The sequence below is a fragment of the Rhinichthys klamathensis genome, unplaced genomic scaffold, assembly GCF_029890125.1.
Source record: "Rhinichthys klamathensis goyatoka isolate OS25496 unplaced genomic scaffold, OSU_Roscu_1.1 h1tg000059l_1, whole genome shotgun sequence".
Classification (NCBI taxonomy): Eukaryota; Metazoa; Chordata; class Actinopteri; order Cypriniformes; family Leuciscidae; genus Rhinichthys; species Rhinichthys klamathensis.
The window spans coordinates 10,251,650-10,460,245 of NW_026606604.1; the positions used below are offsets into that span (position 1 = coordinate 10,251,650).

The 208,596-nt window shown below is 36.9% G+C and overlaps 13 protein-coding genes across 39 annotated transcripts; 6 read left to right on the forward strand and 7 right to left on the reverse strand.

Annotated features, from left to right (window-relative positions):
* Positions 1-14,644: 14,644 nt before the first annotated feature.
* Positions 14,645-33,555, forward strand: klhl14 (kelch-like family member 14). Of its 2 annotated transcripts, none has more exons than XM_056249335.1 (9): positions 14,645-15,248; positions 15,884-16,787; positions 18,505-18,626; positions 25,620-25,709; positions 27,448-27,526; positions 27,716-27,906; positions 28,786-28,944; positions 29,118-29,275; positions 32,371-33,555. In XM_056249335.1, the coding sequence occupies exons 2-9, from the start codon at positions 15,907-15,909 to the stop codon at positions 32,509-32,511; spliced, it is 1,821 nt and encodes a 606-aa protein (XP_056105310.1). In that variant the 5' UTR covers positions 14,645-15,248; positions 15,884-15,906; the 3' UTR covers positions 32,512-33,555. The 2 variants fall into 2 exon arrangements, with proteins under 2 accessions (XP_056105310.1, XP_056105309.1); XM_056249334.1 differs by lacking the exon at positions 14,645-15,248 and adding an exon at positions 15,304-15,681.
* A 1,040-nt stretch (positions 33,556-34,595) lies between these two features.
* abcd4 (ATP-binding cassette, sub-family D (ALD), member 4) lies at positions 34,596-43,391 on the forward strand. Of its 2 annotated transcripts, XM_056249364.1 has the most exons (20): positions 34,596-34,992; positions 35,135-35,253; positions 35,352-35,479; positions 36,837-36,976; positions 37,105-37,221; positions 37,730-37,855; positions 37,998-38,048; positions 38,152-38,246; positions 38,479-38,600; positions 40,425-40,516; positions 40,627-40,719; positions 41,705-41,910; positions 42,000-42,091; positions 42,232-42,268; positions 42,511-42,560; positions 42,645-42,697; positions 42,785-42,861; positions 42,975-43,090; positions 43,201-43,303; positions 43,347-43,391. In XM_056249364.1, exons 1-19 carry the CDS (start codon positions 34,961-34,963, stop codon positions 43,267-43,269), a joined length of 1,815 nt encoding a protein of 604 aa, XP_056105339.1. In that variant the 5' UTR covers positions 34,596-34,960; the 3' UTR covers positions 43,270-43,303; positions 43,347-43,391. The 2 variants fall into 2 exon arrangements, with proteins under 2 accessions (XP_056105339.1, XP_056105338.1); XM_056249363.1 differs by lacking the exon at positions 43,347-43,391 and having other exon boundaries at positions 43,201-43,304.
* A 3,798-nt stretch (positions 43,392-47,189) lies between these two features.
* LOC130084143 (obscurin-like) lies at positions 47,190-101,638 on the forward strand. 20 transcript variants are annotated; one of them, XM_056249336.1, is made up of 81 exons: positions 47,190-48,257; positions 50,069-50,338; positions 50,451-50,711; positions 50,982-51,284; positions 51,768-52,034; positions 52,121-52,227; positions 52,459-52,627; positions 54,156-54,431; positions 54,926-55,201; positions 55,341-55,616; positions 55,763-56,038; positions 56,385-56,660; positions 56,807-57,082; positions 57,428-57,703; positions 58,153-58,428; positions 58,698-58,973; positions 59,078-59,353; positions 59,558-59,824; positions 59,941-60,210; positions 60,293-60,559; positions 60,770-61,036; positions 61,479-61,591; positions 61,726-61,879; positions 61,965-62,126; positions 62,229-62,333; positions 62,471-62,737; positions 63,216-63,485; positions 63,768-64,034; positions 64,206-64,472; positions 64,583-64,849; positions 64,997-65,266; positions 65,374-65,643; positions 65,767-66,033; positions 67,101-67,367; positions 67,494-67,760; positions 68,081-68,347; positions 68,657-68,923; positions 72,300-72,566; positions 72,917-73,183; positions 73,453-73,719; positions 73,951-74,217; positions 74,326-74,592; positions 75,039-75,308; positions 75,813-76,082; positions 76,542-76,820; positions 77,208-77,465; positions 77,710-77,976; positions 78,213-78,485; positions 80,656-80,922; positions 82,056-82,331; positions 82,579-82,851; positions 82,938-83,228; positions 85,962-86,231; positions 86,671-87,939; positions 88,206-88,487; positions 88,775-88,856; positions 89,009-89,142; positions 89,471-89,668; positions 89,866-89,907; positions 90,074-90,172; positions 90,303-90,521; positions 90,732-90,762; positions 90,884-90,927; positions 91,095-91,196; positions 91,848-91,904; positions 93,590-93,729; positions 94,054-94,254; positions 94,460-94,536; positions 94,614-94,784; positions 95,197-95,356; positions 95,486-95,602; positions 95,778-95,942; positions 96,066-96,224; positions 96,918-97,095; positions 97,850-97,963; positions 98,047-98,214; positions 98,336-98,438; positions 98,958-99,087; positions 99,179-99,281; positions 99,667-99,709; positions 100,213-101,638. In XM_056249336.1, the coding sequence occupies exons 1-81, from the start codon at positions 47,195-47,197 to the stop codon at positions 101,294-101,296; spliced, it is 20,019 nt and encodes a 6,672-aa protein (XP_056105311.1). In that variant the 5' UTR covers positions 47,190-47,194; the 3' UTR covers positions 101,297-101,638. The 20 variants fall into 20 exon arrangements, with proteins under 20 accessions (XP_056105311.1, XP_056105312.1, XP_056105319.1 ...); XM_056249337.1 differs by lacking the exon at positions 91,848-91,904; XM_056249344.1 differs by lacking the exon at positions 88,206-88,487.
* An 881-nt stretch (positions 101,639-102,519) lies between these two features.
* LOC130084151 (guanine nucleotide-binding protein G(olf) subunit alpha) lies at positions 102,520-132,576 on the reverse strand. 2 transcript variants are annotated; one of them, XM_056249367.1, is made up of 12 exons: positions 131,844-132,576; positions 125,715-125,787; positions 124,380-124,434; positions 124,171-124,290; positions 120,075-120,172; positions 108,665-108,719; positions 108,456-108,529; positions 108,238-108,296; positions 107,689-107,809; positions 107,454-107,584; positions 107,156-107,223; positions 102,520-104,838 (listed from the first exon to the last, which is right to left on the reverse strand). In XM_056249367.1, exons 1-12 carry the CDS (start codon positions 132,313-132,315, stop codon positions 104,692-104,694), a joined length of 1,473 nt encoding a protein of 490 aa, XP_056105342.1. In that variant the 5' UTR covers positions 132,316-132,576; the 3' UTR covers positions 102,520-104,691. The 2 variants fall into 2 exon arrangements, with proteins under 2 accessions (XP_056105342.1, XP_056105343.1); XM_056249368.1 differs by lacking the exon at positions 131,844-132,576 and adding an exon at positions 125,986-126,618.
* Positions 132,577-133,728: 1,152 nt separating this feature from the next.
* Positions 133,729-134,874, reverse strand: tmem14cb (transmembrane protein 14Cb). The gene is made up of 4 exons (XM_056249373.1): positions 134,683-134,874; positions 134,236-134,337; positions 134,055-134,142; positions 133,729-133,914 (listed from the first exon to the last, which is right to left on the reverse strand). The coding sequence occupies exons 1-4, from the start codon at positions 134,756-134,758 to the stop codon at positions 133,851-133,853; spliced, it is 330 nt and encodes a 109-aa protein (XP_056105348.1). The 5' UTR covers positions 134,759-134,874; the 3' UTR covers positions 133,729-133,850.
* A 234-nt stretch (positions 134,875-135,108) lies between these two features.
* pak1ip1 (PAK1 interacting protein 1) lies at positions 135,109-139,658 on the reverse strand. The gene is made up of 10 exons (XM_056249369.1): positions 139,450-139,658; positions 139,015-139,177; positions 138,799-138,919; positions 138,218-138,292; positions 137,995-138,047; positions 137,681-137,826; positions 136,886-136,983; positions 136,636-136,732; positions 135,871-136,000; positions 135,109-135,254 (listed from the first exon to the last, which is right to left on the reverse strand). The coding sequence occupies exons 1-10, from the start codon at positions 139,525-139,527 to the stop codon at positions 135,139-135,141; spliced, it is 1,077 nt and encodes a 358-aa protein (XP_056105344.1). The 5' UTR covers positions 139,528-139,658; the 3' UTR covers positions 135,109-135,138.
* Positions 139,659-140,165: 507 nt separating this feature from the next.
* Positions 140,166-148,899, reverse strand: esco1 (establishment of sister chromatid cohesion N-acetyltransferase 1). 2 transcript variants are annotated; one of them, XM_056249358.1, is made up of 10 exons: positions 148,810-148,899; positions 146,310-148,059; positions 144,868-144,952; positions 144,608-144,674; positions 144,058-144,148; positions 143,680-143,811; positions 143,311-143,400; positions 143,026-143,169; positions 141,976-142,160; positions 140,166-141,127 (listed from the first exon to the last, which is right to left on the reverse strand). In XM_056249358.1, the coding sequence occupies exons 2-10, from the start codon at positions 148,056-148,058 to the stop codon at positions 140,980-140,982; spliced, it is 2,691 nt and encodes an 896-aa protein (XP_056105333.1). In that variant the 5' UTR covers position 148,059; positions 148,810-148,899; the 3' UTR covers positions 140,166-140,979. The 2 variants fall into 2 exon arrangements, with proteins under 2 accessions (XP_056105333.1, XP_056105332.1); XM_056249357.1 differs by having other exon boundaries at positions 144,868-144,961.
* An 810-nt stretch (positions 148,900-149,709) lies between these two features.
* On the forward strand, positions 149,710-159,948 carry rbbp8 (retinoblastoma binding protein 8). Of its 3 annotated transcripts, none has more exons than XM_056249360.1 (18): positions 149,710-150,152; positions 150,800-150,842; positions 151,041-151,136; positions 151,251-151,363; positions 151,515-151,587; positions 151,679-151,833; positions 155,621-155,716; positions 155,794-155,864; positions 156,066-156,142; positions 156,273-156,558; positions 156,672-156,753; positions 156,858-156,928; positions 157,519-157,624; positions 157,717-157,893; positions 158,007-158,067; positions 158,612-158,699; positions 158,808-158,949; positions 159,699-159,948. In XM_056249360.1, exons 1-18 carry the CDS (start codon positions 150,011-150,013, stop codon positions 159,800-159,802), a joined length of 1,983 nt encoding a protein of 660 aa, XP_056105335.1. In that variant the 5' UTR covers positions 149,710-150,010; the 3' UTR covers positions 159,803-159,948. The 3 variants fall into 3 exon arrangements, with proteins under 3 accessions (XP_056105335.1, XP_056105337.1, XP_056105336.1); XM_056249362.1 differs by having other exon boundaries at positions 157,717-157,883; positions 158,009-158,067; XM_056249361.1 differs by having other exon boundaries at positions 156,075-156,142.
* Positions 159,949-163,703: 3,755 nt separating this feature from the next.
* LOC130084156 (transmembrane protein 241) lies at positions 163,704-167,447 on the reverse strand. The gene is given in 15 exon segments (XM_056249374.1): positions 163,704-163,912; positions 164,009-164,073; positions 164,224-164,317; positions 164,499-164,568; positions 164,665-164,699; positions 164,850-164,892; positions 165,520-165,558; positions 165,691-165,739; positions 165,854-165,905; positions 166,081-166,106; positions 166,422-166,499; positions 166,640-166,668; positions 166,791-166,918; positions 167,002-167,048; positions 167,230-167,447. Coding segments are annotated over 15 exon segments (885 nt in total). The 5' UTR covers positions 167,302-167,447; the 3' UTR covers positions 163,704-163,854.
* A 905-nt stretch (positions 167,448-168,352) lies between these two features.
* riok3 (RIO kinase 3 (yeast)) lies at positions 168,353-178,494 on the forward strand. Its single transcript, XM_056249366.1, has 13 exons — positions 168,353-168,632; positions 169,960-170,075; positions 171,029-171,171; positions 171,747-171,854; positions 172,345-172,454; positions 172,544-172,687; positions 173,241-173,368; positions 173,470-173,652; positions 173,811-173,970; positions 174,975-175,055; positions 176,016-176,105; positions 176,191-176,298; positions 177,846-178,494. The coding sequence occupies exons 1-13, from the start codon at positions 168,597-168,599 to the stop codon at positions 177,960-177,962; spliced, it is 1,524 nt and encodes a 507-aa protein (XP_056105341.1). The 5' UTR covers positions 168,353-168,596; the 3' UTR covers positions 177,963-178,494.
* Positions 178,495-183,861: 5,367 nt separating this feature from the next.
* Positions 183,862-199,344, forward strand: LOC130084190 (myosin light chain kinase, smooth muscle-like). The gene is made up of 13 exons (XM_056249425.1): positions 183,862-183,895; positions 184,102-184,304; positions 184,675-184,831; positions 185,536-185,847; positions 185,987-186,083; positions 186,170-186,373; positions 186,768-186,985; positions 196,988-197,111; positions 197,194-197,346; positions 197,495-197,624; positions 197,750-197,834; positions 197,999-198,139; positions 198,781-199,344. Exons 1-13 carry the CDS (start codon positions 183,862-183,864, stop codon positions 198,984-198,986), a joined length of 2,064 nt encoding a protein of 687 aa, XP_056105400.1. The 3' UTR covers positions 198,987-199,344.
* On the reverse strand, positions 187,518-196,189 carry si:ch211-40k21.5 (uncharacterized protein LOC100332117 homolog). Of its 2 annotated transcripts, none has more exons than XM_056249370.1 (5): positions 195,879-196,189; positions 194,138-194,231; positions 193,750-193,938; positions 190,710-190,862; positions 187,518-187,883 (listed from the first exon to the last, which is right to left on the reverse strand). In XM_056249370.1, the coding sequence occupies exons 1-5, from the start codon at positions 196,079-196,081 to the stop codon at positions 187,596-187,598; spliced, it is 927 nt and encodes a 308-aa protein (XP_056105345.1). In that variant the 5' UTR covers positions 196,082-196,189; the 3' UTR covers positions 187,518-187,595. The 2 variants fall into 2 exon arrangements, with proteins under 2 accessions (XP_056105345.1, XP_056105347.1); XM_056249372.1 differs by lacking the exon at positions 195,879-196,189 and adding an exon at positions 194,445-194,597.
* Positions 199,232-207,642, reverse strand: coasy (CoA synthase). Its single transcript, XM_056249365.1, has 10 exons — positions 207,476-207,642; positions 206,125-206,839; positions 204,501-204,715; positions 203,628-203,759; positions 202,134-202,323; positions 201,380-201,444; positions 201,197-201,281; positions 200,997-201,094; positions 200,047-200,193; positions 199,232-199,967 (listed from the first exon to the last, which is right to left on the reverse strand). The coding sequence occupies exons 2-10, from the start codon at positions 206,801-206,803 to the stop codon at positions 199,896-199,898; spliced, it is 1,683 nt and encodes a 560-aa protein (XP_056105340.1). The 5' UTR covers positions 206,804-206,839; positions 207,476-207,642; the 3' UTR covers positions 199,232-199,895.
* Positions 207,643-208,596: the final 954 nt, after the last annotated feature.

Consider the following 208,596-nt stretch of genomic DNA (forward strand, 5'->3'; position numbering starts at 1 on the left):
CTCTTTTAAGAAATATATAGCAACTTAAGACCCACATACGGTAAAAAATTAGTTGATGATAAGAAATTAAGATGCTACAATGAAAATTTATTTTGAAGTGTGTTTAGCTGTGACAGTTTTGGGTTGATTATGTAGATGTGGAAATGACATATATTCCCTGCAAAGTGTTATAGGATTCATTTGACATGAATGAATGGGCCCAGAAGCATACATACTCCCATGACAGCAATACAACTTTTTTTAAACAGAATACAGATAGAGAACTTAATGGATGACTGAGAGACATACTATTTCTCTTTAAAGTCAGCGAAAGAGATCCTTTGGCACCTTTGAGACTGCCAGAGTGGATGTGCGTCCCGCCCTTCTGCATTTGCAGTGGATAATAATGGGCAGCAACTGGACTCATGCGTCCTGTGATCAGCAGAACTGCACTAACTAGTCCTACTGTTTATACTGTAGACACACATAAAAAAAATAAAAAAAGACGATATTATACAATGAATAGCTTTGGCTGTAAAATTTGATTGGATGAGCGATGAACGAAACCGCATTATGTGAACATACACCAGTGGAATTCTGTATTAATGAACTTTGATACTTTGCTTGTCAGCTCTAAACTACAATTAGGTTAATGAACTATTACTTGATAGAAGATTTATTTATTGTGATGATACTATTCACATAAATGTTATATTGTTAATTTATTAGTAATAATAATAGTGATAATAATGTATTATTTCATTTTAAAATGTAATTATAAATATGATTAAAAACAGCTATTTGAGTTTTTGACATTTAGTCTTGTCATCATCATCATTATTATTATTATATTATAATTTATTAGAAACTTAAAACCAGTTAATAAACAGATAAATATGTTCAATAAATAATGTATTCATAATAATTACTATTATCATTATTTTTAATAATTTACAATAATTAACTTGAAACTTTATTATATAATAATTTATTAGAAACTTGAAAACAGTTATTAAACAGTCATATATGTTTAATAATGTATTAATAATATAATAACTATTATTATAATTATATTAATCCTTACTAATAATAATTATTATATTAATAATAATAATTCATTTGAAACTTAATTATTATATAATCTTTGGGGGAAAAAGCAGTCAGATATGTTCAATAAATAATGTATTAAAAACAGTTCATAATCTGAAACTAAATCACAATAAAAGATTAAACTTGTTTGAAATAAAGTCAGATAAAAATTCCATTCACATTTATTCACATTATTATTTAAATAATAATTATTTATTTGGTAATAATAATCATTTATTTAAAACTTTATTATATAATCATTTATTAGAAACTTCAAAACCATTAATAAACAGTCAGATATGTTCAATAAATAATGTATTAATAATAATAATTAATAATAATAATTTATTTGAAAACATTGTTAAACAGTCAGATAAGGATGCCAATGTTTAATAATTTATTATTATTATTACTACTACTATTACTAAATCATAATAATATATGAAACTTGTTTGAAACTGTCATTATACAGCTTGATAAAATGCCAATGTTCAATAAATAATTACATTATTATTATATATTATTATTATTAATTAATTATTTATTTATTTTTACATATTAATTATAAATATTATTGAAAACAGCCATTTGGGCCACTCAAACAGATTGCAATTCCAATTGTTACCACTAGTGGCACACACTCTGTGGTTCTGTATCACATGGATTTTTGATAATCTAGCCTAGTTCTAAGCTTTAGTACAGTAGGCGTATGACATTCAGGTTTAACATGCAGCAACACATGAGGATATATGTATGCACAAGTCTTGTATTGATGTGCTTCATATCATGCACTTTTTGTTTGTGCACTAAACTTTGTTGGCACCTCGGACACCCGGGTCATCTTTTTGAAGGATGGATTGACTCTTTGCTTTCTCTTCCAGGTCAGGCAGCCATATTTTAAATTAGAACACTTCCCAAACACATTTGTCTGCTCTTCCTGCCTCCAATCAATCCTGTAAAATAAATGACACCAGGCCAGGAAACACCACTGCCATTAATTTCAACAGAAACATGCATCAAACCTTACAGTGGGTTAGCAACCGCCAGACGACTCTATTACGCACACACAGATGCTGTATTGTACACTCGCTTTTCTAAGCCAAAATCAAGACGGATTATATAGGTGTTGTTATTTGACCCATTTGAGGTCACAGTTAAAGGTATAATGTGTAATATTGTTGTTATTTTCAATAATATGAAAGGACTGTAAGTCAGTCATTGGCATTGGGAAAGTTGTGTTTGAATACAATCATCCTTTTTGCAATTTTTGGCGACGCTATGCAGAAATTACACACTTCAACTTTAAGTAAAATCAGATTGAATGCATGATTAAAGCTAGACTTTCAATGTCGAGTGTATAATATTCTGACGGCCAACTCAATAACAGAGATCATAATTACAAGACAGGCTTCATGCTGCAACGCAAGCCGATGACAACCCTTGAAATGTGTACAGATGCTGAGTCTGTGTGTATTTAATTGGAAAATAAGACACCTGAAAATGTGGGGAAAAAAGAAGAGCGATAAACAAATTCGTCATGAAAATAATATATGTTCTCTTTGTCTCCACACTTCCCTGCCTCCCCACACATTCATCTTAACAGGATAATAATTTGTGAAAGTCTCTGACATTTGTGGCTAGCTAGCATGGTAATAAACCCCTGGCTCGGAACGTTTTTTAGTTAATTAGAGTCAATCAATCCAAACTTTTGCTCACTTACCGGTGTGAAACAGCAATATAATGAGCAGAAATCAGCACAGTGATTGGAAATACAAATTACAGCTGTTTAAAGGAAACCACACAGTCTACTACGCGGCCAGCGAAGCAAGAGCCTGCTGGGGACATCTTGAAGGGTTTGGTGCCAATTCGATGGGTGCAGTAGGGGGAAAGATATGAGACGGAGATGAAGAAAAAGAGGGGGAGAGAAGCTCAGCAATGCAGATGCTGAAGGACGGATTCAGTCAAACCGCCCTGACGGCAATTAAACACGAGTTACGTTTGACAAAATCTCTTTATTAATACTCGCACTGCACTGTGGAGAAACCATGCTTGGGTTTGGGCCTAATGTGTCTGCGAATGTAGTGTTATATCTGTGTTTTCTCATTACAGATGTCATTAACGTGTGACGTTCATATGTAATATCGGTGATGAGCAATTTAGCAGAGACAGATTTTGATTGGACGGATGCATAAAGGTATGTTATGAACACTCTTTTCTCATTATCGAATTGCTATTGTTTCAAGTTGTTCAAAAGCCCTAGTAGTTTTTTGTAGGAATGACGACAGAAGCACCATAAAAGAAGTCTGCTGTACTCATGCATCATATTCCAAGTCCGTCCGATAGCTTTCTGTGAGGAATACACTGAAATTCATGTCATTTTATCATGAAAATCTTCCCTTCCGCCAAAGCACTCAAATCTCAATTGTGCCAAATGCTGTCTGCTCTCGACGTGTCTTTTTGAATGAGATTTGAGAGCTTGTATGGATTCAGAAGGATTGGGAAAAAACACAGTTTGTATGGACCAATTTTATGTGCATTTTATGCAATTTCTTGTTTTATATGTAGAAATGTCAGAATACATATATATATACGTATATAATATATATCAGTGATGTGTACAACAAATTGTAGTCCATTACTGAATACAAATCACATGATTAAATTTGTAAGTTATTAACGTAATCTATTGTATTACACATTTTAGGTAATGTAATCTGACTACTTTTTGATTACTTTTGACCTAACTTATAGTATTAGTATAATCTTGTACCATATTGATAAATCATTTCTGTCATCAACAACAAGTGCATTAAACATTACATTACATCAGGGTTGCCCTATCTAGGGTTTGAGAAGGAACTGCTTATAAATTCATGAAAAGCTAATAATTAATTAAATCATAAATAAGTTAAATTATAAGAAATACATCATTTTAAAATAAAAGCAATCAAAATGAAACACTAACTTAAAAAAGATCAAAGATTTTATTTGTTTGTGCTGTGTGACCTCTCAATTTTACATGTAATTATAGTCGCCTGACTAGTGGCCAATCTGTGTGTGTAATTCCACAAAACTTTTGAGAAAGGAACATTTAATTAATAAAAAACAATAATTAGGGAGTCAATGAATTCTGAATAATTTACTGCCATTTTGTGAATATTAAGTGTCTGAAAATTATAAAATTAGTCTGATTATGAGTATTTCAAAAAAGTAATGAATTAATCTAAAGTAATTGATCTAATTACAAGTATTTAAACTTTGGAATCTGATTACATTATCCAGATTATATGTAATCAGTTACTACCAAGCTCTCTCTCTCTCTCTCTCTCTCTCTTTATATATATATATATATATATATATATATATTCTGTGTTTTGCATCATTCACACACATGATTACATCTAAAAATCCTCTAAACTCAGATGTGAATGTCACAAGATCAGCGTTTTGGAAGTGCAGAATACAAGTTACCAGGGTTTACCTTAGAAGTCCACCTTGTACATTATATATATGTATTAATATTTTTCTAAAAATGCATAACAACGTGGCAGAATTCCTAAATCTGACTGTTTTTAGCACTCCATTTCACCTTCATTTCTGAAGTTGTAATAAGTGCTAGCTGAGCTTGGCAGCCTCGGCTTGACGTTGTCTTACAGTTATTATTGTTAGACTATCCAAGGAGCGCAGATAATGCAAAATGCTCTGCATGCCCTGCGTTTGTTTCACTTTTCACTGGAGGGAGTAATTGTGTGGCGCTGACCATATTAGACAGAAAGCACATTTTCAAAAGGGGAACCGCTGGCGTCAGAACAAAAGAGCGGAGAGAAATTAAAGACTGCGAATGTTGGTGTAAGATTAGCAAAAGGAGGGCGATGCACTACTTTAGATGTTATAAGGGTTGTGTTAAAGCTGTGTAAGAATGATGTTTGTGTGTTTGTGTACACTAAAAACAGGTATATACTTGTTATACTATTACATTATTACAAATTAATATAACATATTGATTTAATGTTTTATTTAATAAAAAAAAAAATATATATATATTCCTGTGATCCAAGCTAAATTCTATTATGATGATTTGCTGCTCAAGAAACATTTCTGATTATTATCAGTGTTGATAACAGTTGTTCTGCTTTTGATCAGCTTAATGCATCCTTGTATTAAGTATTAATTTATTTCAGATTTTTTTTTTACTGACCCTGAACTTTTGAACAGTAGTATATATTAAATTATTATAAATATACAAATGATTATTGATTAATAATATAAATAATATATTAAATATACAGAATATGTCTGAGTGTGCATTTATACGTCTATGCTAAATGTAATTGCTAAAACAATTGGTACATTTTTGCAAATATTTTCATGTTGAATGCTGCATTTTACATAAGAATGTTTGGTAACACTTTACAATAAGGTTCATTAGTTAACATTAGTTAATGTATTAACTAAGTTAATGTTAGTTAATAAAATCCAGCTGTTGATTGTTTGTTTATGTTAGTTCACAGTGCATTAACTGATCTTACCAAATACAACTTTAACTTGTATAAGTGTTCATTCTTACGTCATGTTAACTAACTAATGTTAACTAATGAACCTTATTGTAAAGTGCTACCAAACATTCTCATGTAAAATGCAGTAAAGGCTCCGTCAACCTCAAATCACATATTCTTATAATCATCTAGCATCTGATTCTTTTCACACTTCCAATTCCCATGTGGTTTTCTTTGTTCAATTTTTTAATATATATTTTTTAAGGCTGAGAGTGTTTGGGCGCCGCTTTAACGAATAAAATCTCCCAGTTCTCCCCAGAAATAAGCATCAGCTGTGCTCCGCTGGCTTTACCTTCCCCAGGTGATCGCGCCACTGCGTCCACGGCCGCTCCAGCGCACACGGATCCTTCGCCGCTGCCAACCCTGAGGGTGGCTACCCGCTAGTGGCACACACACACATGCCAGTGTTCCTCCAGTATCCCATCATGCCTCTGTCCTAGCTGCCCAGCTGCTCCCTAAGGTACACCCCACTACCCTGATACCTACCTCTCGTTCTCTCTCTCTCTTCTTCTGCTGTTTTCTTTGTCATGAGTGATCGTCTGCAGGTCTCTAAACACCAGGGCCCACCTGGTCCGGGAGTCGCCCATTAGAACCCCATATGTGATGGAGACACAGCGCGCCTAACTTCCACACCTAATCAACACCCCTGTGGGCCGCAGTCTCAGTATGTTCCTCAGATATCATCCAGATACTATCACTGAATATACACCACATATTAGCATATCACAGCAATTGCACAATGATCTGTCATAGAACCTATAAGCAGTGTTATATTAGTATCAATGATATTCTATGTGAATTGGATTTTATTTTTTTATTTTCTGTTTTCATTTTACTTTTGTTAGTTTTTTTGTTGTAATTATTTTAGTACTTCAACTTAAAGTAAACAAAAAAATACAAATATGTATATATTATATTATATATGTATAATAATATTGTATATATATCTTTTTTTCAGTTAATGTTTATCTTATTTCAAGTAATAAAAATTATATAATAATATATAATACATAAATATACACTCACCTAAAGGATTATTAGGAACACCTGTTCAATTTCTCATTAATGCAATTATCTAATCAACCAATCACATGGCAGTTGCTTCAATGCATTTAGGGGTGTGGTCCTGGTCAAGACAATCTCCTGAACTCCAAACTGATGCAAATTCTGACTCTACCATCTGAATGTCTCAACAGAAATCGAGACTCATCAGACCAGGCAACATTTTTCCAGTCTTCAACTGTCCAATTTTGGTGAGCTCTTGCAAATTGTAGCCTCTTTTTCCTATTTGTAGTGGAGATGAGTGGTACCCGGTGGGGTCTTCTGCTGTTGTAGCCCATCCGCCTCAAGGTTGTGCGTGTTGTGGCTTCACAAATGCTTTGCTGCATACCTCGGTTGTAACGAGTGGTTATTTCAGTCAAAGTTGCTCTTCTATCAGCTTGAATCAGTCGGCCCATTCTCCTCTGACCTCTAGCATCAACAAGGCATTTTCGCCCACAGGACTGCCGCATACTGGATGTTTTTCCCTTTTCACACCATTCTTTGTAAACCCTAGAAATGGTTGTGCGTGAAAATCCCAGTAACTGAGCAGATTGTGAAATACTCAGACCGGCCCGTCTGGCACCAACAACCATGCCACGCTCAAAATTGCTTAAATCACCTTTCTTTCCCATTCTGACATTCAGTTTGGAGTTCAGGAGATTGTCTTGACCAGGACCACACCCCTAAATGAATTGAAGCAACTGTCATGTGATTGGTTGATTAGATAATTGCATTAATGAGAAATTGAACAGGTGTTCCTAATAATCCTTTAGGTGAGTGTATATTCAGTTAATGTTTATCTTATTTAAGTAATAAAAAATATTTTTACGATTTTAGTTTGAGCTATTGTTGAAGATAATAATCCTGGCCTAGTAAAATAAATAAAATGATAGTTTATAATATTACTTTTATTAAAGTATTCTATTTATTAAAACTATTATTTTACCTTTATTATATATAATTATAATTTAATATATTATTTTTGTATTCTTTAAATATTATTATTTGGGGGATTTTTTTTATTAAAATATATAAAAATTATTTATATATTAAACCTATTTTTCTTTTTCTTTCTTTCTTCTGTAGTGCTTTTTTGTGGGAAACAGTCCACAGAGAACAACTAAGTTTTGTAATTAGTGTTTAAGGCTAAGGCAAGTATCACTATTCCTATTTTTCATAGAGTTAGTGACCTGACAATCTCCTAACCCTAAATAATAAACTTCACAAATAGCATAAACCGTCCGTCATCCACACTGTGATTCGGACATGAATGATCTCCAATGGTGCAGCTGGTTAAGGAGAGGTGTGCTGTGAGATATTTATGCCTGGTAGATGATACAAACAGGCAAAACAAAATCCATTCAAGCCTAACTAGCTAACAATTTTGTCTAGACTGCTATTTTATATGGTTTAGTATATGAAGTCTGCATACTGGTAAAGTGGGACACTTTCTAATAATTTGACTTTGTTTTTAAAATATGAGCTTAGCTGCTCACATTATAACATTTCAAAAAGCTAAAGATGTCACCATACAGAGGAAAACAATACAAGAACATGGTGTAGATACAGATTTGTTATTGATAGTGGAAGTAATTTGTTAATTGCAGTGATGCAAAACCTCATAAGCACTGCTCCCAGTGCTACGCTAACAAGATTAGCTTTAATTTATTAACATCATGAGTGGTGAGGTGTCATCTAATGCATGTCTTGATCATGTTTGTTACCACTAAAGCCATGGATGGGGTTCCTTTGACCTTGTATTTAGAGGGGCATTTCAACAATGAAGATGTGTAATTCCACACAAGCGTACAATATCATCATCTAGACTAGTAATGATAACGAAATGCAAAAGCCGTAGTAAATAAATTTGCAGTGTTCCATTTATTTAAACAAAATAATTCCTGTTCCAGCCAGTGGCCTAATATGCAAAAGCTTTTCACATACTTTGTGCGAAAATTAGATTTAATAAAAAATAAATAAATAAAAAAGGCACTTTCAGAGGTTGCCATCCCACCACACTTAGTTAACAAAAATATTTTTTACAAACAAGATGATATCACAACACTCCATGATATTAATATGATATGTTCCCTGATCTGTAAAGCAGCTGGTTATCTTGCTTGGCACCGATAAGAAAAAGTGCTGTGGATTTCCAGTTTGTGAGCACATTTGGGCTGAATCTTTCACACGTCACAAATTGCAGATGGGAAGCAGTGATCTCGAACAGCCGATCACCTCAGCGTGACCATCTGACACCTTCCATTTAGGAAAATAATACTTTCTATCTTAGCATACTCTCTCCTCTGCAGCCAGGCAGAGGAAATATGCCTGGAAGAGTTTCAACCTCAAACTTTCCCTTCGCTTGGACCCATTCAGCCTTGTTTCTTTAGATAGATTGTTTTAGATTAGCTTTCTTTTTGTGTTAACAATGTATGTTTGCAGCGAGCGCATGAATTTGCTGAAGGTACATTGAAAATATACCTGTTTTTTATGCATTAAGAGAGAATTTTTTAAGTCATGCCTTGATGTGCTGTTATGATTTTTTGTATTTTAGTCCCCCCCAAGCCCCCCAAAACCAACCAAAATCATGTTCCTGTAGCTCAACTAGTAGTGCAACGCCAAGGTCACTGGTTCAATTCTCAGAAAGCAAAAATGCATATTGTAAATGCAAAGAATGCAAATGAAAAAATGAAATGTTTTTGTTTGTTTTATGTGCACAACAATATTAATGCATCATGATTGGGATTGCACTCGCACTTCAATTTTAGCATCATTAATCTAACATCATTCTCAGTTGTGCTTCTAGGAGCCTTATTTCGATTGATTATAGACAACATTGACGTATGCTGTACTGTATGTGCATTTAGGATAACAGTATTTAACAAAATGTAAAATTAAAGAATTGGCTCTTTCACTTCATGAGTTATAATTGTATTTAATTGACCAGATCCCACAATAAATTGAATTATATTGGAATAACAGGATGAGGAATTTACTAGAAATGTGGTAATCTATCTATCTATCTATCTATCTATCTATCTATCTATCTATCTATCTATCTATCTATCTATCTATCTATCTATCTATCTGTCTGTCTGTCTGTCTGTCTGTCTGTCTATCTATTGTTCTGTCTATCCATCTGTCATTCTATCTATCTATCTGTCTATCTATCTATCTGTCTGTCTGTCTGTCTGTCTGTCTATCTATTGTTCTGTCTATCCATCTGTCATTCTATCTATCTATCTATCTATCTATCTATCTATCTATCTATCTATCTATCTATCTATCTATCTATCTATCTATCTATCTATCTGTCTGTCTGTCTATCCATCCATCCATCCATCCATCTATCTATCTATCTATCTATCTATCTATCTATCTATCTATCTATCTATCTATCTATCTATCTATCTATCTATCTATCTATCTATCTATCTATCTATCTATCTATCTATCTATCTATCTGTCTGTCTGTCTGTCTGTCTATCTATTGTTCTGTCTATCCATCTGTCATTCTATCTATCTATCTGTCTATCTATCTATCTGTCTGTCTGTCTGTCTGTCTGTCTGTCTATCTATTGTTCTGTCTATCCATCTGTCATTCTATCTATCTATCTATCTATCTATCTGTCTGTCTGTCTGTCTATCTATTGTTCTGTCTATCCATCTGTCATTCTATCTATCTATCTGTCTGTCTGTCTGTCTGTGTCTATCTATCTATTGTTCTGTCTATCCATCTATCTGTCTATCTATCTATCCATCTGTCTGTCTGTCTGTTTATCTATCTATCTGTCTGTCTGTCTGTCAAAGTCTATCTCAATACAATTTTGAAAAAAATATATATATATACAGTATATATATATTGGGGTTTTAACCTTAAAAGCAAATGACTGGCAAGTATTTCAACAGTCTCTGCCAAGCAACTATAGACAGTCTATATATACGTTTGTATCCATATCTTGATTGAACATTTTTTCTCCACGCTTTGAACATCACACATACAGTACACACCTTCATCCTGAGTGTGACATAAAATCCAGTTCCACTGACGTCTGGCCTGCGGTCCACTCATGGGTGCAGTGTCTGTAATTTGAGCGATAAATAGGAGTTGGTTTAACAGTTATGGCGAGAGTTGTAAATCTGGTCTGCGTTTCGTGGTCTCGGAGGGTTTAATTAGCCCACAGATTCCACTTCTAACGTGACGAGGCTCGCTCAACACCCCTCCGTAACGTGGCACAGGCGAAGTGCCCCTCCGTCTAAAGTCCACCGGCCCCCGGAGAGCCTTGTAGCAGTACAGAGCTTAAAGATTCAAACACGGCCATCTCAGCCTGTATAACAAGTCAACAGAGAATTAGCTGATGTCATATCAATTGAGCCGCTTGGTCTCTTCAAGTCACAAGCACAGACTCTTCACTGAGGAGGAGTGAGGAAAACTGTCATTGTAATCCCAGGTACTTCAAATAATCCGTTCCAAAATGGTGAAAACCAAAGGGCAGATCTACGTTCAAGCTGTCACTTAACGTTTGTTGTAAATTTTCACTTCATAAACCTTAATTACTTCCCTACTTTCCACCAAACGCTCTTCCAGTATGAGATTGATTGTTTGAGTGCTGCAAGTCTGTATAGTCTTCAGCCATGAACCACAACTTTCAGTACGTAACTCAACCTGCAACATTTGTGAAACCCCAAATCATGCATTTTGTTGAGCTGCTGTGTTATTTTTTATCTATTTTAAGAAATCAGACTTGAGAGTATATCAATAGCCTAAACAAGGAGCATTTTACACGACACCATTTTTTCAACTTAAAACAGAAAACGTATGCGTTTTGGCCGTTCATTAACGCGTTCATTTCAACACAAACTTTTAAAAACGTGTTTCAAAGTGCAAGTTTTTGAAAACGATATCGTTATCGTCTCTGTGTAAACTAAATTAAATTAGATTCACAATTATTTGTATAGTGCTTTTCACAATACATATTGTTTTAAAGCAGCTTTACAGAAATAGTCTTGTAAAAAGCATATATTACAATAAACTACGTGTTCAGTCTATAGTGTTTCTTTACAAAGTGACATCGCCATCTACTGGCCGGGAAGCATAACAGCGTTTTTTATCGTTTTCGCGGATCTGTGTGACTGGGGATCGTTTTGACAGCGTTTTCGCAAAAGTTGTTGTGTAAATCTACCCTAAAATAACACTGTATCACTGCAAATGCAAGTAAAAGTTGATTGATGCACTCTATATAAAGTTTTTATCAACTTTTAAGCAATCTGAGATGAATACCTGCTTAAGGTCCCAATAGTGGCACAAATCTCTCAGTAAGCCACCAGATCACATCTACCTGAGATTTATCTATATTATGTTAAACAGTTAACAATCTGACGATAATGAATTTGTTTGTTTTTTAAAACGTTGATGTTGTGAACAGTTATTTTAATTAATTCTTTCACTTTAAGTAGTGTAAGGAGAGTGATCAGAGAAGGCATGAGGACAGCAGTAAAACTGTCATTAGGAGCACATGAAGTGCTATATCAAGCCATTTATGGTGTCGAAAGCCCACAAAAAAAAGAAACAAAAGTTTAATTCTTCACTTGATCCATATGCTTTATCTCAAACCTTTTCTTTTAATGGCTTTGTAAGCTTGATGCTGTTTTCCAGATGGCAATGTACCATTATAAATCTGTCTTGCATGTCAAGCAACTATGCTATAATATGAAGATTTAGAAGCGTTAATCTTACCTGCTAACAAACAGTACATATGTTTGACTAATTGGGCATATACATTGCAATGCTGCATGACTTGATATATTGTATATGTTCTGTATTTTATTAACATATTCCTTTATCTCATATTATATTCTGAAATTGACTAAAGTCTAATCGCTGATCACAAAGGCACGTGCATTAATTTTATGGCATAGTATCAAATGGTACTGCCAGCATTTGTGTTTCTGATCTTTAGTAGCTACATCAGTGGTACCAATACATAAAAACGCTAAGATTTGGGATATATCTGTTGAGGAATATTATAGTTTGTTCTTCCAGGATATTTAATGAATGAATGCTGCAATAGAATATTAGATCTTTATAAAAGTCACTGTTGTTGTTATTTTTAAAGGGGCTAAGAATTGTCATGTATTTATCACTTTTTTATTCCCAATGTTTGAACAGTTTGTAACGAAATTAAAAAACAAGACCTTCCCCGACTTCCTATGAAAGCCTCGGGTCGGTTTTGCCGGGAAAATCAAAAGAATGTGACGTTTACGCGCGCTCCCGAGAGCCTTTCTTCCGTTCTACATTAAATCTGATACATATGTTCAGCAGGATAATGCTTAAGAGTCATTATGAAGTGTAATGTCCATGCGTCATACAAGGAAATGGATTCATTCAAACTATAGTCTATAGTCTCAGATGTAGCCTAGGCTACTTTAGAATAAAACTATCATAACAGTGTAATTTGAATTAGGCCTACCTCATCTCTTGATGATGCCGGTGAATTGCTGAATGGTGTATTCACATCGCTATGATCAAATGCTTTTGCTTTGCTTTTAACTGCTGTTTTCTCACCGCTGTCATTTTTGTTGTAGGCTATGTTTATTTTGTTATTGAGGAAAGCACACAGCTCTCAGTAGCGTGGACGGCGTCAGGGTGTTCGCAAACGTTACGATGTGCACTGTACGTTACATGTGCACGAGTGCGAGCACGAGCAATAAGTTGCTGGCTGCAGTTCACTTAACGGCCAATGGTGTCGCTAATAACAAGGGTTTCTGAATTATACGTATTATAGCCTCTTAAAGCTGTAAAGATATTTTTTAGAATGCCAGTAAACTAATAATGTGTAGACATTATTCCTTTTCTTTTTCAGAAAAATGCTATTCATGATTTTCCTTATTCTGTTCACAACATATACCACAAGCTGTCACATGATGACAATTGAGCTATATAAAAGAGTGAAGTGAGTTTTTTAGATTATTCTATTAACTAAGATTTTCACTGCACTGAAAGGCACAGTGTGTGAGGAGAACTATCAAAGAACGCATGAGGACGTATGAGTAATGCATCAGCAGTAAAACTTTCATTAGGAGCACAGGAAGTGCTATATCTAGTCATGATGCCGAAACAACAACAAAAAAAATGGAACCAAAAAAGTTTAATCCTTCACTTGATCCATATGCTTTATCTCAAACCTTTTCTTTTAATGGCTTTGTAAGCTTGATGCTGTTTTCCAGATGGCTATGTACCATTATAAATCCGTCTTGCATGTCAAGCAACTATATTATTTTATAATATGAAGATTTAGTTACCTGCTATCTGCTTTTTCTGCAGACTGTTTCAGTAGCTATACGCACACGGTTGCCTGTTGTTTGACCAAGACACTTGGATGAGTATAAAACGATGGTGCCTCTATTTAACCTGGAAAAAACTCTATTCAAAGGTCATTATTTTAGATGCATTGTAATGCACAGTGACCACAAGTGTCAATATTTTTTTCCCCAAAAAATAATGATGCTCTCTATATACCTTACTTAAATATGTTTAGTTTCTTATGAATATGAAATTGAAAGAAGTCAAGGCATTTATTTGAAGGTTTTCCTCTTCCAGACTTGTCAAATAAATTCAGTGTTTAAAAAGCTGTTTAAAACAATGGAGAACTAAAGAGCTATGCATTTATTTGGCTCATTACACTATATGTATACAGTGTGTGTATATATATTTATTTACCAGCATTACATTTTAAGACATACATTGATTTGCATTCCATGTCATGTCCATGATGCTCACACTCAAGACCACGAGACAAGTTTGCCCAAAGTCCCTTGTTCGTTCTTTTGAAGGACTAAGCAAAAGGAGAAAAAGATGGGGTTATTTTGGCGATGGAGATTAAGGCAGAGGGGGGCTTTTTGTCATTTGTGCGAGACAAGCCATTCATCCATCCCCCGTTCAGAGCCCAAAAAAAAGGCTGGTCCCAGAAATTAGCAGTTTCAGCTCAGCAGCAGAGGCGTCGGGCTGTGAAGGAACAGAGAAATTGACTAATTAGCAATGCGCACTAAAACTTGACGGTTCTCTCCATAACGCAGAGAGAAAGAGAGGAAAGACTCGCCTTTTCCCCTCTCCTCTTTTTCCATAGATGTTTGAAATCGCAGTCATTTACGCTCGACAGTTTTTACAATAGCCTTGAGCCATAATTTTGCGAGTCTCTCCAGCATCCATACCCCTGCGCGGTCTCTCTCCACCGGCCATGCGCGTCCGTTTCTCTCCCCGACCGTGGATTTCCTATTACTCTCGTTACGACTCACTGAGCCCCAGGCCCAAGGATAATGATGTGTTGTTTCTTGGTAGCATAATTTGTCACACGTATATTTCTTCTTCTTCTTCTTCTTCTCTTGCAGAAAGCACACAGCTCCTCTCACACTCACACACACTTCTTCTTCTTGTTAATTCAGAGGAAACATAAATGATCAATGAGCTTGAATGAGCGGGGATCAATGGTTAGGATTCTGATCCATCGATTATAGACTTTTCCAACAGGACTGAACAAAGAAAGTGCACAGAAGGAGCCACAGCTTTACTTTTCTTTAAGTCAGGTAAGTTTTTGGATACCTACTACTAGCATTCAGCACGGGTGCGCACTGTGCGTAAATTTTCCATGGGCTGAAAGTTGCCGTTTCTTCTGGTGTTCTGTCTCAGATTGGGTGATAAATACCGCGTGTGTTGTTGAACGGAGCGATTGCATTGTGTTGTTGCCGACCAAAGGGATGCGCAACCGCACATCTATGGTGGTGATGCTGATGTTGCGGGAGACAAACTAATTGCTTTTGTATCGCATATCGGGGGGAATGCGTGCATGCATTTATGTCTTGTAGGGGGGTGTGTGTTTGCGTGGCCGGATAACAGATAGCGGGCAGTTTTGGAGGCTACATTGTGGGCTTTGCTTTTCAACAACCCAGCATAGTTTGTTTCGACAACGACCATTGGATTTGACGTGCTCACGAACGCATGCATGAGACATATAGATGGGTATGCAACTATTCATGTGGTTTTTAATGCATGTGCTTGTTTTAAAGCAGCTGATCCACTAGCATGCATGCATTATATACTGTTGAGATGCACAAATCCAACTTTGCATGCATGCATGAATGAGATATACTTTCAGAATGCATATGCTTTTATAAAACCGTCTGATGCAGTGTAGTGCACCAATGGCATTGTTTACTCGCAGGAGGTGTGCGCAGCCCCGAAGTCATGTCCAGATCGGGTGACCGAACCTCCACGTTTGACCCGACTCACAGCGACACTCTGCTGCACGGTCTCAACCTGCTGTGGAGAAAGCAGCTCTTCTGCGATGTGACTCTCACGGCTCAGGGACAGCAGTTCCACTGCCACAAAGCCGTGCTGGCGTCCTGCTCGCAGTACTTCAGGTCCCTGTTCTCCACACACATGCTGAGCAGAGAAGACGGGCTGGCGGCGAAGGACCAGGGCAGCAGCGGCACCCCGTCCTCCTCCCCCGACGACAAGCTCCTGCCCAGCCCACGCTCCAGCATCAACAACCTGGTGCTCCAGGGCTGCTCCTCCATCGGTCTGCGGCTGGTGCTGGAGTACCTCTACACGGCCAACGTCACCCTCTCCCTGGACACGGTGGAGGAGGTGCTCTCCGTCAGCAAGATCCTCAACATCCCCCAGATCACCAAACTCAGCGTGCAGTTCCTCAACGACCAGATCTCGGTGCAAAACTACAAGCAGATCTGCAAGATCGCAGCTCTGCACGGGCTGGACGAGACCAAGAAGCTCGCCAACAAGTACCTGGTGGAGGACGTGCTTCTCTTGAACTTTGAGGAGATGTGCGCCATGCTGGACGCCCTGCCTCCGCCCGTGGAGTCGGAGCTGGCGCTCTTTCAGATGTCTGTGCTGTGGTTGGAGCATGACAGGGAGACCAGGATGCAGTACGCTCCCGACCTGATGAAGCGCCTGCGTTTCGCCCTCATCCCGGCCCCGGAGCTGGTGGAGAGGGTGCAGTCGGTGGACTTTATGAGGAATGACCAGGTGTGCCAGAAACTGCTCATGGATGCCATGAACTACCACCTGATGCCCTTCAGACAGCACTGCAGACAGACCACAGCCAGCAGGTAGGATCTTCTGCATGCTCTTAACATATACATGTCATGCTTTTTGTGTAGAGACTAGTGTTTTTATTTTATTTAAAAAATCCATGATTTTTAAAAATAAAATAAAACTGCATACAGTAAGAAAATGTATTTTTGGTCATAAAGTCAAGAAAAGTCAAGTTTGTCAGGTTGTGTATGTCAGACACGAGTATGTAAATGTAGAGTACAACACACTGTGCACGTGATCATGCCCTGATACTATTGGAACAGGCTTGTGTGACAGGTGTCTGTAAACAGATCAATCTTTTCTTTAGCAAAGATCTCATACATTCTTATGTGCTGCATAGCTAACTTGTGAATTGAATTAGATTAGAGTTGGAATATCTGATCCATATTGGTTTACAGAGTTTCCACGCTTTGCCTTATCAGTGAGATCCTCATTCTTTTCCTCATAGTGCTGTTTCAGGGTTGATTAATTTCAGCACTGTTGCAAGCTTGCATACTGCAGACATTATTGCAGTCTGCAGATGGGATAATTAGCAGGAATAGGTGACCGTGGAATAAACTGGAATCAGTTGTTGGAGAATATGAGAGAGTGAGAGATTGTTTGCAATGAGATTCTCATTTTAAATGTCTCTTTTTTAACTTTGGAATCAGGAATTAAGACGTTATGAAAGTCAAAGGGGCCTGATATCTATATGAATATGGATTTGATTGTTATTATTTGGCAATCACTCATCTCTTCATTGTGTATCAGCTCTCCTCACCTGCGTTGATATCAATTGCTGAGCGTCATCCATGAACTTGAATGAGATGAAATCAGTGAATGACTATATTGAAGCATCCTGATGATGAAGTGTTGAAGAGTGTGTAGTTTGTCCAAGGCTAGAGTTGTCCATTTACATCCCAGGCTCAACCTTATAGAGCTGACAGGGATTGTAAATATTGAACACCCAGACTTTTAAGCACTTATTCAATCTAAGAGGCTAACTGCAAGGTCTCTAAACTGATAATAATAATGTGCAGCCAAAATTTTTAGTTTTGATTCGACATTAGTTGATTTGTTTAATTAAATTATTGATTGACTGAATGGATGGATGGATGCATATTTAGGATCTAAACAAGCAGCAGTGATTTGGATATGTCGATGACAGACAGTAGTCACATGCAAGACTTTGGCCAATGGGATAAGAGCACATAAGAGAAAGTCAAGACATTTACATGGTTTGAATCACAAGCACAGTTGTCAATATTCCAGGTATAACAGTTTTTGGGGCATTTAGGGATAGCATTTAAAACAAATAACTGTACATAAACATACGCACCTGTGAAAATGTGACCGAATGCAATGTTGCATGATTTATTTGTGCTTATGTTCATGATTTTGCTGTTTTAAATGAGACTTATAATGAAGAGTTATTAGATTGAGTTTTACACTAGTCACTTGAATCAACATCGCAGATTACAAACCGTTATAGAGATGCATTATCGCAATGAGCTTAATTGATCCAAATGATATAATAAAAATCATTTCTGTTTTCTTTTTTTCCGTTCATTTGACGGTGGTGATAGAGTCATTCAGCATTCATATTTCCCCATGTTCTCTGCTTGGCTTGCTGTGTTTGTACACGCTTTTACCTTGCTGTGGCATCTCATTCAATATGTAATTGCTCTGCACTAATAACAGCTAATGACAGATTTGCTAATGAATCGGTTTCCCCGTCCCTCTGCAACACAGGATTCGCTCAAACAAACGGATGCTCCTGTTGGTTGGGGGCCTGCCTCCGGGTCCAGACCGCCTCCCTAGTAATCTGGTTCAGTACTACGACGACGAAAAGAGGACATGGAAGATCCTTACAAGTGAGTGCATGCTCTTGTCTTGCTAGCATAGATCTTTTCTCTTCCACAGGAAGAACCCTGCCTGCGTTGGGTTGTGCTTCATCGCAGAGCAGAATAGAGCGAGAGCTTCCTGAGATGCAGGAGGTAATGATGTATCACTATCACTTTTAATGTAACTTTTTAATCAGAGCATGACTGCCTTCACACCATTGTGGAGCTGGAACGCCTGGATTCACTTGTGTATGTGTTTTTTCTGTCTTTTTGCATAAGCGCGCCGGCAAGATTAATTCTAATCTAATGATCTCGGGAAGATTCATCATCAGAAGATGACACGTATTCTTATTGAACTGCTTTATTAGGGCAAACGTTCTTCTCGTAAGTGCATTTGTCTTCGCGAGCAGCAGGGAAGGAACAGGAGCAGTTTGCATACTGCCAGTAGTTTGTTGTGTGTTTTGGCATGACGAATTAGAACCAGAATTCTTCGGATTTAAAAAAGCAGAGATCAAATGTGTCGGAATCTTGAGTATTGACATCATAATCATAAAAAAATTTATGTCATAATAGAGTCTTGTCTCATTTAAGTCTCAACTTTGTCTCAGATGTTTCTACTAATACCAGAGAAAGACACAAAAGAGCCAGTGGTAGTAGACATGTAGTAGAGCGGTGTAAATAACGGTGGCATAGCTCAGATGATTTCGTTTTAGAAGAAGTTGCACATGATCAGGAGACTAAAGCAAAAGTTTCTATTTGCACTTCTTTTAATTTCATTTCAGTCTAAAAGCAACAATTAAAGGGGATACTCCAACCAAAAATGAAAATTCGGTCTTAATTTATTCATGCCCTTCCAAAACTGTTTGTTTGTCTTGTTCTGTGGAACATAAAACAAGATATTTTAAGAAATGTGTCAGTGTTGTTGTATTGTCTATAAAATGAAGATCTAATATTGTTTGGTTCCCGACGTTCTTAAAAATATCTTCTTTTGCGTTCTGCAGAAGAAACAAATGCATACAGGTGTGAAACATTATGCGGAAGAGTAAACAAAGACAGAATTTCCTTTTTGGGTGGAGTATCCCTTTAAGACACTTAAGTGTTTGAGTTCATATTGAGATCTCTGACTTTTGATTGCAGACATTAGCAAATCTGAGCACAGTTTGTGACATTGTTGTGATCTCTTCTGAAATCTAGAGGAGATTACAAGGCTCTTTTTCTCAGGTGAGAAGCTGGAGACAGGTCTCATTTGCTCTAAATGTAATTTCACTGCTGTTTACGAGAAACAATTGAGGCAATAAAGAGATCTTCTTGGTGATTTTTCTTTCCTATGCATTTGCATATTTTCCTCGAAACAAATTGTTAGTTGATATAATGCATCAGAGTCAAAAGTACTATTGCTTGTGATTACTGCGGCTAGCTGTTAGCCCCAGTGCTAGCCGTTAGTCGGATAGTTAAAACCGCGTATTTTTGTGCAAATAAACTCTCTGAACTTGTTCAGAGTCAGTCAGTTGCTGTCTGCACTTGTGTCAGTTACACTGTTATGTATATGGCAAGCTCCAAGTGGCTTTTGGGATAGCAAATGCTTCGAGTTTGTTCTTTTAAAACATAGCAGCTCATGTGTTTCGAGATAAACTTGGCTAGTCGAAACTCTTTGAAAGTCCAATTTTATAGCTCTTTTTAAACCATATAAATGGATTCTAATCCTAAATTACTTCTATCTAGCTCAATATAAGATGTTCGTTTTTGTAATTTAGCAATGAGCCAAGACACAATGTATTATGATTTAATTAAAAGGATTCTATAGTGTCTGTCTTACCGAGGGAAAACAAGGACATAAACGGACGTGCAGTCATTTTGTTTTATGGCTAAGATTGCGTTCAGTCATCCAATCACTGCGTCGCTGAGGTGTGAGACCTACAAAGACACCTTACGCTCTGAAACCTGCTTGTAAGCGTTTGGCAGCATGCATAACATTCATTAATGAATTACATCTGGATCTATATAACTTACACTCATAAGGTCATAGTGTAATGTCCTTTATTTCTGCCTCAGACGTCGAGTCTTAAATGGCCCATGGCCAGGCGGAGCGACCAAACTGCAAAATCATCCTGTGAACACACCAGCAGCCCCTTGATGTCGTTTGGGGTGTGCAGGTTATTAACATTCAATCATAACTTTGCAATGAGCCGAAACCCAAAAGGGGGGGAACAGGGACTGATTAAAACCTTCATCAGCACTATTTAGGATGGTTCTCATGACTGGCTGCACCTCTCTGCTTCTCTGGCTTTCTGGGGTGTGCTGAGACTGCCACCTTGTGCACTCAGTGTGCTATGGTCAAAATCAGACGATGCAAAACTGTTTCTGTTATTAGTTGATTATTCCATATTGCACATTTCATGGCGTTGTGTTGTTCCTTTAGATTGGTGACAACACCACTTTCACTTTAGACATATTAACATGAAGTAAACAAATGAAGATTTTTATTTTTTTTTACATTAAGAAAAAATAGACTTTTTCATAGCCATTAAGATTTTTTTTTTTGCATGGTGAACTTATTTTCATAAGCACTTTTCCATTTTACTTTTCTTTTTTTCATTTCTATTAATCTCAATGATTCTCTCATTATTTTTGCAGTTTTATATTTAAAGCAGCATAAATTAAAAGCAGTTCAATACACATTATTAATACATACTTACATTACTACAATGAATTCAGAAACTGAATTCTAAATATTCGATATATAGTATATTATAGCCTATATATTATATATATAGAATATATATATATTATAGTTGTTTTTATTTATTTAATGATTGATTTGATTTTTATTTATTTATATTTACATTTCATGACAAGTAAGCACTTTTCTATCTTTTCTCTTTTCTAGTCTCAAAACATTTTATTTTAGAATTGCTTTTAGTTGATTATTCATTTTTAGGGATGCATCGATCCGATACTCAGTATCGGTATCGGCTCCGATACTGCCATTTTTGCCGGATCGGGTATCGGTCAGAGGAGGCCGATCCAAATCCGATATTGTGCGTATTATTCTGTGTTATTGTTAAGCCCCACAAAAGGCACAAAAACATTATCAAGTACCATAAAGTTTTCGTGCACTATCTTATAAGTGTTCTGAAGCCATTATATAGTATAATGTGAGATAAAAATTAATATTTAAGTCATTAAATTCAAGACCTGGTAAACTTTTTCCCTCCGCTGCGGCTGTCAGTCATTCTCCATTCAGCATTTAACAGCGCGTCGCGTTCTGTTACGACAGGCAACACGATGAAACTCTCCAAGATCAAGATGATTCAATGTTACTATTATTATTCTTGATCTGTAGATAAAGGTCTATGGTTTAGCATAAAACAACTTTATATTGCTGGACTTTATTGCTGTAACTAAATCATGTTACTTTCTACCGGGCGTCTGTTAGATCGCAACACTAGCCTAGAGTCAGAGAGCACTATAATTGTTCTTCACGCGCACAGTAACTGAAATTTAAAACTGTTAAAAGAAAAGGCTCAATAAACGATTGCATAGATACTGTGTATAATACACTACGCATCGATATGTCTTTCCTTTGTGCTTTGAACTGTTCAATGCGGATTCGACGCGCTGCGCGCTGTGACTCCGTGTTGCTTCAAGCGCATCATTCTGCGCTCGGGATGCGCATAAGCGCTGTGTGCCGCACTGTATTGGATCCTTTCATAATCATATAATACTACTTTTGCGCAATGAAAGATTATTAATAGCCTTTCTTGTTCTGTCCTATCTATCATATGTTGCTGCCTCATTAAACAGCTGTGCTATACATTTAAAACATGTCTCAATTTTATAGTAGCCTATACAGGCTATATATAATAATTTATCTTTTTGATTTTTGTTATCTTGTTTTTCATGAATGTATTTTACAACAATACAAAGAGCAATGTGTAATGTTTGACCAGATTTAGTGTTACACTTATTGTCTCTTATTTGTTCCCCTAAATTTTCTTCACTAAATGTTCAGATTTTATACAATTATTGTGCACTCATGATTTTTCTAGACTAAATTGCACTGCTGAATTATCCACTAATCTTGTTTATTATAGCATTTTTGTCACAGATTATGATCATATATTTTTTGGATTTGTTGTTTTTCTTTAAAATTAAGTTGTCTGTGTTAAGTAGATTGTGTTTAACACACAAAAGAGTGATTATCAGTTCAACACACAGAGTTATAGAAATTCTACTTGATTTAAAAAAAAAACTGCACTGGTATCGGATTGGTATCGGTATCGGCCGATACTCAGAATTTTGGGATCGGATCGGATCGGTTTTGAAAAAGCGGTATCGTTGCATCCCTCCTGTTTTATTTGTGTATTTAAGTGTGTATTTTTTTTCTGTTTGCCTGTAAAGCGCTTTGAGAAAGCAACTTTTAAAGGCGCTATATAAAATAAATGTATTATTATTATTTACTTTTTCTTTATTTTATTATGATTCTCATTGAATTTGAATTTATATTACTGTAATAGTTTTTTTTTTACTGTTATAATTTTTTTGAATCCGCATGAATTAAAAAGCAGTAAAATAAAAATGATGAATAAATACTTACATACTATGAATTCCCAAACTGAAATAATAGCAGTTATATATATATGGTCCTAAAAATAAAAAATCTTTTTTTTTCTGACAGGCTTTATGAGATTTCCTCAATACACTGTCTTAAACTTTACCTCAGATCTTTCAGTTTTAATCCCAGATTTTTTTTTTTTTTTTTGAAAAACAAAGACCTTTTAAGCTGAATTTCAGGAGGTTTGTTCCTTTAAAAGTCAATATCATATATCTTCACTGTGTGCAGGCTTCTTATCAGTCAGTTTAGCAATATGATGCATCTGCACCTGTGTAGATCAGGCTGTAAGATCAATACCAAAGCCTAGACTGTGACCTCTTGATCATTTGAATCATTGAGTCTGTTGGGACGTGTGTGTGTGTGTGTGTGTCACGTCTGCAGCAGTAAATGTCAGCTGGCCACAAAAGCCTTGCATGGCTCCAGACGCCAGAGAAGCCAAATAATTCTCTCCCTGACAGGTCGATCTCTGTCAATCAGGTTTTGTGTGCAGCGAGACAGTCGGGAGGTTCCCCTCGTGGGACGGAGTCAGTCTGAATCCGTTCTCAATGGAAAGGCCTCTGTGCGTCAGACTCCAGTTAGATTGCGGTAGAAGAGGCCAATCGGGAAAAAAGCGCGATTCAAGGCTGTCTAATTTTACAGCAACTGTGATCCATCAGGCAGCGGAGATGTGACAGTGGAAATGAATGATGGAGGCAGACAGGTGGCTCTTAGCGTACGACTGATTTACGCTGCACGGGCACCGGACGGAGATTTATGGAGTGAACATGATCATGTTCATTATGACTGTCACCCTAAGACCATTTCTCTCTATTTCAACTGGGGGTCACTTTTGCAGGAGCTGGAGAATTACAAAAGATGGAGACAGGAAGGAAAAGTGCAGCATATCAGAAATCTACCACAAACCTGTTAATATGAGGAATTGGCTACTATTTGATTGGTTGTGACAGCATTTTATTCAGAATATTGAGAAAAGTGCAGTTAAATAAGGCTTCATTTGTTTCCCCGTAACCATCAGAAAAAGTTGACTGTCAACCTCAGGAGGTCAAACTAAATATTGAATATGTTTTTTTTTTTTTTTTATGATACTGCAATTTTTGCAACTTTGATCTGCGTGATTCCTCGGAATTAATATTAAATACACATTAAAACAAAATTAGATAAAAATGTATATACACACACACATTAACATTTTCTTGAGGATATATATTTTTTTATCTCAGCTAATAATATTGTAAACTATATAGGGAACCCTATTAATTCAATTCACATTTATTTGTATAGCGCTTTTAACAATACATTTGCACATTGATATTATAATAAAGGTTACAATTAACAACAGAGCCCAAAGTAAAAAAATATATATGCAAACATGTAAATTGCACATAAGGCAGTTTTCACATTAAATTCTAAATCTAATTATAAAATGATGTTTCTACTCCAATTCGCTGTTGAAATATAGTAATTTACATTGTGGCTGTCATAACTAGTTTTCATGACAGATTTATTTAAACATACATTAAATAATTAATACATCACTATCAGGTTAAGTAAAATATAATGAATATATAGGCAAATATAGTGCATATATTTAGCGATATGCTCTTCTCTAGAGTTCTGGACACTGAATGACTTGCCTTAGGTAAATATAATGCTACGTGACATTGTTTACAAGCTGTTTTATTGACGTTTTTCCACAGTTGAAACACTGATTGAGCGATTACATGAGCCATGAGATGTTCATTCATGTTTATTTCGTGCTGTAACTAGTAAAGAGAAAGAGATGATCAGTTCACTCGCGCTCCGATGCCGTTTGAACTCGGGCCCCAAAGAGCATCAAAACAGCATTTATTGTTTGAATTTCCTTATAAAAAGGACAGAATTTGAAAGATGAGACTTTGTATCTTTTGGAAAGTAACAAAACACAAAGCTTATTGTGATTATTGGACTGCATATATAATGTCTAGTGAAGTTTTATTCACGCATAGACTGAAAGATTGATTTTGTCATTTAAGAATCGATATCGATTGGTTGAAATGGAGATATATAAAACTAGTAGTTTCAAATTAAGTTCCACACATTTTAAAACAACAGTGTTTATATATATATATATATATATATATATATATATATATATATATATACTTAATATAGCAGTGAATGGTTAAACTTGTCAAATCCTGAACAAATAGAATTATTTTAGTGGTTTAATGTTTCTTGAGTGTTATTTCTTTGTGGGATTAGTGGGTTTACCGCATTGGTTGTTAACTTTACATTATCCTTTACATATTTAATACATTATGTGTAAACTGTAAATGAATATCATTGGCTTGACCTTTCACTATTCAGATGTATCACTTTCTCACTGCCAATGAAGCACTAGACTCATCTGTTGTGTCTCTGTGTTGCAGTAATGCCGTATAACAGCGCCCATCACTGTGTAGTTGAGGTGGAGAACTTCCTGCTTTTACTGGGTGGAGAAGACCAGTGGAACCCTAATGGTAAAACATGAATTAATGTCTATGAAAAGCTGAGTAAAACAATCATGTGCTGAATCAGTGTTATCACTGACATTTAGGGGTGTAACGATACCTTCATGTCACCATTCGATACATATCACGATACTGAACTCACGATACGATATTATTGCGATACTCCAAGACATATGATAAAAGGTTAACAATGTACTCTTGATTAAAATGCTGCTAACTTTGATATTACATTGTGGGTTTAAATGAATAGGTTTGGACTAGGTGCTTGTTACCCAAGGACAATAGAGACACCAGAATAAAAATATTCATGATTCTGAAGCTGAAAATACAGAATTATTTTAGACGAATATGCTTGCACTCTGTCACTGACTAGATATATTTAAAATAATGTATAGGCCACTTTTTACTGGTAACATAAGACATTTGGCATTATCCTGACCCACAAATATCCCCCCATTGCATTATTATACATTATAATCAACATTATGTATAGTAGTTTAATGTAGTACTGACACTAAAACTTTAAAAAAAAATTCTGACACAGTAATTTTTATTTTGGGGGAACTATCCACGATACATATTGGCCCTCATTTATCAAAAGTGCGTACACCAAATTTCCAGCGTACACCTGGCGTACACCCAAAACCACGGTGACTTTGAGATTTATCAATATGGACGTTGGCGTACGGCACGCTCAAATCCTACGCCAGCTCAGGAGGTGGTGTACGCACGTTTTGAGTTAGTGCGGAAATGCGCAGAAAAACAATCCCTAACACCACAAAACGCACTGACAAACTAAAAGATATGATATATTATGAACAACAACAACAATAGTAATTATAAACTTCAGTGTTTATTTTTGTGCAACATGGACTTAAATTTTTAATTTGTGTGACTTTACCAAAGCATTTGATTTGTAGCCATATGTATTCCTTCAGTTGCGAGCCTGTGCGCTTTACCTGACGTTTCATGGTTAGGCCCGGCAGGTGCGCACGGACTGGGTTCGGTAATGAAAGGCTTTCAATGACCAAAAAATAATTCAGACTGACAAAATAATAAAAATTACATTCTTCTTCTTTTAAATAATAATGACATTCTTCTTCTAAATAACAATAAGCGTCATTAATAATAAAAATCATAAATGGTAATGGTAAATGGTAGGCCTAATAATAAGAACAATATTACAAATTGTCATGCAATTATTAATGTGAATGAATGGTACTCCACATCACATCATCATCATCACTATTGTACACTATTGTAGGTCATTTCGGCTCCACTTCGGAGAAGTTTCTCTTCTGTGCCGTCTTCCGTGTGTACATGGCGTAAAATGAGGGCGTGGGGGAAGCGGAGACTTGAATATATAGGGGCGTGTTATTCTAATGACGATCGTTTTTCAGCCGCGGGATTTATCAAGGGCAGGTATTGCGTACACCTGGATTTCAAAGGTACGCACAGCTTCATAAATCAGGCGGTGAGAGGAGTGTAAGCATAATCTTACGCCAACATATACACCCGTTTCTACGCAAGAATGATAAATGAGGGCCATTGTCACTATCCACGATACGTATTGTTGCATTTTTGTATTGCGATATATTGTGGCACGATGTATTGTTACACTACTGACATTGATTTTATAATTCATAAAATGTGTATTATAGCTATGAAATCAGTGTTTTTATTTTATTTTAAACAATATTTATAATGTAACTGTGAAATAATACTAATATGCGTTTCATCTTCGCAGGCAAACACAGCACCAACTTTGTAAGTCGGTATGATCCAAGATTCAATAGCTGGATACAACTACCGCCCATGCAGGAGAGGTATGATGCCTTCTGAAAATGACTTATTATTCATAAAATAATAAGAGCTCTTCATAACATGGCTATAATTATTTCTTAAGCCTTTGTGATGAATTTTTCACTCTTGGTTGCGACTGGGATATTTGCTGTAAACAGTCTCTACGTTGACTGATTTTAAGAGACGATCTTTTCATCTTGTCTTTGTTTCAGGAGAGCGAGTTTCTTCGCTTGCTGCCTGGATAAGCACTTGTATGTTGTTGGGGGAAGGAACGAGACAGGTTATCTGTCTAGCGTTGAAGCCTATAACCTTGAGACAAACGAATGGAATTACGTTTCGTCTCTTCCACAGCCGCTGGCTGCACACGCAGGCGCCGTGCACAATGGGAAAATATACATCTCAGGTTTGACGATACACCTCATCCAAACAGTGAATGAATCAAAGTTTCTGAGACGTTACTAACAGGTGTCGTTACAGGGATGAGGTCTGGAAGTGACTTGCTGTACTATTAACAGCACAGTTCAATGTTATTTTGAACACTAGAACAGCTACTTTTATTTTAAATGCATTTTAAATTCAACATAAAATGGCATTTGGACAGGACTTAATAATAGTAATTTATCCATTGGGAATTAATTGGATTGTGAAAAGTGTCTCTGGTCACACTTTAGTTAAGGGTCCGATTCTCACTATTAACTATGACTTTTGCCTCAACAAACTCCTAATTACTGCTTATTAATAGTTCGTAAGGTAGTTGTTAAGTGTAGGTATTAGGTACGATTATTAAGGGATGTAGAATATGGTCATGCAGAATAAGGAAATAATGTGTGCTTTATTAGTACTAATAAACAGCCAATATCCAAGTAATAGGCATGCTAATAAGCAACTAGTCAATAGTGAGAATTGGACCCTCAACTAAAGTGTTACAAGGTCTCTCTCTATATGATACATGATTGGGCGAAAAGTACTTAAAAGTACAGTACATTAGCCAAAAAGGAACGTTTTTTCAGAATAGACCAAAAAAAAATCCTTTAGAATAACGTGAATCATCCCTATAGCCTAAACAGTATAGTATTATGTTCATGGGTTTGATTCCCAGGGAATGCATGAACTGAGGTTTATATATCCAATCCAATGTAAGTCTCTTTGGATAAAAAAAAGACCAGGAATGTTCATTCAGAAAGTAAATACGGTCAATTTTGATTCCATGTTGACTTAATTTTTTTAATAAACTTATACTTGTCCTTACGTTGAAACTGGTATTGTGTATGTTATGCTTCAGGTGGGGTTCACAACGGCGAATACGTGTCTTGGCTGTACTGCTACGACCCCGTGATGGACGTGTGGGCTCGGAAACAGGACATGAACACTAAGCGAGCCATACACGCTCTCGCAGGCATGAACGACCGCCTCTACGCTATTGGGGGCAACCACTTAAAGGGTAATTTATATAGCCGTAAACCAACCCTCAGCAGCAGGGGCCGCACTGACTGTGTACACAACAGTGATCAATATAGTTTCATTCAATGATTAGATTCCAAGCTTGCAACACTTAGACGCCTCTGCAAAGTAAGATCTTGGCATATACGCCTGACTGTTTTCTTCTGTGTGTAGGATTCTCTCATCTGGATGTGATGCTGGTTGAATGCTATGATCCTAAAGCAGATCAGTGGAATATCCTGCAAACGCCCATCTTAGAGGGACGCAGCGGGCCTGGATGTGCTGTTCTTGATGACAGTATTTACTTGGTGGGGGGCTACAGTTGGAGCATGGTAAACACATCTCACTTAAATCCTGGATATAGATATAGAAGATATAGATTGTAGGTTGATTCCCCTGAATAAGCTGCTATGGCAAAACTGGTTCAACCTATGGTGTGAGGTTGGGGGTGGGGCTATCTGTTTAACCGACCAATGGCAGAGGGGTTCAGTCAGGAAACCTGTTTGAAAACAACCACTATTTTTGCCATTCTGATATGGATAGTAGTGAAGAAATGACACACTTCACCTAAAATCTTTGATTATTTTTAACACTCAGTACAAAAACGTTTATTATTCAAATTAGAGCTGCACGATTAATCGTTAAAAGATTGCGATCTCCATTCAAACACCCACGCAATCTAATTCCTAAACTATCATGATTCACCTGTGTCTATTAAACCTTTGACAAAATCGTATCGGAACGTTCTACATTCACACTTTCACTGATCCAGAGAGAGCACTTATCATGTTGGTATGAAACAGCTTCACAAACAGTCTTTTCAACCACACAGTATTGTTATTTCTGTATTACAATAATTCAAATTATCACAGAAGTACTGAGATAAAAGTTTATGATTTGGATAGAAACACTGATGTCTACTCTACGGGGCAAATCACCTTTTGTAAGTAACTTGGCGCTTTAAAAAAAACAATTGTATCGATTACATTGTTCACCACTAGGTGGCGACAAGTGATGATGTTTTATTCATTCAAACCGTTTTAAATAATTCAAACAAATTTTAAGCAATTCATTATTTGTCAGAACCTCTAGTAAATTACATTTTATTTTGTTTAGTCGTCTGTTCGGACAGAGTCGTTGGAAAATCGTGATCTCCATTTGAAACCAAAAATATCATGATTCTCAATTTATCCAGAATCATGCACCTATAATTCAAATGTAATACAAGTAGAGTTCTGATAAATATTACACATTGGGTCTCAGTCTGATCAGTAGTCATTTTAAGGGCTGTTTCAAACACAAAATCCCGATGGCTGCATACGAAATCGCATACTTCCCTACTATATATATAGTAGGCGATAAACAGTATGTGACAAAAGAAGTATGTCTGAATTCACAGTCCTAAAAGAGTAGGTAAAAAGTACCCAGATGACCGACTACTTCTGGCAAGATTCTGAAGTGTGCATATGATGGACACTTTACTATCCCATGAGGCCACGGGAGAGGATTTGTGAATGGCAGTGAAGCGACGCTGTAGGTCACATAATAATGACAACATGGCGCATGTAGTACGTTCGGATTACATACATACAGGTCCTTCTAAAAAAATTAGCATATTGTGATAAAGTTCATTATTTTCCATAATGTAATGATAAAAATTAAACGTTCATATATTTTAGATTCATGTTTTAATACTGATGATTTTGGCATACAGCTCATGAAAACCCAAAATTCCTCTCTCAAAAAATTAGCATATTTCATCCGACCAATAAAAGAAGTGTTTTTAATACAAAAAAAAAAGTCAACCTTCAAATAATTATGTTCAGTTATGCACTCAATGGTCAATACTTGGTCGGGAATCCTTTTGCAGAAATGACTGCTTCAATGCGGCGTGGCATGGAGGCAATCAGCCTGTGGCACTGCTGAGGTGTTATGGAGGCCCAGGATGCTTCGATAGCGGCCTTAAGCTCATCCAGAGTGTTGGGTCTTGCGTCTCTCAACTTTCTCTTCACAATATCCCACAGATTCTCTATGGGGTTCAGGTCAGGAGAGTTGGCAGGCCAATTGAGCACAGTAATACCATGGTCAGTAAACCATTTACCAGTGGTTTTGGCACTGTGAGCAGGTGCCAGGTCGTGCTGAAAAATGAAATCTTCATCTCCATAAAGCTTTTCAGCAGATGGAAGCATGAAGTGCTTCAAAATCTCCTGATAGCTAGCTGCATTGACCCTGCCCTTGATAAAACACAGTGCACCAACACCAGCAGCTGACATGGCACCCCAGACCATCACTGACTGTGGGTACTTGACACTGGACTTCAGGCATTTTGGCATTTCCTTCTCCCCAGTCTTCCTCCAGACTCTGGCACCTTGATTTCCGAATGACATGCAAAACTGAGCAACAGTCCAGTGCTGCTTCTCTGTAGCCCAGGTCAGGCGCTTCTGCCGCTGTTTCTGGTTCAAAAGTGGCTTGACCTGGGGAATGCGGCACCTGTAGCCCATGTCCTGCACACGCCTGTGCACAGTGGCTCTGGATGTTTCTACTCCAGACTCAGTCCACTGCTTCCGCAGGTCCCCCAAGGTCTGGAATCGGTCCTTCTCCACAATCTTCCTCAGGGTCCGGTCACCTCTTCTCGTTGTGCAGCGTTTTTTGCCACACTTTTTCCTTCCCACAGACTTCCCACTGAGGTGCCTTGATACAGCACTCTGGGAACAGCCTATTTGTTCAGAACTTTCTTTCTGTCTTACCCTCTTGCTTGAGGGTGTCAATGATGGCCTTCTGGACAGCAGTCAGGTCGGCAGTCTTACCCATGATTGCGGTTTTGAGTAATGAAACAGGCTGGGAGTTTCTAAAAGCCTCAGGAATCTTTTGCAGGTGTTTAGAGTTAATTAGTTGATTCAGATGATTAGGTTAATAGCTCGTTTAGAGACCCTTTTCATGATATGCTAATTTTTTGAGACAGGAATTTGGGGTTTTCATGAGCTGTATGCCAAAATCATCAGTATTAAAACAATAAAAGACCTGAAATATTTCAGTTGGTGTGCAATGAATCTAAAATATATGAAAGTTAAATTTTTATCTTTAACTTTATCACAATATGGTAATTTTTTGAGAAGGACCTGTACTACACACATTCATACTATATAGAACGTTTGTGAAGTAATTACTTGTCCAAAATAAGAACCTACTCAAGAGAGTATGTTATTTCAGACGCAGCCATTCACTCCCTAAAAAGTCCCACAATGCACAGTGAAAACCAAGGAGCATCGTTGCTCACTACGTATGTTCCCTTAACGGTAGTTCTTCTGAAGTATGAAACATAAATCATGACTTTTTTTGTTGTTGTTGTTTAAGACTGTGAAATGCATAAAGAAGCATTTTGAAGTATGAAATCTTGTGAGAATAACTAGTTGAACATCTCTTGCAGGGGGCATACAAGTCATCCACCATTTGTTACAGCCCAGAGAAAGGCTCATGGACAGAAATGGAAGGAGAGGTGGCTGAACCTTTAGCCGGGCCGGCCTGTGCCACAGTCATACTGCCGGCCTGTTTACCATTTAACAAATAACTATATAGAATGGCGAAAAAGAGGAAAAACCTGTCGGGATGGAAAGTCAATCGCTGAATCAATGAATCAAACAAATGAGGTGACTCTCCCTACGGAACGCCCCCAGCTTTTGAACAGGAGGTGATGAGGTGTACAGATTATTATTTTTTTACTGGTCTGACAAGAGCACTTTGTTTCTTTCATACTTAAAAGTTTTAAACTGATATAATCATCAACTTTGCGTATTTGATGCTCACGTGTGTTGACATTCAACTGCTCACATTCAATCCTTTTTTTATGGTAAATGTTTTTGCTTAACTTGGCATACAGTAGCGTACGCATACTTTTTGGAACCAAATCGATATAGCTTCCATACGTACTTTGTGTTTTGTGGAAATCGCTGATTCAGGCGATGCTGAAGAGGGTTGACAAAGGAATACTCTTGTTTTACAAGCAAAACTCATGATTCTGTGTACGCTGTAGAGTAGATATCAGCTATTTAATATATATCACACCACGTCTGCTTGTTATTGATATTGCCGCCATACTTAAGTGGCATATTGTTATTTGTACAGATGAGAGGGGAATAAATGTCAGTTATTAATTATAAAAAAAAAAAACATTTCAGTAAAACACAAGTTATGATTTATTGTTTGAACAATCAGTATGTTATTTATTTAGCCATGTGGTATATATGCATGGCGTAAAGTGGAAAGCTTATTGTGTTATGCTGTGGATACATATTTGTTTATGTTCATATCTGTTTATATCTCACAGTGCCTATTTTAAGCATCAGGCTGCTTTATTTCAGAAAATTGCCCATTATAAAATCAGACATTTTAAATCATATAAATTATTGGCCTGATTGGTTTCTCTGAGACGTGATCTGAAATCTGAATCTGTTGCACTGGTGTTTGATGGCCCTTTAGATGAGAAAAGGGAATGTTTTTCATCGTTGTAAATAATCGCTTGCAGTGGAACATTTTTGTGCTCATAGGATTTATTCTCAAATCCTGTTATGTTCTTTACATTTAGTCTATGAAAATAAAAACTGAATTTCTGGATCAATAATCTGTCTGAGCTACACCTCAACAACACAACGCCTCAATCTACTGTATATCAAACTGTTTCCAGTATTGCAAGAATTCTCTGTTTCATAGCAATGTGCAATAATGTTTCATTTACTGATTAGAAAAACTTTGTTTAAATACAATATCAGACAAGTTTGATAAAATGTTTGAATTTATTTTAAGGCCCAAGTACAGGTAAAACATGAGTGTTTTTCAGCAGACATACAGTAAAGTGGACTGTACTGTGACAAACTGAAGATAAGACCTGAAGATCTGTTTCAATCAGCAGCTCACATTTCAAGGATTGAAACACGTGGGCCATTTATATATATATATATATATATATATATATATATATATATATATATATATATATATATATATATATATATATATATATATATATATCAGAAAGGTACAATGGTTGCCTTTTACAGCCAGCATTCAACTGGAAATGAGGTGAAGATGAGAACGGGCAAATGTGTCACCCTTTCCTGGTTTTTGACCAATGAACAATATCTTAACAAATCCTGTAGATCTTGGTTAATGTATCTACATTTTTCTCTATATTTTAATATTAAAAGTTGTATACATTAATGGAGATTAAGATAAGCTAACAATGAATATAGTCTATTTATAAATTAACATGAACCAGAATTAACAAATGCTATAGAAATATTTAGTTCTGTTAGCGATTTTTTACATTACAGGAATAGTTCACCCAAAAATGTAAAATTCTGTCATCATTTACTCAGCCTCAAGAATATGGGTAACCAAACTTTTTATGGACCCCATTGACTTCCATTCGGGTCCATCAACTGTTTGGTTACCCATATTCTTCAAAATAATTATCTTCTTTTGTGTTCAGCAGAAGAAAGAAATTCATACAGGTTTGAAATAACTTGAGGGTGAGCAATTGATGACAGAATTTTCATTTTTGGGTGAACTATCCATTAAAATGTTCTTCAATGGCTATATTTCTGCAGTCCTGTCGTAACTCTCCTGTACAGGAGGTGGCAGCGGAGCACTCGAGCAGTCTAGACGTAGACGAAGAAATGTTTGTGTACATGTGATATAAAACAACTTTTGAAATTAAGAAACCTCATTCATTTATGTGTCATTAATTCGGCGCAACAACATCATTATCATGGATCGCGTATGATTTTAATCTTTATACAATTATTGTAAAAGTAAACGACCGGGTCACTTTGTTTATAACTAACGTTAGTGCTTGTCAGATTTGACTGAATAATGTTTAAGACGCTGTCATATGCTGTTTTAGACTTTGAACCCAAAACGCATCCAATAAACTCCCTGTAAGAGCTTGAAATAAGCAAAAACAAAAAAAGGGAAGATTTGACATTCAGAAGGTCTCATAATACCTGTACCAAACTTTCACAATGCCAGCCATGAAGAACAGCAGTGTGAAAAGGTAAGACTTGAACTGACATCTCTAAATATCTTCTATCATGAGATATCTACGTCATAGAATACAAGAAATACAGCTGTTTTTGTAATGACATTTTGAGCCCTACATGTAACTAGCTGAGTTGTGTGGATGTGTTTTCCCCAAGACCAAAGCTGGACTGGAGGTTTCTGCAAAGGTTCTGCAGCATTCTGAAGATCCTCTTCCCATCCTGGTCCAACCTGAGTGTGCGGATGTTCATGACGCTTCTTGGAGTCACACTTTCAGGTAATAAACTTTTAACATCTGGACTGGGTTATAATGGATTTTTTTTTTTTTTTTGTCTTCTCTCTGTGCTTTTTCAATGTATTTTTCTTTTCTTTTAGTCCAGCTTGTGATTTATCAAGTGGGTCTTATTCCGAGTCAGTTCTACGAGGTTCTGTCTGAGAAGAGCTATGGGAAGTTCAAAGATCTGGTGGTGTTTGCGGTTCTGCTCATCCTGGTTAATTCAACCGTGAGTTTGGTCTTGTATGTACAGTAGTTTTCTGCAAGTCGCTTCAGGAAACAGCATCTGCTAACTAGTTGTAACCCTTGTATAATGCTAAAAATCTGTGTATTATTTTTATATTAGAGTATGTCAATGCAATGATCATGGTGTCTATTCCCAACAAACTGAACATGGGTGAACTGATAAAACACCTTCAATGCGAAATACTTACATTATACTGAACTGTATACTTACATAAAACGATATACACTATATAGCAAAAAAAAAAAAACTAAAAAAAAAACTTCAATGCAGTGTAAATTTTTTCGGATAAAAACTTCTGCCAAATGTCACAATATTTTTTTCCATATCATACATAAACAATATTTATCACAATATTAATTTACCATTAATGGGGAAGGGAATGCTTTCCACATATTTGTTAGACCTTGAGAATGAATTTAAAATAGTTTGTTCACACTACACAATTAAACTCCACCTTTTAATTTAGGGCCCCATGAAATCCATTTTATTTTCACCTAAATTCTGTGTTTTCTATTTCATCTTTTGGGGGATTATGTGTTTTAGGATTTAATACAAATTTATATAAACTTTAACAATTTAATCAAGCTTTTAAAATGTAATCAAATTAAAATATAACAAATAATTTACACTGCATAACAACTGTATAAATTTAAGACATGAATGAAAAAATATCTTGCTTGCTTTTACTTAGAAATATAAATATTATTATTACTATTACTTTAAGTACATTTTAGTATTTAGGAATATATTGCTATCATAATTTCTTGAAGTTAAACCAAACAATTTTGACGGCTTGTCGGGAAGATCTTTCAGTTTTAGTTACACTTTCAGTGTGTATTTGACGGTAGTTTTTCTCAAATGTAACATTGAAAAGCTTGTGAAGTGACTAACAAAACAGCTCTGGAGATGAAGTTCATGAATGCTGAAAACACCGTGAGCCTCACACGTGTGTGAGTTTGTGTATCAGAAACCACGACATTCATTCACACTGAGACACGCACTGACTGGCTGTTGTCGCGTTTATATCTGCTGTGTGATAGGCTCTTAGATTATCCCGAGCTAATCATAATGTAAAATATGCCGATATCGTTTACCTTTGAGCCCTACCTCAGAGAGTAATTTAGAAACTGACCAAATTGTTTTATTTTGGGTCTATGCAGCTGCCTTCAACATCTCAAATATGGGTTAATTGAGCAGCAACATTATTGATGGGCTAAAGAGGTTGTACTGCACCACTTGTGATATGTATACTGTATATTGTTTTGGATAGAAGTGTCAGCTAAATATCCAATCAAGGATTCATAATAAATCACTAATCGATAATATATCTGTTCCTCAGCTGAAGAGTCTAGACCAGTACATCTCCAGTCTGCTGTATGTCAGCTGGAGAAAGTCTTTAACTGAAGAAATCCATAACACATACTTCAAGCGACGCGTTTACTACACCCTCAACATACTGTGCAAAGACATCGACAACCCGTAATGTATTCACACTACATTTGTTTATGTGGTTACACTTCAGTGCTTAAAGGGATAACTAACCCTTTTAGAAGACTTCATTAAATCTAATGTGTTAATGGTTTATTTTGTGTTTGTGTCATGTCAAGAGACCAGCGCATCAGTCAGGATGTAGAGAGGTTATGTAAGCAGATGAGCACTATGGCGAGTCGACTTCTCATCTCTCCGTTCACTGTGACCTACTACAGCTATCAGTGCTTCAACAGGTCAGAGAGATGCTGCCGCACTTGTGTGTGTTTGTGTTCTGTATAATATATGATCTGATCGTATTTGCCTGTATTAATTATCATCAGTGGCCATTAATGGCATTAAAATATTCTGGACACTTTACTTAAAGCCTTTAGTATAATACATTCATTAAAAAGTATTTTTAATGCATTAATTATGCTTTGTAATAATGAATTGTATGATCTCATGAATAATTGTAACCACAGTTATAATACATTCCAAAACTTATATATTCATTGTTACTCATTTAGAAAGTATAATGCATTAAATCACATGAAATTTCAGATGTATGCATGTAACTTTGGTTACAATTATTTATGTAAAGATATAATGCATTAATATCGTACATATCAATACCTTTATAATGCATTATACATAAAGGCTTTAAGCAAAGTGCTACTAAATACTCTTGTATCTTTTCATCCCTCTAGTTTTGCATTGAAAGATTTGATAGGATAACTTTTTCTTACCTTTTTGGTGCTGTAGTGCGGGCTGGATTGGATTTGTTAGCATCTTCGGCTACTTTGTGGCTGGAACCATCGTCAACAAGATCTTGATAGGACCCATCGTGTCCATGCTGGTTGAGCAAGAAAAGCTGGAGGGAGATTTTAGGTAGACCTATACAAAACAAGAGAAATATAAATGACAGTCATTCAGAGATGCTAAAGCAGACGGCACATATTAATAATTGCCATTGCTATCTGATCGTTTTCTTTGAATGAATGCAGCAGTATTTCAGCTCATCTCTTTCCAGGTTTAAACACATGCAAATAAGAGTGAGCGCAGAATCTGCCGCCTTCTACAGGTTAGTGTGCACTTTTAGTATTTCTGCCTGCATTGATCACTATATTTCTCTCACATACTATCAAGTCACAGAGCAGGAGAGCATTTGTTGTGTTTTTGATCAGGGCAGGGAAGGTGGAACACATGCGGACCGACCAAAGGCTGCAGATGCTCTTATCCACTCAGAGAAGCCTGATGAACAAAGAGCTCTGGCTTTACAGTAAGGCAGCATTTAGAAGATTGAACAGTGTGTATATATATAAAATGTGCAATATTCCTCACTATTGTTACTGAAAATAAGAAAAATCTCATTTCATGCATTTAACTCTGAACCGTTTTCAGCCAAAAAGTGTCATTTTGCAGGCATTAAGCCACCTTATCAACCTATTTTAAAATAATGCTGGCTTTCTGTTCTGTTCTCTACAAATGCTTATTGTTTTGCTTCTTTAAAGTTGGGGTAAACACCTTTGACTATCTGGGCAGTATCCTCAGCTATATAGTCATCGCGATCCCCATCTTTGCTGGACATTATGACGGCCTGACACCTGGAGAACTGAGTGCTCTTGTCAGCAAGGTGAGTTCCTTCAAACTGTATTTAATGTGGCTGAAAATGAAAGGTACAGTAGAGTAGGCAATTTTCGGAGAGGCTAGCAATAGCGAGCTAGCTTTGAAAGCATAAGATCTCACCCTCCCTTCAGAACAAGCCACGCCTCCTTCAAAACACATGACCACATGAAACGCATAACATTACTATAATAATACACATAAACAACTTAAAGAGGTCTGACCTGTACCACCTGACTGCTCTGCATTTCGGCGTTGATAGTGTTGCCATTGAAACGCATTAATTCGAGTCACGAACCGTGTATAATGTCACAGGTTTCCATCTCTTCCAGATTACAGTAGTTATGGTGTGAATGCAGGATAAGCTCGTTGTTTTGGTTCAGGAGGAACTGTAAAAGGTGGCTGCTGTTTCGTTTGCGGTGCTCGGTGACTGACGTCTGTCTAAGGGGCCATTCACACAGAACACGTTTTTGCTTTGAAAAACACGAGACTTGGGCAGTGGAATGGGGAAAAAACGTCTCGAGACGTCGAAAACGTCGTTTTAAAGGGATAGTTCGGCCAAAAATGATATTTAAACCATGCATTACTCACTCTCAAGCCGTTCGAGATGCATATGTCAATCTTGTTTCAGACGAACACATTTTCAGTTATTTTAGAAAATGTCTTAGACCCTTCAGTGGATATAATGTGAAGCAATGGGGTCCACCTCCTTCAAGTCCCAAAATGTGCATATATCCTTCACAAAAGTAATCCATCCGGCTCCAGGGGGATAAACGAAGGCCTTATGAGGGTAATCCGTGCGGTTTTGTCGTAAAAATATACATATTTAAAACTTTATAAATGAAAATATCTGACTTCCGGCAACGATCGACGCGCGTCCACGGGTGATGGAAGTCGGCATACGAGGTAGGACGTAGCGTCGTGACGTAGAACGAACGCGCCCGCGCAGCCAGAGAGCTATGCAGAGAGCAGAGCAAAACATCACCCGTGAACGCGCGTCGATCGTTGCCGGAAGTCAGATATTTTCATTTATAAAGTTTTAAATATGTATATTTTTACGACAAAACCGCACGGATTACCCTCATAAGGCCTTCGTTTATCCCCCTGGAGCCGGATGGATTACTTCTGTGACGGATATATGCACATTTTGGGACTTAAAGGAAGTGGACCCCATTGCTTCACATTATATCCACTGAAGGGTCTAAGACATTTTCTAAAATAACTGAAAATGTGCTCGTCTGAAACAAGATTGACATATGCATCTCGAACGGCTTGAGGGTGAGTAATGCATGGTTTAAATATCATTTTTGGCCGAACTATCCCTTTAAAAGCTGAACTATTAACTTGAGCGCCACATTTTTAGAATGCCGTGTCATGCGCGAGACGCAGCAAAAGACGCGAGCGCAACAGTCCTACATGTCCGTCTAGCGCGTGTTTACATTGAAAAATAATGGAAAAGCAGCGCAGTGGAATCGAAAAAACGCGTTCTGTGTGAACGGCCCCTAACTCCGCATAGCATGAAACAATCTGATGACGTGTGATGTTTGCGTGAGCAAGGTATGAAAATACATACATTGACATGCAGGTCTAAATGCAATGATTGGACGAACATTTTATGGTCCTATGCCTTCAACAGACGATATGTATACATATAAATACATTTAGACCACTTAACTTAGTGATTGCTATCAGAATGTGAAGAGACTTTCAACCAGCATAACAAAAAAGTTTCTGTAACTAATCGCCTACCGTGCCTTTAAGACAAAAACAAGTGCTTTACTCTGAGTGAATCTCAGCTGTCCACAATGTTAACCACGTCACGTGTCTCTTTCAGAATGCTTTCGTCTGTATCTATCTGATAAACTGCTTCACCCAGCTCATAGATCTCTCAACCACCGTGTCTGATGTCGCTGGATACACGCACAGGTGAGATGCTCTAAGATTGCTTAAAACTGCACATTTTATTGTGCATAAATGTTATGACTGCTTATTGGTTTGCTAAAAAATAGTCTGCTTTATCTTTCTGTTGGTTCCAGAATTGGAGAATTGCGGGAAGCGATGGCAGACATTGCCAAGAAACAGTGTGACTATGAGCGGTATGATCCGCTGTCAAAGGATGAATCTGACAGGTAATTGAATGATTGAAATTGAAACGGGTAAATTGGAAGTTGTTTCGTTTTGTTCACATCATTTCAAGACTCAAAACCAAGATCTAACACAGATCTAAAATAGTTCTGGTAGTCCAGAATGAGCAGTGTTATTTTAGTATCAATGATATACTATTACCCTTTGTGGTAACACTTTACTTGAAGGGGTGTGCATAAGACTAACATGACACCTTCATAATCATGACATGACACATGTTATGAATATGAAGGAGGTTTTCATGACAAAGACACTGACAGGTTATGATGTTATGGTTTATGTCAAGATGTCATAACAAAGACATCTTAAACAATGTCATATTTGCATTCAAAATGTCATAATTGAGCGAAAGACACTTAAAGACAGTTGTCATAAACATGCATAAACCCTACTTCATATTCATGACATATGTCATGTCATGGTTATGAAGGTGTCATGTCAGTCTTATGCACACCCCTTCAAGTAAAGTGTTACCCAGTTGGGAATATTTTGATTCTATTTTTAGATTTTCTGTTTTCATTGTAAATTAAACATTTTTATGGTTTTAGTTAACAACAACAATTTTGCACAGTAAATGCTATATCTTTGTGTATAAATGCGTTAATCCATGCTAATTCATTCTAGCAATGTGTTCATTCATGTTAGCAATGTGTTAAAACATGCTAGCAACATGCTAATTCTTGTTTGCAACGTGTTAAAACATGTTAGTAACTTGCTAATTCATGTTAGCATTGAGCTAAACATGTTAGCAACTTGCTTATTCATATTAGCAATGTGTTAAAACATGTTAGCAACATGCTAATTATTGTTAGCAATGTAGTAAAACGTGTAAGCAACGTGTTATTTCATGCTAGCAATGTATTTAAATCTGCTACAAACATGCAAGCAAAAAAAGTTTGTTCCAATGAACATTACTTTCTAGTTATTATTGTCACGATCTTGCTAAAAATTATGATAATTCTTCATCAGTGATCGAGAGCTTCAAAGTGTCCCAGCAGACACGGCGTTTGTTCTGGATCGTCTCTCCTATAAATCACCCAGATCAGAGGAGCTGCTGGTGAAGGATCTGACCCTAGAGATTAGTCAAGGAATGCACCTGCTCGTGGTGGGAAACACGGGAACAGGGAAGACCTCCCTACTGAGGGTCCTCAACGGCCTGTGGGAACCATGCAGTGGTACACGACAGAGATGACAGAAGATAAAATGATCAGATGCAGATGAACAAATGTTCATCGTTGAAACATACTGCTTTCCTGTTTCTCAGGTTCTGTGGAGATGACCACGTGTTTTGGGCCGAGGGGTTTGCTCTTCCTGCCACAGAAAGCATATCTTACTGATGGCACTCTCAGAGAACAGGTGAGACAAGAAAAAACATTTGATGCCACCAATTATGCAGAAATCTACATATAATTTTGTTAGTAAAAACAATTATTGAGTACAATAATGTGCTTATGTCATTTTGATAGTGACACTAATTTGCTGTCTTTCCCTTGTAGGTTATCTATCCATTAAATGATATATATCCTTCCTCAGGTACAGATTAACCTACTAATGATATGCATTATTTAAATTATATAGCTCAAATATATGCATGTAATGTACTTTGTGTATGAAATGTGTTATATAAATAAACTTGCCTTATTATATAAGCCAATGCAAACTTATCAAGATCTAGAAGACGTTTGTGAGCCAATTAAACTACACACTTCTGGTGTTGTAAATGTAGATTATGATCACATTTCACACTTTCAACCGATATAAATTCTTTCTTCTAGGGTCTATAGATGATGAAAGAATATTAAAATACCTGGAACTTGTTGGTTTGGTAAGACTGATCTTCCTCTTTATAACTTTCTGTCTTTTAAAGCTGTTTTGTAAGCAGCATGTTTTTGTGTGTTTTGTATGTCAGTCGAATCTTCTTACCAGAATCGGAGGATTGGATACACAAGTGAACTGGAACTGGTGAGAAATGAGTTTTAATATCTGCATATGAAAAATGTGGGTGTTTTAAGACCATAACAATGGTATTTCCTAATTCTTTTTTTACAGGTATGATGTTTTATCACCAGGAGAAATGCAGAGGCTTTGCTTTGCTAGACTGTTTTACTTGCAGCCCAAATATGCAGGTCAGTTCCTGCATAGTCTCGTCAGATTTCCTGTAGTTTTAATAGCTATAATCAGTCTGATTAGTCCCATTCATGTGACCTGTGTCGTGAGTAAAACATGCAGTTTGATTTAGTACTGGATGAGGCCACGAGCGCTCTGACGGAGGAGGCCGAGGGTCAGCTCTATAAGGCCTGTAAGCAGCTGGGAATGACCCTCATCAGTCTGGGTCACCGAAGCACTCTGGAAAAGGTGACAATATGTGACCTTTTCACATTCACCAACACAACACCACAAACATTACTGTGAACTTTTGTATGGCCTGTGCATAGATTTTTTTTTTATGTGTGCTCTTTAAACAGCATCATGATGTCATGCTGCGACTGTGTGGAGGTGGCCAATGGGAGCTCACCAAACTCAGAGAGGCGTGAAACTTCAGACTTACACTATAATGAGAAGATATTGGTCCGGGTTATGGTTGTGGGTGCATTCATCCTTGAGACCCTAGAGAAATCTATGTTGTAATGTTTACTTGACCGTATACTGTCTTTGTATGCTGTTTTTGACTTTTTTTTTGATACATAACACTGGTTAGATAGACAAAGGTTTTTGTTGTTGATGATGTTGTTATGCAAGTATATGCTGCTTCATTCAACCTTTATTGGTTGTTTCTTGCCAAATGGATTTGCAACAAAAAAAGGGATTGCTGTAATGAAGAACATTTAAGAGTATTTCAAAAATAATTTGAGAAAAGATGCCTATAGAATGTATTTCAAATATATATTTTATAAATATTAAATATTTTATAAACATGACTGATAATAAACTATTAATGGCCACACAAATGTCTTAATGTTGATTTTGGTCATATGTGTTTTTAATGTACTTCTAGTGTTTGCTACAAAAAAAGTGCAATTTCTCTGCCTGACCATTAGAGGGCCAACATTTTCCAGCCACGGAGCTGAATAACAATTCAAACCCATCAGTAATATTGCATGAGTTTATTAATCTCAGAGTTCAAATATTAACTAGCTCTCTTTCCTAATACATACTGCATTAATTAATTTGGGCAGTGAATACTTAAAGAAAAAAGTCTCAAATGCATTATTATGAATTTGAATACTGAGACAGAAGTATTTAGCACATCTATCCGCAAAGGCATGGGAGGTTTGGAGGAAGTACAGGAGATGGTGAAAAAAGGTACCATTCCACATCCCCACTATATCTTGTTGCTAAAACACTATATATTTGGCTGAGAGTTAAAATTAGCAAACTTTCTCACTTTATATGTTTAGAAACAACTTCTGTTATTATGTATTTATAGTATTCTGTATATATATTGCATACTTTACATCCTCTGGCCACAGTGAACTGTTTTTATCTTAAGGGGCTTGCAGCAAGATGGAATCTATCTGTCGCCATGCAGGAGAACACGTAAAGTAGTTATAGAGTTTAAACAGAACTAGTTCTTCCATGAAGAAACATGGCATAACCAGACATTTAGCAAAAGCAAAATGATCCCTACCACCAAAGAGTTCGACTGATCCCACTGCTTGAGTTTCAGGCAGTTTTAAATGTGAGCACAGCCTATCTGCTGCTGTCAATCAACAGGCACACTGGAACAGATAACGGGAAAGACCCACTATCCTTTCAGGAAAATATGAGACAACAGTAGAGGAATAACCAAATCGTCACAAGGGTTTGTGAGAGTGTCCATTATTAGTAAATTGAGCAATGAACTAGTTCAGATTAATCAGAACTTAAATTTTTTTAATGAACTGAGGTGAATTGAATCTTGAAATTTGATTGGCCTTAAAACTGGGCTGCTTGAATTCGCAGTATTGTTCAAATATAAGTTAATAAAGGAAAAGGATATATATATATTAACATAAGGGTAAAGGATAAGGCATATATATATATATATATATATATATATATATATATATATATATTACAATTTAAAATCATGTTTTTTCTATTTTATTATACTTTAAAATGTAATTTATTTCTGTGATGCAAAGCTGAATTTCCATCAGCCATTACTCCAGTCTTCAATGTCACATGATCCTTCAGAAATCATTCTAATATGCTGATTTGATACTCAACTTATTATCAGTGTTGGAAACAGTTGTGCTGCTTCATACTTTTTTTGGAAACTGTGATACTTTTTTCAGGATTCTTTGATGAATAAAAGGTTAAAAAGAACAGCATTTATTCAAAATAGAAATCTTATCTAACAATATAAATCTTTACTATCCCTTTTTATCAATTTAACACATCATAAATAAAAGTATTAATTTCTTACAAAAAAAAAAAAGAAAGAAAAATTACTGACCAAACATTTGAACGGTAGTGTATATTGTTACAAAAGATTACTATTTTTAAATAAATGCTGTTAGTTTTTTTTATATTTCTTTAAATGACTATAATGGCTGTATATATAATATATTCAGTTTGATTGGGACACTTTCCCAGTCATTTCAATGGCAAAAAGGATCCCAATTAACCTGAAATCACCCTATATAGATTTTTTTTTTTTTTCTTACAGGTTAATTGGAACACTTTTTGCCAATAAAATGACTTGGACAAAGTGTCCCAATCAAACTGAATTCACCCCTATATATATATCCTGCTTGTCACTTTTGACCTAGTCAGAATTATCTACTGCAATAGCTAGTAATACATTGAGCCCATCGAATGTAATAATGCGCGCAGTTTGTTACTGAATAAAGTACCTAAAACAATAGCTTTTTAAAACTAGAGAGACTGTCCAAACTGTTCAAACCGGATTGCCATACAGGTTGCGCGTGATTCTGTTCAACAATAACAGTTACTTCACCTCAGTCAGACATTTGCTCCGGTAAGTGACGGATCTATTTTGAACGAGAGGTTGGACAGAAAGAAGAGCGTCACACAGAAAGCAAAGACACTGGGGGATAAAACACACTGTCCTCCTCCTCTACAGTTCACGGAATTTACCTGTTTTCACGCGGATATTTTCGCTTGCCAATATCGGATACTTATGAACATCTGCACCGTATACCATCTAGCTTGAGGAGAAAAAAGGTAAGAGTTTTTTTTTAGTTTTTACGAAATTCTGAAAGGTGAAAACTTTTAATCTGAGGGAAGACTTCACTCCCGTTTTGTTATTATTTCATAGAGAAAAGTCGCAAATTCAACAAGTTTGAATTAATTACGTTTCGTTATTAGTCTATTTTTGGCGCATCACGTCTAAAATTTAAACATTAGCCTACATTGTTTTAATTGTGAAAAAGATTTCAATTTTTTTTTTTTTTTTTTTTTTGTTAAAGAGAGATCCACCCAGACGAAAACGCCTGTCGCTCTTTGAAACTAAATTTATAGTACAGAAGAAATGCCATTGACAAAAACATACATGTCCTATCACACAGCAGGTCGGATCTCTTCTACAAATGGACATACTGCAGACAGAGCCCGACAGCTGAGGTTATTTTTGGGACAGGCAGCTTAGGGTAGTGAGGTGTCAGAGATGGCGAATGTCATGCTTTTCAAAGATCAACATCCTTTTGTTTAATTTTATAATACTGGGATTTCATCTCATCAGTAAAACTGACTTTCTGTGGTCAGATTTCACTAGATTAGCCACTGTTCTGTTGGAGGTAGTAGATGTGAATTGTTGACCTTTTTTTAAAGATGTAGGTCAATATGAGTATTTGAGTTTGATATATGATTCCCCAGGTCCTTTTGCATTTGTTATTCTGTGTAAAGTTCTGTCAAAAGTGGACAATGTAAATTTTCCATGGTTTGTGGTTTTTAATCCTTGTCCATTTGCTTTGAGGTCATCTATATATTACTGTACACCAAAACATTTGTGTTGAACTTGCATGCATGAAAGTGTTCTTATGTAACACTGTGGCATTATTACCGTATATCATGTGGATGCTTGTGTAGTGTCACCTGACAGATGCATAGAAAAAGTTGGATTCTCAAAAAGGCCATACTTGTTTTAAACCCTTTTAACGAGGTTTATACTAGACTCTAGTCATTCAATCTACTATTATCTATACTTATTTGGAAACAGGAGAGCTTTGAGTGAGCATCTCTAAAAGTAGGCATCTCTCATGTCTCAAACTATCTATTTCAGGATCCTTGACATGCTTATTTGTCATTAGCAGATTATACAAACTGACTTACAGTATAATAATTTCAGGAGCAGCTTTCCAGAAACATTCTGGAGTTGGCTAGCAAGATATAATGGTGACAGGGTGCAAATATGTAAAACTTTATAATCTCCAGTTCTTATGTTTCTCCTCTATACATTAACCACAACGTGTACTTTTATTAAAGTGTGTTGTTTCATCTCTACAGAAAGCAGTAATGGATCAGAATCTATTTGGTGGGGCTCCACGCTTCCTAACTCGACCCAAGGCCTTCTCGCTGAGTGTGGGACGAGACGCCTCCCTCAGTTGCACTATTGTGGGAAACCCTGTACCTGTAGTAACCTGGGAGAAAGAAAAACTGCGTCTTTCTGCAGGGGGACGCTTCAAAACAGTCGATGATGGTGACGTTTACCGACTTACCATCTACGATCTAACTCTAGAAGACAGCGGTCAGTACATGTGTCGTGCCAAGAACAATGTCGGAGAGGCATATGCAGCTGTGACCCTGAAGGTGGGATTGCCGGAAACTGTGGTAGATCGTGCTCCAGTGTTTACAGTGAAGCCTGTTTCCACCCGTGTGGGTCTAGGGGGTGATGTTACCTTCTATTGTCGTGTGGCAGCCCATCCAGCACCTAACTTTGACTGGGAAAAGGATGGCCGCTACCTGGGTGAGACCAACCGCATCAAGGTAACCTCGGAAAATGAATCCAGCTCCTTGAGGATCCAGAGCGTCAGGAGCTTGGACAGTGGTACCTACACCTGCCGTGTGCAGAACTCCATGGGCCGCTCTCAGTCCGCTGCCACCCTGGTGGTGGACCTTCAAGATACTCGTCTCCTGAATGTAGACAAGAGCACATCCCTCCTCTCGCAAATGCAGAAGCGGAAAGAAGAGATGCGGAAGGATATCTCTTTCTACCGCACCATGGAAAGTTCCTCAACATCATCTTCCAAGATCACAGAGGAACTTGATCAGGAGCAGAGGGTTTCGGCCTTAACCAGCATGTTGCCCAAAGGTGTGTTTACCCGAACATGCACTGTGACCGAGGGTAAACATGCAAAGCTTAGCTGTTTCGTCACAGGCCATCCCAAACCTCAGATCATCTGGAGGAAGGATGGGGGGAACATCAGCGAGGGCCGCAGACATGTTATGTATGAGGACCAGGCTGAGAATTTCATCCTCAAGGTGCTCTACTGCAAACAGACCGATAATGGGCTATACACCTGCAATGCATCCAACATGGCTGGACAAACCTATAGTGCTGTGCTAGTGATTGTCAAAGGTAAGAATAATGTCTGGAGGTATATATATTTGGTCAATTTATGCATCTTATTTGCTAGTAGATTGAGTATTTACAGTGCATTCTGTTTAAACTTAGATTTTTACAAGATGATGCTAGGCCATAAAAACCTTTTTGTCTATTGTTTGAGGCTTGCAAACTTCCATACGCTGACATAGTCCTTTCTGGGGGAAGCAACTTTTTTCATTAGTGGCTTGAACAACCAGATGCATTCATACTTAGCTGAGGTGGTCTTTTCCTAAAGCTATAGCCAATCAGTAAGTGACAAAAGGCCAAATTTACTAAGATCTTGCTCCAGCGCAAACCCTCTTTTGGCATAAAAAAACTACTGTCAGGATTTACTAAAGGCACGCAGTGAAAAAATTGGCGCTGAAAAGGTGTGGACAGATTTATTTTTGCGGCTGACCTTGTTGCATACACATTTGTAGGAGTTTCCCTTTCAGATTCAAAATTTATGGGAGGAGAGTATTGAAATGAATCTGCTAGGCGCCAGGCTAACTGTGTAAATCCCCCTTAGTTATGTCACAGAATACATCTTGAGTTCAAAATAAAAGTGCAATCATGATGAAAGTTTCCCTTTAGAACTACACAAGTACAGTGGTTTACAAAATCAAGTATGAGTCGGTGAGTATCATTATTTTATAGAGTCTGGCAGATAGCAGCTCTACATCAGCACAATAACTACCGTGTTAAAATACAGTTGGCCCTATTGAACCACCAACCTTTAAACTGAAATTTTATCAACTAATGACAGTCATCTTTGCCTTCCAGCTCATTCTCTGCTTAGCAAAGTGCTTGCAAGTGTTCGAACAGGGTGTAGCATTACAACTATTTTCTGCTGGTGATGATTAGTTCACAGTTGTTGTGATGGCTAGTTGCAAACTCACTTCTGACACCATTATGTGGGTGACTTTCCAAGTGATGTCTTCAGGATTTGAAACATTGATCTGTATCCAAATTCTGTGTTAACTAAGCCTACATTAAGACAATGATTTTCATAGATGCAAACGTTTACACAAAGTTCTAATTTTAGCCAGAAGTGTAGCAATAGTATTTTGCTACCTTGCTCCTTGGTCTTAATCTCGACTCTCATGCCACAGGCACCTTAGAGAAAGGTCACAGAAACGTAGCCGAATGCCAGTCCACCATTGCAGTACAAAAAGCAGTGACGCCTCTATGTAGGGATTGGGAGAGTGAAGTTCATGACATTTAAGGCTGTTTTTGTGTAAACATGTTCAAATTTCAGATGACATAATTAGAAAAACATATTAAACATCATATAAAGTCATAAAAATGTAAATGTATTTATTTAATTTGATGGCCAGCTTTATTTTTAGACGTATTCATTGCTGATGTCACCTGTTTAAGACGTTATTACACCTAGTTCATTTGAGGCACTCTTAAGTGGTCTTTCGCCGAAATAATGTGTATTCATGATGTAAACACCCCAAATAATCTCAGGCCCACCTAAAAAGACCCACAAACAATGTGGTTAATTTATCGGTACATTTGTGATCCACTTTTAAGTTCACATACATTATGAACACCAAAAGCACTGTGGTCCCTTGCAGCATTCTCCCATTCTGGTTCACTTTTAAATGAACGTTGAACTTTTAACGAAGTTTGGTGCATTTTAATAGTACTATATATGGAACCACCCTAACAGTTATCATTGTCTTCCTGGAGACCTAATCAATATGAAACCACATGGAACCAAATTATGACTGCCAGCTAAAAAGAACTTACTGTGTATGTCTTCTGTATATTCACTATATTCAACATGTCCTTGCCAGAGCCAAAAATTCCATTCAAGAGAAAGCTGCAGGATGTTGAGGTGAAGGAAAAGGAAACGGCAACACTGCAGTGTGAGGTACCAGTGTCGAATACAAAGGCTAACTGGTTTATGGAGGAGACCCGTCTGGAGGAATGCACCAAGTACCGCATGGATGTGGAGGGTACCCTGCGCCGCCTCACTATTCACAATGTCACCACCAACGATGATGCCGTCTATATCTGTGAGATGAAGGAAGGCAGTCGCACCGTGGCCGAACTTACAGTGCTGGGTAAAATCTTTGAGAGAAAGCCTATCACCTCCATTCCAATATGGTTTATTTAGTTAGCTTGAATGATGATGGATCACTTTGTCTTCATGTGATGTTTTTTCTGCATTTTCAGGCAATATCACTAAAAAGCTGCCGAGGAGGACAGTGGTGCCGGTTAGCGATACTGTGATCTTCTGTGTGGAGCTGGAGAAACCAGTAGATGATGCATACTGGACCAGAAATGGGGAGAAGCTGAAAGAGGACTCTCGAATTATTATCGCCCACATTAACAGACAGTACACACTGACCATTCGTGAATGTACCGCGGAGGACTCCGGCGAGGTGGCCTTCATCGCCCATGACTGTAAGACCTCCACCCGCTTCTCTGTCACAGGTGAATACATTTGTCAATCAGACCACTACCTTTCCAAAAGATTTTGCAAGAGGTTTTTTGCATTCTTGTGATTCAAAAACCTCATATCTGCCACAGGAATCACGTCAAATTGTATGACACTACAGCTACTACTGTATGTGATGGTATTCGTACTCCAATTCTTTGATGGAGTATGAGTGGAAACTATTCAACACAATTGCTTGTGACATTTACAGTAGAGAGATTCTTTTTCTTTAACCTTATTAACAATAATTTAAACTTTGACCTCAGCACCGAGGAAACACCCTCCAGATCCCCCAGTTGAACCAACGGTGCGGAACAAAACAGATTCATCGATCACACTGTGCTGGTCTCCACCGGACAGTGAGCGGCCTGTGCCCATCACCGGCTACTTCTTGGAGCGCAGGAAGGTTGGAGCCCAAACCTGGGTTAAAGTCACTAGCACGACTGTGTCTAGCACTGAATATACCTTCAGCGAAATCTCAGAGGAGGCAAGCTATCAGTTCCGTATCTCAGCGGTCAATGATTTCGGTCAGAGTGCCTACTTGGAGGTTCCTGGAACATTTTATCTTGGTGAGAAAGGCTTTGTTGTTTGCTGTGGACATTCATAAAATACACTGCCCTGGCGCTGTTTGGATTTAAATAGGCAAATGCTTAAGAGTCTATGATTGGATCATTATTGCAGTGATTATTATGGATCTATCATGTTATATGTTTGGGAACAGTTCTTTTAACCCTAATTGATGGAGTGTGTAGCTTTTCACTTCTTAAACAACCCTGTAGGAAGGCACATCGTGGCCATATTCCAGGATGACAATGTCAAGATTAATCAGGCTCAAATTGTGAAAGAATGGACAATCATTAGCAAACATGAATTGGCACATTTATTTCCATCAATAGGTGCATCCGTTTTTTGGTCAAGATCTTGTATTGACAATGCAATTCAAGCATTCTGTAATTCAAGCATTCTTTTTTTTGGCTGGGCAGTGTATAAAACAATATAAAGTTACATAAATCAGTATATTCCAATAAGTATTTTGGAATTTGTTTGATCAGAGCCCACAGCGTCAGTGAAGACAGGCCTGGTGAGCTGCAGTGCACATGCAGACGAAGAAGCCACCTTCACTGTGGAGCTCTCGAGTGTATGTTCTGGCTCCTGGACCATAAATGACCGAATGATCCGCAGTGGATCTGAGTATCTGATCACACGCTCAAAGACCACACACACGCTGGTCATCAGGGAGGTGTCCATGGAGCTGAACGGGGCACAGGTCAAGTTTGTGGGTGGCGGATCTCAAAGCGTTTGCACGCTTACTGTGAAAGGTAAGAAAGGAACAGTTTCTGAAAACTAAAGTACAATAACTTCAACAATAGTCCTGATTTTTTTTTTTCTTCTTGATGTTCTTTAGCTGCACCTTCACGTTTCACCAGTAAGTCTTCTCAGGTTGAGGTATTTACTTTCAGCATGCACTCCTCTGCTCAGATGCACACAGAAGTGTCCGATTCAAGTGTCCAGGTGACAAAATGCACGTCTTGCAAAATCCAAATAAAATGTTTAAATAGACATTAAGCATTTTACGTTTTTTTTACGAGTTTAAATGGTATTGTCCAACCAGTGGCACAGTTGACTTTGAGATGCATTGCCCTTACAAATATCTACAGTAATAGATGTGTGGACAATGACATGATGGGTAATAAGACATTTTTTCTTTTTGACAATTAACTACATGTACTGTCTGTGCTGCAGGTTGTTTGGATGAAAAATGGGAAGGAGCTGAGGATGGGTAAAAAATATGAAGCCAAAAGTGTGGAGCGCAAACGCATACTGACAGTCCACAACGTGGACCTTGAGGACGTGGGCATTTATGAATGCATGTGTGATGGCGATAAAATGTCTGTCCAACTTACCCTTAAAGGTGAAACATGCAATTTTTCTCTTCACTTACTGATCTTCAGTTACTTTAAACTTTTTATAGCCTCTATTTCCAACTAGCCTCTATTTCTGTTTTAGCCTCTATATATATATTTCAAGCTTAAAATTATATTAATTATACATACAATTATTTACATATATAAAAATGGAACAATTTTAAATTGAAGTGCGTGCTGCTTGCAGTGTACTATTTAGGAATTTCCCAAGAATTAAAGTCATTGCTGAGTAGTCAGTGCTTTGTATATCCCAGCTTAGTACAGAGATTTCTGATTGGATAAATGGTGCAAGCGATCAGTGTTGACAGCTAGGAACAGCTGGGCTCAAGCTTCTCAAAAGGAAGTGTTAGAAGATGTGTTTTAACACTTCTGCTTAGCACTCATACACTCTCAGGTATCAAATATTAAATATGCTTTGGGGTGAGATGAGTATTTATGATGTACTCACAATGCTATTTAAGACACTACTGTATATATAAAACTATTAGAATACAACATTTTGCTAAACAGGATGTACAATTTATATTTGATTTAGCTTGATTTTTGGAAATAATTTAATATGATACTGATATCATACTTAACAAAACAATTTTAATAACTATATTTATTATAACATTTTGGGAACATAATATTTAAGCAATTGGTAGATGCGGGACTGTCATCCATAACTGTCACAGAACCAATGCCATCCATACGGATCGACTGTCTTCCAACCATTGAAATAACCCCTTAACCTGGTTAAAATAGTGGGCTACGTTAAAAATACACATTTAAATAGGTAAACGGGCATATTTATACAAATATTGAAGAATATGTCAAAAACACGTTTAAGCTCATACACTCGTTAAAAACTTTTATGGGAACATTTGCCTCAAGTGAGCCCAAAAAAACATCCAGTATGAGTCATTCAATGTCAAAGCTTATGAAGCAGTTATGATTTAGGCTACATTAAATCATCAGAACATGCAGTTTTAATGCAACTCCCTCACATAAAGGCATAAAAACAACGTTTAAAGTATTTTACAGTAGAATTACCTGCATTACATTATTTAAATATAAATATTAATTTTTTACCATATGGTAACCAATATTTTTTTTTACATCAGCATTTTATATTATTTTTCCATTCAAATGACTAACATAATCAATGCAAACTCATATTTAATATACATATAAATTTGACTGCAGTATCTTATGCACCTTATAATCTGGTGCGCCCTATATATGAAAAATGTTCTAAAATAGGTAATTCATTGAAGGTGCGCCTTATAATTCGGTGCGCCGTATAGTGCGGAAAATACGGTACATAAATCAGGAGAGTTTCAATTGTCACATCTGTTTGTTCGGGGTTTTTTTGTGTCACAAGACATCTGTTATATTCAAATGGACAGTGGATGTGACTGTTTCTTGCCATGTTTGATATGTTTTCTATAATCCAGTTCATATTCATAATCATGTTAAAATTACAGAGAGGTATGGCATTATGGCATCTAATCCTACATTTTACCCTAACAGAAGAACCAACTAAGTTTGTTAACAAGCCGAGGGCTCAGCCCCAGGAGAGTGGCGCTCTGGTGGGTGACGTGGTGTTGAGCTGTGAGGTTGCTTCTCCTGGAACCGCTGTTGTGTGGAAGAAAGAACAGATAGAAATAACGGAGGACAAGAGGACAATTTTTATGTCTCAAGGGACACAAAGGAAGCTGGTCATCAGGGGTGCCAAGCAGAGCGATGAAGGACACTACTCGTGTGAGACGGCAGAGGACAAAATGACATTCCTGGTCAAGATAAAAGGTAAGACTATGCGCTAATTAGTCTTAAACTAAAAATTTAAATGAGCAGGATTAATCAGACATGCCACAATACCTAATTAATGTCATAACTTTATGGTTTTTTGAACAGTGAAGCTAAACGCTAAATGCTCCTACAGCTAATAAATTATTTAATAAGTGAAATTAAAAGTTATACCAGCCTTGTATAAGTTATATTAAAGTTTAGCATGTCATTTATCATACCATTGTCAGATCTTACTGTGGACAGCAATGGTCCTTTGAAGGTACAGCTCTTTCCAAGAAGTATTGTTTGCAGTCTCAAAATCTAACCTTGAATACAAAAAATTCTAGATTATTTTCTGGGAAACAATCCCTTAGAGGTTGTTGAAATTTGCACATAACATTTATTATTAATCCAGTGTGTTTTTGTCCATTTTGGAGATGTTTGAGATCTTTTTGCAGTGCAGAACTACATATTTTTTTATGTTTCACTAAAAGAATGAATGTCCTTTTTAGAAACTCAGGCTGCTTTCTCCAACAAAGACTCTTATCAGAAAGAGGTGAAGGTTTCAACTTCCCAGAGGGCCACACTGAGCTGTGAAGTTTCTGATGCCAAAACTGAGGTGAAATGGTTTAAGGATGGCAAGCAGTTGAGCTCCAGTAAGACTGTCCACATGGAGTCAAAGGGCAAGAGCCGTCAGCTGGTGCTGGAGAACGTGGAGAAGAAGGATGCTGGAGAATATACCTGTGAAGTTGGGAATGAAAAGCTGGTCTTCAAGATTCGGGTGGAAGGTAAGAACTACATGCCAGTGTTTTGTCTTGGGGTTTTTTAAGGTTCCATTCACTCAATTAAACATGACCAAAGCAAAGTTTACATAAAACTAAATGTAGTTTCTGATACTGTATTCCTCAATATTGATTTCTGTCCCAGACATTCAAGCCGCCTTCTCCAACAAGGACTCCTATCAGAAGGAAGTGAAAGTTTCATCATCCCAGAAAGCCACACTGAGCTGTGAAGTTTCTGACCTCAAGACTGAGGTGAAATGGTTCAAGGATGGCAAGCAGTTGAGCTCCAGTAAGACTGTCCACATGGAGTCAAAGGGCAAGAGCCGTCAGCTGGTGCTGGAGAATGTGGAGAAGAAGGATGCTGGAGAATATACCTGTGAAGTTGGAAATGAAAAACTGGTCTTTAATATTCGGGTGGAAGGTAAGAACAACATGCCAGTGTTTTGTCTTGTTTTTGTGTGTTTTTTAAGGTTCCAGTGACTCAATAATACATGACCAAAGCAAAGTTTATATAAAACTGAAAGTAGTTTCTGACACTATATTCCTGAATCTTGATTTCTGTCCCAGACATTCAAGCCGCCTTCTCCAACAAGGACTCCTATCAGAAGGAAGTGAAAGTTTCATCATCCCAGAAAGCCACACTGAGCTGTGAAGTTTCTGACCTCAAGACTGAGGTGAAATGGTTCAAGGATGGCAAGCAGTTGAGCTCCAGTAAGACTGTCCACATGGAGTCAAAGGGCAAGAGCCGTCAGCTGGTGCTGGAGAATGTGGAAAAGAAAGATGCTGGAGAATATACCTGTGAAGTTGGGAATGAGAAACTGCTCTTTAAGATTCAGGTGACAGGTATGGAAACATCCTTGTGTTTGTCTATTCGCTTGCTGTTTTTATTTTCGTTTTTTCTTCTTTATGGAAGATACCAAAATTACAATACAGTAAGTCAACAAAGATTAAGAAAACCAACTTTAAATATAACAAAGGTGTTTGATACAGTATGCCTTGCATCTGGTAAAAAAAAAGCATGCCACAAGATTTCATTAATGTGTCTTTATAGATACAACTATTTATGTACTTTACTTTCTTTAAGAAGTGGTACACTTATAGGCAGAAAAATGTGTTGCCTGTTTCAGTCTGCAATGTAATTTGTTTTATTGTTGAATGATTTTTCTGATATTGTCTAATGCCCATCCAGACATTCAAGCCGCCTTCTCCAACAAGGACTCCTATCAGAAGGAAGTGAAAGTTTCAGCATCCCAGAAAGCCACACTGAGCTGTGAGGTTTCTGACCTCAAGACTGAGGTGAAATGGTTCAAGGATGGCAAGCAATTGAGCTCCAGTAAGACTGTCCACATGGAGTCAAAGGGCAAGAGCCGTCAGCTGGTGCTGGAGAATGTGGAGAAAAAGGATGCTGGAGAATATACCTGTGAAGTTGGAAATGAAAAACTGGTCTTTAAGATTCGGGTGGAAGGTAAGAACAACATGCCAGTGTTTTGTCTTGTTTTTGTGTGTTTTTTAAGGTTCCAGTGACTCAATAATACATGACCAAAGCAAAGTTTATATAAAACTGAAAGTAGTTTCTGATACTATATTCCTGAATCTTGATTTCTGTCCCAGACATTCAAGCCGCCTTCTCCAACAAGGACTCCTATCAGAAGGAAGTGAAAGTTTCATCATCCCAGAAAGCCACACTGAGCTGTGAAGTTTCTGACCTCAAGACTGAGGTGAAATGGTTCAAGGATGGCAAGCAGTTGAGCTCCAGTAAGACTGTCCACGTGGAGTCAAAGGGCAAGAGCCGTCAGCTGGTGCTGGAGAACGTGGAGAAGAAGGATGTTGGAGAATATATCTGTGAAGTTGGAAATGAGAAACTGCTCTTTAAGATTCAGGTGACAGGTATGGAAACATCCTTGTGTTTGTCTATTCGCTTGCTGTTTTTATCTTCGTTTTTTCTTCTTTATGGAAGATACCAAAATTACAATACAGTAAGTCAACAAAGATTAAGAAAACCAACTTTAAATATAACAAAGGGGTTTGATACAGTATGCCTTGCATCTGGTCAAAAAAAGCATGCCACAAGATTTCATTAATGTGTCTTTATAGATACAACTATTTATATACTTTTCTTTCTTTAAGAAGTGGTACACTTATAGGCAGAAAAATATGTTGCCTGTTTCAGTCTGCAATGTAATTTGTTTTCTTGTGGAATGATTTTTCTGATATTGTCTAATGTCCATCCAGACATTCAAGCCGCCTTCTCCAACAAGGACTCCTATCAGAAGGAAGTGAAAGTTTCAGCATCCCAGAAAGCCACACTGAGCTGTGAAGTTTCTGACCTCAAGACTGAGGTGAAATGGTTCAAGGATGGCAAGCAGTTGAGCTCCAGTAAGACTGTCCACATGGAGTCAAAGGGCAAGAGCCGTCAGCTGGTGCTGGAGAATGTGGAGAAGAAGGATGCTGGAGAATATACCTGTGAAGTTGGAAATGAAAAACTTGCTTTTAAAATTCAGGTGACAGGTATGGGAATATTCTTGTGTTTGTCTATTGGCACTCTGTTTCTACTTTAGTTTTTCTTGCAAATGAAAAAGACCAAAATTACAGTAATACAGTGAAGCTTGACAAAAGCTACTTCTACTTGTAGCAATAAAAAATTGGCCTTGGTGAAAGAGACCATTGATATTATTAACATGTGTTTGTAGATTTAGTAATACATGTAGTTTTTCTGTTCAAGAAGTGGTAAAAAAGCAGTGTTTTGCTGAATTCAATGCTACTAAAAATGTTTTAGTCTGCAATGTGATTTGGATTTATTTGCTTAAAATATAGACCACAATTTATGATCCATCCTGGCTTTCTCAACCATCCAGTCCTTATAGTATCTAACTTCTATAACTTTAAGTAATATATTGACTCAAAATAATTCTGTTTTGTTATATTGAATCCATGGTGCACTGTACCTGCCCAACTAGACATTCAAGCTGCCTTCTCCAACAAGAACTCCTATCAGAAGGAAGTCAAAATAGCTGCTTCCCAAAAAGCCACACTGAGCTGTGAAGTTTCTGACCTCAAGACTGAGGTGAAATGGTTTAAGGATGGAAAGCAGTTAAGCTCCAGTAAGACTGTCCACATGGAGTCAAAGGGCAAGAGCCGTCAGCTGGTGCTGGAGAACGTGGAGAAGAAGGATGTTGGAGAATATACCTGTGAAGTTGGGAATGAGAAACTGCACTTTAAGATTCAGGTGACAGGTATGGAAAACATTTTGGACTGTTTATTTTGGCTCTGTCCATTTGGTCATCAGTGGTTGCTCTTGGACACACCAAATAACTTATTTACAATTTGCACTGATAAGTGAAATATGTCAAATCTTAACAGTCTTCTTTGGGTTGTTTAAAAGCTACTATGAAAATATTTCTTGTCTAGTGTCATATTTAATGTCACTTTAGTATTGACTTTCTCTGTAAATTGGCTAACTAAACTCTTTGAATGAAATAAACTCTTTATACCTTCTCATTAGAGCTCAAAACTGGCTTCACCAACAAAGACTCTTATCAGAAGGAAGTTAAGGTTTCAGCATCCCAAAAAGCCACACTGAGCTGTGAAGTTTCTGACCTCAAGACTGAGGTGAAATGGTTCAAAGATGGCAGGCAGTTGAGCTCCAGTAAGACTGTCCACATGGAGTCAAAGGGCAAGAGCCGTCAGCTGGTGCTGGAGAACGTGGAGAAGAAGGATGTTGGAGAATATACCTGTGAAGTTGGAAATGAGAAACTTCTTTTTATGATTCAGATGGAAGGTAAGACTTTCTAGGACATTAGTGGACCTCCATTAATGAACAATCTTCTATCTTACTCCAGAACATGGTTACAATTAAGTGAATATTTCCTATTTTTTATTCAGATGTCACTACCAAATTCCAGAAGACATCTGTGACAAAAGAAACTGTGATGGTCGAGTCAACAGAGAAGGTTGTTTTAAAAACCGAGGTGATGTCAGAGAGTTGTAGTGTTAAGTGGTTCAGGGATGGAGTGGAACTAAAAGATGGATCAAAGTATGAGATGAAACAGGAAGGTCGCTCACGTGTCCTAATTGTTAAGTCCTCTGAATCCAAAGACAATGGCACTTATTACTGCCAGACTCCTGATGACAAGGTGGAGTTCAAGGTTCAGGTCAAAGGTAAAAGCTAATTTGCTATTTCAAAGCAATAAGTGTTACTGCATATTTATTTTGAAAAAATTCCAATGCAATTGTCTCTATACTTATACATATGAAGTTTTCAAAGTAATTAATGTAAGATATAATTGTGCTTATAGAAATACTAAATCTAACTGATTGCAGACAAAATGTGATTTAATTTTTCCCCTCAATTATTCCATGCAGAGGCACCTTTAAAATTTGTGGTGCCATTGCAACCGGTATCTGCAGTACTAGAAAGCACCATGACCCTTTCCTGCACCCTCAACAAAGCCACAGGTAATGTCCTCTGGAAGCATAACGGCAAAGAAATCAAACCGGGCGGCAGATTCAGCATCCGCACTGATAGCACCAACTGCATCTTGATCGTCTCTGCTGTGGCTCAGGAGGATGAAGGGGAGTACAGCTGCGAATGCAAAGATGACAAAACCACCACTAAAGTCACCACTAAAGGTAAGAACCATCAGTGTCATGTCTGAAAGTCATAAGTTCTCATCAAATGAACCAACGTAACTTAAGATTGTTTTAAGTGATAGATGTATTGAAATGTTCAATCTAATTTCTCACAGCCCCACGTCTGGTGAGGTTCACTACCAAGCTGAACAATGTTGTTGCAAATGAAGGCAAAGATGCCATCTTCAAATGCTCTATCACACCGAATGATGTGAGTGTCAGATGGCTGCGTAATGGTGTTCCTATAACAGCTAGTCCCAAATTTAAGTTAGCTTTTGGAGGAAGCAGCTACTCCCTCACTATCATAGCTGTCACTCAGGAGGACGCAGGAGAGATCAGTATCGATGCCGATGGGAAAGTGTGCAAGGCCACACTCCAAGTACAAGGTAAGGATAACTGTTAAGCGTAATGCAACATATCCGCAGGCAAGCACATGTTTCTCAGTACACACATATCTGTATCTTGCAGAGCTTCCTGTCACATTTAAGAAGAAGCTTGTAGATGTGACTGTGCAGGAGCAGGACACAGTTCGGTTGGAAGTGGAGCTGAGTAAACCCTCAACAGATGTGAAGTGGATGAAGAATGGTGTGGTTCTACAGCAAGGAGGAAATCTGGAGATTCATGTGGGGGGTGTCAAGCAGACTTTGGTCCTCAAGAGCGTGATATATGCTGACAGAGGACATTACTCATGTGAAACCCTAGATGACAAGACCCAGGCAAAACTGACAGTAGAAAGTAGGGCTTCCTTTATTGTTATTCTATCACAGAGTTACTCTTTCGATCGTAATATTTTCATTCTTTATGTTTGCTATGATGACTATATACAGTATAACCTAGTAGTTTATAAAAATGGACCATGAAAATCATTAACCGAAATGCACATTCAATTATGCCTTCCTAAAAGCGTCTCATCATTGGATTTCCATTGTTTTTTTTACTTTTCAGTTAAGAAGATTCAGGTAGTAAAAGGCCTGAAAGAGGTGAAAGTACAAGAAAAAGAGACCATCACTATGGAGGTGGAGCTTAGCAAGGCTGATGTAGAAGGATCCTGGAGCAAAGATGGAATGAAACTGAAGGCAGGACCCAATATCATCATTACAGCATTGGGCAACAAGCACAGCCTGACTATGTCCCAGCTGAAGATAAGCGATGGTGGATCTATTACCTTTCAAGCTGAGGATGTCCATACTTCTGGAAAACTAATTGTTACAGGTTAGTTTGTATATTGGGGTCTTTAGGTTTAAGCCCACTTATAATTCTTGGCATGCAAAGGGTGTAAGTCGGTAATTTAGGGTTAATGCATCATCCAATAATTGGGTTGTGCTCTTAAGTGAATTGCAAGATTCAGTAAGATTTTTTCAGTAAGATAGCATTTACATGAGATTATAAAAAGTATATTTTTAAGTTTAGTTCTTGTAGAAGCTGCATATCCAATATTGTAAGTATATTCCACAATACAAACCATATTAATTTCCACATTTTATGTTCTTGTATTGTGTCCTTGAGCATGATTAACATTTTGCAGCCTGTGTAAGAGTCGTTTATTGGGGGTTTAGTAAGGTGTATATGAAACTTATGAAAAGAACCATAACTTAAACACCAGTGTTAAAATCTAGAATGATTGCAACCGTAATAATTTGTGTTGTGTCCACAGAGCCAGCTGCGAAGATCATCAAACCCCTACGGGATATCGTTTCTCCTGAAAAGGAGAAAGTCACATTTGAATGTGAAGTATCAAGAGCAAATGCTGATGTCAAGTGGTTTAAGGTATTAGTAATTCAATTTAGAATTGTTCGAAAAAAATTGTGTAGTCACATCTGAATGGAATATAAAATAATTTGAAAATAGAACTAGTAAAAGAAAATGTTGATGTAGTTGTGTCATCATTATTGCTCTATCAGGATGATGAGGAACTAAAGCCAGGAAAGAAATTTGGCATTCAATCCCAGGCCAACAAGCGCACCCTCCTCATCCACAAGTGTGCGTATGAGGACCAGGGCCAGTATATGTGTAGAACAACAGATGACAATACTTCAGCAAAGCTCACGGTTAATGGTAAAGATGAATGAATTCTGAGTGGGAGATACTCAAACATTTTGTAGTGTCATATGAATAAATGATTTTGTTTGAATTCTTGCAGCCCGAGATATTAAAATAGTAAAGCCACTGCAGGACACAGAGGTGACCGAGAAGGAGAGTGCAACATTTGTTTGTGAGGTCTCTCACGATGAAGTAGAGGCTCAGTGGCACAAAGGGGATGCCAAGCTCAAAGCCGGAGACAACATCAAGATGAGGCAGGAGGGTGAGTTGAGCTGAATGTACTAAGATCAAACAAGCATAAATTCAGTTCAAATAGGGACAGATCAATAACTCTCAAACTCATTTAAAACTCTCTTTCTCTCAGGAAGAACATACGTACTACTTTTCAAATCTGTAAAGGCTGAGGATGCTGGTGAAATCAAGTTCACAGCTGAGAAGGCCTCTTCAACCGCTAAACTAAAGGTTAAAGGTTCGTGGTCATGTGTCTATCGTATCTGCATGCATTTTGCATTCAGTGTTTAGACTAATGAACTACAGCCTGTGCTGTGTAGTGTTTCTACTGTTGTCTAACAAATCACCCCCCAAGTCACCTTATAATCGTTACAGAACTGCCTGTCAGATTTGTGAAGAAACTGAGAGACAAAATCGCCATGTTCAAACACCGCGCATACTTAGAGTGTCAGGTGTCACGGGCCAGTGCTAAAGTCACATGGTACAAGAACAAGTCGGAGCTCAAACCCAGCGAGAAGCACGAGATCACTAGTGAGGACATCTACAGGAAGCTCACCATCATCGACGTGGACTCTGATGATGAGGACACATACATGTGTGACGCCATTGATGATAAGACTTCATGTCAGCTACTAGTAGAGGGTAAAAACCTTTTCAGTTATGATTAAAATAATAATAATAACATTTTAGGATGAAAGCACAACTGAATTCATGAAGCACAACCACACACTATTAAAGAAGAAAACTAAAAAGAAAACTAACTGTATAAGGGTGGACATAATGTAATTGCATGTTTTTACTTATTTTATAACAGTTTGTAGATCAGTTTTAATTGATCTGCAACAGACAAGTATGAGCCTGTTTGTGATTTTAACTTTATTTGAAAAATCTTATTTATCTTATTAATTTGCCCTTCTAAACAGGGACAAATTAATGTTTGCTTACAGGTTAAATTTCTGTTATGTAAATTTAGCTTACATGCATTTTGTTTTATTTCCACGCAGTGTCATAAGTTTGACTTTTCTGAAGTCTAAAGTCTTTTTAAAGAATTTTACTTTATATACTTTTTATGTAGCACATTTTTTGACACAGCACTATACTGTATCATCACAACTTTCAGAGCAGGCTATCAGCATAGTACGGGAGCTGAGTTCTGTGGAGGTAACTGAGCCATTTGCCGCCCACTTTGAAGTTGAAGTCAGCGTGGAGACAGTCAAACCAGTGAAGTGGATGCTGAATGGGGAACAGCTGAAGGAGAGCGCAGATATCGAGATGGAGAAAGAGGGAACCATGCACCACCTCACTTTTAAGAAGACCAAAGCCTCCATGTCAGGCCCAGTACAGTTCACAGCCGGAAAGAGCAAATCAACAGCTGAGCTCAAAGTGAAAGGTTAGGAACTTTGCAAAATAGCCAATCCAAAAGTGATCTAATTTGAATCTAATAATTCCAATTAAATAGTTTTTGATAATGATGCATGATAGAATTGCTACAGAAATGTTAGCTATTGTAGAATTGAAATTGCTGCAAAAATGTTTAGGCTGAGTGCTTTGAGCTTTAAAAAGGTTTATTTTGTTCTGGTTATATGTTTACTACAGATGAAATGTAATGCTGTAGGATATAGTAGTTTTGTGAACTTTTGTTTTCAAAGTCACTGTTCATTTCACCCCATAGAGCGTCCCATTGAAGTCCTTGAACCTGTCAAGGATGTGTCAGCCAAGGAGAAGACTTCCACCACACTGTGCTGCAAGTTCTCTGCCCCACCAAAAGAAGTGCAGTGGTTTAAGGGTCAAACTGCTTTGGAGGCTTCTAGCAAGTACAGCATGAAGCAAAAGGACGCCAATGTGCAGCTGATTATACAAGCTTTGAGTGCAGAGGACTCTGGAGAGTATCGCTGTCAGGTCGGGGTCTGTGAGAGCAAAGCCGTTCTCAAAGTAGAAGGTAAAGTCATAAAGAAGGCATTCGAAGCATGTTGTTTCAAATTGCATTCCCTTTATACATCCAGCCCGCTAGGGTTAGGGTTGCTTGTAAGAGGCTTTGACTACACCAAAAAGGCATTATATAGGTGCTGTTGGTTCCACTCTGATAAAACATTTTTTACACTTGATATAGTGCGTAAAATCCAGATCACCAAACATCTGACAGATGTTGAGGTGGATGAAGATGGTGATGCTGTGTTCACCTGTGAGGTTAACTATGCTGATGAAGAAGTCCAATGGACGCTCAATGACAAGCTGCTGTTCAACAATGAAGTCAATACCATCACCCATGTGGATAAGACCCATACACTCTCTCTCAAGAACCTAGCACCTGAGGATGGTGGGAAGGTGTCATTCAGCGTAAGGGATGTAAAAGAAACAGTATGCTTGAAGGTCAAAGGTGAGGTCACATGACAATGTCTAAATAAAACAGAAAAGCTGAATGTGAAAGAGGAAGACATTTTTTAACAGATTTTGGTTTGATGCACTTTTTTATTTATTGACATTCAGAAAAGAAAGCTGTATTCCTGAAGTTGCTAGATGATGTAGTTGCAGAGGAGAAGGGAACAGTGACCCTTAAGTGTGAAGCCTCAAAGCCCAGAGTGGCCCCTGTGTGGTGCAAAGATGGTACAGTCTTGTCTGCAGGCAAAAAATACGAGCTCCTCCATGATGGTAAGTCCTTGGGACTGACTATCCACGACGTCATGCAAGCTGACGCTGGGGAGTACAGCTGTGATCTTGGCACGGACCTCTCCAAGTCCAAGGTCACTGTTAGAGGTATGTCAACAAACTATGGAAATACTGTTGTGCTATAGTGACACTGTAGTGTCATTTATTGTGTTTTTTACATGTATGTTTTTATGGAAACAGATGAAGATTAAGTTTTTGTTTTTTTCCCAATAATGCCTGTGTTGTTGACCCCAGATATCCACATCGGGATAACCAAGCGTCTTAAGTCGATAGAGGCCAAAGCAGGTGAAAACTGCACATTTGAGTGTATATTGTCCCGGGAAAGCTCAGAGCAGTGCTCCTGGAGCTTAAAAGGCCAACCTGTCACTGATGGAGGCCGTTTCCAGATAAGCAGCAAAGGGCGCAAGTATACCTTAACAATTAAATCAGTCTCAGCTTCTGATTCTGGTGAGGTGGTCTTCACTCTCAAAGATTTGAGCTCAAAGGCAACACTTTCTATTGAGGGTGAGTAAGCGGCGTGTGCAATAAAAACAAGAGCAATGAATTTGAATCAAGTTTTAACACAAATCCGGTTTTGCTTAATCAAGGCGTATCTTATTTTTTGGGGGTAGGTGAAGTTCCTACCATATCTAAAGAGCTTCAGGGTGTTAGTGCCAAAATTGGTGAAGATGCCGTATTCTCCTGTGAGCTTTCTCAATGTGGCCTGGAAGTGAAGTGGTCCAAGGATGGCAAGTCTATCAGAAAGAGCCAAAAATATGAAATCAGTCAGGAGCAGATGCTCATAAAGTTGACTATCCACAACGTCACTGACAAAGACTCTGGAGAATACAGCTGCGAGGTCACCGGTGGTCCAACCTCCAAGGCTAAACTGGAGATCAAAGGTAAAGGATTTTACACCTAATGGTTTTGCATTGACATATTTTTTTAAAAATATACAACAGGGGAAATCCCATACTCCTAAAAAGGAGAAATATATTTACCTTAGTGTTTCATTCCCTCTGTAGAACTGGCCAACAAATTCATTTGTGAGCTAAAGGATGCCACGGCAGAAGAGAATAGTGCTGTATTCTTTGAATGTGAAACCGCCCATCCTGCCTCTAAAGTCACCTGGCTGAAAGGAACAAAGGAGATCAAGGCTGGAGGAAGGTATGAGCTGACGCAGAAGGGAACCGTCCTCATCCTCAACATTAAGGATCTAGAGAAGAGTGACAGCGAGGTATACACCTGTGACATTGGCTCTACAAAGAGTACAGCCAAATTGACAGTGAAAGGTAAGAACCTTGGTGTTTATTGCAATGTATTAGCCTAGCTTGAAAATAATGCCTTGAAGGCTGAGAATCTTATTTTTTTAGATGGACAGATCCCAGATGCTTACAGTTTAGATTGCTTTTATAAATTCATTATTAATTCAATCTGACAGTCAAATTTTCGTTGAATATGAACACGAAAGTCAGAGGTAATGTAGGAAGGCAAGCTTTACCTAAGTAAAGAAAATCTTTGAAAATCTTTCTGGTAAGTACAGCATATGTGTTGTATAGTTTCTTTCTGCCTTTTTGCATTTAACTTTTGGGTTTCTCTGTGGCGATGTTACTACCAGGTATTTTGCTGATGGTCTCATACATTGTTGTCTGCAGAAGATCACCTTAGTTCAGAGTAATGACACTTTTATATTATACTTTCACAATTATGTTTGTACTCTACATGTCATTTAGATTTCTAGCAAGAAAGTTTAATGGAAATATGGTTAAATAGTCTTTTTTATATATGTGCTGGAATTGTTGTTACTTGTGCTTCTTATTACAACAATTGATGTGATAGAATATATTTGTACTTTGTGCCCGGTGTCGGTGTGGCCATTGTGTGCACATGTGGCATGTGCACATATATAATAATGTACCATTAGAATCCTTGTCTTATTTATTTTAAGATTTTATGAAGAACCCATTGAGATTTCCAGTTGATGTCTATCAAGCTTTCTGTAGAATTGTCAAATTTTAGAAATGGCACATCAGCATTTGTGTTTTGTGTTGGTTTGTAAGGTTTAGTCTTTGTATATATATCATATTTTTATTCACGTAGTCCTGGTACAATGGATGTATTGGAATTGATTTTTTGTTGGTATATTTCTGTGATTATAGACAATTTTGACCACCAAGAATGATGTAAAGATATACATTAATAGCCTAATCCCATCCTGATACAAAATAACACCGAACATCGGCTTATCATAACTTCCTTGTCATGCCTTCATCATTTCATCCCAATGATCCGCCATCCTGTCTTTTGGACGTTAAAACTATGAAGAATTTTAATTATATGATGCTTGTTCGTTCTCCAGTGGTGCCTGCCAGGTTCAAGGGGCAGATGAAGAACCAGCAGGTTACCGAAGCCGGGAAAGTTTTACTTTCCTGCGAGCTCTCAAAACCTGGCTGCCAAGTGCAATGGAAGAAGGGAACTGAAAATGTGAAACAAGGGGGAAGATATCAGATAACGCAGAGGGACACCATGTTTGAGCTACAGATTTCAGATGTAGTTACTGAGGACAGTGGAGAATATTCATGTGAATGTGGAAACGAGAAAACAACAGCAAGTGTTGTTGTCAGTGGTATGGATAAAGCTTATTCATTGCAAGCAATACACTGAAATGTCAACGTATATGTTGTCAACTAACTTGATCAATATGTAGGGTAATAATTGTACACCTTTGATTTATCATACAATTACACTTCAGCATTACCGGCTGTCTTCAAACGTGAGTTACAAAGCCAAGAGTGTGAAGAAGGAGACAGTCTTACTCTTCACTGTGAACTCTCAAAATCTGGGGTTCCACTAGTTTGGAAGAAAGGAACGCAGGTACTTCATTCTGGGGAAAAGTACCTTATAAAGCAAGATGCAGCTACTTTTGAGTTGAAGATTGCTGACCTCAAATCTGAAGATGCTGGACAATACACATGTTTGTGTGGGGACAGAAAGACTACGGCAAACATTAAGATCAACGGTATGAAGTTCATTCAGTCTTATATATGTGAATCTCTGCTTTTTACATGTTCACTTTTTACTGAGTAAAAAGACTTTTTACTGAGTAAAAAGACTTTTTATTTTATATTTTTACATTTACTGGTTAGTTACCTGAAGGGAACGTTTATAGAGAGATTTTGTAAGATTTACTACTACAAAAATTTCCCAATCTTGTCTTGTAAGATGTTCTGTCTTATCTCGTCTCCTGTTGTCTTTGGGAGGTTTGTGAATGGTGTGCTTTTAAATTGTGTCCAGAGTGCACTATACTAACAAACTGTTACAACGCCAATTGCTTCTTAGCTCTACCCCTGATCTTCAAACGAGAACTACAAAACCAGGAGTGTCAAGAAATGGACAGTGTTACTCTTCAATGTGAGCTTTCCAAACAAGGAGTGCCTGTGGTTTGGAGGAAAGGAACACAGGTGATCCATTCCGGAGAGAAATACCACATCAAGCAAGTTGGGTCTACTTTCGAGCTGAAGATCACTGATGTCAACCCTGAAGATGCTGGAGTCTATAGTTGTAATTGTGGGATTAACAAGACCTCATCTACCATTACCGTCAATGGTAGGAATGATGTACAGAATGTAAACACCATCATGACACCCGTTTTATATTTTATGCATTTCTTATTTGAATAGTGATTGTTTATGGAATTACTTTAACACAGTCTTCCACTGTGCCGTGAAGTTATTTTTGATCAGGAGTTTTTCTTATACTAATGGTAAAATTTTGTTTTGCTCAATTGGTAGGGCTCACAACTGGAATACATATTATTTTGTTAAGATTGGAAAGACTTCTCTTCTGTCCAGTTCTTTAATATATTCTTGAGTTGTTTGTGTAATATGGTTCCAACATTTCTTCATGGTTCCTTAGCATTACCAGTGGTCTTCACACATGAGCTTCAGAACCTAGAGTGTGATGAAGGAGGCAGTGCTACTCTGTCTTGCGAGCTTTCCAAACCTGGCATCTCTGTGCAGTGGAAAAAAGGAAGCCATGTTATCCAGTCTGGAGGAAAGTACATCATCAGGCAGATTGCCTCAAAGGTGGAGCTGAAGATCACTGATCTCAAATGTGAAGATGAAGGAGACTACACCTGTGTGTGTGGTGATAAGACAACCACAGCTAATATGAAGATCAAGGGTATGAATCTTTCTTAATCTTTCTGGTAGTTATTAACCATTCTTTCCTAACTGCACTATTCTGACAAAAAAAAGTGTTACACATTTGAATATTATTGTTTGTTTGGTGTTGGTGAATATTAATGTTGCATTTGTTATGTTAGGTTTTCACTGATATCCTACAGTATATTTGAAATGCCCAAAAAATTTAGTTGTTCATCGTGTAGAGCAAAATTACGCTCTTGCAGATGACATGCCAAAGCAGAAAACCATAACTGCAGATGTTGTTAATGGGGAACAGAATAATTTTGTAAATTATTAAATATAACTTTTAGATTATTTGTTGTATCCTGCTGTGGCTCCACCTGCTGTGCAGTTATGCCATAGTCTGACAGACATCTGTTTTGGTATTGCCTCAAACTTGTCTTCTTTGCGGTCTGCCTAGTTTGTGTTCTCTTCAGTTTAGTGCAGTTCATTTGTGAAACAGAGATATAGATTTAAGGCTTCAGCTCTTGTCTGACTTCAGTCACAATTCTGTCTTTGCTTTGTTTTCTTGGTCAGCAGCTTGAATCCTTCTTGCTTGGACATGCTAAACTGTCTGGAATCAGTCAGTTTTGGGGGGCTTTCATTTAGTTGTTTTCATTCATAAGTTGTAATCCAAGACGTCTGCTTGTTCTGCATTTGCCATTATTGTCTGACATGGGCTTTGCTATTTGTGCTGTAAGATCTTTATGGTTTTAGCCAAAGTCTCCAATTTACATGAAAGTGTAAAAGTTCTAAAGTTCCTCAGTTCTACCGCTGCCCCTGAAACAAACCTCCATAAACAGAAGAGAGAGAAACAGGCAGAGCTCAGTGGTATGAAACTGTTGCGCATTTCTTGTCTGTCGTGCAGCACCTTTATGTGCAATTGAAAATGTGAATCCCACTCAAAATGTTCAGTAATGCATTCTTGTGATTGGAGCGGCATGTGGCCACGCATTCGCTTTTGCATTATAACCGCATTTTTATTTGAATCTTTTGTTGTGGTGTGTCTTAAATTTTGATGATAATCATTACTTTTCTACATTTAAACTTCTTGCCTGTGCATTATTGCTCCTTTTGGATATTGTTAGCGACGGGGAGTTTTTTCTTTTTACAATTTCCAGAACTATTGCTCCTACATTTTGCTACAGAACAATCTTAAGCGAAGTAGCTGCTTCTGTTTTATGTTTTAAATAAGTCACTATTTAGATAACTAAGGAAACATGAAGCACATGTTGCTAACATGATATTGTTGGCTTTTCTCTCATATATACTTTTTTTACTTGAAAATTAGTAGCCAAATGTTTTTTTTTTTTCTCTTGCAGCTTTATCTGCACCACTGCTTGTTTCAGTGTCATACTTGGTGAATATTTAGATGATTTACTCTATTTAGAGTGTTATCTGTTTCCCACATTGTATTTGCTGATGTCAGAGGTGAAGAGGGTGAGAGTGGATGACGGTTGTAAGGAAGAGATTACTAGCTTGCATTACATGATATTTATCTTTGTTAGTGTCCTTGGTTTAGTGAAAGTAGCTGGTTTGGGAAGAGCAGCACTGATGCTTTACATTACCAAATGTGATGGTCACTTCCACAACATTGAATATCATGGATATACAACATAAATAGTGTCCTCTTGCTTTGATTTTTCAGAATTAATTGCATAACATTATTTCATTATTTCAAGTCTAGACTGTTGGTGGCATTGTAACTTAAATGTGATTGGAGGTGTTGGTCATTTTTTTGTGAACTGGTTTTTAATTGCATCCTCCAACTGCAGCCTGTGGGATTTTTCTGTCAGTATCATTTCACTCTGCTATTTGTCTGAGTATTATTCTTTACCTTTGCATTTTTCATAATTTTTAATTTAAAATCTTTTTTTTGGTCTGTTTTGTGTCTCTATATTTAACACAGAGACGTTTTGTGTCTCTATATTTAACACAGAGCCGTTTTTAGCAGTTCGAAATAATAAAAAAAGTTATCCTGTTTATGGATGTAAACTGATGCAGACATTAACATTCTTGACTACTTTAACACATCGGGCCCTATCCTGCACCCGGCGCAAATGACTTTGTACAGTGACGCATGTATCATTCCTATTTTGCACCCGCGCAAAGCGGACTTTTCCCTCCACAGACACACGTCGGTTAACTAAGAAATACACTTGCGCTCCGTGGGGCGGTTCAGCGCAAAGAGGAGGCGTGTTCCGGCGCAAACTTTCCCTCATGCTATTTTGCTGTTCTATAAAACAATTGCGCCACTGACCAGAAAAAAACCTAGTCTAAAGTCAGTGGCGTGTTGCGCGTTGTGCATTATGCTATTTTAAGGGCGCATGCTTGGCCATAATCAATGTAGCGTGTGCACAACGCGCATACACTTTGATTCTCTCTTCTAAGCAGCAGTTTTCATTTTTGCAAAACATACATTATTATGATAGATAGATAGATAGATAGATAGATAGATAGATAGATAGATAGATAGATAGATAGATAGATAGATAGATAGATAGATAGATAGATAGATAGATAGATAGATAGATAGATAGATAGATAGATAGATAGATAGATAGATAGATAGATAGACAATTTATTATAAAAGCATACATGTAGCTTACACATTTACCCAAATTATCATACGCCTGTTTAACAGAAGTTAATTTGCGTGGGTTTCTCCATCCCCAATGTCACTTCTCTGTGTTTTACGGCCCTGACGAGAACGTTGCTCTCCTCGGCTGTGAACCACTCCTGCGCCTGGCAAATCCGCCGTTATAATAGGAATCCGCTTTAGAACAAGCGCACCTGCTCTTAAAGGGAATGGGAGATGACGCTCTGATTGGTTTATTTCACGTTACGCCCAAACCACACCTATGAATAATGAAGCTACTTCAGACCAACCCCTTTTAGATTTGCGCCAGGCACAAGAGGCATTTATCCCGCCAGGAAAATAGCAACAGCGCCGGGATCCGCCCACAAAGTTACTTGCGCTTTGCGCTTTGACACTTGCGTTTCAGATCGTTAAAATAGGGCCCATCATGTCACCAGTCTTGATGTGGATGTTTTATTTATTATTTTTGAAAGATCACATCTAGATTGCTTTAAATGACCATGTGTACCTGTGCAGTGTTTCCCTTTAGATAGTCTTAAATTTTTTTAATTATCACTTTTTTTTAAACCGTTTTTGTGTTGACAAAGAAGACTAGATGGCATTCTTATTCAACTTATATACATTACTGATTTGATGGTGTGTTCTTCAACTTTCCTGAATTAGGTGTAATATTTATAAAGCATTTGCCTGTACAGATTTTGTTTTATTATAGAATAGTGTAAAAATGACTTCAGCTGTAAATTCAGAAATACTCAAGAAGTGCTTACCTCAACAGCTCGCCCAGTTCAGTTTACGCAAGAACTCTTAAACCAAGCGTGTGATGAAGATGACAGTGTTACTCTGCACTGTGAACTCTCAAAAACTGGAGTTCCTGTGATTTGGAGGAAAGGAACACATGTGATCCATTCTGGAGGGAAGTACCTCATCAAACAAGTTGGGGCTACTGTTGAGTTGAAGATCATTGATGTTAAACCTGAAGATGCTGGAGACTATGCTTGTGATTGCGGAGACAGCATCACCACCGCTAACATCAAAGTCAATGGTAGGACTGAGCTTTTATTTGAACCCTCTTCAACGATGAATAAGCTTCCTATTTTCTGATCTACATAGCTGTCCTTCAATAATGTCTTCATTTATGGTAGAGTAGGGTAAAGTACTGTGTATTGGCTTGTCAGGTGCAATAAGTTGTTTGTCTAGTTTATAGTTTTCCCATTTTCATAATGGTGGCTGTTTTCATCAAAAAATCTTACAAGGTGGTAAAAATATAAGTTCAGCAATTGCAGAAGAAAGTTTTGCATCTATCAGTGACAGGATTTTTTTTTTTAATGAAAAGTGTAAATTAATCTCACAAGATCATGTTCATAGTTCAACTACTTTGCCTGACTTCTTCAGCACTACCAGTGGTCTTCAAAGATGAGCTACAGAATCAAGAGATTCAAGAGAAGGACAGTGTTATTTTGCACTGTAAACTCTCAAAACCTGGAGTTCCTGTGATTTGGAGGAAAGGAACTCAGGTGATCCACTCTGGAGGAAAGTATCTCATCAAACAAGTTGGTTCTACTGTTGAACTGAAGATCACTGATGTCAAACCTGAAGATTCTGGAGACTATGTTTGTGATTGCGGAGACGGCATGACAACTGCCAACATCAAGGTTAATGGTATGAAAAGACCAACTGCTTCAAGAATATTTACAACATTTTAATGCATCTTTGAAATGCATGCTCACATTCATTCTTTGGATATGAAGTGTGAACGATTCCACCATTTATCAAGTTAAGGTCAAAAAAGAAATGGATTTAATTTTAAGTATTGTTTGGAACGCTGCATTTTTGTTGTCAATATCTTCTCTGGAAAATATTTATATTTACATCATCTGTATGTCTGGAACTAAATATCTGGCATCTCATACCAATCTTTGAATTGTCAGCTCTTCCAGCCATCTTCACAAAAGAGATGCAGAACCAGACAGCCATTGAAGGAGAGAGCATCATCTTCCAATGTGAGCTCTCCAAACCTGCAGTTCCTGTGGTTTGGAGGAAAGGAACTCAGGTGATCCACTCTGGGGGAAAGTATCTCATCAAACAAGTTGGCTCTACTGTTGAGCTGAAGATCACTGATGTCAAACCTGAAGATACTGGCGACTATGCTTGTGATTGTGGAGACAGCATTACAACTGCCAATGTCAAGGTTAACGGTAGGAGAAGACCAACTGCTCCATGAATTTTTCCATCATTCTAATCCATCTTTGAAATGCATTATCACTCTCACCCTGTGTTCATGAAGTGTGAATGATTCCACAGTTTGTTATGAAGATAAAGCTAAGGAAAGAAACTTAATTGTAACCTGTACTTTAAGGCCTTTGTGTTGTCTTGGTCTTACTTGTCTGGAAAATAATTGCATCATATGCCACTCTTTGAATTGTCAGCACTTCCAGCCATCTTCACACAAGCACTGAAGAACCAGACAGCTGTTGAGGGAGAGAGCATCCGCTTCCAGTGTGAACTCTCCAAAGCAGACATTCCAGTTGAGTGGCGAAGGGGTGAAATTGGTCTATGCCCCTGTGCTAAATATGAATTTAAGCAAGATGGTCACCATGCACAACTTGTCATAAATTACCTTGAACCTGAAGACTCTGGTGACTATATTTGTGATACCGGAGATCGCCAAAGCACTGCATATTTGGAAGTCAAGGGTAGGCTTGGATTGAACCCTTGGTCTAATAAAAGTAATCATATTCCTGTTTCAATTGAAGCCATTTCTTCTGATGACTTTGAAACACTTGTTTACTCGCTTTTTGCAGCACTGCCAGTTCTTATCAAGTCATCACTGAAAGATTTGGATACTGAGGCTGGGGAAAATGCAGTGTTTCGATGCGAACTTGCGAAACCTGGAGCCAAAGTCATCTGGAGGAAAGACAAGAGTGTAATAGAAGCAAGCAACAAATGTCAGCTGAAGCAAGATGGAGCTGTTGCTGAGCTTATTATTTACAAGCTACAGGGAGGAGACTCTGGAGAATACTCGTGTGAGACAGAACATGATCGGACATCTGCCAAACTCACCGTGAAGGGTAGGAATCACCTGATAAAAGTCCTCATCTCTCCTAACTTGACCTCATCATTCTATTTTGATGATCACACATCTACTCCATACCATCCTCAATACTACACCATCCATCCTCTCTTATGATATGCTTCACTTCACTTCTTCCCAGATCACTTTAAGCACCTACTCTGTGCACGTGATTTTGCACTTTAAATTGAACCTTTCTCCAATGCACTCCCACTTACGAGTTTTTTGCGATTAACATAACGTTATACACTTTTCCCTTTGCAATTTAACCTTTTTTATTTAAAGGATAGCTATCTTGTTTTGGTTGTTACATCGATACAGAGGTAGTTTATTCATCTATCTTTTGGCCTATTGACTACTCCTGATATTTTTACATTTAGAATAAATTTGTCTTGAAGTTGCTTGTTGCTTTCTTTGCAAAATGAAACCTGAATTTGCTTTCAGAACCTGAAATCACAATCTTAACTGGCTTGAAGAGCTGCATTGTCAATGAAGGCGAGGACGTTCATTTCGAATGCCTTGTCTCTCATGATAATGCACTCATTGTTCAGTGGACACTGCAAGACGTCCCACTACAGAACAATGAGATAAATGAAATCCGAATGAAAGGCAAAAGGCACACACTCACACTAAGAAGTGTCACCCAGAAAGACTCTGGCACGGTGTCCTTCCATGTGGGTGCCCACACTTCTTTTGCTTGTCTAACAGTCAGAGGTAAAACTGAAGAACTTTTTGGATGTATTTATTTTTACTCCTTGAATGATCACAGTGGGTTTCAAACACATGCACTGTTGTGCACGTGTTTAGTGTGTCTGATCATCCTATATCCATATATATATTCAATACATTCCACATGTAATATATCTTGCATTTGTCTTTGTTTGATGCATGCTTTAATGCATCATATTGCAAAAATAAAGTGACCAGCTACTTTTTATGCATGTATGTTTTGTCTTCAATTGTCAAATATGTCTTATCTTGACCATTGCTTGTTAGTATGTTGAGTTTTGGATATTACATTTAGAAGGTTGACTATTTAATCGTTAATGATTAATTTGATCTATAACAGAAATGCTGCAAAAAGCATTCCAAAGTTAGGCTTACTTTTGTACCTGGCTGAGAAATTGCAAAGGAAATTTGTTAACACCTCATAATCTTCAGGTTTAGGGTGTTGCACATGTCTTAGAATGTGTTCTATGTATCACTGTTTCCCGCCAGAAATCCCCGTGCTGTCATTTTCGAAGGAGTTGACAAGCCAGGAAGTCACAGAGGGAGGCAGTGCCTCATTATGCTGTGAAACTTCAATCCCTGGTGCCAATGTGACCTGGAAGAAGGGCACTCAGTTCCTATCTGATGGAAAGAAATATTCCATAAAGAGGGATGGCACAATCCAAACCTTGGAGATCCTTAAGCTATCAGTGGAAGATGGTGGCGAGTACATATGCGAAGCAGGAGACAAACGAAGCAAAGCCACATTAACTGTCAAAGGTAACTAATGAGGATAGCATGATGCTATGTTTATGATAATAAACTACACTTTGGAGGATTAATACATCCTCTTACATTCTCATTCACTTCTAGTAAATAAAAAAGTACTAAAAGATAAATAAGTAAAAGATATACCCCCGGTTTCAGAGACAAGGCTTAAGCCAAGTACTAGACCACAATGCATATCTGAGCTGTTTTAACTGAAAGCAACTTCCACTGGCATATCTAAAAAATGTCAGTGCCATTGTTTTTTCTCAAGATGCACAATAGTAATGTTTTTTTCTGAGGCACGTTTATAAAAGCTACTTCAATGTTCTAAATGATCTAAAGCCTAATCCAGGCTTAATCTAAGCCCTATCTGTGAAACCAGGCCATAAGTACAAGTCAGTGGTGGAAAAATTACCTCATTCGACTTTTTGGAAGATCCTCAATAGTCCCTTTCATCACGTTCCTTCCCAGAATGTGTTAAAATCACACGAGAATTAAAGGATGTGACTGTGATAACAGGCGAGGATGCTAACTTCAAGTGTGAGGTGTCCCAAACAGGGGTTACGAATGTTGAGTGGTGGCTCGGCTCCAACCACCTTCAAAACAATGACTTAAATCAAATCAGCACCCAAGGAAGGGAACACAGCCTAGTGCTGAAAATGGTCACACCCGATGATTCAGGTGATGTAGCCTTTGTGGTTGGCCCTGAGAAGAGTGTTGCCTACTTGATGGTGCAGGAGAAACCCAAAGGTAAAAGACCCTTATGGCTAACAGTGTTCATTGGTGGTAAGCAATCATCTGTCTGTCATTAGGTAGTAGCTGCATTCATTTTGCGCAATCATAACAAAAGGCTTCTAGCTGCTTTTCCATCTGCTTTGGCCATTCTACATCTACACTCCAAAACGGTGTAGTTTTCATCCATTTTTGGTTCATTATTCCCTTTTTATTATTTAGACATCTACGCTGTCTTTTCTCCAATTCCTATCCATAATTGTTAAAGCATGAGTTTCTCACTCAGTAAAGAATTTTTAGTGTATCACTGTATCTGTTCAATGGCTTAAAGTGTCTAAGTTTCAGAGTCTTCAGGTAGACAATATGATGTGACAGCACTTGGGTTTGGGTTTCTCCTGTCCATAGTCGTATTCTTAGAGAAGCCTCTGGACTTGACTGCCAAAGAGGGTCAAACAGTCACACTGTCCTGCATGACTTCCGACCCTGAGGCCTCTGTCACCTGGTACAAAGATCAGGAGATGATAAAGGCAGGGGGCAGGTATCTGCTCTACAAGGATAGAGCCGTCCATCAGCTCCGCATCCTTAGGGTGGAGGAAGGGGATGCAGGGGTGTATACATGCAAAACCAAAGATGCAGAAAGCTGCGCCACCCTTACTGTAAAAGGTAAACGGGTTTGTAGGCCTGTGACTTTATTTGTTTTAATTTATCAACATGCCTGTTGACTATGAAAGTGAACACAAACAGATTCCAAGAAGAATTGTGTTCCAACTTATGTTCTAGTTTCCTTTCTCTTTGTATCTGGCTCTCTTGTGGAACAAAGAAGATTTTGATTCCTTCACAGATATTGGCAGCCTTTTTAAAATCTGACAATTACATTCTTTCAACTTCTTTTCTCATCCATCATCAGGTCAACCTGCATACTTCCAGAAGGAGTTAGAGAACCAGAATGCAATAGAGGGAGATAGTATCACATTGCGCTGTGAACTTTCTAAACTAGTTAAAAGTGTAGAGTGGAGAAAGGGTGGAGTGGTGCTCCAACCCAGTAAGAAATTTGAGATGAAACAGGAAGGATGTGTGCTGGAGCTCCATGTCCATGATCTGGAACCAGAGGACAATGGCTACTACACTTGTGATGCTGGAGACCAGTTGACCACAGCATCAGTCACACTGCAAGGTATCAAATAACACTCTTAAGTCAATTGCATAATGCATTTTAGTTTTAGTAAATTTATAGATGAAACAGACAGAATTATCTCATACATGTTGGAGGTTATTTAAAATCTGTAGCTTTTTGAATATGCCCTTATGTCTTTATAAAGTTTGCATTATGTTTATGAAGTATAGGCTACTCAATGTATGCGTATTTTTAGACACTGGTGATCTAAGGGTTTCTGTGTCTGGTCTCTGCAGAGGTTGAGGTCCTCATAGTGTCGGGTATAAAGAATACAGATGTGTTTGTGGGCGAACAGGCAATTTTCTCCTCCCAGCTCTCTCGCCGTGCCAAAGGCAGAGTTCAGTGGTGGCTAGATGGCACTCGTTTGGAGAACAGTACCTTCAGTGAAATAAGTGTGGGTGAAGACCATGTCCACACTCTCACCCTAAGGAACCTTTCTCCCAATGATTCGGGTACAGTCCTGTTCAAAACAGGTGGCCTGTCATCCTCCGCCAAACTGTTAGTGAAAGGTACCAAACGGGGTGAAGGGGCCTAGTAGCACTTGGCAGAGCGATTTAAAGGCTTAAAATTAAACGAATAGCACTGGACTAATTTTGTGTCCATGAATTTCCTAAATCTAAAAGTCAGTTACTCATTCTTTGAAGCATTTGGGTTGCCTTTTTTTCTTTTTTTTTGGTTTTTACCTTTCTTGATTTTTATAACAGTTATAGTCGGACCATGAATCTTGAATTTTGTCACAATCTGTCCTTTAAGTAGTTGATTACTGTTCTTTGATATATGCTGCAGACTCGTATTACTGAAAATTACTTAATAATAATACTATTCCAAAGTATTTTTACACAGACTACACTGGAGAATCCTTCGGTTCAGTGTCATGCTCAATAATGCAATCCTGATAGAACAAGATTTGTATTTACTTTAATCTCTTTTTGGGTTACCCATGCCTAGAATGTAATATTTTTGTTAGCTGCCAAGACACTTTACTATTAGGCAAAAGTATACAGTAAGATAGGTTGAAAACAAAAATATGTATTTTTAATGGAAATTCATGGATGCATGTAGTTAATGTGCCATTCTAACCTTAAACAGTAGATTTGGCTGCAATATCTTGGCTTTCTAATTACTTACTAAATCGGCATACTAATTAATAAATTAGTACAATTATTTTGGATTTGTATATGGACCAGGGCTCAATGCTAAGGATTATTTCTTCTGTCCCGAACAGGCCAGTGGTTCAGATTTTTACTTGTCCAGACAAAATTTTCACTGGTCCTGCCACAAAAAGTTGTTGTTTTCATTGTTTTAGACCTATGTAACCTTGTATTATTATAAATAAGGTTGCAATTGGTTTGACTTAAAAACATGTGCAAATGTTAAACTGGCCCGCTGGGCATCAGGCAGTCCTTACTGTCGAGGCGTGAAGATAGTTTATTTATTTATTATAAAAGAAAGTATAGTGTGGCTAAGATATTAGGACTGTCGATACATTAACTATCACGTAATTTATATATTTTCCAATTTTAATCACAATTAATCATATTAATTTTTTCTGAGTCCCCAAATGAATAATTATTCAAATTCATAGACATAACATTATTCATCACAAAAGGTGTCTCTAGCAGTCAGTATTTTGTTTGTTTTATTTGTATATAATTAGACATACATACAGTAAGCCTAGCACTATCCCAGCAATCCATTTTAACATCCACAGCAATACATTTTATAATTCAGTTTATTGATCTGTCTGAGATTTTTTTTTAGATATATATATATATATATATATATTATTGTTGGTCTGAATCAGCTACAGTATGAACGCTTGAATATGTATTGCCTACTCTCAGTATGTGTGGTTTGATGAGAAGCATTTCACTGGTGTAGCATATAGGCTGCATTCATTTTTATCACAGTATTTTATATATGTAATTAATTCTACTAAATGAATGTGTAAACTTTAAAAGAAAAATGGTCTTATACTCTCAATATGATGTTTTATTAACAAAGTGCGGGAGGAGCACTTTCAGATAATTAACACGGGTGGAGAGCACTCAGCAATCAATGATAAGAGGTGTATATAGATTCAGCAGTCTCACCTCAATCCATTGAGTTTAGCAGCATCCCTCCACCACCCCTTCTCCACTCTTCTAGTCCTAACCCTTTACATATGGGGGGGAGTACTCTGGGTTCGGGCTGAATTCCGAGCTCGGACCCCTCCCTCCGGACAGCACGCCAAATACGCATTAAACTGTACTCCTCTAATTGTATGTAAGTGTGAACTCGTGAAAAGACCATTGTAGGCTACTCATCAATCTTAACTACGCTTCTGTTTTTGTGCTGCATGTACTTTTTCTAGATTTGGCCTTAGTTTGACTTGACACTGCAACTAGGCATCTGTTGGTTGTAATTGACCATGTCCTTGGTCAGTTTGGAGTAGAGAAGCAAAAGATGATACACTTACCATACTTTGTATCTGACTTAGTAATAACTAAGTAATGCTTAGCAATGCTTCAGCAGCGACTTAGATGATGAAGTTGCAAAGGTTGCTGAGACTTGTATTTCAGTTGCAAAAAAGATTAAATACCACCCAATACCTCAAAGAGGATTGAGGTGAAGAACTCTACTCCAAAGTGCACTGGGGTTTTGAGAAAATTACTTATCCCCACCACCAACCCTCTATAGATCCCAATGTGGAGGTGGTCAGTGCAATGGAGGACCAACACGTAGCAGAGAATCAGCCTGCAGAGTTCATCTGTCAGTATTCCCGGCCAGTCAAGGCCATATGGAAGCGAAACGGCATACCTGTGCAAGCAGATGGTCGCAGGGTAATAGTGGAACAGGACTGGACTGTTGCAAGGTTGTACATTAGCTGTGTGGAGCCCCAGGATGGGGGGATGTACTCCTGTGAGGCAGAAGGAACCTCTGTTGTGGCACATCTCAGGGTGCAAGGTGAGCACACCTGTAGACAAGGAGAATCTGTGTGTCATTCATAACTCAAAAGTTTGGATCATCACAAAGACTCAGTATAAGGGCTTACTAAAAAGGGTTTTACAGGGACACGTCTTTAGCAATTTGATGTTGATGGTTTCACATGACCACGATACCAAAACGTCAGTAGTCAAAACCAGTGAAATATAATTCTCCATGCCAATTTCAAAATCTAATACGACACACACCTTTATAAAAAAAGTTAATTACTAAATAAACAGACTGATCTCATGAAATGGCGTATGTATGACACGGCAATTCGTATTTCCATTTTTGGCGTGCTATCAACACGCATAATCGCTTTTCAGCGTGTTTATGAACGCCGTTGACTTAACGTTACATTACTGTATATATAAATATATGACCTATCCCGACCCCGTCCCTAAACCTACCCGTCACTGGGGTTAATACCATTTATGAGTCTTCCCCTACCATCCTAGGAAAAAAATATCCCCAGATGTAGATCTACATTTTGCTTCGTTTCGCTCGGACATTTAACGGCGTGTACATACACGCAGAATCACTCGGACATTTAACGGCGTAGACATACACGCATACACGCGGATAGCTTAAAATGCGTATAGATAACACGCCACTTGACTTGAAAGTGGCGTGTATGTTTACGCAAAAGTCATGATGCCATGTTGCAGAAAAAACTTTTAAAAAATCCATCTTTCAGGTTTTTTTCTTCCAGAATGTATTATTTTATTTTTGCAATGTCTTTTGTATTTAAGTACGTTTGACATATTTTTATACATTTTTAAGCTAATATTCAAAGGCACCCACAAATAAAACATTTTTTTTTTTACTCAAGTCAAAAATTGCTGTTTTTTGTTTGGCTGGCTATGCAGTAACCATCATGAGCTTTTATTGCAGCTACCATTGCTTTTTATGCTACTCAATACTGAATGCTATATGCTAGTGAAATGTTGGAAGAATTGTTAATCGAGTGTGATTGTGCTGAATTCAGTTATTGTTTTAGGGTCAGAAGTTATTGTTTTAATTCTTCTAAGGTCAATCAGTTATATACTACAGGAACTTGTTTTGGTATGTAGAAAACCAGTGTTTTTTCAGGTATTGTGTTTCTTTTGCAGCTAAACCCATTGACATTCTCCAAGAGCTGAGTAACATGGAAACCATTAGTGGTGGTGAAGCACTTTTTGAATGCGCCTTGTCACGTCCTGAAACCAAAGACTGCCGGTGGTTAGTCGATGGCAAGCCTGTAAAGGAGTCGGCAAATGTAGAGATTGTTTCCTTTGAGAGTGGCCGACGGCATCTTCTGCTCTTAAAAGACTTGCATTCTTGTGAAAACACAAGGGTTACATTCCAAGCTGGTACTTCATCAACTACTGCTCTTCTGTCTGTCAAAGGTATGGCATTTCTCTTTTATTAGCAATACATTATATAAAGGTTTTAGAACATGTTTTATCAAATAAAAGTGACTCTTATAGGCCATGACTGTATTTTGAATAAAAATGCACCTTATTTTCTATTTTAAATCTTATAGCTTTGTTTACTATTGTTTTAGTTTCATGCTCTAGTTTCATCATATATTAAATATGATGCTAAATGCATAAATGTAAATGCATTTGAATGTTATGAATGTGTTCTGTACAGCTTGGCAACTGGAGGTGGTCAAGCCTTTGGAAGATAAGACCGCCATTGCAGGAGAACAAGTTGAGTTCACGTGTGCTTTGAATGAAGCTGTGCCTGAGAGTGAAGTGACTTGGTATGCAAATGGTGTTGAGCTTCAACATAATGACCAATGGGCCATGAGAGCCAGTGGCTCTTCCTACAGCCTCATTTTGAAGAAAGCCCAGGCTCAACCCACACAGGAAATCACATTTGCAGCGAGGGATGCATTATCCATGGCCAAACTCACCACAATTGGTAAGAGTCATTTTGTGCATCATTCATTACAATTTTCTACCATTACTTGCTGACTAACCTTTTTTAATTTTGTCTTCTTCGTGTAGCTGTGCCTGATCCCCCTGAGGATCCAGAGCTGGTGAGTAAAGGCCCAACGTCCGTTACCTTGTCTTGGTTCACCCCTCTCAATGATGGAGGAAGCCCAATCATTGGTTATCGTGTGGAAATGCGTCTAGTGGACAGTGTCCTCTGGCTGCCCTGCCACACAGAACCAGTGTGCAATACTGAATTTCTGGTTGAAAACCTCATACCGGGGGCAGGTTACAGATTCAGAGTCGCAGCCATTAACCGTGCTGGCATTGGAGAGCCTGTCCAGCTGCCTCAAACTGTGACGATTGGTAAGTGGATACTCACTGAATTGACCAATTTATCGGAAGCAACCTTATAGAGTTCATTGTGAGTATATTGTATGTTAATCTAACCCAACTGCCTCTATGAGTCTGTATAGAAGGCTTGCTATTAGCAGTCTGCCCTAGATCAGGGTTCCTCACTCCTGGTCCTGGAGAGCTACTTTCTTACAGAGTTTAGTTCCAACCGTGCTCCAACCAGGCCCGGCGCCACGAGGGGGCAAAAGGGGGCATTGCCCCCTCAGATCTGATTTGTGCCCCCTCAGTTTCATTTTTGTATTCATGGTTACAAATGAAATGTTTTAAACCTTAAATGTTTAACCTTTTGAGCGGTACGGTCCCATATGGGATGTATAATGTTGAGCCAGAGATGGACGAGCTCAGCGCTGTCATATATCAAAACTATGCAGTGTTTTCAACCTCATATTGTTTATTTTAGGTTTCAGACATTGAAATACACATAAGCACTAGTAAAACGATACATTTGGAGTTTGTAAAATACACACGGATGTCTGTGGAAGCAGTAATAAACAATCTATTTAAATATAATTTGCCAACGTGTGTTATTCATATCAGACAAACATAGTGGAAGTGACTATAAAGTTTACTCTATTCGTCTCACAGTTCACCGGCCACTTTCTTACATATATTTCGGGAGAAACTGATGATGACTGACATGACTCTCTGAACTGCGGCGCAAATAAACATGGTGGCGCCCATCTCACGTTATAGATCAAGATCAAGATTATTTATAAGGGTTTTAAACGACCAAACACACTCACTTACACATTTTTGACAATCGGAATATCAGATAGTTGATGACATGGTAAGGAAGTTGGTGAATATTTTGAATAAAAAAGGAAAAAGGAAATAAAAGCGATACACATCTGTCATTCATTATTGTGGCTGCGGTGTGTCACGTGACAAATATGACGCGTTGCCATGGAAACATTAATGGGGAACGTTCTAAAATAAAAACTCACTCTGGGGAGTCAGTTAGAATATTTTAAATTTAAGCGTGAAAGAGTTCATATATGAATATTAAATTATGCTGGCTCATCTTTTTATTACGCGGTTACCTGTGCAGTTGCATATGGGGTGTTTTATGGAGCGCTGCATTTAAAAATCTGTTGTTCCAAAGCGAGGTGTGTATTGATTGTTCATTGATGGTATAAAGTTAAGCCCCCTTAACAATTTCACATGCCCCCTCAGTCATTTCATCCTGCAGCCGGGCCTGGCTCCAACACACCTGGTTATACCTTTAAGTAAATCCAAACACATTGATTAGTTGATTCAAGTGTGTTTAAATATGGTTGGAACTAAACTCTGCAGGAAAGTGACTCTAGGACCAGGAGTGAAGACCTCTGCACTAGATGCTACAGTAGTACACTGTAAAACCTAACAGTCAAATTATTAAATGAAATTATCTAATTTCACTCAAATATTACTGAAAGTTCATTGCACTCAACAGAAACTGAGAAACTCAAAACTGATTAAAGGGGTTCTACTATGCCCTTTTAAGAAGTCTTGATTTAGTTTTTGGGGTAGCTATCATAGCAACTACATAAAATGTATAATTGAAACTGTTAATAGAAAACACAACTACAAATAATAAGACATACTTACAAGTTGTGATCCATAAACAACATATTGTCTTGACAAAATGGGAACGGCTACGTCTTTCAGGATAAGATTATGTGCATAGCCTGCATTGTACTCTGTCTGTCTTCTGTAAAATGTGCAGTGCACAGACAAACGTTGAGGTTATAATGTTCAGGAACATTGTTTAAAATAACTTAAAAGGATGGAAAAAACAGAGACAACACTCTTCATCTTCTCTAGCGCAGCTTAACCATCTTTTTTGCGTATTCTGTAGGCAGAGATTATTTAAATGAGAAACATTTTGACTTCATAAGAACCTGAAAAAACATGTTGTAGCCCAAATGAGCCGTTCGTTTTAGTTCTTGAAACGTGTATTCTGTTAAATAAAATATTTCCCTTTGAAGTGGACTTTGAGCTTTGTAACCTTGCAGATCTTTTTTATGCTAAAACAGCAACATTATACACTAACTGAAGTTAAAAAGTGAAAAAACATAATAGGACCCCTTTAAGCAGAACTCAAACTGAATCAGTTGCAGCAGATTTCTAGTTCCCAGTGTGCTTGGCTTCAGACTCTATTTATTAAAATTAATACAAATGAAATGTTATTTAATGCGTAGCGTTTTTGCACAATATTAATTTAGGGGGAGACCTGTCATTGTTTGATGTTGTTATGATGGTATTTAAAAGGGTTTCTGTTATGTCTGCATTTTGGGAGGGTTTCCATTGTGCTGAAGAGCCTGTGTTTAAGCTGAGGATGGGCCAAAGTATGTAAAGATGTCAAAATCTCTACACTGCTTTGTTTAAAAGAAGTAATTGCACTTGCTGGTGCACTGATATTCTCTTGCTGTACTAGCACATGTTATAGCTAGCTGGTAAATATAAGAGGGTAAAGTTAATGTTTTTAAGTTTCAGCAACATAAAATATTTGAGTGGAGTTTAGGAAATATACTTTTAGTGAATTAAAATGAAATAAGCTCACTCAAATGGTTTTGCAGTGCAGTAGAACACTAAAAACTACTCCAAACAAGTGTATTTTCTATTTGTGTAAATAATAATCTTAGTTCTTGTTGAGTTTTTGCTGCATTTCTTCAACTGTTCTTTGAATGGACCTTTGGTCTTCAGATGCACCAGTGACCATGACCAAAATGTTAACCAGCTCTAAGCTCCAAAAAGGAAAGATGGTTCGTTTGGAGTGTGAACTTTCTGCAGAAAGTAAATCAGTCACATGGCACAAGGACAACAGAGAGATAGAGGTTGGGGCCAAGTACCAAGTGGTAGAAGAGGGCAAGAGCCAAGTTTTGCTCATTAAGGATTTCCAGTCTACAGACCAGGGTGTCTATTGTTGTGTTGGCTCAAATGAGGCAAAGACTTCAGTCAACCTCAACCTCGAAGGTACTTCATTTAGCTTAACCTCGCATCTAACTTGCTCTCACTGTTTTTTTGTTGTTGGTGGTTATATGTGGAAATAATTTCTTGTGTATGTCATTGTCACAACATTTGGAACTTTGCGACTTTAATTATTTTCTTCATTACAAGATTACAGTGTTCAAATAACTTTTTTCCTCTTCCCAAAGTCTCTTTGGGTGGGTTGTTTGTTTTTAATTTTTAATTTAATGTTTTTTTTAGTTCTTCCGTTTTGTTTACTTTTCTTTATTGTTTCCGTTTATAATGCTACTTTATTCTTTATTCACACCTTCAGATTACCTGAGTTTTCTTAACCAATTGCTGTTGCAGAGACACATTGTTGATATATTTAATTAACTTTATGTCCAACATAAAAATTTTACCATATGCATAAGTTGACTGATTTATTATGACTCCTTGATTACAGGAGATGGTACAACACTTTTTCAGGATGCAGGCAGCCAGCCCAAACTGCCTCCTGAAGCTGCTTCTGAGGGAGATCTACATGCTTTGTGGGAGGCAGTGGCCAAGAAGAGGAGAATGAGTCGGGAACCCACATTAGATTCAATTTCAGAATTACCAGAAGAAGATGGTAAAGAAAAGGTACAAAACAAAGAAGAAAAAGTTCTTGAAAAAGAAGTGAAAGAGAAAGAGAGACCCGTTGAGCCAGCTCCCAAAATCAAAGTAGAGCCTAATCTCTATACCAGTTCTGATGAGGAATCTCTCAGTGGGACAACAAGCTTGGTGTCTTACCTCAAAAAAACCAGCAATTCCTCGATGACTGTGGAAAGTCATACTGAGACCATTGCCTCCAACAAACTGTTTGAGCACTTTCAGATGACTGAGCGATCTGTTACAAAGACATCTGTGGAGCCCCTCATGGAAGCTCAGAAAGGGGATGAGTTGCTAGATGCTGCTGTCAAGATTCAGGCAGCCTTCAAAGGTTATAAAGCCAGAAAGGACATGCGACCAGTCTTCAAAGAAGTATTCAAAGAGCAGACGAAGGAGCCCAATGGGACAATTCATCTTGAGTGCATTGTGGAGGGTAAGCCAGATAAAGTTCGCTGGCTAAAGGATGGTGAACCCTTAATAGATGGCAAGCACCACCATATTGATATCTATAATGATGGTACCTGCTCTCTAGTAGTGACAGCTGCCACAACCAAAGACACAGGTGTATATACTTGTGAAGTCACCAATAAGTTTGGCATTTCCACCCATAGTGGTAAAGTCACCATAGGGTCAATGCGGGAATCTTCTGGGCGACGACCCCTCACTCTGGGCTACAGTGCAGATAGTGAAGCTGAGAGCTCCTCGGGGAGTGAGATGGACGAGACTTTACGTCAGGCAAGTAAGCGATTGCGGCGACTTCTTCGTACTCGCCTTCCTCCAGATGTGGAGGAGGAACCTTTTTTGAGTGCGGATGAAGGAGATTTACCGCCACCGGATCTACAGTCTTACCGGGAAGACGATCAGTATATCTACATCCGCTTTGATAACCGTGCAGAAGCTCAAGTGGCTTCCCAGCGCTTCCAGGAAATGTTTACTTATCAAGGAGTGCCCATCGAAACGATCATCATAGCAGCAGCAGGTTCTAAGGTAGAGCTGCGTATCACAAAGATGGGCGTCTCCCAAGATGGCTCCCAAACCCCAACTCAGGACCAACCGATGCCTGCTTTCATGACAGGAACCCCTGGTATGATACCTCTTCCATCTGGTTTTGTTTTTGCTACTGTTGTTTGGTTCTTCATTAAGTTGCATGGTTCAGTGCTGGATTATATTTGTCATTATAGGGCAGCACTTTGGATATTTACAAAAATGTTGTGACTTGCTTGTTTTTTTGGATCTTAAAGTGATGGCATGTAATGTTTTTCGCCTGGTTTAGCATCATATTGCTATGTTCTGTTCTTTTCGGTTTTGTTTGCTCTTCATGGTTATCTTAATCACCTACCAACCTCCCAGCGGCCCCCGTCTTCCTGACGGAGCTTCGTAGCCAGGATGTTCCTGATGGATTTCCAGTCAGTTTTGACTGTGTAATTGTTGGCAAACACCCTCACACTGTGCGATGGTTCAAGGATGGAAAGCTGTTGGAGGAAAACGACCACTACATGATCAATGAAGACCAGGAAGGTCGTCACCAGCTGATCATCACAGCTGTGCTTCCCACAGATATGGGCGTATATCGATGCATGGCTGAAAATGACAGTGGCATCGCCTCCAGCAAGGCTGAGCTGAGAGTGGACAGTGAGTACACTGTTAAAAGAAAGTGTCAAATCAAAACTCACAAATATAGACAAGAAAGCAATGTTATCCCCTATTAAAGCGTTTTAACAAAGATGGCACTTTCTTTTACCGGTGCATCTGTGAAGAGTAAGAATGCAACTGCATGCGTTTTGTAAGAATAATTGTCATTGTTTGTATGTAGATGTCCTCAAAATGCCCCTACATTTTCAACATACTTAAGATGAAGGCTATTATTGCTCTTTATTATTTCTAACAAATCATTGATTCAGTCTTGTGTATCGTTGAAGTGTCTTGCAGCTCAGACTATGACACAGCAGCTGATGCCACAGAGACGTCTTCCTATGTCAGTGCTAAAGGCTATGTGTCTAGGTGAGATTTAATCATTTAGTGATTTTAATGACGCATGTCAGTATTACAAGTACACAGTACATTTTGCACAGATCCAGCCAAAACAAGTCTCTGATTCGCATTTCATGCTAGTTTTACATGGGCTTCTGCTTTTGTGTGGTTTGCTCTCTTAGCTCGGAGCACAGGGACACAGAGGCTTTTGAGTCTGTGGCAGAGGACGAGCAGCTTCCTCAGGTTTTGGATGAGTTGCACGATTTATTCCTCAGTCCTGGAGCACCCATTGCCAAAATGAGTGTTAGGGTCAAAGGTCAGTTGTTTTTTTCATGGATGCAAATTGTTTTGTTTCAGAATCTATTTTATCTGTATTTTGTTTATTTATGCACTGTGTATTCCAAGTGTGTCCTTTTTTACATCTGCACCTGTTGTATCTGCTATTCAACTCCAGCCGTTCTGAGCATAATGACATTAATGTCCTACATCCTTTTTTCTGTCCATCCTATTTTTAATTACCTTGTTTATGTTCTTAATACACATTCACATAGCTTTGCATCTAAGACGACTTTAATTTTCAGCTGTTACATTGCAGAAGTAAAATGGTTTGCAAACACAATTTCATGTTCAACACCATTCTGCAGGATTTCCCACACCAAGAGTTTACTGGTTCAAAGATGGCACCCCACTTCAAGCCTCCAGCAGAATTGTATTGTCAACCGAGCGAGATCAGCACAGTCTTGAGATTTTGGATGTTAAGCGGGAGGACACCGGAGAATACTCAGCATACATTAGCAATATAGCTGGATCTGCCTACTCTTCAGCACGACTGAATGTACTGGGTAAATGTTCCTTTTAAGCTTTAAGCCTTTTTATGTGTCACTTCCATGGGGTCTTTGACAGGAATTGGGAGCATGGTGAAATTATAAATGATAATTAAAGTGATTTTTTCACATAAATTGGGCTTTTATTATAATGTGCTAAATAAATGCTTAAATGTTTTGTTTGTTTGTTTGTTTACATGATTTCCATTTGTTAGCTCCTGGAGAGCGCCCAGCACCTGAACAGGGACGAATGAGAGGTAAACATCTGTAATGTCACATATTCTTGCACACAGCACATGTAATTGTGAATCATTGTTCCATTATGGTATGAACAGATGCAAATGCATTTTGAAATTTGCAGTAATAAGAAAGATTAAGCATGAATATCATTTGCTATGCCACTTGTATTTTTCCCACAAATAGATTCAAAGGTGCCACTTGTGCCACCACGCTTCCTGGAGAGGTTCAGCAACAAGAAGGTGAAACAGGGAGCAAGTATAACGCTGTCAGTCAAAGTGGAAGGTATGGCATGTTACCACAATAAATTAAATTACTTTACATGCAATTTTGAGAAATACAGAAAAGCATTAAGCACAATGTTCAGTTGCACGTTACATTAGGTGAAAACATGCTAAGTCACTGTCTTCCGAAGGTTCCCCAACCCCATCTGTGAACTGGTTAAAGGAAGTGTCAGATAAGGATGTTTTGTGGATCAAGGCAGACACACCAGGTTACAAGGTGGCCAGCTCTGGCCGTCAGCATAGTCTAATCCTTATGGAAGTGGAAAAAAATCATGGTGGCATGTACACTTGCATAGCCACCAACCGTGCTGGACAGTCGGTTAACACAGCCCGGCTGGATGTGGAGACAGGTCAGGAACTCATGGTTTAGTTATTGACCATAGTGATGTCAGGATCACATGACTTATTATTATTATTATTATTATTATTATTTTTAAATAATATTATTTTATATCAAGAATATTTCTGGTATATATTTGACTTTATTGCTTGTTAAATAGGATTTATTAATAAATAACCTGGTCTTTTAATCATCATGCTTATAATTTTCTATCCAACAGCACCAGAGCAAATGAGCAAAGTGGGGCCAGAGTAAGTTTAAATATAAAAGGTTACAGCTATCAATTAAATTATTTTATTCATCTAGGCCTAAACATTGTACAATTTTACATATTTGGATGTTAATGTTTAATTATAATATTTTCTTCTCCAGGGTTCTGGGAATTACTATTAGCCCACCGGAGGAAGCGGCCAAAGGTGAATATTTGATAGATGATGTTCTGTTTAAGTTTTTATTTACATTTTTTTTTAACTACTTTATACTTTTAGTGGGCTGTCAGATTATATCAGAGTGAGTGACTGCCCTCAGGTAGTTGTGATGTAATTTGCTGCAATATAAGTAATTATTTTGAAAACATCTTCAGGAGAGATCAAACGACCTTACATGGGTGAAGTGGGTACAGAGGAATTCTTACAAAAACTCACAACCCAAATCACTGAAATGGTATCTGCCAAGTTCACCCAAGGTAAGAGAAAACAATAATTTTCAGTCAATAATATTGAGCTAATATTTTTGTAACCTGCACTGCCACAGTATTACAATGAATTACAATGTGTATAAATGTGTGTACTATTTGTACTGTTTTTTTTTTTTATTAATTAAAGTATCATTCTTGATGTCATAAGTTACAATAGTGGAAAATAACAATTTATTGTTTTAATGTAGTCTTTCTCTACAGAATGCATCCTAAAAATTCACTCAAAACAGTATGCACTGTTTTTGAATGAGCTTTGCGTGTGCACAAATGCTTTGAATTCATCTCACAGGATGTACTGAGTACTGAAATGGAGTACACCTGTTTTTATATTCACTTTTTAAATCATTAATTATACTCAGGAATTTTTTTGTGAGCATATTTTCCTGGATAGAATACTTCCCTTCTATTATATAATATATTTTTTATATATATATATATTATATATATATACACACTATATATATATATATTCCCAATTCCTATGCAGTTTACTGACAATATATAAAACCTTATCTCTCTGGATCCCCCGACTCCTGTGCAGTTCACTGACTCCATTCTTTTGTCTATCCATCAAACTATCCATCCATCCTCTCATCCCTCTATTCACTCACATTCTCATTGAAGCATTGATTTGTTCAGACAGCTTACAGAACCACCAAGTGCTCCAGTGGATGAAATCTTGGCCCAAAGTAACCAGTATGTATCCGCAGAACCTCCAGTGTATTACACCAGAACTTTGACTTTTTCTCCATGAGGCTATGCTGTTGTTAATCACGTTGCTTGTCTATTTCTTTGGTTCTCAACATTGAAAAAAAAAAAAAAAAGAAAGAAAACCCTACATTTAAGATATTAAAATGTTAAGTACAAAATGCTTTAAGTATGGCCAAGTGGTAATAAAGTCATGGTTCTTTAAAATCAGGGCCATTTTGTCTCAATACAGAATAAACTGGACATTTTGAAATTCAGTGTCTCATTTTTACACTTTCAAGGTGTCTCTGTTTCAGTATACACAGAGAAAATGGATGAACGCTCACTGCCATATTCATTTAGATAAGGGATTGCATGAGCGATACATTAATGTTGTGTGGTGGGCACAATTTTGTTTTTACACAAGCATGACAAAGCATGTTAAATCACAGGAGAAACGTGGTTTACAGCATTAGTTATTATATCCGGAGTCATAGATGATTAAAAAACAACTGATAATGGACCTCACAGGTGAGCTCAGATGATATTCAAAAAACCTTCTTTTTCTGTCACTGTTGTTATTTGCATCTTTTCCTGTTTCTACAAAAATAAAAAAAAGCTACACCACATAAAGCTTGTCTGAATATTCTCGAATATGCTCAAATTGAGCAATGGAAGAATTTGACTGGGTACACTTAGTTAGTAAAATAACACAATTATGTTTTTGTACTGTAGATTTAAATCTAGTGGATCCCAAACTTTTCAAACCACCATCAGTATCTTCTTAACTGACACCCACCAGATACTCGATCACAATGAAACACAATTATAAGAGAAGATACGCTACGTACGAATTTGAATTGTAGGCTAAATATGAACATTTCTGCTTACCTTCTCTTTAGGTCGGCGAAACTGGACAGTTTTCCTCATAAATCGTTCTCAGCGTCCATTTTGAAGATATTATTTCCATGTTAGGCCTAGCACTGTTGATCTCTTCGGGCTGTCTAACTTTTTTGTCTGTTTTTAGCTACAATTTCAGTAGGCTACGTGGGTCAGTAGCTGTTGTTAACCATCAGTTCGCGCTATATTAAAAAACGGCGGCAATATTTCACAGTAGAAGAACTCGTCATCGCGATTTCGCGAGATTAAATGTAAATTAAAACACTGACGTCTGACATCAGCTATCAAATATCCTATGTGAATAATGAAACTAATTATGCTGCCCCCTTATGTGCGCGTGCCACAGTTTGAGTCGTGTTGTGAAGTAAAGATCATTACCACGCAAACACCATTGTTTATGTTATATAGAGAGAAAGAGAGAGAGAGACTATATCAAGTTTGTATTTTGGATACATTTTGGAAACCATTGAAATTCTGAAGTAGGCCCTAAGTAGGCCCCATATGTTAAAGATGTGCATATGTGTGTGTGTGTGTGTGTGTGTGTGTGTGTGTGTGGCCTGGTAAACCCTATGGGGGAAAACATTTATATATATTATATTATATTATATAGATATTATAATCTAGATTAATATTTTTAAATTACATGCTGACTCTGCTGATTTTTAATTGAATTCCATAACCTGAACAAATGTTTTGTTGTTCACATGTGATGCTAAAGCCCATGCTGTCAGAGCTGATACCTAATAACATTATCTCTTTCTTCCTCTAACCTTTTTATCACTGTCTGCTTCAAGCTTCATTACGTGTCCCAGGAGCTGACAGTGATGATGAAACAAAAACACCATCACCATCTCCATATCACGGCCGATCACGTCCTACATCTCTCATCGCAGACTCATCTTCTGAATCGGATGAAGGAGATGCCAGGGGAGAGGTATCACAAACATCACACTCTTGATGTCATCAACAAATTTATTATTATTATTATTATTATTATATGTCAGACCTGTTGCATTCTCTTTAAATAAGATTTTTTAACACATTTATTTACCATTTATTGTAAAAGGGGGAAAAAATATGTTAGAATAATACATTTGTAGTTCATATTATTTAATATGTGAGTTAAGCATCTCGTTGATTCTTTAGTTCACAAAAGGATATTTAAAAGCAGAATCCGGAGCATTCTCATGTTTTTAAAGTGAAGACAACACTACACATTTTCTAAATGTACTGTTATTATCTCAATGCATCTGTGCAGATGTTTGATATCTACGTGGTGACAGCTGATTACAACCCCATGGGTGTCAGTAAAGATACCATCGCTCTGAAAGAGGGCCAGTATGTGGAGGTTCTGGACTCTGCCCACCCACTTAAATGGCTGGTCCGTACCAAGCCTACCAAATCCAACCCGTCTCGCCAGGGATGGGTCTCACCTGCGTATCTTGACAAAAGACTGAAGGTCTGTTTAGAATTTTTTTTTTTTAATATAATTATATATATATATATTGTATGTGCAACCGGTGACACTGGTTAATGTGATAGCATGTGAAACTTAAATTAGTGAGTTTAAAATTTGACACTAGGGTTAAAAATGCACATAATGTAATGACTAGTGCAGTGCATCTTCATAATTTCTTACTAATGATGGATTGGTTGTGTTGTAGCTGTCTGCAGATGTAGCAGACCTCCCAGAGACCACCAGAGAGGAAGTCTCCGAGACAGAGTACAAGAAGAAACTCTGGTAAAATTTAGACACATAAAATGTGCATTTTATTCTGTACTAGGTACTCATTCTACCTCCGTTTCACTTGTATCTAGTCAACTTGTTCAGGAGCTGATCAACACAGAGACTGAGTTTCTGAAGGAGATTGAGTTTTTCACATCACACCATCTGAAGCGCGTGGATGAGGAGAGCACACCACCTGATATCGCCAGCCAGAAGGAAACCATCTTCCGTAATATCAGTGATTTAAAATCCTTCCACAGCAGGTACAAAGTTCAGACAATTGTTAATAGAATTGTTAATAGAATTCTAACATAGAATTGTTAATTCTATGATTAACTCTATCCCCTGGTTTCACAGACAAGGCTTAAGCTAGACCCAGACTAACATGCATGTTTGAGCTGTTTTAACTGAAAGCAACTTGCACTGACATATCTTAAAATGTGTCTCAAGATGCACACCTGTAATGTTTGTTAAAGGCACGTTTATTAAAGCTACTTAAATGTCCTAATTTAACTAAGGTCTAATCCTGGCTTAATCTAAGCCCTGTCTGTGAAACCAGGCATCTAAAATTTAGTGTGTAAAGAACTATTTTCTCCATTTATATTCTAGTCTTGTCATACAGATGTGACAACAGGAAAAAGCTCGATGAAGACTTGACTGTTGTCTGTTTTCCAGCTCTTTGCTGCCCGGTCTGCGTGATTGTGACACTGATGATGACATTGCCATGCATTTCTTAAGAAACTCTGAAGGTTTTGAGAAATATCTACAGTACCTCATTGGACAGTCACAGGCTGAGTCCGCCATCAGTGAGAAAGAAGTGCACCAATATTTCAAGGTAGGTTTACAAAAATACTGACAAGTATAGTGATGGATTTCTAGAAAAAATGTCTTTGTCCGTAAACTAAAATAATTTGGTATTCGGAAGACGCAGAGCATAACATGTTCTACATCTTTCTTTCATTAGAATTATACAGTCTCAGAGTTGGCAAATGTCGACCCCTCAGAGTGTCCAGTGCTCAGTATCAATGCTTATCTTCAGAAACCACCAGAGAGAATTCTAAAGTACAGGGCTTTACTGAAGGTAATAAAAACTTGAATACCACAATACTGCGTTTCTGTGTGAAGAAAAATCTCCAATTTCCACTTGCAAAAGGCTGAATAACTATCTAAAAATGCATTTAAGAATATTTATGTATTCTGTGATGCATAATAATTGAAAGTGAGCATCCCTTTCCAATTCCCCGATTTCATTATAGGAATTGATCCGGAACAAAGCAAAGAACGGTCAGAACTGCTGTTTGTTGGAGCAGGCCTATGCAATGGTGTCATCCCTCTCCCAGCGCTCAGAGAACACACACCATGTGTCTCTCATAGAGAACTACCCCGCCAATCTGGAGGCGTTGGGAGAACCTATTAGACAGGTACGGTGTCTAACACATAAACGTACAGGATAGTTGCATTTTGATAAAGTGCTCTCATATTACCTATTTCACTTTCTTGTAGTTAAATTTAACAACTTGCTTGGATTTTTCTTTGTTCTACAGGGGCCTTTCACTGTTTGGGAAGGAGCTCCTGGAGTTCGATCATCTTCCAGAGGTCACCACCGCCATGTTTTCCTCTTCAAAAACCATGTGGTCATCTGCAAGCAGAAGAGAGACACAAATATGGACACCCAAACATATGTGTTTAAGAATATGATGAAGGTTAGAGCTTATCAAATGCTTTTTAAATGACTGTAATTAAGTGACACACGTCTGGCCAGAAAAGAAGTCGCTGTTTGGATTTAAATAGACAAATGCTTAAGAGTCAATGACTGGATCATTATTGCAGTGAAAGTGAGTCATTGAAAGTCTTTGGGATGTGCTGGAGGAGACTTTACAAAGGTTTGAGACCTTTCAAAGGTTTGGAGGAGCATGAAGAATCATTTCCACACATGAATTGACCAAAAATTAATGCATCTATTAATAGAAATAAATGTTGTGATGTTATTTCCTCCAAACCTTTGAGCCTGATGAATCTTGACATTGTCATCCTGGAATATGGCCATGATGTGTCTTCTTACAGGGTTGTTTAAGAAATGAAAAGCTAAACTCTCCATCAATTAGGGTTAAAAGAACTGTTCCTAAACATATAACATGATAGAAACATAATAATCACTGCAATAATTATCCAATCATAGACTCTTAAGCATTTGGGCAGTGTATTTTACACAACATTTACTAAAAATTCACAAAGCCAAGCACCAATGGCGATACTTCAAAATGGCCCAATATCGACTAAATGTCTTTATGGATTTCGTAATTACTGGTTTTGCCTCATAACGTCACTCAAAAAATAATATTGTATTAAACAAAATGTAATGTATTGTAAAAAATATTTTTATTGTTTTGCTTTAGCTCACAAACATTGACGTGAACGACACTGTGGAGGGAGATGAGAGAGCATTTGAGATCTGGCATGAGCGTGAGGACTCTGTGAGAAAATACACTCTGCAGGCACGGACTGTCATCATCAAGAACTCATGGCTCCGTGACCTCCGTGACCTTCAGCAGCGGTTCAGCATGCCAGCGTGGAGTAAGTCGCCAACGTTAGCATGACCCCTAGTTTCCTCGTTTTTGGTTTCTCCATTGGCCAAAAAAAGTTGTTTTGTTCGTCATGATAATCTTCACAAATGAACAAAACTTTTACATTTTGAAGCTTAAATACAATTGCCAAAATGAAAAAGCTAAAGTTAGGCTACAAACGAACACTATGCCAACACCATTAAGCTTCCAACAACTCTTTTAATTATATTTAATGTAATAAAAATATATTTATATTTAATTCATATTTAAAATCTACAAGTTGGAATGTTTGAGTTAGAATAGTTTGCAAGAGTGCAATTATAAACACAATGAGGCTGTAAGAGCGAACTAGTGAGTAGATGAGTTTACCCGTTCTCCATAATGACGTTCAATGTCCTCGATAACCTCTGCAGTCCCATTTAGCCATATGTTAGCAACTGCCTTTTTCAAGACACATAAAAGCTTTACAAAAAATCACAAGGGGGTATTACTGATTTATTTGGGGTATTAATGATGTAAAAACAAACATGAAATATCTTGAGCTTGTGTTCACCACAGACCGCATTTAACAAAAAAAAACACATTCAAACAATTCAAATAAATGCTAAAATGCTAACCGTTTCCAGGTTATGTCTACAAAAATATGTCATCTCTGCAGCATTTTATTGACATGGCAAAACACACTCCACTTATAAAACATCATCTATTAAGTATAATAATAATAAACCCTAGTTCTAACATTTAGCATTTTACTTTTATTACAGGCCTTCCAGATTTCGACTCAGTGTTGACAGACTTAACAGCAGAGCTTGGACAGACAGTAAAGCTCGCCTGCAAGGTCACTGGTGCCCCAAAACCACATGTCACCTGGTACAAAGGTAAGGAACCAAATCTTGGGTGTTTCCCCTCTTGATGTCTTCTAAGAAGAAAAGTAATTCATCCATCTGACTCTCACAAACAGACGGGCGAGCTGTGGAAGCGGATCCTCATCACATCATCATTGAGGACCCAGACGGCTCTTGCACACTCATATTGGACAACATGACGGCAGACGACTCTGGCCAGTACATGTGCTTCGCCACCAGCTCTGCGGGCAACGCCAGCACACTAGGCAAAATCACAGTGCAGGGTGAGTGACGGACGTGAGCAAATTGAGAGCAACCTGATGTGACTAACTTAGTAAAGCTGGTTTCACAATCTGTGAAAAGATTTCTTTAAATTTGTGTTGATTTTTATTCCATATCTTGCAGTACCTCCACGTTTTGTGAATAAGATCCGGAACGCCACACTCTTTCCAGGAGAAGATGCTCAGTTCACCTGCACCATTCAGAGTGCACCAAGTCCCAAGATAAGGTAGTGACTCCGTTTAAACTAATATTTACACTGACATTCAAAAATGAAATGTCATTAAAGACATTTATAATGTTACAAAAAATTCTAGTTCTTTTGAACTTACTATTTATCAAAGAATTCTGGGGGAAGAATTCTGGGGGAAGAATTTTTGTTTCCACAAAAATATGAAGCAGCACAACTGTTTTCAACATTGATAACAATAATGTTTCTTGAGCAGCAAAACATCATATTAGAAAGATTTCTGAAGGATCATGTGACACTGAAGACTGGAGTAATGATGCTGAAAATTCATCTTTGCACCACAGGAATGTTTTAAATATATTAAAATATATTCAAAAAGAGTTATTTTACCAATGCCAAACTTCTGAACGATAGTATATATATCATACTATGTTTAAATAATGAGTCAAAATAACTCTGCGTGATTCATGTCATAAAATGACTAAACCCAACAATGTCATCCATTTCACTGACAAAATGTGTTGGGTTAGTGTTAAGCTATGGCATTTCCCTGCACAGATGGTTTAAGGATGGTAAACTACTGACAGACCAGGAGAAGTTTCAGACATACACTGAATCACGCAGTGGAGTGTTGGTTCTAGTTATCAAGAACCCTGGAGAAAGAGACCTCGGACACTATGATTGTGAGGTATGGACATCCTTACTTTAGTCCTTTCAGTTCTTACTTTACTCCCAGCATGAGGAATTAAGCCAATGATCATCATATTATTCATTTGCAGCTGTCAAACCGTCTGGGCAGTGCCAGGTGTGCGGCACAGCTGATCACTCCTGCTGTGGCAAGGGCTGGAGAACGTAGAGCAGATCAGGCCATCACTATAGAAGGTACGAGACACCTGTCAACACACATATGCCACCTAATTAAAAAAACATAAAAGTATGACAGCCTTTCCCATCTGTTCTGATTTCACTTACTGAACACTTAAAAGGGATTAAAAAACATGCATGTACACATTCTTATTCAATATTTAATGGTTTTAATAAAGGGGCTACTATGAAAGATAGTTTCATGGTTCCATAAAATATAAATAATCCATTGTAATATAAATGTACCTATATTTAGAAATGTATTTTTCATATTTCAGCATCATCTTTGTACCCTTTTTGACAAGCAGTGAATTAACTGAAATTGAATAGCTAAAATAAATGTGATGTTTGTTTGATTATGTAACTCATTTAATACCTTTTTTTAATGATGTTTTTCAACTAGTAACGGAACAAGAGACGAAAATACCGAAGAAAACCATAATTATGTAAGTCTCAAACATGCACCTAAACACAAACTGCCATTCAAACGTTTCAGGTCTGTATCTGTAAGAATGTTTTTTATTAATACTTTTACTAAACAAACACACATTATATTGAGAAAACAAAATGTTTTTTTCAATTTCAAATAAATGCTGTTCTTTGAATTTCCTATCAATCAAATAATAATAAATGTTTCTTGAACACCAAATCTGCATATTAGAATGATTTCTGAAGGATCATGTGACACTAAAGACTGGAGTAATGATGCTGAAAAAATTCAGCTTTGCATGACATATTTGTTCAAAATATGTTAAAATAGTTTATCTTAATATAATATAATACAATTCTTCAAAATGTATTATACAAGTATTGATAAGTGTAAACTGGCCTTACATATCAGTTTGTAAATTTGATGGCAGATTTAGACTAATGCTATGCATTCTGTTTATGTCTCCTGTGTGCATCTATCATGAATCATACTCACAAATATGATTTTTTCCACTTTAAGCGAGGAGACCATCACCACAGTGGTAAAGAACACTCGTATGAAACGCCACGCGTCCCCAAGACCATCACCCATGGGAGCTTACCGCTCAGAGACGTCCACTCCCGAACCGCCCAGACAGAGACGAACCCTGGCCAGGAAGACTGTCCCGACACTGTACGTTCAAGATCCAGAGGGTGCCACGGCCAGGAACCCAAGATGGGTGGAAGTCGAGGAAACAATCGAGTATAAAGTGAACAAATCACCCAAGTTACCAAGGAGAAGGGGCGTTTCCCCCGGCAAGTTGTCACCACCTGGCAATCCAAACACTAATAACTCCAACAACAAGTTAGTAGAGGAGACAATGGGTGCCGAAATGCTTCTACAAGCATCTTCTGGTACTGATGAAGAGGAAACTGTGCAGAATGTGTCTGAGGTTGACAATCTGACAATATACCCAACCGTTACAGCAGATATTAGTGACCCATGTGTCTTGGTTGACTCTGATGAAGACGAGGAGGGAACCATTGTCCTGGAGCCCGAAGACGACGAACTTGGTGCCCGAGACTGCAAAATACTGACTGATGGCAATCGAGTTCTTACTCTTGAAGACCTCGAGGACTACGTCCCTCAGGAAGGTGAGACTTTCGGCAGCCGTACGGACCGTCATGTCCCTGTTGAGAAGCCAAGTGAGATCTCGGTGTTGCAGAGAGAAATAAACGAGTCTGTCATTGGAAAACCCATTCTGCTGCACGTGGGACGTCCAGTGGCATCCGCAAAGCCTCGCATGGGTTTCTTCGGATCCTTCAAGGAACATATTTCCAGCATGTTTACTCCAGGTTCATCAGTGAGCAGCAGCTCTCGGCCAAGGCGAGAGAAGACCATACCTATTCATGTGACCGAAGACCCTTCATCCAACGGTTCACCGCATCCCGGTAGCTTTGCGAGGTTTGACGTCCAGCCGACGTACTGCTCCGAGGTCCAGAGAGGAAAGGAGGGAGGTCTGCAGAGCTTCAAAACGCAAGTGTCCGCACAAACCTGCAGCTACACACCAACCGGACAAGTCACTCTTCAGATCAGCGAGAAGAAGCCAGTTGAAAAGCAGTAATCGAGAGGAATAGAATCTTCGAAGCTCGTTTCCGGCATGCAAAATCAGGACATAGAGTAGCCCGAGTCTTAAATGGGAACGCTTCTGTAAAATCTTGCAGTCTAATTCAATCGCAAAGCTTCTGGATCATTCCATGTTGAGGCGACACTTTTTGCATAGGATTCACTTGCCAAACTCGATGCCTTTATATCCTACCTAATGAAGACTTTCTAATTACTTGAGTTCCTGTGAGCGTGAAATCAAATGTGCAGCTGCGCTTGGGAACTGCAAGTTTAACATGAATGTGCAAAATATGGACAGTACAGCTGTCTTTTTGTCTAAAGGACATACTAAGAAATACACGTCCGTGTCAAGAAATCCAAATTACATTTCTTTGGACTCCAACAATAAGATTGTGGTTTATCTGAATGTAATGTATGTGCTGTATGGAATTAATGTACCTCAGCATTACATCTATACACTGGCCAAAACAAAAAAAACAAGTTTCTGTTTGGATTTAAATAGGCAAATGCTTAAGAGTCAATGATTGGATCATTATTGCAGTGATTATTATGTTATGTGTTTGGGAACAGTTCTTTTAAGCCTAATTGATGGAGAGTTTAGCTTTTCATTTCTTAAACAACCATGTAGGAAAACAGCCTGATGAATCTTGACATTGTCATCCTGGAATATGGCCATGATGTGTCTTCCTACAGGGTTGTTTAAAAAAATTAAAAGCTACACACTCCAATTATAATGATCCACTCATAGACTCTTAAGCATTTGCCTATTTAAATCCAAACAAAAGTACTTTTTTTTGGCGGGGCAGTGTAGTAAGAAATACTATTTCAAGAAATCCAAATTAAACTTCTTTGGATTCCAACAATACGATTGTGGTTTATCTGAATGTCATGTATGTGCTGTATGGAATTAATGTACCTCAGCATTATATATACACACATATTCAGTATAAAATAGAGTTTTTCAACATCTAAAAATCCAGATCAACTTTTTCGGTCAAGTTGATTGCACTAGTTGTAATTTGGTGTAATACACTGTGGCTTGTTGAATCGGAGGTCTATGTTAATGTATCAAAAACTTTGGATATGTCATCTTGCAATGAAGACTATTCAATGTGGTCAGCATTTTAGTGTTGAAATGTGAATGTATGGGGTTTTGTAGACGGACAAAAGAATAGTGGTGGGAGATTTTTAAGACTTAAGAAACATAACAAACACAAAATCTATTTAATGACTTTAGAAGATTTATTTTAAAAAGTATTTCTTGTGCAACATGACTTTAAGCACATAGTATTTACAGATTTAAAAAGTTTTGAGATTTACTGGAGTAATACTAATATATATATATATATATATATATATATATATATGTGTGTGTGTATATATATATATATTAAACGTGTTTGAACTTAAAATTTTAGCAACCAAAATTTGCATGTGAAACATAATTTGTGTTGTTTTGGTGGATCACATTGTTTGAAAGGTTTTGGTAAAAGCAAAATAAATTAGGAATGCCAAAGGTGTTCAGCTGATAAAAAAAAAAGACTTGAATAAATATAAATAAAAATGTACATCTTGAAGTTCTGATGTTGTTGCTTTAAAAAATAAAGAGTATATTTGGATGTGTATTATAAACTGATATCACATGATATTGATATTAAAGAAATACAAGTAAAAAAAAAAGTTCAGTTTACTATTTACTGTCTATATCGTGTATGGTGAAAATCGTCGGACACGCACAGTTGCTTTCAATATTGCACTCTCATTTATTCATTTCACTCTAGACATGCTTACCTATGTGTGTAAGTACACATCTTCACTGTATACATACTAAAGTATGCATACACCAACACACACATAATTAAACATGTAGAATTGTACATATATATTTATATAGACGTATAAATTTACATGTACGCACATTTATAAAAGAGTGCACACAATGCACTCTTGCACACACACGCGCACACACACTCGTACACAAATGTCATGCATCTGTGGCTCAATGTTTGTCTCCTGTACGTGAACACGCACGCACTCACAGACACAAACGTGTGTGTATATATCAGACATACTTCATATCCAAAAAGGTTCCTTTGAAAACAACACCAGGTTGTGATTTTTGGACACTTCTTTTTCTTCAATTTTTCTGTTTTTAAAGCTGAGAATTCAAATGAAACGGAAAACAAAACAAAAAAAACGGGAAGAAAGGCATGGTGCCGTTTCGTCCGATCATAACCGCAGGTAAGGGGGTCAATTTGCATAATGTATACAGGTTAAGATTTTCTTTCCTATATTTATTTGATTTTTTTTAATAAAGAACTTTTTCTCTTTTTATATAAACAAAGCAGAAAAACAAAAACGAGAAAGAAAAGAAACTAAACTCTACAGAGTAGGTCCCCATCCACAGTCCCTTCTGCCGACAGGGGTGACATCAAGCTGTACAGCGCAGTCAAAAACATATGTATCAGCTTCATTTACAGGTACAGCCATAATCAAGGCACAAAGATCTACAAGTAGATTTTTTTTTACTCTCTTTCAATAAAGTTGTACAAAATAATATAACATTTTATAGTCTGTACAGGAAAGAAAAGAAAAAAAAATTCAACCTTGCACAGTCTGTACAAGATACGAACCTAAAACATTAAGAAATGGGGCGTTTCTTTTCACGGACGTTTTGCCATCATGTTCTCAAGAGCAAACTGAGGCTTCAGCAATGTTCCCGGAGCCCCTCCTCCTCGTTTCACATGCCCCGCCTCCTTCCAATGAAAGGGGGCGTGGTCATTCCCACCATCCCCTGACCTGTCCGCAAGCCTCGAGTGGGACAGAAATTCGTGATGTGATGCTACATTGTGTGTCCATCTTCGTAAAGAAAAACGTCAGTCAAAACCGGATGGAAAAGTGCATTACTTCACTTCGTTTTCCCAGTGTTCGACAACCCCTAGCCCCCCGCCCCGTCCCCGCCTCTGCCCGTGGGCGATCTTCAGTGTTCAGAAACAGAAAGAGCAGCAGAGAGCCCTATAGGTCAGAAGATCAAGGTTCGGGGTGCGAGACTAGGACTCCTGGAGGTCACAAGGTGATGCGATCTTCATAATCCGGCAGGAGCCAGAAAATATACACAACGATATCATTTTTTATTTTATAAAAAAAAAAAAAAAAAAAAAGGAGGTAGCCAGAGGCTTCATGGAATGGCAAAAATAAAGGCAATCCAAATAAAAACGTGGGGGAAAACCCAGTGACCCTCTTCGTCTTCCACCCCACCGATCGACCGCCCGCCCCGAATCATGAGTTAAAATAAAACGAGTAAAAACCGAAGTGTGGTGTGCCAAACGTCAGTAGTATTCTTTGTCTGCGGAGTTTGGAGACACGGTGGTAGAGAGCACAGGGTCCCGCCGATCACAAGAGCTCGTACTGCCGCAGGTGCATTCTCTGGATGATGTCTCGGCAGTCGTTGAAGACCCGGCGGATGTTCTCCGTGTCCACTGCACATGTAAAATGGGGATAACAGTAGTGACGGCCGTCTCCGCTTTCTGTGCTGATCCTCTGTGAGAAGAGAGAGGTGGACAGTTACCATTAGGCGTTTCATATGATTACAAGAATTGCTTTGATGATTACCGGTAATCCCGGTAATCCCCCAAAAAATGTGTTTGTAATTCGAATTCATTTATTTATGTTCATCAATTTGAATGGACAACACTCAGTATAAATGTCTACAACAGAACCCAGTCGTTAATGTGATTAATGAATCACTTTTAATAGAAAAAAACTCGAAAAAGTTTAAGAAACCCTGTGTTAAACTGATTCAATCAGCCGAACCCCTTTGACGTACTTGAATTAGCCCGCGATTTATAGTCAATATTTCAATAATTTAACATTTGCTGATGTGTGTATATATATATATATATATAGGGCTTGACATTAACTTTTTTGCTCACCACCCACTGTGGCTAGTGGTTTTCCAAAGTTATTAGCCACACAACATTTTCACTGGCCACAATTTTCACACCGATACCATGGGGGAAAACTTCCATATTTTCTTTCTCAACTGTTCACTGTTTAAGTTCACTTAAAACACAACTGACTGTTTATGTGAACACTCGCCAAGACATTTTGACATTATGGCTGCTGGTAGCCACCATATCACCCTGTAGCCCAAGACTGGTGCCCACTGAAGCTAAGCAGGGCTGAGCCTGGTCTGGATGGGAGACCTTCTGAGAAAACCTGGTTGTTGCTGGAAGAGGTGTTAGTGAGGCCAGCAGGGGGCGCTCACCCTGTGGTCTGTGTGGTTCCTAACGCCCCAGTATAGTAATGGGGACACTATACTGTCAAGGAGCACCGTCCTTCGGATGAGACGTTAAACCGAGGCCCTGACTCTCTGTGGTCACAAAAAAATCCCAGGATGTCTTTCGAAAGAGTAGGGGTGTAACCCCGGCATCCTGGCCAAATTTGCCCAGTGGCCTCTGTCCATCATGGCCTCCTAATCATCCCCATATATACCAATTGGCTTCATCCCTCTGTCTCCTCTCCACCAGTAAGCTGGTGTGTGGTGGGCGTTCTGGCGCACTATGGCTGCCGTCGCATCATCCAGGTGGTGCTGCACATTGGTGGTGGTTGAGGTGATCCCCCCTTCCATGTAAAGCGCTTTGGGTGCCAAGAAAAGCGCTATATAAATGTAATGAATTATTATTATTATTATAATTAATTATTATTATTATTTTAACATTATTTTGTGTATATTTGACCGTTTAAGTGCAGTAAGCAGCGAAAAATAAATAATTTAGTGCCGAGAGGCGGCTTTATGTTCACGCTACGCACTTTGGGTGTGAGCACAAGATCTGAGGGAATGAGTAAAATTATGCGCAATACGCGCAAATCCCTCGCTGAAATTCAAGCCCTGTAACACCAACAATATTCACCTGGAGCAAATAAAACGAGTGAGCGAGAGGAAGCAGGTCTGTGTCTACTTGTTGACATATATATGAGAATTTTATCAGATGATTCATTGAATTTATTAAATGTATATACATTTTAGTATAAAAAAAATATATATATATATATATATTAGGGCTGTCAAATGATTAATCACATCCAAAATAAGTTTTTTTTTTACATAATATATGTGGGTGCATTGTGTATAATTATTTTATATATATATAAATACACACACATGCTTGTATATATTTAAGAAATATTTTCATGTATATACTGTATATAGATTTATATATAATTTATATTATATATAAATATAAATATTTTATATATAAATTATATTTTTTTCTTAAATATACATGCATGTGTGTGTATTTATATATATACAAAATAATTATACACAGTGCACCCACATATATTATGTAAAAAAACTTTTATTTTGGATGTGATTAATCATTTGACAGCCCTAATATATATATATATATATATATATTTAAAAATCATCTTTATAGCATGTTTTATTTTTATTGTTTTCATTTATGTTTTTTAACATGTTTTTTATTTGATACTTTTACCATTTAATTAATTATTCGCTTTTTTATCAAACCCTGAAATGCATGAACTACACAACTGAGTGAACCCAAAGAATGAGAGTGGATGATGATTAATGCTGAAAATGAAGTAAACAGCATGTTTTATTCTTCGGATGTCCACAAGATGGCACCGACTATCAGTTTACCGGATTAAGTGGCTTGTGTAGAAAAGAGTAAACAGTGGTCAAAAATGTTGGTAAAATAGATTGGTGGATTTCTATAAACCGCCCATCAACAGGGCTTTTCTCCATCATTTCATAATAATCAGATGCTTTGCTAGGAAAAAGCACAACAAAGTGAATCAGTCTAAACTGCAATAGACAAATAAAAATACTAACCAGAAACTCGTCACGAATGAAAAACTTGGCTCTTGTCACTTTGGGATCTTCACCTGGTTCAGGAGTTACTAAAATAGAAGAGTCAACAGATTAACACACAGGGAAATCGACACTGACCTGCACATCAATCAGTCGATTCAGTTCAACTCTCGAACTCACACACATATAGTGCACAAGTCATTTGGACTACGTTTATGATACACCTTTGACCCAAAAATGTACATTATTTGTCAACTACCCACTTATATGAAAACTTCTGGGTCTTTAGTGATGTGTGTGTCTGGGTGAAAAGTCTAACCTTTATCTGGTATGGTGTAACAAGTATATTCAGGGAAATAATCTTCAATTTTAGATTTCCCAGCTAATACTTTCTCTGCCAGCATGTCCTGTTTGTTAAGGAACAATATGACAGAAATTGTTCGTAACCATCTGCAGAAAGAAGGGGAAAAAATACAGAGCCGAGGGGTCAGTTAAGCTTGCACTTGCACTTAAAAACGAGCAATAAAGAAGGAATGAGAAAATAAAGGTTTCACCTGTTGTTCCAGATACTGCGAAAAAGAGCAAGTGCTTCCCGTAGCCTGTTTGTGTTGTTGTCTTCCCTTATGACCATGTTGTAGCTGCTGCTCGCTACCACAAAGATGATCGCTGTGACGTCTGCAGAGAAACAGCCAATCAGCACCACACGCGAGTCTTCCAACTCAATATATCATTAGAGTACTTCAAATATCAAAGTATGTTAATGTGAAATTGTTAAAGATCACACAGTAAAGTGCCTCTATTATGCTTTTTCCGATATTACCTTTCATGTGGTGTGTGATATGACTTTTTGTGAATGTAAAAGGTCTTCAAAGTTACAAAGATCAAAGTGCAGATAAATGGAGATATTGCCTCTGAAAAGAAATAATCGCATTCTGAACTCCCTGAAACGAGTCGTCTCGTGTTTTTTTTTTACCTTGGATGCGTGTAAACCTGTTGTAGGAGACTTTAAAACAGCATAATATGGGCACTTGTTTAACATGTATGTGCAACTGGTGGTAAGACGCATAAATTCACACACTCAGATTCACACACACTTAATGTACCATTAAAACACTGAATCCATTTTCTTCTTTCGTCTCTCTGACCTCCTACATCAAACATACTGGAAGGAGAAGAACAGAGACATGAGGTTTATAGGAAGTGAAATGTGTCCCTCTAGTGGACATACGAAGACATGGCAACACTTATCAAAAATTACGGTAATTTCCACTATACAATCTTTAATATGTTTTTATGGAGCTTTTTAAGCAAGTGAACTCACTGAAAGTTGACTTTGTCTACTTGAAATCGCGTCTCAAAGATCCCTGATGTTAACACTCTGCAGCGAAGCAAGTCCTGAAAGAGGAAAGGTTGAGAGAAAGTGTTAGGCTAGGACAATTATTGGAAAATAAAGAGCGAGCCATTTACAAAGCGTCTCAGGCCGTCTCTCATCTACAACGGTGTGTGTTTTTGAAAAAGCTCAAACAGTACCTGGTCTGTTGGTGTATAGTCGCTTTGTCTTACTGCATCAATCCGGTCAAGAAAGCTGTAAAGACACAAATGAAGAAAAAGTTAAATAAATCGACTTTACACAAGTAATAAATATATTTTCATGACCAAACTACAGCATTCATATTTTGGGCAATGACATCCTTCTCATTATCGAGCAGTTTGTGTGCGTTTTATTCAATGGATTTCCCACAAGATTTTTCCATCCATCCATTCAAAGGTTTGAGGTCAGTAAGATTTTCTTATGTTTTTTAAACAAAATGCACTGAGGCTGCATTTGTTTGATAAAAAATAACAGCAATATTATTACAATTTAAAATAACTGTTTTCTATTTGAATATATTTTCAAATGTAATTTATTCCTGTGATCAAAGCTGAATTTTCAGCATCATTACTCCAGTCTTCAGTGTCACATGATCCTTCACAAATCATTCTAATATGCTGATTTTCTGCTCAAGAAACATTTCTGTTTATTATCAATGTTGAAACAGTTGTGCTGCTCCATATTTTTGGGAAACCGTGATACATTTATACACACACACACATATATATATATATATATTAGGGGTGGGGGGAAAAATCGATTCTTAGATGCATCGCGATGCGGACGTGGACGATTCTGAATCGATTCGCAAATGTCAAAAATCGATTTTCAAAATAAATAAATATATATATATATAATAACGTAATATATTGACGGAACTCTGAAGCGCGGAAGTGCAGTGCAGTGCCCGGACCGTCTGTGTTGTGCACATAACAGAGACGCGATGACTGAGCGCGATATCCAAACACCCTCCTCGTTAAAAGCTGACGTGTGGAAATATTTTGGCTTCTGTGAAGTTGAAGGGGGGAAAGGAGCTGGACAAGAGCCACACTATTTGTAAGCTTTGTGGAATAAAACTTAAATATTTCGGAAAACACGACAAATATGAGAAGCCATATGACACGTTTCATATGGCCACCAAAGCACATTTTTGTCCCGCCAAAGCCTTTTTTGATCGGTGAGTGATGTAGAAAAAAAATGACTGCTGCGCTTGACAGCCGCGAGCAGAGAGAGAGAGAGAGAGAGAGAGAGAGAGAGAGAGAGAGAGAGAGAGCCCTGGCCGCGCGCGCGCACTCTCACGTCTTCAAACAACACGAGCGCTGTCTTGGTCTCTCTCTCCCTCGCGCATATCAAAATCAATTGACACGATAGTAAAAGGTCGGACGGAAGACCGCAGTTTCACGTCGAGCATTTGGAGATTTTTAGAGATTAGAGACTCTAGGCCTACACTCAAAGAACCACATATCACTAAATTATAAAGGCCTGTCTAGTTAGTGTGTTGCGTTTTGTCACTGTGTTCTACAGTAGGCTACAGTAGCCTATATAAGCTGAAGCTACAGTAAGCTGTTCAAAAATGTTCATTTTGTCTTCTTAATGATTAAATCGGACAATTTTCTTCTAGAAAGACAAGGTGTTCAGGTGGAGAAAAAACTTTTTATTTACCTTGACATGTTTCGACTGCAACCTGCAGTCTTCCTCCACCTGAACAACACCTTGTCTTTCTAGAAGAAAATTGTCCAATTTCTACAGTATGTTGGTTCTGATCTACTTCCTAAAGGAAATAAGCCTTTCATTTATTTGTTATTGTTTAGTTCAACTTAATGAGTCACAACACAATGTGATGTATTCATGTTCTACAGAACATAAGCTACATACACGACACAGAAAGTGCTTTGAGTTGTTGTTACTCAATAAAATACTTTTTTTAATACTGCAATCACTTTGTAGTGTATTTTCATTTACTGTTGTGAAATGGAAAATCAATAATCGCTAATCGAGAATCGTTAATAATCGAAAATCGACTGTAATCGAATCGGGACTTCAATAATCGTAATCGAATCGAATCGGGAAATCAGACAGATTAACCACCCCTAATATATATACACACACCATATCAGTAACAAATGATAATATAGTCACAAATTAATATCAAAAGACACTGCTCAAGTACCAGTGTCACTGACACTAGAAAAGAATATGAAATCTACACAATAGTCTTCAAAAACACTTTGATTGTGTCTCAAATGAGACTTGGTTACTTTCATCATTTCAAACCGTATTAAAAGTGGCAAAAACTATCAAAGAAGAAGCAACGCTCTCATTCTCACAATGCCATTTGAAGATCTAGTCTAGATATACCAGGTCCTGTGAATGTTTCTGATACAGCAACAGGTATATATATATATATATATATATATACACACACACACACACTGGCTGTGAATGAGAACTGAACCCCTGAAAGCATCCCTACAGCAAGTACGCAGCTGAAGAATGTTAGATAACAAGCCCATATCTTTCTCTTACTTCCCTGCAGAAAGGCAGAATATTAGCCCAACACTCTGTGACCATCATGTGATATTAGTGCTATCAGCACTAACAGAGACAAATATAGACTCATCCCACAAGCTTGTGACAACAAGACAATCTGTAACGACATTGCCAAAAAAAAAGAAGAAAAAAAAAAGATAAAAAGATAAAGAGAAATAGGTTTGTGTGGAGATCCCGACTCTTGCTTTTATATGATGTTGGAGCATTTCTTTCAGATGTGAAAATGCATATAAAGTATAAAATACTACTGATTATGTCAATACTTTGATCCATCCTTGCTATTAACGAGTTAAATTGAAACAAAAGTGAAAGGTAAAGACTGTTTTAAAGTTACTAAAGAATTCTAATCAATGCCATTTCAAAACTTTCCATTCATCAAAGAATCCTGAAAAGGGTTTTCCACACAAATATTAAGCAGCACAACTGTTTTTAACATTGATAATGTAATTGTGGCAATTACGATGGCTCAAGAAACAAGATTCCAACTTGTAAAAAGCATTCACGTCCTTGTAGAACTCAGAATTACAACTTGTAAACTGGGAATTTTCAGAGAGCTCCGACTTGAACCACCTGACCGTTGAACATTACGTGTTGTTATGGTTAATTACGGTAATTACGACATGGTAAATAATCGAGACAACAGATGAACGAAGCATAAGACTGATTTCTGAAGGATCATGTGACACCGAAGAAAATTCAGCTTTGATCACAGGAATAAATTATATTTTGAAGTATTTTACAATAGAAAACATTTATTATTTACATTATATTATTTTAAACTGCAATAATATTTGACAATATTACTATTAGTTTTTACTGTATTTTTGATCAAATAAATGGTATTCATAAGAGACTTTGCAACCAGACCCCAAACGTGCAATTACACTTCAGTATTTAAAATCATATTCTGGGTTAAATACATGCTACTGACCACAGAAATATAATATTAATATAATATATTAGATATTTGCCACTAAACATCCAATGCCAATTATTGACATCTAATGAAAGTCTTTCAAATATACCTGATCATATTATCTTTAATATTGTCAATTAAATCTGCGAAGACAAATAAAAAAATAATAATAATAATAATCAGGAGCACATTTCTTTGCATTTTGTTTTGCGAATTTTCCGAACAGATAACGACAGATCGGAACAAGAACATTTCCTCTGAACATTGTAACTTTTGACAATTGATATCAACCTCAACAATTAGTCAGCAAAACATTACAAATTCCACCACTCATTATAATAAACATACACTGAATTGCTTGTGTTGATACAGAAGAATCATCTGTTGCTGTCATCTTTGGCGTGGTGGGGACAAAATCGGCCATACAAAAATGTAAATAACACCTATGCATCCCAAAATGCACTTCACCACCATCAAAAATGGCCTTGCATTTCCAGTGTTGGCCTCCAGAGGGCACATGTCGGATCTGTGTTTGAGTTGTGAAGTCCTCCTCTCCAACTGAAGTCCAGCGAGCAACCAAAAAAAAAAAAACCGTGGCCATACATCTAATGACTATAAAGAATCCCTCTTTCTACGCATGAGGCGGGCCGAGGTGTGTGTGTGTGTGTGTGTGTGTGTGTGTGTAAGAGAAAAGCAGAGCTAATCGCGGGACAGACTGTCTATCAGCCATACAGGATCAACTCAGTATTGAAGAGATTTGCACGACGAGTCCACAGACCATCTTGCGTGGGATCCGTCTCGACACAACGGTCATAGAAGAACCATCCAAACATATTAGATTTAAATATACTGAAATTCCCAGACTGACTCTACGATCAAAAAATAAAAATGGCATGTCAACAAAAACGATCATTTTTGCATAGCATCACAAAGAACTAATCAAATTACTTTAAACTTCATCTTAATTGGATTTGAAGCTAAAACCAAATATATTTCATTTGATTATGGTATTAAAAATCATAAAACAAATATATTATTATATAAACAAACAAAAACAAATAATTATCTAGGTACTTGATATGACTAATTTTTTCTATAACATTAAATATAAAATTCAAAACTGTATAATTCTATAAAAACAATGGTAACATTTTGCACTTCATTAACATTTACTAACAATGAGAAATATACTTGTTACAATGTTTATTAATCTTTAAAATTAGTTAATAAAAATACAACTATTCATTGTTAGTTCATGTTAGCTCAAGTCCATTAAATAAAAAAAAAAATACAACTTGATTTTCTTAAAGAACTAGCAAATGTTGAAATTAATATGAACTAAGATTAATAAATGCTTTAGAAGTATTTTTCATTGTTAGTTCATGTTAACTAATAAACTAATATATATATCATAACGTGTATATATGACATGACAATCAGATTTCAGAGATAAAAACGATGCATTGTAAAATAGTTATTTTGAACGCGTGTTTATTTTAATTTTTAATTTAATCTCCTTCGTCGCTCTTATGCTGAAAATAACACGCCTCACACGGTTAATCTGATTCATCATTGTGGTTCTTGCTAGTCTTGAGAATGTTCTGTACCAAAGATAAGATAAGACTAGATGAGATAATAAAGCCCAGATTGTTCTCGATGGGCGCGTTGTACGCGGTTTAGGAACATGAGGTTGATTCTAGATCACAGGGGAAACCAGAAATTGTACCGGGAGTCATTCCAAAACCTGTAAATCCAGTTCACACTGAACAATATGGGAATGTTTGAACACGTTTCACATGTCCTATTGAGTACAACGGCTCTACAGCTGTGAGTATCGGTGCAAGGTTTCTCATTAGATCAGAGTGTTTTACTGCCCGCCCTTTTTTCCAGCACTACTGGTTCCATTTCCATTCAATTTTTTCCCATAGGTATTTTTTAAAAGTCGTCTTTCCAAGCCATGAACCAAGCCAATTAGCTACGAGCTGAATCACAAAACGAAAACTTTGATTTGAAGCAAAATAAGTTTTTGAAAAACAAAAACACAAAAGGTACAAGTCTGTGTACTTAGTGAGGGAAAGAACTACAATCCCATGAAGCACTGCGAACAGCATAATCAAATTGAAAACAATGGATAAATCTAAAACTACTCATTTACAAATGTTGACATATCTAAACAATAAATGTATGCGTGTATATATGCATATTTTGCAATAAACTTAAAATATAAGTATTTTGAGAGCGTATAGAGATCGACTCGATTATGTATTTGCAGTTCATGGGAGTGGGCGGAGCCTAAGAACTGTTGCTTTTTTGATTAGTGGATTTCCCTGTACATCATGGATAATGTCGTTTTTTAAACAGGAAATCTGCTGTTGATCCCGATTATTTAAAAAATAAGCTGAAATAATGCAGGCTAATGGCTTCACCGGAAGCAAACACCATTGATTAACAGCTCACAGTGGGTCTGTTTTTGAAGGTTTAGAAGTTCTCGTTCAAAATCAGTTTCCCTATGGAAAAAAATAATGGATTTTTTTTACTTCCGGAACCGACTGTTGCACTATTGAATTAGACTAAAAAAGCTATTTTTTGAGCTTGCATTTCTCCTGTAATATACAGAACCTCTTTCCTAACTGTTGAAATGATGCCCTTTTTTTTTTACAGCAAGCACAACAGTAAAAGAGAGTAGACTAGGATCAGATCAGACAAACTTTTGAATTTTAACCGAGGATAAACAAACTTCTGGCTTTTATTGGGTTTGGACTTGTAATTACTATAAATATTTGTTTATGCATGAACTGAAAAAATGTCAAGCTTAAATGCAATGCATCTGCCAAATGCACAAAAGTAAATAAATCAAAATATAATTTAAGAATGCAACTAAGCCTGTCATGATCATGAATTTTGTGCTGATGATTAATTGTCATACAAACAATTATACTCTTTATAATGTTAAATAATTTAGTCTTTCATTTAGTTCGAACTCATTGAAGATTATCGACAAATGATGCGATTCGTTACTGATTTGTTTGTTTAAAAAACATTTTCACAAAATAAAAATGTTGCTAAAATAATACTCATATTTGTGGAACCACATTTGTATATTTTTACAAATATAAAAATATGCTGCTATAATTAAATTTTACATCTGTGGGACCAGAGGGAAAAAAAAATAATTACAGAATAAAAAAAATCCTTGAGCTCAAAGTAACCTACATGTATTAAAGTAACATACTTGACAAGATATCTGTCTATTGTAAATCATATTAAAAAAACTATATTCAAAGTCAGCATGAAAAGGAAGTTGCGATAGTCTTTTCTTCCCTATTGTCACATTGATTAAAGGTTACGAGAGCACACGAGTAAAAAAAAAAAAAAAAAAAAAAAAAAAAAAAAAAAAAGTGCACAGATAAATCATTTATAATAAATGCCATCAATTCAAAATGGACAAATCTTTTTTTATGGAATATTGGAGCAAGTAACATTAATATAACTGCATGATGGTTTAATAATCATTACTGGTTTTCGTAGCTTTGAGCAGTTGTGTGGGGTCGTTCTATTTTTAGGTAAACGCTGGCAAAATCTCGAAACAGAAATCCGAAATGCTAAAAAAGGAATTCATAATCTGTTGCTATTTTTATCAACTGCACATGTGCGTGTTTGTTTGTGTATATCTATGTAAGAAAAGGCAGAAAAAAAGAAGAGAAAGAGAGACCGCCGCTGTACATCAGTGAATGTTTATTCCATTTAAGCACTTATGAGGGTCTGATATGTATAACCGCACACACACACACACACACACACACACACACACTAACACAAGGGCCCTTTCTGCGCCTCACCTTCTCTTTCTGACCTTCCTTTGTTTACGCGCATTGCCGGGATACTCCCTTTGATTCGGCGGCGCGCACACACACACACACACACACACACACACACACACACGTGACACCCTCCACCAGTGAGTGCTCTGCAGTGCTGTGCTATAAATAGCTCCTGCTTGCCCCGGCTGCGCTGTTCCTTTACATAAGCTCTGGTGGAGGGAGGAGGGGGACAGACAGCCCAAACACAATCTCCATACAGAACACACACACAACTGGGATCTCTCTCGCTCGGACTGCCGCTTTCACCGTTTCTGTACAAGTGTCCTCTATCACAACAGCACGCTCTCACTCGCGTACAAACGTGTATTTGTGTGCGTCTCGGCGGTTTGACATTGACATGTAATCCGTTTTCTTTCAGCCTTAAAATAGACACGCAATAGATAAATAGAAACGAACACAGACAGATGTCACAAAATCACGAGGGATCGTTCAATGAGCTCACAGGCCAAAGGGCAGTTAAGATGCATTGTGATAAAACAGCTTGATTAGAACACACTGAATAGAGTTTGCTCAGTTCTGCTATAGATTTACAGTATTGAGGTACAGTAGCCTAAATAATGGCAAAACATTTTACAACAAATGCCACTTTCTGGTTTAGCTATACATATTCTAACGATTGAGAAAAATTGTAATACTCTCCGATAGCAATGTGAGTATGTTGTGTTGTGAATGCCTTAATTTATAAAAACTCAACCAGGAAATATATAAATAAAAATATATCATCTACATGTTTGGTAACCCAACCAGGAAACATAAATAAATAAATGCAAAACATACAATAATCACTTTTTTAAATTTGTAGAGCTTTAGTCTGAACAGTGCATGGCATTTTACAAGCTTTAAAATGTCGTAGTAAAAAAAAAAAGAGTTTTTTAAATAAATATTATAATTTAATACTACATATAAACGTTCTTAAACATCATTCTTCAGTTTATTTAGTAAAGAAAATAGTGCATTTTACTGTATTTTTCTATGGCTTTTTAGATTAAATGATGGTTTCTCTTAAATGATGGATTTTTTATATATATATATATATATAGTGATGTGTTGTCAAATATAATGTCGAAAGTCTAAAGAGAGATATAATACTTTATTACTGGTATAATACTGAGAGATATAATTATTGGATTAAAGGCGTTTGCCAAAGCCAGCATAAATATTATAATTGTTCTCGCTCAGGGTTGGTGTTTTAACTTTAGTGCGTAACTCGTCCTGCAACATTTGTGTTGTATGAATGTTTGTTGAGGAAATGTGTGCTATTACTTTTCAAGGTAATTTAATGAACACCTGGGTGGACAAAAACAGGCGTAAAAATCTCACAGACTTAAATCCGTTCACACTGTCGACGATAACTATAACGATATATAGTTCTAAAAATTATTCTAAATATAAATTAATAGTAGAGTCCACACCTCAACTATAACGATAATGGCACAGAGAAACAATATCGTTGGAATCACTTTCAGAACGAGTATTTCCAGCTGATGAAGAACAATAAAAACATTGACAGCCAATCAGAATCCACCCTGCATTAAAGAACTTGAGCAGATGTCAAAACTGCAGAGCGTCCTGACTTCAGATAATAAACAGAATGATATCCTTCGCTGGTGTGGATGCTAGTATAGTTAAAATAAGAAATATTACTACTGTAATACTTTACAGTAAAAAAAATATTTTATAATAATTTACATTTTACATTACATCTATAAAATTACAATACCAATATAAATTTCTCTTAAATGCTTTATTTTCAAATGTTTAACCATCAAACTTTTATTTGAACTGAAAACCAAGCTTAACTTTAGTGGATGACAGGCATGGGAAGATTGTTGCCGCATGTCGTGTTCACAAATGAATGTTATATAATTATAGTTATAATGCATATAATTATTTATATTAATCGTGATTTCCGTTTTATTTCGATAAATTGCGCATCTCTAGAATCATGAGGGCGACTTCTGCAGGGACAAAGTACGACAAAGTGGAAGCAATTCGCCTTTGGCTAAGCCACACCCTAGAATGTAGATTGACCAATCACAGCGCAGCCAAGAACGAGCTCCCACAGTGGTCCGACACTTTTCACAGCGCTCCATTGACTTTAACACAGGCGTCTCATATTTTTTGTCTCGGCCGGCTATTACCGTCGTAGTTTTATCAAAAATAGGGTTAAATGTTGTGCCTGGGGCATTTGTAACACAGATACGCGTTTCCCAGAGAGGTTGGAGGGGGGTGTGCGTTTTTTTCCCTTCCCAAACCGAAGTCAAATCCTGACAAGTGTCGTCTAGCACACGCTGCTAATAAATACAACGTTATACTCGCGTTGTCCGTTTGCTTTGTAATAATGATTATAGAAGTGAATAGAGACCTACCCAGCTTAGCATGAACAGTGTTGCTCCTTGATATTGTTAGTCCCAGCCTCCGTCTCCATTAGTAGGATATGCGGTGGTTCGTTTTTTGACTGTGACCGGTATGCTTTTGCCTCTATTTGGATGCCTTGTTGTTCCTTGCGTTTCACCTGTATGTCATGAATATAGCCTTCGAACGTATATTGCAGCCCCTTTTGCCTACTTCTATCGGACACTTTATTTGCTGCTTTATAAAAGTTTGATAAAATTTCAGCAGGAAGAGCTGTCACAGCATAAGCCATGTTGATACCAGAGCCCAGATGAAGTTTTGTTTGTCGGACGTAGCAACAGTAACTAAGGGGGGCGGGGCTTAGCCAAAGGCGAATTCGATTTATCTGAAAAACTTTCTCAACGACTGCACACCCCTGGATCGCAGCAAACATATCTGAGCAGACATTGATTCGAAGTTGTATAACAGAGGAATTCTCAGTATTGTAAAAGTCTTCCACAAAGAACAAGCCTGTATTGAGAGCAGCTGGGTGTCTGTATGATTCTCCGAGTATCTCCGGGCCTTTTCTGACTGAGAGACAACAGTCGCCATTATGCGTCAGGCCCTGCACTAGCTGGTGATGGTATCTGCGTCCTACAGAGCGGCTGACCAACTCCCATGACCTGACCACCCTCCTCACACTTTCATACCTGACACACGGCCACTGTTATACAGGACAAACGTCAGCACTGGCCTAAAAAAGCCAACAGTGGACGTAAAAACACATTCACCCACCTAGAATGTCTCCATTTCAAAAGGCAAAGAAACTTTAATACATATACGACATGTTTGTAGTTGGCTGCCTGGCCATGTTAAGGAAGCCGTTGAATAAATAGGTTGGTTTCAGGTTCTTCTGAACCTGATCAGGCACGTTCCTTACAGGGATGTGCAAAACTACATATTTTCAAAACAGACTAATTCATTGTTAGGCTGAACTGGTTTACAGATGCAACTTTTCCAAGAATGTTTTTCCAGTGCACACTGTCAAACAGCTAAAGCTCAGCACTGTCAGTGACTTACACAACAACAATAGTTTGCCTTACTAATCAACTAGTCAGTTAGATAACTTATCCAAATTAGTGTCACAATAAATACCTACACTTCTGTTACAAAAGATTTAGATTTCAAGTAAATCCTGTTCTTTTGAACGTATTTCTTAAGGATTCTTCGTTTTAAAAAAGTATCACGGTTTCCACAGAAAGATCATCAGCACAACTGTTTTCAACATTGATAATTATAATAAGAAATGTTTCTTAAACAGCAAATCAGAATGATTTCTGAAGGATCATGTGACACTGAAGACTGGAGTAATGATGCTGAAAATTCAGCTTTGATCACAGGAATAAATTATATTTTAAAATATATTCAAATAATACTTTCTTAACAATACCATTTTTACTGTATTTATAATCAAATAAATGAGAAAAGAGACTAAAAAACAAAAATCATGACCGACCCCAAACTTTTGAACAGGCCCATACCGAGTCTTGAAATGTATACTGAATACATTCCCTTTAGATTCACATTAACACACTATAACCGCAGCATAAATACAATTCTGATTAAGAGATTCTGTTTAAAACATCAGTAAAACCAAATGACTGACTGCAACGACCACTATGACCATAAATGATAGCTGTGATTATTTGTTTGTGCCGTTTAGTGGTTCCTTTTATTTGTGCTAATATCATAAATATCAAATCTTGCATCAGACATTTTGTAGCTGCATCTTAAGCAATATGCAATCAACTTCATCAAGTTCACAAAAAGCCACCATCATCATAGGATTCAATTAAAGTGAACTATTATGATAAAACTTATACTTACTAATGCGCACAATCAATTAGTTGATATTCATTGGACCGTTCATAACACGCCTTAACGCCTTCATCATCCCAGAGCTTCTTCGCGTGGTCGAAAAACTCCTGTGGAAAAAAATAAATCAATGTTTATATGTTTGCATGCTAAAAACTAAATGATTGAATTTAGCAACCGTTTTTAGAACCATGTCTGCCTCACTTCATTTGAGAGCTATTTCTTGAACTGATACCACGACATACTTCCAGCTACATTCATAAAATGTGTTTTGGTTAAAAGCCTTTTGGCTGTTCTGGAAATAGACTGACTGATCACACCGGCCCACCACTGTGGATTCAAGCGCTGCTTCGAGCACATCTCATCTTGCAAGCATTCAAACGCTAGTTTCTGTTCTTAGTTTGTTTGCAACTTTACATAAAGCGCTTAAAAATCATATTGAAGTACATTATTACTTTTTTAACATTCATGTACTTTTCAGAGCTTATGACCAAATATTAGTAGAAAATAGGTCTGCACAATATTGAAGAAAAACGCAATAGTTAAATAACGCGATATTCGATATTCAATACGATAATGCTAAAATTCACCTGAAAATTATATAACCAACGTAAATGTTTCACATTCTTTTTTGCGAGAAGAAAGCATAGCATCCCTACAACTTCTGAAAGTGAACACAGCAGTGTTTTACTGTAGCATTACATAAAAAGTAAGTGTGATTTTAACCAGGGGGTTTAGGTAAGCCTACATTAGGGTTAATAACAGAAATTGAATAATCAAATGTAAAAATAAAACACTGCTTAGTCTTCACTGTATGAATCAAATATACACGGATTCGTATTAAAGCTGCAAAAGTTATTCAGTCACAAGCAGTGAGTGATTTTCTTTTTGTGCTTAATTTTATTTATTTTTTATTGCAAGTTAACAAAAACATTGTAGTTTATACAAGATAAAAGATCATTGAATTATATACACATACAAAAGAAGGAGAGACGTACATGGAGCACACACAAAGTAAAAAAAAAAAAAACAGCTAAATATAAAATATATCGGATCTAGTGATGTATGCAGGTACATTGGTAAGTTTAAGCAATGGGATATTTTAGAGATTTAGATAGAAGCAATATTGAGATATTCATAGTAATTGTAATAGAATTGTAGTAGATGTAGAGGCAGTATTCATACTAATAATAATAATTATAACAAAGATAAAAATAGTGGCGATAATGGCGGTAGTACTTGGCAACAAACAGCATTCATGAAAATAAAAGTAGGAGTGGTAGTAGTGGTAGCACTGTATTTTTTAATAATAATAATAATTATAATAATACTTCTAGATCAGTAAATAAAATTATTGTGAATATACACTATTATCTGGGCCTGGGAGCCATTCTACCATTGCCGGTGAGCACAACCAACAGACCTTTTTGTGCTTAATGTTAAATAATCAAACAACAAACGACACAGGCGGAAGCAGGTTTATTAGGCTGCTGTCACTTTAAGAGATGCACGGATCCAATATGGTGTTATACACACACTTTCTTTCTTTCTCGGCCGTTTACTTTACGTGAATACTCACCAAGATGGGCATTTTTACATAATTTTGTGTGTATTTGGCCATATAAGCTGTGGAAGAGAACTGAATTCAGGATCACATGGGGTCCGAGAGGCGGCTTTCTGTGCGCATGAATACTTCACTTGTTATTGCACATAATAACATTAAGCATGTCACATGTATGTAACAATCCTGTGTCCAGTCTACTCTCTGCGTCGACCTAAAACTTGGACTTTTTGTAATATCTTGGAGTATTAAGCCATTGTGATATGTTCATTTGTTAGATTTCGATACCGTAATTTCAATAAATCGTGCAGCCCTAGTAGAAAAATGTAAATATATTTTTCATGAACCACTGAATATCTACTGAAGGAAGTAACAGCAGAGGAACACTTGTGTGTTAATGTTTGAAATCTCATTGTTAAAAGGTACTTTATAACAAGGACTCATTTGTACGGAGCCTCTAAAGGGATATGGTGATTTAAAAAAAAATTGAGATGGGAGGAGAATATATATTCCAATGCTTTTTGCGTTTTCTCACAAAACTTTTGCGTTCCCCAAAAACGCAAAAGCACTGACCTATTATTTTTCCTCCCATCTTTAGGGGCTCAATACATTTGTTAATATTAGTTAATGCATTAACTAACATGTCATGAACTAACAATGAGCAATATATTTTTACAGCATTCATTAATCTTTAATGTTAATGATTAAAAATGTTCATGTTCGTTCACAGTGCATAAACTAATATTAACAAATACAACTTGTGGGCTAAATATATTTTAGTAAATGTTGAGATTAACATTAGTTAAGATTAATAAATGCTGTAGAAGCATTGTTCCTTGTTCGTTCATACTATCTAATGTAGTTAACTAACTAAAGTTCACAAATGAAACCTTATTGTAAAGTGTTACTGAAATCTCTATCTGGATTCAGTACTTCCTCCAGTGTGATCTTGCAAATTTTATGCAAATTTAAGATAAACAAATAATACATGTTAGCAGTCAATATTGTATCTATCACCTGTTGAACCCAAGAGTAAACAGAAAACTACTCTCTAAATAGGAACTGAACTTTCTGGAAGTTCCAGTATTTACAATCCAACTGTCAAAACATTTCTAAAATGTATGAATTCACAGGTGAGTATAGATGTCTGCCATGAGTTAATTAAAGAGAAATCCAGGACTTAATTTGAGCTGAGAAAAGATCTGGGGTCTAAAACGGTCTAATTACAGATCTCCATTTCAGCAGAGTCCACACGGTCTAAAAATGACAATCTGAAAAAGAAGAGCCAACATTTGTGCAATCTAAAAAGTCACAGGCTGAAGACATCTGCCATACCACAGTCCAACTTTTCTGCAAAGGCGTTAAATGTGCTAGAATATCACAGCAAAATCATAATGAAAATAACTGACCCCATTGCACACGGTCTAATGCTAACAAACGAAACTCAAGCACAGCAGAAACACATGCTAAGCTAAAGCTAGCAGACTGCATCAGTATGATAGAGAGAGAACTTGATAGTTAGTGTCAGTTTCAGTCTGATTCAGAAAGATCAGATGGAATTCTTCATATTTCACTGGAAGAAAACGACATCGACGACAACTTTTCCATGACTTCTGTGTCTTCCAATGACTGGTAAAAATATCGGTTTGAGTAAACCTATGCCAGACAGCGACTTCAAGGAACATAAAATGTCTACATTACAAAAATCACTCACTGGCAATTTCAAAAAGACTATATTTGTCCTGAGTTTTTTGATGACTAAAAGCAATTGATGCAAATGCATTTAATGTGAAAACCTACATTGTGTTTCTCTGTCCCGTGGATTAGTCAAGGCCTCCTAGATTAGTCAATTTCGAAATTAAATCCTACATATGAACTCAAAATATTCCTCACAAACCTGTAATTTAACATAAAAAGCTTGTGGTTTAATTTGACTTGATGTGCTCATAAACCACAGATCCAACAACAATGCATGACAAACCAAAAACTGAACGTAAACTATCGTAGCAACATGCTAATCATGTTATAGTATGCATCTTTTTTTTTTTTAAAACATTATTTTGACTACCATTTAATATAACTACAATATTTTGAGTAGTGTTGAAAATGTGTGTAAATATACACAAAAGCTAAATGTAAAAAATGCTAACCGAGCATGTCTGTAAATGCATTAAAAAATTATTTAGGCTAGAAATGCTAGAACTTTTTCCCACACTGCTGACAAAATTATTGGGCCTTGTTTTTATTCTTATTCTTAAAATTTATAATATTTACCACCCATTTAAATCACAAACCATAAAGTAACGTTCCCATAAAGTAACGTTCCTTAGAAACATATCCAAACTCTTAGCTAGAGGCAGGCACTTTACCTCAGGTACGTGATTTAAAAAAGACCAAGCAAAAATTCATAATTTTAATAAAGCTGCAATCATGCAAAAGAGTCATACAAAACCTCTCGGTAAGCGGTTCAAAAACCTCAACACATTTACACAAATTCAAATGTCACTGAAAGCATCTTAGGTCAATGATGAAAATGAGACTCCTTACCTGTGTGTAATCAAAGTCAGAGAGTGGCGCTATGCTTTTGATATAGTCGATCCTAAACTGGTCCTCTGGATTAGCGAGTGGGACGGGTGGTATTAAAGTGCTCATTGCTGACACTATGGTCTAGAAATAAAAATGAAAGAGTTATGAGACTGAGATTAGATATAGAAAACTTCGAGAAACTAAATCAGGACTGTGAACGGCTCACTTACCACGATGGCGTCCTTTACATTCTTGCGAATGTCTTGGATTTTCTGTTTCTTTTCCCTATAAGTGAAAACATTTAAATTTAGTAAAAAGGCAGAAAAATATGAAAAATAAACTGCAAGGCTGAATTATACATATGCAACACCTCGTTCTAAGAATCGTTCACCCCAAAAATAACAATTCTGTCACCATTTAATCACCATCATGTCATTCCAAACCTGTATGGTGTTATTTTTTTTAAATAATGACAACAACAACAAAAAACAGTCTATATGACTTGTGCACTATATTTCAAGCCTTCTGAAGACATGTGATAGCTTAGTGTGAGAATCAGCCTGAAACTTATTGATGCCAAACATCATCGCTTCTGGCAAAACGTAACCAAACATGACGTATCATGAAATGGAGAATGAAATATGACAGCTGAAGTGAATGGAAAGATTTTCAGTGACCAACAATTTGAATTTCAGACTGTTCCTCAAATGCAGCTATCATATGACTTCAGAAGACTTGAAATGTCATATCTGAAGTACTTTTAAGTTGCTTTCTTAGAAACATAAATATAGTTTGGAGTTGGACACACACACAAAAAAAACACAGCATACCGGACTGGAATAACATTAGGATATTCATTTTGGCTAAACTTCTCATTTAAATTGACTTATTATTTCCCCCCATATATATATGGTAACACTTTAGTTTAGGGTCTAATTCTCACTAGTAACTAGTTGCATAATAGCATGCATATTACTAGGCTATTGGCTGTTTATTAGTACTACTTATAAAGCACACATTATTTCCTTATTCTGCAGACCATATTCTACATCCCTAATCCTAACTAATACTGTACCAAAACGTAACAACTACCTTACAAACTATTAATAAGCAGTAATTAGGAGTTTATTGAGGCAAAAAGTCATAGTTAATAGTGAGAATTGGACCCTAATCTAAAGTTTGACCATATATATATTATATTTTTCAAATTCAAGCATAACTTGCCCAACAAAGTTATGTAATGTAGACATGCTATTACAATTATTTTTAGGATGCAAAAAGTGTTTAAGAAACTTGAACACCCATAGGCCTGAATCTGATGAGCATTTGGTAATTGATTTTAGTCACTTCTCAGCCATGCATTACCTACATCCAGATTCTGTATGACCATTTAACAGTGATGTTGCAGTGAAGCACTAGCCGATAGCACGTAGTGCTACATCACTATCAGCTTCAGCATGTACGAGTGTTTCCTTCGCCATGCCGAGGCTGAACACAGGGCCCAACCTTCATATACCGCCCTTACATGCACATATATGACATTAGTACAGTAAACATGTACTCACTCCGCATTAAACCCGTTGACATGAAGAATTTTCATCTGCTTCACGATAGTGCTTTTGCCCGATTCACCAGCCCCTACGAAAGCAAAAAAAAAAAAAAAAAACAGCCGTGAGAATACATGCAAAGTCTCTCAGATACTTCAGATATCACGGTGTGTGTTCTTCATATGTACAATCCGACATGCCAGATTGAGCTGTCAAACACGGTGCATTTAAAAACACAGCCTCGGATGGGTCTCGTATGTCAGATATAACGCCTCAAGTCTTCTCTTACCCAACAACAACAGTCGATGTGTGGCTTTATAAGCCTGTCTCTCTTTTTGCAACTGTTTCTCTATTTTCTTGTTGGCCTCTCGCTGTGTTTTCTCGTCGATGCGCTGGTCTTCGGTTTTACTGCTCCCCAAACACCCCATCTTACTCCCTCGAAGCCAATATGTGCGCTGTCCTTATGAATGATCAATCCAATTCCGATTCCAAAGAGAAAATGATCCACAATAGACAGAAAAGAAAAAAGAAAAAAGGTCGCCGGGAAGGTTTTTGTTTCTCCTCCGTTACAACGTCTCAAGCAGTCCGGGCGTCATTCAAGCGACGGGATTGATAAAATTGATCACATATCGATCGGTAAGGTGGGATATGAACTTGCATCTGGATCCGGGGGTCTCTGTGAGCCCCTGCCAGGCGCTCTTCCCTTCTCTTCGGTTCTCTCGCCCTCTCTGTGTTTTTTCTATGTGATATTCTCTGCCTGTATCTCTGCTGTAGTCTGTAACTCAGCACTGCCTCTGTCGGTCACAGCTGGTAATGACCGGAACCAGGAAAACTGTTACAAAGTATCACTGACTGACTGACGAAACACTGTAACGAACGAGATCGTAAATCGAACGTTTTAATGTAACAACGAGAGTGAAGAATGTTACAATGTAAAGTGTAGCGGATGTGATGTAGCAGATGAATGGATGGGACTCAAAGTCTGTCGTTTTATGCTGGGGGGGAAAACATATTAACTAGTCTAAGCAGGTTTTGGTTATCTTAAATGGTTTAAGATGGTCTGCTACATCATTGTAGCAGACGAATGGCTGGGTCCTAATGTCTGTCGAGTTTTATACTGAAAAATAACTAAATATTAAACCAGTCTAAGCTGGTTTTGTTGGTCTTAAATGGTCTGCTACCTCTAAAACCACACGCAGACAAGTTCATATATATATGGGTTTTTTGTTTTTTTTTAAATCAAGGAGTATAACTTGCCCAACAGTTATGTCATTTAGACATGCTACTGCCAGTTAAATACAGAAATGTAAGATAATAAAAACACTGATTAAAATAAAAAGGAGGAAGGTTGTGTAACTGACCATTTTTTTTAGTTTAACTCCAATGGCATCGCCAGATCTGGAAGGGAGTGAATTTACCACCACCAACTACATGGGTTCCACCACGATATAAATGTATATAAAGCAAACAAAACGATTTCCATGACAGTGACTTTAACCAGAGCGTCGGATTTACCTAGAGATTAATTATTTGGCCTGGCTGGTCGTATCAGCATCAAACAGAAATATTTGATTAAATACCATATCACCAAATTACTTTAGAAATTGCAGTTCTCCTTTATACTCAACACATATGACTTTCACTTCTCATATCAATTCTAAAAAAAGCTTTTAAATTCATGTGAACTGAAGAGTGTTTTGTTAAACCATTAAGCAACTGTGGAAAACCAAATATGACCACTAGCTCCATTCTTGTGAATGTGATCGAACGTGGATTGAAATTATGATGAATAAAAATGTAAAAGCATCTTTTCCAGCACATCAACTTTTACACTGAGATATGAAAGGTCAAAAATAAGAAAATGTCTTGTAGGGGCTTAAATGGGTATAACTATTGAGAAAACAGAAGCTAACAAAGTCCATACGGTGGTTTAGGGATGTTAAAGATTTAGACATTTTAATTTAACACATAAAATATATAATATAACAACAACATGCATAAAATTACTGAGAACTTATGCCAAAAAAAAACCCCACACTTTAGGTCCAACTATTTGCCAGCCACAAGAAGGAAGACAACAAAATAAGCTGAAAATATTGCCGCAACATCATGTGAAGTTTTGATTATTCAGAAACCACTCTAGTTCTATTCATCATTTAATATCTCATTATTTATGTGTGATAGTGGAGCTCAGCTTTGAAGGATGTCTGAATCTTTGTTTTCAAACAATAAAACAAAACAATTCATACCAAATACAATTAAGTTATGTAAGCCCTACTATAACAGCTGATAAAGGCGATATGGATTGGTATATTTGAATTGTGTTTAATATATATTTCATTCAAACTCATTACCAAGAAGTGTCATTGTTTAAAAAAAAATTACATTATCAATAAGTCAAGGCAACATATGGTTTTCCATTACTGTTACTCTAATTCCAACTTTAAATTCAATTAGGCAAAATTGATTTAATTTTTAACGTAAGGCAGCGCCAGCAACTGAACTTAGTTTTAAGTTAAATTAGGGGGATTTTTTTTACAGTGCATTCAAAAACAATACCACATATTGATATTTATAGACATGTATCAATTTGTTTCGCTGCACTAGATTAAATAGAAGACTGTTTTTGGCAAAATTGTTGGAGCTTGTATTTACTCAAGGACAAAAGCCACATGTATGTTTCTGACCTAAAGCTCAAACCTTTCTAAACAACAGAGCATATTGCATAATCCTTTCATTACAATTAACCAGCGATATGCAGTTAGGGCCACGCTAGAGCCAAAGTACACGTTCAGTAAATGATAAAACCTATTTACAGGGTGACAAAGTTCAGTTTACATACACTTCACATTGCAATGCAACAGAAAGGAACAATACCAATTTGTGTGGAAGCATGACAATCTCTTGTTTTTGCCCTAAAAGATTCCCTATGGTACAACCATAATCAAAGTATTCAACGCTAATACGAGCACTACACCCCTTTTTGCTTGTTTACGGGTGAGCCATCCATTATTAGACTAAACATGGTCATTAAATAGGCTATTTCTGCACAGTCATTAAATAGAAGCTATAGTCATGTTATTTCATAGGCAAAAATACCTGTTACCTCTATTAAAAGGAAATGATATTCACTTTAGGGCTGTTTTATCTACTTCTTGATTTAAGTAGTTACAGTACAACTTGTACAAAGACATTCCCAAGGATGTGTCATTCTTCTGAACTAAAAATAACTATCATAAAGCTTAAAGATAACAATAAAGTTAATTTATAAGCCACATCTTGGATGACTTCTCTGTCTCTTTTTATTATCAACTTCTAAAAACTGACAACACCTCTATCTGCAGCCAAACTTGTTTAATTGGCCTTTACCAAATTTCAATCTCACAACACTGAATGCGCAAGGACTTGAGATGCCACTCTGTATTTGTATTTGTGTTTGACCAACTATGAGTTCAGAGTTCAAATGAGCCATGTGTCAGTAAAACCTGAAAAATGTGCCCTCTCCCTGACAAGAACCCTTTAGAGATCTATATAAAACCTTTTCTTCTGAATCCAGCAATGATTTGAGATCTATTTATCCTTATAAACAGATCCCAAATCATTGCTGGATTCAGAAGAAAAGGTTTTATATAGATCTCTAAAGGGTTCTGTCAGGCACTTCAAGAACCTTTTAGGGGTTCCCATCATTTTATGGATTTAATATTAATTAAGCTTTTATTTTGATTAAATGTGTTAAATTAAACAGCTCATAAACTTACTTAATCACTAGGAAAAGGCCTGGTTTCACAGACAGGGCTTATATTAAGTCAGGATTAGGCCTTAGTTCAATTAGGACATTTAAGTAGTTTTTATAAACATGCCTTAGAAAAAAACATTTGGGTGTGCATCTTGAGACAAAACAATGGCAGGGACATATTTTAAGATATTTCAGGGCAAGTTGCTTTCAGTTAAAACAGCTCAAACTTGCATTTTAGTCTGGGACTAGCTTAAGCCTTGTCTGTGAAACCTGGGTAAAATCGATATAACTATGAAACATGAAAGTGTTATGCAGTCATTCAAGGCATTTCTCTTTATATAGCACCTTTTTGGCAAAAAGTGTTCTTTAAAATTGAGTGAAGAACCCTATAGGGTTCTATATAGAACCCCACTGATCCTTTTGTTCGTGAAGGTCAGATTAACAAGGCTTCTGTCTTTCTTTATGTCAAGTGCCATTTGATAGCAGCATAAAAGAGTATGGAAAGACTGGAAATTCCCAGTGTGGGTTATGAAGTTAGCCAGTCCATTGTTATCAGTAGCAAAGGACAATAAATGAATGAAATCAAAATTGTCAGAAAGTCTAATGCCTTTAGTCTTAATGACTCACGCCTTTAGAAACACGTATGCAGACATCACTTTGCAACATACCAATCTTTATAGCCCAGTACTCAAGACATATGTGGAAAGAGAGCATTTAAAACAGCGGTATAGTCATATTAGATACAGTATGATTCTGTAGTGTGTGTTTAAAGACCCCTGTGGTGAAAATCAAGTTTTGAAATGTTGTTTATGTCTATGTGGTGTTTTTAATATGCTTTAAGACAAACCATGTGCAAATTCATAAGTCGACAGCATTGCTGAGTATTTTCTCCTTAAAACTGCAGACGGTCTCAAAAACACGGTTTGATATCGCTGGTGTTTCTGACGTCACGAACTACCTTGTAACCAATAAGATCAACGTGTGATTGTCAACGAGTGGATCTCTGAGCTGGCGTGAGTGAGTGGAGGCGGGGCTAATTTGCATATTCATATAGAACCACGTATACTAAATGAGGCAAGGGTGTAGTAGAGTTACATTCAAGCTATTTTAAGGCATGAAGAATTTTTTTTCCAAGTAAAAAACGTTTACAATATGTAATTTTGGTGATCAAAGATTTTAAGGGATTTTAAGGGATACAAGTATTGACAACAGGGGGACATTCAAATCCAAGGTGCATGTGTGTAGTTTTGCAGGTTGTGTTAGTTGCTTCCAAGAATTAAACAGAAAGATCCTGTGTGTGAGTTGTCAGTGTCCCAGAGGTCAAAGTAATAGATTCTTGAACTGTGACTTATAATCTTATCAAAGCATCATGCACTTGCTGACAAACTATATGAGCTCAGTTTTATTTTCTGATATCTTACTCACTTAAAATGACCACAAGATCCATATATTGTCTATGGAATATTGATTTTTTTTTATTTCTCTAGTGTTATGGCTAATAAAAAGGACTTCTTGGTAAGAAAACACTGTAATTAAGAGATACACCAAATATAATATAATGTATGACAAAATCATTTTTCTTGAAGCCTGAATGTATAGAAGTATAGAAGTATTCTTAATGCCCTGTAATATACATAGCAATGCATTCTATCTTTTAATAAATAATTGGGTAACACTTTATTTTACGGTGTCCTTGTTACATATGTTAAATTTACATAGTAATAATAACAGTAAATTATGCATAATTACATGCAACCAAACCCTAACCCTATAGTACATGTTGTTAATTAATATTACTCAGAACTTAAAATATATAATTACACTGTAACAATGCCACCTTAAAATAAAGTGTAAACAATAATTGTAACCCCAGTTACACGTTATCATTATGATCCTTTTAACGCAATGCAATGGATTAAAATAAATGGCAAATCCACCTCCAAATAATATGGATATTTCATTATTAACATTTTTTTTTTGTAGGTTCGACTTATATATTTTGCACATTAAGTTTTCCACTTAATTTGCAAATCCCACTGTTTAGAAGCAGTGTCATACTTGAATAATATTGGTATTATATTAATATTACTATGAAAATATCCATTATGCATAGTCTATTGTTATAGTTTAATGGTGTCGAAAGCAGATACAAAACAAGCATATATAGGTGTGTATATATACTAGACATAAACCTTAAAAAATCGGTATCGGTCATTAAAATAAGTATTAATTGATCTCGAAATGTATTATGATGCATTATACAAGTATCGAGAATATATTATATTAATTCAGGTATCAAGTATAGTGCAAGCATACATTTTAAGCAATGCTTTATGACGTCAATGCCTACACATTTTCAATAATAGTAATAAAGAAAGCCAACATACAGTAGGCATGGCAGCATCACCCACCTAAGAGCAGCAGCCGATGCGTCTGTTTATATTCCCGTTTGAGTTCCTTCAAGGCCCTGTCAATGTTCTTGCTGACTTTCTTGGCCTCCTTCTCGGCCTCCTTCTCCTCCACCACCAGTTTGTCCCAGTTCTTGTGTTTCTGGGCGCTGCTGGGAGTCTGGAGCAGCTGCAGCCTTTTCTTTCCTCCTCCTCCACCTCCACCGTTCTGGATGAGCGCTCGGTCCCCGTCGCCACGGCGGAGCTCCCCGGCCGGGATCTTACCGGCGTCCCCGGTGCGTAAAGGGGAGGTGGAGGATGTCTTCCCGCTATTCCCCCCAGAGTCCTCGTCGCGATGCCTGGAGCCCCGGACGCACGACGGCATCATCATCATCCCAGGATCCGGAGACTGGTGATCTGACTCCGAGTTGGCGTTGGAAATGGATCCACTGAGGTCCCCAAACAAGCGTGGACGCAGACTGTAACACAGCCCCATGATCTGGCCAGGCGCTCACTGCTGATATTTGATCATAAATACACAACAAACGCTGTATTTCCCAGTGATTTAGCGCATCATCACATGAGCTGGTAGTACATGGTGCGTTTTCCAGCCATGCGTAATCCCAAAATGATGCTCTTGTATTTAAAAAATGCCATTTTGTGATTTCTTACAGTCCAACCTACGCGCAATAGTCGGTTGATCACCTGACATCTGCCTGTGCTGACAGTGCAGGTCCACCTTACCGTAATGAAACCAAAAGCCCAGCCGCACAAAACCGGTGGACACATGTGGGGTCATCTAGGTGCGCGTTTGTCCGTGCGCTTGGGGATTGTGCTTATAAATCCCCGTTGAGGGATCTGGATGGATCGTAGTCTAGACTGTTTGAGCATCGAGGTTGCTTTATACCCCTGAGGCTCACTAATGAGACATTTAATGAGCACACCTGATGTATTCGGAGAATGGAACATTATAATAAGCAATACGTTTAATTGTCCCAGGCATAATAAAAGATTAAACACAAAAAGCATCAGAAACCTCCTTTACATACATTTACAGCAGCAGAGATGTGTGGAAAAATTAATAACACTTTATTTTACAGTGTCCTTGTAACGTATGCTACACATGTATTGTATAATTGTATAACAATGATCAATACATTTGTTAGGATGTATTAATCTTTGTTAACATTAGTTAATAAAAAAACAACTTAGTTCATGTTAGCTCAGGTCCATTAAATAATATTAACAGATACAACTTTTGATTTTAATGATGTATTAGTAAATGTTGAAATTAACATTAGCTAAGATTAATACATATTTTATTGTTAGTTCATGTTAATCAATGTAGTTAACTATTGAAAAATTGGAACCTAATTGTAAAGTGTTGCCAAAAATGTAATTAAATAAAAAGAACGTATTTTACATTGCACATTTTAATTATTCTATTGTATTTTTTTAATGAAGATTTAGTCATATGGATGATGTGACACTCTTGTGATTTTGTACAGTGAAAAAAAAGGGTTATAATAAAACTGGCCAAATATATTACAACTTTATATACTTTAAAAATAACAGCTATTTGTGTGGTCTAAAAATATTGGTTTTATTAAAAGATGTTTGGGCCCTCTATAGGTCAAAGTAAATACATCTCAGACTGTGACTAACAGGGTGTTGTCTGAATAATGTCTTTGGTTGGAAGACTTTTAAATAAGAAAGTTATAAATCTAGAGCTGGTATTAATAAATATTTTCGAGGAATTTCCAGCTAGCAAATATGTTTTCACAAGATTTAGCAGGAGAATGTGAAAATTATCAGTAATGTGTCGTGCACATAACTCAACAAATATTTGAAATGCAATACATTTTATTTGCTTTGATTTGTTCATCTACAGTTATGAAAGCAGCCTAAATTGAATTTTATTATAAAATGGTTATTTTATTGTCATTTTCATATATCTAGTATAAAATGTATAATGAAAGTATTTCAGTACATCTATGTCCTCAAGATCTGCATGTAGTCGTCTGTAAAGTGTCATCTTTTCTTTTTTTGAGAATTCTGCAGCACTTTAACACCAATCCTCAGGAACATCAATAAACTGCAAGAAAGAACAAAACATAATTCAACAGCCAAAATAATACATTTGTCCAAGTAAATGTCACACATACTTTTATCTATGCTCAAAAGCTCACAATTTTTGGATAAATAAAAATTCAAATATAAACAAAATATTCCTGCCTTGCTCCTGCCATGAGTCCAGCTGGCATAATCTTCCATGAACTCAAAAATCTCGCTCCCATTAGAGCAGTCAGTGATCCAGAGGTGCCTGCAAATATAAAAAAACAAACCTGATTTGCCATATTTGATCCTTAATTTCGTAGAATACAGGCTATGAATAAAAATAAAGACAGTGACTTACCCATTGAAACCCAGATATCTTTGTCATTTTTTGACATCTGATAAGCACCAAAAAATGCTGCAATGCCAAACATCAGCCCAGTAACCAGAGAGATAAAACTACCTACAACAGGAACATGACCATATGAGGAAGTTCCGGTAAAGTTCAGGTAAATGTTTGACTAAAATATGAGCATAAACTATAATACATGTTTTCTGATTTACTCAAATATATCAGTGAGATAATTCAAGTAAAGTTTCAAGGTGAGTTGTAGAGGTAATTAAATTAATAAAAATATTTAAATAAAAAAATTTAGTTAAACGCTTGGCTACATCTACACGGTTAGAATGTCCTAATATTTTAATTCATATTGGAATGTTTTTTTTAAGTGTTTCACATATCCTAGCTACCCCAAAACTAAACCAGAGAACTGAACACTGTCGTTTGTCCCACGCATGAGATGCTTACCGGCTTTAACACAACCAACGATCCCTCCTATCGTTATTAGAGCAGCATAACCATAACCAAGCCAATCCACAGACATATCTGCACGTTTGTTTGACTCTCAAATAAAACAGAAAGACGTGATGATTGCTGCTAGGGGGAAAAAGCTAAATCTTCTCCACTTTTCAACTTCCTGAAACATTACATACTAGCCATTTTCAAAATAAAAGTCCAAGAGTGCAGGTGAGAACCTTTACATTTATCAGTTTTATAGATAGATAAATAATAATAATAAATATATATATATTTTCCTTTCGGTTCACTGGCATTCAAAGTGTTTCTTCCTTTACTACAACTGCAGTGTTATTGACATCAACAATTGCACTTTAAGTCACTCTGATATATGACATGGCCCATGGGTAACAGGAAATGTAAATAACAGAACACCAATAATTTCAATAAAAGTGTTTATTGCACTTTTTATCTTTTCTTCTTTTTTCCTTGCTTTGTGGAGCTGCTCTCCTCCACTAGAATCACCTCCTCTCCTGCTAGCCTCACCCTTTTCCCTTTGGCTGGCACAAGCGGCTCCGCAACAGCTGTATTGAGAAAAGAAAGTTAAGAAATTGAGAAAGTTCACCCAAAAATTGAAGTTCTGTCATTACTGACTCGTCATGTTGTTTTAAACCCATAAGACTTTCGTTCATCTTCGAAACACTGATGAAGATATTTTAATGAAGATAACTCTCCACTGAATGTATATTCACCCAAAACTCTGAAGGCTCAAAATATTCATAAGAGATCATAAAACGAATCCATTTGAATCAAGCAGTTTAATCTAAGTCTTCTGATGAGACTCGATCGCTTTATATGATAAACAGATTTAATTTATGCTTTTATTCACATATAAACATTGATCAGCAAACATGTATAAAGGACTCAAATATGGTCAATGGAAACTCAACCGTAATTGTTCGACACGGAAGAACAAACCTCATTGGTTCTTACTGAAGCTCAAACGTGCTGCGTAACACGAGAATGAACCTCATTGGTTCTTACACGTCAAGCGAACATGCTTGAGCTTCCGTTTACCAAATTTGAGTGCCCGAATTCTCGTGACCAACTTGAACGCATTGCAAAGTCTGTGCCTTTAACTCTCTCCCACAAATTCCTATTGAAATGAAATTTGTATAACAACAGCAAATGTGACCGCACTTTTAGAAGTTGCAGGCTGGGCCGACTGCTCCACAGTTGTTTCTTTCGCTTCACCAGGTATCCAAACGGAAAGACAGGTGAGTCTGGCAGTGGTGTTCACCTGGCCAAGCAAGGAAGCAGTCTCAAGTTTCTGTATAGGAAAGAGGGAGTATAAAATACTAATTCAAGTAAATTGAGCGCTTTGCAAATCAATGGATCAATCAAAGGATTGTACAATAATGATAATTCTAGTGAATGTATTAAGAAATTAAATGATCAGGCTTTCAATTTAAAATATTTAGGAACATATTTGGATACAAGGTTGAGTTTTGGTGAGAAAGTAGACTATTTTTAAGAAGAACTCAAAGTTTGTGTTTCAATCAGTTTTGGAAATGTATATAAAAGATATGCTGAAAGTATTTTAGTGTTTAATATTACAGCCTGTTATGGACTAAGTTCTTAAAAATGTTTCAAACACTCTTTTATACCAGTGACAGACAACTTTGAATGGAAATATGTAAGGGTAAGGATCTTTTGTGAGAATGATTACTTTTATTGGGTGGTTGTTTTTAATTTGTTGTATTATTGTCTGTCTTACTTTACATCACTTTTTTATGAGAAGCAAAAAAAATAAACCACATTGGTGGATAATAAGGTTATATCAATCAATCAATCAATCAATCAGATAAATCAATAAAATCAAAATAAAACCTCCAGGCCAAATGTTTTTATGCTTAAAATGGTTCAACTCAATGCGTTTCCACTCTTACAGGTCAAGCAAAATACCTCAAGATTGAGTTTCCACAACTTAATGAATCCATCGTTTGACGCCGTAACAAGGACACAAAAATCATTCTTCATGAAGCTCTCAATGGCTTTTACTCTGGGGAAAAAACAAACATTACATTTATAAAATGCCGATGCTCACTGCATTCTGGGAATTTCAATGCACTATAACAATACTGATGATAAAACAGCCCAAGAAATTGGGTTAATTCTGTGAGATTGGGATGCACCCATAATGAAGTGGTCATACCTGTTCTCATGTGCTTTGAACTCAAACACACACTTCTGTGAGGTCACGTCATATATACACACACTCTCATCATCTCCTCCCACAGCCAAGAGTGTGTTCTTGAAGAGACAGAGAACAGAGACTGGAATAAGACTTTAATACAGTATAATCAATTGAGCAGGTTACATATGACAAACCAGGGCAGCAAAACTTCAGGAGAATAAAAACTAAGTTAAAGTGCCTGCCCCTATTATGCTTTTTCGGATAATACCTTTCATGAGGTGTGTGATATGACTGTTTGTGAATGTAAAAGGACTGCAAAGTTTCAAAGCTCAAAGTGCAGATAAATTAAGCTATTGCCTCTCAAAAGAAAGAATCAATTCTGAACTGCCTGAAACGAGTCGTCAGTAATTCCACTCTCACTTCCTGCACGAGACCGAAGCGCCCGCGCCCTCAGATCACTTCGACGTGGATGTGTTTACAAGAGGTAAAAACGATATAAATACTGTTCGTTTTCTCACACAAACCGCTCGTTTCGTGTCTTAGGCCATCAATGTGTACTTACATTTACGAGTCATTAAATCATGTTTAATTTGGACTTCTCTGTGCATGCTCTTTGAGGTGGTGACCATAGACCTGCATTATATGACTGACAGACAAGAACGGTTTGACCTAAAAATATCAAAATTGAAACTTCTGCGGAAACAAAGACACCTACATCTTGGATGCCCTTGAGGTAAGCTAAAACATATCAAAAATTAATTTCAAAGTAAACTATCCCTTTAATTCCCTTGCAACACTGGTAAGACTGCTCACCTTCAGAAACTTCAGACATGAAATCCTTTTTGGGAATGCAATGGTTCCAATAATTGTGGCAGACTTCACATTGTAAATGTCCACTCTGTTATTCATAACCACTGCATATTGATCTCCGTCTGGTGACCACAAGACGATCTCTGCAGCTACAAAACATCATTACACACATTAAATTAAATTGTTTTTATTATCATTAAAGTTTTTGATTTGGCTGAAAAGTTTAAGTTTCTAAACACATTACAATAATTTTTATAAAAACAAATAATTAAAAAATTATACAAATACAGAATCAAAAACATTATATTAGAACTTACTCTGTTTGATATTCTTGATGAAAGCTGAACGTCCTTCTATGAGATTCCAGGTTCTGCAATTAAATTTTGTCATAACAATTACTTTTTTAGCTGACTAACGTAAACAAATCAAGCCCAACGATATCTATTAGCAATCAAAACACAAATATGAATTAAAACATACACAGCTTAATCTCAAATATTTTTGATATTCATGTTGGAATAAAAACATCTGTGTACATGCCTCAGAGTCTTGTCTGTTCCAACAGAGAGCGCAAGTTTTCCAGAAGGATGTACGGACAGTGAAGTAACATGACCCCTAAGAAATAAAACCCAGGTTACGTCATTTATACATGAATAAAAGTTTGGGGTCGGCGAGATTTAAAATATTTTTGAAAGAAGTCTGTTCTGCTCATTAAGGCTGCATTTATTTGATCATAAACAGTAAAAACAGCAATATTGTGAAATATTATTACAATTTAAAATAAGTGTTTTCTATTGTAATAGATTTTAAAATGTAATTTATTCCTGTGATGAACTTTTAGCATCATTACTCCAGTCTTCAGTGTCACATGATCACTCAGAAATCATTCTAATATGCTGATTTGTTGCTCAATTTTGATTATTATCAATATTGAAAAGTTCAAAAGTACAGGATTTATTTGAAACTGAAATCCATTGTAACATTAATGTCGTTACTGTCACTTTTGATCCATTTAATGGAACCTTGCTGAATAAAAGTATTTTTATTATAAAAAATAAATAAAAAAAACCTTACCCCAAACTTTTGAATGGTAGCATATTTTGTGTGTTCACGTTACTTACTTGTGAGCTCTGATAGATTTTAAACATTCCCATTTTTGGGTGCTCCACACACAGATAAGACCGTCTTGTCCTCCACTGAGCAAATGGGACGTCCCGTAGAACTCCAGACACGAGATGGTACCTGTCGAGAAGGTGAGATTACAATTTGTATGCATCACATGAAACATTGATGCCAGACTGTCTTGTCCAATTAGAAACCAAAATAGATGTCCTTACCATCATGGTGCAACAAAGCCCCATGTTCAGTTTTCTTGCTCATGTCATACAGCTGAATGGTTTCATCTTTGCTTCCTGTGGCGATGAATCGATCACTGGATGAAACTGCAGTCAGTGATGCTGTGTGTGCATGATGGCTAAAGTTGGGCTCAATTGTCCACTCCTAAAACAGACATGCAGAACGTAACTAATATCATATCTGAATTCTGAAATGAAGTCAGAACTATTATTATAATTGGAGTGAGCTATTATAACCATAATAGGCCTGTTATTAAAATTATTGCAGTTGAAATATGGACCAATATAAAAATGATTGCACTCAAGAAAAAACAAACGCAGACGGAAATAAACCCCGGCAAAATTGCATCTTTACTATCAAGACTAATGAAGATTATAGCAATTAAAGAAATAAAAGTTATGAAAAATGATAATTACCTCGTCACCAGTGCACACTCGATATCCAAATGCTATCTGTTCATAACAGCCAGCGACTAACTCGACACGATCCCCCATGACTATAAAACACGTGTTCACAGTTACAGACAGCCTTTAAGAGACAGATGGCACACTGTCCCTCATATGTAACTACTTATATTACTACACCTGTTGTACCTAGAGTTTATAATAATAAAGCTTAAAACACTAAAGCCCGTTGAAAGTAGAATACGTTTTCTCATGTACACAACAACGTGTAGACTCCTTTAACTCCCACCGGAAGTGCAATACTTCATAATAAGAGTCCCTATCACATTACAAAGCTAGGAAAAATAAATAAAAACTTGACACAAAATGTTGTACCTGGTTCTTCAGCACAGTTGAGGCTTCATGCATTATGTTAATGATAAAAACAACATATAGGTAATTCCACTTTTCAAATAAAAATAAATAAATAGAAATTCAGCCCATTTTAATGGGATCTCTTTTGCAGTTGACTTTTTATTTGTTTCTTACTATAAAGTTAAAAGTAACTTGTATGACTAACTAATGTAAACTGTTCTTCTTCACTGTTTGTAAAAAATGAGCAAATATCCCAATTTATAAATTAGGTCAATCCTTTATATATGAGATGTCCTGATAATTTTATGAGGCTTCTAAAATGTATAAATGTAGATAGCAAAATTATGATGTTAAAAGAAATCCATCTGTAGTCATTTCCAGGGGTAAATTAATATAATTCAATCAAAATACATATACATACATAAAATCATTCTAAAAATATTAAAATGAGATGGAATACTATGATCGGGCAAACATTCTGAATTATTACACTTGTGTTTTAGAAACAAATGAATCAAATTCATTCTGCACAGTGTTTGTGCAAAACCAGCGACTTCTATGCAATCATCTGCCATCTATCGATGTCAATGCCATGCATGTAAACCTCTTTAAAATGCACATGGAACACATTGTATCAGGAAAATATGCTCTCTTTAAAAATAGCTGACATGATGTAAGGGTTCAAGGGAGATTTCGATGACAAATTCATGATGTTTTTCAACCTGAGATTCAAAAATCGTCGCCTCATGACCGAGGCATTGCTTACAGTAGAAAAGTTCACACGTCTTCCTTACTGTTCTAGGAAGAAGTACTTAAACTGATTTTGCAATTGTGCACTGGACTACATGGCTTCACTAAACGGTGAGTCCTAAGATAGGCTGCAACCTAAACCTGAGAGAACGGTTTAGATGTCTTTCATTAAACAATTCATCAGGTATAAGCTACTGTGCAGACTTATTAAAATACGTCACCTGGCCGTGAGGGTTAGATATCAGTGTCTAACATTACACCCTACACCTCCTGTGAGGAGACTAGGCCAATTTTTGCCAATATAAACCAAGACTCTCAACAAAAGTCTGTTTCTGTCTCTCACCATAGTGTTCCCTCATTTTTGCACTGTTTGGTATAGTGAAATAAAGTCTTTTAAGTCCAGTTAAAACTGAGCTCTGTTGCTTTGTCCTCATCCTGTCAGGTTGAGCGATTGCTGCTTACAAAGTTGTAGACCAAAAACTGAGTGGTTCCACAGTAATGTGTTGCGAAGAGTTTGCCGTCAGGCGTGGGATCGGAAAAGGCGATTTCATCTTTACTTAGATGAGACCCATAGATGAAATTATTCCTGGAGAAAAAGAAGATGAATGAACATTTATTTGGGTCTGAACTGTAAGAATGCATTATTTTGTTTCCTTTAATATCCCAGAAAACACTTTAACACAACTTGAAATCTGTAGAAAGCACACTACCATTCAAAGGTTTTAGGTCAGTAAGATTTTTGAAAAAAGTCTCTTATGCTAAAAAAGGCTGCATTTATTTGATCAAAAAGACCTAATGTTGTGAAATATTATTACAATTTGAAATAACTGTTTTCCAATTTATATACGTTTTAAAATGCAATTTTCAGCATCATTACTCCAGTCTTCGGTGTCACATGATCCTTCAGAAATCACTCTAATAAGCTGATTTGATGAAAACAATCAATGTTGAAAACAGTTGTGCAGCTTAATATTTTCTCTCTTCCTCTTTTTTTTTTAGGATTTTACAGATGTATAGAAGATTGAAAGAACATTTAAAAAAAACCTTTAAATCTTTTGTGACATTATAAATGTCTTTACTGACGCCTTTGATCAATTTAATGTATTCTTGTTGAATAAAATAATTAAAAAAAATATTACTTTTGAATATTGTGTAATGTAAGGTATTTTAATGTAGGTATCTAAATGCATAACAATGGATTCATAGTGCATTGTAATACATATTGTACTGCTTTATATTTTTTCATAAAACATTCAAATTTGTTTACAGATTTTGGACAGTAAAATTAATTAATACAGATAAAATAAGTTGTGAATAAGAAATGAGTAACTTTTGATGCATTTTACATTTTAAAAGTGTAACTACCCACATTTATGTGCAACAACATTTTAACAGTGGTTACAATTACTCATATGCACCCATCCAACGATTTACCTGAGGCACTCGATCATCCGTGAGGCGATGCCTCTCCGTCTCATCATGCTGAACACCCAAATGCGACTGATGCCACAGAGTGCCGGCTCAGGTACGGTAGAGCAGCACCAGGCTCTCTGACGCTCGTACATGACCTTCTCTCCTTCTGAACCTTCCGGAACGGTCTCCTCTATAACCCTGTATCCCTGCACACAGCAGCCAAAACAAACCCATCAGATGTAGAATAGACTATAATAATAATAATACGTTTCATTTATATAGCACCTTTCCAGGGCTCAAGGACGCTTTACAATGAACAAGCAACAATAATGGCAATGGACAATGATAACAAACAAAACAACAGTAGGTAGATGAGAGTAAAAGTACAGTAAAGGAGAGTTATGTAGACAGGGCAGCATACAGCAGAATACAATCAGACACAATGACTAAGATGAAGAAGACTAAGATAAACATTACACAAAGAAGCAGCACTTACAAAGACTTCAATTCGTTTTAATAGGCCCACATGGATACACACGCTTTTCACATTTTCTGAGTTAATTGAAGCCAGAGGAATTCTGATTTAAATATTGTAAAAATCAAATTAAGTAAAAAAATTTTTTAAATGAGCTTAGAGTACTGTATTATTGGTTTCTACAAATATTGGTTTCTTCAAACAAGATTTAATGCAAGAGGTGGTGAATATGTAGAACTTTAAATTATGAGGGAATAGATTAATTCTATAATTAGATGATATATAATGCAAAAAACATATGCAGGTCAATTTATTCAAATATTGACTAATTTATACATAGCGATTTCTATATCTTGTAAATGAGAATGTTAAATGACATTTCATATAAACTAGTTAGCTAGAACTAATTATGTTTTGAGTATTGCATATTATAAAGGAATAATGTTTCTTAATGTTATTAATAAAAGTTAAACCATTATTAACAAAGAATTTGGGGATTTTGTATAATTAGTTGTTTTTTTTTAACCCACAGTAAAAACACAGATGCAGATATACACCTATAAACATGCTATTAAACACCTGTATGTTCAGCTGACCTCTTGGATGTGCTCTGCAATAAGACAGCCTGCGACTTTCTTATCATTTGAAATGAAGAGAAAGGTTTTGGTCTGTGATGGGACCTGGGTCTCCACTTGCTGGAAGCCCAAGTCATTGTCCACCATTTCTCTGATCTCTTCAACCTTAAATCAAACAAGACAAATCTCATAAACAGACATAATATGTATCAGGGGAACAATTAGAAATCTTCTAAACATGCAGTACGGCTACAGCAGACAGTTTGAGAGCTAGTTAATGGAAATATATGAGGAAGAAACAAGTACCTTTTTCAATGCGTACTTCGGATCCTCAGGGAGAACAAGAATAATCTTGCCATCAGGATACTCTCCCAGGATTCTCTCTTTCTTCCAGCCCTGGACCACATATTACAGTAATGATTTTGAGACATGGGTATGTAGTTATTTTGAGACTGTATAATTCCCACCATAAAATAAAAGCTACATTGGAAATATGTTACATAGGAAAGAATTGTTTATTTCGTTATATATGGTCTTATTTTAAACATTGGATCTTATAAGATTATTAAAGCAATAAGTCACTCAAGACTTTGATTACTGCTTTAATGAATCTGACTGAAACAGCATCTATATGTCAATAACTCTGAATCACGTAATAACAAATATGTGTCTCACCACGTATTTGACAGCACTGATGAACTGGTTGTGGAAGAGGAGGTGTTGGGATTCGTCCTCTGGGCTCGAAGGGGAGTACAGCATCCCACACACATTACACGTCACCGCACCAAAAGCCTTCTGACCAGCATCCTGCAAAGCACAAAAACAGCCTTCACAAAATGCTAATGAGCACCAATGCTCCGATGTATACTATAATGATGGGCATGATGTATTCTTCTCTTGGTTTAATTGTTAATTTCAAAACAATTTCAAGGTTGTAAAATCGCAATTGTATATTTAACACACAATCCATAAGTTAAAGAGAGTTAAAGAAGTTAAATGAAACTAAGATTAATTAATAACCAAACAAAGTTCATTAGGATATAACTGAATTACATTGCTGGACTGTGTTGCTGTATTTGCAGGTTTGGGACTGTCTCTGATTTCTTTCTTCTGTTCTGCTTCAGGTTCATCACCAGAATTTGCCCTAAAATGACACCAAAAAGTTAAGACATGCTTTAAGTTTGTTTTCTAAAATTATTAATAGACTTTGAATAGACATTACTGCAATGATGACACGGATTCCTTTGAGATTATCATTCCAACAACACATTATAAGCTGTGTAATTTCTGCTCAACTAGCATCACCAAATGGAATTGCAAAAATAATGACTTTCTCCTAAACACTTCTTATTTGTTGAACAAAAAGACAGCCCCACTTCAAACTCATGGCATTGGTTGTGTCAATGTTGCTCACAATAAACAGAGCAATACTCTGATACATAGCGTTTACATTTTTCAGGGAAATAAAAGCACAGCTTACTTGTAGTTGCCTATTAAACTAAGATAGGAAAAAGCATTTTCACGGAGCAGAAGACAGATATTCTGCCTTTTTTACAGACCTGAAAGCAAGTTTTAGTTTTCAAATCTTTCAACAATGAATTACCTGTTGCTGTTTTCTGATTGCGTGTCTTGGACAGGTTCTTGCTGGGGAGAGGGTTTCGGCTTACTATCTGTGGACCACAAGATAGTTCATAAAAAATTCTGTATTATCAAACATGCTGTCAAAGAGAATTAGTTTAGCAAACTTGATACATTATTTGGGTATGATAAGCTCCACAAACACCTATCATGAAACTAGCATTGCGTGTCCAAGATGGACAGAAGTCATGAACTCAAAATCAAACAAATCAACACAATGTCTACCTGCAGGAGTGGGCGTACATGGCTTCTTCTCCACTGGTGGTTTGGGCTGCACTGGAGCTGATGAAGAGGACTGCTCTGGTTTGACCTGTGAGAACTGTATTGTTTATTTAGATTGATAGCATGAAGACATTTCTTCAAATGTAATGTAAAAAAAAAAAAAAATTCAGCATCATTACTCCAGTCTTCAGTCACATGATCCTTCAGAAATCATTCTAATATGCTGATTTGCTGCTCAAGAAACATTTTTTATTATTATACATATTTGTGGAAACTGTGATGCATTTTATTCAGGATACTTTAATGAACAAAGTTCAAAAGAACAGCATTTAATTGAAATATAAATCTTTTATAACATTATAAATGTCTTTGCTTTGGATCAAATTAATGCAGTGGTTCCCAAACTGCAGTGGTGCGACCCCTAGGGGGGCCCAGAGATATAAAAAGGGGGGCATGTCAAGGCTAAAGGATAGTGTACAGTCAGCAGATTGTTATATTAAAAATAAACCTCTCCAGGGTGATACAAGACCCTGCTACAAAATAATCCCGCTTATTATGCCGCTACTTGGCACACAAGTAAATATTTATACATAAAATATTAGTTTGACATTTTATTACCTCAATATGACTCGCAGTACCCACTTAAGCAGTGTTATCAGTTGTAGCGGTTGTTGTCTGGGAGTAACAGACCGCTAGATGGCACGATTGAAGAATCAGAGTTGAGCCATGTAAAAATATAAATGAAAGCCGCATGGTTCTGGCTCTAAGCATGGACAGATTCGTGAAAGGTTTGCCAGTGCCAAGTAAACAAAGCAGACGATGAATCTACTTTAAACTACCAAAACAATGGGTTTACACCAGACGCGAACCGCACGACGTGACAAAAACAAATAGAACCCATTATAATCAGTGATGGTGTTTATACTGGATGTGGATTGGACGACATGTCTAATTTTCGACAATAAACTGATGCCCCGTTTTATTTTCTGATGCACTGCAAGCGCTCACTCAACTTCTGACACATACGACAAATGGATTTCTTGCGTTCGCTTTGTTACGTCCAGTATAGACAGCCTCAAGACAAGAAAATATAATGAGGCATATTTCACTCTCGGATTCACCAGTACAACGGTGGGTAAGGAAGAGAGACCACAGCGTGCCTCAAATTATGAACTTCTGACAGTATGAAGCCAAACAAGCTAAGACGCCACATCATGAACACAAAGAGAAACCCATTGAAGTTGAAAAGTTGTAGTACTGTATTAATTACAATGTTTCAAATAAATCCTATAGGATTTTGCAAGCAAGCTCATGTCAGAGAGTGTCTTTATGTGGGTGCATGTAGGTAGGGGACTTGAAAATATATTTCTCTACAGAGGAAAAATGTTTGGGAACCACTGAATTAATAAATCCTTGCTAAAGTATGAATTTCAAGAGTTTTTTACCTCATTTTTGGCAGCTGGTTTGGTCGTCTCATCTTCAAGACCGTCAAGTTCAAAGTCATCTGGTGAATACTTGCGTCTGGGAGTGTAGGGTTTGTACTCCATCACTGGATTGGGTTTCGGGCTGGTGATTCCATTAGGCATGGGCGGTGCCTGAGCTGGAAGTGCTCGTCTGGGTTCAATCGAGCCCACTTTTGGCACGCTTTCTGGCACAGGAACCTGTGCAGGGGTGGTGGCCGGGCTGGGCGAGATCGATGGAGCGTCGTCCTTTATGGGAGAAGCAGCCTGACTCGCTTGATCCGACTTCAGCTTCTTAACACGGGTCCAGGTCAACTTATCCCGCTGAAGCTCCACCTGCCTGAGCCTCTGATAACGGGACAGCTTCTTCTTCTCCTGGGTCTTAAGCGGAAGACACACCTGGCTGAGGAAAAAACGTTTCTTGGGCGTGCTATCCTCGGGCATGGGATCAGCGGACTCCTCGTTGGGGGTTTCGGCGGGAACGGTGTTGTCAGAAGCCATTTCCTCCGTTTCGCTTACCTCCATAGATTCACTCTCCTCTTTTTGTTCCTCAATATCTTTCTCATCTGAAGCTCCCGGAGCATCGGAGGCGATATCATCTGCGATTTCCTCACAGAGAGCCAGGAGGTTAAGCTGTCGCGGTGGGGGTTTCTTGGCGGCAGCCGCCCTTTCCTCGGCCAAAGCTGCAAGGCGTGCCTTCGTCCGAGCCTGAGGGTTCATTGCTTGCTTTTTCTGAACCCCTTGCGAGGAGTCCGTCACACTTTCCTGGGGCAAAGAGGGCGAAGAGGTGACGTTACACCTCACAGCTTCGCTCGTTTGCTTTTTCGCCGTTTCTTCCTCAGAGCTTTGAGATGACTGCTGACTGATGTCATCCAAATCCTCATAGGTTTCGATCTCTACAACGCAATGTTCAATCTCAATGTCATCATCCAGAAATGCTTCTGAATCTGGGAGAAACACTTTCGCCATGTCGGCACTTTGTACATTGTCCTGCAGGGAACACGTGTTCACCACCTCTAACTCATCCATGTCAGAAATGTCTTTACCAGCGTACGAGTGTTTAGTGATGCTGGTTTCTTGGATGACTTTGAAAAGAGCCTCTAGAGGTGGGGGGGATTTGCTCATCACATCCACTTTTGCATCCACACTGACTGTAATTTGCTCAATAGAGTCTTTTGGCAGCTCTTTATGCTCTTCTACTTTGCTTGCTCGCGGGTCGTGAATCGATTCCAGATCAATTATATTGGCCACGTGGATTTTGTCAGGTTTGGGTAGCGTGATCTCCTCATTTTGGAAGTCAAGCAATCGCCCATAATTGTGCTCTATTTGCACAGGGAACAAGGCTGCTACTGTTTTGATCGTTTCGGAGATGGAGGGCTTTTCTTTCTTTACTCTTGGAACATATTTCTTGTCTCCTTTTTTCAGGAGAGACATATTCTGAGAGGGTTTATCTCCGGAGACTTTCGGCTTCACCCCATCTTTCCGTCGTCTTCCTCTCGCTCCCTTCTTTTGTGGTGTTTTCAAGCGAGAGGACCGCCGAACAGGTTTTCCGTTTTCTTCCCTCGATTGTGTCTGATGGTTCGACTGAATTTCCAACCCTTTATTTTTTTTGGGTCTTCCTCTCAAAGACTTCTTGGGCATCTGAGATTTATCTGACTCCACGAGACTCTGATCCATCTTTGTCTTCTTTACATCAGGTTCAGAAGAAGACATCTTTCTTTTCTGCCCAGGCATCCTAAGGAGAAACAACAAAGCAAGTTATATGCAACTATAAAACAAATAATTCCTACAATGATGTATGCATGAAGTTGTTTACTATTGTTTGTCAATATAAAAAATAATGCAGAAGGACATAAAAACCAGACATAAAAAAAATAATGACAAATGAACAATTAAACTCGTCAAAATACGATTAATATAGTACTAATAATAACAGTAGACGATCAGCTGTCATCCAACAGAAATGATTTCACAAGTGACAGCGGAGACAAGAGCTGACAATTCACTGATTAAACTCACAATAAAACCTCTTACAATCAGCATCAACAATAAAACTATAATCTCTATCCACAATGTATTAAAGTTACGCGAAATTAATCATATAATCTTAATTTAAACAAATCGACATGTCAACAGCTCAGACTGAGTCTATGTTTCTCCAAAGATGATAAGTATGAACTGAATATGAGTCATTTATTCCCATTCCTAGTGTATAACAACATGCTATTATGATCTGAAGAGTGTATAAATGATTTAAATAAATGAATCACATTTTTGGAGTTAAATAGAGATTCAAGTGTCTCATCAGTCTGACGTAGAGAAGAAAGTTAGCAGAGCTGGCTAATCCGTTAGCTGCCTCCTTATAAAGCCAACGACATTCACTACTGTCGATTATATATTAAAAACAAGTACATAAGACTTAAATATAACTATTATGATAAGTAGAAAAAGAAACAGCAGTAATAAAGTAGAGTACAGAACTTACCTATCTTTCCCTGTTACTAAACAACAGCTGTTTTCCGCTGTGTGGAGCAAAGTTTAGCCTCACTTCCGGTGCTGAGTCTTCTTCGGCGGATCTGCTGCGTTTGCGTGTGATTGAGCGACACCTACAGGACTAGAGTAGAACAACTACTATTTTTTATGTTTTTGAAGGAAGTCTCTTATGCTCATGAAAAAATACAGGAAAAAACAATAATATTGTGGAATATTCTTACAGTTTGAAACAACGCTTTTATATTTTAATATACTTTAAAATATAATTGAATCCTGTGATCAAAGCTGAATTTTCTTCAGAATGATTTCTGAAGGATCACGTGACACTGAAGACTGGAGTAATGATGCTGAAAATTCAGCTTTGATCACAGGAATTAATTATATTTTAATGTATATTCAAATAGAAAACCATTATTTTAAATTGTAATAATATTTCAAAATAGAAAAATTTTTTTCTGTATTTTTGATCAAATAAATGCAGCCTTGATGAGCAGAAAAGACTTCTTTAAAAAAACATAAAAAATAATAATAATAATGTTTCCTAACCTTTGACCGGTACTGTGTCTGTCCAGTGTATTTGTCTTTTGTTTGTTTATTTATATGTATTATATGATTATCATGACAGTATATAGGCCATTGCTTCTGCTGATAGATAGATAGATAGATAGATAGATAGATAGATAGATAGATAGATAGATAGATAGATAGATAGATAGATAGATAGATAGATAGATAGATAGATAGATAGATAGATAGATAGATAGATAGATAGATAGATAGATAGATAGATAGATAGATAGATAGATAGATAGTGCACTCTTAATGCAGTTTTCAGAGTGGCCACTAGCTGGTATTAAAGCCCTTCTGACGAGCCGCTGCTGAACTCCCAGAATCCACCGCGAAGGCGCGGAATCCGAATATTTACATAATGGAACAGAAATTTCACGAGCTCTGCGATGCGCTATTCTATTTTTAATATACGTGCCTTGTTCTGTTCTTATAGGCAAATACATGTAGCGCATGATGTCGTTCTGGAAACAACCTAAAGGAATATATTAGTCTCTCAGCTGTTTGAAATGTGAGCGAGATATAGCGAGGTCCAACTTTATGTTTTTGTCTCAATACTTGAGTTGTCACTTGTGTATGTTGGTGAAACTGATCCGACTGAAGGGGTCTGATAGATAGATAGATAGATGGACTGTTTGAGGATGAGTACTTCAGATCTCAGTGGACAGACTGGACACAGTCCTGCTTCCAGCACTCCTGCAGAATCCAGAGAGAAACTCCAGGATCTGCTGCTTTCCGTGAAGGAGCTCCATGACGCTGCACTGCACGGTAACGTTACAGGACAAGCCTTTCTCTGTCTGTACCATTTAAAATCTACTATTTCTTGCACATACAGGGGGAAGAAATCATGCTTTGGGGAATCATAATTATTACTTAAAATACGTCATAATTCTGAATTAAATAGTCGTAACTGACACAGAAAGTCATAATTTCAAGATTTTACCTCATAATTACGATTTCTTATTAACTATGTATGTCATTGTGACTTAATATGTCATAATTTGGACGTTACATCATAATTTCAATTAGTCATAATTTTGATTTATCGCATAAATTTGATTTAGTAGATTTAGTCATAGTTATGATTTATGATTTTGACTTTTTCTGTCATGACTCTTTTTTAAAAAAAACTTTTATGTCATAAATAAGATTTACCAAAGCATGACTTTTTTTTCTTTCTTACAGTATGTGGTTGAAATGGGCTTCCATTAAAAAACTTCAGGAAACATTTCAGGAACTTCCGAAATTCAAATTCTACTCTATTAATGCATTTGATTCGAAAAATGACTGTAAATACTAGTTCATAATGTACATTGAAGGCCCTATGAATTGAAATCAGTTTATTTAATATAATGTTTTATTAAAAGTTTAACAATATGAGATGCTTTTGCACTGATAACTTTTCTCATTTTCAGAATTACAGGCAAAAATAACCAAACTGAAAAAAGAGCGCTGTCTGTAAGTCTAAGGCTTATACTGTATAAGAACATATCATTGCTCAAAGCTGCATGAAGATTTTTTTAAATCACTTTGATTTAATGACTACTAGATCATTAACATTTTGAAGGACTTTTAGAGACTTTCTTCTGGTGTAATAATTCTGTAATAAATGTCAAATAATGATCTCTAACTGTAATAATACGGCTTCCCACTCAGAGATGCTCAGAGACTGAGTGAATTTCACAGCAAGAACCAGCAGTTACGAGAGCAACAGAAGATCCTGCAGGAGAAGATCACACAGTTAGAGGACAGGTGCTCTGAAAAGCACATTTTTACCTCTTTAGCAACATATTTATGAGGTTTATGTTTTTTTTTTTTATCTTATCTGAAAGTTTAAGTTGCCGTTTTCTTTGTGTCTGGGTTTAGGGTGTGTTCTGGACCATGTGATCGTTGTGCTGTGATTGAGAAGCAGATTATAAAAACAAACACTGAGTTTATTGATGCTAATCAGAAAAATCTGTCTGTCATATCTGAGCTAGGTAAGGATTTTTGTTTTCCGTTGTATTATTATTATTATTATTATTATGCATCATCATATTGTGACTAAATATATATATATATATCTATTATGTATCAGTCGATTAGTATCAACCCAAAAATCTGCTATAATGTGTGTATTGCTGAGTTTAGAGGCAGAGAGGAAGACTCTGAAAGATGAAAACAGGAGACTGAGTCTTGAGCTAGAGCGACTTAGAAAGTCTGGGTGAGTCTCAGAGTCAAATGAAACATGACATGAATACTGATAAAGTGCATCACATGAGCGTCTGATGTCTTCTTTATGTGTGTGTGTTTAGTTCTCCGCAGAATGTGTTTTCTGAGGCCGAGGAGGGGATGATCCCAGATTCTCCTCGTCGTCCGCTGTCTTTACCTGTCGCCAGCAAGATGAAACGACGGAAAGAACAGAACCACGTCCGCTACGCCGAGACACCATTATCACTCTCACACCCCGGTTAGAGATTTAAAATGAGGGAAAAAGGCTCATTTTTTGATTCAGGATGTGTTGTGTTGGGTGATCACCTCTGACCTTAACTCCCATAATTGCTTTTTTAAAGACAAAAAGTTTTGAGAGTATAAAGAAACAATGAGATTTGTTTTACGCACAGACACATGTATATATATGTTTAAATATAGTATATAAGTAAATAGATATAAATTAACTTTTCTTTAAATATACAGGTGTATATGTACTGTATGTGTGTGTATGTTTATTTAATATATGTTAATTGAGCTATTTAACAGCTATTTTAATAATTCTATAGATAGTTATTGTTTTTTAAGTATAGTATGTAAATAAATAGCTATATATTTTAATATATATATATATATATGTGTGTGTGTGTGTGTGTGTGTGTGTATTCAATATATATAAATAGCTATATATAAATGTTTAGTTAATTAACAGCTGTTTTAATAACAAATATACATATACACTCACCGGCCACTTTATTAGGTACCCCATGCTAGTAACGGGTTGGACCCCCTTTTGCCTTCAGAACTGCCTCAATTCTTCGTGGCATAGATTCAACAAGGTGCTGGAAGCATTCCTCAGGGAGTTTGGTCCATATTGACATGATGGCATCACACAGTTGCCGCAGATTTGTCGGCTGCACATCCATGATGCGAATCTCCCGTTCCACCACATCCCAAAGATGCTCTATTGGGTTGAGATCTGGTGACTGTGGAGGCCATTTTAGTACAGTGAACTCATTGTCATGTTCAAGAAACCAATTTGAAATGATTAGAGCTTTGTGACATGGTGGAAGTAGCCATCAGAGGATGGGTACATGGTGGCCATAAAGGGATGGACATGGTCAGAAACAATGCTCAGGTAGGCCGTGGCATTTAAACGATGCCCAATTGGCACTAAGGGGCCTAAAGTGTGCCAGGAAAACATCCCCCACACCATTACACCACCACCACCAGCCTGCACAGTGGTAACAAGGCATGATGGTTCCATGTTCTCATTCTGTTTACGCCAAATTCTGACTCTAACATCTGAATGTCTCAACAGAAATCGAGACTCATCAGACCAGGCAACATTTTTCCAGTCTTCAACTGTTCAATTTTGGTGAGCTCTTGCAAATTGTAGCCTCTTTTTCCTATTTGTAGTGGAGATGAGTGGTACCCGGTGGAGTCTTCTGCTGTTGTAGCCCATCCGCCTCAAGGTTGTGCGTGTTGTGGCTTCACAAATGCTTTGCTGCATACCTCGGTTGTAACGAGTGGTTATTTCAGTCACTGTTGCCCTTCTATCAGCTCGAACCAGTCTGGCCATTCTCCTCTGACCTCTGGCATCAACAAGGCATTTCCGCCCACAGAACTGCCGCTCACTGGATGTTTTTTCTTTTTCGGACCATTCTCTGTAAACCCTAGAGATGGTTGTGCGTGAAAATCCCAGTAGATTAGCAGTTTCTGAAATACTCAGACCAGCCCTTCTGGCACCAACAGTCATGCCACGTTCAAAGTCACTCAAATCAACTTTCTTCCCCATACTGATGCTCGGTTTGAACTGCAGGAGATTGTCTTGACCATGTCTCCATGCCTAAATGCACTGAGTTGCCGCCATGTGATTGGCTGCTTAGAAATTAAGTGTTAACGAGCAGTTGGACAGGTGTACCTAATAAAGTGGCCGGTGAGTGTATATTGTGTTTTATATACACTCACCGGCCACTTTATTAGGTACCCCATGCTAGTAACGGGTTGGACCCCCTTTTGCCTTCAGAACTGCCTCAATTCTTCGTGGCATAGATTCAACAAGGTGCTGGAAGCATTCCTCAGGGAGTTTGGTCCATATTGACATGATGGCATCACACAGTTGCCGCAGATTTGTCGACTGCACATCCATGATGCGAATCTCCCGTTCCACCACATCCCAAAGATGCTCTATTGGGTTGAGATCTGGTGACTGTGGAGGCCATTTTAGTACAGTGAACTCATTGTCATGTTCAAGAAACCAATTTGAAATGATTAGAGCTTTGTGACATGGTGGAAGTAGCCATCAGAGGATGGGTACATGGTGGCCATAAAGGGATGGACATGGTCAGAAACAATGCTCAGGTAGGCCGTGGCATTTAAACGATGCCCAATTGGCACTAAGGGGCCTAAAGTGTGCCAGGAAAACATCCCCCACACCATTACACCACCACCACCAGCCTGCACAGTGGTAACAAGGCATGATGGTTCCATGTTCTCATTCTGTTTACGCCAAATTCTGACTCTAACATCTGAATGTCTCAACAGAAATCGAGACTCATCAGACCAGGCAACATTTTTCCAGTCTTCAACTGTTCAATTTTGGTGAGCTCTTGCAAATTGTAGCCTCTTTTTCCTATTTGTAGTGGAGATGAGTGGTACCCGGTGGAGTCTTCTGCTGTTGTAGCCCATCCGCCTCAAGGTTGTGCGTGTTGTGGCTTCACAAATGCTTTGCTGCATACCTCGGTTGTAACGAGTGGTTATTTCAGTCACTGTTGCCCTTCTATCAGCTCGAACCAGTCTGGCCATTCTCCTCTGACCTCTGGCATCAACAAGGCATTTCCGCCCACAGAACTGCCGCTCACTGGATGTTTTTTCTTTTTCGGACCATTCTCTGTAAACCCTAGAGATGGTTGTGCGTGAAAATCCCAGTAGATTAGCAGTTTCTGAAATACTCAGACCAGCCCTTCTGGCACCAACAATCATGCCACGTTCAAAGTCACTCAAATCAACTTTCTTGCCCATACTGATGCTCGGTTTGAACTGCAGGAGATTGTCTTGACCATGTCTACATGCCTAAATGCACTGAGTTGCCGCCATGTGATTGGCTGCTTAGAAATTAAGTGTTAACGAGCAGTTGGACAGGTGTACCTAATAAAGTGGCCGGTGAGTGTATATATCTATGTATATATAATATATATATAAATGTTTTTAAATGTAGTATATAAATAAATAGCTATATATTAAAATGTCTATATATATATATATATATATATATATAAAATTTGTTTAGTTACAAGTTTTTAAAAATACTCTAATTTAAAAAATAATTATATATAAACTACCATTCAAAAGTTTTAGATCGGTAAGATTTTGAATGTTTTTAAAAGAAGTCTCTTCTGCTCACCAAGGCTGCATTTATTTATCACTAAGGCTGATTAAAAATGCAAAAAAAAAACAGTAATATTGTGAAATATTATTACAATTTAAAACAGCTCTTTTCTTTGTGAATATATAGTAAAGTGTAATTTATTCCTGTGATTAAAGCTGGAAAGATTCTATTTTAAATAAATGCTGTTCTTTTGAACTTTCTATTCATCAAAAAACATTGAAAAAATAAATTACACAACTGTTTTCAACACTGAAAATAATAATGAATGTTTTTTTAGCATAAAATCAGCATATTAGAATGATTTCTGAAGGATCATGTGACACTGAAGACTGGAGTAATGATGCAGAAAATTCAGCTTTTTTCAGAGGAATAAATTACATTTTAATTAATATATTAAAATAGAAAACAGTCATTTTAAATTGTCATAATATTTACAATATTACAATTTTTTATTTTTTTATTTATTTTTTATAAATGCAGCCTTGGTGAGCAGAAGAGACTTCTTTTAAAAACATTAAACGATCTAAAACCTTTGACCGGTAGTGTATATATATAGATAGTATTGGTTTTTAATTATAGTATATAAATAAATAGCTATATATTTTTCTTAAAATATACATATATATACGTCTTTCTTTCTTTTTTTCTTTTACAGAACCCAGGCGAGGAGCTCCATCCGTGCCCTTCGGCTGTAATGGCAATGGTGTGCTGGTCGCTGAGACATGTGAAATGGATGTGACTTCTATGGCAGGTATTATGAGCTGATCTTCACGTTTTAAATGATATTCTTTGTAAGCATAAATTGAATGTGTTTTTATTTTATTTTAGAGCCTAATACCAAGAAACATTTCAGGACTGTGGTTCCCGAGACCTGCCGTATAGAAGTCAATCCAGAACAGGTTCTGCCTTATCTTAATTAAAGTTTGACTTATACGACTTAGTCATCCATTGTATCCCAATATGCCTTTTTAGGTTTAGTTTCAGTTGTGCATTTTAAAGATGACCTAGAAAATACTTAGTTATGTACAGAAAACCTCTATATATCCGCACTGGCAGTGATCAGAGCAGTGTGTGTTCACACATCCAATGTTTCTCTTCAGTTTGATGAGGATAACGAGGATGATGATCTTCACACTGAACGAGGCCAACAACCTGAGTCAAATGACTGCGCAAACATGTAACTACACACTCTTAAATCCAAACAAACCACCATTTTAACTCTCACTAATGACCAGTGAGACAGAAATATTGTCTGGAACTGAAATACTTCATAATAGTAGCTGTTGTTTTCTATATATCTGTTCCAGCATCACTGCAGTCCAGAATGACGATTCTCCGTCCATTTTGCATTGCCGTCCGTTGGTTTCTCGAGAACAGCAGCAGCCGCCCGCAGACGACTTTCCACACACACCTTCAAATAACAGCACGTGTGTGCCAGGTAAAGGAAAGAGGAAACATACAGATGGCAGGAAAAGAGAAGAGAAGATTTCTGTTTCCAGCCTGGATGATCCTGACGAGACGGAAATCAAGGGGATGATACTGGCTTCCACTCCAGCTAGTGGTCATAAAGAGAGCAAGAATCAGGAAACAACGGTTAGACACAGTCAGACAGAAGCAATACAGACACACCGGATTTACACATTTCAAAACAGTTTCACATAAAAGTGTACGGTTTTGAATTTTATGTAACAATTTTAATTTTGTAGGATTCCAAGAGAAGGAAATGTTTGGACCAGCACACACCTCGCAAAAGTTCTCTTCAGAACCAAAACACACATTTCCCATACGGTAATACAGAAACATTATGAACAGCTTGTCATAATAGATTACTCATCATCTTGAGTAGTTTAGGGTGAATCATTTTGCTAATGTTTTTTTAAATCTGATGACAGATCAGAGCTGGAGTGTGGATCCTGGAGCTGATCTGGCTCAGTATGATACAGAGAGTTCTCTTCAACCAGAGGTACTGATATATGAAAATTCATTCTGAACATTTTTATTTTCAACCACCATATTTACACCACACTACTAACCTAATATGTTTATTCAGCAAGGACGCATTAAATTGATCAACTGCAACAGTAAAGACATTTATGTGATGTTACAAAAGATTTCTATTTCAAATAAATACTGTTCTATTGAACTTTCTATTCATCAAAGAATTCTGATCAAAATGTATCACGGTTTACAACGTAATATGAAGCAGCACAACTGTTTTCAACATTGATAATAATAAGAAATGTTTCTAGAGCAGCAAATCAGCATATTAGAATAATTTCTGAAGGATCATGTGACACTGAAGACTGGAGTAATGATGCTGACAATTCAGTTTTGATCACAGGAATAAATTACATTTTAAAATATATTACAATAGAAAAGTTACTTTAAATTGTAATGATATTTCACAATATTACAATTTGTACTGTATTTTTGGTCAAATAAATGCAGCCTTGGTGAGCAGAAGAGACTACTTTCAAATATCTTTCAAACTTTTGCATTTACTGTTTATATAATGTGTTTGCATTAGTGAAACTTTCCCCCAAATTGCCCTAGGCCAGATTCAGAACAGACTTGGAAACAATGGACACTGACTGCACATTTGTGAGTCACAGTCTGCTCCTGAGAGGCCAGAAGAGGACGGGACAATCCCAAACCCCTGGTATCATATGAACAAACAGCTGATTTGATTTGTAGCTTCGGATTCATTTATGAGCCGCCCGTAAACAACTTCTACATGTGATTGATCAACAGGGATTGGGCAGAGGGCAAACGACAGCCTTGCTGACATCTTCGATAAGACAGGGTTCGGAGAATATGAGTCTTGTCCTCAGGACGAGAGCTCTGTTCCAAAACAAGACAGTACGTTCGAGGAGGAGAGAGGGGAAGATGATGATGATGATGATGAAGAAGAAGAAGAAGTGGCAGCAGGTAATGTTTCGTTTTTCCAGTCTTGTCCAAATAGCAGACACATTTTCAGTAGCTTTGTTTTATTTGTCCTTCATCTTTTAAACCTTTTTACCAAACATATTGCGTTTGTTCAGAGGAATTCCGCCGGCCTGCAGACCTGAAACGAGTGACGTCTGACGGGGATACATCTAACAGGTGAGAAATGTGCTTTTATTGGTAATAAAGGTTCTTGTTGAGCTGCTTTGGAAAGATTGATATTGTGAAAATCACTATACAGATAGTTTGAAATAGTGGTATTTTAGTATCATTAAGATATTCAAGCTTTATATATATATATAAACAATCAACATATTGTTATTCATTTTTGTCATTTTTAATACATATTTTTTATGTTTTTATTTTAAAATCAACTGTCTATGTAGTTTTTAGAATTTAGTTTTGAACTATTTTAGTATATCAGATTAAATTTTAGTATAAAAATGAAAATGAAAAATGTTGCTTTGGCAACTAGCTGAAATAAAATATTTTTATTCTATTTTATATCAAGTAACACATTTTTTATGGTTTTAGTTAACTATAATAATTCTGGTTTGAAAAAGTATTAAAGTATTTAATTTAATGCAAATACTTCAGATTACAGAACTTTAAATGCATATGGTTCTAAAATACAGTGATTTACTGTCAACAAAATAGATGGTTAGAATAATAGACATTGTGCATGTTTTGCTTTCTATTCCAGGAATAAGTCTTTTGCTCGTGTGGAAGTTGTGCGTAAGAAAGACGAAAGGAGAAAACTAAAAGGCCATTATTGTAAAGAGTGTGAAATTGTGAGTCAGTTTATACAGTATATGACCAACTATATTATCTCCTTTTGCTAAATAATCATAGCATCGATAATTAAAAATGTTATAATTAATACCATTCTGTTGTTCCAGTATTATGCACACCTTCCAGAGGAAGAGAGGCTGAAAAAACTGTCCTCCTGTTCACGGCATCGCTACCGCTACATTCCACCTTCCACTCCGGAAAACTTCTGGGAAGTGGGCTTCCCGTCGACACAGACCTGTGTGGAAAGAGGTTCTGCATTATGTCATTTTGACAAATAGAAAGAAATGGATGAAACTTTGAAATCTTGCACTATTAAGAACTATTTAACAAAATGCATTATTTCCCAGTATATACAGTGAGTCTGAGACTTTTAAAGAGCACCAATTATGCTTTTTACATTTTCAGCTTTCTTTAATGTGTAATGTTGCAGTTTGAGCATGAAAAGTACAAACAAAAAGCACAAAGTCACTCCAAGGAGAGTTGTTCTCTATATTAATAAGTGTTTCTGAACTCCCTGAAACACCTCCCTTGTAGTCTTGAGTTCATTCCTCATTTAAATAATTCCTCCACAATGCATACACAAATAAAGGTGGCAAGGACTGGTTGAGTTAGTTGTGTGTTGAAACTCGCGCTTATGGTAAGGGGGGGGGGGGACATTTCCAAAACACGCTCAAAGTTGTTGACCAATCACAACACTCTGGTTCAGCCGACCAATCAGAGCACATTGTGCTTTTCAGCGTGAGGGGCTTCAGGGAGACGGGAACTAAACAGAGCATTACTGACAGACTGGGAAGAGAGGAGCTGCAACAATGGAGAATATGTGAAAAATAGTTTTTTGAACATTCAAGTCAAAAACGTATTCTAGTAGACACTAAAACCTAAAATATAGCCTCTTTAATATATAGACTTCCTGCAAAAGAAAAAAAACATGTTTATTTTTTCAGTTTATCTCTGTCATTGAAGCATTTAGGTAACATACATTGCTTTGCTCTCAACAGGATACATCAAAGAGGACGATCAGCCGGACGTGCGGATACGCAGGAGACGACCGTACCTCGCCATGTTCTCGCCGAAAGTCAAGTCCCAAAAAAAGCAGCACTGAGTCGACCCGTTGTGACTTCAGATGGGATTTAAAAACCCCACTGGAACTAAATGGATAAATGTGCAATGTTGATTGAGAGTGAATCTTCTGCTCATGTCCTGAATAACAGCTGCATATTTTAATTTATTTTATATGTGTGTGTTACACTGAGTCCTTGGATTTTATTAAATGATTTTGATTAATAAACTAAACTTATTTTGTCTAGAGGATTTTTTGAACTATGTAAATTGTTTACATGTTGTATGTTTGATTTTGACTGTATTTTGTACAAAAAAATAATCTTTAAACGGTACTAATAAAATCAGAATAAATCTTTTTTTAAAGTGCATTTGTTTACAGTGCATCTAAATATAAGATTGTGCGTAGTTACAGTAGCTAAATAAATTCTTTTAATAGTGATGAAGTAAATAATAATTTTACTGACAACGAAGGTCATAAATCACCTTTCTGCTGTTTATACATTTATGTAATTTTTCTATTCAGCCTCTACAATGTTCCGAATAGTGCATATTTTTAGGCTTATGTAGTTTAAATATTAATTCATGTGAATGTTTAATTTAAAAGCATCAAATTCTGGTACTGTGTTGAGTCGCCACTTGCTACCCAAAGAAAAAATGTCTCAAAACCAGTTGAACACCACTGACTTACTGTTAATGTGTTATGAAGAAAGCCATGCATGACTCGAGTGCTTTTGTGCCGATCGACCGCTGCAGCTCAGTGCTGAGATGGATCGCAGACAGAGGCTCTCGAAGGAGGCTCAAACTGAGATAGATGCCCGATTCACGCTTTCAGCATCTGCTCCAATCATAAGGTCACAAATGGATTCAGGAGAACAACACTCTAGTCTAGGCAGTGAAAACGTCTCTTCTGGACAGTGAATCCAAAGAGCATCAAAGGTCTAGCAATTTATTTTTCCCTTCACATTTGATTTTTTTTTAATAATTTTTTTATTTATTTATCAGGGACAATGGACAGTAAAGAACTGTCCCAGAATTAGCTACAGAGCTAAATTTCATCTGCAGTCCCTGGGCAGGACGCAGGAAAGTACCAAATCACAATAGAGTGGTTCAATTCAATTCAAATTAGCTTTATTGGCATGAATGTGTACAATAGCACAATATTGCCAAAACAATAGACATATACAAACATATAGATAAATAAAAGTGAACAAAAAAATAAAATAAAACTGGTTCACTGTTTGAAAGTATTGCAGCTTACGATGCCTCTCAGCAGCCGACAATCCACTACGCCTCCTATCAATCAACACACGGCGATGACAGGCCAAGCCAGCACCCCCCCAATCCCCCCCCCCCCCCCCCCCCCCCCCCCCCCCCCGGCCCCCGGCCCCCGGCCCCCGGCCCCGACACAGCCGGACAGCAAATCCAGATCATAGCCAGCCCCGGCCCGACCACCAGCAGCCACCGCAGTAAATCCAGGTGAGCCTCTAGCACAATTCGGCGAGACAGCCAGACCGCGGCCAATCCCGGACTGTCCCAATCCCCAAATTACCTTTTCAACAGACTATTTTGTTTTGAAAATGTGAGCACTGCCATGTAAAATTATTATTTACTGCTTTGTTCTCTTACAGTAAGTCTTGCACAAGTGTTGTACGGCCCAGGAGCAGCAGACGGGTTCATTTCATCAAAAAACATTTCTATTTTGAAAAACTGGCCCTACACGGTAAACTGGACAAGCAGAATCGTAAACTTCGCACTGGAGCTTGTATCCGACTCGCTGCCAAAATAAGCAATGACCTCAAGAAGCCAGAGGTCAAGCACCTTATATGATGTAAGTAAAGCACTATGATATTAATATGTGCTTCGTGGTTTCCTAATAAGGTCTTTTCACACTTGAAATAGTTAAAGGGATAGTTCTCCCCCTTTAATTTCTTACTCAACCTCAAGTTGTTCTAAACCTGAGTTTCTGTCTTCTGTTGAACACAAAAGAAGATATTTTGAAGAATGTTGGTGAGCAGAGAGTTGATGGACCCCATTGACTTCCAAAGTATTTTTTATCCTACTAAAAGCCTAAAAACGCTACTTTTGATTTCACAGGGACTTTAACTCCGCTTTTAACTTACAAGTTTGAAACGTTCCTTTACCCAGGGTTAAAAGTGGGGCTTAGAACAATGATAACCCAGGGTTAAAGGGGTCATATAATGCCATTTTTGTACAAGCTAATATGATTCTTTAGGGTCTAAATTAAAAGTTTGTAATATACTTTAATTAAAAATTCTCATTAGTATTGTAAGAAAACACTTATTTTACCTGGTCAAAAACAGCTCTGTTTTCAGCACGCCGTTTCAGTGTATATGCCTTTAAATGATCATGAGCTTTGCTCACCCCGCCTCTCTGTTCTGTGCGTACACCGTTTGTAACACAAATAACCATAAGGCGTTGTTCAGTATAAACGTGGGATTATGAATTATATTGAGAACATCATACATAGAAAACATGCCGTAATGTACCCTGAGTGTAAACCTTAGACGCATTCATTGTGAAGCGTGCAGCTAGCGATTTGCAAAGATTAATATAAATATTAATATAAAGTTTAATAAAATGTTAAACTCACTTCAGTTGTTCTGGAGGTTCAGCAGGAACACGAATATCTGGTTCCGATCCTTTTTTCATGAGCAGCTTCTTAGCAAATCCAGCTTTATACTGATCCTCGTTTATAAAGCAGTCTGGTGTGTGAAATGATTCGCGCAAACATGAGAGCATTGACGTTGCTCGTGGGGAATATTCCCTTCGAAAACAAACTCAGCCACTGCGTCTTCAGCGGTTCGGATTTAGGAACATTAAAATGACTGCTGTGTTCGTTATAACACCCAAGAACAGAACACCACAATCGCTTAGACGCCATTCTGCTCATAGACAGTAATCCAGCATATCAACAATGCGCAGGTCCGCGCGGACTATGATTGACAGCTCGCTCACAAGTGAGGGCGGGTCTGTGTTGAAACGCTCCTGTCAATCAACAATCGTGGGAGGGGCTTCCGACCGTGTGACGTCACACGCTCGAACGGCTCGATTTGAGGCAGGGGAAAACATATAAGGAGATTAAAACAAAAACACTGGATGGATTTTTATCATTTTATGATGGTTGTGTACAGGCACTGCCAACACACATTTCAGTACAATCAACTTGAAAAAGTGCATGTACCATTATATGACCCCTTTAAGAGCAGTGTGTACAGATCAAGTGTAATTACTTATATTTGAAAATCAAATTCTGTTACATCATTTCATTTTATTTTTCAGCAGAAAACATTTTAGAAAATGGGTCTATGGAATTCTTTTATTTACTTTAGCAAAAAAGTGATTTACAATACTAAGAAAACTGAATTATTTCATAATAGAATACATGGTCAGCTTTAGAAATACAATATTATACAAAGTGGCTCTGAAATACAGTAAATGCCATTCAAACATAATAATAACAGTACTTTTTGCAGGACTCATTTTAAACTGGGAGTTATTTCTTTCTGCGAGTTATTATTTAGGCCCAGATAAAAAACCCCAGATAATATAATAATAATATTATATAATAACATAATAATAAATATAACCGTTGATCAACCTGCTATAATTATGGATAATGGTAAAACATCTTTTTAAAACCACATTTTATCTTTGTTTAATTCTCATAAACAGTACTGATCTAAGGTGGGACAGTATTCAGGATGTGATCCAGGACTCTTAAAAGTAAACACTGAAGGACAATGATGTGCAAAGGTCGAACACTAACAGCAAACGCTGCTTCTGAAATAGTACATCTGGAAAAAGCAGAATAGAGTCTGAATAAGTTGACTGGAATTCAAATGTAGGAAATTACAATATATGGTAAACAACAGCAAGTTTTTTTTTTCAATATTTGGACATGGTCTCATGTCCCATGACGTAAACAGAATATTACAGTAAAAAGAGTTTTGGTGTTGCAAGGCTTATAGTGAAATAATCTCATCGAGGCAACTGGCTTTGGTCGATTAATAAAGTCTTGGAGTGACTGATTTGGAGAATCTTCAAAGGCACGGTCCATATTCTTCAACAAACTTAATGAAATCTGTCAGAATACACGAACAAGGCCTCTCCGGTGTAGTTTAGGATGACGCTAATGAGTGAAACAAACAATATAGTATGACATTTATTTCACTTATAAGTCACACTATAACTCAATAGATAACCCAGACGTTTGTTATGAACTCACCAGCACAGTGTCACTGGACTCAGCACAGTGTTGAATGTGTAAAGGGAAAGACCTGAAGCCAGTACCTGCATGCAGTCAAAAAACAAAGCCATTGTAACATTTTTATTGCAAGTACTGCAAATGCATGTGGTGTGAAACCGGTCTCATGCTCTAACAGGCCTTATTGGAGACACTAAACAAAGAATAATTGTGGTTGAAAATATAATTCTTTTCACCTTGGCCAGGAAGCACCAGACTCCACAGTGCTCCTGAGTCAGACTGTTCTTCAGTTTTACAGTTGCCAACATCAGACAAAAGCTCAATATAGCGCTATGAAATGAAATTGATTTCTAATTAACATAAGATTTGCAAATACAATCAATTTCTTATAACAAAATGACATGCATCACTCATTCTGTACTTTTTGGAGTTGAAATCCTTATTGTACACAAATAATCCAATAAATCATGCCAACTTTTTAACGCATTAGTATGTAGTATGTGTGTGTTACCTGCCCAAGCAGCCAGTGTGGAACCTGTGTGAGGTCAGGAGAGTGAAATCTAAGGCCCCGGTCAAGTCACCTGAAAGACAGGACACCATGAATTACACATGGATCATGGCAGAAACATATAGAGCTCTAGACAAAACTAATACGGTAGCATAAAATACATAATTACCTGTTGAGTATGCAAGTGAGGCAAGTAACAATGCACTGAAAAAAAAAAAAAAGTGTAAAACTAATTGTAAAAAAGTAGTACATTTATATACAGTATATAAGCATTCAAATACGCATGTGTCAAAATCTGGGGGTGCATATATATAAAGGATGACATTTATGTTCATATTTACGGTAACCATTTACCTGGTCACATAGTTGATGAACTGCTCTTCAAGATCACTGTAATATTACAAATTAAAAATGACACTTATTATGAGATATCTAATAGATAACATTCTATTATGTTACCAGGCATCTACTTACAGTATAAGCAATAACAACATACTTTCTCATTCTAAAAGTTTGGAGTCACTAAGTTGTTTTTTTTCTCCCAGAAATCAATCATTTTATTGATCAAAAAGTGACAGTAAAGTCATGTATAATGTTGCAAAAGATTTCTATTTTAAATAAGCGTCCTGAGAATAAATGTATATGTATCATGGTTTGCACAAACATATTAAGCAGCTCAACTGTTTTCATCATTGATAATAATCATAAATGTTTCTTGAGCAGCAAATCAGCATATTAGAATGATTTCTGAAGGATCATGTGACACTGAAGACTGGAGTAATGATGCTGAAAATTCAGCTTTGATTCACAGGAATGAATTACATTTTAAAATATATAACAATAGAAAACAAGTCTTAAATGATAATAATATTTCACAATATTACTATTTTTACTGTATTTTTGATCAAATAAATGCAGCCTTGGTGAACAAAAGAGACTTCACTTAAAAACATTGAAAAAAATCTTCCCGACCCCCAAACTTTTGAATGGAGGTGTACATAAAAACAGCAAACCACCTCAGATGGCTCCGCCTTTGTATTTTTCTGAAATACTTTATATGCACCTAAATTAGAAAAGAGACGAGATCAAAAAACACACAGGTAAAATACACAATTTTATATCTCCACATTTTCTCTGTAAGTTTAAGATCGTTGCTCATAGTTCTGGGTCCCATAACAAATACATACACACTCACCAACACAGAACAGATGGACGGACGCCCACGTGTAGCCACTGGGACCAAACTGAGAGGTGAGACGCATGGGACCATAAAGAGGATATGACATGGAGATGTTTACTGTTACAGGAAACAGTTCACTGACAGAACATCACCGTTATGTTTGTGAGAGTGAACATACCCGAGGATTGTACAGAATAAGGCTGGCGGCGGATCCCAGCAGCATACACACGCTGAAAAGAAGATCATTTCATTAAAAGCATCTATAGTTTAGTCTTTGTTTTTTGTACAATATTTCTTTAAGAATCCCAATTCATAACATATTTGGTATAACCAATTTAAAAGACATACAAACATAAACAAGCTCTTTTCAAGTCATTTTGGACTATTTGGTGTAAAGAAACATACCTTAATAATTTCATCCATGATGATTTCTGAATAATCCAAATACAAAGAAAATTAGAATGGCAACATGATTGGCATTAAGATATGATTGTGATAACTATAAAAACGAATAAAAGAAGCGTGAAGTCCACATATGTTATGCTAATTTGTTGTCCAATCTGGGTGTTTGGGATGTGCACACCAGTTTTGTATTTTTGATAACTATAAAAACAACATGCATCGTGACTTTTAATTCTACTAAATAAATGTTGAAGAAAAAAAAGCATGCAAAAAAAAAAAAAAAATTTTTTTAGATTATTCCAACTGCATCAAAACTCACCTAACCAAGCAGGATCCAGACTTACCTCTCTGTGAGTTACTGCTACCATGAGAAAAGCAAAGACTTCAGAGACATTTTGTAACACAAAGAAAAAAGGAATGGGCTAAAAAAAAAGAAAGAAGAGGAAAGACAAACATATTTCAACATAAGCAAATAAAAAGGTTGCACATTCAGTCTCAGCATAGGAAAGATCCTGAAGTCTTCCTACGGTTCATCTTTAAACATATTTTGTTTATTACTTACTAAAAGCGACAGTGCTTTGGACCCCGCATGCGGGGTCCAAAGCACTGTCGCTTTTAGTAAAGTTCCATAAACAGAAATATCGATCTATAACAGATGAACAATCAGAGAACAAATATTACAAAACAGATCATAATAATCTGTATTTATATATATAATGCATAAATAATAATCCATGTGTTATATAAGTGCATATTTAGTTACCTGGAGAATCCATTGATTTCAACCAAACCAAGTTTCCATGTAACCAGTAGCAGTAGAGCCCCAGTGGAGGTCTGCCACCTGTAGCGTTAATGATAACAATACATATGAAATATCATGGAAATGAGGAGCTGAATTTTGATTATAATGTCAGGAATACGTACCCCTGAAAAATGGTTGGAAACGTAAACTTTAAGATAGACAGGACATACTGTAAAGCAAAGAACAATTATACGATTATATATTATGTCAGTACTATAATTTAACAATCTAGGACACAGAAATGTTTTTAAATTGCATTCAGAAAATGCATACATTCTTGTACATGCAATCCAAAAACCACAGGACAAACACACACTGGTGCTGTCCAAAGTATAACAAAGTCAGTTTACCTTATTAGTGAAATAAGATGCTATGAAAAGTGTGCAGAATATAAGAACGAGAATCCCTCGAGCAACGTTCATTGGATTGGATGCATCAGTAACTTTGGTTTCATGCACAGCTCCTTTGAGACTCTTCTTCTTTTTCAATGTTCTGACATCTCATCTGCACTTCCTCGCTTCTGCTGCCACGCCCACTGTGACACGCAGCACGTCTTTAACCAATAAAAGCCTGAATGAAATCTGCTCTAATGCGAGAGCTTTTTTGAGAAACATCTTGGCCGGAAATGCGTAATTTTATAGTAATTGTGTAATATTATTTATTATTATAAGTATTATATATATATATATATATATATATGTATATATACATATATATGTATATATATATATATATATATATACATATATATGTATATATATATATATATATATATATATATATATATATATATATATATATATATATATATATATATATATATATATATATATATATATATGTATATATAAATATAAATATATATATATATATATATATATATATATATATATATAATACTTATAATAATAAATAATATTACACAATTACTTATATATATATTATTTATTATTATTTTATTATTATTCGTGATGCTTAATCAAATATTTTAACACGGATGCCTTTTATTCTTCCATTTACCTTTGATTGCAAATCAATAATTAGCATTCCGCTGTATAACGTTACATGAAATTGTTCAAGGCAAATTTACAAATCACAACAACGACAGAAACAGAATAAAAATATATTAAATAAAACAATTTACACTGAATTAAATAAATTAATAAATTATTGTTATATTTTAATTACAACCAATCATATGATAAATGAGATAATTAATTATTCTAAGTGCGTTTATAAAGTGATTAGTTTCAACCATTAAAGGAAAAAAAAATATGAATGGTTTTCCAATGCAAAAAAAGGTAAAGAAATTAATAATTATCTAAAAAAAATTGTTTCATAACATGAAAGAAAAATAAATGGACATAAAAGAAGGTTTTGACTGTTTTTGTTAACAGGTTTTACATAAATATAAAATGTATCATTTATGTTTTTATTGTACTTTTATTTTGAAAAAAGTTCTTGACGTCACAATGGGTTGTCCCACAACCAACCATTGTAGATCACATCTATTTTTATCTGACACACTGTCGGTAACGAATTAACTTCTTGTTTTAAGCCACGTTTTAGCGGTCTAGGTCAAAGATAGTAATTAGTATTGTTACATATAGGGTTGAAGCCGATATTAACGAACCTTACACGAGTTTTACCGAATCAACAACCCGAAGAAAGTATTACAGGCGCCACGTTCTTGAATCTAAACCTTCTGTCAACCAACATGGACCAACTTGAAGTAACCACACAAGAAACCAAGGTTAGATTTCCTAACAGTCTGATGTATTGTTTTATTGTCGGGGAAAAAATCCGGGAATTGTTATAATATGAGTTGGTTTAGTACCGGGCCTGTCAACCATTATACAACAGAAGGATGAGTAATGAGTCTAAATAACATGTGATGACTCAGACTCTGACCAATGGATTGGAGCTAAACCGTGATGAACTTTACCCAGTGGAAGGTGTTTGAATAGAATTTTAAAAAAGTTTATGGGTGACGTCAGCTTCAGCATGTGGACTTTGACATTTTTGAGTCATAATATAAGTAATAAATTACAATACTTAAGTCCAGCGTTAAGTATGGTTTTTATTATTGCATTATTAATATTATTATTATTGTTGTTTTATTCATATAAATAAACATGTTCATTATTATTTATTTATTTATAAAAGAATTCAACCTTATTTTAAGAATTATTTTATTATTAGTGCTGTCAAATCGAATAATCGTGATTAATCGCAACTAACATAAGTTTGTTTATTTATATATATGTGTGTATATGTATATAGATACACACACACACACACACATATATATATATATATATTTACACACTTACAGTATGTTAGATGCAATTTTTATTAGTGCTATCAAATCGATTAATCGCGATTAATTGCATCTAACATAAGTTTGTTTATATGTAATGTGTATATATTTGTATGTACACACATTTTATATATTTACAAACTTTTATGTTAGATGCGATTAATCATGATTAAACGGTTTGACAGCACAATTTATTACCGTATTAAACAATTATAGCATTATTTTGAATTACCTTTTTTATATTTTCAGTTTTCATTTTAACTAATATTTTCTCGTTTTATTATGTGCTTTTGACAATCGTATTTTTTTATATTTCTATTTAGCTTTAATTTATTTTCATTATTTTAATTTTTTGTTTTAGTTTTTAAAGTCTTAAGCTTTTTATGTAATATTTAGGCCTATATTTTATTCGCTGGTTTGTTTCAGTTACCAAAAACGTTTGTAGTTTTAGTTTTTGCCATTTTTGTTTTAGCTTCAGCTAACAATAATAGCACTGCTTGAAACTTCACATTGCATACCATCACCCTGTATTAAAAAGAGCAAATGTTTTGCCACATGATCTAACTGTCATGAATGTAAAACTCAATTCGACTGTTTTAATGTAGGCCAGTACATACAAGTTTACCTACTATTCATGGCACATGTGACAGGCTGTTATTCTGCTTGTTCACTGCTGATGGTGTAAGCTGTTATAAGTAAGCCTAACTTCTGGTGATCGAGTGTTTCAGTCATTAATGTGATTATTCTGTTGTTTTCCCAGAGCCCCTGGGGCGCTCCCGTCCTGGGACCATCGCCCTGCTCTCTGGCTGATGTTATGAGTGAGGAGTTGGCCCGACAGCTGGATGAGGAGGGCAACACTTTCCCAGACTGCCCAGAGTGAGTCTTACAAACCTATATATCAAATTAGTACGGGTCTAGTACCCCACCATCTTAGGTTTAGATTATTTCTACAATGGTAATATATGGTATAGTGACTAAGTAGAGCTGCACGATTAATCTTTAAAAGATCACGATCTCGATTCAAACACCCACTTGTCTATTAAACCTTTGGCAAAATCACACCAGAACTTTTCGATCTGTGTTAGCGCTGACCCAGAGAGAGCTGTTGTCTTGTATAGGTATGAAACAGCTTCACAAACAGGCTTTTCCACCACACAGTATAATTATTTCTCTTACAAATATTCATATTATCAGTGAAGTACTGGGATAAAAGATTTCAGTTCGGATATAAACACTGATGTCTATGGAAGCGAATCACCATTTGAAAGTAAGTTGACTCTTCAAATAAAGATCGTGTTGATTACATAATGCCACCAGGTAACGACAAGTGACTGTTATAAATGTGTTTAACATGGAGTCATTCTTTCAAGAGATTCATTCAAAAAAGCGAATTCATCCACTAATAAAACAAGCAAAGTATTCATGAGTGAGTCATTGAATCATTTTATTTTTTATAATTCAGTCAAATTAAACATTTTGAATAGACTGCAGCAATTAGGAACCTCTTGTAAATCACATGTTATTTTGTTTAGTTGTCTGTTCAGGATCATGGGACAATCGTGATCTCTGTTTGAAGCAAAAAAGTCTTTATTCTCTCAATTTATCCAGAATCGTGCTGCTCTACAACTAGGGCTTTTTAGAACTAATTGTCCTTTTTTAATTATTTTTAAACCAGCAGTTGCTATTTAACTAGTTTGACTTCAAATTATAACTAAGGCAGCAGCTGTACTGTCATCACAAAAGTGTAAGGTAGTTATTTGAAGTGAGTTTTTCTTCATTTCTGAAGGCGAAATCATCTTTTGTATGTATTTACTTCATGTTATTTTCAGTACCGACCTGAAGCTGACCTGCACTTCAGAAGCGGAAACGTCCAGCGACCTGATACTGGCCCAGATGCTTCAGATGGAGTTCGATCGCGAGTTTGATACGCAGCTGCGCAGGGAGGAGAAGAAGTTTAATGGAGACAGCAAAGGTATAACCATGAAGACGTGTATCTGAGTGAAGCAGCTTTTCCAACAAGAAGAAATGTTGCGCCAGTAAACACGTCATCAGAGAAGAGAAGAGAAGAGAGGATGCAAGAGGGAGGAAAACTTATTTTGATTAAAGATTATGAGGCACATGAATTTAATTTTTTTTTTTTTATTAGTTTATTTGTCAGGGACAATGTACAAAATACATTAACCTTACGAAAAGATGTTTTGTACCAGAGTTAGCAAATGCTAATTTCCATCTGCAGTCCCCGGGCAGGTGCACACAATATTAAAACATTACAAAAATCTTGTCAGTAGCACTAACAAATACATGCAATATTAGTCAAAAAATGATTATTTAAAACTAATCAGATGCTTAAATGAAAAGACTAATAAAAAAAACCATCACAGCCTAAAATATAATGACGTGCACGGATGAATAGTTTATAATAAATACTACAATATTCAATAAAAAAAATCAAGAATTGTCCATTTTGATTTCATGGTAACTTTAATGCATGTTTTGTTCTCATTCTATGTATATACTTCCATTATAACCTGAACAATTAATTTCCAGTCTCCATATCATTTGAGAACTACCGCATGGTTCATCCGTATGAGGACAGTGACAGCTCTGAGGATGAGGTGGACTGGCAAGACACTCGCCATGACCCTTACAGAGCCGGTGAGCTACAATACCTAGAAACACTGATTTAGTATTATTACATTATTATTAATGCTATTATTTTATCAAAATTAATTTAAAAATAATATTTTTTTTATTTTTTTTAATATTATTTATTTAATTTAATTTTTATTTTGAGAATTATTTTATATATTAATACACTTATTGCATTTATTAATATTTTAAATGAGCTTTTATTTTTATATTTTCATATTTTAATTTGTTTAAATTTTAGTCTGTTTTTTTATGTGCTTTTGTCATTCTTATTAGTTAGTTTTATTATATTTCTATTAAACTTTCATTTATTTTTAGTGATTTTAATACCTCAATTTTAAGTCTAAATTATTTCACGTTTAAGTCTAAGCTTTTCATGTAATATCTGTACTTTTTATTTCTGCTTTTTTGTTTGTGCCACATATTAAATCATATTTGTAGGTGTCTTTACCAGTTAATGATTTTTGACCTGCCTGCATTTCATTTACACGCTCAGACAAACCAACTATTATCCCTAAAAAGGGCTTTGTTGGTAAAGGCAAGAACATCACCACCAAACACGACGAGGAGGTCTGTGGACGGAAGAACACTGCACGCATGGATAATGTAAGGCTTGTTCACACTTTATCCAAATAACATTTTGAGAATTGTCTTCACACTTTTAATCTTCTCGATCTCTGAATGCCTTTATACAGTTTGCTCCGGAGGTGCAGGTGGGAGACGGGATCGGCATGGACCTGAAGCTCTCCAACCAAGTGTACAACGCTCTGAAACGCCACTGTCAGTCAGAGCAGCGCCGTAGCGCTCGACTTCATGAGAAGAAAGAGCACTCTACTGCTGTGAGTTTCACTTTTAAAGTCGGCATTAAAGTCGTGATATTCTATTCTCCCCTATTGTGGCGTATATCCAAGTGAAGCTGCTTCTCGAACAAGAACAAATGTAGGATGGGACATGATTTTGTCTGTGGGGAATTGATTGGATGGTTGTGGGTTGCTATTGGTGGATCTCATGTGAGTGACAGGTTGCCCCGCCCTCTCGCCAGTAAACGCATCATCAGAGAAGAGATGTCGCTCCAAGAGGGAGGGGACGTTTTTTTGATTAAAGATTATGATGGCGCATGTATTTGAATAAAAATAATGATGTCAAATTTGTGCATGAATAAATACTGAAATATTACATTCTTTATTTTGTTCTTATTTTATTAAATTTAGTTTAGACTCAAACCTTAGAAGAAATTTTATGTAAAGAGCCCAACCCATTCTTTATTTATTATTTTATTTTTATTTAATTAAATTTAGTTTACTTTAGGGGTACTTCAGACTCAACATACTGTAAGAGAAATGTATTCTATAATGTGTTGTGACTGTACATTTAATGTCCTCTTTTGCTCAGGAACATGCTGTGGATCCCAAGACCAGACTACTGATGTACAAAATGGTGAATGCTGGGATACTGGAGACCATCAATGGCTGCATCAGCACAGGAAAGGAGTCAGTGGTGTTCCATGCTAACGGAGGGAGGTGGGTGCTTATGATGACTGCGTTTGCAACTCACTGAAGTCTTGCATCTATCACAAGGGTGCCTTTATTTAGCAACACTACTCTCGTTGTGTCTCCTGTAGCTTTGAAGAGAAGATTGTTCCTGAAGAGTGTGTCCTCAAGGTTTTCAAGACCACCCTGAATGAGTTTAAGAACCGGGACAAATATATCAAGGATGACTACCGCTTCAGAGACCGCTTCAGCAAGCTGAACCCTCGCAAAATTATCCGCCTGTGGGCTGAGAAGGAGATGCACAACCTCACCAGGTACAAGACAGATATTCAATACATTTATCATGATGCAAGAGATTAATTGAATTTGCTGCTGTGACTAAATGCCTTAGATAAATTAGGATGACGCTACAATATAATATTGTCTGATGTACTTTATGAGCTACTGTTCTTTTTCTTTCATGTACGTGTAGGATAAAGAAAGCAGGGATCCCGTGCCCGGATGTGATTATTCTCAAGAAGCATATCCTTGTGATGTCATTCATTGGGCAGGACCATGTTCCTGCACCTAAACTGAAGGACGCCATTCTGAGTTCTGAGGATATGAAGAAAGCATACTACCAAGTGCTAAACGTGAGTGCACTCAAATGCTAGGATGTTAAATGGGTATTGGGTAAAAAATAAGATTTTTGCATACTTTAAAGGAGAACTCCGGCGCAAAATGAACCTTTGGTCTAATAAAACATTGGTACCTAGTCAACCGTTCTCTGAGATTTGTTTTCATGATAATCGAATGTAAAGAGTTTTATCTCTAAAAACTGTTTAGCGTATAACGCTAGTAATGGGGGCATTTAATAAGTAAAAAGCTATCGCTAGTTTATACCACTAACAAGGCTCAAAATAGCCCCACACGAACACAGTAGCATAATGAGGGTCCCTGCATGCAAAACGAAGCATTGAGAACTTTGTAAGTGTACAGACCGTTTAATAAGAAGATAAAGATAAAGACAGTCCACTTCGTGTATACAGACAGGAGCCATCTTTGGAAAACAGTCTCGACTAATCAAACCACGAACGCTATTCATACAGTTCAGAAGTTCACTGAACTTCATACAGTTCAGCTCACTTAGCACGTCGTTCGTGGTTTGATTAGTCGAGACTGTTTTCCAAAGATGGCTCCTGTCTGTATACACGAAGTGGACTGTCTTTATCTTTATCTTAAACGGTCTGTACACTTACAAAGTTCTCAATGCTTCGTTTTGCATGCAGGGACCCTCATTATGTTACTGTGTTCGTGTGGGGCTATTTTGAGCCTTGTTAGTGGTATAAACTAGCGATTTCTTTTTACTCATTAAATGCCCCCATTACTAGCGTTATACGCTAAACAGTTTTTAGAGATAAAACTCTTTACATTCGATTATCATGAAAACAAATCTCAGAGAACGGTTGACTAGGTACCAATGTTTTATTAGACCAAAGGTTCATTTTGCGCCGGAGTTCTCCTTTAATCAACAAAAACATTATGTCCAGACAGGATTTGTTACTTTATCACAGTGTTTAATTACCATGTAAATAATGGTACTGATTTTGGGGTGAAGTATGACTTGAATATTTGTTTTTGATTCACTGTTTCTCAGATGATGCAGCGCCTGTATCAAGACTGTAACCTGGTTCATGCTGATTTGAGCGAATACAACATGCTCTGGCATGATGGACAGGTTTGTATAAGATCAGACGTTTTTATTAGTAGTACATCTTTTTAAATTCCACACACCGAGGATTTTCATGTTGTCGTGAACTACACTACCGTTCAAAAGTTTGAGGTCGGTAAGATTCTTAAAATGTTTTTGAAAGAAGTCTCTTATGCTCACCAAGTGTGAAAGCTTGTTTCCACCATTGAATACAATTTATTTGATGTAAGTGTAATTTATTCCTGTGATCAAAGCTGAATTTTCAGCATCATTACTCCAGTCTTCAGTGTCACATTAACCTTCAGAAATCATTCTAATATCTATAAAATATCTACTCAAGAAACTTGAAATGATCAATGTTGAAAACAGGTGTGATGCTTTTCATTTGTTTCTAGAAACTGTGATTATTTTTTTTCAGAATTCTTTGATGAATAGAAAGTTCAAAAGAACAGCATTTATTTGAAATTATTTTATAAAATTATAAATGTATTTACTGTCACTTTAGATCAATTTAATGCATCCTTACTGAATAAAAGTATTAATTTATTATTTTTAAAAAAATCTTACGGACCCCAAACTGTACAAGCATGTTGGCTTTTTACAATGGAGCTCTTAAAGGGATAGTTCACCCAAAAATGAAAATTGTCATCATTTACTCTTCCTCATGTCTTTCCAAACCCGTTAGTTCATCTTCGGAACACAAATGAAGATATTTTTAATGAAATCTGAGAGATTTCTTTCCCTCCATCACCCAAAACTTTTGATGCTTCAAAATGTTCATGAAGAAATCATAAAAAAAAATCATATGAATCGAGCGGTTTAGTCCAAGTCTTCTGAAGAGACTCTCTTTATGAACATTTTGAAGCGTCAGAGTTTTAAAGATTAAAGCCGAAAGTCTTATGCGTTTTGAATGACATAAGGGTAATAAATGAATTTATCAAATGTATCATGGCCCCATGAAGTTCTTTTGTGTGTCTGCTCATGAAGGTGTGGTTCATTGATGTGAGTCAGTCCATAGAGCCCACTCACCCTCACGGTCTGGAGTTCTTGTTCAGGGACTGCAGGAATGTGGCCACAGTAAGTGTCTGAAATATCTTGTGGCATATTAAAGCCGTGCTGATCGCTCTAAAGCAAGGTTGTGCTCAGTAATGTTTTTCTCCAGTTTTTCCAGAAAGCAGGTGTGGCCGAGGCTCTCAATGTTTTCGAGCTGTTCAACATCGTGTCTGGACTGCAGATCAACAGCGACAATGAGGCTGATTTCTTAGCCCAGGTTCGGACTTTAAATGTTTGTTATTTGCTAAATAATTTTAAAAAAGCAAATGATACTGTGACCAATATGTTGGATAACAAAGGGCTCGTTAACACTTGGCATTAAAATGTGACCTGTATCCAGATGTTGTCCACATGCACATTGAAAAGACAAGTGTAAAGGCATTTGTGCTATCCGACCTGTGAGTGCTGGTCCGGAGTAATCGAGGGTGCACTGTGATCAGATCTCAATGTAATGTAAACAGAAGCGAAGACAGGAGGCTTGGATGTTCAGCAGGATTCTTCATCGAGAACGTCGAGCGTTGGTTGCGACAGTCATCAAGTCCAACTACCCAGCATGCAATAGCCGTCATTTGACCGTCTCGGTTAACTATAGACCCGATATAGTCCGGCTAGAAGTAACCCACTTCTAGCCAAAATTACCTTGAATTTGGTTACATGTCGTTTTTGCCAAAATAACTTGCGTCATGTATGATATTCCATCATGTAAGCAAACTCTACAGTGATTACAAGGTGTTTGGTTTCATTTCTTTAACATGTTCTACGTGTAGCCTGTGTGTGTTTCGATTCTTGGGCTATGGTAAGACGTCTATTAAATTTGAACTGACGGCCCAGATTTTGCCTTGTTTTAGCCTAGACGTCTGTGTTTGGACGGCTATTAGATGTCTTTTAAACGTAAAATTGTTTGCTGGGTAAAGCAGTGATGCATTGTAGTTTATATACATTTTAGTGGCCAGTGCTTAGAAATAGAGACAAAGCACCTGGGTGTCATGCAAATTAAGTATCCAGGTATAGGAACCCACCCCAAACTAGAGTGTCACCAGTCCTGATACAATCAGCGGAACTATTCAAAGAATGGGACAGGGGCTCCAAGAGCCATTAAAGACAAAAGGTGAGGGTCTCAATAATCCGGCTCATTTGACTTGCAATAAACAGAACAGGAACTGGCAGAAAACGCTAAATACAAGGTCCTTCACCTCAGTTTTTCATGTGATGTTATGTCACGATTTAGGATCAGCAGTTTTTAAACAAACTCTTAAATTTGTAATCCCACAGAACCCGCTCTAGTCGTCATCACGGGAATCGCTGCACATATCTGGGTGTAGAAGGAGAACTCATATATTTGCTTTCGCACCTGAAAGTTGCGCAGTCATTGTTTATCTGTAAAGGATGCATTATTTTCCCACCACATTTGGCAACAATATTTATGCAATGCATAATTATTTACAACCTCGTCCGCCTTGTTTTACGAGATTTGAAATGCATAGCCCTGCGACTGAAAACAGTTTTTAAAGGAAACCCCACTGCTTCAGGTCGACTTTGCACCATTGCTATTTTTCCATTACAGACCTATTTTAAATATTGCACGGGAAACAAGTATCTGATTGGCTGATGATCCGATCTGCTTTATTGGATCACGGTGATCACATGTAAATGCCAAGTGTAAATGCAGCCAAATATTGCATATATGTGGTTTAGATGCAATTTGAGCCAACAAATTTTCAAAACTTTGTTATTAAAAAACTATTGTTTCATGCGTTTTTACAGATTGAAGCCCTGGAGAAAAGAAATGAAGATCATGTACAGAAACCGGGCAAGAAGATGTTCAACGTCACCTGTGACGGCAGTCCACCCCAGTTAAACACTGATGATGATGATGATTAACACAAGCACAATAGTCATTTGAATAATAAAGGAGAGAAAATTCCTCCAGTCACAATAAGGTGTGGAACGGGATGAACGCCCGTGTCCATGTGAAATACTCACACCATCCTTCTGCTGTTTGCTCGGTGTTGAAAATGACACATTATGGTCATTTGAGACATCAAGCATAACCTGTCATTTTTTTTAACAGACAGTTTTGGAAGATGGTTAAAAACAGATTTCAAAAAAATAAGGAAACCAGTAACTATAGAGACACACGTGATGTTTTAGAATTGTGTGGTGTTAAAAATGTCTCCTTCCACAAAAAGGGCAAGAATGCAGTGAAGATCTCCTGGAAATCTCTGAATGTGTGTGTTGATTTGAGCTTTTGTATTGAGCAGAACGCAGGACATTGCTCCAGTTCTGCTGTTCAGCATGAAAATGACAACCTGGGTTTTTATGTGGAATCAGTTTACTGCTAAGATGACTATTGATGTAGATTTGTGGTCTTTGGAAAATCAGGTAAAGATGAAAATAAACTCTTGAATGGCAAGCTTTGAGTTCTTCATTCTTGTCCTGCTATTTTAGTTGCTACTAAATACATTTTAAAAGTCTGACTTATGATTTTGTTTTTAGGAACTTTTTTTTTCTTGGCTAAATTTGAATCCTTACAATATTTATCAAGGACAGCACAGATACTCGAGATTTCTTTGTACACAAATATTTTACTTCAGAGCAGAACAGAATATTGTCTGTTTGAAGAATAAATACAATATTTAGGAGCATATGATGTCTTATGACAGCAGAATGTTGGAAAATGTAATTTTACTGTTTCAGTTTAGCTGAAATTGTAGAATTGCCTAGTTTCATAGTTACCTGGCATATTTTATCCATAAATATTTTATAGAAAAAAAGTTTTGAAAAGTGAACTTTAAAAAGTAAAAATGTACATTTTATATGTAATGTATATTCCAAAACACGTTTTACTCCAAAACTGAGCAAAATCAAAGCCACAAATCTAAACAAGTTGTGTTCCAAATTTGAGGTATATCTCAATCAATGAGCTTTCAATAAGATTTTGTGCGCAGTACCAAACGTTTCCAGTAGATGAAATACAATGCACTCATTTTTGACGCGAACAATAAAAGTGTAACTATTTTAGAACAATTTAACCTTTTCAAATCATGTTGGCCTACATGATTTTTTTGTTTTTTCACAGAAAGAGTCAAAACCTTTACCAAGTTTCATAGCATTCCGATGAAGTAAAATGAACGAACACCAGTGGGTTAATACCATAGACAGTAAAAGGTTAATACATTCAGGGCTGCAACTTGAGAATATCATGTAAATAAAAACAAACCAGAACTTCAGTAGGCTATCATTTTTTCTTTCCTTTTTCTTTTGCTGATTCATCTTGTATTCTTCCATGTGTCAACATGAACATACACGTCAGAAGTTTTAAAAAACAATACATAGGTCATCGGCTTTTAACTCATAACCATACTCAAAAAAAGCATTTAGCAAAATATGAGGGGGGAAACATATTAACATTTTCATATTACGGATAGGCCTTTCTAATGTAGGCTATCAAATTCACAACATTGTCGGAAGCATATATAAAATAAAGACATTAGCGTGAGGAATGAAAATAAATAGACAATAGGCCTATATTTCTGCTTTCTTAATAGCCTAGTATTTAGCGGTTCAGAAAGTGATCATACGTTGATTCAGTATAGCCTAGCTAACCGCTCGGTGAGTTTATTAAGTTAAGGATTTGTCAAACTGATACACCCTCTCCTGAGTGCGTGAGTCTTTTCGAACAATTCTTCAAAATAATCATCCATAAGATTAATTTGTTCGTATACACGACACACTGTACGAGAGCAGCCGATGAAAATCGACGCAGGAAACACGTCAAAAATAGGAAACTATGATTCTGACCAAACCAACGAACTTGGTAAGTGAATTCAGATATTTTTCATTTCTGACTGTGACATGGCATAGGCTTCAGTATTTTCATACGTTCACAAACCCTTTCCTGGATTGAGCAATTTCTTCTTTCTTTCCCCATTCCTCAAATATGCCGTGGGCGTCAACACGCCTGTTATTTTCCCATGAAAAACACGGTTAGTAGGAAAGTGTGTTTGTGTAATCAGATTACAACATGTCATCTTCACCCTAAAAAACAGCATAATCTGCATTATGTGTGCAGAACTGCAGCAGCTGTTATCTACTTTAATTACTCTGTTTATGTTATTCTGCTTCCTAGAAATCCCATGACCCAATTAGATGTCTTTAACATCTCAACTGATTCTCCAATAGACAAATTAGAGCACAAATGAAGACTTCAATATTTCTATTCTATTATTGTTTCTCCCAAGGAGTTTTAGAAGAAACATTTGAGACCAAATTGATACTTAACTTCAAATGAGTTCTGAGTTATGAAAAAGCAATAATAAATTAATTTAACCATAGCTATATCCAGTTGTGTATATTGACAACAAATAGGCCTAAAACTTCACACTTGCTGGAAACTATAACAGATGTAGACATTTAAAGACATTTTATTTTCCTTTAGATTGAAGCATTATAGAGTCATATGACATTTTATTGATCAGCCCAATAAAACAGGTACTTTTTAACCAGTAAAATGTCCGGACTAGTCGTTTTCATAATATTTCACTATATAAGGGTGGATCTTGGACCTCACAATCAAAACCACATGATACTGGAATTTCCAACTTCGATAAGATACCTTGAAAAATATCGATATTCGGTACCATTTTAAAAATGAAATATTTGCTTACAATTAAAGTTATTAAACAAGATCAGCCAGTTATTTTCTCTTTGTCTTTTGTTCTTTGATTAACATGACAGACAGTAGCAGATTTATTAGGCTGCTGTCACTTTAAGAGCATATGCATCCATTGTTACACAACATTTCTGTTCCAAAACTGACTGTATTTACCTGAATACTCGGCAAGACGGGCATTTTGACATAACTTTGTATGTATTTGACCATTAAGCGCAAAAAGCCACAAAAAATAAGTAAATTTGATACTCGTGATTTTTTATGAGAGGCGGCTTTATAGATCAGTGCTGCGCTCGCTTTTGGTGTGAGCCTGAAACCTGCGGAAATTACTAAAAGTATGCGCAATACAAGTACACAGCACAGTACAAAAGTACAAAATACAAAGCACTATTCAACCGGAGTGAAAGAGATGAGTGAGTGAGAGGAAGGGTCAATGGGTTAGGGTTAGAAGAGAAGTGAGTGAGAACGAGCAGCTGGTATTGGTGTATCGAGTCTGCAGAAAAGGAGGGCCTTTTGGAACACTTTCAGATATTTCAGTATCGAAACATATCAAAATAGCAACATGAACAAAATATCAACATATCAAAATTATTTTTGACAACACACACACACAAATACATATATGCTGCTTTTTGTGATATTGATCTGAAACGCAAGATATCTATAATAATATAGGCCTATATGTATTATATATATACACCCAAATCTTGGAAAATATGAGGTTTACAATACATCAGGCCAAAGAAACTAAAATTATCCCAAGCAGCCCAACAGGCTCATCCACATTTGCAATGAATGTCTTTATGTCACACACCCATGAGCAGAGGAAACATCATGGGTGCCATATTTCAATGTTTTTGGCTTAGTTTTGATGGCTATAAAGTTTATCATCTGTGAGACCGTCACAGTTGTGCAGATTGTTTTTAATATTGCTTTGTTGTAGTGGATTTTGATCGTGATTGAGCAGCTTTCGGTTACAAGCCACGTGTGGAAGCCCCGCCCTCTTCATCTAAATCACTTTAGCTTTCACCTTTCCTGCTCTCTCTCAAACCATTTATATGATCAACCTGATAACATCTGTGACTTGAAGTAGAACAAGAATGCTGCCAAATGAAGCAGTGAGAGAAATCAAATGAAAGGAGACATGCTCATCTGAGGAAGAGACCAACAGTTTACAGAGAGAACGTTCCAGAGATCACAGTATAATAATGACCTTTATTGAAAAGGGTCAAAAGAAGACCTACATTTCAACATGCAGGTTTGAGCTAAAGCCAGCACTGGATGAGCCGAGGAGGACAGAGAATAGAGGCAAACTGAAGCACAGAGAGGAGAAATCAGGTAAATCAGCTCAGAGATTTCTACACATTACTTTAAACTGTTATAAAAACTGTTTAGGAGACATTTAAGAAAGGTTTTCTTGTCATGATGTTCAAGAAGTTTGGGAAGTTTCTTCTGCTCACCAAGGCTGCATTTATTTAATTAAAAAACAGTAATATTTTGAAATATGTAAAACAACTGTTTTCTATTTGAATATGTTTTAAAATGTAACTTATTCCTGTGATCAAAGCTGAATTTTCAGCATCATTACTCCAGTCTTCAGTGTCACATGATCCTTCAGAAATCATTCTAATATGAAGATTTGCTGCTCAAGAAATAATTCCTTATTATTTCTTATTTTTTGTGCAAACCATGATACATTTGTACAGGGTTTTTCAGGAACAGCATTTATTTGAAATAGAAAGCTTTTGTAACATTATTAAATGTCTTTACTGTCACTTTTGATCAATTTAATGCGTCATTGCTGAATAAAAGTATTGATATTACAGTTTTTTTGTTTTTTTAATTGCTTACACAATTTTTGAAACTAAGGCTCCATTTCTCAAGATTTTACACACAAAACATGCACACAAGATGCAAAACCTCACAAATCTCCTGCAAAAACAAACACTTCAACCAAAAATTAAAAAATTGTGTTTTTGCGTAATCACACACAAACATTAAAAAAAAAAAAAAATAGTATGTCGTTGTCGTGTAAACGTACCCAAGGCTGCATCCGAAATCATATACTCTCTTGAGTAGGAACTCATTTTGAATAAATGCATAATGACCGCTAAAAATGTATGTTCTATATAGTATGAATGTAATCCAGACGTACTACATCCGCCATGTTGTCATTATCATGTGACCTACCAGCATGCGTCGCTTCACTGCCATTCACAAATCCTCTCCCGTGGCCTCATGGGATAGTAAATTGTCCATCAAATGCACACTTCTGAATCTCTGCAGAAGTAGTTGGTCATCTGGGTACTTTTTTATGAGTACTGTGAACTTAGACATAGTTCTTTTGTCATATACTGTTTTTCGTCTAATATAGTAGGGAATTATGCGCTTTCAGATGCAGCCTAGTCAATGCAGGGTAGAAGAATGTGGATTTGGAAACTGATTTCTTTAAATTGCATTCAGAAGACTCTTGGGTTCTCGTTATGCCTGTAGCCAATCAGAGGCCCTCTGTGTTTTCTAGCCAATTATATGCCACATTTAATTACCCCATTGGCTTGACCAGAGCAAGTCACATGACTGATGAGTTCTGTATATGTACAAGTTCATGACTTTAGTGTGTTTCACTGCAGATGTTACTCTGAATAAAACAGCCAGCAGTAGGTCAGGTGAGTGTGATTTCTGATAAAAGGTTTCAGGTTTACATTCACTAAGATGTTAATGTGCTACTTATTATTTTAGGTTGAAGGTTTTACTTTTGTTTTACATTTAACACAGTTTTAATGTAAATTTTCAGAAGCATTTTAGAATCTGAATTCCAAATTTAGAGTGCTGAATCTATTTCAGAACAACCTGGATACATTAATTCATTTACCATATAATTGAACTAAAGTTAAAAGCTTTTTTTTCTTGGGCTACATAAGGTTTTATAATTAAACCATAACCATTTTCATTACTTAAATATAATAAAAGATCTAATACAAAATATTAAATAACTACATGATTTCAATGTTCAAAATATTGGTAACACTTAACAATGAGGGCTAATTTAAGATTTATGCATTAACTGACAATGAGGAATATATTTACAGTATTTATTAACATTTGTTGATGTTAGCTCAGTGCATTAATGTTAACAGATGCAGTTGTTGATCTCAATGTATTAGTAAACTAAACAAATAACATTTATCTAAGATTAATTAATGCTGTAGAAGTTTAAACCTTATTGTAAAGTGTTACCAAAATTAACTAATTCTGATCCTCAAAACGAGCTCAATACTGTAACAGGAATTGATCTTATGAGAAAAGTGCTGTAGCTGTAAAGGTGGAGCATCTCTATTGTGGTTTGAGAACCTGAAGTACTTCAATTTCTGTGTCGGTACAGTAGTCCGTCTGTTTGTTGTAGTGATTCCGACTGTTTTCCAGGTGCAGTAATTGAGTTTTTGGATCCCCAGCAGCCGGTTGTGGCTCGTGTCGGAGAAGGCGCTCGACTGCACTGCCGTTTCAGAAGCTCCGGGCCGGTGGCTTTCTGCTGGATTCGTGACAGAGAAAAGGTTTGACCCGTTTGTGGAGCATTAGTGCTGGGTTCCTCGAATCCACTGCCCTGCAGAGTTCAGCTCAAACTCACCTGTTCCTCCATAGAGCTTGATCAGCTTGTTCAGGTGTCTTCGATTAGGGTTTCAGGAAGCCTGCTGAATAATGCGATTCTCTACACCTGTGGTTTCTCTGCTAGCTCACCTGTGATCTTATGGAGATCTGACTTCAGACCAGTTAATTAGAAGTCGCTGAGAAGAGGTGAAGTTGGTGTAGAGAAATGCTTTGTTGGTTTGATATTTCATGCAGTGATTGTGGCCACTGTTTTCAAGATCAAATCCCTCAAATCTGTCCACGAGTCAGTTTGCATGTTTTCTGTTGCTCTGGTAGGTCGTGTTCGAAGGCCCACGAGCGAGTGTGGAGAGCAGCAGCAGTAGCAGCACCCTGGTTCTCTCCAAGGTTCTTCCTGTAGACGCAGGACGTTATTCTCTTTTTGTTCGTAACCGAGGTGGAACGGCTCACTGGACCGCAAGCCTCAGTGTCATTGGTAAGACTGTTCATTCTCTGAATAAAAGAAATGTAGACCTTAAAGTATTTAACCTGTTGGATTCTCTGATGTGTAAAATCATTCTACACACACCTACATCTGTGGTGATGACAACTATGTTTGTTATTGGTGTTTTTTTTTGTTATAAAATATTAGTATATAAATGTGTGTGTGTGTATATATGTTCAAGTTTAGTAATTTTGTGCTTTTGTAATTTTAATATTTCCATTTATCTTTAATTTAGCTTTTTTACATTTTTTATTTTGGATTAGGTTTTAGTAATTGTATGTTCTTGTTTTTTCTATTTAGATTTGGTTTATTTTGTTATTATTTTTTTACTTTTTATTCAGTTTTTTCTTAGTTATTGTTTGTGCTTGCCATTTGTATTTTATATTGGCTCGTTTTGCTGACTGATTGATGAATCGGCTGTAATCATTAACCCTTGTGCATCCTTATGGACATTTTTGTCCTCTGTGTACCCTGTGTAACTTTTTTTAAATTGATGCACAAGGGTTAAGTGTGAATAAATGCTTGTGATGAACACAAAATGAGCTTGACGGTTAACCTTGATGTGGATCGTACTTAATTTTTTTTGCTGTTGTCATTTTTATTAAATCTATTTGGCTTTAATTTATCTAATTTTTCTATTTATTTAATTTTAGTTAACAATAACACTGGTTCTCCTCCACTTTGTTTCTCCCCAGATTGTCCCGACCCTCCAGCCTCGTGTCCGTTCGTGTCCCAGCTGACCTGCAGGTCTCTGGTTCTGTCGTGGTCTGGGCCGAGCTTCGACGGAGGATCTGCCGTCACTGCATACGTGGTGGAGCGTCAGAGACTGGACCAACAGGAGCCCGGGGACTGGACTGTACTCACTGACCAGTGTCAGAACACCTCGTATCGGGTCCGCTCTGGTCTCGACCCGCAGGGACAGTATCGCTTCAGAGTACGTGCCTGCAACGCAGTGGGAGTCAGTGACCCCAGTGAGGAGTCGGACCGCATTAAGATGAACACTGCAGGTAGATGGACGCCCATCCCCTCGAACTTTTAAACCATTAAATTAACTTCTAACTATGCTCTTCTTACACATACACACAAAACCCAGTATTAATTCCTTTAAGAAGTCTAAAGTTCTGAAGCAAGATTAATGTGTTACAGTTGAGCCACAACAGGAAGTGACCTCATATGTGGATGTTGTGATTGACACCACACATAAAGCCAGGGATCATTATCATGTCCATGAAAAACTGGGAATGTGAGTGTCAGCCGCTTTATAAAATGTCAAATTGGGATTTCTGTTGGTCATCCCAAACATGAATATCTTAATATACCTCCACACAGGGGGAAGTTTGGGGAAGTGTTCAGGATGACCCATAAGCAGACGGGTCGGGTGTGTGCGGGTAAAATCTACCGGGCCCGTGTCTCCAGAGACAAAATGGCAGCGCGACAAGAAATCAAGCTGATGAACGAACTACGCCACTCGAAGCTGGTGCAGTGTCTCGCAGCCTACGACACGCCGTCTGAGATAGTCATGGTTCTGGAGTAGTGAGTTAAATTATTCAAAACTGAGAAAATTGATTTTTTAAAGTTTCACATTAAATGGTGTTTGCTTCTACATCCATAACAAACAGTTCTGAAGTGTTCTATGGAACTGTTGCACTTTTCATTAAGTGAACTATTCCTTCAAGACCGTCTTAACGTAGTGGGTATTTTTATTCAACTGCTTGCAGGTCTTTTTTTTTATATTTAAAAATGCATTTAAATCACTAAAATGATACTCGTAGGTAGAGCATGTTTCTGTATTTAAAATTGAAAAACATTTAAGGTTGTCTAATTCTTCAAATTTGTTCTTTTTACCCACCAAAAATATTTGCAAATTTCTTTTTGAAAGTTGAGGAAAATGCCTCTAATATAAATGTTTCTAATCCATGTCTCGAAGTATTGCAGGCGGTGAGCTGTTTGAACGGATTGTAGATGAGAATTTCGAGCACACCGAACCCAACAGTGTGAACTACATGCGTCAGATCCTGGAAGGAGTCCAGTATATGCATCGCAAACGCATCATTCACCTCGACCTCAAGCCAGAGAACATCGTCTGTGTGAACGGCACTGGGACGCTCATCAAAATCATTGACTTTGGATTGGCCCGCAAACTGGGTGAGTTAAGCTTTTAGTTGTTTTTACTTTTGTATTTTATCTGGAGCGAACTTGCATCTTGAGAAACTCAAATTTTAGTCCCCACTCTTTCACAATACGCTCTGTTAGAGCTGCACGATTCTGGATAAATGGTCTAAAATGGAGATCCCGAATCTCCCACGATTGTAAATGGATAACTAAAGTAATTTACTAGAGGTTCTAATATAATTGCTAAAGTCCATTTTTTTTTTTTTTTTTTTTTTTGTTAACTCACTCATTAACTTCACTTGTTTCATTACTGGATAAATCGGCGTTTTTGAACAAATCTCTCGAATGATTCAATGAAAGACATTTTTAAGTCACTTGTCGCCACTTACTGATGTAATTGATACAATATTTATTTACTTTCAAAAGGTGATTAACCCTATTTATACCCCAAATATAAACTTAACCCAGTACTTCCGTGATATTTTGAATTTTTGTCAGACAGAAATAATGATACTGTGTGGTTGAAAAAGTCTGGAATGAATTCAACGTTCATTCCAAAGTAAAAACTTTATTTGTTATTCACAATTTATAAAAATCTAGATTTATTCTTTGCAGTCGATTTCACGTGTGGTTTCAGTGTCTATTACGTTGGGTTGTTGGGGAAAAGCCACATGAGATGTCCCTTTGAGCATTCCCACTGAATGCGGACGAGGCTCCCCGATGTTAACGTTTTAAACTCCAGAACTGGCTCTCCACACTGATGGCAGTTTCTAAAAAGTCCTGTCAAACTGGATTTGTTGACCACCCATTTTACTTCCTTCTGATCATCTTTTCCTATTGTCATTGAAATGGGTTCTAATGCTCCATCAGTCAGGGACCTCATGACATTTAAACGCTCTTCCAGTCGCTGTGCAGTCTCTGCCAGTTCATCCTAGAAGACCGAAAACAATTGGTGAGCTAACTGGATAGATTTTGCCAGTGCGCAGTTTGGAAACCTTTGACTAAATTGGTTTCTCGTGGTCTTAACATCTTAACCAATCTGAAGGCTTAAGCATTGTAGACAAGATTGGGCTTGAATTTCTTTACAAAACATTTTCAAGTAAACTGAAATGAGTGGATTAAGAAGTTAAGCAGCCATCATGTGTCCAAATCTGTTAAAGGGGTCATATAATGCCATTTTTGTACAAGCTAATATGATTCTTTAGGGTCTAAATTAAAAGTTTGTAATATACTTTAATTAAATTCTCATTAGTATTGTAAGAAAACACTTATTTTACCTGGTCAAAAACAGCTCTGTTTTCAGCACGCCGTTTCAGTGCATATGACTTTAAATGATAATGAGCTTTGCTCACTCCGCCTCTCTGTTCTGTGCGTACACCGTTTGTAACACAATAACCATAATGCGTTGTTCAGTATAAACGTGGGATTATGAATTATATTGAGAACGTCGTACATAGAAAACATGCCGTTATGTACCCGGAGTGTAAACCTAGACGCATTCAATGTGAAGCGTGCAGCTAGCGATTTGCAAAGATTAATATAAAGTTTAATAAAAGTTACTCACTTCCGTTCTTCTGAAGGTTCAGCAGGAACACGAATATCTGGTACCGATCCTTTTTTCATGAGCAGCTTCTTAGCAAAACCAGCTTTATACTGACCCTCGTTTATAAAGCAGTCTGGTGTGTGAAATGATTCGCGCAAACATGAGAGCATTGACGTTGCTCGTGGGGAATATTCCCATCGAAAACAAACTCAGCCACTGCGTCTTCAGCGGTTTGGATTTAGGAACATTAAAATTAGGGGTCGACCGATTTGTGATTTTCAGGGCCGATACCGATTATTACAGATCAAATAGACCGATAACCGATATTTTGAACCTATATTATAGCTATGTCTGGTGTAAAACTGCAAATTAATGTCAAAATTAAGAATAACAAGGGGTTTTGACAAATACTTTCTTTAAATGATTTTAAACATATCTTTGAATCTGAGAACTGTTATTAATAATAATAATAATAATAATAACTTGTAAAAAGTCCAGGGAGCACCCAGCAGCACTCTGTAAACATTTTGTAAAACTTAAAGACTATTTTAATTTTTAAATAAAATTTAGTAATCAAAAAGCATTTCTAATTAATTAAAATCAAACTTATTCAATTTATTTACAGTTTAACAAAAATTAAATTTTTAGGGCCTTGTGAAAAACCGAAGTTTTATTTTGACGGGTTGCCGTGGAGATCTTTGAGTTTCTGTGTGTTTATGATATGTCTAACTTTTCTCAGTTGAAGCATTCAAAAGCTCATGAAGTGACTAAGCGGCTCTGGAGATGATGTTTATGCAATCGTGTCCTCATATAATGATGCGGCTGAGGCTGAAAACAGCGCAAGCGTCACGCGTGCTCCAGTGTATGTGTGTGGTAGCCTAACTGAAATTACGCGTCTGCGCCATTCATTTAACGTTAGAGACACGCAGGATTCATATTTAAATAGTCTTTTTGCGGTTTGATTTGTACTGACCTGCTTTTTATTAATTCATCAAAGTTGACAAATTCCATGATATTCCGCTTTATACAGTAAATTCCGTTTTTATGACTGGATTCCGCGACTCCGTCTGTTCTGCATCGTGGAAATCACAGGGCTCTATTATTATTGAGGTATTTTGCAACTTCAGTGTAGTAATCTATTGCTGCTTCAGCAAAGTCTGCTGCTGCCTTAACTTTGAGAGACAACTGAAGCGTGATCAGTGAAGCGGCTCTAGTCAGCGAGTGCTCTCTCGGTGTGAGTGCAACACTTTCAGTGCCTCAGCTTTCCGCGCTGATTGGCCGGACTCGTGACTCCCAACAAATCAGATGTGCGAGGACATTAGTCTAGTCTACAGAGTGGTGAGTTCCGACAAAGGTGGCTGCGTCAGAGCCAAATATAGCGCATTTCAAAATAAAATTATTTTATCGGCAAATCGGTTTTGAAAATGGCCGATACCGATAACCATAAAAATTCTTAATATTGGCGCCGATAATCGGTCGACCCCTAATTAAAATGACTGCTGTGTTCGTTATTACACCCAAGAACAGAACACCACAATCGCTTAGACGCCATTCTGCTCATAGACAGTGCTCCAGCATATCAACAATGACCGCGCCGGTCCGCGCAGACTATGATTGACAGCTCGCTCACAAGTGAGGGCGGGTCTGTGTTGAAATGATGCTGTCAATCAACAATTGTGGGAGGGGCTTCCGACCGTGTGACGTCACACGGTCAAACGGCTTGATTTGAGGCAGGGGAAAACATATAAGGAGATTTAAAAAAAACACTGGATGGATTTTTATCATTTTATGATGGTTGTGTACAGGCACTGCCAACACACATTTCAGTACAATCAACTTGTAAAAGTGCATGTACCATTATATGACCCCTTTAAGCATCCCAGGATGCAATGATTTTGGTTGAGAATATCTAGAGCAGTGGTGTCCGATCCTGCTCCTGTGGGATCACCGTCCTGCAAAGTTTGGTTCCAACCCCTATTAAACACCTGAATTGGCTAATCAAGGTCTTACTAGGCATACAGGAAATGTCCAGGCAGGTGTGTTGAGGCAAGTTGGGAGTTAAACTGCAGGACAGTGGCCCTCCAGGACTGAGTTTGGACACCCCTGGTCTAGAGTGTTAGTGAGTTTTGATCACTTTACAAAAATATGGGAAACTAGTCCTGAAAAGTGTACATTTTTCATAGGAAAGACCATTTGTAGTACAGTTTTACCAACCTTTATTTCCTCCCAGTTCATTGCATTGTCTTCCTCTGTAGTTGTGCTTGAAGAGGAACTATGACGAGCAAAGCTGTACGATGGTGCAATGGAACCAATCACAACATCTAGATCAGACCCATCATTTTGTCTTTCAGGCTGTGCTTGTTTATCCTAAACCGAAAATAGTGACTTGGTACTAGTAAGAAGGGCAGGGTTCCTGCACACTTTTGAAAGTCAAATTTAAGGCTTTTTAAGACCTTTTTAAGACCTGAAGAAATCAAAATTAATACCGTACATTAGGGCTGTGCAGTATTGACAAAAATATATCTTGATATTTTCAACGTTTTGTTGATAATAATTAGATGATATTTTACTGATTGTGTTTTTGTGCTGGTGCCATGGCTGGTTTAGGTCTGTTGTTGACAGCTGACTCACGAAGATATTCATATTTTTCATATTCTATGCAGTGGTCAGTTCACAGCAGTGACAGAAATTAATATTTTAATTAAGGGGCAATATTTGCCACCTTAAATTGATTTTTTTTCAGGGGCATTTTCACCTATATATGGACATTTTTTCTAAACTTATTTAGAGTTATGCATCACCTTTAATGTCAAATACTATCATTCAAATTAAATTATACAGTAATTATACAATAATACTTAATTATATAATAATCATACAGTACCACTGTTACAGTCAAATTAAATCATTCAATCAAAATCCATCTTTGCAGTGCAGAGGTGACAGAAGCGGCATCAGAAGTGGCATTAATTTATTTACACTCCATTTACAACTGCATAAATAAAGCTATGAGATATATATTTTTAAATCAATATTCAATATTTAAATATGAAATGATTTCTAATTTTAACATTTTATTTAAAGGGTACTTTAAATATGAAACCGCAGCGGCAAATCACTGTCTTAATAAGTGAGTTAAGGGAGTCATTCATTCAACCGATTCGTTCAAACGGCTGATTCATTCGGGAAAGAAGCAAGTGATTCGTTCAAAACGCGGATTTCAGTCAAGAAATCATCGCTGTCGGTTGCATTGAGACTCTGCTACGGTTTCATTTTGATATTATAGTCGGCGAAATAAAGGGAAAACAAACAATATTGACAATATTGTGTCTAAAAAGTAACTCAATGTTAACTTATTGTTAATTTAACTGTTGTATAACATAAATATCACAATTGGAATTGTGCACGGGAAAACGGCACTCTTTCTGATGTGATATTCTAATATAAGAACATAATATGATATAAATATAAGACAAAAACTAACTTGGGGACATAACAGTTACACTGCACACATCACGCAGTGAAAGCACGAGAGAAATGCGATGTCAGCTCGCAGTGCCTCGTACATTGTTAAAACAATTACAATATCATAAAAGACAATACACATCGCACACCATACGCACATAAAGAATGAACTTACAACTGAACTGACATTTACGACCTTTCTTCTCCTTCTCTCCTCTCGCGTGCAGGAGACAGTTATGCTGCCGCGACTCGCGAGTGACGCGGAATGTCACGTGAACGAGCAAATCCACAAAGATAGAATAATAAATAAATAAAAATACGTACGCTAATTAGATGGTTTTAATTTGGAAAGCTTTTAGATATGTCTAAGTCAAAGTGTCATCTAAAATTTAAGACCTTTCATAAGTAAAAATAAGACTTTATAAGACTTTTTATGGCCTTAAATTTTAAAAATCTAATTTAAGACTTTTTAAGACTTTTTAAGGATCCGCGGGAACCCTGGAAGGGCAAAATTATAGTGCAGAAAGCGGTTGCGTACAGTTTACACAACATTTAATACATTTCAACTGATGAGCAGTCACAAGTGTGCAGATCGCCTATTTTAGGACTTGAATGTTAGCCCCTATTTTTAACCATTTGCACAAAATTTGAGGAAAAGCTTAAAGGCACACTGTGGAACTTTTCAACCTTTATAATATATTACCAAAACCCATTGAGATGGTACATCGACTTACAATAGGTTGAATGACACGTCTGCCGAAGCCTGAAGGTGTCTGTATCGCTTTTACTAGCACTATGTAACTTCGGGTTTCGGGTAGGAACCCGAGCACAAAAAGAACTACAAAATTCGACCGCTTTACGGCATACGTCACTTCCCCCACCACCCCAACTTCCTCAAATTCTAACGTGAGAGCTCAACTCGCGTTTGATTGCCGGCGTCTGTATGTTGTCGTCATGGCTGAATCAACAGCTACTCGGAAGAAAGCAAAAATTTTGTCAGAGGAGACCAAAAAAAGAAAAAGGGGGAGTTTAAAATAAACATCGGCATAAAAGTGTATATATAATGTAATATTTACTGCGAATTCGTGTAACAAAACTGATATAAGTCACAACATACTGCCGTATACAAAGGTAAATGTTTTTTTTTTCCTTTCAGCTCATATATGTTTGTATTTGTGTAAAAGGAAAAACAAACTGAAGACTACAAATAACGGAAATATGTAGTGAGTTATATCAGTTTTGTTACACGATTTCCCGACTACTCGATTTCATCTCCAACCCATTGCAAAGAGATCCTGAAGACGTTAATTGTTTGCTTCAGGTGTGTTTGATTAGGGTTGGAGATGAACTGTGCAGGACAGACGATCGGCAGGAGCAGGATTGGGCAACCCTTGTCAATGCGACTTACCTGATCAGACATTGTTTTCTGCGTATGCTACTTTTATTCAATTTGTTTTCTTTATAGGATTTATATTATTAATCTTATATTTATGTTATTATTTTGGTCAGTAGTGAATCGATTAACTTTCTCCAACATACAAATCAAATACCGTCTGCACACACATAAAAGACACGGGAGGCTGACCGGTTGACTGTTTGTTGACTTTTGCGACAATGCTGCGGCGCTTGTGGCCTCTAGGGGCACTAGACGTGAAAATTACAGGTCGAGCGCACCCTAGTGGCCAAAAATTCCACCGTGTGCCTTTAAGGTCAAAGATATTAAAAACTGCTGGATTGTAAGCACTGTAATGGCATAACCAGACCAAACTAGTATTGAAGTAGGACTTACCGGTTTATATGGCCAATGGGAAGGAAGGTCATGGTGTATGCCAAGGACCTCAACGTTTGTGGGCTGGGGATCCGGACTAGGCTGAGATTCAGTGTCCGACTGGCTGTCTGAACTGGGCTGAGAGTGGTCTGTTGAGTGGGGGTCTTCACTGGCATGACATTGATCTGTTGAGTAGGCGTCTGAACTGGGCTGAATGAATCCCAAGACAATCCATGTCTTTGATTAATATGTTGTATTAGATGCAGTGAAACCAAATTCCTTTACGTCTAGTAGTCTGACAAGAGATGCTGGTATTTACTTACTTTTTTTAATGGTTATTTGCTACAGTTACTTTAAATAATTGGTTTAGGCGGACTGTGCTTGTGTAATAAACTATTTTCTTCCGTACCTCAGTTTGCGGTGCAGCTGTTGATTTCCGCGGCCGTCCTCTCTTTCTCGGAGATGCACTGGATTGGTCTTGTGAAAGATGTTCACCACACACCCTTAATAAACGAAAATTAGAGAATATGAACACTGCCGTTTGGTAATTCTGTACTGGAGTAACGCTGGCAATCGTTATACGCTATAAACAAGTTAATGAACGCAAATACTAAACCTTCCCAATCTACACTATGTAATTTGAGCTTTAGATCGACACCAAATGATTGAAACCTAACCATTTTTTTTTTACTATCAGTTCAGCCCCATAACCTTACCTGTCCACAGTGTCCAGCAAGAAGAAAGCCAGATCTGAGTCGGACTTGAACCCCTTCAGCTCTCGCAACTGTCGCCATCGCTCAAAAGCCCTGCCGATATTGATTCTAGTTTTGTTGCGCATTCTGTCGCATTCTCTTTTCACTGCGTGTTGAGACTCTTTTGCTTTGACAACGGGTGTTAAGAAGGTCAAACGATCCATAATCAATCTAGATGACTATTTCCAAAATTACAAGCATTTTATTGCAGCCACTCACGAGCTACAATTTATTGTCGCCCGCTGGACTTTCTTCGCTGTGTTTATGGACGTGACGTAAACGCGCGGTTACTGACCCACCACTCTTAAAGGGATAGGTCACCCCAAAATGAAAATGGCTATTTAACCTTTTTTTTTTTTTTACCCTTATGTTGGGTGATGTACCGGTTTCTTATGTTGAACTAAAAATATATTTTGAAGTATGTTGGTAACCAGACTGTTAACAGTAGCCTAATTATTGACTTCCATATCTGTTACCAACGGCAACATTCTTCAAAATATCATATTGTTTTCAGCAGAAGAGAGAAACCCGTAAAGGTACAACATAAGGGTAAAAATGACTGAATAACAATTTTTGGGTTAAAACTATCACTTTAAACCCCCATTCCCATTCTGCAAACGTCGTTTTGTCAAAAACTGTTTATTTTAATGTACACGCTAGTAACTTCATTTTCTATTAAAACGCAAACATATTTTATTGGACTGTCCTGGGTATAATACAAGTAGAATGCTCTTTTATTTAGTTATTTCACTAAAGGACTTATTTAGTAAGATTATGCCTGAAAAGGGTTTGGATTTTATTTATTTTTATCCATGTTTGGATTATTTACCTATGTTAACTTGATTTATTTTTATAATATGACTTGTTTGCTTGATTTTATTGAATTTATGATTTTTGCCATTTAAAATAGCCTTTGTTTTATTTAATGCCATGTCAGCATCTGCTGCTCTTTGTACACTATGTAGATACACAAACCAATACTGCCATCTACTGACGTGGATAAGCATGACATTTGTATTTACTTTACACTGTTCAAACCGCTCAGAATCAGAACCCCGAACCAATTAATCTGACCTGTAAAGAAAAGCAGCAACTTGGGCATTTTTACTCAGGGTTTTCTCCGTCATAAAATCTTTCCACCTTGTGTATGCCGTACTTTCGTTTTATTTGTTATTTGTCGGTCTTTCTGTCTTTCGTGTTTCGTTCTTTTCTTTTTCTAAATATGTGAATTACGTATGCATTTGAAGTTTAACGTGTTTAAATGACGGATTTGGCAGCAGTCTTAAAGGCTGCTTCACCCTGACAGCTATCGGCGTGGACACAGCATTACACTATATCCTACAAGTACAAATTTATAATGACTCATTACTTTAAACAAATGTGTATGTAATTCATTACCTGTCCAGCAGATAACGAGCAACTTCTGCGTCATTCTTCATGCCCTTTTCCATCTTCAGCGCTTTCCACCTGGAATAGGCCGCGCCGATGTTTACTCTGTTTTTCTGCCTCAGTCTATCTTTTTCTCTCTTTTCATCTGACCTCTTTCGCTTGCTCGGCAGAGTTTGTAATGTTCCTGCGGCTAATGCATAACCGTGGTCCATAATTTAATGTTCCGAACGGCATTTAATGTTAAAAGACTTTGGCAGAGAGAGATTGGTGAAGTGGAGATTGTCAACTGTTTGATTGTTTTACAACACGATCGTCATCTCTTGAAGGGCACTGTTTTACAAAGCTACAAAACCCAGTTACATAATTAAATAGTCTTTGTTACTTTCCCGTGGCGTTATCATAGAAATGGGTTACCAGAACAACAGAAATGAGCTGTCGTTGGCGTTTTGACAAGAGTTTGACGTCTCCCTCAAGGAAAGGTTATCTGACCATAGACATGTTTCAGTTTTAGCGGCAGCCAATGAGAAAGACGCGTTTGGTCATGTGATATCAACATGAACCAAACGTAGAAGCGTTTCCAATGTAAACGCGGGTCCTAGAGTTCTTGGTTTATCGTAACATTATTTTTCCTATTATATTCCCCTGACATTTTTCCTCTTCAGTAAGACTTAAACCATCTTTCTTTCTACATGTCCAATTTGATTACTCTCTCCTCCATCATGAGTGGATACGGTGCAGTCAGGACTATGCACAGACACTTATTATTTTATTTTTTTCCAACACACAAACGGAACAGACATCCAAACAAACAATTTTGTGAATATTTGTTAGGTGTTAATTGCACTTTTCGACAGCGCTGCCTAGAAATTGCTTACTGCACCTTTAATCAAGAAATATTTATCAAGGACAGATATGCAAACTAACATGCCCTTGTGCAATTTTAGCATATTTTGTGCCAAATTAGACTAGTAGCATATTAATTTGTACTGCTGAACACTTGAGTACTATAAACTGGAATAGGCTGGACAATCACATGGGACTTCTTTAACACTTAAAAAAGGCCATGTTGGATTTACTTTATATTATAATTAAAATATTTTATTTTTGGGCCCTTGCAGAGCCTGGGAAACATCTGATGGTGTTTCATGGGACTCCAGAGTTTGTGGCCCCAGAGGTCATCAATTATGAACCTGTAGATCTGGCCACTGACTTGTGGAGCATCGGCGTCATCTGCTATATTCTGTAAGGACTACAAATGCAGCCATTTTTGACTAATATGTGCAGTTTTGGTTTCTGTAATGCTTCCATTTCCACGCTTTTCCAGACTGAGTGGCGAGTCTCCATTCCAGGGAAACAGTGATCCGGAAACCTTGGCTCTGGTCACTGCAGCACAATGGGAGTTTGACCCTGAGAGTTTTGATGATATCACGGATGAGGCCAAGGATTTCATCAGCGGCCTATTGATGAAGGATACGAGGTGAATGATCAGTCACATGATGCATGTTTTGCTATAATCTAACCTTTATTTAATCTGCCATTTTCAGTCAACATTCAAAATGTAACTGGTCTGAAAGTCACCTGTTTTATGGTAGTATGCAGTGTTTAATTTTAATTTACACTCTTAGAACAAGACTGTCCTGTGAGAAGGCTTTAGCTCATCCCTGGATAGCATTATTTGACGACTCAAACTCAAGATCAACTAAATCCCTTAACAAAGACAAGATGAGAAGATTCCTGGCCCGACAGAAATGGAGGGTATGAAAATCAGGAGATTATTCGCTTTGGTATAAAACTCCCTGATGGCTTTCATCACGTCATTCATGTGGTCATCAATACTACTTTTTACCTCTTTGGTAAACTGTATCGTTTCTGTCTTGCAGAAAACCGGTAAAGCCCTGCTTGCACTAAAGAGGATGGCTCGATGCAGCAAATCTGATGGCACGCATTCTCCCATTGCAGTAGATGGTACGATATAAGAATATCTGCAACTAATGTGGCGTTCAGGAAGCTTTCTTTTGCGATTTATTTTCGGTTTGGCTAGTGACACGAAAATGACTTGACCTGCAACTACCTGAGGATGACTCGTTTTGTTTGTCCTTATGATGTCCCTGCCGGTCACTGTATTTCAGAGCTAGCTCTGGGAAAAGAGGCTGAACAAGCTGTAGCGTCACTGGAGAAACAGCTGCTGACTGAACCACGTTTCCACCGAGCCCTGCGTGACCTAACCGAGAGCCGTGGAGCCACAGTCAACCTGGCCTGTACAATACATGGTACTCTTCAGTGTTTCAGATGTAAATCATTAACTAGCGAAATCATTTCAAACAATTGATACATCAAACATATGAGCATCTCTTCAATATCCTCCTGTCTGTTAACCCTATAAAGCCTACTGTATCTTATTTGATACACACATTTAGAGGCCTTCGAAATGATCAACGTTTGTCTTGTGAAATGTTTACTGATTAGCAGAATTGTAACCCTTCTATTGTTAGTAAGATTTCAAGATGAACACTTACTGGACAGAAGCAAGTTTTCTTGATTGTCCATCTTTTCTTTTTAGAAAAACATTTTAAAATGTATCAAATATGATCCATCAGGCTTTTGAGGAACATATGTTAATCTCTCAATAATTACATGGTTTGCCCCCAACAATTAAAACTACAGAGCTTTGATCATAAAACTAAGCATTTAAATATAATTTACTAATACATACAGTATAATTGAGATAAAGTGCATATAAATATCAGTTGTCACTCTAAGTAGTCAGCTATACTCCGCTATAAGATCTCGTAGATTACAAGCTATCAGAATTTCATCTCAGTTTTTGGATTTTTCTGACTTATTTCATGTGTCAGGGTTCGTAAAGGTTTTTATTGGATCATAATTCCCTTGAATGTTTCTGTTTTCGCAGGATATCCTGATCCTGAAGTGACCTGGCTGTTTGATGAGGCGCCGCTGGAGAAGTCCGGACGAGTTCAGATGAGTTATGAAAATAACGGCGTTTGCACGCTCACCCTTGCTCACATACAACCAGGGGATTCTGGGATCTACAAATGCTGTGCATCCAACAGCCTAGGACAGGCGCTGTGTTCAGCCAGACTCACTGTGGGACTCTAGAACGTGGATTTCTGAAGTGGGACACAACTGAGAGAATTTTAGGAACCACGTGCAAAATTTGTTGGAACAAAAACACTTTAAAACCATTTTATCAAATGTCTGAGGTCACTGAGATGCTGTTGTAATTCACAATTTCTGATTTGTTCTATTGTTGTTTTTTCAGTCACAGTTTTACCACACACCCTTATTCATATTATCCCTTATTATAGTATGACATTTACTAGTTTGAGCATTGTTTATCTACAGAAGTTGGACATGGTATTTAATACAGAGAAAGACATTTTTAAAAAGTTACATTTGTTGTACATGCATATGTGTATATATGAAGAATGAATGCATTAAAGTTTTATAAAATTAAGATACCAGTTTTATTTTTAATGGCTAATTTAAAACTATATTCATAGAGAATTGTTCGCTGTTATATAAAAAATCACAACTTATTTTGCTTTGAATCACTGAGTTGTCTATTATGGGTTAATCTGACTTTTTTTTTAACTTTGGTATTCAGGAGGCACAATATAGATTAATAATTATCTTCATGTATAATCTACACCACAATCATGTCAAAAGCCTTTTTCAGTGAAAATAACTTCAAAGTAAAATGAGAAGGTGACAACTAAATATAAACTGACAATATTTCTGACAATAGGCACAAGAATAATTGGTAAACTATGTAAAAGAGCTCATGATATTTTCTGTGAAAACTATTTCACGGCATTAAAAGAGCTATAACTGATACTGGCTCATTTGCTTATGAAGAATGCAGACTTTTGATTCAACAAAAGATAAATGATAAAAAAAAACAGGTTTATGCTTCTGAAATGATCAATTAAGAAAAAACGTCAAATGTATTTTACAAAATTCTGAAAGTGTTGATCTGGTTATGCTTTAACAGAGTCTGTCGAGCACTCAGAGTGGAGATCTGGTTGTCTCTTGCCTCTTTTGAATCCGATGCTGTAAAAGATTCCAGGCTTTCAATACCTAGGGAGACACGCATTCATTATTGATCCGCTGCATGTTTTGAGGTTAATAAAGCACATCCATTGTGTTTGGCGTATACCTGTCTCTGAGTAACATCAGGTTCCCACAGTGTGCACAGCACTACGTTAGCATGTTCTATCAGCTTTGCATTCGGCCACTGACTCTTCAGTCTCCTCAAGGCGTCTTCCTCCTTCACACCGTCACGCTGGACTATACGCTTCACTGCCTGAGAGAGTTAACACATTAGAATATTACAATATTGTTATTTCAATCATGACAACTCTAAATAGTTTTAGCATGTCAATGGATATGACAATGTATTTGGTTTGGACTATATATACACATACACACACACATACATACAGTGGGATGCAAAAGTCTGATATTTAGCAAAAGTAACTTTTTTCTTTATAAATTATATTATCAGCAAAATAATCTGTACAAAGGGTCATGTGATCAATGCAATTTCATGTGAGCAATTTTTTGTGTCAGCTATTTTTAAAATAAATACTTTTATTCAGCAAGGATGCATTAAATTGATAAATTTACATTTTTATTTATAAAAACATTTCAAAAGAACGCCGTTCTTTTAAACTTTGTTCATTAAAGAATCCTGAAAAAAATTATATACATCAAGAAAAATATTAAGCAGCACAACCTTTTCATCACATAATAATAAATGTTTTTTGAGCAGCAAATCAGCATATTAGAATGAATGAAAATTCAGCTTTGATCACAGGAATAATTATTAATAATTATTTGGAATTCTAAAAGTATTTTTCAATATTACTGATTTCATTTTATTTTTGATCAAATGAATGCAACCTTGGTGAGCAGAAAAGACTTCTTTCAAAAACATAAGAAAAATCCTACCGAACAGTGCACAATCTAAAATATTTTAATATTTCAGGTTGTTTGCATGCTTCTTTGTTTTTAATTTTTCAAAACATTGTGTTTTTCCAGGTTTAAAACTGATTTTGAATCCCAGAAAGTGGTCTCAGTCTTTTCAACCTTACAAAGTATTGGTACCTCTTCCTCTGGGATGGTGGCCACCCAAACCTCATGCACCAAATATGTCCATCCCGCCTCGAGCAACACAGCCGCATCCACCACGCAAACACGCTTACCTGAAACCAGGAAGACAGAACTAATCAAACTCACCCAGAAAAGATGTACAATTTAAAACAGAACAATTCTGAATGAAGTGGATCAGAAATAAAACACCTCACCCTGTTCTTTTGCTTGTTTTATTCTTTTCTTCACCAGCAGAGCAATCTCCGGCCACACGATATCTGTCAGAGCTTTCAGACGCTCCTGGAAAACACACACAGAAACATGCATACAAACACAATATGAACATCACGAAAACTACGTGTTCTGAATTCAACTATATTTATCAGCAGTTAAATTACCTGGTTACCAAATACTTTTCCCCCCAGTACTCGTCTGTTAATGGTCTTATCCTCATTGACAATATCTGATGGCAAAGAGAAACAAAACATTGATTAACTGACATTTTTCACGTTTTCTGTGGGGAAAATCTGCAGAGGGCCAGTACAAACTGAGATTTATTACACTGTAAACCCCAATATGTTGGCATTAGTCATTTTTTTCGATATCAAATTCTTTCAAGTTAAACGAATACAACTTTACACTTTGATTTTGTATTACACAAACATGTTAATTGCACTTTAATTGAAACACTGATCAAACTCATACAATTTGATTGCATGAACATACTATTAACTGACCACCAGAACATACTATTTTCAAACATTTCACTGTACAAAATGTCCCCAATTAAAGTTCAGTTTCTGCCTTAAATTTTAAGTATAATTTAGTAATTTCAAGTAATTTCAACAATTTTTTTTTAATTGCCAAGTTAAATCTTGTATAACTTAGAAAATGATGTTGAAATGATTTCAATGAGTTAATGGGAAAACATGTTGCTATGACTTACTCATTATATATCTTTTTTTACAGTGTTATTCTCCTTATACAGTCTGACGCAAAGCATGCTGGGAACTTGAAATCTACTGCAACTCATTCAGCTTATTCAGTTGAGCTCACGTTACCTTTTTTCCTATAAGTACAATGAACATTCAGTAATATATGAGTGAAGTGAACTCATTTCTTTTAGGTTTTTTCGACGTGTCCTCTCCCTACCTGGACCGAACTCCTGGACGACGTTCTGGTACGCGGATGTTCCCGGCAGGTACACCTCATGACCGAGCTGATCGCAGTCGATCCGCACGGCACCGAGACCCTCCAGTCTGTGTGCTATTGAGCTCTTGCCCGACCCGCTGCCGCCCGTCAGACCAATCACATACGGATCCAGAGGCAGATCCGGCTGCGGCTGCAAACACAAGAACAGGAAATCAAACCAAGATCTACAAGCATCTTTTTTTTTTTTAAACTAGACCAAGAAATAAAAATGTTAACGCTAAGTTAAATGCTGAAATATATCACATCACATATGATCAAATTACCATTTTTTAAATATTTTAAATTTGTCACATGACAAAAAAAAAATTTAAAAATATGAATACACTTTAGTTATCTAAAGGAACCCATTTAGTTTTTCAAATATTTAATTTGATCTTTAAAAAGGTTACATGAATAATTGCTCATATTTACATAACAACATAAGCATACATATGAATGTCCACTTAATCGTTGAAAAGTTTGGGGTTAGGAATTTTTTTAAGAAACGTATACTTTTATTCAGCAAGAATGCATTAAATAGATCAAAAGTGAGAGTAAAGACATTTATAATAATAGAAAAAGACTTCTATTCTGTTCTTTTGAGCTTTCTATTTAACAAAATAACCTGACAAAACAGTATCACGGTTTCCACAAAAATATGAAGCAGCACAACTGTTTTCAACATTGATAATAATAAATGTTTCGTGAGCAGCAAATCAGCAAATGAGAATGATTTCTAAAGGATCATGTGACTGAAGACTGGAGTAATGATGCTGAAAATTCAGCTTTGATCACAGGAATAAATTACTATTTGTAATTTAAATGTACTATTTGTATTTTAATTTTAAAATACAAATAATATTCTAAATTGTAATAATATTACTGTTTTTCTGTATTTTTGATCAAATAAATCCAGTGAGCATTTGAAACATTTTAATATCTCTCCGACCCAAAACATTTGAACTTTAGAGTATATGAGTAAATATATAATCTCAAAAGAAAAAGCAGTAGCAGCTGAGCCAAATCAGTCATCACATGATCAACAAGATCCACATGACTGAATATCCTTCATTAAATTACACCAGCAGTCACACTGCCATGACTCTTTAAATGAATGTCTGGAGACCCCGTGATACAGAGGAGAGAGAATAAGGTCTGTCACTCTTTCTGCTAAACAAGCTTTATGTTCATAATCCTGGACTGAAAAAACATCTCACCACCTGATAGGTTTCCTATGTAACCATTCATCCTGATGAGGATGAGGAACACTCTTCACTAACTCCTCATGCACACAGACCTTTTCCAATAATACATGCTATAGTTCAAATATACCAGTTTCAAAGGATCATAAATAGGATAGTTATTGACTAATGAATGATAGATGGATGTACAGAACATTATGTGATTGTGGAATTTTTTAAGTACTAGTGAATATGAATGAATGAATGTTCATACAGATGGAGGTTTGAGCAGCGTTCCCAGCAATCGTGTTCTCAGGCTGGAAGAACTGATCTTCTCCTCCTCGATGTCAGCGTGATGGGCGTCTTTCAACAGCTGGATCTCGTACAGAAGCAGTTCAGCCAATCCCTGCACAGACACCAACACTTAATCTCACAGTGTAAATAAATAAATGACCAAAAACTGGCCAAAAGCAGACAACAGCAAAGTCCAAATGCACTGTGGTCAATAGTAAGTTCAAAGATCACAAACGTCTAGTTTATGACTTACTGAGGATTCAACATGTGAGTGAGTGGTGACAACAAATGCACATTAAGCTTCCAGAGCAAAATACTTTCATTTATAAGCATTGTAATGTATAAACTTAAGTTTCATTATTATTAATATTATATAAAACACTATTGTACAAAAGTTTGGGGTCTGTAAGATTTTTTTAAAAGCTTTTGAAAGAAGTCTCTTCTGCTCACCAAGGCTGCATTGATTTAAACAAAAATACAATAAAAATTGTGAAATATTTTTTACAATTTGAAACTATTTGAATATATTTTAAAATGTAATTTATTCCTGGGATTAAAGCTGAATTTTCAGCATCATTACTCCAGTCTTCAGTGTCACATGATCCTTCACAAATCATCCTAATATCCTGGAAATAGCAATCATTTATAACATTATAAATGGGCTTACTGTCAATTTTGATTGTTTTATAAAAAAATCTAAGCAACCCCAAATTTTTTAACCATAGTTTATATTTGTTTTATTATTTAACTAACAAATACATTTGAGCTACTGTACAGTATGTCACGATTGTGGTTTTCTGGTATATTGACAAATGATTTTTTAAAGGCACCAGAAAACAACCAACGTTCTCACATTTTCCACACGCTTCCTGTTGACAGCTTCACCTCCTTTCCTCGTCTCCTCACTGACCACAATGCACTGCAGCTCAGGGTCGGTTATAGAGGGGCCGAAGGGGTCCGAGAGAGGAACGATTTCATACTTGAGCGATGGTTTCACGTCGTTCAAAAAGTCCTGGAGCTTCTGGACGCGCTGATCGTATGGCTCTATCAACTCCTTCAAGACCTTATCTACACATTAGAGTCAGAAAATAAGAATAAATATACAAGATTAGACAGTTTTTCTGTGGTTCAAACTGTTTCGCCACAGTTCCAAGTGGTTTATCAGTTGATAACAATGGTGGCAAAACGCCTCGAACGCTAGTCAAGTCATATTTATTTATACACACTGCTAGGCAAAAAAAAAAAACAGCTTAGCACAGAATAGCCTTTAGTCATATTCTGCCAAAACATTCAGAGAGAGCAATGGCTTTTTAATTAAGTAGTGTATTTGCTTAAATTTGGCTAAGTTAAGACAACTATTTTGGGCTTGGCTCAGAAGCATACAATACAGATTCAGTTTCTAAGCAGCTTCACAATCATAAACAGGGAAATTACAGATTGCAATGATGCAAACCATCAACTATGAGAATTCAAAGTCAGTTAGTTCAGTGTTGATTCAGCTCAGTTCAATAAACTGTGTAAAGCTCATCAATAAATGAGTTCAATTCAGCTACACACGTAAAGGCCCACTGAAGTGCCTAATAACCCGGAAAATTATTCAATGTTTTGACGTAATTTACACTGAAATAGGAAGACAGGGCGGGGCATATCAAACAGCTCCTCCCCTTTTTAAAAATAGCCAATAGCGTTTAGTTTATATCACAGCTCGGCCAGAGCCATTGAGCTCGGTAACATGTAGAAAATAGTAAATGTGTGAACAAGTGGCTGATTTTAGCCGCGGCTTCAGCGTCTATATATAATGTAGGGAGCGGAGCTTTAGATTCTAGAGAGCATTGGATTGGAAAGAAAATCTTTTTTTTTATTTTTAATAAAAAAATGTATTGAATGCCATGAGAACAAGAGCTATTACATATTCACATTACATTAGCTGCCAGGAAATGAAAAAAAAAAAAAAATACAATTGGACAGAAAATCTGATGAGAAGTTGAGGTGCAGAGTGATGTCATCAAAATCATTGATCCATATTGGCGGAATTGACACTGTAAGTTTTGAATGCTTATATCTTCTAAATCCAAATTTTGTCATTTGTTTTGGAGCACACTAGATTATAGATAACCTTAAGGATAGCATATTCATACTAAAAGCCAAAAAACTTCATGGGGACTTTAAAAATAGAGGTTCCAAAAAGGTGTTTTTCACAGCAAACCATTTTTGGTTCCCCAAAGAACCTTTCAGTGAACAGTTTTTTCTTAGTGTGAACAACACTTTAATAATCTAAAGGACCTTTTTCCACTATAAAGTACATTTACTGCAATGGAAAAGTTCTATGGATGTTAAAGGTTCTGAACCATTAATAGCAATAAAGAACCTTTATTTTTAACAATGTATAATCAGCTCTACAGAACACAATAGACAATTTATTAGACTGGTTATTCATCCAACAAACTTGTAAAGCTTTCTAGAGGGTCTCCACTTACTTTTTAGGAGTTCCTGGTCACACACACCAATGACAAAACGTCTGTTGGCCAGCAGACAGGAAATATTCAGCAGGGTCTTGTGGGCGCCATGTAGACGGTCAAAAGTGCCGCCAACAACCACATCACTGAATGTCTCTAAGGGTTTTAATTGTGCACCTCTTCCTCCTCTATCATCATCTTCCTCACCGCTAACCTCTTTTAGTCGTGGGTACAGAAGCACAGATGAGAGACTCGGGGTGCAGACGTAGCAGTGACCTGCGTACTTCTGCAAGCACTGGGTGACCAGCGAGGACTGGCCTGAATCCTGGATGGGGAAGTCTGTTAGCACGACTTCTGGCGAGTGGGACAGCGTCTGTGGGGTGGGGAACGGGCCGTTGTTTCCGCTCAATGGTGCCGGTTGGCCACGGACATTAGTGAGCAGAACCCTGACGTCAAGGTGAGCACAAATGTCAGCTGCGTTGCTGTAAAGGCGGGAGATGAGAGTGCAAAGATCAGCCACGGGTGGGATGTAGACGGGCCGCACCTGCACACCTGTGCCCAGGTTCAGGCCGGGGTGGAGATGGACGTAAAGCGTGCGCTCAACCACCTGGGCGGCAGATGTGAGTACAGGCGCTATGCGGAGAGGAAGAACGTGTAACGGAGACGTAAGGACCAGGATACCGGTGCTGAACATGGACATGATTGACAGCTGATGGTGACCTTCTGGTCTGAGATGCTGAAAGATATAATATAGATATAACACAGTGATCATGGACAGCTGCTTTATGCAGTCCTATAAGAATATGCTTATAGATACATATGAAAATGCATATCTTACATACTCACTTTGCAACTAATAAATACCACAAATAAATGATTATGTAGTTATGTTTTTATCTATGTAATAATGTTATTATCTTTTGTTTTTGGCAACAACTGTTTATTGTCTATGTATTATTGTAAAGCGTATTTATTCTCTGAAAAGGAGCTATATATATTAAAAATAAAATATAATCTATAGCTCTTTAATCTTGCAATTTTGATTAAATGAATTCAATAAAACATGATAAAAAAATTATAATAAGAATAGAATAGAAATATTGCTGTTAGTCTTGGAACGTTTGATACATTTCAATACAAAATGACTAATAAAACAAGAAAAGAACAGAATAGTGGAAATTTCATACACATACGTAAATACCTGCAATAACTAATTTACTGAATCGGTTACTTATTTAAAGTAGCAACAGACATTGAAAAATTGCTGAGCTCTTATATTTCCTATCGATGAATGATTCCAGGTTAGTGCAAAACCAACACAGCTGATCCGGAAAAACACACAGTAACAACAGACTACTTCAGCAAAACCTACCTTGTATATTCTGCCGATTAGGGTGTTGAGAAATGCTAAATGCGGAATAATATTGCAGAAGTCAACTGTCTAATATCAGCCTTCGTCATAATGACCATATAAAACACTAATGTTTTGCTCAGGAGAGCGAACTCATGTACAGTTGAGTTGACCTAGACGGCCATGTGCTGGAATACTGACTGCTGATTGGCTGTCAGAGAGAGTTCCTGCCCTAATGAATCATGGGAAATGTAGTTTATAAATGCATACGAACTAATTTGTCACCAAATATGAACATTTCTCTTCTTGTCATTTCAAATTATTTAGACAAATTATTATTTTTTATCATCATAAAATGTTATTTCTGAAATAATCCCACTTTTCAGATCAAGTTCTAGTGAGGATAATTAATCCTCTATAAACACAATGGCCTGGTTTCACAGACAGGGCTTAGATTATGACAGAATTAGGCCTTAGTTCAAATAGGACATTTAAATAGCTTTTATAAACGTGGCTTAGAAAAAAACCCAAGTTGCTTTCAATTAAAACAGCTCAAACATCCATTTTAACTTTCTTGTGTCCTACAGAAATGAAAGAATAACAACACCAACAATAATAATAAATGCTTCATTGGAGGGCCTTTGACTGTATTTATGACAGACCACTAAAAAGTATTAAAAGTACAGATTTTATTTGCCAAAAATACAAAAATAACTTTTCAATTCAGAAATTTCTAATGTACAGGTCTTAGTGACTATCTGTCTGTGCAAGTTAACAAAAAACAATTGTAGACTGAACAAAATCTAAACAATGTCCACAACAATCTCCTAAAACAATTAAACTCAATCTGAAGATAGTAATAAACTTCCAAAGTTTCACAGGCTCATTTCAAAGATATTTGTGCATCCATTTTAAAATGTGAGCCAACTTCTGTAGCAGTATTTTGTCTGGCATACGGGATCCAGACGGGAGGAATGACCCAGTTTCTTTTAATTTAACAAAGCAGCGCATTTACAATGCCTACAACCATGTATTGTCTATAATATTTTTTTCCCCATTTCACACAATATTTAGGGGTGGCAAAATAGATTAAGTATATACAGTATATTTGACATACATAAAAAACCTGAAATGTCATAAGA

What these genes read in the sequence shown, in the direction of transcription:
- LOC130084190 (XM_056249425.1), top strand. Translation starts at nt 183,862, where the DNA reads ATGTTAGCTCAGTGCATTAATGTTAACAGATGCA. An exon ending in GGATTCGTGACAGAGAAAAG is followed by an intron (nt 184,305 to 184,674) that starts GTTTGACCCGTT and finishes TTGCTCTGGTAG; the next exon opens with GTCGTGTTCGAAGGCCCACG. An exon ending in TGGCCCGACAGAAATGGAGG is followed by an intron (nt 197,625 to 197,749) that starts GTATGAAAATCA and finishes TCTGTCTTGCAG; the next exon opens with AAAACCGGTAAAGCCCTGCT.
- abcd4 (XM_056249364.1), top strand. Translation starts at nt 34,961, where the DNA reads ATGCCAGCCATGAAGAACAGCAGTGTGAAAAG. An exon ending in AAGCTGGAGGGAGATTTTAG is followed by an intron (nt 37,856 to 37,997) that starts GTAGACCTATAC and finishes ATCTCTTTCCAG; the next exon opens with GTTTAAACACATGCAAATAA. An exon ending in TGATATATATCCTTCCTCAG is followed by an intron (nt 42,269 to 42,510) that starts GTACAGATTAAC and finishes TCTTTCTTCTAG; the next exon opens with GGTCTATAGATGATGAAAGA.
- si:ch211-40k21.5 (XM_056249370.1), bottom strand. Translation starts at nt 196,081, where the DNA reads ATGGACCACGGTTATGCATTAGCCGCAGGAACATTACAAACTCTGCCG. An exon ending in CAGCTGCACCGCAAACTGAG is followed by an intron (nt 193,939 to 194,137) that starts GTACGGAAGAAA and finishes GGATTCATTCAG; the next exon opens with CCCAGTTCAGACGCCTACTC. An exon ending in CCCATTGGCCATATAAACCG is followed by an intron (nt 190,863 to 193,749) that starts GTAAGTCCTACT and finishes TTTTCGGTTTAG; the next exon opens with GATAAACAAGCACAGCCTGA.
- LOC130084151 (XM_056249367.1), bottom strand. Translation starts at nt 132,315, where the DNA reads ATGGGGCTGTGTTACAGTCTGCGTCCACGCTTGTTTGGGGACCTCAGT. An exon ending in ACTATACACCAACAGACCAG is followed by an intron (nt 108,530 to 108,664) that starts GTACTGTTTGAG and finishes TTCCTCTTTCAG; the next exon opens with GACTTGCTTCGCTGCAGAGT. An exon ending in GTAGACAAAGTCAACTTTCA is followed by an intron (nt 108,297 to 108,455) that starts GTGAGTTCACTT and finishes TTCTCCTTCCAG; the next exon opens with TATGTTTGATGTAGGAGGTC.
- klhl14 (XM_056249334.1), top strand. An exon ending in CTACCGCCCATGCAGGAGAG is followed by an intron (nt 27,527 to 27,715) that starts GTATGATGCCTT and finishes TCTTTGTTTCAG; the next exon opens with GAGAGCGAGTTTCTTCGCTT. An exon ending in GGGGCTACAGTTGGAGCATG is followed by an intron (nt 29,276 to 32,370) that starts GTAAACACATCT and finishes CATCTCTTGCAG; the next exon opens with GGGGCATACAAGTCATCCAC.
- tmem14cb (XM_056249373.1), bottom strand. Translation starts at nt 134,758, where the DNA reads ATGTCTGTGGATTGGCTTGGTTATGGTTATGCTGCTCTAATAACGATA. An exon ending in CGTTGGTTGTGTTAAAGCCG is followed by an intron (nt 134,338 to 134,682) that starts GTAAGCATCTCA and finishes TTCCTGTTGTAG; the next exon opens with GTAGTTTTATCTCTCTGGTT. An exon ending in AGATATCTGGGTTTCAATGG is followed by an intron (nt 134,143 to 134,235) that starts GTAAGTCACTGT and finishes TTATATTTGCAG; the next exon opens with GCACCTCTGGATCACTGACT.
- pak1ip1 (XM_056249369.1), bottom strand. Translation starts at nt 139,527, where the DNA reads ATGGGGGATCGTGTCGAGTTAGTCGCTGGCTGTTATGAACAGATAGCA. An exon ending in GAGTGTGCACTGGTGACGAG is followed by an intron (nt 139,178 to 139,449) that starts GTAATTATCATT and finishes TGTCTGTTTTAG; the next exon opens with GAGTGGACAATTGAGCCCAA. An exon ending in TTCAAAGCACATGAGAACAG is followed by an intron (nt 136,733 to 136,885) that starts GTATGACCACTT and finishes TTTTTTCCCCAG; the next exon opens with AGTAAAAGCCATTGAGAGCT.
- rbbp8 (XM_056249360.1), top strand. Translation starts at nt 150,011, where the DNA reads ATGGACTGTTTGAGGATGAGTACTTCAGATCTCAGTGGACAGACTGGA. An exon ending in TCAAATGACTGCGCAAACAT is followed by an intron (nt 156,143 to 156,272) that starts GTAACTACACAC and finishes TATCTGTTCCAG; the next exon opens with CATCACTGCAGTCCAGAATG. An exon ending in AGAGTTCTCTTCAACCAGAG is followed by an intron (nt 156,929 to 157,518) that starts GTACTGATATAT and finishes AAATTGCCCTAG; the next exon opens with GCCAGATTCAGAACAGACTT.
- esco1 (XM_056249357.1), bottom strand. Translation starts at nt 148,058, where the DNA reads ATGCCTGGGCAGAAAAGAAAGATGTCTTCTTCTGAACCTGATGTAAAG. An exon ending in TCAGTGCTGTCAAATACGTG is followed by an intron (nt 143,401 to 143,679) that starts GTGAGACACATA and finishes TATGTGGTCCAG; the next exon opens with GGCTGGAAGAAAGAGAGAAT. An exon ending in CGGATGATCGAGTGCCTCAG is followed by an intron (nt 141,128 to 141,975) that starts GTAAATCGTTGG and finishes CTTTTTCTCCAG; the next exon opens with GAATAATTTCATCTATGGGT.
- riok3 (XM_056249366.1), top strand. Translation starts at nt 168,597, where the DNA reads ATGGACCAACTTGAAGTAACCACACAAGAAACCAAG. An exon ending in GAGATGCACAACCTCACCAG is followed by an intron (nt 173,653 to 173,810) that starts GTACAAGACAGA and finishes ATGTACGTGTAG; the next exon opens with GATAAAGAAAGCAGGGATCC. An exon ending in ACTGCAGGAATGTGGCCACA is followed by an intron (nt 176,106 to 176,190) that starts GTAAGTGTCTGA and finishes GTTTTTCTCCAG; the next exon opens with TTTTTCCAGAAAGCAGGTGT.
- coasy (XM_056249365.1), bottom strand. Translation starts at nt 206,803, where the DNA reads ATGTCCATGTTCAGCACCGGTATCCTGGTCCTTACGTCTCCGTTACAC. An exon ending in GAAAAGTATTTGGTAACCAG is followed by an intron (nt 201,282 to 201,379) that starts GTAATTTAACTG and finishes TGTGTTTTCCAG; the next exon opens with GAGCGTCTGAAAGCTCTGAC. An exon ending in CCACCATCCCAGAGGAAGAG is followed by an intron (nt 200,194 to 200,996) that starts GTACCAATACTT and finishes TAACTCTCTCAG; the next exon opens with GCAGTGAAGCGTATAGTCCA.
- LOC130084143 (XM_056249336.1), top strand. Translation starts at nt 47,195, where the DNA reads ATGGATCAGAATCTATTTGGTGGGGCTCCACGCTTCCTAACTCGACCC. An exon ending in TTGCACGCTTACTGTGAAAG is followed by an intron (nt 52,035 to 52,120) that starts GTAAGAAAGGAA and finishes GATGTTCTTTAG; the next exon opens with CTGCACCTTCACGTTTCACC. An exon ending in AGCAAGTGTTGTTGTCAGTG is followed by an intron (nt 67,368 to 67,493) that starts GTATGGATAAAG and finishes ATTACACTTCAG; the next exon opens with CATTACCGGCTGTCTTCAAA.